Consider the following 288,358-nt stretch of genomic DNA (forward strand, 5'->3'; position numbering starts at 1 on the left):
ACACAGTAGCGATCAGCATTGTACACTTGGGTCTGTACATACACAGTAGCGATCAGTATTGTACACTTGGGTCTGTACATGCACAGTAGCGATCAGCATTGTACACTTGGGTCTGTACATACATAGTAGTGATCAGCATTGTACACTTGGGTCTGTACATACACAGTAGTGATCAGCATTGTACACTTGGTTCTGTACATGCACAGCAGCGATCACTTGGGTCTGTACATACACAGTAGCGATCACCATTGCACACTTGGGTCTATACATAAACAGTAGCGATCAGCATTGTACACTTGGGTCTGTACATACACTGTAGCGATCACCATTGTCACTTGGGTCTGTACACACACAGTAGCGATCAGCATTGTACACTTGGGTCTGTACCTGCACAGTAGAGATCAGCATTGTACACTTGAGTCTGTACATGCACAGTAGCGATCAGCATTGTACACTTGGGTCTGTACCTGCACAGAAGCGATCAGCATTGCACACTTGGGTCTGTACATACACAGTAGCGATCAGCATTGCACACTTGGGTCTGTACATACACAGTAGCGATCACCATTGCACACTTGGGTCTGTACATACACAGTAGCGATCAGCATTGCACACTTTGGTCTGTACCTGCACAGAAGCGATCAGCATTGTACACTTGGGTCTGTACATACACAGTAGCGATCAGCATTGCACACTTGGGTCTGTACATGCACAGTAGCGATCAGCATTGTACACTTGGGTCTGTACATGCACAGTAGCGATCACCATTGTACACTTGGGTCTGTACACGCACAGTAGCGATCACCATTGTCACTTGGGTCTGTACACACACAGTAGCGATCAGCATTGTACACTTGGGTCTGTACACACACAGTAGCGATCAGCATTGTACACTTGGGTCTGTACATACACAGTAGCGATCAGCATTGTACACTTGGGTCTGTACATACACAGTAGTGATCAGCATTGTACACTTGGGTCTGTACATGCACAGTAGTGATCAGCATTGTACACTTGGGTCTGTACATGCACAGTAGTGATCAGCATTGTACACTTGGGTCTGTACATGCACAGTAGTGATCAGCATTGTACACTTGGGTCTGTACATGTACAGTAGAGATCACCATTGCACACTTGGGTCTGTACATGCACAGTAGAGATCACCATTGTACACTTGGGTCTGTACATGCACAATAGCGATCAGCATTGTACACTTGGGTCTGTATATGCACAGTAGCGATCAGCATTGTACACTTGGGTCTGTACATGCACAGTAGCGATCAGCATTGTACACTTGGGTCTGTACATACTCAGAAGTGATCACCATTGTACATTTGGGTCTGTACATACACAGTAGTGATCAGCATTGCACACTTGGGTCTGTACATACACAGTAGTCATCAGCATTGTACACTTGGGTCTGTACATACACAGTAGTGATCAGTATTGTACACTTGGGTCTGTACATGCACAATAGCGATCAGCATTGAACACTTGGGTCTGTACATACATAGTAGTGATCAGCATTGTACTCTTGGGTCTGTACATACACAGTAGTGATCAGCATTGTACACTTGGGTCTGTACATGCACAGCAGCGATCACTTGGGTCTGTACATACACAGTAGCGATCACCATTGCACACTTGGGTCTATACATAAACAGTGGCGATCAGCATTGTACACTTGGGTCTGTACATACATAGTAGTGATCACCATTGCACACTTGGGTCTGTACATGCACAGTAGCGATCAGCATTGTACACTTGGGTCTGTACATGCACAGTAGTGATCAGCATTGTACACTTGGGTCTGTACATGCACAGTAGTGATCAGCATTGTACACTTGGGTCTGTACATGCACAGTAGCGATCAGCATTGTACACTTGGGTCTGTACATGCACAGTAGCGATCACCATTGTACACTTGGGTCTGTACATACTCAGTAGTGATCACCATTGTACACTTGGGTCTGTACATACACAGTAGTGATCAGCATTGTACACTTGGGTCTGTACATGCACAGTAGCGATCAGCATTGTACACTTTGGTCTGTACATGCACAGTAGCGATCACCATTGCACACTTGGGTCTGCACATACACAGTAGTGATCACCATTGTACACTTGGGTCTGCACATACACAGTAGTGATCAGCATTGCACACTTGGGTCTGTACATACACAGTAGCGATCAGCATTGTACACTTTGGTCTGTACATACACAGTAGCGATCACCATTGTACACTTGGGTCTGTACATACACAGTAGCGATCACCATTGTACACTTGGATCTGTACATGCACAGTAGCGATCACCATTGTTCACTTGGGTCTGTACATGCACAGTAGCGATCAGCTTTGTACACTTGGGTCTGTACATGCACAGTAGAGATCACCATTGTACACTTGGGTCTGTACATACACAGTAGCGATCAGCATTGTACACTTGGGTCTGTACATACACAGTAGCGATCACCATTGTACACTTGGGTCTGTACATACACAGTAGCGATCAGCATTGTACACTTGGGTCTGTACATGCACAGTAGCGATCACCATTGTACACTTGGGACTGTACATGCACAGTAGCGATCAGCATTGTACACTTGGGTCTGTACATGCACAGTAGTGATCACCATTGTACACTTGGGTCTGTACATGCACAGTAGCGATCAGCATTGTACACTTGGGTCTGTACATACACAGTAGCGATCAGCATTGTACACTTGGGTCTGTACATACACAGTAGTGATCAGTATTGTACACTTGGGTCTGTACATGCACAATAGCGATCAGCATTGTACACTTGGGTCTGTACATACATAGTAGTGATCAGCATTGTACACTTGGGTCTGTACATGCACAGTAGCGATCACCATTGCACACTTGGGTCTGTACATGCACAGTAGAGATCACCATTGCACACTTGGGTCTGTACATGCACAGTAGCGATCAGCATTGTGCACTTGGGTCTGTACATGCACAGTAGTGATCAGCATTGTACACTTGGGTCTGTACATGCACAGTAGCGATCAGCATTGTACACTTGGGTCTGTACATGCACAGTAGCGATCACCATTGTACACTTGGGTCTGTACATACACAGTAGTGATCACCATTGTACACTTGGGTCTGTACATACACAGTAGCGATCACCATTGCACACTTGGGTCTGTACATGCACATTAGAGATCACCATTGCACACTTGGGTCTGTACATGCAGAGTAGCGATCAGCATTGTACACTTGGGTCTGTACATGCACAGTAGCGATCAGCATTGTACACTTGGGTCTGTACATACACAGTAGTGATCACCATTGTACACTTGGGTCTGTACATGCACAGTAGCGATCACCATTGCACACTTGGGTCTGTACATGCACATTAGAGATCACCATTGCACACTTGGGTCTGTACATGCAGAGTAGCGATCAGCATTGTACACTTGGGTCTGTACATGCACAGTAGTGATCAGCATTGTACACTTGGGTCTGTACATGCACAGTAGCGATCAGCATTGTACACTTGGGTCTGTACAAGCACAGTAGCGATCACCATTCTACACTTGGGTCTGTACATACACAGTAGTGATCACCATTGTACACTTGGGTCTGTACATGCACAGTAGCGATCAGCATTGTACACTTGGGTCTGTACATACACAGTAGCGATCAGCATTGTACACTTGGGTTTGTACATACACAGTAGCGATCAGTATTGTACACTTGGGTCTGTACATGCACAGTAGCGATCAGCATTGTACACTTGGGTCTGTACATACACAGTAGCGATCAGCATTGTACACTTGGGTCTGTACATACACAGTAGCGATCAGTATTGTACACTTGGGTCTGTACATGCACAGTAGCGATCAGCATTGTACACTTGGGTCTGTACATACATAGTAGTGATCAGCATTGTACACTTGGGTCTGTACATACACAGTAGTGATCAGCATTGTACACTTGGTTCTGTACATGCACAGCAGCGATCACTTGGGTCTGTACATACACAGTAGCGATCACCATTGCACACTTGGGTCTATACATAAACAGTAGCGATCAGCATTGTACACTTGGGTCTGTACATACACTGTAGCGATCACCATTGTCACTTGGGTCTGTACACACACAGTAGCGATCAGCATTGTACACTTGGGTCTGTACCTGCACAGTAGAGATCAGCATTGTACACTTGAGTCTGTACATGCACAGTAGCGATCAGCATTGTACACTTGGGTCTGTACCTGCACAGAAGCGATCAGCATTGCACACTTGGGTCTGTACATACACAGTAGCGATCAGCATTGCACACTTGGGTCTGTACATACACAGTAGCGATCACCATTGCACACTTGGGTCTGTACATACACAGTAGCGATCAGCATTGCACACTTGGGTCTATACCTGCACAGAAGCGATCAGCATTGTACACTTGGTTCTGTACATACACAGTAGCGATCAGCATTGCACACTTGGGTCTGTACATGCACAGTAGCGATCAGCATTGTACACTTGGGTCTGTACATGCACAGTAGCGATCACCATTGTACACTTGGGTCTGTACATGCACAGTAGCGATCACCATTGTCACTTGGGTATGTACACACACAGTAGCGATCAGCATTGTACACTTGGGTCTGTACACACACAGTAGCGATCAGCATTGTACACTTGGGTCTGTACATACACAGTAGCGATCAGCATTGTACACTTGGGTCTGTACATACACAGTAGTGATCAGCATTGTACACTTGGGTCTGTACATGCACAGTAGTGATCAGCATTGTACACTTGGGTCTGTACATGCACAGTAGTGATCAGCATTGTACACTTGGGTCTGTACATGCACAGTAGTGATCAGCATTGTACACTTGGGTCTGTACATGTACAGTAGAGATCACCATTGCACACTTGGGTCTGTACATGCACAGTAGAGATCACCATTGTACACTTGGGTCTGTACATGCACAATAGCGATCAGCATTGTACACTTGGGTCTGTATATGCACAGTAGCGATCAGCATTGTACACTTGGGTCTGTACATGCACAGTAGCGATCAGCATTGTACACTTGGGTCTGTACATGCACAGTAGTGATCACCATTGTACACTTGGGTCTGTACATACACAGTAGCGATCAGCATTGGACACTTGGGTCTGTACATACACAGTTGTGATCACCATTGTACACTTGGGTCTGTACATACACAGTATTGACCAGCATTGAACACTTGGGTCTGTACATACACAGTAGCGATCAGCATTGTACACTTGGGTCTGTACATACACAGTAGCGATCACCATTGTACACTTGGGTCTGTACATACACAGTAGTGATCAGCATTGTACACTTGGGTCTGTTCATACACAGTAGTGATCAGCATTGTACACTTGGGTCTGTACATGCACAGTAGCGATCACCATTGTAGACTTGGGTCTGTACATACACAGTAGCGATCAGCATTGCACACTTGGGTCTGTACATACACAGTAGCGATCAGCATTGTACACTTGGGTCTGTACATACACAGTAGCGATCAGCATTGTACACTTGGGTCTGTACATACACAGTAGCGATCACCATTGTACACTTTGGTCTGTAACATACACAGTGGCGATCAGCATTGTACACTTGGGTCTGTACATGCACAGTAGCGATCAGCATTGTATACTTGGGTCTGTACATACACAGTAGCGATCACCATTGTACTCTTGGGTCTGTACATACACAGTAGCGATCACCATTGTACACTTGGGTCTGTACATGCACAGTAGCGATCTCCATTGTACACTTGGGTCTGTACATGCACAGTAGCGATCACCATTGTACACTTGGGTCTGTACATACACAGTAGCGATCACCATTGTACACTTGGGTCTGTACATGCACAGTAGAGATCAGCATTGTACACTTGGGTCTGTACATGCACAGTAGAGATCAGCATTGTACACTTGGGTCTGTACATACACAGTAGCGATCAGCATTGTACACTTGGGTCTGTACATACACAGTAGTGATCAGCATTGTACACTTGGGTCTGTACATGCACAATAGCGATCAGCATTGTACACTTGGGTCTGTACATACATAGTAGTGATCAGCATTGTACACTTGGGTCTGTACATGCACAGTAGCGATCACCATTGCACACTTGGGTCTGTACATGCACAGTAGAGATCACCATTGCACACTTGGGTCTGTACATGCACAGTTGCGATCAGAATTGTGCACTTGGGTCTGTACATGCACAGTAGTGATCAGCATTGTACACTTGGGTCTGTACATGCACAGTAGCGATCAGCATTGTACACTTGGGTCTGTACATGCACAGTAGCGATCACCATTGTACACTTGGGTCTGTACATACACAGTACACTTGGGTCGGTACATACACAGTAGCGATCAGCATTGTACACTTGGGTCTGTACATGCACAGTAGCGATCAGCATTGTACACTTGGGTCTGTACATACACAGTAGTGATCACCATTGTACACTTGGGTCTGTACATGCACAGTAGCGATCACCATTGCACACTTGGGTATGTACATGCACATTAGAGATCACCATTGCACACTTGGGTCTGTACATGCAGAGTAGCGATCAGCATTGTACACTTGGGTCTGTACATGCACAGTAGTGATCAGCATTGTACACTTGGGTCTGTACATGCACAGTAGCGATCAGCATTGTACACTTGGGTCTGTACAAGCACAGTAGCGATCACCATTCTACACTTGGGTCTGTACATACACAGTAGTGATCACCATTGTACACTTGGGTCTCTACATACACAGTAGCGATCAGCATTGTACACTTGGGTCTGTACATGCACAGTAGCGATCAGCATTGTACACTTGGGTCTGGACATGCACAGTAGCGATCACCATTGCACACTTGGGTCTGTACATACACAGTAGTGATCACCATTGTACACTTGGGTCTGTACATACACAGTAGTGATCAGCATTGCACACTTGGGTCTGTACATACACAGTAGTCATCAGCATTGTACACTTGGGTCTGTACATGCACAGTAGTGATCACCATTGTACACTTGGGTCTGTACATGCACAGTAGCGATCAGCATTGTACACTTGGGTCTGTACATACACAGTAGCGATAAGCATTGTACACTTGGGTCTGTACATACACAGTAGCGATCAGTATTGTACACTTGGGTCTGTACATGCACAGTAGCGATCAGCATTGTACACTTGGGTCTGTACATACATAGTAGTGATCAGCATTGTACACTTGGGTCTGTACATACACAGTAGTGATCAGCATTGTACACTTGGTTCTGTACATGCACAGCAGCGATCACTTGGGTCTGTACATACACAGTAGCGATCACCATTGCACACTTGGGTCTATACATAAACAGTAGCGATCAGCATTGTACACTTGGGTCTGTACATACACAGTAGCGATCACCATTGTCACTTGGGTCTGTACACACACAGTAGCGATCACCATTGCACACTTGGGTCTGTACATACACTGTAGCGATCAGCATTGTACACTTGGGTCTGTACCTGCACAGTAGAGATCAGCATTGTACACTTGAGTCTGTACATGCACAGTAGCGATCAGCATTGTACACTTGGGTCTGTACCTGCACAGAAGCGATCAGCATTGCACACTTGGGTCTGTACATACACAGTAGCGATCAGCATTGCACACTTGGGTCTGTACATACACAGTAGCGATCACCATTGCACACTTGGGTCTGTACATACACAGTAGCGATCAGCATTGCACACTTGGGTCTGTACCTGCACAGAAGCGATCAGCATTGTACACTTGGGTCTGTACATACACAGTAGCGATCAGCATTGCACACTTGGGTCTGTACATGCACAGTAGCGATCAGCATTGTACACTTGGGTCTTTACATGCACAGTAGCGATCACCATTGTACACTTGGGTCTGTACATGCACAGTAGCGATCACCATTGTCACTTGGGTCTGTACACACACAGTAGCGATCAGCATTGTACACTTGGGTCTGTACATACACAGTAGCGATCAGCATTGTACACTTGGGTCTGTACATACACAGTAGTGATCAGCATTGTACACTTGGGTCTGTACATGCACAGTAGTGATCAGCATTGTACACTTGGGTCTGTACATGCACAGTAGTGATCAGCATTGTACACTTGGGTCTGTACATACACAGTAGCGATCACCATTGTACAGTTGGGTCTGTACATACACAGAAGCGATCAGCATTGTACACTTGGGTCTATACATAAACAGTAGCGATCAGCATTGTACACTTGGGTCTGTACATACACAGTAGTGATCACCATTGTACACTTGGGTCTGTACATACACAGTAGTGATCAGTATTGTACACTTTTGTCTGTACATGCACAATAGCGATCAGCATTGTACACTTGGGTCTGTACATACATAGTAGTGATCAGCATTGTACACTTGGGTCTGTACATGCACAGTAGCGATCACTTGGGTCTGTACATACACAGTAGCGATCACCATTGTACACTTGCGTCTGTACATACACAGTAGCGATCAGCATTGGACACTTTGGTCTGTACATACACAGTAGTGATCACCATTGTACACTTGGGTCTGTACATACACAGTATTGACCAGCATTGAACACTTGGGTCTGTACATACACAGTAGCGATCAGCATTGTACACTTGGGTCTGTACATACACAGTAGCGATCACCATTGTACACTTGGGTCTGTACATACACAGTAGCGATCACCATTGTACACTTGGGTCTGTACATACACAGTAGTGATCAGCATTGTACACTTGGGTCTGTTCATACACAGTAGTGATCAGCATTGTACACTTGGGTCTGTACATGCACAGTAGCGATCACCATTGTAGACTTGGGTCTCTACATACACAGCAGCGATCAGCATTGCACACTTGGGTCTGTACATACACAGCAGCGATCAGCATTGCACACTTGGGTCTGTACATACACAGTAGCGATCAGCATTGTACACTTGGGTCTGTACATACACAGTAGCGATCAGCATTGTACACTTGGGTCTGTACATACACAGTAGCGATCACCATTGTACACTTTGGTCTGTAACATACACAGTGGCGATCAGCATTGTACACTTGGGTCTGTACATGCACAGTAGAGATCAGCATTGTACACTTGGGTCTGTACATGCACAGTAGCGATCAGCATTGTACACTTGGGTCTGTACATACACAGTAGCGATCACCATTGTACTCTTGGGTCTGTACATACACAGTAGCGATCACCATTGTACACCTTGGTCTGTACATGCACAGTAGCGATCTCCATTGTACACTTGGGTCTGTACATACACAGTAGCGATCACCATTGTACACTTGGGTCTGTACATGCACAGTAGAGATCAGCATTGTACACTTGGGTCTGTACATGCACAGTAGAGATCAGCATTGTACACTTGGGTCAGTACATGCACAGTAGCGATCAGCATTGCACACTTGGGTCTGTACATGCACAGTAGCGGTCAGCATTTTACACTTGGGTCTGTACATACACAGTAGCGATCAGCATTTTACACTTATGTCTGTACATGCACAGTAGCGATCAGCATTGTACACTTGGGTCTGTACATGCACAGTAGTGATCAGCATTGTACACTTGGGTCTGTACATGTACAGTAGAGATCAGCATTGTACACTTGGGTCTGTACATGTACAGTAGAGATCACCATTGCACACTTGGGTCTGTACATGCACAGTAGAGATCACCATTGGACACTTGGGTCTGTACATGCACAATAGCGATCAGCATTGTACACTTGGGTCTGTATATGCACAGTAGCGATCAGCATTGTACACTTGGGTCTGTACATGCACAGTAGCGATCAGCATTGTACACTTGGGTCTGTACATGCACAGTAGTGATCACCATTGTACACTTGGGTCTGTACATGCACAGTAGCGATCAGCATTGTACACTTGGGTCTGTACATACACAGTAGCGATCACCATTGTACAGTTGGGTCTGTACATACACAGAAGCGATCACATTGTACACTTGGGTCTATACATAAACAGTAGCGATCAGCATTGTACACTTGGGTCTGTACATACACAGTAGCGATCAGCATTGTACACTTGGGTCTGTACATACACAGTAGTGATCACCATTGTACACTTGGGTCTGTACATACACATTAGTGATCAGTATTGTGCACTTGGGTCTGTACATGCACAATAGCGATCAGCATTGTACACTTGGGTCTGTACATGCATAGTAGTGATCAGCATTGTACACTTGGGTCTGTACATGCACAGTAGCGATCACTTGGGTCTGTACATACACAGTAGCGATCACCATTGCACACTTGGGTCTGTACATACACAGTAGCGATCAGCATTGGACACTTGGGTCTGTACATACACAGTAGTGATCACCATTGTACACTTGGGTCTGTACATACACAATATTGACCAGCATTGAACACTTGGGTCTGTACATACACAGTAGCGATCAGCATTGTACACTTGGGTCTGTACATACACAGTAGCGATCACCATTGTACACTTGGGTCTGTACATACACAGTAGTGATCAGCATTGTACACTTGGGTCTGTTCATACACAGTAGTGATCAGCATTGTACACTTGGGTCTGTACATGCACAGTAGCGATCACCATTGTACACTTGGGTCTGTACATACACAGTAGCGATCAGCATTGCACACTTGGGTCTGTACATACACAGTAGCGATCAGCATTGTACACTTGGGTCTATACATACACAGTAGCGATCAGCATTGTACACTTGGGTGTGTACATACACAGTAGCGATCACCATTGTACACTTTGGTCTGTAACATACACAGTGGCGATCAGCATTGTACACTTGGGTCTGTACATGCACAGTAGAGATCAGCATTGTACACTTGGGTCTGTACATGCACAGTAGCGATCAGCATTGTACACTTGGGTCTGTACATACACAGTAGCGATCACCATTGTACTCTTGGGTCTGTACATACACAGTAGCGATCACCATTGTACACTTGGGTCTGTACATGCACAGTAGCGATCTCCATTGTACACTTGGGTCTGTACATGCACAGTAGCGATCACCATTGTACACTTGGGTCTGTACATACACAGTAGCGATCACCATTGTACACTTGGGTCTGTACATGCACAGTAGAGATCAGCATTGTACACTTGGGTCTGTACATGCACAGTAGAGATCAGCATTGTACACTTGGGTCTGTACATGCACAGTAGCGATCAGCATTGCACACTTGGGTCTGTACTTGCACAGTAGAGATCAGCATTGTACACTTGGGTCTGTACATACACAGTAGCGATCACCATTGTACACTTGGGTCTGTATATACACAGTAGCGATCACCATTGTACACTTGGGTCTGTACATGCACAGTAGAGATCAGCATTGTACACTTGGGTCTGTACATGCACAGTAGAGATCAGCATTGTACACTTGGGTCTGTACATGCACAGTAGCGATCTCCATTGTACACTTGGGTCTGTACATACACAGTAGCGATCACCATTGTACACTTGGGTCTGTACATGCACAGTAGAGATCAGCATTGTACACTTGGGTCTGTACATGCACAGTAGAGATCAGCATTGTACACTTGGGTCAGTACATGCACAGTAGCGATCAGCATTGCACACTTGGGTCTGTACATGCACAGTAGCGGTCAGCATTTTACACTTGGGTCTGTACATACACAGTAGCGATCAGCATTTTACACTTATGTCTGTACATGCACAGTAGCGATCAGCATTGTACACTTGGGTCTGTACATGCACAGTAGTGATCAGCATTGTACACTTGGGTCTGTACATGTACAGTAGAGATCAGCATTGTACACTTGGGTCTGTACATGTACAGTAGAGATCACCATTGCACACTTGGGTCTGTACATGCACAGTAGAGATCACCATTGTACACTTGGGTCTCTACATGCACAATAGCGATCAGCATTGTACACTTGGGTCTGTATATGCACAGTAGCGATCAGCATTGTACACTTGGGTCTGTACATGCACAGTAGCGATCAGCATTGTACACTTGGGTCTGTACATGCACAGTAGTGATCACCATTGTACACTTGGGTCTGTACATGCACAGTAGCGATCAGCATTGTACACTTGGGTCTGTACATACACAGTAGCGATCACCATTGTACAGTTGGGTCTGTACATACACAGAAGCGATCACATTGTACACTTGGGTCTATACATAAACAGTAGCGATCAGCATTGTACACTTGGGTCTGTACATACACAGTAGCGATCAGCATTGTACACTTGGGTCTGTACATACACAGTAGTGATCACCATTGTACACTTGGGTCTGTACATACACATTAGTGATCAGTATTGTGCACTTGGGTCTGTACATGCACAATAGCGATCAGCATTGTACACTTGGGTCTGTACATGCATAGTAGTGATCAGCATTGTACACTTGGGTCTGTACATGCACAGTAGCGATCACTTGGGTCTGTACATACACAGTAGCGATCACCATTGCACACTTGGGTCTGTACATACACAGTAGCGATCAGCATTGGACACTTGGGTCTGTACATACACAGTAGTGATCACCATTGTACACTTGGGTCTGTACATACACAATATTGACCAGCATTGAACACTTGGGTCTGTACATACACAGTAGCGATCAGCATTGTACACTTGGGTCTGTACATACACAGTAGCGATCACCATTGTACACTTGGGTCTGTACATACACAGTAGTGATCAGCATTGTACACTTGGGTCTGTTCATACACAGTAGTGATCAGCATTGTACACTTGGGTCTGTACATGCACAGTAGCGATCACCATTGTACACTTGGGTCTGTACATACACAGTAGCGATCAGCATTGCACACTTGGGTCTGTACATACACAGTAGCGATCAGCATTGTACACTTGGGTCTATACATACACAGTAGCGATCAGCATTGTACACTTGGGTGTGTACATACACAGTAGCGATCACCATTGTACACTTTGGTCTGTAACATACACAGTGGCGATCAGCATTGTACACTTGGGTCTGTACATGCACAGTAGAGATCAGCATTGTACACTTGGGTCTGTACATGCACAGTAGCGATCAGCATTGTACACTTGGGTCTGTACATACACAGTAGCGATCACCATTGTACTCTTGGGTCTGTACATACACAGTAGCGATCACCATTGTACACTTGGGTCTGTACATGCACAGTAGCGATCTCCATTGTACACTTGGGTCTGTACATGCACAGTAGCGATCACCATTGTACACTTGGGTCTGTACATACACAGTAGCGATCACCATTGTACACTTGGGTCTGTACATGCACAGTAGAGATCAGCATTGTACACTTGGGTCTGTACATGCACAGTAGAGATCAGCATTGTACACTTGGGTCTGTACATGCACAGTAGCGATCAGCATTGCACACTTGGGTCTGTACTTGCACAGTAGAGATCAGCATTGTACACTTGGGTCTGTACATACACAGTAGCGATCACCATTGTACACTTGGGTCTGTATATACACAGTAGCGATCACCATTGTACACTTGGGTCTGTACATGCACAGTCAAGATTAGCATTACACACTTGGGTCTGTACATGCACAGTAGCGATCAGCATTTTACACTTGGGTCTGTACATACACAGTAGCGATTAGCATTGTACACTTGGGTCTGTACATACACAGTAGCGATCAGCATTTTACACTTATGTCTGTACATGCACAGTAGCGATCAGCATTGTACACTTGGGTCTGTACAAACATAGTAGTGATCAGCATTGTACACTTGGGTCTGTACATGCACAGTAGCGATCACTTGGGTCTGTATATACACAGTAGCGATCACCATTGCACACTTGGGTCTGTACATACACAGTAGCGATCAGCATTGGCCACTTGGGTCTGTACATACACAGTAGTGATCACCATTGTACACTTGGGTCTGTACATACTAGGGGTGTGCACCGGCCACTTTTCGTGTTTTGTGTTTTGGTTTTGGATCTGGATCTTTCTTCGTGTTTTGGATCTGGATTGGTTTTGCCAAAACCACCCTTCCGTGTTTTGGGTTCTGGGTTTTGTGATTTGGATCTGTATTTTTTTTTTAAAAAGCATAAAAACAGCTAAAATCACAGAATTTGTGGGTTTCTCTGCTCCTATGCTATTATTAACCTCAATAACCTTAATTTCCACTAATTTCCAGTCTATTCTGAACACCTCACAATAGTGTTTTCATGTCCAAAAGGTTGCACCGAGGTAGCTGGATGACTATGCTAAGCGACACGAGTGGGCGGCACAAACACGTGACCCATCTAGGAGTGACACTGCAGTGGCAGACAGGATGGCAGTTAGAAAAACTAGGCCCCAAACTGTACATAATGCAAAGAAAAAAAAGAAGTGCAAGATGGAATTGTCCTTGGGCCCTCCCACCCACCCTTATGTTGTATAAACAGGACATGCACACTTTAACAAATCAATCATTTCAGCGCCAGGGTCTGCCACACAACTGTGGCTGAAATGATTGGTTCGTTTGGGCCCCCACAAAACAAGCTGGCAATTAATGTGTCCCTGCACAAACTGGCTCTACGGAGGCAAGATGTCATCCTCATCCTCCTCATCCACCGATTCCTCACCCTCTTCAGTGTGTACATCCTCATCCTCACAAAGTATTAACTCGTCCCCACTTGAATCCACCACCACAGGTCCCTCTGTACCTTCTGGAGGCTGGTCTCCCTGGAAGAGCTGATAATTCATTTTGATGAACATCATCTTCTCCACATTCTGTGGAAGCAACCTCCTACGCCTTTCGCTGACAAGGTTCCCGGCTGCACTAAACACTCTTTCGGAGTACACACTGGAGGGGGGGCAACTCAGGTAAAATAGAGCCAGCTTGTACAGGGGCCTCCAAATTGCCTCTTTTTCCTGCCAGTACAGGTATGGACTGTCTGCCATGCCTACTTGGATGCTGTCACCGATGTAATCCTCCACCATTCTGTCAATGGTGACAGTATCATATGCAGTGACAGTAGACATGTCAGAAATTGTTGCCAGGTCCTTCAGTCCGGACCAGATGTCCAAACTTGGTCCTGCCTGCCCTGCATCACCGCCAGTGGGTTGCTTAGGATACCTAAGTTTTTTCCTGGCAGCCCCAGTTGCGGGAGAAAATGAAGAAGGAGCCGTTGACGTGTCACGTTCCGCTTCATCTGACAGTGTGTTCACCAGCAGGTCTTTGCACCTCTGCAGGCTTGTGTCGGCCGGAAAGAGAGACACCACATAGGCTTTAAACCTAGGATCAAGCACGGTGGCCAAAATGTAGTGGTCTGATTTCAACAGATTGACCACCCTGGAATCCTGGCAAAGCGAATGAAGGGCTTCATCCACAAGTCCCACATGCCGAGCGGAATCGCTCCGTCTTAGCTCCTCCTTCACTTTCTCCAGCTGCTTCTGCAAAAGCCTGATGAGGGGAATGACCTGACTCAAGCTGGCTGTGTCTGAACTGACTTCACGTGTGGCAAGTTCGAAGGGCTGGAGAACCTTGCACAACACGGAAATCATTCTCCACTGCGCTTGAGTCAGGTGCATACCCCCTCCTTTGCCTGTGTCATAGGTGGATGTATAGGCTTGTATGGCCTTTTGCTGCTCCTCCATCCTCTGAAGCATATAGAGGGTTGAGTTCCACCGCGTCACAACCTCTTGCTTCAGGTGATGGCGGGGCAGGTTCAAGAGTGTTTGCTGGCGCTCCAGTCTTCAGCACGCAGTCGCTGAATGGCGAAAGTGGCCAGAAATTTTTCGGGCCACCCAAAGCGTCTCCTGCACGCCCCTGTCGCTTTTCAGAAAATTCTGCACCACCAAGTTTATTGTGTGAGCAAAACATGGGACGTGCTGGAATTTGCCCAGATGTAATGCCCGCACAATATTGGTGGCGTTGTCAGATATCACAAATCCCCAGGAGAGTCTAAGTGGGGTAAGCCACTGGGCGATGATTTCCCTCAGTTTCTCTAAGAGGTTGTCGGCGGTGTGCCTCTTACTGAAACCGGTGATACACAGCGTAGCCTGCCTTGTAACGAGCTGGCGTTTCTGAGATGCTGCTACTGGTGACGCTGCTGCTGTTGCTGCGTAAGGTGATACATCTACCCAGTGGGCTGTCACAGTCATATAGTCCTTAGTCTGCCCTGTTCCACTTGTCCACATGTCCGTGGTTAAGTGGACATTGTGTACAACGGCATTTTTCAGGACACTGAGGACACTTTTTCTGACGTTTCTGTACAGTCTCGGTATCGCCTGCCTAGTGAAGTGGAATCTAGACGGGATTTGGAACCGGGGACACACTACCTCCATCAATTGTCTAAATCCCACTGCACTAATGGCGGATACCGGACGCACGTCTAACACCAACATAGCAGTCAAGGCCTCAGTTATACGTTTTGCTTCAGGATGACTGCTGTCGTACTTCATCCTCCTCGCTAAGGACTGTTGGAGGGTCAATTGTTTAGTAAAAGTAGTGGTGTTCCTACTTCCTCTCTGGGATGATGAACGACTCCCAGCAGCAGCAACAGCAGCAGCGGCAGCAGTAGGCGTAGCAATGCAGGATCCTCCAGAGGAATCCCGGATAGGAGAGTCAGTCATGCCAGTGACATGGCCTGCAGGACTACTTCCGATCCTGACTAAGGAGGAAATTGACGAGGAGGGAGTTGACGGTGTGGTTTGCAGGCGCTTGGATACAACAGGACAACGGGATTTAGGTGTCCCTGGACTGCTTACGGTCTTAGCCAAAGTTTCTGAACTTGACAGTAACTTTTTATGAACGCGCTGCAGGTGCCGTATAAGGGAGGATGTTCCTAGGTGGTTGACGTCCCTACCCCTACTTATTTCACCTTTACATATGGTACATATGGCAAGACAGTTGTTGTCCGGATTTGGATAGAAATATTGCCAGACCAAAGAGGTGGAATGTTTGGTCTTCTGCCCAGGCATGACCGTGATGGGCTTTTTCATCCCACGGACAACAACTGTCTCCCCCGGAGCCTGATTTAAACAAACCACATCACCATCAGAATCCTCCTCGCCAACTTCCTCCTCAGCGCCAGCTACACCAGTATCCTCATCCTGTTGTACTTCAACAGTGACATCTTCAATTTGCATATCAGCAAGTGGACTGTGGGTGCTCCTTTCAGCACTTGCAGGGGGCGTGCAAATGGTGGAAAGAGCCACCTCTTCCCGTCCAGTGCTGGGAAGGTCAGGCATCGCAACCACCACCACACTTGGACTCTCCTTGGGGATTTGTGATATCTTCTTAGAAAGCACAGTTCTTCGCTGTGCTTTTGCCAGCTTAACTCTTTTGATTTTTTTAGTGGGAGGAGGGCTTCCATCGTCATGTGAAGCTGAACCACTAGTCATGAACATACTAGGGATCGACCTTAGCCGTTCCTTGCCACTCCGTGTCGTAAATGGCATATTGGCAAGTTTACGTTTCTCTTCAGCTGATTTAAATGTCTTTTTCAAGGTCATTTTCCTGAACTTTGCCATTTGGGATTGTATGTGCCCTCTACTATGACATTGGGCATCGGCCTTGGCAGACGACGTTGATGGCATGTTATCGTCTATGTCATGACTAGTGGCAGCAGCTTCAGCACTAGGAGGAAGTGGTTCTTGATCTTTCTCTATTTTATTTTTATCGGAGAAAGTTTGGTCCTCCATTTATGTTATATCGATTTGATATATACGTGCGGCTAAACACAGAAAATAATTTTTTTTTTGGTTTGGACTGGAGTGTACTTTCGGGGGTTACAGCACCCTTTAACGGTCAAGCCAGCCGGCCCTTTACTTATGACACAGGCGCACGCTTGGCACTACTTTGTTGATGCACATGCGGCTACTGCGCACACAATTCACAAACACAGAAAATAATTTTTTTTTGGTTTGGACTGGAGTGTACTTTCGGGGGTTACAGCACCCTTTAACGGTCAAGCCAGCCGGCCCTTTACTTATGACACAGGCGCACGCTTGGCACTACTTTGTTGATGCACGTGCGGCTACTGCGCACACAATTCACAAACACAGAAAATAATTTTTTTTTGGTTTGGACTGGAGTGTACTTTCGGGGGTTACAACACCCTTTAACGGTCAAGCCAGCCGGCCCTTTACTTATGACACAGGCGCACTCTTGGCACTACTTTGTTGATGCACGTGCGGCTACTGCGCACACAATTCACAAACACAGAAAATAATTTTTTTTTGGTTTGGACTGGAGTGTACTTTCGGGGGTTACAGCACCCTTAACGGTCAAGCCAGCCGGCCCTTTACTTATGACACAGGCGCACGCTTGGCACTACTTTGTTGATGCATGTGCGGCTACTGCGCACACAATTCACAAACACAGAAAATAATTTTTTTTTGGTTTGGACTGGAGTGTACTTTCGGGGGTTACAGCACCCTTTAACGGTCAAGCCAGCCGGCCCTTTACTTATGACACAGGCGCACGCTTGGCACTACTTTGTTGATGCACGTGCGGCTACTGCGCACACAATTCACAAACACAGAAAATAATTTTTTCTTGGTTTGGACTGGAGTGTACTTTCGGGGGTTACAGCACCCTTTAACGGTCAAGCCAGCCGGCCCTTTACTTATGACACAGGCGCACGCTTGGCACTACTTTGTTGATGCACGTGCGGCTACTGCGCACACAATTCACAAACACAGAAAATAATTTTTTTTGGGTTTGGACTGGAGTGTACTTTCGGGGGTTACAGCACCCTTTAACGGTCAAGCCAGCCGGCCCTTTACTTATGACACAGGTGCACGCTTGGCACTACTTTGTTGATGCACGTGCGGCTACTGCGCACACAATTCACAAACACAGAAAATAATTTTTTTTTTGGTTTGGACTGGAGTGTACTTTGGGGGTTACAGCACCCTTTAACGGTCAAGCCAGCCGGCCCTTTACTTATGACACAGGCGCACGCTTGGCACTACTTTGTTGATGCACGTGCGGCTACTGCGCACACAATTCACAAACACAGAAAATAATTTTTTTTTTGGTTTGGACTGGAGTGTACTTTCGGGGGTTACAGCACCCTTAACGGTCAATCCAGCCGGCCCTTTACTTATGACACAGGCGCACGCTTGGCACTACTTTGTTGATGCACGTGCAGCTACTGCGCACACAATTCACAAACACAGAAAATAATTTTTTTTTTGGTTTGGACTGGAGTGTACTTTCGGGGGTTACAGCACCCTTAACGGTCAAGCCAGCCGGCCCTTTACTTATGACACAGGCGCACGCTTGGCACTACTTTGTTGATGCACGTGCGGCTACTGCGCACACAATTCACAAACACAGAAAATAATTTTTTTTTGGTTTGGACTGGAGTGTACTTTCGGGGGTTACAGCACCCTTTAACGGTCAAGCCAGCCGGCCCTTTACTTATGACACAGGCGCACGCTTGGCACTACTTTGTTGATGCACGTGCGGCTACTGCGCACACAATGCACAAACACAGAAAATATATTATTTTTTTAGCACTTGGGGGGAGCACCCCTGATGGACAGAGCACCCCCTGGACAACACTACAGCACTCCTTTAGGACTGGGACACTGCACAGGACTTTGGAGTGGACACAGCCCCTATGGAGAACTGACTGCACAACACAGTCCAGCCAGCCCCTATGGACTTTGAAGTAGTGGACACAGCCCCTATTAACAACAGCAGCACAGCACAACACAGCCAGCCCCTATGGACTTTGAAGTAGTGGACAACAGCAGCACTACACTACACTACACTACACAGCCCTAACTCCCACCCTCCCTCTTCACTGTCCACAGCCGAGTGAGAAAATGGCGCCGACACGGGTACCTTATATAGGATCCAAAACCCGCGAGACTCGGAAGGCGGGATGATGACGTTTTGCCTCGATTTCAGATCCGAGTCAGGCGGGAAAAGTCGAGCCTGACTCGGGTCGGGCTCGGATCGGGGGTGCTCGGGGGGGTTCGGATTTCAGAAATCCGAACCCGCTCACCCCTAGTACATACACAGTATTGACCAGCATTGTACACTTGGGTCTGTACATACACAGTAGCGATCAGCATTGTACACTTGGGTCTGTACATACACAGTTGCGATCACCATTGTCACTTGGGTCTGTACACACACAGTAGCGATCAGCATTGTACACTTGGGTCTGTACATGCACAATAGCGATCAGCATTGTACACTTGGGTCTGTACAAACACAGTAGCGATCAGCATTGTACACTTGGGTCTGTACATTCACAGTAGAGATCACCATTGCACACTTGGGTCTGTACATGCACAGTAGCGATCAGCATTGTACACTTGGGTCTGTACATGCACAGTAGTGATCAGCATTGTACACTTGGGTCTGTACATGCACAGTAGCGATCAGCATTGTACACTTGGGTCTGTACATGCACAGTAGCGATCACCTTTGTACACTTGGGTCTGTACATACACAGTAGTGATCACCATTGTACACTTGGGTCTGTACATACACAGTAGTGATCAGCATTGTACACTTGGGTCTGTACATACACAGTAGTGATCACCATTGTACACTTGGGTCTGTACATACACAGTAGTGATCACCATTGTACACTTGGGTCTGTACATGCACAGTAGCGATCAGCATTGTACACTTGGGTCTGTACATGCACAGTAGAGATCAGCATTATACACTTGGGTCTGTACATGCACAGTAGCGATCACCATTGCACACTTGGGTCTGTACATACACAGTAGTGATCACCATTGTACACTTGGGTCTGTACATACACAGTAGTGATCAGCATTGCACACTTGGGTCTGTACATACACAGTAGTGATCAGCATTGTACACTTTGGTCTGTACTTGGGTCTGTACAAACACAGTAGCGATCAGCATTGTACACTTGGGTCTGTACATACACAGTAGCGATCACCATTGTACACTTGGGTCTGTACATGCACAGTAGCGATCAGCATTGTACACTTGGGTCTGTACATGCACAGTAGCGATCAGCATTGTACACTTGGGTCTGTACATACACAGTAGCGATCAGCATTGTACACTTGGGTCTGTACATACACAGTAGTGATCAGTATTGTACACTTGGGTCTGTACATGCACAATAGCGATCAGCATTGTACACTTGGGTCTGTACATACATAGTAGTGATCAGCATTGTACACTTGGGTCTGTACATGCACAGTAGCAATCACCATTGCACACTTGGGTCTGTACATGCACAGCAGAGATCACCATTGCACACTTGGGTCTGTACATGCACAGTAGCGATCAGCATTGTACACTTGGGTCTGTACATGCACAGTAGCGATCACCATTGTACACTTGGGTCTGTACATACACAGTAGTGATCACCATTGTACACTTGGGTCTGTACATACACAGTAGTGATCAGCATTGTACACTTGGGTCTGTACATACACAGTAGCGATCAGCATTGTACACTTGGGTCTGTACATACACAGTAGTGATCACCATTGTACACTTGGGTCTGTACATGCACAGTAGCGATCACCATTGCACACTTGGGTCTGTACATGCACAGTAGAGATCACCATTGCACACTTGGGTCTGTACATGCACAGTAGCGATCAGCATTGTACACTTGGGTCTGTACATGCACAGTAGTGATCAGCATTGTACACTTGGGTCTGTACATGCACAGTAGCGATCAGCATTGTACACTTGGGTCTGTACATGCACAGTAGCGATCACCATTGTACACTTGGGTCTGTACATGCACAGTAGTGATCACCTTTGTACACTTGGGTCTGTACATACACAGTAGTGATCAGCATTGTACACTTGGGTCTGTACATACACAGTAGTCATCAGCATTGTACACTTGGGTCTGTACATGCACAGTAGTGATCACCATTGTACACTTGGGTCTGTACATACACAGTAGTGATCACCATTGTACACTTGGGTCTGTACATACACAGTAGTGATCAGCATTGCACACTTGGGTCTGTACATACACAGTAGTCATCAGCATTGTACACTTGGGTCTGTACATGCACAGTAGTGATCACCATTGTACACTTGGGTCTGTACATGCACAGTAGCGATCAGCATTGTACACTTGGGTCTGTACATACACAGTAGCGATCAGCATTGTACATTTGGGTCTGTACATACACAGTAGTGATCAGTATTGTACACTTGGGTCTGTACATGCACAATAGCGATCAGCATTGTACACTTGGTTCTGTACATACATAGTAGTGATCAGCATTGTACACTTGGGTCTGTACATACACAGTAGTGATCAGCATTGTACACTTGGGTCTGTACATGTACAGCAGCGATCACTTGGGTCTGTACATACACAGTAGCGATCACCATTGCACACTTGGGTCTGTACATAAACAATAGCGATCAGCATTGTACACTTGGGTCTGTACATACATAGTAGTGATCACCATTGCACACTTGGGTCTGTACATGCACAGTAGAGATCACCATTGCACACTTGGGTCTGTACATGCACAGTAGCGATCAGCATTGTACACTTGGGTCTGTACATGCACAGTAGTGATCAGCATTGTACACTTGGGTCTGTACATGTACAGTTGCGATCAGCATTGTACACTTGGGTCTGTACATGCACAGTAGCGATCACCATTGTACACTTGGGTCTGTACATACTCAGTAGTGATCACCATTGTACACTTGGGTCTGTACATGCACAGTAGTGATCACCATTGTACACTTGGGTCTGTACATACACAGTAGCGATCAGCATTGTACACTTGGATCTGTACATACACAGTAGCGATCAGCATTGCACACTTGGGTCTGGACATGCACAGTAGCGATCAGCATTGTACACTTGGGTCTGTACATGCACATTAGCGATCACCATTGTACACTTGGGTCTGTACATGCACAGTAGCGATCACCATTGTCACTTGGGTCTGTACACACACAGTAGCGATCAGCATTGTACACTTGGGTCTGTACATACACAGTAGCGATCAGCATTGTACACTTGGGTCTGTACATACACAGTAGCGATCAGCATTGTACACTTGGGTCTGTACATACACAGTAGTGATCAGCATTGTACACTTGGGTCTGTACATGCACAGTAGTGATCAGCATTGTACACTTGGGTCTGTACATGCACAGTAGTGATCAGCATTGTACACTTGGGTCTGTACATGCACAGTAGTGATCAGCATTGTACACTTGGGTCTGTACATGTACAGTAGAGATCACCATTGCACACTTGGGTCTGTACATGCACAGTAGAGATCACCATTGTACACTTGGGTCTGTACATGCACAATAGCGATCAGCATTGTACACTTGGGTCTGTATATGCACAGTAGCGATCAGCATTGTACACTTGGGTCTGTACATGCACAGTAGCGATCAGCATTGTACACTTGGGTCTGTACATGCACAGTAATGATCACCATTGTACACTTGGGTCTGTACATGCACAGTAGCGATCAGCATTGTACACTTGGGTCTGTACATACACAGTAGCGATCACCATTGTACAGTTGGGTCTGTACATACACAGAAGCGATCAGCATTGTACACTTGGGTCTATACATAAACAGTAGCGATCAGCATTGTACACTTGGGTCTGTACATACACAGTAGTGATCAGCATTGTACACTTGGGTCTGTACACACACAGTAGTGATCACCATTGTACACTTGGGTCTGTACATACACAGTAGTGATCAGTATTGTACACTTGGGTCTGTACATGCACAATAGCGATCAGCATTGTACACTTGGGTCTGTACATACATAGTAGTGATCAGCATTGTACACTTGGGTCTGTACATGCACAGTAGCGATCACTTGGGTCTGTACATACACAGTAGCGATCACCATTGCACACTTGGGTCTGTACATACACAGTAGCGATCAGCATTGGACACTTGGGTCTGTACATACACAGTAGTGATCACCATTGTACACTTGGGTCTGTACATACACAGTATTGACCAGCATTGAACACTTGGGTCTGTACATACACAGTAGCGATCAGCATTGTACACTTGGGTCTGTACATACACAGTAGCGATCACCATTGTCACTTGGGTCTGTACACACACAGTAGCGATCAGCATTGTACACTTGGGTCTGTACATGCACAATAGCGATCAGCATTGTACACTTGGGTCTGTACAAACACAGCAGCGATCAGCATTGTACACTTGGGTCTGTACATACACAGTAGTGATCAGCATTGTACACTTGGGTCTGTTCATACACAGTAGCGATCAGCATTGTACACTTGGGTCTGTACATGCACAGTAGCGATCACCATTGTACACTTGGGTCTGTACATACACAGTAGCGATCAGCATTGCACACTTGGGTCTGTACATACACAGTAGCGATCAGCATTGTACACTTGGGTCTGTACATACACAGTAGCGATCAGCATTGTACACTTGGGTCTGTACATACACAGTAGCGATCACCATTGTACACTTTGGTCTGTAACATACACAGTGGCGATCAGCATTGTACACTTGGGTCTGTACATGCACAGTAGAGATCAGCATTGTACACTTGGGTCTGTACATGCACAGTAGCGATCAGCATTGTACACTTGGGTCTGTACATACACAGTAGCGATCACCATTGTACTCTTGGGTCTGTACATACACAGTAGCGATCACCATTGTACACTTGGGTCTGTACATGCACAGTAGCGATCTCCATTGTACACTTGGGTCTGTACATGCACAGTAGCGATCACCATTGTACACTTGGGTCTGTACATACACAGTAGGGATCACCATTGTACACTTGGGTCTGTACATGCACAGTAGAGATCAGCATTGTACACTTGGGTCTGTACATGCACAGTAGAGATCAGCATTGTACACTTGGGTCTGTACATGCACAGTAGCGATCAGCATTGCACACTTGGGTCTGTACTTGCACAGTAGAGATCAGCATTGTACACTTGGGTCTGTACATACACAGTAGCGATCACCATTGTACACTTGGGTCTGTATATACACAGTAGCGATCACCATTGTACACTTGGCTCTGTTCATGCACAGTCAAGATCAGCATTGCACACTTGGGTCTGTACATGCACAGTAGCGATCAGCATTTTACACTTGGGTCTGTACATACACAGTAGCGATCAGCATTGTACACTTGGGTCTGTACATACACAGTAGCGATCAGCATTTTACACTTATGTCTGTACATGCACAGTAGCGATCAGCATGGTACACTTGGGTCTGTACATACACAGTAGCGATCTGCATTGTACACTTGGGTCTGTACATTCACAGTAGCGATCACAATTGTACACTTGGATCTGTACATGCACAGTAGCGATCAGCATTGTACACTTGGGTCTGTACATGCACAGTAGCGATCAGCATTGTACACTTGGGTCTGTACATTCACAGTAGCGATCACCATTGTAAACTTGAGTCTGTACATGCACAGTAGCGATCACCATTGTACACTTGGGTCTGTACATGCACAGTAGCGATCAGCATTGTACACTTGGGTCTGTACATGCACAGTAGCGATAAGCATTGTTCACTTGGGACTGTACATACACAGTAGCGATCACTATTGTACACTTGGGTCTGTACATACACAGTAGCGATCAGCATTGTACACTTGGGTCTATACATACAGAGTAGTGATCACCATTGTACACTTGGGTCTGTACATACACAGTAGTGATCAGTATTGTACACTTGGGTCTGTACATGCACAATAGCGATCAGCATTGTACACTTGGGTCTGTACAAACATAGTAGTGATCAGCATTGTACACTTGGGTCTGTACATGCACAGTAGCGATCACTTGGGTCTGTATATACACAGTAGCGATCACCATTGCACACTTGGGTCTGTACATGCACAGTAGCGATCAGCATTGGCCACTTGGGTCTGTACATACACAGTAGTGATCACCATTGTACACTTGGGTCTGTACATACACAGTATTGACCAGCATTGTACACTTGGGTCTGTACATACACAGTAGCGATCAGCATTGTACACTTGGGTCTTTACATACACAGTAGCGATCACCATTGTCACTTGGGTCTGTACACACACAGTAGCGATCAGCATTGTACACTTGGGTCTGTACATGCACAATAGCGATCAGCATTGTACACTTGGGTCTGTACAAACACAGTAGCGATCAGCATTGTACACTTGGGTCTGTACATACACAGTAGTGATCAGCATTGTACACTTGGGTCTGTTCATACACAGTAGCGATCAGCATTGTACACTTGGGTCTGTACATGCACAGTAGCGATCACCATTGTACTCTTGGGTCTGTACATACACAGTAGCGATCAGCATTGCACACTTGGGTCTGTACATACACAGTAGCGATCAGCATTGTACACTTGGGTCTGTACATACACAGTATCGATCAGCATTGTACACTTGGGTCTGTACATACACAGTAGCGATCACCATTGTACACTTTGGTCTGTAACATACACAGTAGCGATCAGCATTGTACACTTGGGTCTGTACATGCACAGTAGAAATCAGCATTGTACACTTGGGTCTGTACATGAACAGTAGCGATCAGCATTGTACACTTGGGTCTGTACATACACAGTAGCGATCACCATTGTACTCTTGGGTCTGTACATACACAGTAGCGATCACCATTGTACACTTGGGTCTCTACATACACAGTAGTGATCAGCATTGTACACTTGGGTCTGTACATGCACAGTAGCGATCAGCATTGTACACTTGGGTCTGGACATGCACAGTAGCGATCACCATTGCACACTTGGGTCTGGACATATACAGAAGTGATCACCATTGTACACTTGGGTCTGTACATACACAGTAGCGATCAGCATTGTACACTTGGGTCTGTACATACACAGTAATGATCAGTATTGTACACTTGGGTCTGTACATGCACAATAGCTATCAGCATTGTACACTTGGGTCTGTACATACACAGTAGCGATCAGCATTGTACACTTGGGTCTGTACATGCACAATAGCGATCACCATTGCACACTTGGGTCTGTACATGCACAGTAGAGATCACCATTGCACACTTGGGTCTGTACATGCACAGTAGCGATCAGCATTGTGCACTTGGGTCTGTACATGCACAGTAGTGATCAGCATTGTACACTTGGGTCTGTACATGCACAGTAGCGATCAGCATTGTACACTTGGGTCTGTACATGCACAGTAGCGATCACCATTGTACACTTGGGTCTGTACATACACAGTAGCGATCAGCATTGTACACTTGGGTCTGTACATGCACAGTAGCGATCAGCATTGTACACTTGGGTCTGTACATACACAGTAGTGATCACCATTGTACACTTGGGTCTGTACATGCATAGTAGCGATCACCATTGCACACTTGGGTCTGTACATGCACAGTAGCGATCACCATTGCACACTTGGGTCTGTACATGCACAGTAGAGATCACCATTGCACACTTGGGTCTGTACATGCAGAGTAGCGATCAGCATTGTACACTTGGGTCTGTACATGCACAGTAGCGATCAGCATTGTACACTTGGGTCTGTACATGCACAGTAGCGATCAGCATTGTACACTTGGGTCTGTACAAGCACAGTAGCGATCACCATTCTACACTTGGGTCTGTACATACACAGTAGTGATCACCATTGTACACTTGGGTCTCTACATACACAGTAGTGATCAGCATTGTACACTTGGGTCTGTACATGCACAGTAGCGATCACCATTGTACACTTGGGTCTGTACATGCACAGTAGCGATCACCATTGTACACTTGGGTCTGTACATGCACAGTAGCGATCACCATTGTACACTTGGGTCTGTACATGCACAGTATCTTACACCCACACACCTCTTACAATGACTTACACCCACCCACCTCTTACACCGTCTTACACCCACACACCTGTTACACCGTCTTACACCCACACACGTCTTACTACGACTTACACCCACACATCTGTTACACCATCTTACACCCACACAACTGTTACACCATCTCACACCCACACCCCTGTTACACCGTCTCACACCCACACACCTGTTTCACCGTCTCACACCCACACACCTCTTACACCGTCTCACACCCACACATCTCTTACACCATCTTACACCCACACACCTCTTGCACCATCTCACACACACACACCTCTTACACCTTCTCACACCCACACACACACACCTCTTACACCTTCTCACACCCGCACACCTCTTACACCGTCTCACACCAACACACCTGTTACACCGTCTTACACCCACACACCTGTTACACTGACTTACACCCACACACCTCTTACGACTTACACTCACACACCTGTTACACCGTCTTACACCCACACCCCTGTTACACCATCTTACACCCACACACCTCTTTTACCGTCTTACACCCACACACCTCTTACACCGTCTTACACTCACACACCTCTTACTTCGTCTCACACCCACACACCTGTTACACCGTCTCAAACCCACACACCTGTTACAACGTCTCACAACCACACCCCTGTTACACCGTCTTACACCCACACTACTGTTTCACCATCTTTCACCCACACACCTCTTACAACGACTTACACTCACACAGCTGTTACACGTCTTACACCCAAACCCTTGTTACACCATCTTACACCCACACACCTCTTACACCGTCTTACACCCACACACCTGTTACACGATCTTACACCCACACGCCTCTTACTACGTCTTACACCCACACACCTGTTACACCGTCTCACATCCACACAACTGTTACACCGTCTTACACCCAATAACCTCTTACACCGTCTCATACCCACACACCTGTTACACCATCTTACACCAACACCCCTGTTAATCCGTCTTACACCCACACACGTCTTACACCCACACAACTCTTACACCGTCTTACACTCACACACCTCTTACACCGTCTCACACCCGCACACCTGTTACAACGTCTCACACCCACTCACCTGTTACACCGTCTCACACCCACACACCTGTTACATCGTCTCACACCCACACACCTGTTACACCGTCTCAAACCCACACACCTGTTGCAACGTCTCACAACCACACCCCTGTTACACCGTCTTACACTCACACAACTGTTTCACCATCTTTCACCCACACACCTCTTACAACGACTTACACTCACACAGCTGTTACACGTCTTACACCCACACCCTTGTTACACCATCTTACACCCACACACCTCTTACACCGTCTTACACCCACACACCTGTTACACCATCTTACACCCACAGGCCTCTTACAACGACTTACACCCACACACCTGTTACACCGTCTCACATCCACACCCCTGTTACACCGTCTTACACCCAATAACCTCTTACACCGTCTCATACCCACACACCTGTTACACCATCTTACACCAACACCCCTGTTAAACCGTCTTACACCCACACACGTCTTACACCCACACACCTCTTACACCGTCTTACACTCACACACCTCTTACACCGTCTCACACCCGCACACCTGTTACACCGTCTCACACCCACTCACCTGTTACACCGTCTCACACCCACACACCTGTTACACCGTCTCACACCCACACACCTGTTACACCGTCTCCCACCCACACACTTGTTACACCTTCTCCCACCCACACACCTCTTACACCGTCTCACACCCACACACCTCTTACACCGTCTTACACCCACACACCTCTTACACCGTCTCACACCCACACAACTCTTACACCGTCTCACATGCACACACCTGTTACACCATCTTATACCCACACACCACTTACAGCCACACACCTCTTACTCCGTCTTACACCCACACACCTGTTACCCTGTCTTACACCCACACACCTCTTACACCGTCTCACACCTACACACCTGTTACACTGTCTCACACCCACACACCTGTATCACTATCTCACACCCACACACCTGTTACACCATCTTACACCCACACACTTCTTACACCATCTCACACCCACACACCTGTTTCAACCTCTTACACCCACACACCTCTTACACCACCTCACACCCACACATCTTGTACACCATCTTACACCGACATATCTGTTACACCGTCTTATACCCACACACCTGGTACACCATCTTACACCCACACACCTGTTACACCATCTTACACCCACATACCTGTTAGACCGTCTTACACCCACACACCTCTTACACCGTCTTACACCCACACACATGTTATACCATCTTACACCCACACACCTCTTGCACCATTTTACACCAACACACCTGTTATACCGTCTTACACCCACACACCTCCTACTACGACTTACACCCACACACCTGTTACACCGTCTTACACCCACACCCCTGTTACACCGTCTCACACCGACACACCTGTTACACCATCTCACACCCACACACCTCTTACACCGTCTCACACCCACACACCTCTTCACCCTTCTCACACCCACACACCTGTTACACCGTCTTACACCCACACACCTCTTACACCATCTCACACACACACACCTCTTACACCTCTCACACCCACACACCTGTTACCTCTGTCTTACACCCACACACCTCTTACACCGTCTCACACCCACGCACCTCTTACACCGTCTCACACCCACACACCTCTTACACTGTCTCACACGCACACACCTTTTACACCGTCTTATACCCACACACCTCTTACACCGTCTTACACCCACACACCTGTTACCCTGTCTTACATCCACACACCTCTTACACCGTCTCACACCTACACACCTGTTACACTGTCTCACACCCACACACCTGTTATACTATCTCACACCCACACACCTGTTACACCGTCTTACACAGACACACTTGTTACACTATCTCACACCTACACACCTGTTACACCATCTCACACCCACACACCTGTTACACCGTCTCACACCCACACACCTATTACACATTCTCCCACCCACACACCTCTTACACCGTCTCACACCCACACACCTCTTACACCATCTTACACCCACACACCTCTTACACCGTCTCACACCCACGCACCTCTTACACCGTCTCACACCCACACACCTCTTACACTGTCTCACACGCACACACCTTTTACACCGTCTTATACCCACACACCTCTTACACCGTCTTACACCCACACACTTGTTACCCTGTCTTACATCCACACACCTCTTACACCGTCTCACACCTACACACCTGTTACACTGTCTCACACCCACACACCTGTTACACTATCTCACACCCACACACCTGTTACACCATCTTACACCCACACACCTGTTACACCATCTCACACCCACACCTGTTACACTGTCTTACACCCACACACTTATTACACCATCTCACACCCACACACCTGTTACACCGTCTTACACCCACACACCTCTTACACCATCCCACACCCACACATCTGTTACACCATCTTACACCCACACACCTGTTACACCGTCTTAAACCCACACTCCAGTTACACCGTCTTACACCAACACGCCTGTTACTCCGTCATACACCCACACACCTGTTACACCATCTTACACCCAGATACCTGTTACACCGTCTTACACCCACACACCTCTTACTCCGTCTTACACCCACACACCTGTTACACCATCTCACACCCACACACCTCTTACACCATCTCACACACACACACCTCTTACACCGTCTCACACCCACATATCTGTTACCTCTGTCTTACACCCACACACCTATTACCCCGACTTACATCCCCACACCTGTTACACCGTCTCACATCCACACCCCTGATACACCGTCTTACACCCAAACACCTCTTACACCCTCTCACACCCACACACCTGTTACACCGTCTTACACTCACACACCTGTTACTCCGTCTCATACCCACACACCTGTTACACTGTCTCACACCCACATACCTGTTACACCGTCTTACACCCAAACACCTCTTACACCATCTCACCCCCACACACCTGTTACACCGTCTTACACCGACACCCCTGTTACACCGTCTTACACCCACACACCTCTTACACCGTCTTACACCCACACACCTCTTACACCGTCTTACACTCACACACCTCTTACATCGTCACACCCACACACCTGTTACACCGTCTCAAACCCACACACCTGTTACAACGTCTCACAACCACACCCCTGTTACACTGTCTTACACCCACACAACTGTTTCACCATCTTTCACCCACACACCTCTTACAACGACTTACACTCACGCAGCTGTTACACGTCTTACACCCATACCCTTGTTACACCATCTTACACCCACACACCTCTTACACCGTCTTACACCCACACACCTGTTACACGATCTTACACCCACACGCCTCTTACAACGACTTACACCCACACACCTGTTACACCGTCTCACATCCACACCCCTGTTACACCGTCTTACACCCTATAACCTCTTCCACCGTCTCATACCCACACACCTGTTACACCATCTTACACCAACACCCCGGTTAATCCGTCTTACACCCACACACGTCTTACACCCACACACCTCTTACACCGTCTTACACTCACACACCTCTTACACCGTCTCACACCCGCACACCTGTTACACCGTCTCACACCCACTCACCTGTTACACCGTCTCACACCCACACACCTGTTACACCGTCTCACACCCACACACCTGTTACACCGTCTCCCACCCACACACTTGTTACACCTTCTCCCACCCACACACCTCTTTCACCGTCTTACACCCACACACCTCTTACACCGTCTCACACCCACACAACTCTTACACCGTCTCACATGCACACACCTGTTACACCGTCTTATACCCACACACCACTTACAGCCACACACCTCTTACTCCGTCTTACACCCACACACCTGTTACCCTGTCTTACACCCACACACCTCTTACACCGTCTCACACCTACACACCTGTTACACTGTCTCACACCCACACACCTGTTACACTATCTCACACCCACACACCTGTTACACCATCTTACACCCACACTTCTTACACCATCTCACACCCACACACCTGTTTCAACCTCTTACACCCACACACCTCTTACACCACCTCACACCCACACATCTTGTACACCATCTTACACCAACATATCTGTTACACCATCTTACACCCACACACCTGGTACACCATCTTACACCCACACACCTGTTACACCATCTTACACCCACACACCTGTTACACCATCTTACACCCACACACCTGTTATACCGTCTTACACCCACACACCTCCTACTACGACTTACACCCACACACCTGTTACACCGTCTTACACACACACCCCTGTTACACCGTCTCACACCCACACACCTGTTACACCATCTCACACCCACACACCTCTTACACCGTCTCACACCCACACACCTCTTACACCACCTCACACCCACACACCTGTTACACCGTCTTACACCCACACACCTCTTACACCATCTCACACACACACACCTCTTACACCATCTCACACCCACACACCTCTTACACCGTCTCACACCCACACACCTGTTACCTCTGTCTTACACCCACACACCAGTTACACCGACTTACATCCACACTCCTTTTACACCGACTTACACCCACAAACCTCTTACACCCACACACCAGTTACACTGTCTCACACACACACACACACATCTTACACCGTCTCACATCCACACACCTGTTACACCGTCTCACATCCACACACCTGTTACACTGTCTCACACCCACACACCTGTTACACCGTTTTACACCCACACACCTGTTACACCGTCTTACACCCACACACCTGTTATACTATCTCACACCCACACACCTGTTACACCGTCTTACACAGACACACTTGTTACACTATCTCACACCCACACACCTGTTACACCATCTCACACCCACACACCTGTTACACCATCTCACACCCACACACCTATTACACATTCTCCCACCCACACACCTCTTACACCGTCTCACACCCACACACCTCTTACACCATCTTACACCCACACACCTCTTACACCGTCTCACACCCACGCACCTCTTACACCGTCTCACACCTACACAACTCTTACACTGTCTCACACGCACACACCTTTTACACCGTCTTATACCCACACACCTCTTACACCGTCTTACACCCACACACCTGTTACCCTGTCTTACATCCACACACCTCTTACACCGTCTCACACCTACACACCTGTTACACTGTCTCACACCCACACACCTGTTACACCATCTTACACCCACACACCTGTTACACCATCTTACACCCACACACCTGTTACACCATCTCACACCCACACCTGTTACACTGTCTTACACCCACACACTTATTACACCATCTCACACCCACACACCTGTTACACCGTCTTACACCCACACACCTCTTACACCATCTCACACCCACACATCTGTTACACCATCTTACACCCACACACCTGTTACACCGTCTTACACCCACACTCCGGTTACACCGTCTTACACCCACACACCTGTTACACCGTCTTACACCCACACACCTGTTACACCATCTTACACCCACATACCTGTTACACCGTCTTACACCCACACACCTCTTACACCGTCTTACACCCACACACCTGTTACACCATCTCACACCCACACACCTCTTACACCATCTCACACACACACACCTCTTACACCGTCTCACACCCACACACCTGTTACCTCTGTCTTACACCCACACACCTATTACACCGACTTACATCCACACACCTTTTACACCGACTTACACCCACAGACCTCTTACACCGTCTAACACCCACACACCAGTTACACCGTCTCACACCCTCACACATCTTACACTGTCTCACATCCACACACCTGTTACACCGTCTCACATCCACAAACCTGTTACACTGTCTCACACCCACACACCTGTTACACCGTCTCACACCCACACACCTGTTACACCGTCTTACACCCACACACCTGTTATACTGTCTCACACCCACAAACCTGTTACACCGTCTTACACCCACACACCTTTTACACTATCTCACACCCACACACCTGTTACACCGTCTCACACCCACACACCTGTTACACCGTCTTACACAGACACACTTGTTACACTATCTCCCACCCACACATCTGTTACACCATCTCACACCCACACACCTGTTACACCGTCTCACACCCACACACCTGTTACACATTCTCCCACCCACACACCTCTTACACCGTCTCACACCCACACACCTCTTACACCATCTTACACCCACACACCTCTTACACTGTCTCACTCCCACGCACCTCTTACACCGTCTCACACCCACACAACTCTTACACTGTCTCACACGCACACACCTTTTACACTGTCATACCCACACACCTCTTACACCCACACACCTGTTGCCCTGTCTTACATCCACACCCCTCTTACACAGTCTCACACCTACACACCTGTTACACTGTCTCACACCCACACACCTGTTACACTATCTCACACCCACATACCTTTTACACCGTCTTACACTTCCACACCTGTTACACCATCTTACTCCCACACCCTGTTATTCCATCTTACACCCACACACCTCTTACACCATCTTACACCCACACACCTATTACACCATCTCACACCCACACACCTGTTACGCCGTCTCACACCCACACACCTCTTACACCGTCTTACACCCACACACCTGTTACACTGTCTTACACCCACACACCTGTTACACTGTCTTACACCCACACACCTGTTATACTATCTTACACCCACACACCTGTTCCACCGTCTCACACCCACACACCTGTTACACTGTCTTACACTCACACACCTGTTACACCATCTCACACCCACACCCCTGTTACACCGTCTTACACCCACACACCTCTTACACCGTCTTACACCCACACCCCTGTTACACTGTCTTACACCCACACCCTGTTACACCGTCTTACACCCACACACCTCTTAGACCGTCTTACACCCACACCCCTGTTACACCGTCTTACACCCACACACCTGTTACACCGTCTTACTCCCACTCACCTGTTACACCGTCTTACACCCACACACCTGTTACACCGTCTTACACCCACTCACCTGTTACACCGTCTTACACCCACACACCTGTTACACCGTCTTACACCCACACACCTGTTACACGTCTCACACCCACACACATGTTACACCGTTTTACACCCACACACCTTTTACACCGTCTTACACCCACACCCCTGTTACACCATCTTACACCCACACACCTGTTACACCGTCTCACACCCACACACCTCTTACACCATCTCACACCCACACACCTGTTACACCGTCTCACACCCACACACCTCTTACACCATCTCACACCCACACACCTGTTACACCGTCTCACACCCACACACCTGTTACAACGTCTCCCAAAGCCTAACTGAATCCAGTTGCTGAAAGCCCGACTAGCCATTATCCCGATATTTGTTTAATGGGGAACGCTATCACTTAGCCGTGGAGGGGGGGTTAGGGTTAAGCACCACCCTGGGAGTCTTAGGTTCAGGCACCATTAAGGAAGGGTTCAGATGGGGAGAGGAAAGGGTTAGGGTACTTACGAGCCCCGATCGGCATTTTATCTCTTCTGTCTTTGACTGTCGGTATTTGGTCCTCCGGGATTTGGTCCATCGGCATGCCATACCGCACCCCTTCTGCTGCTCTGCAGAGTCCTGGGGTGATTTGCACACAGACCACTTTACCGGTCATTTTGTTTTAGTAGTAAAGAAAAAAAGATCTTATCTCTAAGAAAACAGATTAAGGGGCACGAGAGGTGGCAGTATGGTTAACTGAGGGGGCAAATCCTGTTTATACACTAGGAAAGTATTAGAGCCACAATGTGACAGGGATGAGCAGATAAGGGCCCTGTGATAAATGCTTGATTAAATAATCATTGCAATCTGTGGCCAGGGGCGATCCTGATTGGTTCCAAAACATATGAATGTGGATTCAGACTGTTAATACTGATGCAGTCACTAAAATATCAGGAGCAGAACAGAACCGTCAGCGTATATGTGCGGCTGGTGCGCAGAAGTCAGATTGTACCTTTCCTCCCGGCTGCTCCAAGTGGTTACAGCGGTTTTGTAATTTCTTTATTCAGGATATTTACATATACAGGTTGGAAACACAAGATCACCCCCATCCCCAGGACCACAGTTACTTTTATTTTCACTCTCTTGTAACAATGTTGCAGCATGTTGCCAGACAATAGAACGCTGTAACTAAAGGTGCCCACACACATCCCGACTTGCTCCCAATCAGCCGATGTACACGATTTCCCCTGAACTCTCCCTGGACTCTCCCCAGGCAGCTCCCCGGCAGTCATGGTCACGATTTGGAGTTAAAAATGTCCAATCTGCCATAAGATCTATCGTGCAGCCAGTGCATTGTATCCCAGATTGGCTAATCTGCCCTACAGCACAGCAGATCTGAAGATGCGAGGTACGACGAGCGGGGATGAGCATCGGCATCGTGATCAAGAGTAGAAACTCACAATTTGGCCATGTTTTACATGATCTGTCGTCACGATTTGTCGAAATCGTCCAAATTGGATGAAAGGTCAGTATGTGTGTGGGCACCTTTACATATTATCCACCAGCCATAAAGCAGCAGGAATATCAGACATGTTTGCAAATCTCTTTCATGCACATCTCTCCCAGGAAGTCTGCACCTGTATCTGAGTCGCATGGCACATGTGTGATGATTGTCTGCACACAGAGACGCAGCACAGCATCAAAAGCGCGGTTTGAGAATTTTACTGGCGTTTCCAGGGAGTTAACGGGGGGGGGGGTTTGCTGAAAGCAGCTTCCATTCTCTGATGATGCACAGCGGCTCTGATCCTCTAACGCAGAGACTGCACCTGCCATAGGGCTGATGCAGGGGCAGCACTATGGGAGACAATGGAGGTGCCTGCCGCCGGGCGCCAGCTCTGGAGGGGCACCTCCTCCATTATCCACAACATATTCACCCCACTTAGTGCTGTAACTACAGTATGTACCCGGAGTGCACAGTCACAGCCGCCCAATACATGGCACCCATTCCCGGCACCTGAGAAGCCCCCATACAGTAGTGGGGAGCTCCATGTAAGACCATCAGCTGCCGTCTCCGTCTATCTATGGCCTGTCTACATGCACATTGCTACATTACAGTGTCAGCGGCTGTGACCAGGGGGGGGGCACCAGATTATTACTACCCTCCGGGCGTCTGGGATGAATTTACGCCACTGGGCTGATGCAAGGGGCGATGATAAATATGTACAGTGACGGAGGTGCGCCAGCTTAAGGTGCTACAAGTGGCCATTTCAGTTGTTTAATAATCAGACCCGGCATTGGCATAAAGAAGAATAAACAGCTGCGGCTGCGTCCATCTCTGAATCAGGAGCACGATCTCTTTACCCCCTGGATGCACCAGTCTGTCATGATGATCCTGCCCACACTTATTACAGACCAACTGTACGTGGGCACTTTCCGCTGAAGGTATATTAGATCCAGGCATTGAGTCTCATTGAGTCCCCGCCATGACCCGCTGCCATATAACACACTGACACCCGCTCTTACATTCCCTCATTGCATCTTTCTGTTTCTGTGGTTTTTACTGGGTTGTGCTGATTCCTGAAGTTGCATAAATATGTTTCTTATCCTGTAAATGGCCATAGGGAGGGGTCATCATCCTGCTCCAGCAAAGATCCAGAGCAATGTCCGGCAGGAACGGCTCCTTTCCTTCAAACCTCAATATTTATGTCTGGAATTTTTTTGCCATTCCAGATCGCAGGACCCCAGGTCCTCGTGTGCCAAACCAACACCTGTAACAGGACAGGTCAGTGTTACCACAGACAACATGGCATAACCCTAACAAGTACAGAGACCTTTTCATTTACACAGAATTCATTTCACTGCACTTTTACTTCCACTTTGAAGAAAAAGGACGTACAATGATATAATATGACTGAATAGCCCCCCATGGTCTGCTAGCTGTAATACCTGGCCTGGCATTGCCCCCTTACTGCATGGACTGGCATCAGTAGCGATGTTACCTGCCAGCTCATTCATCTCAGGTACAAGTCTCACACTTCCCGCCAGGCCGTTACCGGTCTGATAAAGTATATTTGTGGCATAATAAATATATGTTGGATGAAATCATTATCAGTTTAGAGATATATTAGGGATTAAATATTAGACCAGGTATTTAGTTGAAACTGCACAAGTTTCTGTTTTACTGTGTGTGCGTTAAAATAGAAGTAAGATACTTTTAGCTCAACATAAGGCTGTATATGATGTTAAAGGTCACTTGTTGCAGTACAACCTTAGAAGTTGCTAAGATTCCTTATATGTATTTAAACTGTGTTATTTATATTCATGCTTGGAGATTTCTCATATATGGTATATATTTAAAGACGTATTATACTGTCATGACGTTATTAAGCAATGTATATATACGGGATGCAATCGGGACACCGGCTGTCTTAAACCCGACAGCCGGCTTTCCGATTGCTTTATCCCGGCGTGGGTTAACTGACAGGCATCTATATCTAGACCCCTGTCATTTTCCCGACGCTGTGAGACCGGCGCCCGGCATCCCGATCGAAGGGATGCCGGGCGCCGCAAGCGGACAGCAGCGAGGGGGAGGGTTATTTTTAGGGCACCCTGTTGGACTTAGGGTTAGGCACCCCCCCGGGAGGGTTAGGCTAGGGGGAGGGTGGGTTAGGCACCCCCAGGGGGGACTTAGGGATAGGCACTCCCCCGGGGGACTTAGGTTTAGGCAGCAGGAAAGGGGGGGCTTAGGCACTTAGAATGGGGATTAGGTTTAGGCACTTGGGGGAGAGCTTAGGGTTAGGGTTAGGGGGTTAGGTTAGTTTTTACTTACCTTTAGGACGAACGGGATTTCCAGCGCTGTTGGGCTTCCGCTGCCGGAAACTCTGCTTCTGTCGGCCTGCCGCTGCCGGGATGCGAACTGCCGGCCACAGGTCGGCGGTATTTCACACCGATCCCATATATACTGTACTAAAACTGAACTGTGGTTAGTCTTGAAAGCTCTTTACAAGGCTCACTTGCACGTGCAATAAAGATCACTTGCTTTTCACACTTGCTGTTTGTAAGAGTGCTACGGCAGGTCAGTCACACCATTGGGGATCACTTCTTAGCTAAATCCCTACCAATACTGATACCACAATATGCTCTGTTTTAGGTGGACAGTTCTGAGCATATCTCACCTTGGTGCAATTGTCAGCTCTTGGTTCCAGCTCTTCCATGGTGACCAGATCCTGCAGTAAGCTGCTCTCTTGGTATCCGCTACCTACATCAAGACGGAACACAGCTCTGGGTTTCTCAAGGATCAGCTTCAGCTGAATGGCAAAGCCAGCCATATCTATGGCAAACGGTCGAGTTGGTAGATATCTCACCAACCATCCTATTACCTTCCCGTCAGCATTGACCGCTATTGATTCATAGCGCAGTCCGCCAGCAAAGCCTACAGGCCACACAGATACCTTCCGAGTGTACCGCATCTGTAACAGGAAGGGTTACACAATGTTACTCAGCTGCTGCAATATGTACAAAGAATTTGTGTTACACAGGAGCATATTTACTAAACTCAATTTGTGTCAAATCCCCTGGAAATGGTCATTTTATGGGGATACCTGCAAAACGTTAAACATCCCCAGTGATATACAGTATGTAGGGAGTATTGTATCAGATATCGGAGATGTCTCCTGCGGTACCTTAGTACTCTATGGGGGCTGCTATTCTGTGACATTTGCCAGACTCTGGAGCTTGGCCATTGTGTCACAGGCTGCCTGAGAGACCCCCAGAACCAGACCCCGCCACTCACCTTTACGGGCACTGTCCCGCTGCACTCTCTGGCTCCCATGCTGTGCTGGTGTATTTCTCTCCTCTCCGGTGGTTACTGCTGGTCTCACCTCTCCACGCTGGCGCCTGCAGTCTCTCAGCTGTAGCAGGGCCAGTGTTCCACAGGATTAGGCTGCCACTCTCCGTTCATGGGCGCAGCCATGTTGGACTTGACCATGTGACTCCGCCTCCACCAATGGAATAGCTCTTTCGCAGTTCTCCATCAATTAGCTCCCTGCAGCCCCTATAAAGGGATACCTGCTCCAGTAACAAGTTGCCAGTGTAACAGGACTCATAGCTTGTCAGTGAGCTTCCTTACTGTGCTTTCTACTCATCTGTAGCTGTTCCTAATCGGTGAACCAGCCATCCTCCAAATATCTGGAGTTCAGTCACCTCCTGGTCCTAACCGGTGAACCAGCCATCCTCCAATTATCTGGAGTCCAGTCACCTCCTGGTCCTAACCGGTAAACCAGTCGTCCTCCATTCAACTGGAGTCCAGTTACCTCCCGGTCCTAACCGGTGAACCAGCCGTCCTCCAATTATCTGGAGTCCAGTTACCTTCTGGTCCTACCGGTAATCCGCTGAGCGTCAGTAACCACTCCTAGGCTCCTTCTGCCAATAAATCCTACATGCGCTGGAACTTCATTAAACATCTCTTCCAGAGAGCATCCGAGTCTAACAAGACAGGTCCAAGAGCCAGCCTGGGAACACAGCCTCAAATCCCTTCGACTGTGACAGTTTGCACTGGCCCGATGTACTTTGTCAGTGGTCAGGGATCTGGTGTAGATTCCTCTCAGGATGTTCTGTCTATTCTGGAAAGACAAGAAGCTTCCCAAATGCAACTCTTCCAGTTTATTCATGATATGTCATCTCGTTTGGACAGCATTCAGACTCTTTTGTCAAACCCTGCTCCAGTTAATGCTCAAGCTGCAATTCCCTCCGCTGTGTCTGCTCCACCTTCTGCTCGACTCCAACTCGCTCCTCTAAGCAAGATGATGGCAATCCCAAGCTATGCAGGGGGGTTTTGAACCAGTGCGAGATCCACTTTGAGCTGCAGCCGGCCAACTTCCCGACAGCCAGAACCCAAGTTGCCTACATAATCTCTCTGCTCTCTGGGCAAGCACTGGATTGGGCCTCACCTCTCTGGGAAAAGTTGGATCCGCTACTTTCCAATTACCCCATATTCATCTCTACATTTCGCAGGATCTTCGATGAACCTGGAAGAACCACCTCTGCCTCGACAGATATTCTACATCTCCGGCAAGGCAGCAAAACTGTCGGACAGTATGTCATTCAATTCTGAAGCTTGGCTTCAGAACTCAACTGGAATGAGGACGCCCTCATTGCTGCCTTCTGGAGCGGGCTTTCTGAGAGACTCAAAGACGATTTGGCTTCCCATGACCTTCCACCAAAATTGGATGACTTGATTTCTCTCTGCAATAAGGTGAATCTACGACATAGAGAGCGTGCCCTGGAAAGGGGCAAATTTGACCGTGGAAAACCCCGTCCAGTCCTTCATTTATCTTCTCTTCCCATGGGTGAAAAGCCCATGCAACTCGATCATTTTCATTTGCCGGCTGAAGAGCGGCAAAAAAGACAGAAAGAGAATCTTTGCATGTACTGTGGTTCGGCCTGACATCTAGTCAAATCCTGTCCCATCGGTCTGGGAAATGCCTCCTCCTAACTTATGACATAGAGGTTAAGTTGGGAGTGGCTATCGACTCACTCAGGAAGTCTGATTCAACCATCCAAGCCCAGTTGGCATTCTCCGAGGAATCCAAAGTTGTACTAGTCTTATTGGATTCCAGAACTGCAGGGAATTATGTGACCGGACTTTGTTCTCGAACATCGAATTCCCATCGAAGCATTGCCTTGAGTTATCACGTTAACTACCATTGATGGTAGTCGAATTACATGTGGTACCATCACTCATCGTACCATGCCACTTAAACTCACCATTGGGGTGCTCCATTCTGAAAAGTTGTCCTTCCTAGTGATTCCTAAAGCCTCTCATTCCTTAGTTCTCGGTCTACCCTGGCTACAGGAACATTCACCACAAATCGATTGGTCTTCTATGCAGATAACCTCCTGGAGTTCTGCTTGTTTCAAGAACTGCCTTCAATGGGTAATACCTGCTCGATCCTCTACCCTACAGGGTCATGTGGGCCTGCCCAAGTCCTACTCGGATTTCCAGGACGTCTTCAGTAAACAGAACGCGGATTTACTAAATCCCCATCTCGACTGGGATTGTCCCATAGACCTGATCCCTGGGAAGAATCCTCCCAGAGGACGAACATATCCTCTGTCTCTTCCCGAGACTCAAGCCATGACAGAGTATATCCAGGAAAACTTAAGTAAAGGCTTCATTCGACCTTTCACATCTCCAGATGGGGCTGGATTTTTCTTAAAAAAAAAAAAATATGGTGGCTTACACCCATGTAGTGACTACTGAGGCCTTAACGATATAGCTATCAAGAATCACTATCCTCTTCCCCTCATCACTGAATTGTTTGACAGGGTCAAAGGAGCCACAGTTTTCAACAAGCTTGACTAAAGAGGAGCCTACAATTTAATCGGCATACATCCTGGAGACGAATGGAAAATAGCCTTCAACACCAGAGATGGGCATTACGAGTATCTCGTTATGCCCTTTGGCCTCTGTAATGCCCCAGCTGTTTTCAAATTCTTTATCAATGAAATTTTCCAAGATCTTCTATACAAGTGTGTGGTTGTCTACTAGGACGACATCTTGATTTTTTCTCAGGATCTAAAGAGTCATCGGAATCAGGTGAAAGAGGTCCTTTTGAGATTACGCTCCAACCAACTCTTCTGCAAACTGGAGAAATGCCTATTTGAAGTATCTAGTGTACCTTTTCTGAGATACATCATCTCGGGAACAGGTCTTCAAAAGGATCCCTCAAAACTACAAGCCATTCTTGATTGGTCTCTTCCAACATCTCGGAAAGCCATACAGTGGTTCTTAGGCTTCGCCAACTATTACTGCAAGTTCGTGAAAGGTTTTTCAACATTGGTGGCACCTATCACAGCCCTCACCTGCAAAGGTGAAGATCCAACCAAATGGTCTGTCGAAGCTACTTCTGCATTTCAGCTACTCAAACAAGCATTCATCTCTGCTTCAGTTTTAAAACAACCGGATTTAACGCTACCATTCATCCTGGAGGTGGTGCATCCTCTGAAGGTGTTGGAGCAGTCCTCTCCCAATGATTTGAAGATGAAAAACATCCCTGCAGTGTATTCTCCCGAAAATTCTTACCAGCAGAGAGGAACTATTCGATTGGAGACCAACAGCTGCTTGCCATAAAATTGGCGCTTGAAGAATGGCATTACCTTTTAGAGGGGGCTCAATATCCTATCACCATTTATACCGACCACAAGAACCTGTTATATCTTAAATCTGCAAATTGCTTAAATCCTCAACAAGCCAGATGGGCAATGTTCTTTTCTAGATTTAATTTAAAACTTTCCTATCACCCTGGATCTCAGAATTGCAAAGCTGATGCTCTCTCTTGGTCCGTGGAGAGTGGTACCAAGTTACCCATGGAGCAGTGTCATCCGATCTTCGACCCAACTACTGTTGCTTCTACCAATGTGTCCTCGATGCCTCACGCTGGGAAAACGTTTGTTGCCCCTGATCTTCACAAGAGGTTATTACAGTGGGCACATGCTTCTCATTTCTCTGGTCACTTAGGTATGGGCAAAAAGCTTGAGTTCATCCGGCGATCCTACTGGTAGCCCTCAATGAAAGTGGACGTAAGATCCTGTGTCTCATCATGTGTCAAGTGTGCTCAGCACAAAGGCCCTCATTCAGAGCCGCACGTTACCAACAGTACGCTCGTTGCATTCCGATGTTGACTAACCGCGCATGCGTCGGTGTTACACTGCGCATGTGCGTACGGCAGATTGCGAGCTTTTTTTCTCTCGTTCCTAAAATAGCGTACAGGAAGTGACATGTCAAATGTGATTGACAGAACAGGGCGTTTTTGGGTGTTGACGGGGGTGGAGATGGAAAAACGCAGGCGTGGCGAGGCGTTTTTGGGGCGTACATACATTAGCAGATGCGAACGTCAAATGTGTTCGGACCGTCACATACGTCAGTGGAACATCCTCTTTCCCTTCAAAATGCTCGCACAGTTTAGGGTCTGGATTACTCGACCACATTGGCGATGGCCTTCTCCTCCGTCCCGGGACTCCATGATGTTGCAGCGATTAATCGCGGGTGGTCACAAAAGCAATTAGTGTTGTATTGAAAACCGGCTTGGTATGTGTTTGGAAAGCAGTTTATTGGGATAGCACAAAACCGTACGCAGGTGGAAATCATACCTGCTAATGTCAGGATTACACAATCAATTAGCGTACATTTGTTGGGTTTTTTTTTGGCCTCAATTTGTTGTTTATGGCCTATTGTGACAATAATGTCATCATGTTTTAATTAGCTCCCCTTTTTTTTATTAATGTGGAATTTGCATCGTTATGTGATTGTTTAAACGTTCCTTCAAGAGGCCTTTTTTTAAAAAAAATGAAATGGTTTTTTGTGTCCTTTTTTGCCTTTAGGGCCAGGATTAAATGTAACCCATTTGTACAATAATGTCACAATACAATGTCAGATTTTTAACATAAATGTATTGTTTAAACACAAACCAATTGGCATAATATTTTGTTTTGTTTTTTTCTGGCAAAGATACTTTTTATCAAAAATAAATAATCAATAACTGATAACATAAACGTACAAAAATAAATTAAAAACATTTCACAAGAAAGGAGAGGGAAGTTTTGACCAGAAAGGAATATGAGCCAAGCACAGAAGGAGTGTGGGAAAAGTCGCCATTGCTGTCACCGTTTTTTCGCCCGTTTGGATGGGGGAGGGTGGGCACCAGACCGGGTCCGGGATGCCATCGGGCTGGCCTGTCCAGAGGCAGATGTTGTGGCCTCTGGACTAGGCACAGGGCTAGGCACATTTGGAGGATTGGCTGATGTTGTGCCAGAGGTGGAGGATCCTGATGTTCCGGCAGGAAGGGAGGTCGGCTCCACCATGTGCTGGCGAATGAGCTGCTCCAGGGCATCGGCGATGCGGATGTTGACCCTGGTATTTTCCGCCAGGGCCTGACCAATGGTCACGTTGGCCGCAGCATTTTACTCCAGGGCCTCAGCCACCCATATCAGACTGGCGTCCATCCTCTGCAGAATCTCCGTATGGAAATCCGATTTTAAATTGAGTTCTGTGAGGAGGCCCACTGCCTGCGAGGGGGCACGTCCTGGACTGGCTTCTGCAGGGTCCTCAGCCGGATGTACTGGTTCCTCCCCTGCAGAGCCAGCAGAAATTCTGCGGCCAAGGCTTCCCTCTGGAGCAGACTCATCCGCCTGTGTCTCTGTTGGAAAAATGAGAAAAGAGTCACATTAGAATCTACATATTGGCACAATAGCATTTCAGAGTTGGTGACATCACAATACTTACCTGGGCCAACATGAGGAGCCGCAAAGTCTGGCATGTCCGTATCCATGTTGGACACGCCAAACACCTCCACAGGCTGCACACACCCCTGTGCCAGCTCTTCTAAATCTGTCAACTCCAATGACACAGGGGTGGGACCCCCACCTGTCCCCCTTGCATGCCTAGCCCTGTCCGCGAGTTTTTGCTTTAGGCGATATTTGAAGTCGCCCCATCTGTGGGGAAAAATGGAAGCCATTATCCTTTGGTTTAAAATGGGGTTTGTTTTTAGGGGGGGCAAGGGTTTACTTACCGCCGTTTGACATCCCGGGCTAGACGGACATAATCACCCACTCTATTGACAGCAACGGCTACCTCTTCCCACATTCTCCACTTCTGGCTTAGACTCATATTCCTGTCTGCCTGTGGCAGGATGTCCACACACTTCTGGATCAAAACCTCCATCTCCTTTCTTGTGAAATGTGGCTGCCTTTTTTTTTTGCCCGCTTTGGCCGGAATACTGGGCCCAGCAGCCTCTTCCATGTCATCCTCCTCACCTATTTGTGTAAATTTCCAGAATTCACAAAATCACAACTTGCCTAATCTTATGTTTCAAATTAATCGTTGATAGAAAATGCATGAAAGACACCGCCTGACTCTTGGCCATTTTTTCCCTGGTCTGTCGCCATGTCTGAGGTCCAAACAAGAAATACACCAGAATTTTGTTTTCGTGACGTATTTATACATGCGTCCTTATTTTGCGGCCGCATCATTGATTGTGCGGCCCTATGATCCCTCCTTAATTTGTGCGGGAAACGAAACACTATTTATGGCTTGGTGTGTCTCAAGTCGAGGTGGCGTTTTTGGATTGTTGGAGGTTATCTTGGCTGGAGTTTATTGATTGCGTAGAAAGGAGTTGGCGGTTGGAGATTCGTTTGTTGGTTAGGTTTGCGTTTTTTTTTCCGTTATCTTTGTTGGTTTATATTTTTGGGACCTCGTTTCTTGATTTGGTAAGTTTTGTGAAGTCTAACTTTTGTTCAGTTGTTGTTTCATTGTGTTTCGTATATTTTGTAATTTTTGGATCCCTAATTTTTTCTATTTTAGATTTTGTTTATTTTCGACCCCAAAGACCTTTTGATTTTGCATCTTAGATATTTGCTCTTGGTAAGTCCATTTTTTATCTTGTATTAGCGAACTAATTAGCGCATTTTTAGTAGTTACTCTTGTGACTTGTATTAGCGAACTAATTAGCGCATTTTTAGTAGTTACTCTTGTGACTTGTATTAGCGAACTAATTAGCGCATTTTAAACAGCTTAATAATCATTCTAACTTTTTGGTGGTTTATCTTTCGCTTTTTGAGCCAACATTTCGACCCGTTTTGAATTGATGTACTGTGTTAAATGTCGCTTTGCGGTTTTGCTAAATGGGTGTTTGGCATATTTTAACTTTGGTCTAGCACAAAATTTTTAAACAAAAATGCACAGAGTGAAATGTGTCAAGTAATTTTGGTGTTTATTTTCAGTTTGGACGTATCATGACAATACCCCGGCATGTAAGCAGCAATGGATGGTATCATCAAGCTAAGTTGTTTTAATATAGTTTTGGGGTGGGTCAAAAGCCTTACTTTGAAATCTTTGAATTTCAGGTTGATCTGGGGCGGATTGTTCTGGCCATGCTCCCGGAAGCCGACCAACCTCAATCTCATCCCAGGCGTAGGCATCGTAGGCATGCAAGGCCCCAGATATTTCAAACACGTGTCACCCTTTTTGGAATGCCCGATGATGAGGTTTTAAGACGCTACCGTCTACCTCCCAAAATCATCATAGACACTCTCTCATTAATAGAAAGTGATCTTGAGCGGCAAATTGACAGTCCAACAGCAATACCACCACTGACGCAATTTATGGCGGTGTTACATTTCTGTGCCTCAGGATCGTTTCAAACAACGGTGGGAATAGTGGCGGGCATCTCCCAATCCTCCTTTTCCCGGATCCTGAGGGCAGTGATGGAGGCACTTTTCAAGCACCTCCATCATTTTATTCAAATGCCTTTGGATATGGGTGCCCTTAGTGTGGCCAAGGCCAATTTTTACCAAATAGCTGGCTTCCCACACATCATAGGGGTTGTGGATGGTACTCACATACCACTTCAGCCTCCAGCACGGCTGGAGCCAATATTTAGAAACAGGAAACACTATCACTCCCTGAATGTAATGGTGGTATGTGATGCCTCCCTCCAGATCCTGTCCCTGAATGCTAAATTACCAGGAAGTGCACATGACTCCTTCGTCATCCGGCAATCAGGGATATGGCAGAAATTAACCAACCTACAAGCTGGTGATGCGTGGCTTCTGGGTAAGTGGAGACCTTTAGTACATAACAATGTTAAGCTTGATACACAGTGTTCCTGATGTTGTCTCTTATTTTTCACAGGAGACAGTGGATACCCTTGCATGTCCTGGCTGCTCACTCCTTATTTGGCTCCCACACCAGGCCCACAAAGTGAGTATAATTCCGCACTTACAGCCACCAGGCAAGTGGTGGAGCGCTGTATCGGCCTTTTAAAAGGCCGATTCAGATGCCTCCACCGCTCTGGTGGCGAGCTCATGTATTTGCCGGATATGGTGTCGAAAATTGTGGTCCTGTGTGGGATATTTCACAACATCGCCATAAGGAGTGGTGTCCCAATGCAGCCAGAGGATGCCTTACCTGAGGATGGCCCCCCCGAGGTTGGTCGGAGGTCAGTATGTGGGGGGGCCATACGCGATGATGTTGTGGCCAGATTTTTTAGGTAAGTTGTAACAAAACTACAGTGTTTATACCTAATGTGTTTGTGTTTGTTTGCGAACATCTAATTTATTTTTATTTTTTTCACCATCTTCTGTTTGTTCACATAATCTTTGCCACTCCAACGCTCACTACTTCCTGCTACCCTTACCAAACCTGGATCTGGTGATTTTGGGCATATATTCTGGAACCCATATCGCAACGCCATGTTTGTGGAATCATGTTGGCATGGTCCTTCGGCAACCAGTTCTTGATTGTTTTTTTTATTTAAATATTTTATTTGTATGTGTTGTATTTGAGATTATCACTGTTTGTTTTTTTTGGGAGTGACCACTTTGTTTTCTCTGTTATGTTGTGAATAAATGTTTGGAGAGTGAAATGGTCTTCCTTTTTTTGGACGTTAACAGCAAGTGTAACCAGGTTAACACACCTTACATTTGACTAAGGGGTAATCCAGTACTGACACCAGTTGATGTAAACTGAAATATGTTTTCAGGTTCCCAACCCACACCAAAAGGAAGCCTGTCCAAACCTTTGGATTTTGAAGATTGGCCTAAGCAGCTTGCGCACCAACTAGGAACCTGTAAAATGTCGAAATATCTAATTGACACTACACCCAAAAAGGGAAATGACATTGTTACTGTTATGTGTTTCTTGTGGCTGTTTAACATACAAATACAAAACACAATCTAACTTTTAAAAAAGGGAAATCCTTGCAGGAACAGTCTACTTATGTCAGGGAAAACTATTTTTGTTTTGGAAAAAAAGAATGAGCCAGAACGTATATTAGAACTACAAAATTTATTTAGAAAACGAAAATAAACAAAAAAAACTACTGGCGAAGGATGCCAGACAGCCGGTCAAGGGCCACAAGAATGCCAATGACATGTTGGCGCATCTGGCCAACACATTCGTCCACCTCTTGTCGATGCCTCTGTTCCTCTGTGGGTGAGAAAAGTGTGTGGATTAATAAAACAATAGGGAATCCACATTAAAAAAACAAAAACACAACGAAATCACTCTTAAACCTAAAAAAAAAAAACCAAAACAAAAAGGGGGTGCTGGCAAAAATACAAGGCCTATGTACAAATTCACACAGGTGTGATTTGTGTATGTTGAAATCAGCAGGAAGAGGTAAAGGCAAACTGCTAAATCACCAAAAGTAAACCAAACAAGCACGAATAAAGGCACGACACATGATTACATACAAACAGTTTGTGGTTAAAAAAAATGTGAAAGAAAAACATACCGGGAGCCAAAACGGGAGCTCCGGAAGTCCCTCCATGGTCTTCCTCGGAGGAGCCTTCATTCCCCAAAGAACGGGGAGGGGTAATGACGGACTCCGGGGAGGGGGTAATTGGAAGAGGGGTGGGTGGAGGAGAGGGGGAAGTGGGACGGAGGGGAAGGAGGCCCGACAGTTCCGGGAGAGGGTCTTGGAAGGCTGGGGAGGAGTGGGGTATAGGGGAAATATTTGGGGTGGAGTGTTGGCTGGGGGTTGGGGATAGTGGCCGGGAACGCCGTCTGGCCGGACGGTGACGGCGTAGTCTTGGCTGCCCTCCTAAAATATGTCAAACAAATTGAGGTTAGTTTCTGGGCAAATCCGGGGCCCAAATAAAAAAAAAAAAACCACCAACAAAAAACATGCAAATAGGAGTAGAATGAAAAAAACAGAAATAGAGGGAAAACATGCACACGCAGATATGAGGACAAATAATAAATAGGACAGTCAGGAAAACATGCACACGCAGATATGAGGACAAATAATAAATAGGACAGACAGGAAAACATGCACACGCAGATATGAGGACAAATAATAAATAGGACAGACAGGAAAACATGCACACGCAGATATGAGGACAAATAATAAATAGGACAGACAGGAAAACATGCACACGCAGATATGAGTACAAATAATAAATAGGACAGACAGGAAAACATGCACACGCAGTTTGCCCCACAAACACAAACATGAAAACCACAATACATAACACTTACTTTCCAGGATCTGCATGCGAAAGCATGCCAGCAAGCGGGGCGTTCGCCGTTGCAGGTCTGACCACCTGCGCTCCAGCTGCCCGATGTTGCGGCATGAACCTAAGGACCGCAGGCGGGACCGTGCCTCCGCATACGCGGAGCGCTTCTGCCGGTTGGTGATGGGTGGAGGCTGGCTGGTGATACGGCGATCCATCACCTCCGTAAGCACCAGCAGCTCGCGCCTGGTGAATGCGGAGGCTCTCATGATGGCAATGGAGTTTTTCATACAAAACATTTTTGATAAAGTGTGCAATAAATTTCTGATTGGCTAATGTATTTTGGAAATTAACAGGAGCAATTTTATTGGTTAGTGTATGAGTCATGTGTTCGACAGGGCCAGAAATCTCTGGAGAGTTATGATAGGCTTGATGCAGTGACATGCGTTTGCAAATTTAAATAAAGAAATGAACCCCGGAAAATATGCGGGGATCCACAGCAATAGAACAATTGTTTAATTGTGGTTCACATGTTTTTTGAACAATAAAAGCGAATGTTCCATCCGTACGTATTCTGCGGGTAAACACAAACACGGACAAGAGTAAAGTTTCTTGCATTGTGTTGAAAAAAAACAAACAATTAAGCTAATTGATACATTGATTGGCATGATACGATTGATGGAGGTAGGCAGAATAAAGGAGCAGGTAATCGACATCTGACAAGGCCACTTCCGGTTTCACTTGTGCGTGCGTTCCCTTCAAGCCATTTCGGGGATGTACGCTCGCTATTTCGCACGCTCGTTAGTTAGAGGAGGAGTCGCCTGAGTTTAGGGAGGAATTTTAGATGCGAAAGAAAATACGAGCGAGCCATTGAATTTAAATAATTTTGTACGTACGCCTAACATACGTGCGCCCGCTTGCGAGTGGGTCTGAATGAGGGCCAAAGTGCCCCGACAGGCACCACCCGGGCAACTCCAACCACTAGCCATTCCATTGCATCCATGGACGCACTTGTCGATGGACATCATCTCTGATATCCCTCTATCTCGGGGTCATAATACAATTTGGGTTGTCATGGACAGATTCTCTAAAATGGCCCATTTTGTACCCCTTACTGGGTTACCATCAGCATCATTACTTACTCAAATATTCATAAAGGAAATCTTCCGATTACATGGTCTACCTCAAGAAATTATTTCTGATAGAGGTGTACAGTTCATGACAACATTTTGGAGGTCGCTCTGCTCAGCCCTGCAGGAACGCCTCCATTTGGGCTGCCACCCCCCGGCCCGCCTTCCAAACGGGGCGAGCTGTCAATCAACATCGACAGCTCGCCCCCTTTGGAAAGAGACCCGCTACGACCGGCGCTGTCGGTCGTAGCGGGTCTCACGCATGCGCACGAAGGAGCTGGCTCCCTCGTGGGCATGCGCACTGGACAAACATCGAGGCGGCCGTGCGGTCGTAGACCATACGGCTGCCTCTGAATGAAGCCCAGACCCCCAATATGGGCAACCGCGCCATGCACTGCGCCAAAATCTGTGACTTTCAGCCAATTTCTTTGCAACAGAAGTAATAATCTAGTGTACATTGGGCCTGATTCAGACCCACTCACAAGCGGCTGTCCGCTCGCAAGTGGGTCGATGGTGTTTACTGCGCATGCGCATGACGGCGGGAGCTCCGTCGTGCGCATGCGCCAGACGCGACGAGCGAAGGACTTTCCTTCGCTAGTTGTGTCTGATCAAAGGGGGCATGCTGTCGATGTTGATTGACAGCACGCCCCCTTTGGTGGGCGTGCCGGGGGCGTGCCTCCCAGACGGAGGCGTTCCCAAGGAAACGCCTACCGTCAGAAGCCGGCCCACTGACATCACTAGTGATGTCAGTGGGAGTGATTTTGGCTCTGATAGAGCCCAAATCACTCCGGGCCTTGCGGTTGAGAAACTCAACCGCAGGCTCCGGCTCGCAGTGGCGATGGTCGCGATGGTCAAGACCATCGCGGCCATCAACCTGCACGCTCGTATAGGCTGTGGGTGGTGACCCACAGCTATACGAGCGTCCGGGAGGACGCTCCATAATTATGGAGGACGGCCCTCATTCAGAGCGTGCGCTCTGCTCAGAGCGTCCGGCTCTGAATGAGGGCCTTTGTGGGCAAATTTGTATGCAGCTCTGATACAAATAAGACTCAAAATTCAGGTTAAAAGTATGAATCGCTACCCATGATGGGACTAAGTCGCTCCAAGTGTGTTGCGCCAATGACGCTAGGTGATGAGGAAACATTTCTATCTTGGAAAATGACTTTGCAGCCTGACCCTCCAGAGCAGGTCTCAGTGCCCACTCACTGCTGCAGGGGTGATGCCAGGTGGGATGGTGGGGCTTGTGCAGGAGAAGTGGCAGCCGCCATCAGTTCCATCATGGGGGGGATTCAAAATCCAGCTCATAGTTATCCTTTTCTAGGGCTCTGCAACATCCTGCAAGACCCCAGCCTCCTTTCTGATGGCCTCCAACTCACAACCTCCGTGGTACCTGCTTCGTGATCCCTGCACACCCGCAGATGATGGTCATTTTCTACCAGTTACTTAATGATGGCAGCAATATTGCAGCGCGTGTGACTTGATTGTCCAAGGACCTATTGCAATTATTTTTTTATACTGAAAACCTATTGAAGACGCACATGCTAAACTTTCTACCACACATAAAGGACCTAATTCTGCTTCGCACGCAATGGTGATATTCATGCAAATCAGGGCCGACTCCAGCCCTAGCCGCGCCCTGTGCAGCGAAGGACCCCTACGCACTAACTCTTTGGCTTCACCAAAAAAGTGGGCATGGTCTATGGTAATAGGCCACACCCCCTAAATTATGCTATTTGGGGACGTGCCCGTATGGTACACCTCCCATTTAATGCCAGGCTAGGGGCGAGCCCAGCACTATGTCAGTAGCAGGGCTGCCCCCGGCTATCTCCGTGCACTGAATGGATGCCGCTCATATGTGCGCAGCATTTATTCTTGTTCCCAAGGGCTGGCACCACTGCACAGCTGTGGTGGTGAGGTGCCCAACATCCCGACCACCCGCGGGACACTTCGTCCCGTGGGTGGAACAGCGGGACAGTGCCCAAAAAACGTGACTGTCCCGCTGAATTTGGGAATGGCTGGGATGGGTGCGCCCTGTACGGGGTGGCACCTCTGTTCAACCGCACTGGTCAACATGCCTCAAGCCAGCCCTGGTGCAAATGGGCAATGTTTTTAATCTACGCATGCATCTAAGCATCTAAATTGTCGCAAAGTGTGTGTGCCCCACGTTGTGTACACAGAGGCACTGTAGTGATTGAGACACACAGAGATTAAAATACTAACATTGGCTTTGGGTTTTTGTGCGATTTTGCAAACCAACCAATACCGGCCATTTACTAAAAGCAAAACCATCCAAAAAACCCAACTTCAGAACATTGTAGAAATTGGACCAAAACTTCATGTTTTAACATAGACAACTATAGAATTAACAGATATACTAATGGTTTGTAAACCGACCAAAACGCAACCGGAAAATGATTGAAAACCTGCCCAAACAATAGAGCTGCCTAAGCCAGACGAGTTTGGGAGAAGCCCTGCACAGATCACCATGATCTGTGCAGGCTTCATTACTGTAAACTATAAAGAAGGAATTCAATTTAAAAACAAAACTGCGTACAGTCCCCCCTTCAAATCAATAACCAGTCTCTGACCTCTCAGCCTGGGCTGATATAGGGGGAAAAAATTGCATGGGGTGCCACCTACTTTTCTATAACCAGCACCAGGCTGGGGTTCCCCTACCATCACATTAACCAGCCCCAAACTGGTCAGCCCAAGACTGGAATTTCCCTGAAAGAGAGGACCCCAAAAATGAAATGCGGTCCCCCCTTCTGAGGAACTGCCAGCTCTGGGCTGACGGTTCAGGGTTATTGTCATTTTAAAAAAAAACTTTTAACCCGTTTTTTTACAGGTAAAACACAACGGGAATTTTTGGGAAATATTCCAGGGACCCCCCTAACGATGTGTAGACATGGGGGATCACTATGGGTACACCCATTTTTATCTCCCGAAGGAAGTCATGGTTTCTAATAGCCGCCGGCAGGTGCATTTTTGCAGAATTTTTAAAACATGCATTTAGGGACTTAAAAATATGCTAGTACCCATTTTCATGTACCCCAAATTTGAAGGGACCACTTAAAAAAACGAAAAAAAAGCCTAAGTGCTCTTCTGCATCACTTCTTCAAAGTCGGGAAAAAAACACCTGCCACGGCTATTTAAAAACCCCGACTTTCTTTTGCAGGCAAAAACGGGGGTACTCATAGTGATCCCCCAGGTCTGGACATCTTTAGAGGAGTCCTACAATTATTTCCCGTATTTTTTCGCCGATCCAAGTTTTGCCTGTTCCTGATTTCACCTACTTTGGAATTGAATACGGGGATATAGCGGGCACGCACGCGATACTTTTTCGCCTGGAAAACAGGCGAAGGAGGCGAAAAGTCAAGCCGGCAAAAAGTCTAAACTTTTTGCCTCAAATTGAATACCGGCCAGAGAGAGAGAGACATAGGCCCGTATTCAATTTGAGGCAAAAAGTCCAGACTTTTTGCCTGCTGGACTTTTCGTGTCCTTTGCCTGTTTTCCAGGCGAAAAAGTATTGCGCGCGTGCCCGCTATATCCCTGTATTCAATTCCAAAGTAGGTGAAGTTCCCATCATTGAAGAAATGATGCAGAAGAGCACTTAGATTTTTTTTTCATATTCAAAAGTGGTCCCATCAAATTTTGGGTACCTGAAAATGGGGGTAAGCATATTTTTAAGTCCCTAAAATTATTGTTTTTAAAATCTGGAAAAATGCACCTGCCGCTGTCACCCGCATTGAAGAAAACACCTGTCGCATACTTCCAACCACCTCTGGAATCTATTTAACTATTTTTTTTTCACCCCAAAATTTTAAATTGTTTCAGGGTGTCCTGATGGTTTTTTTTTTTTTTACACAGATCATTTTAAGGGGTCATACCCAAGGGTGCAGGCTAATTGTTTTAAGACTGCACCCCTAAACCCCAATTCTGCATTTTTTTCACCTGCTAAAGGCAGGCGAATATTTATCCCCACTTTTTTTACATTGACTTTTCGCCCCGGTGAAAAGTCAATGCAATTGAAAACGGGGATAATGACAATCGGCGAAAATTTTTTGCAGATTCTGACATTTCACCTCAAATTGAATATGGCCCATAGAGAGAGAGAGAGAGACAGATAAAGAGAGAGAGATAAAGAGAGAGAGAGAGATGAAGAGAGTCAGAGAGAGAGACAGAGAGAGAGAGACAGATAAAGAGAGAGATATAAAGAGAGAGAGAGATGAAGAGAGTCAGAGAGAGAGAGAGACAGATGAAGAGAGAGAGGGACAGATAAAGAGAGAGATACAGAGAGAGAGGGTTAAAGAGAGAAAGAGAGAGATAAAGAGAGAGAGATAGAGATAAAGAGAGAGAAATAAAGAGAGAGAGATAAAGAGAGAGAGAGATAAAGAGAGAGAGATAAAGAGAGAGAGAGATAAAGAGAGAGAGAGAGAGAGATAAAGAGAGAGAGAAAAAAAAATGGAGAGAAATATAAAGATTGAGAGAGGTAGAGATAAAGAGAGAAACAAAGAGAGAGAGAGAGAAAGAGAGAGAGAGAGAGTGAGGGAGAAATAAAGAGAGAGAGATAACGAGAGAGAGAGAGATAAAGAGAGTGAGAGATAAAGATAGAGAAAGATAAAGAGAGAGAGAGATAAAAAGAGAGAGAGAGAAATAAAGAGAGAGAGAGAAAGAGAGAGAGAGAAAGAGAGAGTGAGGGAGAAATAAAGAGAGAGAGATAACGAGAGAGAGAGAGAGAGAGAGAGAGAGAGAGAGAGAGAGAAAGGGAGAGAGACATAGAGAGTGAGAGATAAAGATAGAGAGAGATAAAGAGAGAGAGAGAGAGAAAGGGAGAGAGAGAGATAAAGATAGAGAGAGATAAAGAGAGAGAGAAAGGGAGAGAGAGAAAGAGAGAGAAAGAGAGAGAGATAAAGAGAGAGAGAGAGGGAGAGAGAGATAAAGGGAGAGAGAGAGAGAGAGAGAGAGAGAGAGAGAGAGAGAAAGGGAGAGAGAGAGAATGGGAGAGAGAGAAAAAGAGAGTGAGAGATAAAGGAAGAGATAAAGAGAGAGAGAGAGATACAGAGAGAGAAAGAAAGGGAGAGATAGATAAAGAGAGAAAGGGAGAGAGAAAGAGAGAGATAAAGAGAGAAATAAAGAGAGAGAGCGATAAAGAGAGAGAGAGAAAGAAAGAGAGAGATAAGGAGAGAGATAAAGAGAGAGAGATAGATCAGGAGAGAGACAGAGAGATAAAGAGAAAGAAATAGAGAGAGAGAGCGAAAAAGAGAGAGAGATAAAGAGAGAGAGAGATAGAGAGAGATAGCTAAGGAGAGAGCTAAAGAGAGAGAGATAGATAAGGAGAGAGATAAAGAGATAGAGATAAAGAGAGAGAGAGAGCGATAAAGAGAGAGATATAGAGAGAGATAAAGAGAGCGAGAAAGAGAGAGATAAGGAGAGAGATAAAGAAAGATAGAGATAAAGGGAGAGAGAGATAAAGAGAGCGATAAAGAGATAGAGAGATAAAGAGAGAGACATAAAGAGAGAGAGATAGATAAGGAGAGAGATAAAGAGAGAGATAGAGATAAAGAGAGAGATAAAGAGAGAGATAAAGAGAGATAGAGATAAAGAGAGAGATAAAGAGAGAGATAAAGAGAGAGAGAGATAAAGAGAGAGAGATAAAGAGAGAGATAAAGAGAGAGAGCGATAAAGAGAGAGAGAGATAAGGAGAGAGATAAAGAGAGAGAGAGATAAAGAGAGAGACATAAAGAGAGAGAGAGATAGATAAAGAGAGAGAGAGAGACATAAAGAGAGAGAGATAGATAAGGAGAAAGATAAAGAGAGATAGAGAGAGCGATAAAGAGAGAGAGAGATAAAGAGAGAGACATAAAGAGAGAGAGATAGATAAGGAGAGAGATAAAGAGAGAGATAGAGATAAAGAGAGAGAGAGATAAAGAGAGAGATAAAGAGAGAGATAAAGAGAGAGAGAGATAAAGAGAGAGAGAGAGATAAGGAGAGAGATAAAGAGAGACATAGAGATAAAGAGAGAGAGATAAAGAGAGAGATAAAGAGAGCGATAAAGAGAGAGAGAGAGAGAGAGATAAAGAGAGAGAGCGATAAAGAGAGAGAGAGAGATAAGGAGAGAGATAAAGAGAGAGAGAGATAAAGAGAGAGACATAAAGAGAGAGAGAGATAGATAAAGAGAGAGAGAGAGACATAAAGAGAGAGAGATAGATAAGGAGAAAGATAAAGAGAGATAGAGAGAGCGATAAAGAGAGAGAGAGATAAAGAGAGAGACATAAAGAGAGAGAGAGATGGATAAGGAGAGAGATAAAGAGAGAGATAGAGATAAAGAGAGAGATAAAGAGAGAGATAACGAGAGAGAGAGATAAAGAGAGCGATAAAGAGAGAGAGATAAAGAGAGAGATAAAGAGAGAGAGAGAGAGAGAGATAAAGAGAGAGAGATAAAGAGAGAGAGAGAGATAAGGAGAGAGATAAAGAGAGACATAGAGATAAAGAGAGAGAGATAAAGAGAGAGATAAAGAGAGCGATAAAGAGAGAGAGAGAGAAAGAGAGAGATAAGGAGAGAGATAAAGAGAGAGAGATAGATCAGGAGAGAGAGAGAGATAAAGAGAAATAAATAGAGAGAGAGAGAGAGCAAAAAAGAGAGAGAGATAAAGAAAGAGAGAGAGAGAGAAAGAGAGAGATAGCTAAGGAGAGAGCTAAAGAGAGAGAGATAGCTAAGGAGAGAGCTAAAGAGAGAGAGATAGATAAGGAGAGAGATAAAGAGAGAGAGATAAAGAGAGAGATAGAGCGATAAAGAGAGAGAGAGAGATAAAGAGAGAGATAAAGAGAGCGATAAAGAGAGAGAGAGAGAGATAAGGAGAGAGATAAAGAAAGATAGAGATAAAGGGAGAGAGAGATAAAGAGAGCGATAAAGAGATAGAGATAAAGAGAGAGACATAAAGAGCGAGAGATAGATAAGGAGAGAGATAAAGAGAGAGATAGAGATAAAGAGAGAGATAAAGAGAGATAGAGATAAAGAGAGAGATAAAGAGAGAGAGATAAAGAGAGAGAGCGATAAAGAGAGAGAGAGAGATAAGGAGAGAGATAAAGAGAGAGAGATAATGAGAGAGACATAAAGAGAGAGAGAGATAGATAAAGAGAGAGAGAGACATAAAGAGAGAGAGATAGATAAGGAGAAAGATAAAGAGAGATAGAGAGAGCGATAAAGAGAGAGAGAGATAAAGAGAGAGACATAAAGAGAGAGAGAGATAGATAAGGAGAGAGATAAAGAGAGATATAGAGATAAAGAGAGAGATAAAGAGAGAGAGAGAGATAAAGAGAGAGAGAGATAAAGAGAGAGAGATAAGGAGAGAGATAAAGAGAGACATAGAGATAGAGAGAGATAAAGAGAGAGATAGAGAGAGCGATAGAGAGAGAGATAAAGAGAGAGAGAGATAAAGAGAGAGACATAAAGAGAGAGAGATAGATAAGGAGAGAGATAAAGAGAGAGATAGAGATAAAGAGAGAGAGATAAAGAGAGAGAGAGAAATAAAGAGAGAGAGAGATAAAGAGAGAGAGAGATAAAGAGAGAGAGAGAGAGAGAGAGATAAGGAGAGAGATAAAGAGAGACATAGAGATAAAGAGAGAGAGATAAAGAGAGAGATAAAGAGAGCAATAGAGAGAGATAAAGAGAGAGAGAGATAAAGAGAGAGAGAGAGAGAAGGAGAGAGATAAAGAGAGACATAGAGATAAAGAGAGAGAGTTAAAGAGAGAGATAAAGAGAGAAAGAGAGGGAGAGAGATAAAGGGGCCTACTACTAGAGGCACTGCACCGGGGGGACCACTACTGGGGGCAATAATAGGAAGGGCCACTACAGGGGGCACTGGATAGGGGGGATCACTACTGGGTGCCTGCATAAGAGGGACCACTACTGGGAAAACTGCATGGGGGGGACTACTACTGGGGGCACTATATAAAGGGCACTGCATAAGAGGATACCGCTACTGGGCGCACTGCATTGTGGGGACTGCTACTGGAGGCACTGCATAAGGGGGAACACTACATGGGGCACTGCATTTGGGGGGCCACTACTGGGGGTACTGAGTAAGGGGAACTAATTGGGGGCTGTATAAGGGGGACCACTACTGGGGATACTGTATAAGGGGCACTACTATGGGCCTGCATAAGAGGGACCACAACTGCATACTGGGGGTACTGTATAAGGGGTACTACTGGGGTTAAGGTGCATATCGATAAGAATGTTCAGCGTGAAAATAAAGGTGTGTGCCATGTTGACACGCCCCATTTTTAAGTAGCCACGTCCATTTTTTGCCGCACGCGCCTTCGGCGCACGCACATCAAGGGGAGGTGGGGGGGGCTCCCTTTTCAAATTTGCCCTGGGCTCCAAATACCCTAGTTATGCCACTGTAAGAGGGCCCTGCTTGCATAAGAAGAGAGAGAGAGAGATACAGAGAGAGAGACAAGGTGAGAGAGAGAGAGAGATACAGAGAGAGAGAGACAAGGGGAGAGAGAGAGATACAGAGAGAGAGAGAGAGATACATAGAAAGAGAGACAAGGAGAGAGAGAGAGAAGGGGGGAGAGAGAGAGAGAGGGGGTGAAAGAGATAGAGAAAGAGATATACAGAGAGAGAGAGAGAGAGAGAGAGAGAGGGGGAGAGAGATACAGAGAGAGATAGACAAGGGGAGAGAGAGACACAGAGAGAGAGAGAGACAATGGGAGACAGATAGAGAGAGAGAGAGAGAGAGAGAGACAAGGGTAGAGAGAGAGATACAGAGAGAGAGAGAGGGAGAGAGAGAGAGAAGGGAGAGAGAGAGGGGGGAGAGAGATAAAGAGAGAGATAAAGAGAGAGATAAAGAGAGAGAGAGATAAAGAGAGGGGGAGACACTGAGAGAGAGAGAGAGATAGAGAGAGAGAGAGAGAGAGAGAGAGAGGTGTATATGTTGTCACTATATCTTCTGTAAAGCTAATGGGGTAATCATTTTATACTAAAGGGGCTAAATCAGTGGTTCCCAAACTGTGTGCCGTGGCACCCTGGGGTGCCTCATTACACTCTCAGGGGTGCCTCTGGACACTCTCAGGGGTGCCTCTGGACACTCTCAGGGGTGCCTCAGGACACTCTCAGGGGTGCCTCAGGACACTCTCAGGGGTGCCTCAGGACACTCTCAGGGGTGCCTCTGGACACTATCAGGGGTGCCTCAGGACACTCTCAGGGGTGCCTCAGGTTGGTGTTCCAGCACCAAATCAAACTATTTATGGTCAATGTAAGAGACAAAAACATAAAAATGTAGCCAAACAGAAGTGCAGCCCTGTCCATCACCACATAACTGACCCTACGGATGAATGGTAAGCACAATTTACTTTTTTCTGAATTTCTCAATAACAAACTTTTGGCCCAGGGGTGCCGTGAAATTTTTTTCGATACTCTAGGGTGCCATGATTCAAGAAAGTTTGGGATCCACTGGGCTAAATAAAAAGTCATGTTTATAAATATTAAAAATATCATGTTAGACAGCCAGAGGTTTTCTACTTCTGAAGCAGAGTGTTGCCCTCGGGCCCCCCCTCCCCTGCGCACATGGCTTAAAAAAATATAGGAAGAACGAACACAGCAGCACAGTACATACATTCAGCACCATACATACATGTAACACAGTACATACATGCTCCACCATACATACATGTAGCACAGTACATACATTCAGCACCATACATACATGTAACACAGTACATACATGCTCCACCGTACATACATGTAGCACAGTACATACATGCACCACTGTACATACATGCACCAGCATACATACATGCAGCACCATACATACATGCAGCACAGTACATACATACAGCACCGTACATACATACAGCACAGTGCATACATACAGCACCATACATACATACAGCACAGTACATACATACAGCACCATACATACATGCAGCACAGTACATACATACAGCACCGTACATACATACAGCACCATACATACATGCAGCACAGTACATACATGCTCCACCGTACATACATGCAGCACAGTACATACATGCACCACCGTACATACATGCACCACCGTACATTCAGCACAGTACATACATGCACCACTGTACATACATACAGCACAGTACATACATGCACCACTGTACATACATACAGCACAGTACATACATGCACCACTGTACATACATACAGCACAGTACATACATGCAGCACCATACATACAGACAGCACCATACATACATACAGCACCATACATACATGCAGCACAGTACATACATACAGCACCATACATACATGCAGCACAGTACATACATGCAGCACAGTACATACATACAGCACCGTACATACATACAGCACCATACATACATACATACATATATACTGTGATAGGATCACTGGTAAAGTGGTCTGTGGCAGGTACATTTGTCCCAGATTCCTGTCTTATGTGTTTTAAACCCCCAGGAGAAAGTCTGCAGTGTAGCAGGCTTGAGTCTCGGCTTTTTGAAAAGCCGATTTGGGACCTGGGGGTTGTGGGTGAGAGGAGAGGGAGGGCTCCACCCACGGCAACTCCAGGTTTTGGTTCTCTTAGCCTGGTAACAGGATTGTTAGTTTTCCACCTGAGGGTGGCCAATATAAGCCTAGTGTGTTGAGGGCTGATTGTCTCACCTGGGAGAGCAGACAGGGAGTTTGCTCAGAGACACTTGGATACCTATCTGTGAGTACTGTGCTGTGCCTTTGTTGCTGGTGAGGGCATTAGGCCCTGCCAGGTTCTGGTAGTGAGGGAACTACCTGTGAAGTTAGTGCCCCAACAGGGCTAGGATTTACATTTATGTTTTCTTTGTGTTATTTCTGACATTGTACAATAAAGACTGGCACCGACCAGCTTGTACTCGCATCCAGACTGGTGTGCTGCTTCCCTGCTGCTGTGTGTGTGTGTGTAAGGAAGGAGTCCTCTACCCAGGAGAGGGACCCCCTAACCTAACTGTGTCACAATACATACAGCACCATACATACATACAAATAGCACCATACATACATACAGCACCATACATACATTTGGCACCATACATACATACAGCACCATACATACATACATACAGCACCATACATACATGCAGCACCGTACATACATACAGCACCATACATACATACAGCACCATACATACAGCACCATACATACATATAGCACCATACATACATACATACAGCACCATACATACATACATACAGCACCATACATACATACAGCACCATACATACATATAGCACCATACATACATACAGCACCATACATACATATAGCACCATACATACATACAGCACCATACATACATACATATAGCACCATACATACATACATACAGCACCATACATACATACATACAGCACCATACATATATACAGCACCATACATACATACATACAGCACCATACATATATACAGCACCATACATACATACATACAGCACCATACATACATATAGCACCATACATACATACAGCACCATACATACATATAGCACCATACATACATACAGCACCATACATACATATAGCACCATACATACATACAGCACCATACATACATATAGCACCATACATACATACAGCACCATACATACATACAGCACCATACATACATACATACAGCACCATACATACATACAGCACCATACATACATACATACAGCACCATACATACATACAGCACCATACATACATACATACAGCACCATACATACATATAGCACCATACATACATACATACAGCACCGTACATACTTACAGCACCATACATACATACAGCACCATACATACATATAGCACCAAACATACATACAGCACCATACATACATATAGCACCATACATACATACAGCACCATACATACATATAGCACCATACATACATACATACAGCACCATACATACATATAGCACCATACATACATACATACAGCACCGTACATACTTACAGCACCATACATACATACAGCACCGTACATACATACAGCACCGTACATACATACAGCACCATACATACATATAGCACCATACATACATACAGCACCATACATACTTATAGCACCATACATACATACAGCACCATACATACATATAGCACCATACATACATACAGCACCATACATACATATAGCACCAAACATACATATAGCACCATACATACATACAGCACCAAACATACATACAGCACCATACATACATATAGCACCATACATACATACATACAGCACCGTACATACATACAGCACCATACATACATACAGCACCATACATACATATAGCACCATACATACATACAGCACCATACATACTTATAGCACCATACATACATATAGCACCATACATACATACAGCACCATACATACATACAGCACCATACATACTTATAGCACCATACATACATACAGCACCATACATACATACAGCACCATACATACATATAGCACCATACATACATATAGCACCATCCATACAGCACCATATATACATACAGCACCTTACATACAGCACCATACATACATATAGCACCATACATACATATAGCACCATACATACAAACATACAGCACCGTACATACATACAGCACCATATATATATATACAGCACCATACATACATACAGCACAGTACATACATACAGCAACGTACATACATACAGCACCATACATACATGCAGCCCAGTACATACATACAGCACCATACATACATGCAGCACAGTACATACATGCAGCACAGTACATACATACAGCACCGTACATACATACAGCACCATACATACATACATACATACATACATACATACATACTGTGATAGGATCACTGGTAAAGTGGTCTGTGGCAGGTACATTTGTCCCAGATTCCTGTCTTTTGTGTTTTAAACCCCCAGGAGAAAGTCTGCAGTGTAGCAGGCTTGAGTCTCGGCTTTTTGAAAAGCCGGTTTGGGACCTGGGGGTTGTGGGTGAGAGGAGAGGGAGGGCTCCACCCACGGCAACTCCAGGTTTTGGTTCTCTTAGCCTGGTAACAGGATTGTTAGTTTTCCACCTGAGAGTGGCCAATATAAGCCTAGTGTGTTGAGGGCTGATTGTCTCACCTGGGAGAGCAGACAGGGAGTTTGCTCAGAGACACTTGGATACCTATCTGTGAGTACTGTGCTGTGCTTTGTTGCTGGTGAGGGCATTAGGCCCTGCCAGGTTCTGGTAGTGAGGGAACTACCTGTGAAGTTAGTGCCCCGACAGGGCTAGGATTTACGTTTATGTTTTATTTGTGTTATTTCTGACATTGTACAATAAAGACTGGCACCGACCAGCTTGTACTCGCATCCAGACTGGTGTGCTGCTGCCCTGCTGCTGTGTGTGTGTGTGTAAGGAAGGAGTCCTCTACCCAGGAGAGGGACCCCCTAACCTAACTGTGTCACAATACATACAGCACCATACATACATACAAATAGCACCATACATACATACAGCACCATACATACATTTGGCACCATACATACATACAGCACCATACATACATACAGCACCATACATACATGCAGCACCGTACATACATACAGCACCATACATACATACAGCACCATACATACATGCAGCACCGTACATACATACAGCACCATACATACTAGGGGTGTGCACCGGCCACTTTTCGTGTTTTGTGTTTTGGATCTGGATCTTTCTTCGTGTTTTGGATCTGGATTGGTTTTGCCAAAACCACCCTTCCGTGTTTTGGGTTCTGGGTTTTGTGTTTTGGATCTGTATTTTTTTTTTAAAAAGCATAAAAACAGCTAAAATCACAGAATTTGTTGGTTTCTCTGCTCCTATGCTATTATTAACCTCAATAACCTTAATTTCCACTCATTTCCAGTCTATTCTGAACACCTCACACCTCACAATAGTGTTTTCATGTCCAAAAGGTTGCACCGAGGTAGCTGGATGACTATGCTAAGCGACACGAGTGGGCGGCACAAACACCTGGCCCATCTAGGAGTGACACTGCAGTGGCAGACAGGATGGCAGTTTGAAAAACTAGGCCCCAAACTGTACATAATGCAAAGAAAAAAAAGAAGTGCAAGATGGAATTGTCCTTGGGCCCTCCCACCCACCCTTATGTTGTATAAACAGGACATGCACACTTTAACAAACCAATCATTTCAGCGCCAGGGTCTGCCACACAACTGTGGCTGAAATGATTGGTTCGTTTGGGCCCCCACAAAACAAGCTGGCAATTAATGTGTCCCTGCACAAACTGGCTCTACGGAGGCAAGATGTCATCCTCATCCTCCTCATCCACCGATTCCTCACCCTCTTCAGTGTGTACATCCTCATCCTCACAAAGTATTAACTCGTCCCCACTTGAATCCACCACCACAGGTCCCTCTGTACCTTCTGGAGGCTGGTCTCCCTGGAAGAGCTGATAATTCATTTTGATGAACATCATCTTCTCCACATTCTGTGGAAGCAACCTCCTACGCCTTTCGCTGACAAGGTTCCCGGCTGCACTAAACACTCTTTCGGAGTACACACTGGAGGGGGGGCAACTCAGGTAAAATAGAGCCAGCTTGTACAGGGGCCTCCAAATTGCCTCTTTTTCCTGCCAGTACAGGTATGGACTGTCTGACATGCCTACTTGGATGCTGTCACCGATGTAATCCTCCACCATTCTGTCAATGGTGACAGTATCATATGCAGTGACAGTAGACATGTCAGAAATTGTTGCCAGGTCCTTCAGTCCGGACCAGATGTCCAAACTTGGTCCTGCCTGCCCTGCATCACCGCCAGCGGGTTGCTTAGGATACCTAAGTTTTTTCCTGGCAGCCCCAGTTGCGGGAGAAAATGAAGAAGGAGCCGTTGACGTGTCACGTTCCGCTTCAGCTGACAGTGTGTTCACCAGCAGGTCTTTGCACCTCTGCAGGCTTGTGTCGGCCGGAAAGAGAGACACCACATAGGCTTTAAACCTAGGATCAAGCACGGTGGCCAAAATGTAGTGGTCTGATTTCAACAGATTGACCACCCTGGAATCCTGGCAAAGCGAATGAAGGGCTTCATCCACAAGTCCCACATGCCGAGCGGAATCGCTCCGTCTTAGCTCCTCCTTCACTTTCTCCAGCTGCTTCTGCAAAAGCCTGATGAGGGGAATGACCTGACTCAAGCTGGCTGTGTCTGAACTGACTTCACGTGTGGCAAGTTCGAAGGGCTGGAGAACCTTGCACAACACGGAAATCATTCTCCACTGCGCTTGAGTCAGGTGCATACCCCCTCCTTTGCCTATGTCATAGGTGGATGTATAGGCTTGTATGGCCTTTTGCTGCTCCTCCATCCTCTGAAGCATATAAAGGGTTGAGTTCCACCGCGTCACAACCTCTTGCTTCAGGTGATGGCGGGGCAGGTTCAAGAGTGTTTGCTGGCGCTCCAGTCTTCGGCACGCAGTCGCTGAATGGCGAAAGTGGCCAGAAATTTTTCGGGCCACCCAAAGCGTCTCCTGCACGCCCCTGTCGCTTTTCAGAAAATTCTGCACCACCAAGTTTATTGTGTGAGCAAAATATGGGACGTGCTGGAATTTGCCCAGATGTAATGCCCGCACAATATTGGTGGCGTTGTCAGATATCACAAATCCCCAGGAGAGTCTAAGTGGGGTAAGCCACTGGGCGATGATTTCCCTCAGTTTCTCTAAGAGGTTGTCGGCGGTGTGCCTCTTACTGAAACCGGTGATACACAGCGTAGCCTGCCTTGTAACGAGCTGGCGTTTCTGAGATGCTGCTACTGGTGACGCTGCTGCTGTTGCTGCGTAAGGTGATACATCTACCCAGTGGGCTGTCACAGTCATATAGTCCTTAGTCTGCCCTGTTCCACTTGTCCACATGTCCGTGGTTAAGTGGACATTGTGTACAACGGCATTTTTCAGGACACTGAGTACACTTTTTCTGACGTTTCTGTACAGTCTCGGTATCGCCTGCCTAGTGAAGTGGAATCTAGACGGAATTTGGAACCGGGGACACACTACCTCCATCAATTGTCTAAATCCCACTGCACTAATGGCAGATACCGGACGCACGTCTAACACCAACATAGCAGTCAAGGCCTCAGTTATACGTTTTGCTTCAGGATGACTGCTGTCATACTTCATCCTCCTCGCTAAGGACTGTTGGAGGGTCAATTGTTTAGTAAAAGTAGTGGTGTTCCTACTTCCTCTCTGGGATGATGAACGACTCCCAGCAGCAGCAACAGCAGCAGCGGCAGCAGTAGGCGTAGCAATGCAGGATCCTCCAGAGGAATCCCGGATAGGAGTGTCAGTCATGCCAGTGACATGGCCTGCAGGACTACTTCCGATCCTGACTAAGGAGGAAATTGACGAGGAGGGAGTTGACGGTGTGGTTTGCAGGCGCTTGGATACAACAGGACAACGGGATTTAGGTGTCCCTGGACTGCTTACGGTCTTAGCCAAAGTTTCTGAACTTGACAGTAACTTTTTATGAACGCGCTGCAGGTGCCGTATAAGGGAGGATGTTCCTAGGTGGTTGACGTCCCTACCCCTACTTATTTCACCTTTACATATGGTACATATGGCAAGACAGTTGTTGTCCGGATTTGGATAGAAATATTGCCAGACCAAAGAGGTGGAATGTTTGGTCTTCTGCCCAGGCATGACCGTGATGGGCTTTTTCATCCCACGGACAACAACTGTCTCCCCCGGAGCCTGATTTAAACAAACCACATCACCATCAGAATCCTCCTCGCCAACTTCCTCCTCAGCGCCAGCTACACCAGTATCCTCATCCTGTTGTACTTCAACAGTGACATCTTCAATTTGCATATCAGCAAGTGGACTGTGGGTGCTCCTTTCAGCACTTGCAGGGGGCGTGCAAATGGTGGAAAGAGCCACCTCTTCCCGTCCAGTGCTGGGAAGGTCAGGCATCGCAACCACCACCACACTTGGACTCTCCTTGGGGATTTGTGATATCTTCTTAGAAAGCACAGTTCTTCGCTGTGCTTTTGCCAGCTTAACTCTTTTGATTTTTTTAGTGGGAGGAGGGCTTCCATCGTCATGTGAAGCTGAACCACTAGTCATGAACATACTAGGGATCGACCTTAGCCGTTCCTTGCCACTCCGTGTCGTAAATGGCATATTGGCAAGTTTACGTTTCTCTTCAGCTGATTTAAATGTCTTTTTCAAGGTCATTTTCCTGAACTTTGCCATTTGGGATTGTATGTGCCCTCTACTATGACATTGGGCATCGGCCTTGGCAGACGACGTTGATGGCATGTTATCGTCTATGTCATGACTAGTGGCAGCAGCTTCAGCACTAGGAGGAAGTGGTTCTTGATCTTTCTCTATTTTATTTTAATCGGAGAAAGTTTGGTCCTCCATTTATGTTATATCGATTTGATATATACGTGCGGCTAAACACAGAAAATAATTTTTTTTTTGGTTTGGACTGGAGTGTACTTTGTGGGTTACAGCACCCTTTAACGGTCAAGCCAGCCGGCCCTTTACTTATGACACAGGCGCACTCTTGGCACTACTTTGTTGATGCACGTGCGGCTACTGCGCACACAATTCACAAACACAGAAAATAATTTTTTTTTGGTTTGGACTGGAGTGTACTTTCGGGGGTTACAGCACCCTTAACGGTCAAGCCAGCCGGCCCTTTACTTATGACACAGGCGCACGCTTGGCACTACTTTGTTGATGCACGTGCGGCTAGTGCGCACACAATTCACAAACACAGAAAATAATTTTTTTTTTGGTTTGGACTGGAGTGTACTTTGGGGGTTACAGCACCCTTTAACGGTCAAGCCAGCCGGCCCTTTACTTATGACACAGGCGCACGCTTGGCACTACTTTGTTGATGCACGTGCGGCTACTGCGCACACAATTCACAAACACAGAAAATATTTTTTTTTTTGGTTTGGACTTGAGTGTACTTTCGGGGGTTACAGCACCCTTTCACGGTCAAGCCAGCCGGCCCTTTACTTATGACACAGGCGCACGCTTGGCACTACTTTGTTGATGCACGTGCAGCTACTGCGCACACAATTCACAAACACAGAAAATAATTTTTTTTTGGTTTGGACTGGAGTGTACTTTCGGGGGTTACAGCACCCTTTAACGGTCAAGCCAGCCGGCCCTTTACTTATGACACAGGCGCACACTTGGCACTACTTTGTTGATGCACGTGCGGCTACTGCGCACACAATTCACAAACACAGAAAATAATTTTTTTTTTGGTTTGGACTGGAGTGTACTTTGGGGGTTACAGCACCCTTTAACGGTCAAGCCAGCCGGCCCTTTACTTATGACACAGGCGCACGCTTGGCACTACTTTGTTGATGCACGTGCGGCTACTGCGCACACAATTCACAAACACAGAAAATAATTTTTTTTTGGTTTGGACTGGAGTGTACTTTCGGGGGTTACAGCACCCTTTAACGGTCAAGCCAGCCGGCCCTTTACTTATGACACAGGCGCACGCTTGGCACTACTTTGTTGATGCACGTGCGGCTACTGCGCACACAATTCACAAACACAGAAAATAATTTTTTTTTTGGTTTGGACTGGAGTGTACTTTGTGGGTTACAGCACCCTTTAACGGTCAAGCCAGCCGGCCCTTTACTTATGACACAGGCGCACTCTTGGCACTACTTTGTTGATGCACGTGCGGCTACTGCGCACACAATTCACAAACACAGAAAATAATTTTTTTTTGGTTTGGACTGGAGTGTACTTTCGGGGGTTACAGCACCCTTAACGGTCAAGCCAGCCGGCCCTTTACTTATGACACAGGCGCACGCTTGGCACTACTTTGTTGATGCACGTGCGGCTAGTGCGCACACAATTCACAAACACAGAAAATAATTTTTTTTTTGGTTTGGACTGGAGTGTACTTTGGGGGTTACAGCACCCTTTAACGGTCAAGCCAGCCGGCCCTTTACTTATGACACAGGCGCACGCTTGGCACTACTTTGTTGATGCACGTGCGGCTACTGCGCACACAATTCACAAACACAGAAAATATTTTTTTTTTTGGTTTGGACTTGAGTGTACTTTCGGGGGTTACAGCACCCTTTCACGGTCAAGCCAGCCGGCCCTTTACTTATGACACAGGCGCACGCTTGGCACTACTTTGTTGATGCACGTGCAGCTACTGCGCACACAATTCACAAACACAGAAAATAATTTTTTTTTGGTTTGGACTGGAGTGTACTTTCGGGGGTTACAGCACCCTTTAACGGTCAAGCCAGCCGGCCCTTTACTTATGACACAGGCGCACACTTGGCACTACTTTGTTGATGCACGTGCGGCTACTGCGCACACAATTCACAAACACAGAAAATAATTTTTTTTTTGGTTTGGACTGGAGTGTACTTTGGGGGTTACAGCACCCTTTAACGGTCAAGCCAGCCGGCCCTTTACTTATGACACAGGCGCACGCTTGGCACTACTTTGTTGATGCACGTGCGGCTACTGCGCACACAATTCACAAACACAGAAAATAATTTTTTTTTGGTTTGGACTGGAGTGTACTTTCGGGGGTTACAGCACCCTTTAACGGTCAAGCCAGCCGGCCCTTTACTTATGACACAGGCGCACGCTTGGCACTACTTTGTTGATGCACGTGCGGCTACTGCGCACACAATTCACAAACACAGAAAATAATTTTTTTTTTGGTTTGGACTGGAGTGTACTTTCGGGGATTACAGCACCCTTAACGGTCAAGCCAGCCGGCCCTTTACTTATGACACAGGCGCACGCTTGGCACTACTTTGTTGATGCACGTGCAGCTACTGCGCACACAATTCACAAACACAGAAAATAATTTTTTTTTTGGTTTGGACTGGAGTGTACTTTGGGGGTTACAGCACCCTTTAACGGTCAAGCCAGCCGGCCCTTTACTTATGACACAGGCGCACGCTTGGCACTACTTTGTTGATGCACGTGCGGCTACTGCGCACACAATTCACAAACACAGAAAATAATTTTTTTTTTGGTTTGGACTGGAGTGTACTTTGGGGGTTACAGCACTCTTTAACGGTCAAGCCAGCCGGCCCTTTACTTATGACACAGGCGCACGCTTGGCACTACTTTGTTGATGCACGTGCGGCTACTGCGCACACAATTCACAAACACAGAAAATAATTTTTTTTTGGTTTGGACTGGAGTGTACTTTCGGGGGTTACAGCACCCTTTAACGGTCAAGCCAGCCGGCCCTTTACTTATGACACAGGCGCACGCTTGGCACTACTTTGTTGATGCACGTGCGGCTACTGCGCACACAATTCACAAACACAGAAAATAATTTTTTTTTGGTTTGGACTGGAGTGTACTTTTGGGGGTTACAGCACCCTTTAACGGTCAAGCCAGCCGGCCCTTTACTTATGACACAGGCGCACGCTTGGCACTACTTTGTTGATGCACGTGCGGCTACTGCGCACACAATTCACAAACACAGAAAATAATTTTTTTTTTGGTTTGGACTGGAGTGTACTTTGGGGGTTACAGCACCCTTTAACGGTCAAGCCAGCCGGCCCTTTACTTATGACACAGGAGCACGCTTGGCACTACTTTGTTGATGCACGTGCGGCTACTGCGCACACAATTCACAAACACAGAAAATAATTTTTTTTTTGGTTTGGACTGGAGTGTACTTTCGGGGATTACAGCACCCTTAACGGTCAAGCCAGCCGGCCCTTTACTTATGACACAGGCGCACGCTTGGCACTACTTTGTTGATGCACGTGCAGCTACTGCGCACACAATTCACAAACACAGAAAATAATTTTTTTTTTGGTTTGGACTGGAGTGTACTTTGGGGGTTACAGCACCCTTTAACGGTCAAGCCAGCCGGCCCTTTACTTATGACACAGGCGCACGCTTGGCACTACTTTGTTGATGCACGTGCGGCTACTGCGCACACAATTCACAAACACAGAAAATAATATTTTTTTTGGTTTGGACTGGAGTGTACTTTGGGGGTTACAGCACCCTTTAACGGTCAAGCCAGCCGGCCCTTTACTTATGACACAGGCGCACGCTTGGCACTACTTTGTTGATGCACGTGCGGCTACTGCGCACACAATTCACAAACACAGAAAATATATTATTTTTTTAGCACTTGGGGGGAGCACCCCTGATGGACAGAGCACCCCCTGGACAACACTACAGCACTCCTTTAGGACTGGGACACTGCACAGGACTTTGGAGTGGACACAGCCCCTATGGAGAACTGACTGCACAACACAGTCCAGCCAGCCCCTATGGACTTTGAAGTAGTGGACACAGCCCCTATTAACAACAGCAGCACAGCACAACACAGCCAGCCCCTATGGACTTTGAAGTAGTGGACAACAGCAGCACTACACTACACTACACAGCCCTAACTCCCACCCTCCCTCTTCACTGTCCACAGCCGAGTGAGAAAATGGCGCCGACGCGGGTACCTTATATAGGATCCAAAACCCGCGAGACTCGGAAGGCGGGATGATGACGTTTTGCCTCGATTTCAGATCCGAGTCAGGCGGGAAAAGTCGAGCCTGACTCGGATCGGACTCGGATCGGGGGGGCTCGGGGGGGTTCGGATTTCAGAAATCCGAACCCGCTCACCCCTAATACATACATACAGCACCATACATACATACAGCACCATACATACATACATACAGCACCATACATACATACAGCACCATACATACATACATACAGCACCATACATACATATAGCACCATACATACATACAGCACCATACATACATATAGCACCATACATACATACATCACCATACATACATACATATAGCACCATACATACACACATACAGCACCATACATACATACAGCACCATACATACATACATACAGCACCATACATATATACAGCACCATACATACATACAGCACCATACATACATACAGCACCATACATACATATAGCACCATACATACATATATACAGCACCATACATACATATAGCACCATACATACATACAGCACCATACATACATATAGCACCATACATACAGCACCATACATACATACATACAGCACCATACATACATACATACAGCACCATACATACATACAGCACCATACATACATATAGCACCATACATAAATATAGCACCATACATACATACATACAGCACCATAAATACATACAGCACCAAACATACATACAGCACCATACATACATATAGCACCATACATACATACAGCACCATACATACATACATACAGCACCGTACATACATACAGCACCATACATACATACAGCACCATACATACATATAGCACCATACATACATACAGCACCATACATACATATAGCACCATACATACATACATACAGCACCATACATACATACAGCACCATACATACATACATACAGCACCATACATACATATAGCACCATACATACATACATACAGCACCGTACATACATACAGCACCATACATACATACAGCACCATACATACATATAGCACCATAAATACATATAGCACCATACATACATACAGCACCATACATACATATAGCACCAAACATACATATAGCACCATACATACATATAGCACCAAACATACATACAGCACCATACATACATATAGCACCATACATACATACAGCACCATCCATACAGCACCATATATACATACAGCACCTTACATACATACATACAGCACCATACATACAGCACCATACATACATATAGCACCATACATACACACAGCACCATACATACATACATACAGCACCATACATACATATAGCACCATACATACATACATACAGCACCATACATACATATAGCACCATACATACATACAGCACCATACATACATACAGCACCATACATACATACACCACCATACATACATACATACATACAGCACCATACATACATACAGCACCATACATACATACATACATACAGTACCATACATACATATAGCACCATACATACATACAGCACCATACATACATACAGCACCATACATACATACAGCACCATACATACATATAGCACCATACATACATACATACAGCACCATACATACATACAGCACCATACATACATACATACAGCACCATACATACATATAGCACCATACATACATACATACAGCACCGTACATACATACAGCACCATACATACATACAGCACCATACATACATATAGCACCATACATACATATAGCACCAAACATACATACAGCACCATACATACATATAGCACCATACATACATACAGCACCATACATACATACATACAGCACCGTACATACATACAGCACCATACATACATACAGCACCATACATACATATAGCACCATACATACATACAGCACCATACATACATATAGCACCATACATACATACATACAGCACCATACATACATACAGCACCATACATACATACATACAGCACCATACATACATATAGCACCATACATACATACATACAGCACCGTACATACATACAGCACCATACATACATACAGCACCATACATACATATAGCACCATAAATACATATAGCACCATACATACATACAGCACCATACATACATATAGCACCAAACATACATATAGCACCATACATACATATAGCACCAAACATACATACAGCACCAAACATACATACAGCACCATACATACATATAGCACCATACATACATACAGCACCATACATACATATAGCACCCTACATACATACATACAGCACCGTACATACATACAGCACCATACATACATATAGCACCGTACATACATACAGCACCATACATACATATAGCACCATACATACATACAGCACCATACATACATATAGCACCATACATACATACAGCACCATACATACATACATATAGCACCATACATACATACATACATACATATAGCACCATACATACATACATACAGCACCATACATACATATAGCACCATACATACATACATATAGCACCATACATACATACATACATACATATAGCACCATACATACATACATACAGCACCATACATACATATAGCACCATACATACATACAGCACCATACATACATACAGCACCATACATACATATAGCACCATACATACATACAGCAACATACATACATATAGCACCATACATACATACATACAGCACCATACATACATATAGCACCATACATACATACAGCACCATACATACATATAGCACCATACATACATACATACAGCACCATACATACATATAGCACCATACATACATTCAGCACCATACATACATACATATAGCACCATACATACATACAGCACCATGCATACATACAGCACCATACATACATATAGCACCATACATATATACATACAGCACCATACATACATACAGCACCATACATACATACATACAGCACCATACATACATATAGCACCATACATACATACAGCACCATACATACATATAGCACCATACATACATACAGCACCATACATACATACAGCATCGTACATACATGCAGCACCGTACATACATGCAGCACCGTACATACGTACAGCACCATACATACGTACAGGACCATACATACATACAGCACCATACATACATACATACAGCACCATACATACATACAGCACCATACATACATACATACAGCACCATACATACATAGAGCACCATACATACATACAGCACCATACATACATATAGCACCATACATACATACAGCACCATAGATACATACTTATAGCACCATACATACATACAGCACCATACATACATATAGCACCATACATACATACATACAGCACCATACATACATACAGCACCATATATATATACAGCACCATACATACATACAGCACCATACATACATATAGCACCATACATACATACAGCACCATCCATACAGCACCATATATACATACAGCACCTTACATACATACATACAGCACCATACATACATATAGCACCATACATACACACAGCACCATACATACATACATACAGCACCATACATACATATAGCACCATACATACATACATACAGCACCATACATACATATAGCACCATACATACATACAGCACCATACATACATACAGCACCATACATACATACACCACCATACATACATACATACAGCACCATACATACATACAGCACCATACATACATACATACATACAGTACCATACATACATATAGCACCATACATACATACAGCACCATACATACATACAGCACCATTCATACATACAGCACCATACATACATATAGCACCATACATACATACATCACCATACATACATACATACAGCACCATACATACATATAGCACCATACATACATACAGCACCGTACTTACATGCAGCACCGTACATACATACAGCACCGTACATACATACAGCATCGTACATACATGCAGCACCGTACATACATGCAGCACCGTACATACGTACAGCACCATACATACGTACAGCACCATACATACATACAGCACCATACATACATACATACAGCACCATACATACATACAGCACCATACATACATACATACAGCACCATACATACATAGAGCACCATACATACATACAGCACCATACCGACATACAGCACCATACATACATACAGCACCATACATACTTATAGCACCATACATACATACATACAGCACCATACATACATATAGCACCATACATACATACAGCACCATACATACATATAGCACCGTACATACATACAGCACCATACATACATATAGCACCATACATACATACAGCACCATACATACATACAGCACCATACATACATACATGCATACATACAGCACCATACTTACATATAGCACCATACATACATACAGCACCATACATACATACAGCACCATTCATACATGCAGCACCGTACATACATACAGCACCGTACATACATACAGCACCATACATACATACAGCACCATACATACATATAGCACCAAACATACAAATAGCACCATACATACATACAGCACCAAACATACATACAGCACCATACATACATATAGCACCATACATACATACAGCACCATACATACATATAGCACCATACATACATACATACATACAGCACCGTACATACATACAGCACCATACATACATACAGCACCATACATACATACAGCACCATACATACATATAGCACCATACATACATATAGCACCATACATACATACAGCACCATACATACATACATATAGCACCATACATACATACATACAGCACCATACATACATACAGCACCATACATACATACATACAGCACCATACATACATACAGCACCATACATACATACATACAGCTCCATACATACATACAGCACCATACATACATATAGCACCATACATGCATACATACAGCACCATACATACATACAGCACCATACATACATATAGCACCATACATACATACATACATACATACAGCACCATACATACATATAGCACCATACATTCATACAGCACCATACATACATACATATAGCACCATACATACATATAGCACCATACATACATACAGCACCATACATACATACATACATACAGCACCATACATACATACATACAGCACCATACATACATACATACATACAGCACAATACATACATACATACATACATACAGCACCATACATACATACAGCACCATACATACATATAGCACCATACATACATACATACAGCACCATACATCCATATAGCACCATACATACATACAGCACCATACATACATATAGCACCATACATACATACAGCACCATACATACATATAGCACCATACATACATACATACATACAGCACCATACATACATATAGCACCATACATACATATAGCACCATACATACATACAGCACCATACATACATACATATAGCACCATACATACATATAGCACCATACATACATACATACATATAGCACCATACATACATACATACAGCACCATACATACATATAGCACCATACATACATACAGCACCATACATACATACAGCACCATACATACATATAGCACCATACATACATACAGCAACATACATACATATAGCACCATACATACATACATACATACAGCACCATACATACATATAGCACCATACATACATATAGCACCATACATACATACAGCACCATACATACATATAGCACCATACATACATACATACAGCACCATACATACATATAGCACCATACATACATTCAGCACCATACATACATACATATAGCACCATACATTCATACAGCACCATGCATACATACAGCACCATACATACATATAGCACCATACATATATACATACAGCACCATACATACATACAGCACCATACATACATACATACAGCACCATACATACATATAGCACCATACATACATACAGCACCATACATACATATAGCACCATACATACATACAGCACCATACATACATACAGCACCATACATACATACATACATACAGCACCATACATACATACAGCACCAAACATACATGCAGCACCATACATACATATAGCACCATACATACATACAGCACCATACATACATACAGCACCATACATACATATAGCACCATACATACATACAGCACCATACATACATATAGCACCATACATACATACATACAGCACCATACATACATATAGCACCATACATACATACATACAGCACCATACATACATACAGCACCATACATACATACATACAGCACCATACATACATACATACATACAGCACCATACATACATACAGCACCATACATACATATAGCACCATACATACATACATACAGCACCATACATACATATAGCACCATACATACATACAGCACCATAGATACATACTTATAGCACCATACATACATACAGCACCATACATACATATAGCACCATACATACATACATATATACAGCACCATACATACATACAGCACCATACATACATATAGCACCATACATACATACATACAGCACCATACATACATATAGCACCATACATACATACAGCACCATAGATACATACTTATAGCACCATACATACATACAGCACCATACATACATATAGCACCATACATACATACATACAGCACCATACATACATACAGCACCATATATATATACAGCACCATACATACATACAGCACCATACATACATATAGCACCATACATACATACAGCACCATCCATACAGCACCATATATACATACAGCACCTTACATACATACATACAGCACCATACATACAGCACCATACATACATATAGCACCATACATACACACAGCACCATACATACATACATACATACAGCACCATACATACATATAGCACCATACATACATACATACAGCACCATACATACATATAGCACCATACATACAGCACCATACATACATACAGCACCATACATACATACACCACCATACATACATACATACAGCACCATACATACATACAGCACCATACATACATACATACATACAGTACCATACATACATATAGCACCATACATACATACAGCACCATACATACATACAGCACCATTCATACATACAGCACCATACATACATATAGCACCATACATACATACATCACCATACATACATACATACAGCACCATACATACATATAGCACCATACATACATACAGCACCGTACATACATGCAGCACCGTGCACCATACATACATATAGCACCGTACATACATACAGCACCATACATACATATAGCACCATACATACATACAGCACCATACATACATATAGCACCATACATACATACATGCATACATACAGCACCATACATACATATAGCACCATACATACATACAGCACCATACATACATACAGCACCATTCATACATGCAGCACCGTACATACATACAGCACCGTACATACATATAGCACCATACATACATACAGCACCATACATACATATAGCACCATACATACATACAGCACCATACATACATACAGCACCATACATACATATAGCACCATACATTCATATAGCACCATACATACATACAGCACCATACATACATACAGCACCATACATATAGCACCATACATACATACATACATCCATACATACATATAGCACCATACATACATAACAGCACCATACATACATACAGCACCATACATACATACATACATACAGCACCATACATACATATAGCACCATACATACATACATACAGCACCATACATACATATAGCACCATACATACATACATACATATAGCACCATACATAGATACAGCACCATACATAGATACAGCACCATACATAGATACAGCACCATACATACATACATACAGCACCATACATATATACATACATATAGCACCATTTATACATACATGCAACTCTATATATACATACATGCAGCTCTATATATACATACATACAGCACCATACATACATACAGCACCATACATACATACAGCACCATACATACATATAGCACCATACATACATACATACAGCACCATACATACATATAGCACCATACATACATACAGCACCGTACATACATGCAGCACCGTACGTACATACATACATACATACAGCACCATACATACATATAGCACCATACATACATACAGCACCGTACATACATGCAGCACCGTACATACATACAGCACCGTACATACATGCAGCACCGTACATACATGCAGCACCGTACATACGTACAGCACCATACATACGTACAGCACCATACATACGTACAACACCATACATACGTACAGCACCATACATACATACATACAGCACCATACATACATACATACAGCACCATACATACATACATACAGCACCATACATACATACAGCACCATACATACATAGAGCACCATACATACATACAGCACCATACATACATATAGCACCATACATACATACAGCACCCATACATACTTATAGCACCATACATACATACATACAGCACCATACATACATATAGCACCATACATACATACAGCACCATACATACATATAGCACCGTACATACATACAGCACCATACATACATATAGCACCATACATACATACAGCACCATACATACATATAGCACCATACATACAGCACCATACATACATATAGCACCATACATACATACAGCACCATACATACATATAGCACCATACATACATATAGCACCATACATACATACAGCACCATACATACATACAGCACCATACATATAGCACCATACATACATACATACATCCATACATACATATAGCACCATACATACATACAGCACCATACATACATACATACATACATACAGCACCATACATACATATAGAACCATACATACATACATACAGCACCATACATACATATAGCACCATACATACATACATACATACATATAGCACCATACATAGATACAGCACCATACATAGATACAGCACCATACATAGATACAGCACCATACATACATACATACAGCACCATACATACATACATACATATAGCACCATTTATACATACATGCAACTCTATATATACATACATGCAGCTCTATATATACATACATACAGCACCATACATACATACAGCACCATACATACATACATACATACAGCACCATACATACATATAGCACCATACATACATACATACATACAGCACCATACATACATATAGCACCATACATACATACAGCACCGTACATACATGCAGCACCGTACATACATATAGCACCGTACATACATACAGCACCATACATACATACATACAGCACCATCCATACATACAGCACCATCCATACATACAGCACCATACATACATACAGCACCATACATACATACAGCACCATACATACATATAGCACCATACTTACATACAGCACCATACATACATACAGCACCATACATACATGCAGCACCGTACATACATACAGCACCGTACATACATACAGCACCGTACATACATACAGCACCGTACATACATATAGCACCGTACATACATGCAGCACCGTACATACATAGAGCACCGTACATACATAGAGCACCGTACATACATACAGCACCATACATACATACATACAGCACCATACATACATATAGCACCATACATACATACAGCACCATACATACATACATACAGCACCATACATACATACAGCACCATACATACATACATACAGCACCATACATACATACAGCACCATACATACATACATACAGCACCATACATACATATAGCACCATACATACATACAGCACCATACATACATATAGCACCATACATACATACAGCACCATACATACATATAGCACCATACATACATACAGCACCATACATACATATAGCACCATACATACATACAGCACCATACATACATATAGCACCATACATACATATAGCACCATACATACATACAGCACCATACATACATACAGCACCATACATACATATAGCACCATACATACATACAGCACCATACATACATACATACAGCACCATACATACATACAGCACCATACATACATATAGCACCATACATACATACAGCACCATACATACATACAGCACCATACATACATACATAGAGCACCATACATACATATAGCACCATACATACATACAGCACCATACATACATACAGCACCATACATACATACAGCACCATACATACATATAGCACCATACATACATACAGCACCATACATACATATAGCACCATACATACATACAGCACCATACATACATACATACATACATACATATAGCACCATACATACATAAAGCACCATACATACATACAGCACCATACATACATATAGCACCATACATACATACAGCACCATACATACATATAGCACCATACATACATACAGCACCATACATACATATAGCACCATACATACATAAAGCACCATACATACATGCAGCACTGTACATACATACAGCACCATACATACATACAGCACCATACATATAGCACCATACATACATACATCACCATACATACATATAGCACCATACATACATACATACATACATACAGCACCATACATACATACAGCACCATACATGCATACAGCACCATACATACATATAGCACCATACATACATACAGCACCATACATACATGCAGCACCGTACATACATACAGCACCATACATACATATAGCACCATACATACATACATACAGCACCATACATACATATAGCACCATACATACATACAGCACCATACATACATGCAGCACCGTACATACATACAGCACCATACATACATATAGCACCATACATACATACATACAGCACCATACATACATATAGCACCATACATACATACAGCACCATACATACATATAGCACCATACATACATACAGCACCATACATACATACATATAGCACCATACATATAGCACCATACATACATACATCCATACATACATACAGCACCATACATACATACAGCACCATACATACATATAGCACCATACATACATACATACATACAGCACCATACATACATATAGCACCATACATACATACAGCACCATACATACATATAGCACCATACATACATATAGCACCATACATACATACATCCATACATACAAATAGCACCATACATACATATAGCACCATACATACATATAGCACCATACATACATACATACAGCACCATACATACAGCACCATACATACATACATATAGCACCATACATACAGCACCATACATATAGCACCATACATACAGCACCATACATACATACAGCACCATACATACATCACCATACATACATATAGCACCATACATACATCACCATACATACATATAGCACCATACATACATACATACAGCACCATACATACATACAGCACCATACATGCATACAGCACCATACATACATACAGCACCATACATACATACATACAGCACCATACATACAGCACCATACATACATACATATAGCACCATACATACAGCACCATACATATAGCACCATACATACAGCACCATACATACATACAGCACCATACATACATCACCATACATACATATAGCACCATACATACATCACCATACATACATATAGCACCATACATACATCACCATACATACATATAGCACCATACATACATACATACATACAGCACCATACATACATACAGCACCATACATGCATACAGCACCATACATACATATAGCACCATACATACATACAGCACCATACATACATGCAGCACCGTACATACATACAGCACCATACATACATATAGCACCATACATACATACAGCACCATACATACATATAGCACCATACATACATACAGCACCATACATACAAATAGCACCATACATACATACAGCACCATACATACATATAGCACCATACATACATACATACAGCACCATACATACATATAGCACCATACATACATATAGCACCATACATACATACATACATCCATACATACATACAGCACCATACATACATATAGCACCATACATACATACAGCACCATGCATACATATAGCACCATACATACATATAGCACCATACATACATACAGCACCATACATACATATAGCACCATACATACATACAGCACCATACATACATATAGCACCATACATACATACATACATACATACAGCACCATACATACATACAGCACCATACATACATATAGCACCATACATACATACATACAGCACCATACATACATATAGCACCATACATACATATAGCACCATACATACATATAGCACCATACATACATACATACATCCATACATACATACAGCACCATACATACATATAGCACCATACATACATACAGCACCATACATACATATAGCACCATACATACATATAGCACCATACATACATACAGAACCATACATACATATAGCACCATACATACATACAGCACCATACATACATACATACAGCACCATACATACATATAGCACCATACATACATACATCCATACATACATATAGCACCATACATACATATAGCACCATACATACATATAGCACCATACATACATATAGCACCATACATACATACAGCACCATACATACATACATATAGCACCATACATACATATAGCACCATACATACATACATATAGCACCATACATACATACATATAGCACCATACATACATATAGCACCATACATACATACAGCACCATACATATAGCACCATACATACAGCACCATACATACATACAGCACCGTACATACATACAGCACCATACATACAGCACCATACATACATACATATAGCACCATACATACATATAGCACCATACATACATATAGCACCATACATACATATAGCACCATACATACATATAGCACCATACATACATACAGCACCATACATACATATAGCACCATACATACATATAGCACCATACATACATAAATATAGCACCATACATACATATAGCACCATACATACATATAGCACCATACATACATCCATACATCCATACATACAAATAGCACCATACATACATACAGCACCATACATACATACAGCACCATACATACATATAGCACCATACATACATACATACATACAGCACCATACATACATACATACATACATACATATAGCACCATATATACATACATGCAGCTCTATATATACATACATGCAGCACCATGTATACATCATACTTGCCTACTTTTGAAAAAGCATTTCAGGGAGATTGTGAAAGCAGCATCTATGAGCACGGCAGTAAACTGGGCGTGTCCTGCTACATCTGAGAGGCGTGTCATATATGTGATGGGCGTGTACTGCTACATCTGAGATGCGTGTCATATATGTGATGGGCGTGTACTGCTACATCTGAGAGGCGTGTCTTAATACTGACTGACATCCACATGTAAATGAGCCCCAAAGCAATTAGTAACATCTACTTGTTGATGAAAATACACTGATCCTTCTCAGACAATACATGTAACCATAGGGATCATTGTGCCTTATACCCAGGGGCGGATTGGGATGGAAAACCAGCCCGGGAAATTTTTGGAAGCAGCCCTAATGGGACGGGCTCAGTTGAGAGGACGGGGTATGGTGAGGGGACAGGATACTCCCTCCTTATAGGGCCTGATTCTAAATTGGATGCAGTCGTGGCTACTACTACTAACCCCTTGCATGATGCACAGCGGTAAATACAGCGAAACACCAATACAGATGCAGTGAGGGGTGCCACAACATTTTTAGGTTTAGGGGGAGGGTTAGGGTTAGGTACTGAGGGAAAAGAGTTAGGTTTAGGGCGCGGGGAGGGGGAGGTTACCTTTAGGAACCAGGAGCGGAGTCAGGATTTTGACTGCCGGGAGCCCGAGTGATGGCATTCCATATATATATATATATAATATATATATATATACACACACAAGTAAACACAAATATATATATATACACAGACCCTCCAACATGACCCGTCCCATTAGGTATAAAATGCTCTGCTCCTGGACTTGCCACCTAATGTATGATTGCAGCCACCTGTGTTGAAACACCTGTCTCATCTATTACCTAGTTCAACACAGGTGACTGCAATCATACATTAGGTGGCAAGTCCAGGAGCAGAGCATTTTGTACCTAATGGAACGGGTCTTGTTGGAGGGTAGGTATTATATATATATATATATATATAAGCAAGTGGAACGGCAGGCAGACATATGTTAGATATAATTAAACAGGTCACTTACTGTATAATTATCAGCAGTCACACTGTGTATTTGCAGGCTGCTCCTGTGCCCGGCGTTCTGTGTGTGCACAGGCTGCTTGTTGTGCACGTAGTTATCCTGGACGGAGGCTGGCCACAGAAGCCTGGAGGCAAAGCTGTCAGTGACAGGCTCCGCAAAGGATTATGGGAGGAGCTGCTGCGGCTGGGCATGCGCAGCAGCTCCCCCGGCGGCCATTTTACTTAACATACAGTGTAACTGTAATGCTGCGCAATCGGAGCTGAGCCCCGATCGCGGCAGCCGGCCCACCAAAGTAGAAGGGTGGGTAAGGGAAGTGCAGCCGCCGGCCTCTAAACGCAACAAAGGGACCGGCCCAGCGGGAACCAGCCCGTCGTCCCAATCCGTCCCTGCTTATACCCAATGCAGGGAAATTATACTAATGATCCCATTTGAATGTATATATCTCTGTTTTCTCTTTTATATAACAGCTTCATAATGGGGGAGAGTTGCAAGTATGATATACATACATGCAGCTCTATATATACATACATGCAGCTCTATATATATACATACATGCAGCTCTATATATACATACATGCAGCTCTATATATACATACATATAGCTCTATATATACATACATGCAGCTCTATATATACATACATGCAGCTCTATATATATGCATACATGCAGCTCTATATATATACATACATGCAGCTCTATATATACATACATGCAGCTCTATATATACATACATGCAGCTCTATATATATATACATACATGCAGCTCTATATATATACATACATGCAGCTCTATATATATACATACATGCAGCTCTATATATATACATACATGCAGCTCTATATATACATACATGCAGCTCTATATATATACATACATGCAGCTCTATATATACATACATGCAGCTCTATATATACATACATGCAGCTCTATATATACATACATGCAGCTCTATATATATACATACATGCAGCTCTATATATACATACATGCAGCTCTATATATACATACATGCAGCTCTATATATATACATACATGCAGCTCTATATATATACATACATGCAGCTCTATATATACATACATGCAGCTCTATATATACATACATGCAGCTCTATATATATATATACATACATGCAGCTCTATATATATACATACATGCAGCTCTATATATATACATACATGCAGCTCTATATATACATACATGCAGCTCTCTATATATACATACATGCAGCTCTATATATATACATACATGCAGCTCTATATATACATACATGCAGCTCTATATATATACATACATGCAGCTCTATATATACATACATGCAGCTCTATATATACATACATGCAGCTCTATATATACATACATGCAACTCTCTCTATATACATACATGCAACTCTCTATATATACATACATGCAACTCTATATATACATACATGTAACTCTCTATATATACATACATGCAACTCTCTATATATACATACATGCAACTCTCTATATATACATACATGCAACTCTCTATATACATACATGCAACTCTCTATATATACATACATGCAGCTCTATATATATACATACATGCAGCTCTATATATACATACATGCAGCTCTATATATACATACATGCAGCTCTATATATACATACATGCAGCTCTATATATACATACATGCAGCTCTATATATATACATACATGCAGCTCTATATATATACATACATGCAGCTCTATATATACATACATGCAACTCTCTATATATATACATACATGCAGCTCTATATATATACATACATGCAGCTCTATATATATACATACATGCAGCTCTATATATATACATACATGCAGCTCTATATATATACATACATGCAGCTCTATATATACATACATGCAGCTCTCTATATATACATACATGCAGCTCTATATATATACATACATGCAGCTCTATATATACATACATGCAGCTCTATATATATACATACATGCAGCTCTATATATACATACATGCAGCTCTATATATACATACATGCAGCTCTATATATACATACATGCAACTCTCTCTATATACATACATGCAACTCTCTATATATACATACATGCAACTCTATATATACATACATGTAACTCTCTATATATACATACATGCAACTCTCTATATATACATACATGCAACTCTCTATATATACATACATGCAACTCTCTATATACATACATGCAACTCTCTATATATACATACATGCAGCTCTATATATATACATACATGCAACTCTCTATATATACATACATACATGCAACTCTCTATATATACATACATGCAGCTCTATATATATACATACATGCAGCTCTATATATACATACATGCAACTCTATATATATACATACATGCAGCTCTATATATATACATACATGCAGCTCTATATATATACATACATGCAGCTCTATATACATACATACATGCAACTCTCTATATATACATACATGCAACTCTCTATATATACATACATGCAGCTCTATATATACATACATGCAGCTCTATATATATATATATACATGCAGCTCTATATATACATACATGCAGCTCTATATATACATACATGCAGCTCTATATATATACATACATGCAGCTCTATATATATATATATACATACATGCAGCTCTCTCTATATACATACATGCAACTCTCTATATATACATACATGCAACTCTATATATACATACATGCAACTCTCTATATATACATACATGCAACTCTATATATATACATACATGCAGCTCTATATATATACATACATGCAGCTCTATATATACATACATGCAGCTCTCTATATATACATACATGCAGCTCTCTATATATACATACATGCAGCTCTCTCTATATACATACATGCAACTCTCTCTATATACATACATGCAACTCTCTATATATACATACATGCAACTCTCTATATATACATACATGCAACTCTCTATATATACATACATGCAGCTCTATATATATATACATACATGCAGCTCTATATATATACATACATGCAGCTCTATATATATACATACATGCAGCTCTCTCTATATACATACATGCAACTCTCTATATATACATACATGCAACTCTCTATATATACATACATGCAACTCTCTCTATATACATACATGCAACTCTCTCTATATACATACATGCAACTCTCTATATATACATACATGCAGCTCTATATATATACATACATGCAGCTCTCTATATATACATACATGCAGCTCTCTCTATATATATACATACATACAGCTCTATATATATACATACATGCAGCTCTCTATATATATACATACATGCAACTCTCTCTATATACATACATGCAACTCTCTCTATATACATACATGCAACTCTCTCTATATACATACATGCAACTCTCTATATATACATACATACAGCTCTATATATATACATACATGCAGCTCTCTATATATATACATACATGCAGCTCTATATATATATATATACATGCAACTCTCTATATATACATACATGCAGCTCTCTATATATACATACATGCAGCTCTATATATATACATACATGCAGCTCTATATATACATACATGCAGCTCTCTATATATACATACATACAGCTCTATATATATACATACATACAGCTCTCTATATATACATACATGCAGCTCTCTATATATATACATACATGCAGCTCTATATATATACATACATGCAGCTCTATATATATACATACATGCAGCTCTATATATATACATACATGCAGCTCTATATATACATACATGCAACTCTCTATATATATACATACATGCAACTCTCTATATATACATACATGCAACTCTCTATATATATACATACATGCAACTCTATATATACATACATGCAGCTCTATATATATACATACATGCAGCTCTATATATATACATACATGCAGCTCTCTATATATACATACATGCAACTCTCTATATATACATACATGCAACTCTCTATATATTACTAGGGGTGTGCACCGGCCATTTTTCGTGTTTTGTGTTTTGGTTTTGGATCTGGATCTTTCTTCGTGTTTTGGATCTGGATTGGTTTTGCCAAAACCACCCTTCCGTGTTTTGGGTTCTGGGTTTTGTGTTTTGGATCTGTATTTTTTTGAAAAAAAGCATAAAAACAGCTAAAATCACAGAATTTGTAGGTTTTTCTGCTCCTATGCTATTATTAACCTCAATAACCTTAATTTCCACTCATTTCCAGTCTATTCTGAACACCTCACACCTCACAATAGTGTTTTTATGTCCAAAAGGTTGCACCGAGGTAGCTGGATGACTATGCTAAGCGACACGAGTGGGCGGCACAAACACGTGACCCATCTAGGAGTGACACTGCAGTGGCAGGCAGGATGGCAGTTAGAAAAACTAGGCCCCAAACTGTACATAATGCAAAGAAAAAAAGAGGTGCAAGATGGAATTGTCCTTGGGCCCTCCAACCCACCCTTATGTTGTATAAACAGGACATGCACACTTTAACAAATCAATCATTTCAGCGCCAGGGTCTGCCACACAACTGTGGCTGAAATGATTGGTTCGTTTGGGCCCCCACAAAACAAGCTGGCAATTAATGTGTCCCTGCACAAACTGGCTCTACGGAGGCAAGATGTCATCCTCATCCTCCTCATCCACCGATTCCTCACCCTCTTCAGTGTGTACATCCTCATCCTCACAAAGTATTAACTCGTCCCCACTTGAATCCACCACCACAGGTCCCTCTGTACCTTCTGGAGGCTGGTCTCCCTGGAAGAGCTGATAATTCATTTTGATGAACATCATCTTCTCCACATTCTGTGGAAGCAACCTCCTACGCCTTTCGCTGACAAGGTTCCCGGCTGCACTAAACACTCTTTCGGAGTACACACTGGAGGGGGGCAACTCAGGTAAAATAGAGCCAGTTTGTACAGGGGCCTCCAAATTGCCTCTTTTTCCTGCCAGTACAGGTATGGACTGTCTGACATGCCTACTTGGATGCTGTCACCGATGTAATCCTCCACCATTCTGTCAATGGTGACAGTATCATATGCAGTGACAGTAGACATGTCAGAAATTGTTGCCAGGTCCTTCAGTCCGGACCAGATGTCCAAACTTGGTCCTGCCTGCCCTGCATCACCGCCAGCGGGTTGCTTAGGATACCTAAGTTTTTTCCTGGCAGCCCCAGTTGCGGGAGAAAATGAAGAAGGAGCCGTTGACGTGTCACGTTCCGCTTCAGCTGACAGTGTGTTCACCAGCAGGTCTTTGCACCTCTGCAGGCTTGTGTCGGCCGGAAAGAGAGACACCACATAGGCTTTAAACCTAGGATCGAGCACGGTGGCCAAAATGTAGTGGTCTGATTTCAACAGATTGACCACCCTGGAATCCTGGCAAAGCGAATGAAGGGCTTCATCCACAAGTCCCACATGCCGAGCGGAATCGCTCCGTCTTAGCTCCTCCTTCACTTTCTCCAGCTGCTTCTGCAAAAGCCTGATGAGGGGAATGACCTGACTCAAGCTGGCAGTGTCTGAACTGACTTCACGTGTGGCAAGTTCGAAGGGCTGAAGAACCTTGCACAACACGGAAATCATTCTCCACTGCGCTTGAGTCAGGTGCATACCCCCTCCTTTGCCTATGTCATAGGTGGATGTATAGGCTTGTATGGCCTTTTGCTGCTCCTCCATCCTCTGAAGCATATAGAGGGTTGAGTTCCACCGCGTCACAACCTCTTGCTTCAGGTGATGGCGGGGCAGGTTCAAGAGTGTTTGCTGGCGCTCCAGTCTTCGGCACGCAGTCGCTGAATGGCGAAAGTGGCCAGAAATTTTTCGGGCCACCCAAAGCGTCTCCTGCACGCCCCTGTCGCTTTTCAGAAAATTCTGCACCACCAAGTTTATTGTGTGAGCAAAACATGGGACGTGCTGGAATTTGCCCAGATGTAATGCCCGCACAATATTGGTGGCGTTGTCAGATATCACAAATCCCCAGGAGAGTCTAAGTGGGGTAAGCCACTGGGCGATGATTTCCCTCAGTTTCTCTAAGAGGTTGTCGGCGGTGTGCCTCTTACTGAAACCGGTGATACACAGCGTAGCCTGCCTTGTAACGAGCTGGCGTTTCTGAGATGCTGCTACTGGTGACGCTGCTGCTGTTGCTGCGTAAGGTGATACATCTACCCAGTGGGCTGTCACAGTCATATAGTCCTTAGTCTGCCCTGTTCCACTTGTCCACATGTCCGTGGTTAAGTGGACATTGTGTACAACGGCATTTTTCAGGACACTGAGGACACTTTTTCTGACGTTTCTGTACAGTCTCGGTATCGCCTGCCTAGTGAAGTGGAATCTAGACGGGATTTGGAACCGGGGACACACTACCTCCATCAATTGTCTAAATCCCACCACTAATGGCGGATACCGGACGCACGTCTAACACCAACATAGCAGTCAAGGCCTCAGTTATACGTTTTGCTTCAGGATGACTGCTGTCGTACTTCATCCTCCTCGCTAAGGACTGTTGGAGGGTCAATTGTTTAGTAAAAGTAGTGGGTGTTCCTACTTCCTCTCTGGGATGATGAACGACTCCCAGCAGCAGCAGCAACAGCAGCAGCGGCAGCAGTAGGCGTAGCAATGCAGGATCCTCCGGAGGAATCCCGGATAGGAGAGTCAGTCATGCCAGTGATATGGCCTGCAGGACTACTTCCGATCCTGACTAAGGAGGAAATTGACGAGGAGGGAGTTGACGGTGTGGTTTGCAGGCGCTTGGATACAACAGGGACAACGGGATTTAGGTGTCCCTGGACTGCTTACGGTCTGAGCCAAAGTTTCTGAACTTGACAGTAACTTTTTATGAACGCGCTGCAGGTGCCGTATAAGGGAGGATGTTCCTAGGTGGTTGACGTCCCTACCCCTACTTATTTCACCTTTACATATGGTACATATGGCAAGACAGTTGTTGTCCGGATTTGGATAGAAATATTGCCAGACCAAAGAGGTGGAATGTTTGGTCTTCTGCCCAGGCATGACCGTGATGGGCTTTTTCATCCCACGGACAACAACTGTCTCCCCCGGAGCCTGATTTAAACAAACCACATCACCATCAGAATCCTCCTCGCCAACTTCCTCCTCAGCGCCAGCTACACCAGTATCCTCATCCTGTTGTACTTCAACAGTGACATCTTCAATTTGCATATCAGCAAGTGGACTGTGGGTGCTCCTTTCAGCACTTGCAGGGGGCGTGCAAATGGTGGAAAGAGCCACCTCTTCCCGTCCAGTGCTGGGAAGGTCAGGCATCGCAACCACCACCACACTTGGACTCTCTTTGGGGATTTGTGATATCTTCTTAGAAAGCACAGTTCTTCGCTGTGCTTTTGCCAGCTTAACTCTTTTGATTTTTTTAGTGGGAGGAGGGCTTCCATCGTCATGTGAAGCTGAACCACTAGTCATGAACATACTAGGGATCGACCTTAGCCGTTCCTTGCCACTCCGTGTCGTAAATGGCATATTGGCAAGTTTACGTTTCTCTTCAGCTGATTTAAATGTCTTTTTCAAGGTCATTTTCCTGAACTTTGCCATTTGGGATTGTATGTGCCCTCTACTATGACATTGGGCATCGGCCTTGGCAGACGACGTTGATGGCATGTTATCGTCTATGTCATGACTAGTGGCAGCAGCTTCAGCACTAGGAGGAAGTGGTTCTTGATCTTTCTCTATTTTATTTTTATCGGAGAAAGTTTGGTCCTCCATTTATGTTATATCGATTTGATATATACGTGCGGCTAAACACAGAAAATAAATTTTTTTTTGGTTCGGACTGGAGTGTACTTTGTGGGTTACAGCACCCTTTAACGGTCAAGCCAGCTGGCCCTTTACTTATGACACAGGCGCACTCTTGGCACTACTTTGTTGATGCACGTGCGGCTACTGCGCACACAATTCACAAACACAGAAAATAATTTTTTTTTGGTTTGGCTTTGGACTGGAGTGTACTTTCGGGGGTTACAGCACCCTTTAACGGTCAAGCCAGCCGGCCCTTTACTTATGACACAGGCGCACTCTTGGCACTACTTTGTTGATGCACGTGCGGCTACTGCGCACACAATTCACAAACACAGAAAATAATTTTTTTTTAGGTTTGGACTGGAGTGTACTTTCGGGGGTTACAGCACCCTTAACGGTCAAGCCAGCCGGCCCTTTACTTATGACACAGGCGCACGCTTGGCACTACTTTGTTGATGCACGTGCGGCTACTGCGCACACAATTCACAAACACAGAAAATAATTTTTTTTTGGTTTGGACTGGAGTGTACTTTCGGGGGTTACAGCACCCTTTAACGGTCAAGCCAGCCGGCCCTTTACTTATGACACAGGCGCACGCTTGGCACTACTTTGTTGATGCACGTGCGGCTACTGCGCACACAATTCACAAACACAGAAAATAATTTTTTTTTAGGTTTGGACTGGAGTGTACTTTCGGGGGTTACAGCACCCTTAACGGTCAAGCCAGCCGGCCCTTTACTTATGACACAGGCGCACGCTTGGCACTACTTTGTTGATGCACGTGCGGCTACTGCGCACACAATTCACAAACACAGAAAATAATTTTTTTTTTGGTTTGGACTGGAGTGTACTTTCGGGGGTTACAGCACCCTTAACGGTCAAGCCAGCCGGCCCTTTACTTATGACACAGGCGCACGCTTGGCACTACTTTGTTGATGCACGTGCGGCTACTGCGCACACAATTCACAAACACAGAAAATAATTTTTTTTTTGGTTTGGACTGGAGTGTACTTTCGGGGGTTACAGCACCCTTAACGGTCAAGCCAGCCGGCCCTTTACTTATGACACAGGCGCACTCTTGGCACTACTTTGTTGATGCACGTGCGGCTACTGCGCACACAATTCACAAACACAGAAAATAATTTTTTTTTGGTTAGGACTGGAGTGTACTTTCGGGGGTTACAGCACCCTTTAACGGTCAAGCCAGCCGGCCCTTTACTTATGACACAGGCGCACGCTTGGCACTACTTTGTTGATGCACGTGCGGCTACTGCGCACACAATTCACAAACACAGAAAATAATTTTTTTTTTGGTTTGGACTGGAGTGTACTTTCGGGGGTTACAGCACCCTTAACGGTCAAGCCAGCCGGCCCTTTACTTATGACACAGGCGCACGCTTGGCACTACTTTGTTGATGCACGTGCGGCTACTGCGCACACAATTCACAAACACAGAAAATAATTTTTTTTTTGGTTTGGACTGGAGTGTACTTTCGGGGGTTACAGCACCCTTAACGGTCAAGCCAGCCGGCCCTTTACTTATGACACAGGCGCACGCTTGGCACTACTTTGTTGATGCACGTGCGGCTACTGCGCACACAATTCACAAACACAGAAAATAATTTTTTTTTGGTTTGGACTGGAGTGTACTTTCGGGGGTTACAGCACCCTTAACGGTCAAGCCAGCCGGCCCTTTACTTATGACACAGGCGCACGCTTGGCACTACTTTGTTGATGCACGTGCGGCTACTGCGCACACAATTCACAAACACAGAAAATATATTATTTTTTTAGCACTTGGGGGGAGCACCCCTGATGGACAGAGCACCCCCTGGACAACACTACAGCACTCCTTTAGGACTGGGACACTGCACAGGACTTTGGAGTGGACACAGCCCCTATGGAGAACTGACTGCACAACACAGTCCAGCCAGCCCCTATGGACTTTGAAGTAGTGGACACAGCCCCTATTAACAACAGCAGCACAGCACAACACAGCCAGCCCCTATGGACTTTGAAGTAGTGGACAACAGCAGCACTACACTACACTACACTACACAGCCCTAACTCCCACCCTCCCTCTTCACTGTCCACAGCCGAGTGAGAAAATGGCGCCGACGTGTGTACCTTATATAGGATCCAAAACCCGCGAGACTCGGAAGGCGGGAAGATGACGTTTTGCCTCGATTTCAGATCCGAGTCAGGCGGGAAAAGTCGAGCCTGACTCGGATCGGACTCGGATCGGGGGGGCTCGGGGGGGTTCGGATTTCAGAAATCCGAACCCGCTCACCCCTAATATATACATACATGCAACTCTCTATATATATACATACATGCAGCTCTATATATATACATACATGCAACTCTCTATATATACATACATGCAGCTCTATATATATACATACATGCAGCTCTATATATATACATACATGCAGCTCTCTATATATACATACATGCAGCTCTCTATATATACATACATGCAGCTCTCTATATATACATACATGCAGCTCTATATATATACATACATACATGCAACTCTCTATATATACATACATGCAACTCTATATATATATCCATACATGCAACTCTATATATATATACATACATGCAACTCTCTATATATACATACATGCAACTCTCTATATATACATACATGCAGCTCTATATATACATACATGCAGCTCTATATATACATACATGCAGCTCTATATATATACATACATGCAGCTCTATATATATACATACATGCAGCTCTATATATACATACATGCAGCTCTATATATATACATACATGCAGCTCTCTATATATACATACATGCAACTCTATATATATACATACATGCAGCTCTATATATACATACATGCAGCTCTATATATACATACATGCAACTCTCTATATATACATACATACATACATGCAACTCTCTATATATACATACATGCAACTCTATATATATATACATACATGCAACTCTCTATATATACATACATGCAACTCTCTATATATACATACATGCAACTCTATATATATATATACATACATGCAACTCTATATATACATACATGCAGCTCTATATATACATACATACATGCAGCTCTATATATACATACATGCAGCACCATATATACATACATGCAGCTCTATATATACTTACATGCAACTCTCTATATATACATACATGCAGCTCTATATATATACACATACATGCAACTCTCTATATATATACATACATGCAGCTCTATATATACATACATGCAGCTCTATATATATACATACATGCAGCTCTATATATACATACATGCAACTCTCTATATATATACATGCAGCTCTATATATATACATACATGCAGCTCTATATATACATACATGCAGCTCTATATATATACATACATGCAGCTCTATATATACATACATGCAGCTCTATATATACATACATGCAGCTCTATATATATATATACATGCAGCTCTATATATACATGCAGCTCTATATATACATACATGCAACTCTCTATATATACATACATACATGCAACTCTCTATATATACATACATGCAACTCTATATATATATACATACATGCAACTCTCTATATATACATACATGCAACTCTCTATATATATATACATACATGCAGCTCTATATATATACATACATGCAACTCTCTATATATATACATACATGCAGCTCTATATATATATACACATGCAACTCTCTATATATATACATACATGCAGCTCTCTATATATACATACATGCAACTCTCTATATATACATACATGCAGCTCTATATATATACATACATGCAGCTCTATATATATACATACATGCAGCTCTCTATATATACATACATGCAGCTCTCTATATATACATACATGCAGCTCTCTATATATACATACATGCAGCTCTATATATATACATACATGCAGCTCTATATATATACATACATGCAGCTCTCTATATATACATACATGCAGCTCTCTATATATACATACATACATGCAACTCTCTATATATACATACATGCAACTCTATATATATATCCATACATGCAACTCTATATATATATACATACATGCAACTCTCTATATATACATACATGCAGCTCTATATATATACATACATGCAGCTCTATATATACATACATGCAGCTCTATATATACATACATGCAGCTCTATATATATACATACATGCAGCTCTATATATATACATACATGCAGCTCTATATATACATACATGCAGCTCTATATATATACATACATGCAGCTCTATATATATACATACATGCAACTCTATATATATACATACATGCAGCTCTATATATACATACATGCAGCTCTATATATACATACATGCAACTCTCTATATATACATACATACATGCAACTCTCTATATATACATACATGCAACTCTATATATATATACATACATGCAACTCTCTATATATACATACATGCAACTCTCTATATATACATACATGCAACTCTATATATATATACATACATGCAACTCTATATATACATACATGCAGCTCTATATATACATACATACATGCAGCTCTATATATACATACATGCAGCACCATATATACATACATGCAGCTCTATATATACTTACATGCAACTCTCTATATATACATACATGCAGCTCTATATATATACATACATGCAACTCTCTATATATATACGTACATGCAGCTCTATATATACATACATGCAGCTCTATATATATACATACATGCAGCTCTATATATACATACATGCAACTCTCTATATATATACATGCAGCTCTATATATATACATACATGCAGCTCTATATATACATACATGCAGCTCTATATATATACATACATGCAGCTCTATATATACATACATGCAGCTCTATATATACATACATGCAGCTCTATATATATATATATACACATGCAGCTCTATATATACATGCAGCTCTATATATACATACATGCAACTCTCTATATATATATACATACATGCAACTCTATATATATATACATACATGCAACTCTCTATATATACATACATGCAACTCTCTATATATATATACATACATGCAGCTCTATATATATACATACATGCAGCTCTATATATATACATACATGCAACTCTCTATATATATACATACATGCAGCTCTCTATATATACATACATGCAGCTCTATATATATACATACATGCAACTCTCTATATATATACATACATGCAGCTCTCTATATATACATACATGCAACTCTCTCTATATATACATACATGCAGCTCTATATATATACATACATGCAGCTCTCTATATATACATACATGTAGCTCTATATATATATACATGCAGCTCTATATATACATACATGCAGCTCTCTATATATACATACATGCAGCTCTATATATACATACATGCAGCTCTATATATATACATACATGCAGCTCTCTATATATATACATGCAGCTCTATATATATACATACATGCAGCTCTATATATATACATACATGCAGCTCTATATATACATACATACAGCTCTATATATACATACATGCAGCTCTCTATATATACATACATGCAGCTCTATATATATACATACATGCAGCTCTATATATACATACATGCAACTCTCTATATATACATACATGCAACTCTCTATATATACATACATGCAGCTCTATATATAGATATATACATACATGCAACTCTCTATATATACATTCATGCAACTCTCTATATATACATACATACAGCTCTATATATACATACATGCAGCTCTATATATATATATACATGCAGCTCTATATATACATACATGCAGCTCTATATATATACATACATGCAGCTCTATATATACATACATGCAGCTCTATATATATATACATACATGCAGCTCTATATATATACATACATGCAGCTCTATATATACATACATGCAGCTCTATATATATACATACATGCAGCTCTATATATACATACATGCAGCTCTATATATACATACATGCAGCACCATATATACATACATGCAGCTCTATATATATATACATACATGCAGCTCTATATATATACATACATGCAGCTCTATATATACATACATACAGCTCTATATATACATACATACAGCTCTATATATACATACATGCAGCTCTATATATATACATACATGCAGCTCTATATATACATACATACATGTAGCTCTATATATATATATACATACATGCAGCTCTATATATATACATACATGTAGCTCTATATATACATACATGCAGCTCTATATATACATACATGCAGCTCTATATATACATACATGCAGCTCTATATATATACATACATGCAGCTCTATATATACATGCATGCAGCTCTATATATACATACATGCAGCTCTATATATATACATACATGCAACTCTCTATATATACATACATGCAGCTCTATATATATACATACATGCAGCTCTATATATACATACATGCAGCTCTATATATACATACATGCAGCTCTATATATATACATACATGAAACTCTCTATATATACATACATGCAGCTCTATATATATACATACATGCAGCTCTATATATATACATACATGCAGCTCTATATATATACATACATGCAACTCTCTATATATACATACATGCAGCTCTATATATACATACATGCAGCTCTCTATATATACATACATGCAGCTCTATATATATACATACATGCAGCTCTATATATACATACATGCAGCTCTATATATACATACATGCAGCTCTATATATATACATACATGTAGCTCTATATATACATACATGCAACTCTCTATATATACATACATGCAGCTCTATATATATACATACATGCAGCTCTATATATACATACATGCAGCTCTATATATACATACATGCAACTCTATATATACATACATACATGCAACTCTATATATATACATACATGCAGCTCTATATATATACATACATGCAGCTCTATATATATATACATACATGCAGCTCTCTATATATACATACATGCAGCTCTCTATATATACATACATGCAGCTCTATATATACATACATGCAGCTCTATATATATACATACATGCAGCTCTATATATACATACATGCAGCTCTATATATACATACATGCAGCTCTATATATATATACATACATGCAGCTCTATATATACATACATGCAGCTCTATATATACATACATGCAACTCTCTATATATACATACATGCAGCTCTATATATATACATACATGCAGCTCTATATATACATACATGCAGCTCTATATATACATACATACATGCAGCTCTATATATATACATACATGCAGCTCTATATATATACATACATGCAGCTCTCTATATATACATACATGCAGCTCTATATATACATACATGCAGCTCTATATATATACATACATGCAGCTCTATATATACATACATGCAGCTCTATATATATACATACATGCAGCTCTATATATACATACATGCAGCTCTATATATACATACATGCAGCTCTATATATATAAATACATGCAGCTCTATATATACATACATGCAGCTCTATATATACATACATGCAGCTCTATATATACATACATACAGCTCTATATATACATACATACAGCTCTATATATACATACATGCAGCTCTATATATACATACATACAGCTCTATATATACATACATACAGCTCTATATATACATACATGCAGCTCTATATATACATACATGCAGCTCTATATATACATACATGCAGTTCCAGTCAAAAGTTTGGACGCATCTTCTCATTCAATGGTTTTTGTTTGTTTAAATTATTTTCAGCGTAGTAGATTAATACTGAAGACATGAAACTATGACAGATCACATATGGAATTATGTTGTAAACAAAAAAAGTGTTAAACAAGTTAAAATATGTTTTCTATTTTAGATTCCTCAGTGTATCCCCTTTTGCTTGGATGACAGCTTTGCACACGCTTGGCATTCTCTCAGTCAGTTACATGAGGTGAGTCTGCTGGAATGGGTATGAAGTAACAGGTGTGCCCTGTCAGGAGTCCATCTGTGGAATTACTCGCCGTCTAAATGTGTTAGTACACAGTGGGCACCACTATTTCACTACTGTTGTAATCCATACTTGCCGAAAATCGGGAGCCGCTCCTGACCTCCCGGCTGCCGCCCACCCCTCCTGTCCCCTCGCAATTCCATGTGAAACCCCCGTAGCGGGGGGGAGCGATGACGCGATTTACGCAGAATAGCGTCATTTTGGCCCCGCCCCCTGATTCACACTGCCTGTAATATCGGCAGTGTGTAGCGGGACCAAAATGACGCGATTGCGTGGCTCCGCCCCCGCCCGCAAGCCCTTGTCATCTGGCCGGCCCCACCCCTGTTTGCTGGCCACGCCCCCCAGTTATGCTGATCTGGCTGCTCCCACCCGGAAGGGGCAGCCAGATAGTCCATATTATGGCACCAACCACTCAACAGTAAAGAAAAACGACCGTCCATCATTACTTTAAGACATCAAGGTTCTGTGGAAATCTTAAGGCCCCCATACACGGGGAGATTCAAAGTTAGTAAGATCAGTTGTACAATTTCCTTTGAACATCTTCACAAGATGTGGTCACACGGTGTACGATTGATCATAAGATCATAGGATAAGATGCATAGAAGTGTATCACATCGTACACGATCAGTTGAGATCTCTCTGCAAAACCATCTGATCTGCGATATAACTAGATGACAGCAGGGACGCGCATCGGGGTCGCAGAAGACTCAAAATACAACTATTTCCAAATGATTGGTCTGACAACCTGTAGAAACTGCCCAAATCGTGTTCAAAATAGTTCCATGTATGGCCAGCTTAAATTGTATGCAAAGAATACTGCATGACCTCTGTGATTACTGTAACGTGCCTCACATGAATACTGCACGACCTCTGTGATTACTGTAACGTGCCTCACATGTATACTGCACGACCTCTGTGATTACTGTGACGTGCCTCACATGATTACTGCACATCCTCTGTGATTACTGTGACGTGCCTCACATGAATACTGCACATCCTCTGTGATTACTGTGACGTACCTCACATGATTACTGCACATCCTCTGTGATTACTGTAACGTGCCTCACATGTATACTGCACGACCTCTGTGATTACTGTGACGTGCCTCACATGATTACTGCACATCCTCTGTGATTACTGTGACGTGCCTCACATGAATACTGCACATCCTCTGTGATTACTGTGACGTACCTCACATGATTACTGCACATCCTCTGTGATTACTGTAACGTGCCTCACATGAATACTGCACGACCTCTGTGATTACTGTAACGTGCCTCACGATTACTGCACATCCTCTGTGATTACTGTAACGTGCCTCACATGAATTCTGCACATCCTCTGTGATTACTGTAACGTGCCTCACATGATTACTGCACATCCTCTGTGATTACTGTAACGTGCCTCACATGTATACTGCACATCCTCTGTGATTACTGTAACGTGCCTCACATGTATACTGCACATCCTCTGTGATTACTGTAACGTGCCTCACATGTATACTGCACATCCTCTGTGATTACTGTGACGTGCCTCACATGATTACTGCACAACCTCTGTGATTACTGTAATGTGCCTCACATGTATACTGCACATCCTCTGTGATTACTGTAACGTGCCTCACATGATTACTGCACATCCTCTGTGATTACTGTAACGTGTCTCACATGATTACTGCACATCCTCTGTGATTACTGTAACGTGTCTCACATGATTACTGCACATCCTCTGTGATTACTGTAACGTGCCTCACATGTATACTGCACATCCTCTGTGATTACTGTGACGTGCCTCACATGTATACTGCACATCCTCTGTGATTACTGTGACGTGCCTCACATGTATACTGCACATCCTCTGTGATTACTGTAACGTGCCTCACATGTATACTGCACATCCTCTGTGATTACTGTAACGTGCCTCACATGTATACTGCACATCCTCTGTGATTACTGTGATGTGCCTCACATGATTACTGCACAACCTCTGTGATTACTGTAATGTGCCTCACATGTATACTGCACATCCTCTGTGATTACTGTAACGTGCCTCACATGATTACTGCACATCCTCTGTGATTACTGTAACGTGCCTCACATGATTACTGCACATCCTCTGTGATTACTGTAACGTGTCTCACATGATTACTGCACATCCTCTGCGATTACTGTAACGTGTCTGACATGATTACTGCACATCCTCTGTGATTACTGTAACGTGCCTCACATGTATACTGCACATCCTCTGTGATTACTGTGACGTGCCTCACATGTATACTGCACATCCTCTGTGATTACTGTGACGTGCCTCACATGTATACTGCACATCCTCTATGATTTCTGTAACGTGCCTCACATGTATACTGCACATCCTCTGTGATTACTGTAACGTGCCTCACATGTATACTGCACATCCTCTGTGATTACTGTAACGTGCCTCACATGTATACTGCACATCCTCTATGATTACTGTGACGTGCCTCACATGATTTCTGCACAACCTCTGTGATTACTGTAATGTGCCTCACATGTATACTGCACATCCTCTGTGATTACTGTAACGTGCCTCACATGATTACTGCACATCCTCTGCGATTACTGTAACGTGCCTCACATGATTACTGCACATCCTCTGCGATTACTGTAACGTGTCTCACATGATTACTGCACATCTTCTGTGATTACTGTAACGTGTCTCACATGATTACTGCACATCCTCTGCGATTACTGTAACGTGCCTCACATGAATAGGTAAGTTGATGTTATTATAGTAATTTGGCATTTTATGGGTTCATCGATCCTTTCCGGTGACAGCTGTAATATAATTGGGTGAGCTGTCCTGGGATTTTTCAATTGTCTGACCCTATAATGTGACATAGGCCCGTATTCAATTAGACGTGAAAAGCTGCAAATGAGTATCGCCGATTGAGACTTTTCGCCTGTCGGAAACTTATCTCCGTATTCAATTCCATCCACTTTTCGCGTACGTGGAAAGTCAGTGCAATCTAATAGGCGAAAAAGATTCTAATAGAAGGAGAAAAGAAGTGTAAACGTTTGTTTTGGGGTGTAAAGGAGGGGAAAGCACTCAGAGCCCCTGGGACAGCCCCCCACAGGATAACTTGCGTCAAAAAATTCCAGGAAAAATTTTAAGAACACCCCAAAAAAGTACTTTGAATTTGGGGGTGAAAAAGCACAAAGTGGGGGGACAACTTCGCAAACTAGCGAAATCAGGTTCTGGGGTGCTCTAAGAAGGGGTCAAGTGTTTTTGGGATTGTAGGTGCTTTTATGGGTGAGGAATTTCGCTTTACAAACATTAAAATATGCTAGCACCCATTTTCAGGTACCCCAAATGTGACATAATTACAGTAGTTATTCTCCCCCAAAAATCCTGCTTTATGCTATTCTTCACCACTTGTGCAAAGACGCTAATTTGAGGCAATTGTGCGAACTTAAGTACCCCAAACAGTTTATTAGGGCTAATCGGGCACTACTACATCGATCCCCAATGTTTCTGCATCTTTTTGGGGGGTTCTGGCTGATTTCCTCGATTCTGACACCACTTTCCGCCTGTTCTTACTTCGCGTGTCACCGTTTTCGCATCTTTTGGAATTGAAGAGGGCGAATAGCGGGGATGCGCATTATAAGTTTCCGTGGCAGAAAGTCTGGCATGCAAAACTTTATTGCGGGTGCGAAACTAATTGAATTCCGCCCATAGAGGGAAAAACCTGTATATTTTTACCCTACTCACATTTCACTCTCCCAGGAGGATAAATAAATGATATATTGAGGACAAATACATTATCCTGGGTAAGATATGATTCTTTTAAACAAATTCACTAAATTGAGCAAATAAATTGATAATTGCCATAATTCTGTGACAATACATTTTTGAGTTATCATTTCTTCACACTAAGGAAGAGATGCACTAACATAGTGCAGTACTTACCGCCGGATACCGCAATTGTACAGATCGCATACGCACTAACATGTGCCATCTGTAGTGCAGAGGACAGCTCTTCCCATAAGACCCGGGAGTCCATCTGCGCATGCGCAGAGTGACGCGGCAGCCGTGGGGCATGCTGGGAGAGATCCGATCGGATCCCTCATAGCAGCGTGATGCGGTAGAAGCCCATAGGCTTCTATAGGGTAATGCCAGGAAAAGCTGGCGTTACCCTCCGCATCGTAGCCCGGCGGCCAGCTGATTGATGCATAATGGAAAATGCGGTAAACGGGGATTTTTCCGCATTTTCCGTTTAGTGCATCCCGGCCCAAATATGTACTTTTTCTGCCATTTGTAGGACAGGTGTAATATAGTGAGAAATGCTGTAGATCCGCATTTCTCATATGTACTAAGCACCGGAGTGCTTCATCCCGATGGGTAATGCCTTCTTCATACAGTAGGAACCGTTCCCTTGCTACAGGCCCCGGGGTGTCTGCTGACGGGGTCACTGTCGGTTGTACAAAGTCTCTCTCTGGGGCTGCTTAGGTTTCCTTTAACAAAAGGAGAGAGTTAGGGAGGTTGTACCTGTCAATAACATTCAGAACTGACTTGTGCATTATATAATGTCCTCACTGTTATGTACGGTATGTGAAACAATGTTTATTATCTTTCATCTTAAGGTCAGCCAACTTCTAAGTACTGCATTGCGACTGTTTACTATTACACGTTGTACTGTACACCTGCATCCTATTCATTATTGCTTCGGGCAGGGCATGACATTGCTTCAGCTGGCAAAGACTAAAGCTGTCTGCTGTGTACCCAGGTGCCACTTCTATAAAGCTCTGTCACACACCGCTTCCTGCAATTTCACTTCATTGCTTCTCCTTAGCAGAGACTGATCATTTCATTAGATCCTGGGCAAACTAATCGCATCCATCAGGGCCGTAACTAGGGTGGTGCGACCGGTGCGCTGGCACAGAGCGCATATGCCATGTGGGTGGAACTGGCCGCATCCACCGACAATCATCTTTGTCTATGTGTGCCACCACCACCAACTGCTGTATACACCCGCTGCAATGTATAATAGTAGCAGTGCGTCCGGCTCCTCTGCCGGGTGTTATTGAGCTGTTAGGATGATTGGGGCGGCAAGCGCACAGTGACACCTCACTATGCAGGACTCAGAAGAAGTGGTGGCAAGGCCGGCGCTGCCAGTCTCAGAGTGAGCTCAGCTGAGTGACTGACTGATGCCCGGACTGACGGACTCTACAGTACAGGGCCAGGCAGCAGCAGGGCAGCACCCAGTGACAGTGGGGGGAAACTACAGGGCCAGATGGCAGCAGGGCAGCACCCAGTGACAGTGGGGTTTAGTACAGGGCCACGCAGCAGCAGGGCAGCACCCAGTGAAAGTGGGGGGTTAGTACAGGGCCAGGCAGCAGCAGTGCAGCACCCAGTGACAGTGGAGGGTTAGTACAGGGCCAGGCAGCAGCAGGGCAGCACCCAGTGACAGTGGGGGGTTAGTACAGGGCCAGGCAGCAGCAGGGTAGCACCCAGTGACAGTGGGGTGTTAGTACATGGCCAGGCAGCAGCAGGGCAGCACCCAGTGACAGTGGGGGGTTAGTACAGGGCCAGGCAGCAGCAGGGTAGCACCCAGTGACAGTGGGGGGTTAGTACAGGGCCAGGCAGCAGCAGGGCAGCACCCAGTGACAGTGGGGGGTTAGTACAGGGCCAGGCAGCAGCAGGGCAGCACCCAGTGACAGTGGGGGGTTAGTACAGGGCCAGGCAGCAGCAGGGTAGCACCCAGTGACAGTGGGGCGTTAGTAAAGGGCCAGGCAGCAGCAGTGCAGCACCCAGTGACAGTGGGGGAAAGTACAGGGCCAGGCAGCAGCAGTGCAGCACCCAGTGACAGTGGAGGGTTAGTAAAGGGCCAGGCAGCAGCAGTGCAGCACCCAGTGACAGTTGGATCTTAGTACAGGGCCACGCAGCAGCAGGGCAGCACCCAGTGACAGTGGGGGGTTAGTAAAGGGCCAGGCAGCAGCAGTGCAGCACCCAGTGACAGTTGGATCTTAGTACAGGGCCACGCAGCAGCAGGGCAGCACCCAGTGACAGTGGGGGGTTAGTACAGGACCAGCCAGGAGCAGTGCAGCACCCAGTGACAGATGGATCTTAGTACAGGGCCAGGCAGCAGCAGTGCAGCACCCAGTGACAGTGGGGGGTTAGTAGAGGGTCAGGCAGCAGCAGGGCAGCACCCAGTGACAGTGGGGGGTTAGTACAGGACCAGGCAGCAGCAGTGCAGCGCCCAGTGACAGTGGAGGGTTAGTACAGGGCCAGGCAGCAGCGCAGCACCCAGTGACAGTGGGGGTTTAGTACAGGGCCAGGCAGCAGCAAGGCAGCACCCAGTGACTGGGGGGTTAGTACAGGGCCAGGCAGCAGCAGTGCAGCACCCAGTGACAGTGGGGGGTTAGTACAGGGCCAGGCAGCAGCAGTGCAGCACCCAGTGACAGTGGAGGGTTAGTACACCCCTAGTTCTGGGAGTATCACTTTTGAGCACTTAAGAAGAGATTCATTTATGTACACTGAATGAAATAGTTAATATATATACAATGTTCTTATGGTAAAGCAAAATGCCAGTTTTATGTAAAAGTGCCATTTGTATTTAGTACTGATCTATATATATATATATCCAGACAAAGGCAAGTGACACTCATAGGACTTCCCATCAAAAGGTGCAGACGGTGACACCACATCTTGCGCTATTGGTCGTGTAGGTCAACGTTTCATTTTTATTGCAAAAATTTCCTCGGGACAAACAGTATGTACAGCTTACCTTTTATAGAAGAAAGGTCCCCCGTGATTGCGCAGCCATCCGGCCCCGTTTGCCGCCAGCCGGGTCCTGATGACGTCACCATCATCACGACGTGCACCAGCAAGTGCCTCCCAGGAATCCCTGCGGCGGCAAACCTGTACAAAGAGTGAAAATAAAGAGAAGCCATCACCTCCTGCAGTAATCCCAGAATCCACAAGATGGCAATAGAGAGAACAATAAAAATAGCAGCATTTAACCAAAGGTGTCCGAGTCTGAAACACATTGTGTATATAATCCATCATGAAAGAGATTAATATACAGAAGGTATATTACTACCCTAATGGATGGCTACCAACATGGAACAGGGCTATACACGATGGCACAGATATCAAAAACAAATATATTATAATTAGGGGTGTGCACCGGCCACTTTTCGTGTTTTGTGCTTTGGTTTTGGATCTGGATCTTTCTTCGTGTCTTGGATCTGGATTGGTTTTCCGTGTTTTGGGTTCTGGGTTTTGTGTTTTGGATCTGTATTGTTTTGAAAAAAAGCATAAAAACAGCTAAAATCACAGAATTTGTGGGTTATTATGCTCGTATGCTATTATTAACCTCAATAACCTTCATTTCCACTCATTTCCAGTCTATTCTGAACACCTCACTATAGTGTTTTTATGTCCAAAAGGTTGCACCGAGGTAGCTGGATGACTATGCTAAGCGACACGAGTGGGCGGCACAAACACGTGACCCATCTAGGCGTGACACTGCAGTGGCAGACAGGATGGCAGTTTGAAAAACTAGGCCCCAAACAGTACATTATGCAAAGAAAAAAAGAGGTGCAAGATGGAATTGTCCTTGGGCCCTCCCACCCACCCTTATGTTGTATAAACAGGACATGCACACTTTAACAAACCAATCATTTCAGCGCCAGGGTGGCTGAAATGATAGGTTCGTTTGGGCCCCCACAAAACAAGCTGGAAATTAATCTGTCCCTGCACAAACTGGCTCTACGGAGGCAAGATGTCATCCTCATCCTCCTCATCCACCGATTCCTCACCCTCTTCTGTGTTGTGTACATCCTCATCCTCACAGAGTATTAATTCGTCCCCGCTGGAAACCACCACCACAGGTCCCTCTGTACATTCTGGAGGCTGGTATCCCTGGAAGAGTTGATAATTCATTTTTATGAACATCATCTTCTCCACATTTTGTGGAAGGAACCTCCTACGCCTTTCGCTGACAAGGTTCCCGGCTGCACTAAACACTCTTTCGGAGTACACACTGGAGAGGGGGCAACTGAGGTAAAATAGAGCCAGTTTGTACAGGGGCGTCCAAATTGCCTCTTTTTCCTGCCAGTACAGGTACGGACTGTCTGACATGCCTACTTGGATGCTGTCACCGATGTAATCCTCCACCATTCTGTCAATGGTGACAGTATCATATGCAGTGACAGTAGACATGTCAGAAATTGTTGCCAGGTCCTTCAGTCCGGACCAGATGTCCAAACTTGGTCCTGCCTGCCCTGCATCACCGCCAGCGGGTTGCTTAGGATACCTAAATTTTTTCCTGGCAGCCCCAGTTGCGGGAGAAAATGAAGAAGGAGCTGTTGACGTGTCACGTTCCGCTTCAGCTGAGAGTGTTTTCACCAGCAGGTCTTTGCACCTTTGCAGGCTTGTGTCGGCCGGAAAGAGAGACACCACATAGGCTTTAAACCTAGGATCGAGCACGGTGGCCAAAATGTAGTGGTCTGATTTCAACAGATTGACCACCCTGGAACCCTGGCAAAGCGAATGAAGGGCTTCATCCACAAGTCCCACATGCCGAGCGGAATCGCTCCGTCTTAGCTCCTCCTTCACTTTCTCCAGCTGCTTCTGCAAAAGCCTGATGAGGGGAATAACCTGACTCAAGCTGGCAGTTTCTGAACTGACTTCACGTGTGGCAAGTTCGAAGGGCTGGAGAACCTTGCACAACACGGAAATCATTCTCCACTGCGCTTGAGTCAGGTGCATACCTCCTCCTTTGCCTATGTCATAGGTGGATGTATAGGCTTGAATGGCCTTTTGCTGCTCCTCCATCCTCTGAAGCATATAGAGGGTTGAGTTCCACCGCGTCACAACCTCTTGCTTCAGGTGATGGCGGGGCAGGTTCAAGAGTGTTTGCTGGCACTCCAGTCTTCGACACGCAGTCGCTGAATGGCGAAAGTGGGCAGAAATTTTTCAGGCCACCCAAAGCATCTCCTGCACGCCCCTGTCGCTTTTCAGAAAATTCTGCACCACCAAATTTATTGTGTGAGCAAAACTTGGGACATGCTGGAATTTGCCCAGATGTAATGCCCTCACAATATTGGTGGCATTGTCAGATATCACATATCCCCAGGAGAGTCTAAGTGGGGTAAGCCACTGGGCAATGATTTCCCTCAGTTTCTCTAAGAGGTTGTCGGCGGTGTGCCTCTTACTGAAACCGGTGATACACAGCGTAGCCTGCCTTGGGACGAGCCTGCGTTTCTGAGATGCTGCTACTGGTAACGCTGCTGTTGTTGCTGCATAAGGTGATACATCTACCCAGTGGGTTGTCACAGTCATATAGTCCTTAGTCTGCCCTGTTCCACTTGTCCACATGTCCGTGGTTAAGTGGACATTGGGTACAACGGCATTTTTCAGGACACTGAGGACACTTTTTCTGACGTTTCTGTACAGTCTCGGTATCGCCTGCCTAGTGAAGTGGAATCTAGATGGGATTTGGAACCGGGGACACACTACCTCCATCAATTCTCTAAATCCTACTGCACTAATGGCGGATACCGGACGCACGTCTAACACCAACATAGCAGTCAAGGCCTCAGTTATACGTTTTGCTTCAGGATGACTGCTATCGTACTTCATCCTCCTCGTTAAGGACTGTTGGAGGGTCAATTGTTTAGTAAAAGTAGTGGTGTTCCTACTTCCTCTCTGGGATGATGAACGACTCCCAGCAGCAGCAGTGGCAGCAGTAGGCATAGCAATGCAGGATCCTCCGGAGGAATCCCGGATAGGAGAGTCAGTCATGCCAGTGACATGGCCTGCAGGACTACTTCCGATATTGACTAAGGAGGAAATTGACGAGGAGGGAGTTGACGGTGTGGTTTGCAGGCGCTTGGATACAACAGGACAAAGGGATTTAGGTATCCCTGGACTGCTTACGGTCTTAGCCAAAGTTTCTGAACTTGACAGTAACTTTTTATGAACACGCTGCAGGTGCCGTATAAGGGAGGATGTTCCTAGGTGGTTAACGTCCCTACCCCTACTTATTTCACCTTTACATATGGTACATATGGTAAGACAGTTGTTGTCCGGATTTGGATAGAAATATTGCCAGACCAAAGAGGTGGAATGTTTGGTCATTCTGCCCAGGCATGACCGTGATGGTCTTTTTCATGCCACGGACAACAACTGTCTCCTCCGGAGCCTGATTTAAACAAACCACATCACCATCAGAATCCTCTTCGCCAACTTCCTCCTCAGCGCCAGCTACACCAGTATCCTCATCCTGTTGTACTTCAACAGTGACATCTTCAATTTGCATATCAGCAAGTGGACTGTGGGTGCTCCTTTCAGCACTTGCAGGGGCGTGCAAATGGTGGAAAGAGCCACCTCTTCCCGTCCAGTGCTGGGAAGGTCAGGCATCGCAACCGCCACCACACTTGGACTCTCCTTGGGGATTTGTGATATCTTCGCACATCGCACATCGACTGAACAAACAGGTCAATTTCACTTGATCTATTAAAGATAGTTTGCAAATCGTTCAGACTGAAAGATAAAATTTCAAAGGAAGAAATCAAGGGAAAATCATTTAGAGATTCGATAGGAAGTAGATCGTCTAGTGGATGTTCCCCTTAAGGCGCACACAAACACAGAAAATAATTTTTTATTTTTGTTGGAGACTAGTGCACTTTGTGGGTTACACCACCCTTTAAGAAATGAGCCAGCCGGCTCTTTACTTATGGGACACAGGCGCACGCTTGGCGCTGCTCCTTTGTTGATGCACGTGCAGCCACAGTGCACACAATTCACAAAGACAGAAAAAAAAGAAGAATTTTTTATTTTTTGTGGAGCGCACTTTGAGGGTTACACCACCCTTTAACTGACAGGCGCATGCTTGGTGCTGCTGCTTTGATAATGCACGTACACTGCACACAATTCACAAACAGAAAAAAAAAATATTTTTTGGAGTGCACTTTGGGGGTTACAGCACCCTTTAACAGACAGACGCACGCTTGGCACTGCTCCTTTGTTTATACACATGTGGCCACAGTGCACACAATTCACAAACTCAGAAAATTATATTTTATTTTGTTTGGAGTGCACTTTGGGGGTTACAACACCCTTTAACAGATGAGCCAGCTGGCCCTCCACTTATGACACAGGCGCATGCTTGACGCTACTTTGTTGATGCACGTGCGGCTACTGTGCACACAATTCAGAAACACAAAAATATTTTATTTTTTTGGGAGTGCACTTTGGGGGTTACAACACCCTTTAACGGACAAGCCAGCCGGCCCTTTACTTATGGGACACAGGCGCACGCTTGGCGCTGCTCCTTTGTTGATTTACTTGGGCTGTTTCGTATAAATGGTTTTGTGTCTCTTTTGGAGACATTGGGGGACTTTGGTAATAGGCACTTCTTGCAATATGTGTTCCAAATAGGGATGTTTTGGCAGATCCACAGTTATTGATTCTGGATCTTCAGACCATGATAATGATAGCGTGAATCTGGTGATAATGGTTCAATGTTATTTTAACACCGGACAGTATAAAATATTTGTTTGGTAGATCAGGGCTGCTAGTTGTACTGTATTAAGGGCTACATGTATCATGTGCCTAAAGCAGCCTAATTTAGGTAGGGATTCAGTGAATCAGTATTATATTGGTTCACATATTCGGATTATGGTTATTTTCTTGAGGGTGGTATTAACCTTTGATAGACTTTTTTTAAAATGTTTTCATGTATTTTGTTGGTGCATTTTACTGTAATCTCTAACTTATGTGATTCCTTTTGCATGGCTCCTATATGGGTATAGGACATATACTGATTGGCCTATTTTTCAGATTTTACTGATTGTAACATATTTGTTTTTGATATCTGTGCCATCGTGTATAGCCCTGTTCCATGTTGGTAGCCATCCATTAGGGTAGTAATATACCTTCTGTATATTAATCTCTTTCATGATGGATTATATACACAATGTGTTTCAGACTCGGACACCTTTGGTTAAATGCTGCTATTTTTATTGTTCTCGCTATTGCCATCTTGTGGATTCTGGGATTACTGCAGGAGGTGATGGCTTCTCTTTATTTTCACTCTTTGTACAGGTTTGCCGCCGCAGGGATTCCTGGGAGGCACCGGCTGGTGTGCGTCGCGATGATGGTGACGTCATCAGGACCCGGCTGGCGGCAAACGGGGCCGGATGGCTGCGCAATCACAGGGGACCTTTCTTCTATAAAGGTAAGCTGTACATACTGTTTGTTTGGCCTGAGGAAATTTTTACAATAAAAATGAAATGTTGACCTACACAACCAGTAGTGCATGATTTGGAGTCAGCACACCGTCTGTACCTTTTGATGAGAAGTCCTACGAGTGCCACTTGCCTTTGCCTATGTTACACGCTTGTGTTTTGGAAGCACCGAGGCAGGATACTATTTGAAAACTATTGAGTGCCGGCCTGCTCTGTCTGATATATATATATATATATATATATGCCTTATGTTTTGCCAAAGCATTGTTCCCCTTTTCTCCTGTTCTGGATTCGTACTTTGACAGGGGAGACCTGCTTGTCCACGAGCCCAGAGCAGAGTGGCTCAGGTGACCCCGGCGGGAAGAGAGCCGCAGCGTGCTGAGAGACCCGGAGGAAGGCTATAAATGGGGCTGCCTGTTGGACCATTGGGAGTCCTGAGGTACTGGTGACAAGGACCTGGGCTATGCCAGAGCGCACACCGGCGGGAGCGCGGTGATCAGCAGGCTGACTATAGCGCCAGGACTACAGAAAGCCCTGAGGTGATTGTGAGGAGTGCTGGACTTGTGGAGAGTGGAGGTGATCACTGGAGAGTTTAGGTGATCGATGGCGGGAGACCCGGCAACTATCTGTGACACAGGAAGCCCGACGTCTGCTGTGGAGAAGGGCCGGACTGATAAGTTTGAGATGTTCCCTCCTGGCTGGGGAGAGTCTGGCGAGGAGAGAGGGGTTGGGCTGCCCTTGAGTGACAGCTGGAGCTGTCGGCTTGTATACTGGATTGCTGGTCTGCTGATGAGACTATCGAGGAGACTGTGAGTACAGGCTGGTGGGCATCTGCAAACACAAAGTGCTCACTCGCCAAGACATAGTGGGCGTGCTAATGCCTTGCCGTGCGATCGCCTGCCTTGCTGGGTGTGCGATGAATTTGCATAAGCTGGGAGCGAGCGATCGCATCTAGTGAGCAGGTCTGAATCAGATCCTAAGTACTGTATCTACACTTCTCTAAGCAGCATAGGAGCAGTGAGTATTGTGCACCACCTATACAGAGTTAGCTGGCCAGCATTTGTGAACTAGAGTGACTTGATATCTTGAAGTGTACAGTAATTACTTAAGGTAGTTTGACAGTTGTAGAATATTTAGTGAAATTGTATTGGTAACTGTTTATTGTGCTGCTTTAACCTGTTTCATTTATCGACGAACAGCCAAGGAGTTGACGCAGTTCCAGTAAAATAAATAAACATTATCAACATTGCAATGTTGCTACTTGTAATTTACCCTTGTAATGTGTTGAGGGGACTAAAATACTTTGCATTAAAATTCTAAGTATTTGCCAATGTCATTGTACAACTGTTAATAAAATTTCATTTGTTTGGTACCAATTGGTGTCAGATACTACGTAGCCTTCTGGTGACGTTCCTACTAACAAAGTAGATTCCAGTAAGTGGTAAGGTACTCTACATGACACTACCATACTGATCAACTAGACTTTGGGGTGTTACACACATCTCTGACGTAATCTCACAGACATGTCTTCCTCATCCGCCATGACAAAACGTACGAAGATCTTCCACTCGCTGTGACCAAACAAAGACTACGGCCGTCCAATCACAGGTTCAGACACATCAATGTATGATCCTCACAATAACCAGCATAGCGTTGCTATGGGACAGAGAAACAGAGGCAGTCTCATTACTTTTCAGCCAGTAATAATATGTCTGTGAGCAGGACCAGAGGAAGAGAACTGTTATATTGTATTTGTATATAATATATATATTTCATTTTATGCTCATATTTGTAAAGATCAGCACAATATGTTGGAGCTATGTAAATAAATATTAATTAAGAAATGATGTATTTATGGTGCTAATGCAGAGTCAGGAGCAATCACACCCCAAAATGAAGCCAAGAAATGTGTTCACTAAAAGAGCCGAAACTGCGGCTATCCCAGGGTCATGCAGGCTGGCACCGGGTTACGCTGAGCCACATCACTGCGCTTACAGCCATTTTCTAATTCTTTGTTTTGCTGGCAAAATACTCACTTACTGTTATACAGTAGTAACATCAGATGAAACTCTCCGTCTCCTGTGCGAAAACCATTATATAATATATACAGGAGCAATGAAGAATGCACCAATCAGCATTTGTGGTGCATTCACTATCAGCCAATCACATGCAGTTCACTAGCGCTGGCCCTCATCAGTGTATATGTGACACTGCGCTCAGGCACCTGCACGGGACAGGTCTGTTTGCCAGTCTACACCTTTTTGCAATTGCACAATCATGTCCTTACAATACTTGGCCTATGTTAGAAGGTCCCTTTGCTGCTCTATCCCACGTCTTTGGGTGCCAGAATCATTTATCATACATAGCTGTATCAGCGCAAGGCCGCTCTATCTGGGCGTGAGCAGTGCAACTAAGCTACGCAATTTGTAGTGGGTCTGACTCTGTACCTCCAGCCCCAACATATCTAACCAGTAACTAGACTACGGGACTGGCTAAGAATTATGGGTAATCGTTATCAGATGCATACAGAAGGCTGCACTCACCTCTTCAAATATATCCAAGCTGTAGGTGTTGTCATCATCAGCGAAGTATACAACTCCAGGGGGGGCGTCCACCGGATAGAAGGTTTCTCTCAACCAGCTCAGGCCTAGGTTCCGTTGCAGGGTTCCTTTAGCATATTTCGCCTCTTTGGGCGTCCTGACACACAGCTGAGTATACTGAATCCCTGATCTTTGGAGGAAATTAGTGACCAGTGTGGTCTTCTCATCTGCGTCCTCCACCACAATCCAGTGAAATGCCGGCACCTGGCGGAAGGTATTGGCGATGCGAGTAAGTTCTGCTTTCTGGACAGCACGAGCGTAGGTTGGGGTGATGGCGAATATGGTAGGAAGAGCTGTTGGTTTCGGTTTATAAGTCAGAGATGTGAGATCTAGAAATCAGAGACATGTACAAATCACCAGACAGATATAATCACTGACACATTGCTGGCGTATGGCGAACATCTATATTACACATTATGGGCCGTATTCAATTTGGAGCGAAAAGCCGTTTTCTCGTTGTTTTTTGGGAAAACATTGCCTGTTGTTTTTTCTCCGTATTCAATTCCATTCCATTTACGCCTAAGCGAAACGTCAAGGCACTGAAATAGGCGATACTTGTTCTCCACAGAATAGCAGGTGAAAAAAAGTGTAAGATCTATATTTTGGGGTGCAGATGTTGGGAAACCACTCAGAACCCTTGGTACACCCCTCCCCCCCCAATGGACAGTTCACCCAAGAAAAAGGATTAAAAATATCCAGGATCACACCAAAAAAATGCCTTTGAAATTTGGGGCGAAAATAACAAAAGTGGGGGGACAACTTCAAATACTAGCGAAATAAGCTTCTGGGGGTGCTCTAAGAAGGGGCCAAGTGTTTTGGGGATTGCAGGTGCTTGTATGACGGAAGAATTTCACTTTTCTCAAACTTCACTTTAGAGACATTTAAAATACGCTAGCACCCATTTTCAGGCACCCCAAATTTGACAGGAATACTTATCTTCACCAAAAAACACTGCTCAGTGCCATTCTTCACCACTTTTACCAATACGCTAATAACGAGGATTTTAAACAACTTCAGTACCCCAATTAGTTTTATTAGGGCTATTGGAACACTTCTACATTGATCCCCAATGTTAGTGCATCTCTTTGGGGGGTTCAGCCTGATTTCCACAAGTCTGACAGTACTTTCCACCTGTTCTGCATTCATCGCTTGCCATATTTGCATGTTTAGGATTTGAATACGGCGGAAAGCAGAGACGTGCACGATAAGTGTTTGTGTCCAAAACACGCGATGTAGGCAAAAAGTTGGGCAGGCGGAACTTTTTTGCGGATGTAAAACTAATTGAATACGGCCCTATACCTGTTATCTCCTGGTTACACTAATGCCCGGTTACACACTCCCACGGATCGGGCCGACATATTGGGCACATCATCTAGTGTGTACCCACTCTGCATGCATGGACGATGAAGCAACCCAGCTGCCGATGCCGGCAAATTCAATGGCACCGGTGAACGACATATCTGGTGGGCGGTCATCGGATCGTGCATTGTGTACCGAACGCCCGATATGTTGTTCATCAGCGCCTTCAGGCGTCACATTGGAGGGGGGGGGGGTCACCTAATGTGTTCTTACCTTAACTCCGCACCTGCAGATAGTAATTACACGAATACCACTATTCAGTGCACATTACTTTGTCTTTTAAAAATATCATCTATGAGCAAAACTTGGGCCAAATTCACCACAGCTGACTATGCAAACACTAACAAGACTGAGTTTACATGTGATTTATAAGGATTTTACCACAATCATGGGTTTAGATCATTTATCTCATCTTATATTTAGAATAATGATGTCACTCTCCATAAAAAAGGTTGGACCATCTGTATAGCTCACATCATGGTGTATGCCTACTGCGCCTAATGGATGAACTGGTAATATGGTTGGACCATCTGTATAGTGCACATCATGGTGTACGCCTACTGCGCCTAATGGATGAACTGGTAATATGGTTGGACCATCTGTATAGTGCACATCATGGTGTATGCCTACTACGCCTAATGGATGAACTGGTAATATGGTTGGACCATCTGTATAGTGCACATCATGGTGTATGCCTACTGCGCCTAATCAATGAGCTGGTAAAATGGTTGGACCATCTGTATAGTGCACATCATGGTGTATGCCTTCTGCACCTAATCCCTGAGCTGGTAAAATGGTTGGACCATCTGTATAGTGCACATCATGGTGCATGCCTACTGCGCCTTATCCCTGAGCTGGTAAAATGGTTGGACCATCTGTATAGCTCACATGATGGTGTATGCCTACTACGCCGAATCCATGAGCTGGTAAAATGGTTGGACCATCTGTATAGCGCACATCATGGTGTATGCCTACTGCGCCTAATGGATGAACTGGTAATATGGTTGGACCATCTTTATAGTGCACATCATGGTGTATGCCTACTGCGCCTAATCAATGAGCTGGTAAAATGGTTGGACCATCTGTATAGCGCACATCATGGTGTATGCCTACTGCGCCTAATCCATGAGCTGGTAATATGGTTGGACCATCTGTATAGCGCACATCATGGTGTATGCCTACTACGCCTAATCCATGAGCTGGTAAAATGGTTGGACCATCTGTATAGCGCACATCATGGTGTATGCCTTCTGCACCTAATCCCTGAGCTGGTAAAGTGGTTGGACCATCTGTATAGTGCACATCATGGTGCATGCCTACTGCGCCTTATCCCTGAGCTGGTAAAATGGTTGGACCATCTGTATAGCGCACATCATGGTGTATGCCTACTGCACCAAATCCCTGAGCTGGTAAAATGGTTGGACAATCTGTATAGTGCACATCATGGTGTATGCCTTCTGCACCTAATCCATGAGCTGGTAACATGGCTGGACCATCTGTATAGCACAAATCATGGTGTATGCCTACTGCACCTAATCCCTGAGCTGGTAACATGGTTGGACCATCTGTATAGTGCACATCATGGTGTATGCCTACTGCGACTAATCCATGAGCTGGTAAAATGGTTGGACCATCTGTATAGTGCACGTCATGGTGTATGCCTTCTGCACCTAACCCCTGAGCTGGTAAAGTGGTTGGACCATCTGTATAGTGCACATCATGGTGTATGTCTACTGCGCCTTATCCCTGAGCTGGTAAAATGGTTGGACCATCTGTATAGCGCACATCATGGTGTATGCCTTCTGCACCTAATCCCTGAGCTGGTAAAATGGTTGGACAATCTGTATAGCGCACATCATGGTGTATGCCTACTGCGCCTAATCCCTGAGCTGGTAAAATGGTTGGACCATCTGTATAGTGCACATCATGGTGTATGCCTACTGCGCCTAATCCCTGAGGTGGTAACATGGTTGGACCATCTATATAGTGCACATCATGGTGTATGCCTACTGCACCTAATCCCTGAGCTGGTAACATGGTTGGACCATCTGTATAGTGCACATCATGGTGTATGCCTACTGCACCTAATCCCTGAGCTGGTAATATGGTTGGACCATCTGTATAGTGCACATCATGGTGTATGCCTACTGCACCTAATCCATGAGCTGGTAACATGGTTGGACCATCTGTATAGTGCACATCATGGTGTATGCCTACTGCGACTAATCCATGAGCTGGTAAAATGGTTGGACCATTTATATAATGCAGATCATGGTGTATGCCTACTGCGCCTAATCCATGAGGTAATAAAATAGTTGGACCATCTGTATAGTGCACATCCTGGTGTATGCCTACTGTCCCTAATCCCTGAGCTGGTAAAATGGTTGGACCATCTGTATAGTGCACATCATGGTGTATGCCTACTGCACCTAATCCATGAGCTGGTAAAATGGTTAGACCATCTGTATAGTGCACATCATGGTGTATGCCTACTGCGCCTAATACCTGAGATGGTAAAATGTTTGGACCAGGAGGAGGGACCAGGGAGCGACGGAGGGAGACGGAGGAGGGACCAGGGTGCGACGGAGGGAGACGGAGGAGGGACCAGGTAGCGACGGAGGGAGACGGAGGAGGTACCAGGGAGCGATGGAGGGAGAGGGAGGAGTGACCAGGGAGTGATGGAGGGAGCCGGAGGAGGGACCAGGGAGTGAGGGAGCCGGAGGAGGGACCAGGGAGCGACGGAGAGAGCCGAAGGAGGGACCAGGGAGCACCGGAGGGAGCCGGAGGAGGGACCAGGGAGTGACGGAGGGAGCCGTAGATGGACCAGGGAGCAACAGAGGGAGCCGGAGGAGGGACCAGGGAGCGACGGAGGGAGCTGGAGGAGGGACAAGGGAGCGACGGAGGGAGCCGGAGGAGGGACCAGGGAGCGACAGAGGGAGCCGGAGGAGGGACCAGGGAGCGACGGAGGGAGCCGGAGGAGGGACCAGGGAACATCGGAGGTAGACGGAGGAGGGACCAGGGAGCGACGGAGGGAGCCGGAGGAGGGACCAGGGAGCGACGGAGGGAGCTGGAGGAGGGACCAGGGAGCACCGGAGGGAGACGGAGAAGGGACCAGGGAGTGATGGAGGGAGCTGGAGGAGGACCTGCACAGCTGAAAACAGGTAAGAGTAACCCACTGTATGCCACCTCAGAGTTGCATAAGGTAACACCATCACATTCCGAAAAGACATCATTTTTGGAATTTGATGAATAATCAAATTTCCATATCCCCACACTAATGTACTAATGTACCCATACTAATGTACTAATGTACCCATAATAATGTACTAATGTACCCATAATAATGTACTAATGTACTAATGTACCCATACTAATATACCCATACTAATGTACTAATGTACCCATACTAATATACCCATACTAATGTACTAATGTACCTATACTAATGTACTAATGTACCCATACTAATGTACTAATGTACGAATGTACCTATACTAATGTACCCATACTAATGTACTAATGTACCTATACTAATGTACCCATACTAATGTACTAATGTACCCATACTAATGTACCCATACTAATGTACTAATGTACTAATGTACCTATACTAATGTACCCGTACTAATGTACCTATACTAATGTACCCATACTAATGTACTAATGTACCCATACTAATGTACCCATACTAATGTACTAATGTACCCATACTAATGTACTAATGTACTAATGTACCTATACTAATGTACCCATACTAATGTACTAATGTACCTATACTAATGTACCCATACTAATGTACTAATGTACCCATACTAATGTACCCATACTAATGTACTAATGTACCCATACTAATGTACTAATGTACTAATGTACCTATACTAATGTACCCATACTAATGTACTAATGTACCCATACTAATGTACCCATACTAATGTACTAATGTACCCATACTAATGTACTAATGTACTCATACTAATGTACTAATGTACTAATGTACCCATACTATTGTACTAATGTACCCATACTAATGTACTAATGTACCCATACTAATATACTAATGTACCCATACTAATGTACTAATTTACCCATACTAATGTACCCATACTAATGTACTAAGGTACCCATACTAATGTACTAATGTAACCATACTAATGTACCCATACTAATGTACACATACTAATGTACTAATGTACCCATACTAATGTACTAATGTACCCATACCAATGTACCCATACTAATGTACTAATGTACCCATACTAATGTACTAATCTACCCATACTAATGTACTAATGTACCCATACCAATGTACCCATACTAATGTACTAATGTACCCATACTAATGTACTAATGTACCCATACCAATGTACTAATATCCCCATACTAATGTACTAATGTACCCATACTAATGTACCCATACCAATGTACCCATACTAATGTACTAATGAACCCATACCAATGTACCCATACAAATGTACTAAGGTACCCATACTAATGTACTAATGTACCCATACCAATGTACCCATACTAATGTACTAATGTACCCATACTAATGTACTAATGTACCCATACCAATGTACCCATACTAATGTACTAATGTACCCATACTAATGTACCCATACTAATGTACCCATACTAATGAACTAATGTACCCATACTAATGTACTAATGTACTCATACTAATGTACCCATACTTATGTACCCATACTAATGTACTAATGTACCCATACTAATATACTAATGTACCCATACTAATGTACCCATACTAATGTACCCATACTAATGTACTAATGTAACCAGACTAATGTACCCATACTAATGTACACATACTAATGTACTAATCTACCCATACTAATGTACTAATCTACCCATACCAATGTACCCATACTAATGTACTAATGTACCCATACTAATGTACTAATCTACCCATACTAATGTACTAATGTACCCAAACCAATGTACCATACTAATGTACTAATGTACCCATACTAATGTACTAATGTACCCATACCAATGTACTAATATCCCCATACTAATGTACCCATACTAATGTACCCATACCAATGTACCCATACAAATGTACTAATGTACCCATACTAATGTACTAATGTACCCATACTAATGTACCCATACTAATGTACTAATGTACCCATACTAATGTACTAATGTACCCATACCAATGTACCCATACTAATGTACTAATGTACCCATACTAATGTACTAATGTACCCATACCAATGTACCCATACTAATGTACCCATACCAATGTACCCATACTAATGTACTAATGTACCCATACTAATGTACCCATACCAATGTACCCATATAAATGTACTAATGTACCCATACAAATGTACTAATGTACCCATACTAATGTACTAATGTACCCATACTAATGTACCCATACTAATGTACTAATGTACCCATACTAATGTACTAATGTACCCATACCAATGTACCCATACTAATGTACTAATGTACCCATACTAATGTACTAATGTACCCATACCAATGTACCCATACTAATGTACTAATGTACCCATACCAATGTACCCATACTAATGTACTAATGTACCCATACTAATGTACCCATACTAATGTACCCATACTAATGTACTAATGTACCCATACTAATATACCCATACTAATGTACTAATGTACCCATACTAATATACCCATACTAATGTACTAATGTACTAATGTACCTATACTAATGTACTAATGTACCCATACTAATGTACTAATGTACGAATGTACCTATACTAATGTACCCATACTAATGTACTAATGTACCCATACTAATGTACCCATACTAATGTACTAATGTACTAATGTACCTATACTAATGTACCCGTACTAATGTACCTATACTAATGTACCCATACTAATGTACTAATGTACCCATACTAATGTACCCATACTAATGTACTAATGTACCCATACTAATGTACTAATGTACTAATGTACCTATACTAATGTACCCATACTAATGTACTAATGTACCTATACTAATGTACCCATACTAATGTACTAATGTACCCATACTAATGTACCCATACTAATGTACTAATGTACCCATACTAATGTACTAATGTACTAATGTACCTATACTAATGTACCCATACTAATGTACTAATGTACCCATACTAATGTACCCATACTAATGTACTAATGTACCCATACTAATGTACTAATGTACTCATACTAATGTACTAATGTACTAATGTACCCATACTATTGTACTAATGTACCCATACTAATGTACTAATGTACCCATACTAATATACTAATGTACCCATACTAATGTACTAATTTACCCATACTAATGTACCCATACTAATGTACTAAGGTACCCATACTAATGTACTAATGTAACCATACTAATGTACCCATACTAATGTACACATACTAATGTACTAATGTACCCATACTAATGTACTAATGTACCCATACCAATGTACCCATACTAATGTACTAATGTACCCATACTAATGTACTAATCTACCCATACTAATGTACTAATGTACCCATACCAATGTACCCATACTAATGTACTAATGTACCCATACTAATGTACTAATGTACCCATACCAATGTTCTAATATCCCCATACTAATGTACTAATGTACCCATACTAATGTACCCATACCAATGTACCCATACTAATGTACTAATGAACCCATACCAATGTACCCATACAAATGTACTAAGGTACCCATACTAATGTACTAATGTACCCATACCAATGTACCCATACTAATGTACTAATGTACCCATACTAATGTACTAATGTACCCATACCAATGTACCCATACTAATGTACTAATGTACCCATACTAATGTACCCATACTAATGTACCCATACTAATGAACTAATGTACCCATACTAATGTACTAATGTACTCATACTAATGTACCCATACTTATGTACCCATACTAATGTACTAATGTACCCATACTAATATACTAATGTACCCATACTAATGTACCCATACTAATGTACCCATACTAATGTACTAATGTAACCAGACTAATGTACCCATACTAATGTACACATACTAATGTACTAATCTACCCATACTAATGTACTAATCTACCCATACCAATGTACCCATACTAATGTACTAATGTACCCATACTAATGTACTAATCTACCCATACTAATGTACTAATGTACCCAAACCAATGTACCATACTAATGTACTAATGTACCCATACTAATGTACTAATGTACCCATACCAATGTACTAATATCCCCATACTAATGTACCCATACTAATGTACCCATACCAATGTACCCATACAAATGTACTAATGTACCCATACTAATGTACTAATGTACCCATACTAATGTACCCATACTAATGTACTAATGTACCCATACTAATGTACTAATGTACCCATACCAATGTACCCATACTAATGTACTAATGTACCCATACTAATGTACTAATGTACCCATACCAATGTACCCATACTAATGTACCCATACCAATGTACCCATACTAATGTACTAATGTACCCATACTAATGTACCCATACCAATGTACCCATATAAATGTACTAATGTACCCATACAAATGTACTAATGTACCCATACTAATGTACTAATGTACCCATACTAATGTACCCATACTAATGTACTAATGTACCCATACTAATGTACTAATGTACCCATACCAATGTACCCATACTAATGTACTAATGTACCCATACTAATGTACTAATGTACCCATACCAATGTACCCATACTAATGTACTAATGTACCCATACCAATGTACCCATACTAATGTACTAATGTACCCATACTAATGTACCCATACTAATGTACCCATACCAATGTACTAATGTACCCATACTAATGTACCCATACTAATGTACTAATGTATTAATGTACCCATACTAATGTACTAATGTACCCATACTAATGTACTAATGTACCCATACTAATATACTAATGTACTAATGTACCCATACTAATGTTCTAATATACCCATACTAATGTACTAATGTACTAATATACCCATACTAATGTACTAATATTACCATACTAATGTACTAATGTACCCATGCTAATGTACTAATGTACTAATGTACCCATACTAATGTACTAATATGCCCATACTAATATACCCAGACTAATGTACTAATGTACTAATATACCCATACTAATGTACTAATGTACCCATACTACTGTACTAATATACCCATGCTAATGTACTAATATACCCATACTAATGTACTAATGTACCCATACTAATGTACCTATACTAATGTACTAATATACCCATACTAATGTACTAATGTACCCATACTAATATACCTATACTAATGTACTAATATACCCATACTAATGTACTAATGTACCCATACTAATGTACTAATATACCCATACTAATGTCCTCATACTAATGTACCCAAACTAATGTACTAATGTACCCATACTAATGTTCTAATGTACCCATACTAATATACCCATACTAATGTACTTTTGTACCCATACTAATGTACTAATGTACCCATACTAATGTACTAATGTACTAATGTACCCATACTAATGTACTAATGTACCTATATTAATGTACTAATATACCCATACTAATGTACTAATGTACTTATATACCCATACTAATGTACTAATGTACCCATACTAATGTACCCAAACTAATGTACTAATGTACCCATACTAATGTACCCATACTAATATACTAATGTACCCATACTAATGTACTAATGTACCCATACTAATGTACCCATACTAATGTACTAATGTACTTATGTACCCATACTAATGTACTAATGTACTCATACTAATGTACTAATGTGCCCAAACTAATGTACCCATACTAATGTACTAATGTGCCCATGCTATTGTTATAATGTACCCATACTAATGTACTAATGTACCCATACCAATGTACCCATACTAATGTACTAATGTACCCATACTAATGTACCCATACCAATGTACCCATACTAATGTACTAATGTACCCATACCAATGTACCCATACTAATGTACCCATACTAATGTACCTATACTAATGTACTAATGTACCCATACTAATGTACCCATACCAATGTACTAATATACCCATACTAATGTGCCCATACTAATGTACTAATGTATTAATGTACCCATACTAATGTACTAATGTACCCATACTAATGTACTAATGTACCCATACTAATATACTAATGTACTAATGTACCTATACTAATGTACTAATATACCCATACTAATCTACTAATGTACTAATATACCCATACTAATGTACTAATATTACCATACTAATGTACTAATGTACCCATACTAATGTACTAATATACCCATACTAATATACCCACACTAATGTACTAATGTACTAATATACCCATACTAATGTACCCATACTAATGTACTAATGTACCCATACTACTGTACTAATATACCCATGCTAATGTACTAATATACCCATACTAATGTACTAATGTACCCATACTAATGTACCTATACTAATGTACTAATATACCCATACTAATGTACCCATACTAATATACCTATACTAATGTACTAATATACCCATACTAATGTACTAATGTACCCATACTAATGTCCTCATACTAATGTACCCAAACTAATGTACTAATGTACTAATGTACTAATGTACCCATACTTATATACCTATACTAATGTACTAATATACCCATACTAATGTACTAATATACCCATACTAATGTCCTCATACTAATGTACCCAAACTAATGTACTAATGTACTAATGTACCCATACTAATGTACTAATGTACCCATATTAATGTACCCATACTAATGTACTTTTGTACCCATACTAGGGGTGTGCACCGGCCACTTTTCGTGTTTTGTGTTTTGGATCTGGATGTTTCTTCGTGTTTTGGATCTGGATTGGTTTTGCCAAAACCACCCTTCCGTGTTTTGGGTTCTGGGTTTTGTGTTTTGGATCTGTATTTTTTTGAAAAAAAGCATAAAAACAGCTAAAATCACAGAATTTGTAGGTTTTTCTGCTCCTATGCTATTATTAACCTCAATACCCTTACTTTCTACTCATTTCCAGTCTATTCGGAACACCTCAAACCTCACAATAGTGTTTTTATGTCCAAAAGGTTGCACCGAGGTAGCTGGATGACTATGCTAAGCGACACGAGTGGGCGGCACAAACACGTGACCCATCTAGGCGTGATACTGCAGTGGCAGACAGGATGGCAGTTTGAAAAACTAGGCCCCAAACTGTACATAATGCAAAGAAAAAAAAGAGGTGCAAGATGGAATTGTCCTTGGGCCCTCCCACCCACCCTTATGTTGAATAAACAGGACATGCACCCTTTAACAAACCAATCATTTCAGCGCCAGGGTCTGCCACACAACTGTGGCTGAAATGATTGGTTCGTTTGGGCCCCCACAAAACAAGCTGGCAATTAATGTGTCCCTGCACAAACTGGCTCTACGGAGGCAAGATGTCATCCTCATCCTCCTCATCCACCGATTCCTCACCCTCTTCAGTGTGTACATCCTCATCCTCACAAAGTATTAACTCGTCCCCACTTGAATCCACCACCACAGGTCCCTCTGTACGTTCTGGAGGCTGGTCTCCCTGGAAGAGCTGATAATTCATTTTGATGAACATCATCTTCTCCACATTCTGGAAGCAACCTCCTACGCCTTTCGCTGACAAGGTTCCTGGCTGCACTAAACACTCTTTCGGAGTACACACTGGAGGGGGGGCAACTGAGGTAAAATAGAGCCAGTTTGTACAGGGGCCTCCAAATTGCCTCTTTTTCCTGCCAGTACAGGTATGGACTGTCTGACATGCCTACTTGGATGCTGTCACCGATGTAATCCTCCACCATTCTGTCAATGGTGACAGTATCATATGCAGTGACAGTAGACAAGTCAGAAATTGTTGCCAGGTCCTTCAGTCCAGACCAGATGTCCAAACTTGGTCCTGCCTGCCCTGCATCACCGCCAGCGGGTTGCTTAGGATACCTAAGTTTTTTCCTGGCAGCCCCAGTTGCGGGAGAAAATGAAGAAGGAGCTGTTGACGTGTCACGTTCCGCTTCAGCTGACAGTGTGTTCAACTGCAGGTCTTTGCACCTCTGCAGGCTTGTGTCGGCCGGAAAGAGAGACACCACATAGGCTTTAAACCTAGGATCGAGCACGGTGGCCAAAATGTAGTGGTCTGATTTCAACAGATTGACCACCCTGGAATCCTGGCAAAGCGAATGAAGGGCTTCATCCACAAGTCCCACATGCCGAGCGGAATCGCTCTGTCTTAGCTCCTCCTTCACTTTCTCCAGCTGCTTCTGCAAAAGCCTGATGAGGGGAATGATCTGACTCAAGCTGGCAGTGTCTGAACTGACTTCACGTGTGGCAAGTTCGAAGGGCTGGAGAACCTTGCACAACACGGAAATCATTCTCCACTGCGCTTGAGTCAGGTGCATACCCCCTCCTTTGCCTATGTCATAGGTGGATGTATAGGCTTGAATGGCCTTTTGCTGCTCCTCCATCCTCTGAAGCATATAGAGGGTTGAGTTCCACCGCGTCACAACCTCTTGCTTCAGGTGATGGCGGGGCAGGTTTAAGAGTGTTTGCTGGTGCTCCAGTCTTCGGCACGCAGTCGCTGAATGGCGAAAGTGGCCTGAAATTTTTCAGGCCACCCAAAGCGTCTCCTGCACGCCCCTGTCGCTTTTCAGAAAATTCTGCACCACCAAGTTTATTGTGTGAGCAAAACATGGGACGTGCTGGAATTTGCCCAGATGTAATGCCCGCACAATATTGGTGGCGTTGTCAGATATCACAAATCCCCAGGAGAGTCTAAGTGGGGTAAGCCACTGGGCGATGATTTCCTTCAGTTTCTCTAAGAGGTTGTCGGCGGTGTGCCTCTTACTGAAACCGGTGATACACAGCGTAGCCTGCCTTGGAACGAGCTGGCGTTTCTGAGATGCTGCGACTGGTGACGCTGCTGCTGTTGCTGCGTAAGGTGATACATCTACCCAGTGGGCTGTCACAGTCATATAGTCCTTAGTCTGCCCTGTTCCACTTGTCCACATGTCCGTGGTTAAGTGGACATTGGGTACAACGGCATTTTTCAGGACACTGAGGACACTTTTTCTGACGTTTCTGTACAGTCTCGGTATCGCCTGCCTAGTGAAGTGGAATCTAGACGGGATTTGGAACCGGGGACACACTACCTCCAGCAATTGTCTAAATCCCACTGCACTAATGGCGGATACCGGACGCACGTCTAACACCAACATAGCAGTCAAGGCCTCAGTTATACGTTTTGCTTCAGGATGACTGCTGTCGTACTTCATCCTCCTCGCTAAGGACTGTTGGAGGGTCAATTGTTTAGTAAAAGTAGTGGTGTTCCTACTTCCTCTCTGGGATGATGAACGACTCCCAGCAGCAGCAACAGCAGCAGCGGCAGCAGGAGGCGTAGCAATGCAGGATCCTCCAGAGGAATCCCGGATAGGAGAGTCAGTCATGCCAGTGACATGGCCTGCAGGACTACTTCCGATCCTGACTAAGGAGGAAATTGACGAGGAGGGAGTTGACGGTGTGGTTTGCAGGCGCTTGGATACAACAGGACAACGGGATTTAGGTGTCCCTGGACTGCTTACGGTCTTAGCCAAAGTTTCTGAACTTGACAGTAACTTATTATGAACACGCTGCAGGTGCCGTATAAGAGAGGATGTTCCTAGGTGGTTAACGTCCCTACCCCTACTTATTCCACCTTTACATAAGGTACATATGGCAAGACAGTTGTTGTCCGGATTTGGATAGAAATATTGCCAGACCAAAGAGGTGGAATGTTTGGTCTTCTGCCCAGGCATGACCGTGATGGGCTTTTTCATCCCACGGACAACAACTGTCTCCCCCGGAGCCTGATTTAAACAAACCACATCACCATCAGAATCCTCCTCGCCAACTTCCTCCTCAGCGCCAGCTACACCAGTATCCTCATCCTGTTGTACTTCAACAGTGACATCTTCAATTTGCATATCAGCAAGTGGACTGTGGGTGCTCCTTTCAGCACTTGCAGGGGGCGTGCAAATGGTGGAAAGAGCCACCTCTTCCCGTCCAGTGCTGGGAAGGTCAGGCATCGCAACCACCACCACACTTGGACTCTCCTTGGGGATTTGTGATATCTTCTTAGAAAGCACAGTTCTTCGCTGTGCTTTTGCCAGCTTAACTCTTTTGATTTTTTTAGTGGGAGGAGGGCTTCCATCGTCATGTGAAGCTGAACCACTAGTCATGAACATACTAGGGATCGACCTTAGCCGTTCCTTGCCACTCCGTGTCGTAAATGGCATATTGGCAAGTTTACGTTTCTCTTCAGCTGATTTAAATGTTTTTTTCAAGGTCATTTTCCTGAACTTTGTCATTTGGGATTGTATGTGCCCTCTATTATGACATTGGGCATCGGCCTTGGCAGACGACGTTGATGGCATGTAATCGTCTAAGTCATGACTAGTGGCAGCAGCTTCAGCACTAGGAGGAAGTGGTTCTTGATCTTTCTCTATTTTATTTTTATCGGAGAAAGTTTGGTCCTCCATTTATGTTATATCGATTTGATATATACGTGCGGCTAAACACAGAAAATATTTCTTTATTTTTGCTGGAGACTAGTGCACTTTGTGGGTTACACCAGCCTTTAAGAAATGAGCCAGCCGGCTCTTTACTTATGTTACACAGGCGCACGCTTGGCGCTGCTCCTTTGTTGATGCACGTGCGGCTACTGCGCACACAATTCACAAACACAGAAAATAATTTTTTTTTTGGTTTGGACTGGAGTGTACTTTGGGGGTTACAGCACCCTTTGACGGTCAAGCCAGCCGGCCCTTTACTTATGACACAGGCGCACGCTTGGCACTACTTTGTTGATGCATGTGCGGCTACTGCGCACACAATTCACAAACACACAAAAATATAATTTTTTTGGTTTGAACTGGAGTGTACTTTGGGGGTTACAGCACCCTTTAATGGTCAAGCCAGCCGGCCCTTTACTTATGACACAGGCGCACGCTTGGCACTACTTTGTTGATGCACGTGCGGCTACTGCGCACACAATTCACAAACACAGAGAATATATATTTTTTTGGTTTGACTGGAGTGTACTTTGGGGGTTACAGCACCCTTTAACGGTCAAGCCTGCCGGCCCTTTACTTATGACACAGGCGCACGCTTGGCACTACTTTGTTGATGCACGTGCGGCTACTGCGCACACAATTCACAAACACAGAAAATATATATTTTTTTGGTTTGGACTGGAGTGTACTTTGGGGGTTACAGCACCCTTTAACGGTCAAGCCAGCCGGCCCTTTACTTATGACACAGGCGCACGCTTGGCACTACTTTGTTGATGCACGTGCGGCTACTGCGCACACAATTCACAAACACACAAAAAATATTATTTTTTTAGCACTTGGGGGGAGCACCCCTGATGGACAGAGCACCCCCTGGACAACACTACAGCACCCCTTTAGGACTGGCACACTGCACAGGACTTTGGAGTGGACACAGCCCCTATGGAGAACTGACTGCACAACACAGTCCAGCCAGCCCCTATGGACTTTGAAGTAGTGGACACAGCCCCTATTAACAACAGCAGCACAGCACAACACAGCCAGCCCCTATGGACTTTGAAGTAGTGGACAACAGCAGCACAGCGCAGCACAGCACAGCACAACACTACTCTGCACTACACTACACTACACTGCCCAGCCAGCCCTAACTCCCACCCTCCCTCTTCACTGTCCACAGCCGAGTGAGAAAATGGCGCCGACGCGGGTACCTTATATAGGTTCCAAAACCCGCGAGACTCGGAAGGCGGGATGATGACGTTTTGCCTCGATTTCAGATCCGAGTCAGGCGGGAAAAGTCAAGCCTGACTCGGATCTGCCTCGGATCGGGGGGGCTCGGGGGGATTCGGATTTCAGAAATCCGAACCCGCTCACCCCTATTAGGGGTGTGCACGGGCCACTTTTCGTGTTTTGTGTTTTGGTTTTGGATCTGGATCTTTCTTCGTGTTTTGGATCTGGATTGGTTTTGCCAAAACCACCCTTCCGTGTTTTGGGTTCTGGGTTTTGTGTTTTGGATCTGTATTTTTTTTTAAAACTGCATAAAAACAGCTAAAATCACAGAATTTGTGTGTTTTTCTGCTCCTATGCTATTATTAACCTCAATAACCTTAATTTCCACTCATTTACAGTCTATTCTGAACACCTCACACCTCACAATAGTGTTTTTATATCCAAAAGGTTGCACCGAGGTAGCTGGATGACTATGCTAAGAGATACGAGTGGGCGGCACAAACACGTGGCCCATCTAGGAGTGACACTGCAGTGGCAGACAGGATGGCAGTTTGAAAAACTAGGCCCCAAACTGTACATAATGCAAAGAAAAAAAAGAGGTGCAAGATGGAATTGTCCTCCCACCCACCCTTATGTTGTATAAACAGGACATGCACACTTTAACAAACCAAACATTTCAGCGCCAGGGTCTGCCACACGACTGTGGCTGAAATGATTGGTTCATTTGGGCCCCCACAAAACAAGCTGGCAATTAATCTGTCCCTGCACAAACTGGCTCTATGGAGGCAAGATGTCGTCCTCTTCCTCCGATTCCTTACCCTCTTCAGTGTTGTGTACATCCTCATCCTCACAGAGTATTAATTCGTCCCCGCTGGAATCCACAACCACAGGTCCCTCTTTACGTTCTGGAGGCTGGTCTCCCTGGAAGAGTTGATAATTCAATTTATGAACATCATCTTCTCCACATTTTGTGGAAGCAACCTCCTATGCCTTTCGCTGACAAGGTTCCCGGCTGCACTAAACACTCTTTCGGAGTACACACTGGAGGGGGGGCAACTCAGGTAAAATAGAGCCAGTTTGTACAGGGACCTCCAAATTGCTTCTTTTTCCTGCCAGTACAGGTACGGACTGTCTGACATGCCTACTTGGATGCTGTCACCGATGTAATCCTTTAACAGACAGACGCACGATTGTCGCTGCTGCTTTAAGGATGCAGGTGCGGCTACAGCCCACACATTTCACAAAGACAGAAAAAAAAGAAGAATATTTTTATTGTTTGTGGAGCGCACTTTGAGGGTGTCACCACCCTTTAACAGACAGACGCACGCTTGTCGCTGCTGCTTTAAGGATGCAGGTGCGGCTACAGCCCACACAATTCACAAAGACAGAAAAAAAAATAAGATTTTTTTTATTGTTTGTGGAGCGCACTTTGAGGGTTACACGACCCTTTAACAGACAGATGCACGCTTGTCGCTGCTGCTTTGAGGATGCAGGTGGAATCTACACGGGATTTGGAACCGGGGACACACTACCTCCATCAATTGTCTAAATCCCACTGCACTAATGGCGGATACCGCACCCACGTCTAACACCAACATAGCAGTCAAGGCCTCAGTTATACGTTTTGCTTCAGGATGACTGCTGTCGTACTTCATCCTCATCGCTAGGGACTGTTGGAGGGTCAATTGTTTAGTAAAAGTAGTGATGTTCCTACTTCCTCTCTGGGATGATGAACAACTCCCAGCAGCAGCAACAGCACTAGGAGGAAGTGGTTCTTGATCTTTCCCTATTTTATTTTTATCGGAGAAAGTTTGGTCCTCCATTTATGTTATATTGATATATACGTGCGGCTAAAGCGCACACAAACACAGAAAATATTTTTTTATTTTTGCTGGAGAGTAGTGCACTTTGTGGGTTACACCACCCTTTAAGAAATGAGCCAGCCGGCTCTTTACTTATGGGACACAGGCGCACGCTTGGCGCTGCTCCTTTGTTGATGCACGTGCAGCCACAGTGCACACAATTCACAAACACAGAAAATATATATTTTTTTGGTTTGGACTGGAGTGTACTTTGGGGGTTACAGCACCCTTTAACGGTCAAGCCAGCTGGCCCTTTACTTATGACACAGGCGCACGCTTGGCACTACTTTGTTGATGCACGTGCGGCTACTGCGCACACACTTCACAAACACAGAACATAATTTTTTATTTGGTTTGGAGTGTACTGTGGGGGTTACAGCACCCTTTAATGGTCAAGCCAGCCGGCCCTTTACTTATGACACAGGCGCACGCTTGGCACTACTTTGTTGATGCACGTGCGGCTACTGCGCACACAATTCACAAACACAGAAAAAATATTTTGTTATTTGGTTTGGAGTGTACTTTGGGGGTTACAGCACCCTTTAACGGTCAAGCCAGCCGGCCCTTTACTTATGACACAGGCGCACGCTTGGCACTACTTTGTTGATGCACGTGCGGCTACTGCGCACACAATTCACAAACACAGAAAATAATTTTTTATTTGGTTTGGAGTGTACTTTGGGGGTTACAGCACCCTTTAATGGTCAAGCCAGCCGGCCCTTTACTTATGACACAGGCGCATGCTTGGCACTACTTTGTTGATGCACGTGCAGCTACTGCGCACACAATTCACAAACACAGAAAAAATATTTCAACTGTATTACATTGGCTGAGTTTCCATGTTCTGTGACTGTATTATATTGGCTGAGTTTCCATGTTCTGTGACTGCATTACATTGGCTGAGTTTCCATGTTCTGTGACTGTATTATATTGGCTGAGTTTCCATGTTCTGTGACTGCATTACATTGGCTGAGTCTCCATGTTCTGTGACTGTATTACATTGGCTGAGTTTCCATGTTCTGTGACTGTTTTACATTGGCTGAGATTCCATGTTCTGTGACTTTATTACATTGGCTGAGTTTTCATGTTCTGTGACTGTATTACATTGGCTGAGTTTCCATGTTCTGTGACTGTATTACATTGGCTGAGTTTCCCTGTTCTGTGACTGTATTACATTGGCTGAGTTTCCATGTTCTGTGACTGTATTACATTGGCTGAGTCTCCATGTTCTGTGACTGTATTACATTGGCTGAGTTTCCCTGTTCTGTGACTGTATTACATTAGCTGAGTTTCCATGTTCTGTGACTGTATTACATTGGCTGAGATTCCCTGTTCTGTGACATTATTACATTGGCTGAGTTTCCATGTTCTGTGACTGTATTACATTGGCTGAGTTTCCATGTTCTGTGACTGTATTACATTGGCTGAGTTTCCATGTTCTGTGACTGTATTACATTGGCTGAGATTCCATGTTCTGTGACTGTATTACATTGGCTGAGATTCCCTGTTCTGTGACTGTATTACATTGGCTGATATTGCATGTTCTGTGACTGTATTACATTTGCTGAGTTTCCATGTTCTGTGACTGTATTACATTGGCTGAGATTCCATGTTCTGTGACTGTATTACATTGGCTGAGATTCCATGTTCTGTGACTGTATTACATTGGCTGAGTTTCCATGTTCTGTGACTGTATTACATTGGCTGATATTGCATGTTCTGTGACTGTATTACATTGGCTGAGTTTCCATGTTCTGTGACTGTATTACATTGGCTGAGATTCCATGTTCTGTGACTGTATTACATTGGCTGAGATTCCATGTTCTGTGACTGTATTACATTGGCTGAGTTTCCATGTTCTGTGACTGTATTACATTGGCTGAGTTTCCCTGTTCTGTGACTGTATTACATTGGCTGAGTGTCCATGTTCTGTGACTGTATTACATTGGCTGAGTTTGCCTGTTCTGTGACTGTATTACATTGGCTGAGTTTGCCTGTTCTGTGACTGTATTACATTGGCTGAGTTTCCTCTGTTCTGTGACTGTATTACATTGGCTGAGTGTCCATGTTCTGTGACTGAATTACATTGGCTGAGTTTCCCTGTTCTGTGACTGTATTACATTGGCTGAGATTCCATGTTCTGTGACTGTATTACATTGGCTGAGTTTCCCTGTTCTGTGACTGTATTACATTGGCTGAGTGTCCATGTTCTGTGACTTTATTACATTGGCTGAGTTTTCATGTTCTGTGACTGTATTACATTGGCTGAGTTTCCATGTTCTGTGACTGTATTACATTGGCTGAGTTTCCATGTTCTGTGACTGTATTACATTGGCTGAGTTTCCCTGTTCTGTGACTGTATTACATTGGCTGAGTTTCCCTGTTCTGTGACTGTATTACATTGGCTGAGATTCCATGTTCTGTGACTGTATTACATTGGCTGAGTTTCCCTGTTCTGTGACTGTTTTACATTGGCTGAGATTCCATGTTCTGTGACTGTATTACATTGGCTGAGATTCCATGTTCTGTGACTTTATTACATTGGCTGAGTTTTCATGTTCTGTGACTGTATTACATTGGCTGAGTTTCCATGTTCTGTGACTGTATTACATTGGCTGAGTTTCCATTTTCTGTGACTTTATTACATTGGCTGAGTTCCATGTTCTGTGACTGTATTACATTGGCTGAGTTTCCATGTTCTGTGACTGTATTACATTGGCTAAGTTTCCATGTTCTGTGACATTATTACAATGGCTGAGTTTTCGGTCACATTTTCTAAACTCTCACCCTATTCCATTTGGCCCTCCATTAGTTGAATTTCTATGTTCTGTAACTTTATTACATTTTCTGAGTTTCCATGTTCTGTGACCAGGGAGTTTTGTGTCTGTGACTTTATTACATTGGTGGAGTTTTCTCTCACATTTTATAAACTCTCACCCTATTGCATTTGACCCTCCATGGGAGAGAAAAACTCTATTATATTTGTCCCTCCGTTGGCAGAGAAACACCCTATTACATTTGTCCCTCCGTTGGCAGAGAAACACCCTATTACATTTGTCCCTCCATTGGCAGAGAAACACCCTATTACATTTGGCCCTCCATGGCAGAGAAACACCCTATTACATTTGGACATCCATGGCAGAGAAACACCCTATTGCATTTGGCCCTCTGTGGCAGAGAAACACCCTATTACATTTGGCCCTCCATGGCAGAGAAACACCCTATTACATTTGGCCCTCTGTGGCAGAGAAACACCCTATTACATTTAGCCCTCCGTGGCAGAGAAACACCCTATTACATTTGGCCATCCATGGCAGAGAAACACCCTAATGCATTTGGCCCTCTGTGGCAGAGAAACACCCTATTGCATTTGGCCCTCCGTGGCACAGAAACACTATATTACATTTGGCCCTCCATGGCGGAGAAACACCCTATTAAATTTTTCCCTCCATGGCAGAGAAACACTCTATTACAATTGGGACTCTGTGGCAGAGAAACACCCTATTATATTTGGTGCTCCATGGCAGAAAAACACCCTATTACATTTGGCCCTCTATGGCAGGGAAACACCCTATTACATTTGGCCCTCCGTGGCACAGAAAAACACCCTATTACATTTGGCCCTCCATGGGAGAGAAAAACCCTAGTACATTTGACCCTCCATGGGAGAGAAAAACCCTATTACACTTGCCCCTCTGTGACAGAGAAACACTCTATTGCATTTGATCCTCCATGGGAGAGAAAAACCCTATTACATTTGGCCATCCATGGCAGAGAAACACCCTATTGCATTTGGCCCTCTGTGGCAGAGAAACACCCTATTACATTTGGCCCTCCATGGCAGAGAAACACCCTATTACATTTGGCCATCCATGGCAGAGAAACACCCTATTGCATTTGGCCCTCTGTGGCAGAGAAACACCCTATTACATTTAGCCCTCCGTGGCACAGAAACACTATATTACATTTGGCCCTCCATGGCGGAGAAACACCCTATTAAATTTTTCCCTCCATGGCAGAGAAACACTCTATTACATTTCGCCCTCCGTGGCAGAGAAACACCATATTACATTTGACCCTCCGTGGCAGAGAAACACTCTATTACATTTCGCCTTCCATGGCAGAGAAACACCCTTTTACAATTGGGCCCCTGTGGCAGAGAAACACCCTATTACATTTGGTGCTCCATGGCAGAAAAACAGCCTATTACATTTGGCCCTCTGTGGCACAGAAAAACACCCTATTACATTTGGGCCTCCGTGGCAGAGAAACACCCTATTACATTTGTCCCTCCGTGGCAGAGAAAAACCCTATTACATTTGTCCCTCCATTGGCAGAGAAGCACCCTATTACATTTGGCCCTTCATGGCAGAGAAACACCCTATTACATTTGGACATCCATGGCCGAGAAACACCCTATTGCATTTGGCCCTCTGTGGCAGAGAAACACCCTATTACATTTGGCCCTCCATGGCAGAGAAACACCCTATTACATTTGGCCCTCTGTGGCAGAGAAACACCCTATTACATTTAGCCCTCCGTCGCAGAGAAACACCCTATTACATTTGGCCATCCATGGCAGAGAAACACCCTAATGCATTTGGCCCTCTGTGGCAGAGAAACACCCTATTGCATTTTTCCCTCTGTGGCAGAGAAACACCCTATTGCATTTGGCCCTCCATGGCACAGAAACACCCTATTAAATTTTTCCCTCCATGCAGAGAAACACTCTATTACAATTGGGCCTCTGTGGCAGAGAAACACCCTATTATATTTGGTGCTCCATGGCAGAAAAACACCCTGTTACATTTGGCCCTCTGTGGCAAGGAAACACCCTATTACATTTGGCCCTCCGTGGCACAGAAAAACAACCTATTACATTTGGCCCTCCATGGGAGAGAAAAACCCTATTAGATTTGACCCTCCATGGGAGAGAAAAACCCTATTACACTAGTCCCTCCGTGGCAGAGAAACACCCTATTGCATTTGACCCTCCATGGGAGAGAAAAACCCTATTACATTTGGCGATCCATGGCAGAGAAACACCCTATTGCATTTGGCCCTCTGTGGCAGAGAAACACCCTATTACATTTGGCCCTCCATGGCAGAGAAACACCCTATTACATTTGGCAATCCATGGCAGAGAAACACCCGATTGCATTTGGCCCTCTGTGGCACAGAAACACTATATTACATTTGGCCCTCCGTGGCGGAGAAACACCCTATTAAATTTTTCCCTCCATGGCAGAGAAACACTCTACTACATTTCGCCCTCCGTGGCAGAGAAACACCATATTACATTTGGCCCTCCGTGGTAGAGAATCACTCTATTACATTTCGCCTTCCATGGCAGAGAAAAACTCTATTACAATTGGGCCTCTGTGGCAGAGAAACACCCTATTACATTTGGTGCTCCATGGCAGAAAAACACCCTATTACATTTGGCACTCTGTGGCAAGGAAACACCCTATTACATTTGGCCCTCCGTGGCACAGAAAAACACCCTATTACATTTGGGCCTCCGTGGCAGAGAAACACCCTGTTACATTTGGCCCTCCATGGCAGAGAAACACCCTATTACATTTGGCCACCCATGGCAGAGAAACACCCTATTACATTTGGCCCTCTGTGGCAGAGAAACACCCTATTACATTTAGCCCTCCGTGGCAGAGAAACACCCTATTACATTTGGCCATCCATGGCAGAGAAACACCCTAATGCATTTGGCCTTCTGTGGCAGAGAAACACCCTATTGCATTTGTCCCTCTGTGGCAGAGAAACACCCTATTGCATTTGGCCCTCCATGGCACAGAATCACCCTATTACATTTGGTCCTCCGTGGCACAGAAACACTATATTACATTTTGCCCTCCATGGCGGAGAAACACCCTATTAAATTTTTCTCTCCATGGCAGAGAAACACTCTATTACAATTGGGCCTCTGTGGCAGAGAAACACCCTATTATATTTGGTGCTCCATGGCAGAAAAACACCCTATTACATTTGGCCCTCTATGGCAGGGAAACACCCTATTACATTTGGCCCTCCGTGGCACAGAAAAACACCCTATTACATTTGGCCCTCCATGGGAGAGAAAAACCCTATTACATTTGACCCTCCATGGGAGAGAAAAAACCCTATTACACTTGCCCCTCTGTGGCAGAGAAACACCCTATTGCATTTGACCCTCCATGGGAGAGAAAAACCCTATTACATTTGGCCATCCATGGCAGATAAACACCCTATTGCATTTGGCCCTCTGTGGCAGAGAAACACCCTATTACATTTGGCCCTCCATGGCAGAGAAACACTCTATTACATTTGGCCGTCCATGGCAGAGAAACACCCTATTGCATTTGGCCCTCTGTGGCAGAGAAACACCCTATTACATTTAGCCCTCCGTGGCACAGAAACACTATTACATTTGGCCCTCCATGGCAGAGAAACACTCTATTAAATTTTTGCCTCCATGGCAGAGAAACACCCTTTTACAATTGGGCCTCTGTGGCAGAGAAACACCCTATTACATTTGGTGCTCCATGGCAGAAAAACAGCCTATTACATTTGGCCCTCTGTGGCACAGAAAAACACCCTATTACATTTGGGCCTCCGTGGCAGAGAAACACCCTATTACATTTGTCCCTCCGTGGCAGAGAAACACCCTATTACATTTGTCCCTCCGTTGGCAGAGAAACACCCTATTACATTTGTCCCTCCATTGGCAGAGAAACACCCTATAACATTTCTCCCTCCATTGGCAGAGAAGCACCCTATTACATTTGGCCCTTCATGGCAGAGAAACACCCTATTACATTTGGACATCCATGGCAGAGAAACACCCTATTACATTTGGCCCTCTGTGGCAGAGAAACACCCTTTTACATTTAGCCCTCCATGGCAGAGTAACACCCTATTACATTTGGCCATCCATGGCAGAGAAACACCCTAATGCATTTGGCCTTCTGTGGCAGAGAAACACCCTATTGCATTTGTCCCTCTGTGGCAGAGAAACACCCTGTTGCATTTGGCCTTCCATGGCACAGAAACACCCTATTGCATTTGGCCCTCCGTGGCACAGAAACACTATATTACATTTGGCCCTCCATGGCGGAGAAACACCCTGTTAAATTTTTCCCTCCATGGCAGAGAAACACTCTATTACAATTGGGCCTCTGTGGCAGAGAAACACCCTATTATATTTGGTGCTCCATGGCAGAAAAACAGCCTATTACATTTGGCCCTCTATGGCAGGGAAACACCCTATTACATTTGGCCCTCCGTGGCACAGAAAAACACCCTATTACATTTGGCCCTCCATGGGAGAGAAAAACCCTATTACATTTGACCCTCCATGGGAGAGAAAAACCCTATTACACTTGCCCCTCTGTGGCAGAGAAACACCCTATTGCATTTGATCCTCCATGGGAGAGAAAAACCCTATTACATTTGGCCATCCATGGCAGAGAAACACCCTATTGCATTTGGCCCTCTGTGGCAGAGAAACACCCTATTACATTTGGCCCTCCATGGCAGAGAAACACCCTATTACATTTGGCCATCCATGGCAGAGAAACACCCTATTGCATTTGGCCCTCTGTGGCAGAGAAACACCCTATTACATTTAGCCCTCCGTGGCACAGAAACACTATATTACATTTGGCCCTCCATTGCGGAGAAACACCCTATTAAATTTTTCCCTCCATGGCAGAGAAACACTCTATTACATTTCGCCCTCCGTGGCAGAGAAACACCATATTACATTTGACCCTCCGTGGCAGAGAAACACTCTATTACATTTCGCCTTCCATGGCATAGAAACACCCTTTTACAATTGGGCCTCTGTGGCAGAGAAACACCCTATTACATTTGGTGCTCCATGGCAGAAAAACAGCCTATTACATTTGGCCCTCTGTGGCACAGAAAAACACCCTATTACATTTGGGCCTCCGTGGCAGAGAAACACCCTATTACATTTGTCCCTCCGTGGCAGAGAAAAACCCTATTACATTTGTCCCTCCATTGGCAGAGAAGCACCCTATTACATTTGGCCCTTCATGGCAGAGAAACACCCTATTACATTTGGACATCCATGGCCGAGAAACACCCTATTGCATTTGGCCCTCTGTGGCAGAGAAACACCCTATTACATTTGGCCCTCCATGGCAGAGAAACACCCTATTACATTTGGCCCTCTGTGGCAGAGAAACACCCTATTACATTTAGCCCTCCGTCGCAGAGAAACACCCTATTACATTTGGCCATCCATGGCAGAGAAACACCCTAATGCATTTGGCCCTCTGTGGCAGAGAAACACCCTATTGCATTTTTCCCTCTGTGGCAGAGAAACACCCTATTGCATTTGGCCCTCCATGGCACAGAAACACCCTATTAAATTTTTCCCTCCATGCAGAGAAACACTCTATTACAATTGGGCCTCTGTGGCAGAGAAACACCCTATTATATTTGGTGCTCCATGGCAGAAAAACACCCTGTTACATTTGGCCCTCTGTGGCAAGGAAACACCCTATTACATTTGGCCCTCCGTGGCACAGAAAAACAACCTATTACATTTGGCCCTCCATGGGAGAGAAAAACCCTATTAGATTTGACCCTCCATGGGAGAGAAAAACCCTATTACACTAGTCCCTCCGTGGCAGAGAAACACCCTATTGCATTTGACCCTCCATGGGAGAGAAAAACCCTATTACATTTGGCGATCCATGGCAGAGAAACACCCTATTGCATTTGGCCCTCTGTGGCAGAGAAACACCCTATTACATTTGGCCCTCCATGGCAGAGAAACACCCTATTACATTTGGCAATCCATGGCAGAGAAACACCCGATTGCATTTGGCCCTCTGTGGCACAGAAACACTATATTACATTTGGCCCTCCGTGGCGGAGAAACACCCTATTAAATTTTTCCCTCCATGGCAGAGAAACACTCTACTACATTTCGCCCTCCGTGGCAGAGAAACACCATATTACATTTGGCCCTCCGTGGTAGAGAATCACTCTATTACATTTCGCCTTCCATGGCAGAGAAAAACTCTATTACAATTGGGCCTCTGTGGCAGAGAAACACCCTATTACATTTGGTGCTCCATGGCAGAAAAACACCCTATTACATTTGGCACTCTGTGGCAAGGAAACACCCTATTACATTTGGCCCTCCGTGGCACAGAAAAACACCCTATTACATTTGGGCCTCCGTGGCAGAGAAACACCCTGTTACATTTGGCCCTCCATGGCAGAGAAACACCCTATTACATTTGGCCACCCATGGCAGAGAAACACCCTATTACATTTGGCCCTCTGTGGCAGAGAAACACCCTATTACATTTAGCCCTCCGTGGCAGAGAAACACCCTATTACATTTGGCCATCCATGGCAGAGAAACACCCTAATGCATTTGGCCTTCTGTGGCAGAGAAACACCCTATTGCATTTGTCCCTCTGTGGCAGAGAAACACCCTATTGCATTTGGCCCTCCATGGCACAGAATCACCCTATTACATTTGGTCCTCCGTGGCACAGAAACACTATATTACATTTTGCCCTCCATGGCGGAGAAACACCCTATTAAATTTTTCTCTCCATGGCAGAGAAACACTCTATTACAATTGGGCCTCTGTGGCAGAGAAACACCCTATTATATTTGGTGCTCCATGGCAGAAAAACACCCTATTACATTTGGCCCTCTATGGCAGGGAAACACCCTATTACATTTGGCCCTCCGTGGCACAGAAAAACACCCTATTACATTTGGCCCTCCATGGGAGAGAAAAACCCTATTACATTTGACCCTCCATGGGAGAGAAAAAACCCTATTACACTTGCCCCTCTGTGGCAGAGAAACACCCTATTGCATTTGACCCTCCATGGGAGAGAAAAACCCTATTACATTTGGCCATCCATGGCAGATAAACACCCTATTGCATTTGGCCCTCTGTGGCAGAGAAACACCCTATTACATTTGGCCCTCCATGGCAGAGAAACACTCTATTACATTTGGCCGTCCATGGCAGAGAAACACCCTATTGCATTTGGCCCTCTGTGGCAGAGAAACACCCTATTACATTTAGCCCTCCGTGGCACAGAAACACTATTACATTTGGCCCTCCATGGCAGAGAAACACTCTATTAAATTTTTGCCTCCATGGCAGAGAAACACCCTTTTACAATTGGGCCTCTGTGGCAGAGAAACACCCTATTACATTTGGTGCTCCATGGCAGAAAAACAGCCTATTACATTTGGCCCTCTGTGGCACAGAAAAACACCCTATTACATTTGGGCCTCCGTGGCAGAGAAACACCCTATTACATTTGTCCCTCCGTGGCAGAGAAACACCCTATTACATTTGTCCCTCCGTTGGCAGAGAAACACCCTATTACATTTGTCCCTCCATTGGCAGAGAAACACCCTATAACATTTCTCCCTCCATTGGCAGAGAAGCACCCTATTACATTTGGCCCTTCATGGCAGAGAAACACCCTATTACATTTGGACATCCATGGCAGAGAAACACCCTATTACATTTGGCCCTCTGTGGCAGAGAAACACCCTTTTACATTTAGCCCTCCATGGCAGAGTAACACCCTATTACATTTGGCCATCCATGGCAGAGAAACACCCTAATGCATTTGGCCTTCTGTGGCAGAGAAACACCCTATTGCATTTGTCCCTCTGTGGCAGAGAAACACCCTGTTGCATTTGGCCTTCCATGGCACAGAAACGCCCTATTGCATTTGGCCCTCCGTGGCACAGAAACACTATATTACATTTGGCCCTCCATGGCGGAGAAACACCCTGTTAAATTTTTCCCTCCATGGCAGAGAAACACTCTATTACAATTGGGCCTCTGTGGCAGAGAAACACCCTATTATATTTGGTGCTCCATGGCAGAAAAACAGCCTATTACATTTGGCCCTCTATGGCAGGGAAACACCCTATTACATTTGGCCCTCCGTGGCACAGAAAAACACCCTATTACATTTGGCCCTCCATGGGAGAGAAAAACCCTATTACATTTGACCCTCCATGGGAGAGAAAAACCCTATTACACTTGCCCCTCTGTGGCAGAGAAACACCCTATTGCATTTGATCCTCCATGGGAGAGAAAAACCCTATTACATTTGGCCATCCATGGCAGAGAAACACCCTATTGCATTTGGCCCTCTGTGGCAGAGAAACACCCTATTACATTTGGCCCTCCATGGCAGAGAAACACCCTATTACATTTGGCCATCCATGGCAGAGAAACACCCTATTGCATTTGGCCCTCTGTGGCAGAGAAACACCCTATTACATTTAGCCCTCCGTGGCACAGAAACACTATATTACATTTGGCCCTCCATTGCGGAGAAACACCCTATTAAATTTTTCCCTCCATGGCAGAGAAACACTCTATTACATTTCGCCCTCCGTGGCAGAGAAACACCATATTACATTTGACCCTCCGTGGCAGAGAAACACTCTATTACATTTCGCCTTCCATGGCATAGAAACACCCTTTTACAATTGGGCCTCTGTGGCAGAGAAACACCCTATTACATTTGGTGCTCCATGGCAGAAAAACAGCCTATTACATTTGGCCCTCTGTGGCACAGAAAAACACCCTATTACATTTGGGCCTCCGTTTCAGAGAAACACCATATTACATTTGTCCCTCCGTGGCAGAGAAACACACTATTACATTTGTCCCTCCGTTGGCAGAGAAACACCCTATTACATTTGTCCCTCCATTGGCAGAGAAAAACCCTATTACATTTGTCCCTCCATTGGCAGAGAAGCACCCTATTACATTTGGCCCTTCATGGCAGAGAAACACCCTATTATATTTGGACATCCATGGCAGAGAAACACCCTATTGTATTTGGCCCTCCGTGGCAGAGAAACACCCTATTACATTTGGCCTTCCATGGCAGAGAAACACCCTATTACATTTGGCCCTCTGTGGCAGAGAAACACCCTATTACATTTAGCCCTCCGTGGCAGAGAAACACCCTATTACATTTGGCCATCCATGGCAGAGAATCACCCTAATGCATTTGGCCCTCTGTGGCAGAGAAACACCCTATAGCATTTTTCCCTCTGTGGCAGAGAAACACCCTATTGCATTTGGCCCTCCATGGCACAGAAACACCCTATTACATTTGGTCCTCCGTGGCACAGAAACACTATATTACATTTGGCCCTCAATGGGAGAGAAAAACCCTATTACATTTGACCCTCCATGGGAGAGAAAAACACTATTACACTAGTCCCTCCTTGGCAGAGAAACACCCTATTGCATTTGACCCTCCATGGGAGTTAAAAACCCTATTACATTTGGCCATCCATGGCAGAGAAACACCCTATTGCATTTGGCCCTCTGTGGCAGAGAAACACCCTATTACATTTGGCCCTCCATGGCAGAGAAACACCCTATTACATTTGGCCATCCATGGCAGAGAAACCCCCTATTGCATTTGGCCCTCTGTGGCATAGAAACACCCTATTACATTTAGCCCTCCGTGGCACAGAAACACTATATTACATTTGGCCCTCCATGGCGGAGAAACACCCTATTCAATTTTTCCCTCCATGGCAGAGAAACACTCTATTACATTTAGCCCTCCGTGGCAGAGAAACACCATATTACATTTGGCCCTCCGTGGTAGAGAAACACTCTATTACATTTCGCCTTCCATGGCAGAGAAAAACTCTATTACAATTGGGCCTCTGTGGCAGAGAAACACCCTATTACATTTGGCACTCTGTGGCAAGGAAACACCCTATTACATTTGGCCCTCCGTGGCACAGAAAAACACCCTATTACATTTGGGCTTCCGTGGCAGAGAAACACCCTATTACATTTGGGCCTCCGTGGCAGAGAAACACCCTTTTACATTTGGCCCTCCATGGCAGAGAAACACCCTACTACATTTGGCCACCCATGGCAGAGAAACACCCTATTGCATTTGTCCCTCTGTGGCAGAGAAACACCCTATTGCATTTGGCCCTCCATGGCACAGAATCACCCTATTACATTTGGTCCTCCGTGGCACAGAAACACTATATTACATTTTGCCCTCAATGGCGGAGAAACACCCTATTAAATTTTTCCCTCCATGGCAGAGAAACACTCTATTACAATTGGGCCTCTGTGGCAGAGAAACACCCTATTATATTTGGTGCTCCATGGCAGAAAAACACCCTATTACATTTGGCCCTCTATGGCAGGGAAACACCCTATTACTTTTGGCCCTCCGTGGCAGAGAAACACCATATTACATTTGGCCCTCCGTGGTAGAGAAACCCTCTATTACATTTCGCCTTCCTTGGCAGAGAAAAACTCTATTACAATTGGGGCTCTGTGGCAGAGAAACACCCTATTACATTTGGTGCTCCATGGCTGAAAAACACCCTATTACATTTGGCACTCTGTGGCAAGGAAACACCCTATTACATTTGGCCCTCCGTGGCACAGAAAAACACCCTATTACATTTGGGCCTCCGTGGCAGAGAAACACCCTATTACATTTGGGCCTCCGTGGCAGAGAAACACCCTGTTACATTTGGCCCTCCATGGCAGAGAAACACCCTATTACATTTGGCCACCCATGGCAGAGAAACACCCTATTACATTTGGCCCTCTGTGGCAGAAAAACACCCTATTACATTTAGCCCTCCGTGGCAGAGAAACACCCTATTACATTTGGCCATCCATGGCAGAGAAACACCCTAATGCATTTCGCCTTCTGTGGCAGAGAAACACCCTATTGCATTTGTCCCTCTATGGTACAGAATCACCCTATTACATTTGGTCCTCCGTGGCACAGAAACACTATATTACATTTTACCCTCCATGGCGGAGAAACACCCTATTAAATTTTTCCCTCCATGGCAGAGAAACACTCTATTACAATTGGGCCTCTGTGGCAGAGAAACACCCTATTATATTTTGTGCTCCATAGCAGAAAAACACCCTATTACATTTGGCCCTCTATAGCAGGGAAACACCCTATTACATTTGGCCCTCCGTGGCACAGAAAAACACCCTATGACTTTTGGCCCTCCATGGGAGAGAAAAACCCTATTACATTTGACCCTCCATGGGAGAGAAAAACCCTATTACACTTGCCCCTCCGTGGCAGAGAAACACCCTATTGCATTTGGCCCTCTGTGGCAGAGAAACACCCTATTACATTTAGCCCTCCGTGGCACAGAAACACTATATTACATTTGGCCCTCCATGGCGGAGAAACACCCTATTAAATTTTTCCCTCCATGGCAGAGAAACACTCTATTACATTTCACCCTCCGTGGCAGAGAAACACCATATTACATTTGACCCTCCGTGGCAGAGAAACACTCTAATACATTTCGCCTTCCATGGCAGAGAAACACCCTTTTACAATTGGGCCTCTGTGGCAGAGAAACACCCTATAACATTTGGTGCTCCATGGCAGAAAAACACCCTATTACATTTGGCCCTCTGTGGCACAGAAAAACACCCTATTACATTTGGGCCTCCGTGGCAGAGAAACACCCTATTACATTTGTCCCTCCGTTGGCAGAGAAACACCCTATTACATTTGTCCCTCCGTTGGCAGAGAAACACCCTATTACATTTGTCCCTCCATTGGCAGAGAAACACCCTATTACATTTGTCCCTCCATTGGCAGAGAAACACCCTATTACATTTGGCCCTCCATGGCAGAGAAGCACCCTATTACATTTGGACATCCATGGCTGAGAAACACCCTATTGCATTTGGCCCTCTGTGGCAGAGAGACACCCTATTACATTTGGCACTCCATGGCAGAGAAACACCCTATTACATTTGGCCCTCTGTGGCAGAGAAACACCCTGTTACATTTAGCCCTCCGTGGCAGAGAAACACCCTATTACATTTGGCCTTCGATGGCAGAGAAACACCCTAATTCATTTGGCCCTCTGTGGCAGAGAAACACCCTATTGCATTTGACCCCCTATGGCAGGGAAACACCCTATTACATTTGGCCCTCCGTGGCACAGAAAAACACCCTATTACTTTTGGCCCTCCATGGGAGAGAAAAACCCTATTACATTTGACCCTCCAAGGGAGAGAAAAACCCTATTACACTTGCCCCTCCGTGGCAGAGAAACACCCTATTGCATTTGGCCCTCTGTGGCAGAGAAACCCCCTATTACATTTAGCCCTCCATGGCACAGAAACACTATATTACATTTGGCCCTCCATGGCGGAGAAACACCCTATTAAATTTTTCCCTCCATGGCAGAGAAACACTCTATTACATTTCACCCTCCGTGGCAGAGAAACACTCTAATACATTTCGCCTTCCATGGCAGAGAAACACCCTTTTACAATTGGGCCTCTGTGGCAGAGAAACACCCTATTACATTTGGTGCTCCATGGCAGAAAAACACCCTATTACATTTGGCCCTCTGTGGCACAGAAAAACACCCTATTACATTTGGGCCTCCGTTGGCAGAGAAACACCCTATTACATTTGTCCCTCCATTGGCAGAGAAACACCCTATTACATTTGTCCCTCCATTGGCAGAGAAACACCCTATTACATTTGTCCCTCCATTGGCAGAGAAACACCCTATTACATTTGGCCCTCCATGGCAGAGAAGCACCCTATTACATTTGGACATCCATGGCAGAGAAACACCCTATTGCATTTGGCCGTCTGTGGCAGAGAAACACCCTATTACATTTGGCCCTCCATGGCAGAGAAACACCCTATTACATTTGGCCCTCTGTGGCAGAGAAACACCCTATTACATTTAGCCCTCTGTGACAGAGAAACACCCTATTACATTTGGCCATCCATGGCAGAGAAACACCCTAATGCATTTGGCCCTCTGTGGCAGAGAAACACCATATTGCATTTGCCCCTCTGTGGCAGAGAAACACCCTATTGCATTTGGCCCTCCATGGCACAGAAACACCCTATTACATTTGGTCCTCCATGGCACAGAAACTCTATATTACATTTGGCCCTCCATGGCGGAGAAACACCCTATTAAATTTTTCCCTCCATGGCAGAGAAACACTCTATTACAATTGGGCCTCTGTGGCAGAGAAACACCCTATTATATTTGGTGCTCCATGGCAGAAAAACACCCTATTACATTTGGCCCTCTGTGGCAAGGAAACACACTATTACATTTGGCCCTCCGTGGCACAGAAAAACACCCTATTACATTTGGACCTCCATGGGAGAGAAAAACCGTATTACATTTGACCCTCCATGGGAGAGAAAAACCCTATTACACTTGTCCCTCCGTGGTAGAGAAACACCCTATTGCATTTGACCCTCCATGGGAGAGAAAAACCCTATTACATTTGGCCATCCATGGCAGAGAAACACCCTATTGCATTTGGCCCTCTGTGGCAGAGAAACACCCTATTACATTTGGCCCTTCATGGCAGAGAAACACCCTATTACATTTGGACATCCATGGCAGAGAAACACCCTATTGCATTTGGCCCTCTGTGGCAGAGAAACACCCTATTACATTTAGCCCTCCGTGGCAGAGAAACACCCTATTACATTTGGCCATCCATGGCAGAGAAACACCCTAATGCATTTGGCCCTCTGTGGCAGAGAAACACCCTATTGCATTTGTCCCTTTGTGGCAGAGAAACACCCTATTGCATTTGGCCTTCCATGGCACAGAAACACCCTATTACATTTGGTCCTCCGTGGCACAGAAACACTATATTACATTTGGCCCTCCATGGCGGAGAAACACCCTATTAAATTTTTCCCTCCATGGCAGAGAAACACTCTATTACAATTGGGCCTCTGTGGTAGAGAAACACCCTATTATATTTGGTGCTCCATGGCAGAAAAACACCCTGTTACATTTGGCCCTCTGTGGCAAGGAAACACCCTATTACATTTGGCCCTCCGTGGCACAGAAATACACCGTATTACATTTGGCCCTCCATGGAAGAGAAAAACCCTATTACATTTGACCCTCCATGGGAGAGAAAAACCCTATTACACTAGTCCCTCCGTGGCAGAGAAACACCCTATTGCAGTTGACCCTCCATGGGAGAGAAAAACCCTATTACATTTAGCCCTCCGTGGCAGAGAAACACCCTATTACATTTAGCCCTCTGTGGCACAGAAACACTATATTACATTTGGCCCTCCATGGCGGAGAAACACCCTATTAAATTTTTCCCTCCATGGCAGAGAAACACTCTATTACATTTCACCCTCCGTGGCAGAGAAACACCATATTACATTTGACCCTCCGTGGCAGAGAAACACTCTAATACATTTCGCCTTCCATGGCAGAGAAACACCCTTTTACAATTGGGCCTCTGTGGCAGAGAAACACCCTTTTACATGTGGTGCTCCATGGCAGAAAAACACCCTATTACATTTGGCCCTCTGTGGCACAGAAAAACACCCTGTTACATTTGGGCCTCCGTGGCAGAGAAACACCCTATTACATTTGTCCCTCCGTTGGCAGAGAAACACCCTATTACATTTGTCCCTCCATTGGCAGAGAAACACCCTATTACATTTGTCCCTCCATTGGCAGAGAAACACGCTATTACATTTGGCCCTCCATGGCAGAGAAGCACCCTATTACATTTGGACATCCATGGCAGAGAAACACCCTATTGCATTTGGCCCTCTGTGGCAGAGAAACACCCTATTACATTTGGCCCTCTGTGGCAGAGAAACACCCTATTACATTTAGCCCTCCGTGGCAGAGAAACACCCTATTACATTTGGCCATCCATGGCAGAGAAACACCCTAATGCATTTGTCCCTCTGTGGCAGAGAAACACCCTATTGCATTTGTCCCTCTGTGGCAGAGAAACACCCTATTGCATTTGGCCCTCCATGGCACAGAAACACCCTATTACATTTGGTCCTCCATGGAACAGAAACACTATATTACATTTGGCCCTCCATGGCGGAGAAACACCCTATTAAATTTTTCCCTCCATGGCAGAGAAACACTCTATTACAATTGGGCCTCTGTGGCAGAGAAACACCCTATTATATTTGGTGCTCCATGGCAGAAAAACACCCTATTACATTTGGCCCTCTGTGGCCAGGAAACACACTATTACATTTGGCCCTCCGTGGCACAGGAAAACACCCTATTACATTTGGCCCTCCATGGGAGAGAAAAACCCTATTACATTTGACCCTCCATGGGAGAGAAAAACCCTATTACACTTGTCGCTCCGTGGCAGAGAAACACCCTATTGCATTTGACCCTCCATGGGAGAGAAAAACCCTATTACATTTGGCCATCCATGGCAGAGAAACACCCTATTGCATTTGGCCCTCTGTGGCAGAGAAACACCCTATTACATTTGGCCATCCATGGCAGAGAAACACTATATTACATTTGGCCCTCTGTGGCAGAGAAACACCCTATTACATTTAGCCCTCCGTGGCAGAGAAACACCCTATTACATTTGGCCATCCATGGCAGAGAAACACCCTAATGCATTTGGCCCTCTGTGGCAGAGAAACACCCTATTGCATTTGTCTCTCTGTGGCAGAGAAACACCCTATTGAATTTGGCCCTCCATGGCACAGAAACACCCTATTACATTTGGTCCTCCGTGGCACAGAAACACTATATTACATTTGGCCCTCCATGGCGGAGAAACACCGTATTAAATTTTTCCCTCCAAGGCAGAGAAACACTCTATTACAATTGGGCCTCTGTGGCAGAGAAACACCCTATTATATTTGGAGCTCCATGGCAGAAAAACACCCTATTACATTTGTCCCTCTGTGGCAAGGAAACACCCTATTACATTTGTCCCTCCGTGGCACAGAAAAACACCCTATTACATTTGGCCCTCCATGGGAGAGAAAAACCCTATTACATTTGACCCTCCATGGGAGAGAAAAACCCTATTACACTTGTCGCTCCGTGGCAGAGAAACACCCTATTGCATTTGACCCTCCATGGGAGAGAAAAACCCTATTACATTTGGCCATCCATGGCAGAGAAACACCCTATTGCATTTGGCCCTCTGTGGCAGAGAAACACCCTATTACAGTTGGCCCTCCATGGCAGAGAAACACCCTATTACATTTGGCCATCCATGGCAGAGAAACACCCTATTGCATTTGGCCCTCTGTGGCAGAGAAACACCCTATTACATTTAGCCCTCCGTGGCACAGAAACACTATATTACATTTGGCCCTCCATGGCGGAGAAACACCCTATTAAATTTTTCCCTCCATGGCAGAGAAACACTCTATTACATTTTGCCCTCCGTGGCAGAGAAACACCATATTACATTTGGCCCTCCGTGGTAGAGAAACACTCTATTACATTTCGCCTTCCATGGCAGAGAAACACTCTATTACAATTGGGCCGCTGTGGCAGAGAAACACCCTATTACATTTGGTGCTCCATGGCAGCAAAACACCCTATTACATTTCGCCTTCCATGGCAGAGAAACACTCTATTACAATTGGCCCTCTGTGGCAAGGAAACACCCTATTACATTTGGCCCTCCGTGGCACAGAAAAACACCCTATTACATTTGGGCCTCCATGGCAGAGAAACACCCTATTACATTTGGCCCTCCGTGGCAGAGAAACACCATATTACATTTGGCCCTCCGTGGCAGAGAAACACCCTATTACATTTGGTCCTTTGTGGCAAGGAAACACCTTATTCCATTTGGCCCTCCATGGCAGAGAAACACCCTTTACATTTGGCCCTCCGTGGCAGAGAAACACCCTATTACATTTGGCCCTCCATGGCAGAGAAACAACCTATTACATTTCGCCCTCCATGGCAAGGAAACTCCCTATTACATTTGACCCTCGGTGAGAGAAAAACACTGTATTACATTTGGCCCTCCGTGGCAGAGAAACACCTTATTACATTTTCCCTCCATGGCAGAGAAACACCCTATTACATTCGTCCCTCCGTGGCAGAGAAACACCCTATTACATTTGGGCCTCCATGGCAGAGAAACACCCTATTACATTTTGCCCTTCGTGGCAGAGAAATACCATATTACATTTGACCCTCCGTGGCAGAGAAACACCCTATTACATTTGGATCTCCATGGCAGAGAAGCACCCTATTGCTTTTGGCCCTCTGTGGTAGAGAAACACCCTATGACATTTGGCCCTCCGTAGCACAGAAACACTGTATTACATTTGGCCCTCTGTGGCACAGAAACACCCTACAAAATTTTTCCCTCTGTGGCAGAGAAACATCCTTTTAAATTTTTCCCTCCGTGGCAGAGAAACACTCTATTACATTTGGCCCTCCCTGGCAAGGAAACGCCCTATTACATTTGGCCCTTTGTTGCAGAGAAACATCCTATTACATTTGGCCCTCCGTGACAGAGAATCACCCTATTACAATTGGCCCTCTGTGGCAGAGAACACCCTATTACATTTGGCCTTCTGTGGCAGAGAAACACCCTATTACATTTGGACCTTCGTGGCAGAGAAATACCATATTACATTTGACCCTCCGTGGCAGAGAAACACCCAATTACATTTGGTCCTTTGTGGCAAGGAAACACCCTATTCCATTTGGCCCTCCATGGCAGAGAAAAACCCTATTACATTTGGCCCTCCATGGCAGAGGAACACCCTATTACATTTTGCCCTCCATGGCAAGGAAACACCCTATTACATTTGACCCTCGGTGAGAGAAAAACACCCTATTACATTTGGCCCTCCGTGGCAGAGAAACACCCTATTACATTTTTCCTTCCATGGCAGGGAAACTCCCTATTACATTTGTCCCTCCATGGCAGAAAAACACTCTATTACATTTGTCCCTCCGTGGCAGAGAAACACCCTATTACATTTGGCCCTCCGTGGCAGAAAAACACTCTATTACTTTTGTCCCTCCGTGGCAGAGAAACACCCTATTACATTTGGATCTCCATGGCAGAGAAGCACTCTATTGCATTTGGCCCTCTGTGGCACAGAAACACCCTATTACATTTGGCCCTCCGTAGCACAGAAACACTGTATTACATTTGGCCCTCTGTGGCAGAGAAACACCCTATTACATTTGACCCTCCATGGCAGAGAAACACCCTATTACATTTGGCCCTCCGTGGCAGAGAAACACCCTATTACATTTTTCCCTCCATGGCAGAGAAACACCCTATTACATTTGTCCCTCCGTGGCAGAGAAACACCCTATAAAATTTTTCCCTCCTTGGCAGAGAAACACATTATTACATTTGGCCCTCCGTGGCAGAGAAACACCCTATTACATTTGCCACCCATGGCAGACAAACACACTATTACATATGGCCCTCCGTGGCAGAGAAACACCCTATTACATTTGGCCCTCCGTTGCAGAGAAACACCCTATTATTTTGGCCCTTCCGTTGCAGTGAAACACCCTATTACATTTGTCCATCCGTGGCAGAGAAACACCCTATTCCATTTGGCTCTCCGTTGCAGAGAAACACCCTATTACTTTTTGCCCTCCATGGCAGAGAAACACCCTATTACATTTGGCTCTCCGTGGCAGAGAAACACCCTATTACATTTGGCCCTCTGTGGCAGAGAAACACCTTATTACATTTGGCCCTCTGTGGCAGAGAAACACCCTTTTACATTTGGCCCTCTGTGGCAGAGAAACACCCTATTACATTTGGCCCTCCGTGGCAGAGAAACACCCTATTACATTTTGCCCTCCGTGGCAGAGAAACACCCTATTACATTTGGCTCTCCGTGGCAGAGAAACACCCTATTACATTTGGCCCTCCATTGCAGAGAAACCCCCTATTACATTTGGCCCTCCATGGCAGAGAAACACCCTATTACATTTGGCCCTCCGTGGCAGAGAAACACCCTATTACATGTCACCCTCCGTGGTCGAGAAACACTCTATTACATTTGGCCCTCCATGGCAGAGAAACACCCTATTACATTTGGCCCTCCGTGGCAGAGAAACACCCTATTACATTTTGCCCTCCGTGGCAGAGAAACACCCTATTGCATTTGGCCCTCCGTGGCAGAGAAACACCCTATTACATTTGCCATCCGTGGCAGAGAAACACCCTATTACATGTGACCCTCCGTGGTAGAGAAACACCCTATTACATTTGGCCCTCCGTGGCAGAGAAACACCCTATTACATTTGGCCCTCCATGGTAGAGAAACACCCTTTTACATTTGGCCATCCATGGTAGTGAAACACCCTATTACATTTGGCCCCTGGTGTCTCTCTCTTATACATTATCAGCAGTATCTGGCTCCTTATTTTGTGTAATCTTTGTGTCGTATAACTAGTTCTAGAAAGAGGAAGAAATCAGAGAAATACAGTAATTCCTGAAATGAGTAATAGAAGATGCTGATGGCGTAATTGAGAGTGCGGCAGTTGCTATACGCCTGGTAACGTTAGGTGAGTGCCGGCAATTAATGTAAGGACTGGCACCTTTCTCTCTTATCACTCTGATATAAATTATTAAACTATTAAACAATAAAAAATGATAATGTGACTAATAATTACATTCTATTTATAAATATGTTTCCCATCACAGTGAAATGATTTATCTAATAAAAATGAAAATGTCCTTTTTGGAGACAAATAAGTGAGACTTTCACTGTGGGCTAAAACTGCTACATAACTTCCACATCCATAAATCTGAAAGGACGTCACATTGTTCATTATTTGAAGCGAAACATTGCTATAATGTGTTGGGCTGCGCTTACCTTGTAAGTATGAGAAATACGGTGCGATCTGGTACATGAAGAAAAAACAAAATACAATCGCAAAAATGTAAAGAAGTTTCTTTGGCTTCATTATGTCCTTATGTTGGATTGTACCAGCTCAGCGTAGGCTCCGCTCATCTGTAACACACTACGCTGATGATCAATGTGTTATAGCCCAGAGACGTTCTCACCCTGCTGCTGGGACGATGTACAGGAGAAGTGAGACAGCCACAAGCTGCTTATATGCTGTATTCTTCCCATAATGCCATGTGTTCCGTTTATGATTTACCTTCCAGATATTACTATTCCCAGCTGATTTTTACAGGTACTCCTGGTTTTGGTGAACTTGTATCTATTGTTTAAGTCCATGCGCTTAAAGAACACTCCGCACAGAGTAGTGGTAGTAATGGAATAGCCCTGAGCAGAGCTGCAGCCACATAATAAGCTCCACGGCCAATGGAATCTGACGCAATATGTTATGTCTTCATTTACTTGTTAAAGTGTATGGAGCTAAAACTAATAGCAGCTTTATATGTGTTATATCATGTTTATTCTTCTCTGTTTGAGTTTCACAGAAGAGAGCACAAGGTACATGGGAGCGGAGCCATAAGTAGACTTTTTGGTGCCCTGTGCCAGAGAGAGCATTTCCCCCCCTCCCCCCATTTTTTATATAGGATATAAGATTCTGCACCTGAGAGAGGGCCATGGCCTCATGGGGAAGGGCCAAGGAAGAGATAGGGGAGGCCAGGAGATGCTGGGGATAAATAGGGACATAATATAGTGCACCTGAGAGAGGGCCATGGCCTCATGGGGAAGGGCCAGGGAAGAGATAGGAGAGGCCAGGAGATGCTGGGGATAAATAGGGACATAATATAGTGCACCTGAGAGAGGGCCATGGCCTCATGGGGAAGGGCCAGGGAAGAGATAGGGGAGGCCAGGAGATGCTGGGGATAAATAGGGACATAATATAGTGCACCTGAGAGAGGGCCATGGCCTCATGGGGAAGGGCCAGGGAAGAGATAGGGGAGACCAGGAGATGCTGGGGATAACTAGGGACATAATATAGTGCACCTGAGAGAGGGCCATGGCCTCATGGGGAAGGGACAGGGAATAGATAAGGGAGACCAGGAGATGCTGGGGATAAATAGGGACATAATATACTGCACCTGAGAGAGGGCCATGGCCTCATGGGGAAGGGCCAGGGAAGAGATAGGGGAGGCCAGGAGATGCTGGGGATAACTAGGGACATAATATAGTGCACCTGAGAGAGGGCCATGGCCTCATGGGGAAGGGCCAAGGAAGAGATAGGGGAGGCCAGGAGATGCTGGGGATAAATAGGGACATAATATAGTGCACCTGAGAGAGGGCCATGGCCTCATGGGGAAGGGCCAGGGAAGAGATAGGGGAGGCCAGGAGATGCTGGGGATAAATAGGGACATAATATAGTGCACCTGAGAGAGGGCCATGGCCTCATGGGGAAGGGCCAGGGAAGAGATAGGGGAGGCCAGGAGATGCTGGGGATAACTAGGGACATAATATAGTGCACCTGAGAGAGGGCCATGGCCTCATGGGGAAGGGACAGGGAATAGATAAGGGAGACCAGGAGATGCTGGGGATAAATAGGGACATAATATACTGCACCTGAGAGAGGGCCATGGCCTCATGGGGAAGGGCCAGGGAAGAGATAGGAGAGGCCAGGAGATGCTGGGGATAAATAGGGACATAATATACTGCACCTGAGAGAGGGCCATGGCCTCATGGGGAAGGGCCAGGGAAGAGATAGGGGAGGCCAGGAGATGCTGGGGATAAATAGGGACATAATATAGTGCACCTGAGAGAGGGCCATGGCACTGGACAGACTACCCTAGTAACAGCCCTGTGTTGCGGTGCCCTGTGCCATGTCACTGGTCGCACCACACTAGTTATGGCCCTGCATGGGAGTATCTATAACGGGAGCCCCCCTCCTTTCTTAACCCACCCCTTGGTGTATTTTTCAGCTTTCCCCATATGTCACTGATGTTACATTCCGGCTGTACATCTTTATAGAATCCTTCATAATTTGATTATTTCATTTCAATTTGCAGTGACCTTAGACCTATTTGTTTGACATATATGTAACTTCGTTTGATTTAATACTTTATTATGTTCGGAACATTGATGTAATTTGTGCTTAGACCTCAACATTATAATGTGCATATAATTTCCAAGTTTTATATCTATAGCTGAGACACTTATATTTACTAAGAATCGTGTCAGGGTGAGAGTTTGTCCATGATGGTTTCCTCTGATTTTCAATCACGTAGATTTACTAATGGCAAAAACTGGTGTAAAAACACGATTTGATCTGCAAAACAGCCACATATACAAATAGAAGTCAACACACCATCAATGTAACTTGTAAGTATGTTCCATAGACAGCAATACAACATGGAGATTTACCAAAGGTGTAAAAACACGATTCTATCTGTAAAACATGATCGAACACACAAATACAAGTAAATACAGCATTGAAACAATGCGCAAGTACTTTCCATAGACATGAATCGTACATGGAGCAACCTCGGGCCAAAATCGAAGTGCAGGGTAGTGAGTGAATAGGTAAGTACAGTGTGTAGTGTGAGTACAGGGTAGTGAGTGAGCAGGTAAGAACAGTGTGTAGTGTGAGTGCAGGTTAGTGAGTGAGTAGGTAAGTACAGCATGTAGTGTGAGTGCAGGGTAGTGAGTGAGTAGGTAAGTACATTATGTAGTGTGCTTAGTGTGAGTGAAGGGTAGGTAAGTACAGTATGCAGTGTGTGAGTGCAGGGTAGTGAGTGAGTAGGTAAGTACAGTGTGTAGTGTGAGTGCAGGGTAGTGAGTGTGTAAGTACTGTGTGTAGTGTGTTAAGTATGAGTGCAGGGTAGTGAGTGAGTAGGTAAATACAGTGTGTAGTGTGAGTGCAGGGTAGTGAGTGAGTAGGTAAGTACAGTGTGTAGTGTGAGTGCAGGGTAGTGAGTGAGTAGGTAAGTACAGTATGTAGTGTGTGTAGTGTGAGTGCAGGGTAGTGAGTAGGTAAGTACAGCATGTAGTGTGTGTAGTGTGAGTGCAGGGTAGTGAGTTAGTAGGTAAATACAGTATGTAGTGTGTGTAGTGTGAGTGCAGGTTAGTGAGTGAGTAGGTAAGTACAGTATGTAGTGTGAGTGCAGGGTAGTGAGTGAGTAGGTAAGTACAGTATGTAGTTTGTGTAGTGTGAGTGCAGGGTAGTGAGTAGGTAAGTACAGTATTTAGTATGTAGTGTGAGTGCAGGGTAGTGAGTGAGTAGGTAAGTACAGTATGTAGTGTGTAGTGTGAGTGCAGGGTAAAGAGTGCGTAGGTAAATACAGTGTGTAGTGTGAGTGCAGGGACGTGAATGAGTAGGTAAGTACAGTGTGTAGTGTGAGTGCAGGGTAGTGATTGAGTAGGTAAGTACAGTATGTATTGTGAGTGCAGGGTAGTGAGTGAGTAGGTAAGTACAGTGTATAGAGTGTGTGTAGTGTGAGTGCAGGGTAAAGAGTGAGTAGGTAAATACAGTGTGTAGTGTGAGTGCAGGAAAGTGAATGAGTAGGTAAGTACAGTGTGTAGTGTGAGTGCAGAGTAGTGAGTGATTAGGTAAATACAGTATGTAGTGTGTGTAGTGAGTGCAGGGTAGTGAGTGAGTAGGTAAGTACAGTGTGTAGAGTGTGTAGTGTGAGTGCAGGGTAAAGAGTGAGTAGGTAAGTACAGTGTGTAGTGTGAGTGCAGGGTAGTGAGTAAGTAGGTAAGTACAGTATGTAGTGTGTGTAGTGTGAGTGCAGGGTAGTGAGTAAGTAGGTAAGTACAGTGTGTAGTGTGTGTGTAGTGTGAGTGCAGGGTAAAGAGTGAGTAGGTAATGTTTAAGTTACCTTTAACCAGATGTTGTTCCATAATAAGTAATATTCTCCAAAACAGTATACTTAAGAATTTGTCATTTTATTAATTAATTAAATAATTAGATCAAGCCCTTTTAACTGGGACATATTCTCCCAGGGTTAATGCAGTAGTCAACCACGTTTGACATTGTCTCACAATATTTATACATTATTACAATATTCAAATAATACGCCCCTTATACGCCCACTAACATTATCAGATAGACAAAGCTTGTTCTTGCTAACTCCTCCTTAGCAATCAGACTCAAAACTGAATTCCTTTTGAGTGATACTCATGGCGTGCTGCATTCCATATTTAGTCTGAATAGTTTCCCCAGCACAAGGACACATATATTGGCATGATCTCGTTCACTTTGTTAGATAAACAGTTTCCCTATGGAGCGGCCTTAAAGACACACACTCATTTCCATTTAAATCTGAGTTTGGACAGAGAAACAAAATGGAAGTACCAATTCCCTATTAAATCTCATGTACTGCTTCATTATACAGCATAAAGCATATGTAACTATGGAATTATGTAAATTAGTCTTCAACAGCTCCACCCTTAGATAAGCACATTAATTACATGTGCTATATCTCATCTCCATCTCTTGTATGTTTTCATTTTTTTTTTAAAGTAGCCATCTGAATACAGCATAGGCCAACTACAAAGAAAATCAGGATTAAGATTTCAAGAATAAACTTTGTCTGTACATAAAATATGTTAAAAAACTTTTCTAAACCTGAAAATCAAAAATTAGTATCTAATCATGATCATCATAAATCACTTTAGAGTCTCTAGCACAATGTATTCATAGAAATTCTTCTTTTATAGTATAAGCCTCATTTATGTAATTGATAATAATGGTTTCTTCATCTGTAGTATTATTGATCAAATAACTTCAACAGTGAATTTCAAGATTTGTATAAAAAGTTCGATAATATCCTCCAGTCTGTACAATTAAGCAATCAATTATGGGCGGTGTTGTAGTAATTGTTCATTCCGGATAAATGTCCAACAAATATGAATGTCTTATCATATAAAGTCCAGTATCATTGTCAATAAACTTGTCCAGTTCAATAATTTCATGTTGATTATACAAATATCCCCAATTATCATACGTAAGGATGTTAGTAAAGGTGCCTCCAACATGATGTCTCACTGATGTATCAATCAGAGAAATGTATTTTTATTCACTGGATCAATATCTCTTATAAAACGTCCGGCATCCTGCAAAAGACCTTATCACAAATTATTATGAGTTATAACATATAAGTGTAGTATCATTTTGCCTAAAAGGAAATATCTTCTGAATTAATTGGCAATAATGTGTAAGCATACTTTCCTCATAGGTAATAAAGATTATCTGGTAACAAGAAAATAACATCAAACCCAAATATCATGGTAGTTACTAACATTCCTAATATGTCTAACCTGTATCACTATTTGGAACACTCAATATTGGAACTAATCCCTAGCGGTGTATAATCAAATGCCTCATTGTAAAAATACATTGTACATAATAAGCATCTAGTTCTTTAAAAATCTTCCTTACATTGTTCAGTATAGCCAGGAATTTAAGGTTTGTACACAGTAAAGATTTTATTACAATATTATGACTCAACATTTTCTCCGTGTATTGGACTAGTAACATTCCTGTAGTTATTCAGATCTGAGGTGTAATCTGCTTCATTTCATATACTTCCTTATTAAAACAGAATGGAATACATTCACTTACATATGGAAATAACATAATTATTAGTGGTTTTGTTAAGTTATAGTTATCAGTAACCCCTTTTCCTGTTTACAACCTTCTTTCACAATTCTCACATGGTTTTATGTTAGTTATCTCAGTATTTTCAGTATATTTCAACTCAAAAATGGTTCTGGCACAAATTCAACAATTAGTAGCATTTAATACTTTACCCATCAATGAATATTTTTGTAGAATTGGATACTCTTTTGAATAATATCCATACACCATAGTATACACCTTTCTTCTGGTTTAGTACAGTAAATACAAATGCACTTTTCAATAGATAAATCAGATTTCTGATACTGATCATTTTCCCTGCTTAGAAAAGAGGAAGGAAAGGACTTATTAGAATAACCCCTTCATCCACACTACGGGATGTGTAGTCATACCAGACCATGAACCCTCGCTCGCCCTCTCTCCAAAATAAAAATAAATCTCAATGTTGCAATAAACACGATTGTTTCCATCAAGCAGCTAAGAAAAATGATGGTTCCTTTGTCATCAGTCTATATCATAGTCTATTGTGAGCAATAATCTCCATCTTGACTGAAGACTTCTCATAGTCTTATATCACAGTCTTTATAGCTCAGTCTCTATATCAGCACTTGAGTCTGAGAATAAGTCCCCTTTAAGCTCGGATCTCTCTCTGACCTTTTTAGTGTGAGCCATGGATCCAGGTGTCCTTCTCAGTAACCTTTATAGCTGTATCTGTTGTCAGCATCACTTTGCCATGCCAAGGACCATCCCATTGATCTGTAAGGGAACCAGAATGTAACAAACTTCTCATCATACCATCATAGTCTCTAGACTGTATTTCATCTTCTGCATCAAATGTTGATGTTGGCTGAATATCCTGATGAGCTTCCCCAAAAGTCTTCTTGTTGTAGCTGCTTAGACAATTGTATAAAATATTGAACAGTCAAATCATGTTGTAATCTCAAATCAGTCTTTGGTTTAGTAACATCTTGATTGTAGTTCAAAAAAATTAATAATAAGGAGAGAGTGAGATAAGGCTCAGGTGTGATTCTATTACTATGAAGCACCAAATATAGGCCTTCAAACAATGCCATTCCTGTCTCTTTTGTACATTTAACTCATTTATTTTTATAACACCATTGTGTGTAACTTTCATTTTATTCCCATCATTTCACTTATTTGAAAAACTTCCCCAGTAACTTTCAATAACACTTACAGTAAGCAACCTATACCTTACATACAAATTCCTCCAAAATCTCTTCTCTTAGCATTATGGAGCTATAAATTCAGAAAACTCCAAGAACATGCTAACACTATATTTTACAACATCCTGAAACCTTAATAAGAACATACTTTAATCCTCTTAAACGACATGCCCCATTCCTTTCTAATCAACATACTCCAAATCCTTCTTAATCAACATTGGTAACTGAATAAAATCAATTATCAATAGTACTTTGAAAATGTTTTAGTAGGTATCATTTTCTCTACATTATTTATCATCTGAATTACATAAACATTCACATTTTCACTTTATCTCTGGCTCGAGCATACCAGTAAGATTGTACAATGCGATTCATATTATCTGCTCTTAAATGTACTAACCCATGAACAACCTCTATATGGCTTGTAATAATTTCAATTCTACTCAAATACCCATTATCATCTTCTCTTGTAACAATGCTCTAATTTATAGACATTGACCTTATTGTGAGAAGTATTTTCCTGATATTGCCTTAATTGGTCAAATGTGATATCCTTAAACACCATCATCTGAGTTTCTATAACTGGCTCATCATATGTACTTACAATTACCTCTCATACTACCCTGTAAGCTAATATGTTACCCATGAGAATAATATCAATCTCTTTAGTTTGTACCCAACACTTAATTACTACAACTTATTATTAGTAAACATATCGCTTCTTTCAGTCCTATAACTGTTTGTACATGTAACATTGTAGTTCCCAGAAGCTATGCGGTAACCCCTATGCTTCCAATTGCTATAATCAATACTGTACATTACATTCACCTAACTACGTTGAATGTGGCAGTTACTGTAATGCATATCCTGTAACCAAAAAAACATTATGTATCTGTCTGTAACAGTTATCATCAGTAAAGAGAACTAAGGGCCTGATTCAGACCCACTCGCGAGCGGCTGTACGCTCGCAAGTGGGTCGATGGTCTGCACTGAGCATGCGCACGATGGAGGGAGCTCCGTCGTGCGCATGCGCCAGACACGACGAGCGAAGGACTTTCCTTCGCTCGTTGTGTCCGATCAAAGGGGGCGTGCTGTCAATGTTGATTGACAGCACGCCCCCTTTGGTGGGCGTGCCGGGGGCGTGCCTCCCTGACGGGGGCGTTCCCACGGGAACGCCTCCCGTCAGAAGCCGGCCCACTGACATCACTAGTGATGTCAGTGGGAGTGATTTTGGCTCTGATAGAGCCAAAATCACTCCGGAGCTTGCGGTTGAAAACCTCAACCGCAGGCTCCGGCTCGCAGTTTCGATGGTCGCGATGGTCACGACCATCGCGGCCATCAAAATGCACGCTCGTATAGCCTGTGGGTGGTGACCCACAGCTATACGAGCGTCCAGGAGGACGCTCCATGAAAAAGGAGCCCGGCCCTCATGCAGAGCGTGCGCTCTGTTCAGAGCGTACGGCTCTGAATGAGGGCCTAAGTCAGGATTATCTAATGAAACTTCCCATTACTGAAAAATATTTTTATATTTCATTATTGCAAACATGTTCATTGTCTTCCTTTTTCCTCACCATTAACCATCATCCACCATATTTCCCCATGTTGAGGATAAAGAAGATCAATGTAGCACAATTGAAATTATGACATATGTAAGATTGATATGAGTCTAACATATTATCCCCCATTGAGTAAATCTGGCTGTAGGAACATGTGTAAGTTGAGCATTATTAAATATATGAACAACAGTATGTAAAACCAATAGATGCAATTCAACTTAATAATAAATGCCACCCTTTAAGGATATAAATGTCTTCGAGCTGGTGGAAAACAACGTCCTGTATATTTAAAATTATCAGTATATAGTCGGATTTTGTCCGATTAAACTTTCGACTTGCTTCTGCAAAAGAAACACAATTGTTTGTTAATAGCTCTTATTGAAGTTTAAAATAACTTTGAATATAACCACAGATCACTGTTAGATAAGGACGGAGTCATCTGTAAGAACAAAACAAATTTCTAATTATTCATCAAATATTGTAAACTGTTTGTAAACTTTTTCAGAATATATCCTAATTTTTTAATAAAACATTATGTAGATACTGCGTATAACCACTAAAAAGTATGTTTCATAACCTTCTTTTATTAGTACCCTAGCTGAGGTACAAACGAAACCTATGATGCAACAATACAGACACAGTTTCATGCTCTGAGATAGTTAAAGTATTTGTCTGAAACAAAACTTCTCCTCGGTGCAGCTCTTTTCTCGATCTGGGAGGGGTAGAGAGAGAGTGATAAACTCACACTGACGAACTAGGTACATAGAGAGAGTGATAAACTCACACTGACGCACTAGTTACACAGAGAGAGAGTGATAAACTCACACTGACGCACTAGTTACACAGAGAGAGTGATAAACTCACACTGACGCACTAGTTACACAGACAGAGAGAGTGATAAACTCACACTGATGCACTAGTTACACAGAGAGAGTGATAAACTCACACTGACGCACTAGTTACACAGACAGAGAGAGTTTTAAACTCACACTGACGCACTAGTTACACAGACAGAGAGTGATAAACTCACACTGATGCACTAGTTACACAGAGAGAGTGATACTCACACTGACGCACTAGTTACACAGAGAGAGTGATAAACTCACACTGACGTACTAGTTACACAGAGAGAGTAAAACTCATACTGACGCACTAGTTACACAGAGAGAGAGATAAACTCACACTGACGCACTAGTTACACAGAGAGAGTGATAAACTCACACTGACGCACTAGTTACACAGAGAGAGTGATAAACTCACACTGATGCACTAGTTACACAGACAGAGAGTGATACTCACACTGACGCACTAGTTACACAGAGAGAGTGATAAACTCACACTGACGCACTAGATACACAGAGAGAGTGATAAACTCACACTGACGCACTAGTTACACAGAGAGAGTGATAAACTCACACTGATGCACTAGTTACACAGACAGAGAGTGATACTCACACTGACACACTAGTTATACAGAGAGAGTGATAAACTCACACTGACGCACTAGTTACACAGAGAGAGTGATAAACTCACACTGATGCACTAGTTACACAGAGAGAGTGATAAACTCACACTGATGCACTAGTTACACAGAGAGAGTGATAAACTCACACTGACGCATTAGGTACACAGACAGAGAGTGATACTCACACTGACGCACTAGTTACACAGAGAGAGTGATAAACTCACACTGACGCACTAGTTACACAGAGAGAGTGAAAAACTCACACTGACGCACTAGTTACACAGACAGAGAGTGATAAACTCACACTGACGCACTAGTTACACAGAGAGAGTGATAAACTCACACTGACGCACTAGTTACACAGAGAGAGTGATAAACTCACACTGACGCACTAGTTACACAGAGAGAGTGATAAACTCACACTGACGCACTAGTTACACAGACAGAGAGTGATAAACTCACAGTGATGCACTAGTTACACAGACAGAGAGTGATAAACTCACACTGACGCACTAGTTACACAGAGAGAGTGATAAACTCACACTGATGCACTAGTTACACAGAGAGAGTGATAAACTCACACTGATGCACTAGTTACACAGAGAGAGTGATAAACTCACACTGATGCACTAGTTACACAGACAGAGAGTGATACTCACACTGATGCACTAGTTACACAGACAGAGAGTGATACTCACACTGATGCATTAGTTACACAGAGAGAGTGATAAACTCACACTGACGCACTAGTTACACAAAGAGAGTGATAAACTCACACTGACGCACTAGTTACTCAGAGAGAGTGATAAACTCACACTGACGCACTAGTTACACATACAGAGAGAGATACTCACACTGACGCACTAGTTACACAGAGAGAGTGATAATCTCACACTGACGCATTAGTTACACAGAGAGAGTGATAAACTCACACTGACGCACTAGTTACACAGAGAGAGTGATAAACTCACACTGACGTCCTAGTTACAAAGACAGAGAGTGATAAACTCACACTGACGCACTAGTAAACAGACAGAGAGTGATAAACTCACACAGACGCACTAGTTACACAGAGAAGAGTGATAAACTCACACTGACGCACTAGTCACACAGAGAAGAGTGATAAACTCACACTGACGCACTAGTTACACAGAGAGAGTGGTAAACTCACAATGACGCACTAGTTACACAGAGAGAGTGATAAACTCACACTGACGCACTAGTTACACAGAGAGAGTGATAAACTCACACTGACGCACTAGTTACACAGAGAGAGTGATACACTCACACTGATGCACTAGTTACACAGAGAGTGATAAACTCACACTGACGCACTAGTTACACAGAGAAGAGTGATAAACTCACACTGATGCACTAGTTACACAGAGAGAGTGATAAACTCACACTGATGCACTAGTTACACAGAGAGAGTGATAAACTCACACTGACGCACTAGTTACACAGACAGAGAGTGATACTCACACTGACGCACTAGTTACACAGACAGAGAGTGATACTCACACTGATGCACTAGTTACACAGAGAGAGTGATAAACTCACACTGACGCACTAGTTACACAAAGAGAGTGATAAACTCACACTGACGCACTAGTTACACAGAGAGAGTGATAAACTCACACTGACGCACTAGTTACACATACAGAGAGTGATACTCACACTGACGCACTAGTTACACAGAGAGAGTGATAAACTCACACTGACGCATTAGTTACACAGAGAGAGTGATAAACTCACACTGACGCACTAGTTACACAGAGAGAGTGATAAACTCACACTGACGCACTAGTTACACAGACAGAGAGTGATAAACTCACACTGACGCACTACTTACACAGAGAGAGTGATAAACTCACACTGACGCACTAGTTACACAGACAGAGAGTGATAAACTCACACTGACGCACTAGTTACACAGACAGAGAGTGATAAACTCACACTGACGCACTAGTTACACAGACAGAGAGTGATAAACTCACACTGACGCACTAGTTACACAGAGAGAGTGATAAACTCACACTGACGGTCTAGTTACACAGAGAGAGTGATAAACTCACACTGACGCACTAGTTACACAGAGAGAGTGATAAACTCACACTGACGCACTAGTTACACAGAGAGAGTGATAAACTCACACTGACGCACTAGTTACACAGAGAGAGTGATAAACTCACACTGACGCACTAGTTACACAGAGAGAGTGATAAACTCACACTGACGCACTAGTTACACAGAGAGAGTGATAAACTCACACTGACGCACTAGTTACACAGAGAGAGTGATAAACTCACACTGATGCACTAGTTACACAGAGAGAGTGATAAACTCACACTGACGCTCTAGTTACACAGAGAAGAGTGATAAACTCACACTAACGCACTAGTTACACAGACAGAGAGTGATAAACTCACACTGATGCACTAGTTACACAGAGAGAATGATAAACTCACACTGATGCACTAGTTACACAGAGAGAGTGATAAACTCACACTGACGCACTAGTTACACAGACAGAGAGTGATATTCACACTGACGCACTAGTTACACAGAGAGAGTGATAAACTCACACTGACGCACTAGTTACACAGAGAGAGTGATAAACTCACACTGACGCACTAGTTACACAGACAGAGAGTGATAAACTCACACTGAGGCACTAGTTACACAGAGAGAGTGATAAACTCACACTGACGCACTAGTTACACAGAGAGAGTGATACACTCACACTGACGCACTAGTTACACAGAGTGATAAACTCACACTGACGCACTAGTTACACAGAGAAGAGTGATAAACTCACACTGATGCACTAGTTACACAGAGAGAGTGATAAACTCACACTGATGCACTAGTTACACAGAGAGAGTGATAAACTCACACTGACGCACTAGTTACACAGAGAGAGAGATAAACTCACACTGACGTACTAGTTACACAGAGAGAGTGATAAACTCACACTGATGCACTAGTTACACAGACAGAGAGTGATACTCACACTGACGCACTAGTTACACAGACAGAGAGTGATACTCACACTGACGCACTAGTTACACAGAGAGAGTGATAAACTCACACTGACGCACTAGTTACACAGAGAGAGTGATAAACTCACAATGATGCACTAGTTACACAGAGAGAGTGATAAACTCACACTGATGCACTAGTTACACAGACAGAGAGTGAAAAACTCACACTGACGCACTAGTTACACAGAGAGAGTGATAAACTCACACTGACACACTAGTTACACAGACAGAGAGAGATAAACTCAAACTGATGCACTAGTTACACAGACAGAGAGTGATAAACTCACACTGACACACTAGTTACACAGACAGAGAGTGATACTCACACTGACGCATTAGTTACACAGACAGAGAGTGATACTCACACTGACGCACTAGTTACACAGAGAGAGTGATAAACTCACACTGACGCACTAGTTACACAGAGAGAGTGATAAACTCACACTGACGCACTAGTTACACAGAGAGAGTGATAAACTCACACTGACGCACTAGTTACACAGAGAGAGTGATAAACTCACACTGACGCACTAGTTACACAGACAGAGAGTGATAAACTCACACTGACGCACTAGTTACACAGACAGAGAGTGATAAACTCACACTGACGCACTAGTTACACAGAGAGAGTGATAAACTCACACTGACGCACTAGTTACACAGAGAGAGTGATAAACTCACACTGACGCTCTAGTTACACAGACAGAGAGTGAAACTCACACTGACGCACTAGTTACACAGAGAGTGTGATAAACTCACACTGACGAACTAGATACACAGACAAAGAGTGATAAACTCACACTGACTTACTAGTTACACAGAGAGAGTAATAAACTCACACTGATGCACTAGTTACACAGAGAGAGTAATAAACTCACACTGATGCACTAGTTACACAGAGAGAGTGATAAACTCACACTGACGCACTAGTTACATAGACAGAGAGTGATAAACTCACACTGACGCACTAGTTACACAGAGAGAGTGATAAACTCACACTGATGCACTAGTTACACAGAGAGAGTGATAAACTCACACTGATGCACTAGTTACACAGAGAGAGTGATAAACTCACACTGATGCACTAGTTACACAGACAGAGAGTGATAAACTCACACTGACGCACTAGTTACACAGACAGAGAGTGATAAACTCACACTGATGCACTAGTTACACAGAGAGAGTGATAAACTCTCACTGTCGCACTAGTTACACAGAGAGAGTGATAAACTCACACTGACGCACTAGTTACACAGAGAGTGATAAACTCACACTGACGCATTAGTTACACAGGGAGAGTGATAAACTCACACTGTCACACTAGTTACACAGAGAGAGTGATAAACTCACACTGACGCACTAGTTACACAGACAGAGAGTGATAAACTCACACTGACGCACTAGTTACACAGATAGAGAGTGATACTCACACTGACGCACTAGTTACACAGAGAGAGTGATAAACTCACACTGACGCACTAGTTACACAGATAGAGAGTGATAAACTCACACTGACGCACTAGTTACACAGACAGAGAGTGATAAACTCACACTGACGCACTAGTTACACAGACAGAGAGTGATAAACTCACACTGACGCACTAGTTACACAGAAAGAGTGATAAACTCACACTGACGAACTAGGTACACAGAGAGAGTGATAAACTCACATTGATGCACTAGTTACACAGAGAGAGTGATAAACTCACACTGACGCACTAGTTACACAGAGAGAGTGATAAACTCACACTGACGCACTAGTCACACAGACAGAGAGTGATAAACTCACACTGACGCACTAGTTACACAGAGAGAGTGATAAACTCACACTGACGCACTAGTTACACAGACAGAGTGATAAACTCACACTGACGCACTAGTTACACAGACAGAGTGATAAACTCACACTGATGCACTAGTTACACAGACAGAGAGTGAAACTCACACTGACGCACTAGTTACACAGACAGAGAGTGATAAACTCACACTGACGCACTAGTTACACAGACAGAGAGTGATAAACTCACACTGATGCACTAGTTACACAGAGAGAGTGATAAACTCACACTGACGCACTAGTTACACAGAGAGAGTGATAAACTCACACTGACGCACTAGTTACACAGAGAAGAGTGATAAACTCACACTGACGCACTAGTTACACAGAGAGAGTGATAAAATCACACTGACGCACTAGTTACACAGAGAGAGTGATAAACTCACACTGACGCACTAGTTACACAGAGAAGAGTGATAAACTCACACTGACGCACTAGTTACACACATAAGAGTGATAAACTCACACTGACGCACTAGTTACACAGAGAGAGTGATAAACTCACACTGACGCACTAGTTACACAGAGAGAGTGACAACCTCACACTGACGCACTAGTTACACAGAGAAGAGTGATAAACTCACACTGACGCACTAGTTACACATACAGAGAGTGATACTCACACTGACGCACTAGTTACACAGAGAGAGTGATAAACTCACACTGACGCATTAGTTACACAGAGAGAGTGATAAACTCACACTGACGCACTAGTTACACAGAGAGAGTGATAAACTCACACTGACGTACTAGTTACACAGACAGAGAGTGATAAACTCACACTGACGCACTACTTACACAGAGAGAGTGATAAACTCACACTGACGCACTAGATACACAGACAGAGAGTGATAAACTCACACTGACGCACTAGTTACACAGACAGAGAGTGATAAACTCACACTGACGCACTAGTTACACAGAGAAGAGTGATAAACTCACACTGACGCACTAGTTACACAGAGAGAGTGATAAACTCACACTGACGCACTAGTTACACAGAGAGAGTGATAAACTCACACTGACGCACTAGTTACACAGAGAGAGTGATAAACTCACACTGACGCACTAATTACACAGACAGAGTGATAAACTCACACTGACGCACAAGTTACACAGACAGAGAGTGATAAACTCACACTGATGCACTAGTTACACAGAGAGAGTGATAAACTCACACTGATGCACTAGTTACACAGAGAGAGTGATAAACTCACACTGATGCACTAGTTACACAGAGAGAGTGATAAACTCACACTGACGCACTAGTTACACAGAGAGAGTGATAAACTCACACTGAAGCACTAGTTACACAGAGAGTGTGATAAACTCACACTGACGCACTAGTTACACAGACAGAGAGTGATAAACTCACACTGACGCACTAGTTACACAGACAGAGAGTGATAAACTCACACTGACGCACTAGTTACACAGACAGAGAGTGATAAACTCACACTGACGCACTAGTTACACAGAAAGAGTGATAAACTCACACTGACGAACTAGGTACACAGAGAGAGTGATAAACTCACATTGATGCACTAGTTACACAGAGAGAGTGATAAACTCACACTGACGCACTAGTCACACAGAGAGAGTGATAAACTCACACTGACGCACTAGTCACACAGACAGAGAGTGATAAACTCACACTGACGCACTAGTTACACAGAGAGAGTGATAAACTCACACTGACGCACTAGTTACACAGACAGAGAGTGATAAACTCACACTGACGCACTAGTTACACAGAGAGAGTGATAAACTCACACTGACGCACTAGTTACACAGAGAGAGTGATAAACTCACACTGACGCTCTAGTTACACAGACAGAGAGTGAAACTCACACTGACGCACTAGTTACACAGAGAGTGTGATAAACTCACACTGACGAACTAGATACACAGACAAAGAGTGATAAACTCACACTGACTTACTAGTTACACAGAGAGAGTAATAAACTCACACTGATGCACTAGTTACACAGAGAGAGTAATAAACTCACACTGATGCACTAGTTACACAGAGAGAGTGATAAACTCACACTGACGCACTAGTTACATAGACAGAGAGTGATAAACTCACACTGACGCACTAGTTACACAGAGAGAGTGATAAACTCACACTGATGCACTAGTTACACAGAGAGAGTGATAAACTCACACTGATGCACTAGTTACACAGAGAGAGTGATAAACTCACACTGATGCACTAGTTACACAGACAGAGAGTGATAAACTCACACTGACGCACTAGTTACACAGACAGAGAGTGATAAACTCACACTGATGCACTAGTTACACAGAGAGAGTGATAAACTCTCACTGTCGCACTAGTTACACAGAGAGAGTGATAAACTCACACTGACGCACTAGTTACACAGAGAGTGATAAACTCACACTGACGCATTAGTTACACAGGGAGAGTGATAAACTCACACTGTCACACTAGTTACACAGAGAGAGTGATAAACTCACACTGACGCACTAGTTACACAGACAGAGAGTGATAAACTCACACTGACGCACTAGTTACACAGATAGAGAGTGATACTCACACTGACGCACTAGTTACACAGAGAGAGTGATAAACTCACACTGACGCACTAGTTACACAGATAGAGAGTGATAAACTCACACTGACGCACTAGTTACACAGACAGAGAGTGATAAACTCACACTGACGCACTAGTTACACAGACAGAGAGTGATAAACTCACACTGACGCACTAGTTACACAGAAAGAGTGATAAACTCACACTGACGAACTAGGTACACAGAGAGAGTGATAAACTCACATTGATGCACTAGTTACACAGAGAGAGTGATAAACTCACACTGACGCACTAGTTACACAGAGAGAGTGATAAACTCACACTGACGCACTAGTTACACAGACAGAGTGATAAACTCACACTGACGCACTAGTTACACAGACAGAGTGATAAACTCACACTGATGCACTAGTTACACAGACAGAGAGTGAAACTCACACTGACGCACTAGTTACACAGACAGAGAGTGATAAACTCACACTGACGCACTAGTTACACAGACAGAGAGTGATAAACTCACACTGATGCACTAGTTACACAGAGAGAGTGATAAACTCACACTGACGCACTAGTTACACAGATAGAGTGATAAACTCACACTGACGCACTAGTTACACAGAGAAGAGTGATAAACTCACACTGACGCACTAGTTACACAGAGAGAGTGATAAAATCACACTGACGCACTAGTTACACAGAGAGAGTGATAAACTCACACTGACGCACTAGTTACACAGAGAAGAGTGATAAACTCACACTGACGCACTAGTTACACACATAAGAGTGATAAACTCACACTGACGCACTAGTTACACAGAGAGAGTGATAAACTCACACTGATGCACTAGTTACACAGAGAGAGTGACAACCTCACACTGACGCACTAGTTACACAGAGAAGAGTGATAAACTCACACTGACGCACTAGTTACACATACAGAGAGTGATACTCACACTGACGCACTAGTTACACAGAGAGAGTGATAAACTCACACTGACGCATTAGTTACACAGAGAGAGTGATAAACTCACACTGACGCACTAGTTACACAGAGAGAGTGATAAACTCACACTGACGTACTAGTTACACAGACAGAGAGTGATAAACTCACACTGACGCACTACTTACACAGAGAGAGTGATAAACTCACACTGACGCACTAGATACACAGACAGAGAGTGATAAACTCACACTGACGCACTAGTTACACAGACAGAGAGTGATAAACTCACACTGACGCACTAGTTACACAGAGAAGAGTGATAAACTCACACTGACGCACTAGTTACACAGAGAGAGTGATAAACTCACACTGACGCACTAGTTACACAGAGAGAGTGATAAACTCACACTGACGCACTAGTTACACAGAGAGAGTGATAAACTCACACTGACGCACTAGTTACACAGACAGAGTGATAAACTCACACTGACGCACAAGTTACACAGACAGAGAGTGATAAACTCACACTGATGCACTAGTTACACAGAGAGAGTGATAAACTCACACTGATGCACTAGTTACACAGAGAGAGTGATAAACTCACACTGATGCACTAGTTACACAGAGAGAGTGATAAACTCACACTGACGCACTAGTTACACAGAGAGAGTGATAAACTCACACTGAAGCACTAGTTACACAGAGAGTGTGATAAACTCACACTGACGCACTAGTTACACAGACAGAGAGTGATAAACTCACACTGACGCACTAGTTACACAGACAGAGAGTGATAAACTCACACTGACGCACTAGTTACACAGACAGAGAGTGATAAACTCACACTGACGCACTAGTTACACAGAAAGAGTGATAAACTCACACTGACGAACTAGGTACACAGAGAGAGTGATAAACTCACATTGATGCACTAGTTACACAGAGAGAGTGATAAACTCACACTGACGCACTAGTCACACAGAGAGAGTGATAAACTCACACTGACGCACTAGTCACACAGACAGAGAGTGATAAACTCACACTGACGCACTAGTTACACAGAGAGAGTGATAAACTCACACTGACGCACTAGTTACACAGACAGAGTGATAAACTCACACTGACGCACTAGTTACACAGACAGAGTGATAAACTCACACTGACGCACTAGTTACACAGACAGAGAGTGAAACTCACACTGACGCACTAGTTACACAGACAGAGAGTGATAAACTCACACTGACGCACTAGTTACACAGACAGAGAGTGATAAACTCACACTGATGCACTAGTTACACAGAGAGAGTGATAAACTCACACTGACGCACTAGTTACACAGAGAGAGTGATAAACTCACACTGACGCACTAGTTACACAGAGAAGAGTGATAAACTCACACTGATGCACTAGTTACACAGAGAGAGTGATAAACTCACACTGACGCACTAGTTACACAGAGAGAGTGATAAACTCACACTGACGCACTAGTTACACAGAGAAGAGTGATAAACTCACACTGACGCACTAGTTACACAGAGAAGAGTGATAAACTCACACTGACGCACTAGTTACACAGAGAGAGTGATAAACTCACACTGACGCACTAGTTACACAGAGAGAGTGACAAGCTCACACTGACGCACTAGTTACACAGAGAAGAGTGATAAACTCACACTGACGCACTAGTTACACAGAGTGATAAACTCACACTGACGCACTAGTTACACAGAGAGAGTGATAAACTCACACTGACGCACTAGTTACACAGAGAGAGTGATAAACTCACACTGACGCACTAGTTACACAGAGAGAGTGATAAACTCACACTGACGCACTAGTTACACAGACAGAGTGATAAACTCACAGTGACGCACTAGTTACACAGACAGAGAGTGATAAACTCACACTGACGCACTAGTTACACAGAGAGAGTGATAAACTCACACTGACGCACTAGTTACACAGAGAGAGTGATAAACTCACACTGACGCACTAGTTACACAGAGAGAGTGATAAACTCACACTGACGCACTAGTTACACAGACAGAGAGTGATACTCACACTGATGCACTAGTTACACAGACAGAGAGTGATACTCACACTGATGCATTAGTTACACAGAGAGAGTGATAAACTCACACTGACGCACTAGTTACACAAAGAGAGTGATAAACTCACACTGACGCACTAGTTACTCAGAGAGAGTGATAAACTCACACTGACGCACTAGTTACACATACAGAGAGTGATACTCACACTGACGCACTAGTTACACAGAGAGAGTGATAATCTCACACTGACGCATTAGTTACACAGAGAGAGTGATAAACTCACACTGACGCACTAGTTACACAGAGAGAGTGATAAACTCACACTGACGTACTAGTTACACAGACAGAGAGTGATAAACTCACACTGACGCACTACTTACACAGAGAGAGTGATAAACTCACACTGACGCACTAGTTACACAGACAGAGAGTGATAAACTCACACTGACGCACTAGTAAACAGCCAGAGAGTGATAAACTCACACAGACGCACTAGTCACACAGAGAAGAGTGATAAACTCACACTGACGCACTAGTCACACAGAGAAGAGTGATAAACTCACACTGACGCACTAGTTACACAGAGAGAGTGATAAACTCACACTGACGCACTAGTTACACAGAGAGAGTGATAAACTCACACTGACGCACTAGTTACACAGAGAGAGTGATAAACTCACACTGACGCACTAGTTACACAGAGAGTGATACACTCACACTGATGCACTAGTTACACAGAGAGTGATAAACTCACACTGACGCATTAGTTACACAGAGAAGAGTGATAAACTCACACTGATGCACTAGTTACACAGAGAGAGTGATAAACTCACACTGATGCACTAGTTACACAGAGAGAGTGATAAACTCACACTGATGCACTAGTTACACAGAGAGAGTGATAAACTCACACTGACGCTCTAGTTACACAGAGAAGAGTGATAAACTCACACTAACGCACTAGTTACACAGACAGAGAGTGATAAACTCACACTGACGCACTAGTTACACAGAGAGAGTGATAAACTCACACTGATGCACTAGTTACACAGAGTGATAAACTCACACTGACGCACTAGTTACACAGAGAGAGTGATAAACTCACACTGACGCACTAGTTACACAGACAGAGAGTGATAAATTCACACTGACGCACTAGTTACACAGACAGAGAGTGATAAACTCACACTGACGCACTAGTTACACAGACAGAGAGTGATAAACTCACACTGATGCACTAATTACACAGAGAGAGTGATAAACTCACACTGACGCACTAGTTACACAGAGAGAGTGATAAACTCACACTGACGCACTAGTTACACAGAGAAGAGTGATAAACTCACACTGACGCACTAGTTACACAGAGAGAGTGATAAACTCACACTGACGCACTAGTTACACAGAGAGAGTGATAAACTCACACTGACGCACTAGTTACACAGAGAAGAGTGATAAACTCACACTGACGCACTAGTTACACAGAGAAGAGTGATAAACTCACACTGACGCACTAGTTACACAGAGAGAGTGATAAACTCACACTGACGCACTAGTTACACAGAGAGAGTGACAAGCTCACACTGACGCACTAGTTACACAGAGAAGAGTGATAAACTCACACTGACGCACTAGTTACACAGAGTGATAAACTCACACTGACGCACTAGTTACACAGAGAGAGTGATAAACTCACACTGACGCACTAGTTACACAGAGAGAGTGATAAACTCACACTGACGCACTAGTTACACAGAGAGAGTGATAAACTCACACTGACGCACTAGTTACACAGAGAGAGTGATAAACTCACACTGACGCACTAGTTACACAGACAGAGAGTGATAAACTCACAGTGACGCACTAGTTACCCAGACAGAGAGTGATAAACTCACACTGACGCACTAGTTACACAGAGAGAGTGATAAACTCACACTGACGCACTAGTTACACAGAGAGAGTGATAAACTCACACTGACGCACTAGTTACACAGAGAGAGTGATAAACTCACACTGACGCACTAGTTACACAGACAGAGAGTGATACTCACACTGATGCACTAGTTACACAGACAGAGAGTGATACTCACACTGATGCATTAGTTACACAGAGAGAGTGATAAACTCACACTGACGCACTAGTTACACAAAGAGAGTGATAAACTCACACTGACGCACTAGTTACTCAGAGAGAGTGATAAACTCACACTGACGCACTAGTTACACATACAGAGAGTGATACTCACACTGACGCACTAGTTACACAGAGAGAGTGATAATCTCACACTGACGCATTAGTTACACAGAGAGAGTGATAAACTCACACTGACGCACTAGTTACACAGAGAGAGTGATAAACTCACACTGACGTACTAGTTACACAGACAGAGAGTGATAAACTCACACTGACGCACTACTTACACAGAGAGAGTGATAAACTCACACTGACGCACTAGTTACACAGACAGAGAGTGATAAACTCACACTGACGCACTAGTAAACAGACAGAGAGTGATAAACTCACACAGACGCACTAGTCACACAGAGAAGAGTGATAAACTCACACTGACGCACTAGTCACACAGAGAAGAGTGATAAACTCACACTGACGCACTAGTTACACAGAGAGAGTGATAAACTCACACTGACGCACTAGTTACACAGAGAGAGTGATAAACTCACACTGACGCACTAGTTACACAGAGAGAGTGATAAACTCACACTGACGCACTAGTTACACAGAGAGAGTGATACACTCACACTGATGCACTAGTTACACAGAGAGTGATAAACTCACACTGACGCATTAGTTACACAGAGAAGAGTGATAAACTCACACTGATGCACTAGTTACACAGAGAGAGTGATAAACTCACACTGATGCACTAGTTACACAGAGAGAGTGATAAACTCACACTGATGCACTAGTTACACAGAGAGAGTGATAAACTCACACTGACGCTCTAGTTACACAGAGAAGAGTGATAAACTCACACTAACGCACTAGTTACACAGACAGAGAGTGATAAACTCACACTGACGCACTAGTTACACAGAGAGAGTGATAAACTCACACTGATGCACTAGTTACACAGAGTGATAAACTCACACTGACGCACTAGTTACACAGAGAGAGTGATAAACTCACACTGACGCACTAGTTACACAGACAGAGAGTGATAAATTCACACTGACGCACTAGTTACACAGACAGAGAGTGATAAACTCACACTTACGCACTAGTTACACAGAGAGAGTGATAAACTCACACTGATGCACTAGTTACACAGAGAGAGTGATAAACTCACACTGACGCACTAGTTACACAGACAGAGAGTGATATTCACACTGACGCACTAGTTACACAGAGAGAGTGATAAACTCACACTGACGCACTAGTTACACAGAGAGAGTGATAAACTCACACTGACGCACTAGTTACACAGACAGAGAGTGATAAACTCACACTGACGCACTAGTTACACAGAGAGAGTGATAAACTCACACTGACGCACTAGTTACACAGAGAGAGTGATACACTCACACTGACGCACTAGTTACACAGAGAGTGATAAACTCACACTGACGCACTAGTTACACAGAGAAGAGTGATAAACTCACACTGATGCACTAGTTACACAGAGAGAGTGATAAACTCACACTGATGCACTAGTTACACAGAGAGAGTGATAAACTCACACTGATGCACTAGTTACACAGAGAGAGAGATAAACTCACACTGACGTACTAGTTACACAGAGAGAGTGATAAACTCACACTGACGCACTAGTTACACAGACAGAGAGTGATACTCACACTGACGCACTAGTTACACAGACAGAGAGTGATACTCACACTGACGCACTAGTTACACAGAGAGAGTGATAAACTCACACTGACGCACTAGTTACACAGAGAGAGTGATAAACTCACAATGACGCACTAGTTACACAGAGAGAGTGATAAACTCACACTGACGCACTAGTTACACAGACAGAGAGTGATAAACTCACACTGACGCACTAGTTACACAGAGAGAGTGATAAACTCACACTGACGCACTAGTTACACAGACAGAGAGAGATAAACTCAAACTGATGCACTAGTTACACAGACAGAGAGTGATAAACTCACACTGACACACTAGTTACACAGACAGAGAGTGATACTCACACTGACGCATTAGTTACACAGACAGAGAGTGATACTCACACTGACGCACTAGTTACACAGAGAGAGTGATAAACTCACACTGACGCACTAGTTACACAGAGAGAGTGATAAACTCACACTGACGCACTAGTTACACAGAGAGAGTGATAAACTCACACTGACGCACTAGTTACACAGATAGTGATAAACTCACACTGACGCACTAGTTACACAGAGAGAGTGATAAACTCACACTGACGCACTAGTTACACAGACAGAGAGTGATAAACTCACACTGACGCACTAGTTACACAGACAGAGAGTGATAAACTCACACTGACGCACTAGTTACACAGAGAGAGTGATAAACTCACACTGACGCACTAGTTACACAGAGAGAGTGATAAACTCACACTGACGCTCTAGTTACACAGACAGAGAGTGATACTCACACTGATGCACTAGTTACACAGAGAGTGTGATAAACTCACACTGACGAACTAGATACACAGACAAAGAGTGATAAACTCACACTGACTTACTAGTTACACAGACAGAGAGTGATAAACTCACACTGACGCACTAGTTACACAGAGAGAGTAATAAACTCACACTGATGCACTAGTTACACAGAGAGAGTGATAAACTCACACTGACGCACTAGTTACATAGACAGAGAGTGATAAACTCACACTGACGCACTAGTTACACAGAGAGAGTGATAAACTCACACTGACGCACTAGTTACACAGAGAGAGTGATAAACTCACACTGATGCACTAGTTACACAGAGAGAGTGATAAACTCACACTGATGCACTAGTTACACAGAGAGAGTGATAAACTCACACTGATGCACTAGTTACACAGAGAGAGTGATAAACTCACACTGATGCACTAGTTACACAGAGAGAGTGATAAACTCACACTGACGCACTAGTCACACAGACAGAGAGTGATAAACTCACAGTGACGCACTAGTTACACAGACAGAGAGTGATAAACTCACACTGACGCACTAGTTACACAGACAGAGAGTGATAAACTCACAGTGACGCACTAGTTACACAGACAGAGAGTGATAAACTCACAGTGACGCACTAGTTACACAGACAGAGAGTGATAAACTCACACTGACGCACTAGTTACACAGACAAACAGTTTCTCACTCTGGAAATAGCGAAAGAACGAGTTAAACAGTTTGTCATTACAAAAGTTTACAATCCTGCTGTGAACATAAGAAGTATATAGGATCATATTTATTAGATCCCTCTAATATAGATGAAGTATCTACAGTCTTCTCATCTCATTCCTAATACTCCACAGAAACAGCATTCTCTCCCTATGCAAACACTATAATCCCTAGGTTTTCAAGAGACATCCCTTCTTGATTTACATCCTACTTATATAATCATTCTTATACTGTGCACTTTTTTGATTTTACCTCCATTCTTAGCTAACTAATCTGCTCCTTTGGTTTTCAATATCATCTGTATGCAGACAATACTCGAATTCTCCCTATTCTACCCAGATTTGTCACTAACTGCGCTCGTCTGTGTCACTGTAAATCTCTCCACCATTACATCTTGGAATGTCATCTCGCCACCTAAAAATTAATATATCCACAGCAGAATTAATTATATATCTACCAGCCAATAATAGTTACCAAGCTGATATTTCTATAATTACTGACAACTTGATAACTGGACAATCAACCCCACTTCACAAGCTCGCTGCCCTGGTGTCATCCTTAATTCTGAACCGTCTTATATTCCTCACATTCAATCTGTCTCTAAATCCTGTTATATACATCTAAAGAACATAGCCAAAATTCAACCATATCTTACATAAGACAATGCAACAAATCCAGCACATGGAGTCATTATTTCCTCATAGACAATTGTAATAGTCTCATTATTGGTTTTCCCCACTATACGGCATTTTGAATATAGCTGCGAGGTTGAACTTTCTCACCAAATGTTCAGTGTCTGCTAATATACTCTGTCAGTCTCTCTATTGGCTGCCGGTCTTCTACCATATTCAACTTAAAATACTTACACTCACGAATGACGCTATTAACCAAACCAAACCAACACACATCTCTTCACTTATATCCAAATATCTTCCAACCCAACATCTCTGTTCTGCACTAGATCTGCGTCTGTCCTCTCCTTGTGAAGTTGGCGATTATGTTAAAGGATAGTTCTTCCCACTCTAGATATTAAAATGCTGCCCTATTACGTTATGCATCATTCAGCCTAGCCTTAAAAAGTCCCTTAAGCATGTAATCATGTGGAATCCTTTATGATTAGCAGCAACTGTCTTATCCTTATTTATACCCCTTTTACACCAGAGCAAAAACCTGGGTTTTTGCTGGGTCTACCCAGGTCGCAGCTCAGTGTAAAAGGGTCTCTGAAAAATAACCTGGGTCAAGTGACCCTGCAATCCAACCCAGGTAGCTACCAGGGTTGGACCCAGGATGGACCCAGGTAATGGTGCAGTGTAAACGGTGCAACCCAGGTTATCTGACCAGGATCATGCCTAAAATGAGAGGATTGGTGGTTGTGGAGCATTCACCTCCCACTTTTTATGACCTCACAGGTTTAGCAGGGCAGACCTGAGTTCAGTGTGAACAGGGCTGACCTGGGAGTAACCCAGATCAAAGGTGCAGTGTAAATGGGTCTGACCAGGGTTGGAATCATGTCCAAAAACCCAGGTCAGACCTGGGTTTTTGGTGGAAAAGAGGTATTAGTCTGGTATAACATAGCATTAAACAGTTGGCTTATGGTCAGTAATAACATCAACACTATTTATCTCAAAAATCACATTTCTCTAAAAATTTGCTGTTTCCAAACTTTCTCTATTGGTTTATGTAACAATGATAATGTAATTAATCTATAAGCCTTTATAGTTCTTTTGCTTTTGTAAACTCTGTCTTTTGTCTGGGACATTCTGAACTTCTAAGCACTTTTCTTGGCAAACAATAACGTAAACTCTGCCTGTACTTTTTCAGATACTAAACATTATTTTAAAGATTTTAAAAATATATATTTTTTTAAACATTACTGACACAACTATAGAAATAGCAGCTGCAGCCTGCCATTGTGTTTCCAACAATATACATTTGGTTAAGAAAGTGCAAAGTTTAAAGACATGAATTACGCAAGCGCGCGGGCTGATCTCTGCATTTAATTTAGAAGTACTTATACCAATTATGTAAACATTACAAATTCACACTTTACCCTGCACTTTTTATTTCCATCCACTGGAATACACATTTTATTATCTCTTGTCATTTTAACACTCACCATAGAAACGCACATAGGCCCTCATTCAGAGCCGTTCGTTAGCATCAGTACGCTCGTTGCGTTCCGATGTTGTTAAACCACGCATGCGCCGGTGTTACACTGCGCATGTGCGTATGGCAGATTGAGAGCTTTTTTTGTCTCGTTCGTCAAATAGCGAACAGGAAGTGACATGTGAAATGTGATTGACAGAACAGGCCGTTTTTGGGCGTTGACGTGGGTGGAGTTGGAAAAACGCAGGCGTGGCGAGGCATTTTTTGGGGCGTACATGAATTTTCAGATGCGTACGTCAAATGTGTTCGTACCAAGTCATACGTCACTGGCTGATCCTCTTTCCGTTCAACTTGCTCGCACAGCTTGGGGTGTGGATTATTCGACCACAATGGCGATGGCCTTGTCCTCTGGTCCGGGCCTCCTCGATGTTTCTTCGATTTATCACGGCTTGTCAGAAAAACAATCAACTTTGAGTTGCAAACCAGCTTGTAATGTGTTTTGACAAGAGTTTTTTGGTTTAGCACAAAACCGTACGCAGGTGAAAATCTCAGCTGCTAATTTCCGGATTACACAATCAATTAGCGTACATTTGTTTGAATGTTTTTTGGGGGGGATTTTGGTTTTGGGCTATTGTAACAATAATGTCATCATGTTTGTGTGTATTTTACCATTTTGCTTTTGCAAGGAGAATTTGCATCCTTTTTTTAATTTTACAGTGTTCCTTAAAGAAACCTTTTTTTAAAAACACATTTATTTATTTTTTGGAGGACGTTTTTGGCTTGTGGGCCAGGATTAACTCTAAACCACTTTTTAAATAATGTCACAATACAATGGAGAACATTTTCCAAAATTTTAAATTCTGAGACAAATTTATCAAGTTTTGGGATGCATTTTGCAAATACACTTTTTGGGCAGTGTTAGGCAATAATAACATAAATAAATCTGTAAAACATATTACCAGTGTTGGCCAACTTAAACAAACACATTAAAAACAATTCACAAGAAAGGAGAGGGAAGTTATCGCCCTAAAGGAATATGGGGCAAGCACAGAAGGAGTGTGGGAAAAGTAGCCAGTGCGGTCATCGTTTTTTTCCCCGTTTGGCTGGGGTAGGGTGGGCTCCAGACTGGGTCTGGGATGTCCTCTGGCTGGCCTGTCCAGAGGCAGATGTTGTGGCCTCTGGACTAGGCACAGGGCTAGGCACATTTGGAGGAATGGCTGTTGTTGGGCCAGAGGTGGAGGATCCTGATGTTCCGGCAGGAAGGGAGGTCGGCTCCACCATGTGCTGGCGAACGAGCTGCTCCAGGGCATTGGCTATTCTGATGTTGGCCCTGGTATTTTCAGCCAGGGCCTGACCAATGGTCACGTTGGCTGCAGCATTTTGCTCCAGGGCCTCGGCCACCCGTAGCAGACTGGCGTCCATCCTCTGCAGAATCTCCGTATGGTTATCCGATTTAAAATTGAGTTCTGTGAGGAGGGACACTGCCTGCGAGGGGGATTGCCCTGGACTGGCTTCTGCAGGGTCCTCAGCCGGATGTACTGGTTCCTCCCCTGCAGAGCCAGCAGAAATTCTGCGGCCAAGGCTCCCCTCTGGAGCAGACTCATCCGCCTGTGTCTCTGTGAGAAAAAAGAGAAAAGAGGAACATTACAATCTACATATTGTCACAATAACATTTCAGAGTTGGTTACATCACAACATTTACCTGGGACAACATGAGGAGCCGCAAAGTCTGGCATGTCCGTATCCATTTTGGACATGCCAAACACCTCCACATCCTGCACACACCCCTGTGCCAGCTCTTCCAAATCATTCAACTCCAATGACACAGGGGTGGGACCCCCACCTGTCCCCCTTGCATGCCTAGCCCTGTCAGCCATTTTTTGCTTCAGGCGATATTTGAAGTCTTGCCATCTGTGGATGAAAAAGTAGGCATTATTCCTGCATTATTTTTCCGTTTTTCTTTTTTTTTTTTTAAAGTTTTTACTTACCGGCGTTTGACATCCCGGGCTAGATGGACATAATCACCCACCCTATTGACAGCACTGGCCATCTCCTCCCACATTCTCCACTTCTGGCTTACACCCATATTCCTGTCTGCCTGTGGCAGGATGTCCACACACTTCTGAACCAAAACCTCCATCTCCTTTCTTGTGAATTGTGGCTGCCTTTTCTTTTTGCCAGCTTTGGCTTGAATACTGGGCCCAGCAGCCTCTTCCATGTCATCCTCAACACCTATTTACATTAAATTAATTTTAATTTAGATGTCAATCTTTCACTATATTCTGGTTCAAAATAAGCCTTGATTAGAAATGTGAGAAATACTTACCGGCCACCTCTTGGCCATTGTTTGGCTGGTCTGTAGCCATTTTTCATGCAAAAACAAGAACTACACCAGACCGTTTGTTTTTTTCCGTGACGTATTTATACATGCGTCCTTATTATTCAGCCGCATCACTGATTGTGCGTTCCTATGATCCGTCCTTAATTTGAGCGGGAAAAGAAACACTATTTATGACTTTTGGCGACTCGAGTCGAGGTGGCGGGTGTTGTTTGTTGGAGGTTACGTTGTTCGGAGTGGATTGTTGGAGGGAGTTGTGTTTGGCGGTTTTCTGGATTGTGTTAGAGGCGGGTTTTTTTGGATAACTTTCCGTTCGCATTTTTTGGTGTGCTGTTTTTAGTTGTAGTGTTTTTTCTGTGTAAGTTTTTTCCTGTCATCCTTTTGTAAAATATGGGTCTCCTTTTTTTTTTGTTTGGGACAAAAATTAATATTTAAAAAAAAAAAAATTTGTAGGTTTTTTTTGGCTGTGCCCCAATGACGTTTTTGTTCTGTGACTTCTTTATCGTGTATTGGTAAGTTTTGATTTTAACTTGTTTGTTAAATGTTCATGTCTTGTTCTTCGCATATTTTGGGGTCTTTACGGTTTTTTTCCGTGTTTTTGGGGATGTGAAAAATGCGAACCATTTAGCGCACTTTTGTAGGCTTGATTCCCCTTGTAAAAATGCTAACCATTTAGCGCACTTTTGTAGGCTTGATTCCCCTTGTAAAAATGCGAACCATTTAGCGTTCAAATTCTGGGTTGTTTTTTTTTTGCCAAATTGTGGAAGTCCTCTCAATGTCGGTTTCCTATTTTTCGAAATGTGTGTTTACCCCCTTTATTTTTGTGCATTTTCAAAAAACAAGATTACAAAATGGCCACCCCAAAATCTTAACTTTTTATGGTCTTTTGAAATGTAGGTTTTTGAAATCATGACAATACCCCGGCGTGTAAGCATCTTTGGATTGTATCGTAAAGATAAGTATTTTTTTGACTTTTTTGGGGGCAACATACCTTAACTACAATTCTTACCAATTCAGGTTGATGTTGGTCGTATTATTGTGGCCATGCTGCCGGAAGCCGACCAACCTCAATCTCGTCCCAGGCGTAGGCATCGTAGGCATGCTCGGCCCCAGATATATAGAACATGTGTCACCCTTTTTGGAATGCCCGATGATGAGGTGTTAAGGCGCTACCGTCTTCCGCCCCAAATCATCATAGACACTCTCTCATTAATAGAGAGTGATCTTGAGCGGCAAATTGACAGTCCTACAGCAATACCACCACTTACGCAATTTATTGCGGTGTTACAGGATCCTTTCAAACCACGGTGGGAATAGTTGCGGGAATCTCCCAATCCTCCTTTTCAAGGATCCTGAGGGCAGTGATGGAGGCCCTTTTCAAGCACCTCCATCATTTTATTAAAATGCCTTTGGATATGGGTTCCCTTAGTGTGGCGAAGGCCAATTTTGACCAAATTGCTGGCTTCCCACACATCATAGGGGTTGTGGATGGTACTCACATACCACTTCAGCATGGCTGGAGGCCATTTTTCGGAACCGAAAACACTATCACTCACTGAATGTAATGGTGGTATGTGATGCCTCCCTCCAGATCCTGTCCCTGAATGCGAAATTACCCGGGAGTGCACATGACTCATTCGTCATCCGTCAATCAGGGATTTGGCATAAATTAAACAACCTACAAGCTGGTGATGCGTGGCTTCTGGGTAAGTGTAGACCTTTTTTAGAAAGCAATGCAAAGCTTGATATACAGTGATCCTGATTTTGTCATTTCTTGTTCACAGGAGACAGTGGATACCCTTGCATGCCCTGGCTGCTCACTCCTTATTTGGCTCCCACACCAGGGCCACAAAGAGAGTATAATTCCGCACTTACAGCCACCAGGCAAGTGGTGGAGCGCTGTATCGGCCTTTTAAAAGGCCGATTCAGATGCCTCCACCGCTCTGGTGGCGAGCTCATGTATTTGCCGGATATGGTTTCAAAAATTGTGGTCCTGTGTTGGATATTTCACAACATCGCCATAAGGAGTGGTGTCCCAATGCAGCCAGAGGATGCCTTGCCTGAGGATGGCCCCCCCGAGGTTGGTCGGAGGTCTGTATGTGGGGGGGCCATACGCGATGATGTTGTGGCCCCTTTTTTCAGGTAATTATTGTCCAAAATGAAGTTAGATGACACAATGTAGACATGTAATAATGTAATTAACAATTTTAATTTTTGTTTTGTTTGTGTGTTTTATTTGATAATATTTATCGTGAAAACCATGACTACTACCTGTTCGTAAAAAATGACTTCATGTGGACACATTGGATTTAACTTCTGGACCAAATTTGTCGTCAACTCATTTGTGGAATCATGTTGGCATGCTACTTCGTCAAACAGTTCTTGATTGTTTTGTTTTTGTATATTTTTGGTGTAGGCTGTTTTTTGACGAGTGTTTTCACTGTGTGTATTGATTGTCCTTAATCACTTTGTGTTTCTAATTTTTTAATAAATAAATTTTTGTTACGTTATAACAAACATTTCCATTCTAAATTACATGCAAGTGTAACCTGGTTCCCAAAATGGAAACTTGATTAAGGGCTAATCCAGTTATGATTTAAATTGTGCAGTATTTTACCATGCTTAGTGGCTCAAATCAAACACCCCAAGGTATTATGGTGAATCAGTATGTTTTGGATTCTCGGCCTAAACAGGTTTAATTTAATATTTACCTTACCCCCCCAAAAATAAAATTATTTAAACAAAACAAAAAAAAACCTATTGGTATTGTTAGGTGTTGAATGTGCCAGCTTACCTAATTCAGCTTTCTCGAATCTAAGTTACATTACTTTAAAAAACTTGCTGCAATAGTCGACTTAGGTAAGGTTAAACAATATAATATTTACAGAGAAGGAATGAGACTTCAAACGAAACTTTTTTTTTTATTTTTTGAAAAACTGACAAAATTTTTGAAAAGCAAAAAAATTAATGCCGCAGGATCCCTGCCATGTGATCGAGGACCACCAGCATGCCTATAACATGGCCCCTCAGCCTCTCCACACACGCTGCTGCCTCTGTCAGCCGCCTCTGGTCCTCTGTGGGTTTAAAAATTGAGGTTCTTAATCAGGAGTGTAACTAGAACTTTTTGGGCCCCATAGCAACATTTTTAAGGGGCCCCCTTAACTTAGGTCTTACACAATAACCATAGTAGTTCCCCTAAAACATTAAATACCCACTGTAATGGTGCCCCTTACGCAGTGCCCCCAGTAGTGATCCCCCTGTAGTTGCCCCCAGTAATGAGCCCCCTGTAATGCCCCCAGTAGTGAGCCCCCTGCAATGCCCCCAGTAGTGAGCCCCTTGTAGTTTCCCCCAGTAGTGAGCCCCCTGTAATGCCCCCAGTAGTGAGCCCCTTGTAGCTGCCCCCAGTAATGAGCCCCCTGCAATGCCCCCAGTAGTGAGCCCCCTGTAATGCCCCCAGTAGTGAGCCCCTTGTAGCTGCCCCCAGTAGTGAGCCCCTTGTAGCTGCCCCCAGTAGTGAGCCCCTGTAGCTGCCCCCAGTAGCGAGATCCCAGTAGCGAGATCCCAGTAGTGAGCCCCCTGTAGCTGCCCTCAGTAGTGAGCCCCCTGTAGCTGTTCCCTGTAATGCCCCCAGTAGTGAGCCCCCTGTAGCTGCCCCCAGTAGTGAGATCCCAGTAGCTGCCCCCCCCCTGACCCCGAGCGCGCGCACGCACACGAAAAAAAAAACACTTACCTTTATCCCCGCTCCTGTGAAGCGAAGCCGCCATCCGCCCCGGCGCCCGCTCCTCGGCACTATGGGAGTGACGTCACGACATCACTCCCATAGTGCACTGCGGGACCCGGAAGAAGGAGTAAGCCCCGTCCTCCGGCTGCCGCTGGAGATTTGATTAGGAGCCGGGCGTCCGCTGGTAACACAATGTCAGCGGGCGCCCGGCATATGGAGGGTGCACGGGGTACGATCGCTGGGCCGGCGGGCCCCTTAAGCCGCCAGGCCCCATAGCAACCGCACCCCCTGTACCCTCCATAGTTACGCCACTGTTCTTAATAAAAAAAAACATAATTTTGTTTGAGAAACAACTGCAAAAGGAAATGCAACTTTCCAAAAAAAGTCAATTTGGACAAACATTACAATTCAAAGCCAACATTCTTTGCCCAAGTAAATTCGAAATAAACACGACAAAAACAAGAAATTGTAAAAAAAGAGAAAAACACAGAAAAACTACTTTGGTGGGTACCGTAAACAAGAGATACAAGTATGAGTGTTTGGACATGTGTGATATGTGTAAGGGCCAAACATCATAGACATTTATAAAACCAGATATATCTAACAAACATTTAAAAAAAAAATAAAAAAAAAATGCATAGGCAAAGGATAACATCCCCCCCAAAAAATTGGAAAAAACAAGGTAAAAGGGAAACATACCGTTGACAATGCCGCCTGGACCTGTAGCCTCACCATCGTCCTCCTCGAAGGTAGGCCAATGCAGGTCTGTAGGAGGAGGGGTGATTTCTGAAGGGGGGGAGGGGGTGGAAAAGAGAGGGGTGGTTGGAGGGGAGGGTGATGAAAAGAGAGAGGGGGTTGAGGGGAGGGGGAATTTTGAGGGATGGGAAGTATACTAGAGGGAGGGGCATCCGGGTCTGGCCATGCTGGGTTGGAGGGTGAATTAGGGGTAGGGTGGGGAGAGGAGGATTGGCTGGGAGTTGGGGATAGAGGACGTGGCCGACAGCGTCGCTGCCGATGACAGCGTATTCTGCGCTCTGCCCCTAAATGATGGATAACAATTTAAGGTTGGATTCATTTTTAAACTTGAAAACATCCTCATAAAATATTTAGAGACGAAAAAAAAAAAAAAAAAACATGCACACGCAGATATGTAGTAAATAAAAAAACAGGGCAAGAAGGAAAACATGCACACGCAGATATGTAGTAAATAAAAAAAAACAGGGCAAGAAGGAAAACATGCACACTCAAATAGGGCCACAAAATAAAAAAGGAAAGCAAAAAAAAAAAAACGTACTTTCAGCTATCCGCTGTCTGAAACATGCCAGCAAGCGTGGCGTGCGTCGTTGAAGATCCGACCACCTGTGCTCCAGCTGGCCAATCTGTCGGCATGAGCCGAAGGAGCGCAGGCGGTGGTGAACCTCCGCATAGGCGGATCGCTTCTCTCTGTTGGTGATGGGGGGAGGCTGGCTGGTTATCCGCCGGTCCATTACCTCCGTCAGGACTAGAAGCTCCCGCCTGGTGAACGCAGAGGCTCTCATGATGGCAATGGTGGATTTCGGAAAAAACAGTTTTAATAAAGCCAAGAAAATCATTTTGATTGGCTAATGTATTTGGAAAATTAACAGGAAACATTCTATTGGTTAGTGTATGAGTCATGTGTTCGACAGGCTTAAAAATCTAATGTGAGTTATGATTGGCTTAATGCAGTGACATGCGTTAGCTAATTTAAATCAAAAAATGAAACAAGTAAAATATGCATCAGACAAAACACGGAAAACAATATGAAAAATGACACAAACATGTATTTTGGATAAAGGAAACCATTGTTTAATCCGTACGTATTCTGCGTGAAAAAACAAACACGGACAAGAGTAAAGTTTATTGCAAATGAAAAAAAAACACAAAAAAAAACATGTGAAGAGCAATTAAGCTAATTAATCTGTTGATAGGCATGATACGATTAAAGGATGTATGCAGAATGAACGAGCAGGTAATCGAAAACTGACAGGCCCACTTCCGGTTTGGACTGGTGCGAGCGTTCCCTGCATGCAAAATTGAAGATGTACGGTCGCAATTTGGCTCGCTCATTAGCTAGAGGAGGGGTTGGTAGACTATGGGGTGGAAGATTATCTGCGTACGAAATTACGAGCGAGCGCTTGAATTTGCATTTTTCAGCACGTACGCCGAACGTGCGTCCGGCCACTTGCGTCCAGGTCTGAATCAGGGCCATAGTCAGAACAAGCTTCCTATGATCACCTGTTTTTCTTCAAGCTAATACAAACACATTTGTATTACCTCTTGCGACACGTCTGTCTGTCGAAAAACAGGTACATCTCCACATTTCATACATTCATAATTCATACATTCTTCACTACACAAATATTACAGAACTGTAGGTGATCAGTCCAGAGTTTAAAATTATTAAAGCATCTTAATACAGTTACCTCTATTTTTAGCAATATTACTTAAATGCAACAACACACAATATAAAATCATCTCTGAGTTCAACTTTAGCTAAACCACCTTCATCACATAGTCACCCATTTCCTCTCATTCTTACATAATACTCCGGAGCACAGAAACATACATATATATACACATAATGTATATATATAATTAATTCTGATACTCACGAAGATTTTGGAGATTGGATATCCCAGCTGCTGGCCAGACAGCAGGTACAGCCACTCCTCTCCCATTGTTGAGGTAATTATTATTATTATCCTTTATTTATATGGTGCCACAAAGGTTCCGCAGCGCCTTACACAGTACATAAATGAGCACACAAGAAAAACAGTTAATAGTAATACAAAACAATGCAGGACAAGGACAAGGTTAAAAACTCAGCTGCAAAACACAAGCAGCAGGACATGAGCAACCAGGTGGTAGGTGCCATTGTAGGGAGTTAGGAGTAAATTATACTATAAGTAGGGGGAGGAGAAGCACGTGAGAGCTTACATTCTAAAGGGGAAGGGCAGACAGACAGGGGCGACACAGAGGGGTAGATAGTGAAGAAGGAGCATGGAGCAGTGGGTTAGGAAATGTGTGTGTATAAGACGATCTGATGTTATGTAAAAATTAAGTCCTTCATACATCTATCTCTATGATAGAAAATAGATTGTTTGTGTTATTTACATGAGAGATGTACAAAGTAAAGTAGAAGCACTTTAATTTGTGTGTTACATTTTAGCATCTATATACGGAGGGAGCTCCGTCGTGCGCATGCGCCAGACGCGACGAGCGAAGGAAAGTCCTTCGCTCGTTGTGTCTGATCAAAGGGGGCGTGCTGTCGATGTTGATTGACAGCACGCCCCCTTTGGTGGGCGTGCCGGGGGCGTGCCTCCCTGACAGGAGGCGTTCCCATGGGAACGCCTCCCGTCAGAAGCCGGCCCACTGACATCACTAGTGATGTCAGTGGGAGTGATTTTGGCTCTGATAGAGCCAAAATCACTCCGGAGCTTGCGGTTGAAAACCTCAACCGCAGGTTCTGGCTCGCAGTTTCGATGGTCGCGATGGTCACGACCATCGCGGCCATCAAACTGCACGCTCGTATAGGCTGTGGGTGGTGACCCACAGCTATACGAGCGTCCAGGAGGACGCTCCATTTTTATGGAGGGCGGCCCTCATTCAGAGCATGCGCTCTGCTCAGAGCGTACGGCTCTGAATGAGGGCCTTAGTCTGAATAGTTTCCCCAGCACAAAGACACATATATGGGCATGCTCTTGTACCCTTTGTTAGATAAACAGCTTCCCTAGAGAGCGGCCTTAAAGACATCACACTAATTTCCATTTAAATCTGAGTTTGGACAGAGAAACAAAATGGAAGTACCAATGCCCTATTAAATCTCATGTACTGCTTCATTATACAGCATAAAGCATATGTAACTATGGAATTATATAAATTAGTCTTCAACAGTAAATACAGTGTGTAGTGTATGTAGTGTGAGTGCAGGGAAGTGAATGTGTAGGTAAGTACAGTGTGTAGTGTGAGTGCAGGGTAGTGAGTGAGTGTGTAAGTGTGTAGTGTGTGTGCAGGTTAGTGAGTGAGTAGGTAAGTACAGTATGTAGTGTGTGTAGTGTGAGTGCAGGGTAGTGAGTGAGTAGGTAAGTAAAGTGTGTAGTGTGTGTGTAGTGTGAGTGCAGGGTAAAGAGTGAGTAGGTAAATACAGTATGTAGTGTGTGTAGTGTGAGTGCAGGTAAGTGAATGTGTAGGTAAGTAAAGTGTGTAGTGTGAGTGCAGGGTAGTCAGTGAGTGGGTAAGTACAGTATGTAGTATGTGTAGTGTGAGTGCAGGGTAGTGAGTGAGTAGGTAAGTACAGTATGTAGTAGTAGTGTGAGTGCATGGTAGTGAGAGAGTAGGTAAGTACAGTATGTAGTGTGTGTAGTGTGAGTGCAGGGTAGTGAGTGAGTAGGTAAGTACAGTATGTTGCATGAGTGCAGGGTAGTGAGTGAGTGTGTAAGCATAGTATGTAGTATGTGTAGTGTGAGTGCAGGGTAGTGAGTGAGTAGGTAAGTACAGTGTGTAGTGTGAGTGCAGGGTAGTGAGTGAGTAGGTAAGTACAGTGTATAGTGTGTGTAGTGTGAGTGCAGGGTAGTGAGTGAGTGGGTAAATGTGTAATAATGTATTCCAACACTCTGAGTAAGGGGGATCGTTACTAAAGTGCAGATTTTTATAAGTGGAGATGTTGCCCATAGCAACCAAGAAGATTCTACTTATCATTTATCTAGCACCTTCTAGTAGATAATAGCTAGACTGTGATTGGTTGCTATTTGCAACATCTCCACTTCTAAAAACTTTCTCTTTAGTAAATATCCCCCCTCAGTGTGTGGTTTTTTTATATATATATTTTGCTACAGTGAGGGTACCAGTGCCAGCAGCCTTCTGGCACCTGTAGTTCTACAAGTGAGAGATGGGTTGAGTACCAGCAGTAAAACCTACCATGTAATTTATTCAGTGGCAATAAGGGTATCTAAGTTCATTCATATAGTCAGTTCTAGTGTATAAATCAATCCCAACGGAATCAGTTTGGACAGGAGACCTGCTGATGACCCCTGTGTTACATCCTGAGCTGCTGATGACCCCTGTGTTACATCCTGAGCTGCTGATGACCCCTATGTTACATCCTGAGCTACTGATGACCCCTATGTTACATCCTGAGCTGCTGATGACCCCTATGTTACATCCTGAGCTGCTGATGACCCCTATGTTACATCCTGAGCTACTGATGACCCCTATGTTACATCCTGAGCTGCTGATGACCCCTATGTTACATCCTGAGCTGCTGATAACCCCTATGTTACATCCTGAGCTGCTGATGACCCCTATGTTACATCCTGAGCTGTTGATGACCCCAATGTTACATCCTGAGCTGCTGATGACCCCTGTGTTACATCCAGAGCTACCGATGACCCCTGTGTTACATCCAGAGCTACTGATGACCCCTGTGTTACATCCTGAGCTGATGATGACCCCTGTGTTACATCCTGAGTTACTGATGACCCCTGTGTTACATCCAGAGCTACTGATGACCCCTGTGTTACATCCTGAGCTGCTGATGACCCCTATGTTACATCCTGAGCTACTGATGACCGCTGTGTTACATCCTGAGCTACTGATGACCCCTATGTTACATCCTGAGCTGCTGATGACCCCTATGTTACATCCTGAGCTGCTGATGACCCCTATGTTACATCCTGAGCTGCTGATGACCCCTATGTTACATCCTGAGCTGCTGATAACCCCTATGTTACATCCTGAGCTGCTGATGACCCCTATGTTACATCCTGAGCTGTTGATGACCCCAATGTTACATCCTGAGCTGCTGATGACCCCTGTGTTACATCCAGAGCTACTGATGACCCCTGTGTTACATCCAGAGCTACTGATGACCCCTGTGTTACATCCTGAGCTGCTGATGACCCCTGTGTTACATCCTGAGTTGCTGATGACCCCTGTGTTACATCCAGAGCTACTGATGACCCCTGTGTTACATCCTGAGCTGCTGATGACCCCTATGTTACATCCTGAGCTACTGATGACCCCTGTGTTACATCCTGAGCTACTGATGACCCCTATGTTACATCCTGAGCTGCTGATGACCCCTATGTTACATCCTGAGCTGCTGATGACCCCTATGTTACATCCTGAGCTGCTGATGACCCCTATGTTACATCCTGAGCTGCTGATGACCCCTATGTTACATCCTGAGCTGCTGATGACCCCTATGTTACATCCTGAGCTGCTGATGACCCCTATGTTACATCCTGAGCTGCTGATGACCCCTATGTTACATCCTGAGCTGCTGATGACCCCTATGTTACATCCTGAGCTGCTGATGACCCCTATGTTACATCCTGAGCTGCTGATGACCCCTATGTTACATCCTGAGCTGCTGATGACCCCTTTGTTACATCCTGAGCTGCTGATGACCCCTATTTTACATCCTGAGCTACTGATGACCCCTATTTTACATCCTGAGCTACTGATGACCCATGTGTTACATCCTGAGCTGCTGATGACCCCTGTGTTACATCCTGAGCTGCTGATGACCCCTGTGTTACATCCTGAGCTGCTGATGACCCCTGTGTTACATCCTGAGCTGCTGATGACCCCTGTGTTACATCGTGAGCTACTTGTGACCCCTGTGTTACATCCTGAGCTGCTGATGACCCCTATGTTACATCCTGAGCAACTGATGACGCCTATGTTACATCCTGAGCTGCTGATGACCCCTATGTTACATCCTGAGCTGCTGATGACCCCTATGTTACATCCTGAGCTACTGATAACCCCTATGTTACATCCTGAGCTACTGATAACCCCTATGTTAAATCCAGAGCTACTGATGACCCCTGTGTTACATCCTGAGCCCTATGTTACATCCTGAGCTACTGATGACCCCTGTGTTACATCCTGAGCTACTGATGACCCATGTGTTACATCCTGAGCTGCTGATGACCCCTGTGTTACATCCTGAGCTGCTGATGACCCCTATGTTACATCCTGAGCTGCTGGTGACCCCTATGTTACATCCTGAGCTGCTGATGACCCCTATGTTACATCCTGAGCTACTGATGACCCCTATGTTACATCCTGAGCTACTGATGACCCCTATGTTACATCCTGAGCTACTGATGACCCCTATGATACATCCCAAATGTAAAGAGAAAGGAGGGGTATCTTACTACATGCACATACCCTTATACTGACATACATTTACATAGTTGTACGTTTATTACTTGTGAATAATGGTCAAGTTTATTATATACCTTTTATTATATGATAATTAAAATATATACCCAGGTACTTTAATAATTAAAGCAAAATATAAAATATAAATAATGATAAAGTTAAGAAAATTAGTGAAATTAAGTTTCTGCCTATAACTCAATTCCTTTTTTTCTCCAATAGATAATTATTTCTATTTTGTTTTTCTTTTATTTAATCTTATTTCTTATTTCTGATAGGACATTCTTTCTATTGGGTTTAGTAATAAATATATTATAATTAGTCCTTTCGGCTTAGCTCCTAATGATTCCCCTTAATTGATATAATGTTTCATGTGTGTAAATGTACATACGAGTGCTAAACATTATACATTGCTGAACATTATACATTGCTAATATTATACAATGCCATCCAATATACAATGCTAATATTATACAATGCTAATAATTATACAATGCTAAAATTATACAATGCTAAAATTATACAATACTAACCATTATACAATGCTAATAATTCTACAATGCTAATATTATACAATGCTAATAATTATACAATGCTAAAATTATACAATACTAACCATTATACAATGCTAATAATTCTACAATGCTAATATTATACAATGCTAATAATTATACAATGCTAAAATGATACAATACTAACCATTATACAATGCTAATATTATACAATGCTAAAATTATACAATACTAACCATTACACAATGCTAATATTATACAATGCTATCCATTATACAATACTAATATCATACAATACTAACCATTACACAATGCTAACCATTATACAATGCTAATATTATACAATGCAAACCATTATCCAATGCTAACCATTATACAATACTAACCATTATACAATGCTAATATTATACAATGCAAACCATTATCTAATGCTAACCATTATACAATACTAACCATTACACAATGCTAATATTAAACAATGCAAACCATTATCCAATGCTAAAATTATACAATACTAACCATTACACAATGCTATCCATTACACAATACTAATATCATACAATACTAACCATTACACAATGCTAACCATTACACAATGCTAATAATTATACAATGCTAACCATTATACAATGCTAATATTATACAATGCTATCCATTATACAATGCTAATATTATACAATGCTATCCATTATACAATGCTAAAATTATACAATACTAACCATTACACAATGCTAACCATTATACAATACTAACCATTATACAATGCTATCCATTACACAATGCTAACCATTATACAATACTAATATTATACAATGCAAACCATTATACATTGCTATCCATTATCCAATGCTAATATTATACAATACTAACTATTACACAATGCTAACCATTACACAATGCTAACCATTATACAATACTAATATTATACAATGCAAACCATTATACAATCCTAATAATTATACAATGCTAATATTATAAAATACTAACCATTACACAATGCTAACCATTATACAATACTAATATTATACAATACTAACCATTACACAATGCTAACCATTATACAATACTAATATTATACAATGCAAACCATTATACAATGCTAATAATTATACAATGCTAATATTATACAATACTATCCATTATACAATGCTAACCATTATACAATACTAACCATTATACAATGCTAACCATTATACAATGCTAATATTATACAATGCTAATATCATACAATGCTAATATCATACAATGCTAACCATTATACAATGCTGATATTATACAATACTAACCATCATACAATGCTAATATTATAAAATACTAACCATTATACAATGCTAACCATTATACAATGCTAATATTATACAATGCTAACCATTATACAATGCTAATATTATACAGTACTAACCATTACACAATGCTAACCATTATACAATGCTAATATTATAGAATGCTAAAATTCTACAATGCTAATATTATACACTGGTAACATTATACACTGGTAATATTATACAATGCTAATATTATACAATGCTAATATTATACACTGGTAACAGTATACAGTGCTAATATTATACAATGCTAATATTATACAATGCAAACCATTATACAGTAATACATTATACAATGGTAACATTATACACTGGTAACATTATACACTGGTAATATTATACAATCGTAACATTATACACTGGTAATATTATACAATGGTAACATTATACACTGGTAACATTATACACTGGTAACATTATACAATGCTAATATTATACAATGCTAATATTATACAATGCTAAACATTATACAATGCTAATATCATACAATGGTAACCATTATACAATACTAATATTATGCAGTACTAACCATTATACAATGCTAACCATTATAAAATGCTTATACTATACAATGCTAACCATTATACAGTGCTAATATTATACAATGCTAATATTATACAATGCTAACCACTATACAATGTTAATATTATACAATGGTAACCATTATACAATACTAATATTATACAGTACTAACCATTATACAATGCTAACCATTATAAAATGCTAATACTATACAATGCTAACCATTATACAGTGCTAATATTATACAATGCTAATATTATACAATGCTATCCACTATACAATGCTAAAATTCTACAATGCTAATATTATACAATGCTAACCATTAAACAGTTATACATTATACACTGGTAACATTATACACTGGTAATATTATACAATGGTAACATTATACAATGGTAATATTATACAATCGTAACATTATACAATGCTAATATTATACAATGCTAAACATTATACAATGCTGATATTATACAAAACTAACCATTATACAATGCTAATATACAATGCTAACCATTATACAATGCTAATATCATACAATGCTAACCATTATACAATGCTGATATTATAAAATACTAACCATTATACAATGCTAACCATTATACAATAGTAATATTATACAATGCTAAAATTCTACAATGCTAATATTATACAATGCTAACCATTATACAATACTAATATTATACAATGCTAACCATTATACAATGCTAATACTATACAATGCTAACCATTGTACAGTGCTAATATTATACAATGCTAATATTATACAATGTTATCCACTATACAATGCTAAAATTCTACAATGCTAATATTATACAATGCTAACCATTATACAATGGTAATATTATACACGTTATACAATGGTAATATTATACACGTTATACAATGGTAATATTATACACTGGTAATATTATACACTGGTAATATTATACGTGTTATACAATGGTAACATTATACACTGGTAATATTATACAATGGTAACAGTATACACTGGTAATATTATACAATGGTAGCATTATACACTGGTAACATTATACACTGGTAACATTATAAACTGGTAATATTATACAATGGTAACATTATACACTGGTAACTTTATACACTGGTAACTTTATACACTGGTAATATTATGCAATGGTAGCATTATACACTGGTAACATTATACACTGGTAATATTATACAATGGTAACAGTATACACTGGTAATATTATACAATGGTAGCATTATACACTGGTAACATTATACACTGGTAACATTATAAACTGGTAATATTATACAATGGTAACATTATACACTGGTAACTTTATACACTGGTAACTTTATACACTGGTAATATTATGCAATGGTAGCATTATACACTGGTAACGTTATACAATGGTAACATTATACAATGGCAACATTATACACTGGTAACATTATACACTGGTAATATTATACACTGGTAATATTATACACTGGTAATATTATGCACTGGTAACATTATACACTGGTAATATTATACACTGGTAATACTATATGTGTTATACAAGGGTAACATTATACACTGGTAAAATTATACAATGGTAAAATTATACAATTGTAACATTATACACTGGTAACATTATACAATTGTAACATTATACACTGGTAACATTATACACTGGTAACATTATACACTGGTAATATTATACAATGGTAACATTATACACTGGTAACGTTATACAATGGTAACGTTATACAATGGTAACATTATACACTGGTAACATTATACAATTGTAACATTATACACTGGTAACATTATACACTGGTAATATTATACACTGGTAACATTATACAATTGTAACATTATACACTGGTAATATTATACACTGGTAACATTATACACTGGTAATATTATACACTGGTAACATTATACACTGGTAATATTATACACTGGTAACATTATACACTGGTAACATTATACACTGGTAATATTATACAATGGTAATATTATACACTGGTAACATTATACACTGGTAACATTATACACTTGTAACATTATATACTGGTAATATTATACACTGGTAACATTATACACTGGTAACATTATACAATGGTAACAGTATACACTGGTAATATTATACACTGGTAACATTAAACAATGGTAACATTATACACTGGTAACATTATACACTGGTAATATTATACAATGGTAATATTATACACTGGTAACATTATACACTGGTAATATTATACACTGGTAACATTATACACTGGTAACATTATATACTGGTAATACTATACACTGGTAACATTATACAATGGTAACATTATACACTGGTAATATTATACAATGGTAACCATTATACAATACTAATATTATACAGTACTAACCATTATACAATGCTAACCATTATAAAATGCTAATACTATACAATGCTAACCATTATACAGTGCTAATATTATACAATGCTAATATTATACAATGTTATCCACTATACAATGCTAAAATTCTACAATGCTAATATTATACAATGCTAACCATTAAACAGTTATACATTATACACTGGTAACATTATACACTGGTAATATTATACAATGGTAACATTATACAATGGTAATGTTATACAATCGTAACATTATACAATGCTAATATCATACAATGCTAACCATTATACAATGCTGATATTATAAAATACTAACCATTATACAATGCTAACCATTATACAATAGTAATATTATACAATGCTAAAATTCTACAATGCTAATATTATACAATGCTAACCATTATACAATACTAATATTATACAATGCTAACCATTATACAATGCTAATACTATACAATGCTAACCATTGTACAGTGCTAATATTATACAATGTTAATATTATACAATGTTATCCACTATACCATGCTAATATTATACAATGCTATCCATTATACAATTATACATTATACAATGGTAATATTATACACTGGTAATATTATACGTGTTATACAATGGTAACATTATACACTGGTAACATTATACACTGGTAATATTATACAATGGTAACATTATACACTGGTAACTTTATACACTGGTAACATTATACACTGGTAACATTATACACTGGTAATATTATACACTGGTAATATTATGCACTGGTAACATTATGCACTGGTAACATTATACACTGGTAATATTATATGTGTTATACAATGGTAACATTATACACTGGTAATATTATACAATGGTAAAATTATGCAATTGTAACATTATACACTGGTAACATTATACAATTGTAACATTATACACTGGTAATATTATACACTGGTAATATTATACACTGGTAACATTATACACTGGTAACATTATACACTGGTAACATTATACACTGGTAACATTATACACTGGTAATATTATGCAATGGTAACGTTATACAATGGTAACATTATACAATGGCAACATTATACACTGGTAATATTATACACTGGTAACATTATACACTGGTAATATTATACACTGGTAACATTATACACTGGTAACATTATACACTGGTAACATTATACACTGGTAATATTATACAATGGTAACATTATACACTGGTAACGTTATACAATGGTAACGTTATACAATGGTAACATTATACACTGGTAACATTATACAATTGTAACATTATACACTGGTAACATTATACACTGGTAATATTATACACTGGTAACATTATACAATTGTAACATTATACACTGGTAATATTATACACTGGTAACATTATACACTGGTAATATTATACACTGGTAACATTATACACTGGTAATATTATACACTGGTAACATTATACACTGGTAACATTATACACTGGTAATATTATACAATGGTAATATTATACACTGGTAACATTATACACTGGTAACATTATACACTTGTAACATTATATACTGGTAATATTATACACTGGTAACATTATACACTGGTAACATTATACAATGGTAACAGTATACACTGGTAATATTATACACTGGTAACATTAAACAATGGTAACATTATACACTGGTAACATTATACACTGGTAATATTATACAATGGTAATATTATACACTGGTAACATTATACACTGGTAATATTATACACTGGTAACATTATACACTGGTAACATTATATACTGGTAATACTATACACTGGTAACATTATACAATGGTAACATTATACACTGGTAATATTATACAATGGTAACCATTATACAATACTAATATTATACAGTACTAACCATTATACAATGCTAACCATTATAAAATGCTAATACTATACAATGCTAACCATTATACAGTGCTAATATTATACAATGCTAATATTATACAATGCTAACCATTAAACAGTTATACATTATACACTGGTAACATTATACACTGGTAATATTATACAATGGTAACATTATACAATGGTAATGTTATACAATCGTAACATTATACAATGCTAATATCATACAATGCTAACCATTATACAATGCTGATATTATAAAATACTAACCATTTTACAATGCTAACCATTATACAATAGTAATATTATACAATGCTAAAATTCTACAATGCTAATATTATACAATGCTAACCATTATACAATACTAATATTATACAATGCTAACCATTATACAATGCTAATACTATACAATGCTAACCATTGTACAGTGCTAATATTATACAATGTTAATATTATACAATGTTATCCACTATACCATGCTAATATTATACAATGCTATCCATTATACAATTATACATTATACAATGGTAATATTATACACTGGTAATATTATACGTGTTATACAATGGTAACATTATACACTGGTAACATTATACACTGGTAGTATTATACAATGGTAACATTATACACTGGTAACTTTATACACTGGTAACATTATACACTGGTAACATTATACACTGGTAATATTATACACTGGTAATATTATGCACTGGTAACATTATGCACTGGTAACATTATACACTGGTAATATTATATGTGTTATACAATGGTAACATTATACACTGGTAATATTATACAATGGTAAAATTATGCAATTGTAACATTATACACTGGTAACATTATACAATTGTAACATTATACACTGGTAATATTATACACTGGTAATATTATACACTGGTAACATTATACACTGGTAACATTATACACTGGTAACATTATACACTGGTAACATTATACACTGGTAATATTATGCAATGGTAACGTTATACAATGGTAACATTATACAATGGCAACATTATACACTGGTAACATTATACACTGGTAATATTATACACTGGTAATATTATGCACTGGTAACATTATGCACTGGTAACATTATGCACTGGTAATATTATATGTGTTATACAATGGTAAAATGATACAATTGTAACATTATAAACTGGTAACATTATACAATTGTAACATTATACACTGGTAACATTATACACTGGTAATATTATACAATGGTAACATTATACACTGGTAACGTTATACAATGGTAACATTATACACTGGTAACATTATACACTGCTAACATTATACACTGGTAACATTATACACTGGTAATATTATACACTGGTAACAGTATACAATTGTAACATTATACACTGGTAAAATTATACACTGGTAAAATTATACACTGGTAACATTATACACTGGTAATATTATACAATGGTAACATTATACACTGGTAACATTATACACTGGTAATATTATACAATGGTAACATTATACACTGGTAATATTATACACTGGTAACATTATACACTGGTAACATTATACAATTGTAACATTATACACTGGTAACATTATACACTGGTAACATTATACACTGGTAACATTATACAATTGTAACATTATACACTGGTAATATTATACACTGGTAACATTATACACTGGTAATATTATACACTGGTAACATTATACAATGGTAATATTATACACTGGTAATATTATATACTGGTAACATTATACACTGGTAACATTATACACTGGTAACATTATACAATTGTAACATTATACACTGGTAATATTATACACTGGTAACATTATACACTGGTAATATTATACAATGGTAACATTATACAATGGTAATATTATACATTGGTAACATTATACACTGGTAATATTATACATTGGTAACATTATACAATGGTAATATTATACATTGGTAACATTATACAATGGTAATATTATACATTGGTAACATTATACACTGGTAATATTATACACTGGCAGTGACTAATAAACTATCGCAGCCTCGTAGTAAGCATGGTCATGCTGTGAATGATATACAGCTTATTAACCACTTAAGTGATGTGGTCATTTGATATGCGAATGCAGACCGTTGTGCTTCAGCTGACAAGGGGCCTGATTCAGACCCACTCGCAAGCGGGTCAATGGTGGGGCATTGCGTAGTGAACTTCCGGCTCTATTAGAGCCGGAAGCTCACTGGGGCTTGCAGCAGACGAGACCCTACCACAAGGGTCTCGTCACAAGCGCAATGGTCGCGACCATCACCTGGCCACTTGCTAAAGCTGTGGGTGGTCACCCACAGCTTAACGAGCAGCCAATAGGCTGGGTTTTTTCAAATAAAGCGGCCGCCCCGATTCAGAGCGAGCGCTCGCTTATTGCGAGCGGCTCTGAATCAGGCCCAAGGTGCGATTGCACCACCCTGCTGTATTTTTGAAGAGGAAATTTGATCTACACATGTGCACAACGGATCTCCTCTGATTCCTCAGACTCTACTGCAGAGTCGGCAATTTCTGACCCGTTTTGCAGGGAAAATCGTCAGGTAAGTGGCTGTCAGATGCTCAGCACCTAAACGTGAATTTGAATCATGCTGTAACTCAGTGGGAAGGGGTGAGTTACGCTGTAAATAGCATGCAGCTTATTCTGTGACTGCTACCTGGTTATTGTAATTATGCAGCCTATTAAGTGACCTTTAATTGGTTATCACAAACTTTTATGCATCATATCTAACAAATTATTGTGCAGCTCATTTGAATAGATTCAACAAACTGACGTTCTACACACTACTGGGCCAGATTCATTATGGATCGCTGCAAAAATATGGTAATGTTTGCAACTGCTCAGCCAGCATAGAGACGCCCACTACCGCTTTCTCACCGTAAGGCCTCACATTCCTGCGTATACATCGGTAACATCGAGTAGCATTGGCCCCTTACACAGAATTACAGCAGGTCTGACCTGCAGAGGAGTAGCATGTTGCCAGGGCACCCGGATCATGTGCATGCTATGGCCCCCCCCAGGTGTTCCAGGGAGGGAGTTGTGTCCAGTATATGGGGTTAACTTAAAGGGATGTAAAAATAAACATTAGGAGAGGTTTTGAAATGATATATTCCAAACTACTAAAATAAATTCAGTAATAAAAATAACAATAAAATAATGGTGGCTTCTCTGCAATGGGGAACCTCTAATTAGTCTTCCCCCTCAATCCAGTGATCGCGCTGAGCAGAAAAAATGTTCGTCCCAGGGACCCCTTACTTTTAAAAGTTGGGGTCCTACTCCACTGTTTTTAGGTCTCATCACATATTATGGGGGGGAGAGGGGCAGGCGGCAGTTAGAGGTTGTAGTAGAGCGGGGGTAAAGGGGAGTAGGGGCAGGCAGAGCTGGGGGTAGGGAGGGGTAAGTGCAGACAGTAGTTGTGACAGTACTTGGGGCAAGGAGGAGGTTAGGGGCAGGCAGTGCAGGGGGTAAGGTGGGGGGTGCACACAGCTAACAGTCAGGGTAAATGGGGTGGCATCCCTTAAAAACTGTTCTTTAAACTACTGGCTGAATTCTTCTATTGGTACTTAAATAAACAAGCGAGTTGCACTGTATGTACTGCCTATATTAGGGGCAAAAGGAGAGAGAGGAGAGAGAGAGAGAGAGAAGGAGAGAGAGAAGGAGAGAGAGAGAGAGAGAGAGAGAGAGAAGGAGAGAGAGAGAGATTGAGAGAGAGAAGGAGAGAGAGAGAGAGAAGGAGAGAGAGAGAAGAAGGAGAGAGAGAAGGAGAGAGAGGAGGAGAGAGGAGAGAGAGAGAGAAGGAGAGAGAGGAAGGAGAGAGAGGAGAGAAGGAGAGAGAGAGAGAAGGAGAGAGAGAGGAGAGAAGGAGAGAGAGAGAGAGAGAAGGAGAGAGAGAGAGAAGGAGAGAGAGAGAGAAGGGAGAAGAGAGAGAGAGAGAGAGGAGAGAGAGAGAGAAGGAGAGAGAGAAGAGAGAGAGAGAGAGAAGGAGAGAGAGAGAGAAGGAGAGAGAGAGAGAGAGAGAGAGAGAGAGGAGAGGAGAGATTGAGAGAGAAGGAGAGAGGAGAGAAGGAGAGAGAGAGAGAAGGAGAGAGAGAGAGAGAAGGAGAGAGAGAGAGAGAGAGAGAAGGAGAGAGAGAGGAGAGAGAAGGAGAGAGAGAGAGAAGGAGAGAGAGAGAGAGAGAAGGAGAGAGAGAGAGAGAGAAGGAGAGAGAGAGAGAGAGAAGGAGAGGAGAGAGAGAGAGAGAGAGAGGAGAGAGAGGAGGAGAGAGAGATGAGAGAGAAGGAGAGAGGAGAGAAGGAGAGAGAGAGAGAAGGAGAGAGAGAGAGAGAAGGAGAGAGAGAGAGAGAAGGAGAGAGAGAGGAGAGAAGGAGAGAGAGAGAGAAGGAGAGAGAGAGAAGGAGAGAGAGAGAGAGAGGAGAGAGGAGAGAAGGAGAAGAGAGAAGGAGAGAGAGAGACAGAAGGAGAGAGAGAGGAGAGAAGGAGAGAGAGAGAGAGAGAGAGGAGAGAAGGAGAGAGAGAGAAAGAGAGAGAAGAGAAGGAGAGAGAGAAGGAGAGAGAGAGAGAAGGAGAGAGAGAGAGAGAGAAGGAGAGAGAGAGAGAGAGAGAGAGAGAGAGAGAAGAACAAAGGGGAAAGTTGGTCACCCCCCGACACATAACACATGTAGGGGGAGAGGTGGGATAGGTAAAAAGTGTAAAATGCATATGTACACTCACCTGGGTTGTAGTGTGAGTGGGATCTGCGCTGCTGTGATCTTCAGGTGGGCATGAATCAGGGGTCTCTTGTAGAAGACGAAGTCTCCACTGCAGATATAAGGGACTGTGCGCAGCAGTGATAGTCTGATCAAAGCTCCTTCTTCTGGCAGCCTCATCATGACATAACGGGGGCTGCTGCTGTACCAGGAGACCCTCGGAGAGATCAGTAACTGGCCTCCAGTCTATACTGCATGAGCCGGATGTTCCCCACCAAACCCCGTCAGAGGGCTCCGGATCATTGATTCTGGCCTGTCTGCGGCCATTCATTCTGGCATCTCCCGCTGGCACAGCTCTTGCGGATGGGGGATGGTTGGTTACAGGGTTCCCGCTGCATGTTTGGCGGCGCGGCTCCTCTTCATAGTATGCGTGACGTGACGTCATGATGTCACGTTTGCGTCTTACAACAAGCTGTTTGCAGAGCAGAGCTCAAGGAGTCAGAGCATGAGCTCCACTGGAACCGCCCTCCCTACACCCCTGCTGACCTGTCTCAGTCGCACGCACTGAATACACAAGCTGTGTATGCCGTCGCAGTGGCTAATTTATGCACGCCCAGGAAACTGCATTCAGACAGGCACGCCTGCTTTTCTCCGACCACACCCCCGTCACCACCCCCAAACACTGATGTCCCGACACTCACTTTGCGAAGGCTTTGTATCTGCATATGTGATCCCAGCGCGATTGCGACATCGGCCTGCGCATGCGCCAATAACATGCCCTGTATACACTTATCCTATATGCGAAGGCCCAGTTATTGCTCGAGGTGTGCGCGGAGCCCTGTGTTATAAATCTTTGTCATGTTTTGGTTTTGTCTAAACCACTATCAAAACATTTTGGATTTGGTTTTAGATTTCTTTAAAAAATTATAAAAACAGCTAAAATCATGTCACCTGGAGCTTTTTTTGTTCCTATAGTATTATTATCCTACATAACATTAATTTCCAATAATTTGTAGTCATTATTGACCACCTCACAGCTCACAATATTGTTTGCATCAATAGTGAGTAAAGGCTGCAGTGAGCTGTCTGGTTAAACTAAACGATAGAGCAGCATCACAAACAAGTGGCAGTGTAAAATATTATGGCACATCCATGAAATTTAGTGGCACAGTAGTGTCAGACAAAATGACACTGTGATAATCTGTATGATCATATAGAATCTTTTCAAGAGCTAGATCAGAGACCTGAGGTAAGCACAGGTTAATGTAGGTGGAGTATTTAGTGGAAGCCAGGCAAAACACTGCTTGGTTGATCACTAAGTGTGCTAATAATAACTATAAAGGAAAGTAATCGGAGATATAGAACAAACTATTAAAAAAAGCTTACAAAATCCTAATTTTTAAATTGGAAACTGAATCCAAAGAGCAAATCACAGGCCTCAGGACAATACATGAAATTTGAGGCAGAGAAGCAGCCTAGCTGAAGTCAATAATTTTTAATTACCTGATTATATGATTTGATTATACTACTGTGTATATGTGGTGAAGCTGCAGGAAATGGAGCCTATATGCCTAAATGAGATTTTGTGGAAGTAGCCTCCTACCATGATTGCTCACAATGTTCCCAGCTGTGCTAGACACTCTTTCTAAGTACACACTGGAGGGTCGGCATATTAAGTAAACCAAAATTTGTTTATACAAAAGGCTCATAATTGTCTTTTTTCTCTCCCAGGAATCAAAGTTACAGTGTAACATGCTAATTTGCACATTATCATTAAAATAATCTTCCACCATTCTATTGATGCTTACTGTATCACAGTACAGGTGTCAATAATTGTTGCCTGACAAGATGTAATAATGTTTCACTCTGATGCGCTGAGTTTAATCATCATCACCAGTGGTTCTCTTGGAAAAGGTCAGTTTTGTGGTGGCAACAACATTTTCAGGAAAATTTGAAGCAGGTTACTGTACATGGTCATGTCATTTGCTACTTGAGCTGACAACTTGCTCTTAATTAGCTCTTTCCATATATTAAGATCTGTTAGTTGGAAAGAAGTATATTACATAGGACATAAACCTAGGATCAAGCATGATTGGCAAAATATAGCAATCTAATTACAAGATGTTGTAAACCCTTTGGTCCTGGTGAAGCAGAAAAAAATGATCTACAAGTCCAGCATATTTAATGTATTTGCTTAGTTTAATCTCCTCCTTCAGCTTCTCTAGCTGCGCTTCCAGTAGTTTAATTAAGGATATGACCTGACTCAGGCTGGCAGTGTCTGAACTCACTTCATTGGTTACAATTTCAAATGGTTTCAGTAGCTTTTATAAAAGAGAATATTCTTCAGTTTACTGGACTATGGTAACATGCCCTTTTCTCCTTATCTCATGGGTTGATAGAACACTTGGATAGTTTGTTGTTGTTTCTCCATTCACTAAAGCATATAAAGGGTAAACTTCCACCTGATTACTACCTCTTACTTCAGTTTGTGACATGGTAAATTATACTGTTGTTGTTAATAATAATAATAATAATAATAATAATAATAATAATAATAATAATAATAATAATAATAATATTTTATTTATTTATTTATATTTATTTTTATCAAGGGTAAGAATTACTGCCACTGGTGGCTGACTTAAGTTGCATACATTCTGGGTGATTAAAGTGGATGACTGAACAATAACGATCTCTTAATCGTTCAGTCGTTCACTATATCATCCATTTTTGACACCAAAACAATGAATGATAATAACGATGTACATTCCCGTGGGTCATTTGTCATTGTTATTCATCGGGTAAACATGCAGGCCAACCTGACGATATCATCAGGTTGCTGTATGATGGGGAATGGGGGAGAGAGCCGGGCGCTGAATGATATCGTTAATTATATCGCTCAGCGGGTGTGCTCAATGTCATGAACGACTCTGAGCACACCCTGCCAGGAACACACTAGATGCTATCACTCAGGGAGCATATTGTCTAGTGTGTATTGCTCCTTTACTTTAACACAACAAAATAAGTGGAGAAAAGGAGAATGTCTTATTCCAGGTTCACAAAATTTAGTTAAAACATAACTTTTAATTTATATTCAATAAACATATATTACACAAACATGACCAGTGAAATATTTAAAAGAAAATAGAATGTTTCAAGACTATAAACAAACGTATTGTGTTGACTAAACAATTGAAAAGGTGTTAACTAAAAAACATAACGTCCCGCTGTGTTAATTCATATAGTTATAATTCAATTGTTCATAATGAGCTGTGAGAGAGAATGCAACTTAGATTCTATGTATTCTCAATAGTTGCAACAATAGTATCATTTATCAAACTCCCAGTTAAATCCACATCCTGGTAACATATGTTACATAGCAAAAAAAGGATATCGACTGCGCACACCAGATGATGCAGCCAATAAAGGGAAAGCATAGATCCTTCACAAATCTTAATGGTCAGAAACTAATAATACAAGTATCCCCTCAAAAAATGGCGCTTCACCATATAAATAGGGTAAAACACAAAAAGTACTTACATCAATGATTTTGCAGTTATTTTCCGTTCCTTTAATAGGATAGTCTTTTCCATATACAATTATAATGTCCCAAGCATATGTAGAGATGGAATCCACTTGTCCAAAGGTGTAATCTTCAGTCACTCAAAATGAACAGAAATACATAGTGTGATATTGTCACACAAAGAAATACAAGAGTTTTATTAAGATTTCAAACTCACATTTAAAAAAATTGTAACAAGCATATCACCACACAGTGGTATCAATCGGTGAAAGAATAGCTATATTTCATCCAAATAATGTTACCGTCCCGATGGTGCCAGGTGAGAGGTCAAAACGTCCCGGGAACTTGTTTCCTTCACAAGGTAGCAATTTAGGATGATTCCAGCCAACTCACCACAATGTACACATGAATTATATCAATTTACAATTTTTTTAAATGTGAGTTTGAAATCTTAATAAAACTCTTGTATTTCTTTGTGTGACAATATCACACTATGTATTTCTGTTTATTTTGAGTGACTGAAGATTACACCTTTGGACAAGTGGATTCCATCTCTACATATGCTTGGGACATTATAATTGTATATGGAAAAGACTATCCTATTAAAGGAACGGAAAATAACTGCAAAATCATTGATGCAAGGACTTTTTGTGTATTACCCTATTTATATGGTGAAGCGCCATTTTTTGAGGGGATACTTGTAACATATGTTACAAGGTAAATTTCCTAGAGATAGCTATCTGTTCTAGCTGTGGATACAATGAGCTTCCAAAAAATAAATATTATTCTATCTATAACTGATAGAGTCTATAAAAATTCAATCCACTAAAAGTGGATATATAATATAGATTATTACAGTATCAGAATGTTATAGGTAGTTGAAACTTCAGAGCATGGAGAATTAGTTAAATGTTAAATGGATCTATTTCCAATTAGGAGAATTCTATTTAAACAAAATATCTCCTCTCTCGAGATAATTGTTTAATTGATTCTAAGGATGTTTTCATTTTTGTTTTAAAGACTATTAGTCTAAAAATCTAATAATATGTGTGTTGGTAATGTCAGAGCCTCGTAAGGTCCCCACACATCAGAGTGATATCATTCCAACCAGCCAACTAGTTGGCTGGTTGGAATGATAATCGTCTAGTGTGTGGGAGCAAACGATTGTCAGCCGTTTGCTCCCACACGCTGAAAAATGGCCAAAAACGGTCGTTCCAACTAGTTGGAGAAAATCAAACATGTTTGATTTTCGCCAACTATTGTTCTAGTGTAGGCGGGAAGTTCCACCCAACTGAACGATAAGTAGGCGGACACTGGTCGGTAGTGTCCGCCTACTTCACCACTTGCTGGCTGTACTGCCCCTGTCAGCGGGCCGCTGAGCGGGGGAGAGGGATCCGTACAGCTGCTGCACAGACCAGGTCCGTGATCACAGCAGTACCAATGCCCCCCTCCCCCCGTGATCACAGCTGCAGTCCCTCTCCATCCTCGATCAAAGCTGCAGTGCTGCACCCCCCCCCGATGCTGGTACAAGCCCCCACGATCACAGTTGCCACAAACCACCCCCTCCCCCCACGATCACAGCTGCACCCCCTCTCCAATCTTGATCAAAGCTGCAGTGCTGCACCCCCCCCCTGCTGGTACAAGCCCCAGCAATCACAGTTGCCACCCACCGTGGGTGCACACCACCCCCTCCCCCCCGCGATCACAGCTGCACCCCCTCTCCAACCTCGATCAAAGCTGCAGTGCTGCACCCCCCCTCCCCCCACGGGTACAAACCCCCATGATCACAGCTGCACACACCCGCGGGTGTACTCCGGTGATCACAACTGCATCCGCTGCCCTGGTGCCAACCAACCCCCTTCCCAGAGCCCGATACTCACCTGCTCTATCACCAGTGCATTGATGAAGCTCCAGACCATCTTCCTCTCACTTCTGTGACACCTGACGGGGTGCTTCCTGACCGACCTCCAATCCCTGGAGTGCTGTGGATGGCCTCCCTCTTGAGGGGGTTGTTCCTGCTGCCCCATATTGTGTGTGTATATTATATATACAGTATCTACCATATATATATATATATATATATATATATATATATTAGGGGTGTGCACCGGCCACTTTTCGTGTTTTGTGTTTTGGTTTTGGATCTGGATCTTTCTTCGTGTTTTGGATCTGGATTGGTTTTGCCAAAACCACCCTTCCGTGTTTTGGGTTCTGGGTTTTGTGTTTTGGATCTGTATTTTTTTGAAAAAAAGCATAAAAACAGCTAAAATCACAGAATTTGTAGGTTTTTCTGCTCCTATGCTATTATTAACCTCAATAACCTTAATTTCCACTCATTTCCAGTCTATTCTGAACACCTCACACCTCACAATAGTGTTTTTATGTCCAAAAGGTTGCACCGAGGTAGCTGGATGACTATGCTAAGCGACACGAGTGGGCGGCACAAACACGTGGCCCATCTAGGAGTGACACTGCAGTGGCAGACAGGATGGCAGTTTGAAAAACTAGGCCCCAAACTGTACATAATGCAAAGAAAAAAAAGAGGTGCAAGATGGAATTGTCCTTGGGCCCTCCCACCCACCCTTATGTTGTATAAACAGGACATGCACACTTTAACAAACCAATCATTTCAGCGCCAGGGTCTGCCACACAACTGTGGCTGAAATGATTGGTTCGTTTGGGCCCCCACAAAACAAGCTGGCAATTAATCTGTCCCTGCACAAACTGGCTCTACGGAGGCAAGATGTCATCCTCATCCTCCTCATCCACCGATTCCTCACCCTCTTCAGTGTGTACATCCTCATCCTCACAGAGTATTAATTCGTCCCCGCTGGAACCACAGGTCCCTCTGTACGTTCTGGAGGCTGGTCTCCCTGGAAGAGTTGATAATTCATTTTATGAACATCATCTTCTCCACATTTTGTGGAAGCAACCTCCTTTGCCTTTCGCTGACAAGGTTCCCGGCTGCACTAAACACTCTTTCGGAGTACACACTGGAGGGGGGGCAACTCAGGTAAAATAGAGCCAATTTGTACAGGGACCTCCAAATAGCTTCTTTTTCCTGCCAGTACAGGTACGGACTGTCTGACATGCCTACTTGGATGCTGTCACTGATGTAATCCTTTAACAGACAGACGCATGCTTGTCGCTGCTGCTTTGAGGATGCAAGTGCGGCTACAGCCCACACATTTCACAAAGACCGAAAAAAAAGAACAATATTTTAATTGTTTGTGTAGCACACTTTAAGGGTGTCACCACCCTTTAACAGACAGATGCACGCTTGTCGCTGCTGCTTTAAGGATGCAGGTGCGGCTACAGCCCACACAATTCACAAAGACAGAAAAAAGAAGAAGAATATTTTTATTGTTTGTGTAGCATACTTTGAGGGTGTCACCACCCTTTAACAGACAGACGCACGCTTGTCGCTGCTGCTTTGAGGATGCAAGTGCGGCTACAGCCCACACATTTCACAAAGACCGAAAAAAAAAGAACAATACTTTTATTGTTTGTGTGGCACACTTTGACGGTGTCACCACCCTTTAACAGACAGACGCACGCTTGTCGCTGCTGCTTTGAGGACAGTATCATATGCAGTGACAGTAGACTTGTCAGAAATTGTTGGCACGTCCTTCAGTCCGGACCAGATGTCCAAACCAGCCCTTGACTTATGACACAGGCGCACGCTTGGCGCTGCTACTATGTTGATGCACGTGCGGCTACATCGCTCACAAGTCACAAACACATTAAAAAAATAGTTTTTTATTTTTTGGAGCACTTTGAGGGTGTCACCACCCTTTAACAGACAGACGCACGCTTGTCGCTGCTGCTTTGAGGATGCAGGTGGAATCTAGACGGGATTTGGAACCGGGGACACACTACCTCCATCAATTGTCTAAATCCCACTGCACTAATGGCGGATACCAGACGCACGTCTAACACCAACATAGCAGTCAAGGCCTCAGTTATACGTTTTGCTTCAGGATGACTGCTGTCGTACTTCATCCTCATCGCTAGGGACTGTTGGAGGGTCAATTGTTTAGTAAAAGTAGTGATGTTCCTACTTCCTCTCTGGGATGATGAACAACTCCCAGCAGCAGCAACAGCACTAGGAGGAAGTGGTTCTTGATCTTTCCCTATTTTATTTTTATCGGAGAAAGTTTGGTCCTCCATTTATGTTATATTGATATATACGTGCGGCTAAAGCGCACACAAACACAGAAAATATTTTTTTATTTTTGCTGGAGAGTAGTGCACTTTGTGGGTTACACCACCCTTTAAGAAATGAGCCAGCCGGCTCTTTACTTATGGGACGCAGGCGCACGCTTGGCGCTGCTCCTTTGTTGATGCACGTGCAGCCACAGTGCACACAATTCACAAACACAGAAAATAATTTTTTTTTTGGTTTGGACTGGAGTGTACTTTGGGGGTTACAGCACCCTTTAACGGTCAAGCCAGCCGGCCCTTTACTTATGACACAGGCGCACGCTTGGCACTACTTTGTTGATGCACGTGCGGCTACTGCGCACACAATTCACAAACACAGAAAATAATTTTTTTTTTGGTTTGGACTGGAGTGTACTTTGGGGGTTACAGCACCCTTTAACGGTCAAGCCAGCCGGCCCTTTACTTATGACACAGGCGCACGCTTGGCACTACTTTGTTGATGCACGTGCGGCTACTGCGCACACTATTCACAAACACAGAAAATAATTTTTTTTTGGTTTGGACTGGAGTGTACTTTGGGGGTTACAGCACCCTTTAACGGTCAAGCCAGCTGGCCCTTTACTTATGACACAGGTGCACGCTTGGCACTACTTTGTTGATGCACGTGCGGCTACTGCGCACACAATTCACAAACACAGAAAATAATTTTTTTTTTGGATTGGACTGGAGTGTACTTTGGGGGTTACAGCACCCTTTAACGGTCAAGCCAGCCGGCTCTTTACTTATGACACAGGCGCACGCTTGGCACTACTTTGTTGATGCACGTGCGGCTACTGCGCACACAATTCACAAACACAGAAAAAAATTTTTTTTTTGGTTTGGACTGGAGTGTACTTTGGGGGTTACAGCACCCTTTAACGGTCAAGCCAGCCGGCCCTTTACTTATGACACAGGCGCACGCTTGGCACTACTTTGTTGATGCACGTGCGGCTACTGCGCCCACAATTCACAAACACAGAAAATTATTTTTTTTTGGTTTGGACTGGAGTGTACTTTGGGGGTTACAGCACCCTTTAACGGTCAAGCCAGCTGGCCCTTTACTTATGACACAGGCGCACGCTTGGCACTACTTTGTTGATGCACGTGCGGCTACTGCGCACACAATTCACAAACACAGAAAATATATTATTTTTTTAGCACTTGGGGGGAGCACCTTTGATGGACAGAGCACCCCCTGGACAACACTACCGCACCCCTTTAGGACTGGGACACTGCACAGGACATTGGAGTGGACACAGCCCCTATGGAGAACTGACTGCACAACACAGTCCAGCCAGCCCCTATGGACTTTGAAGTAGTGGACACAGCCCCTATTAACAACAGCAGCACAGCACAACACAGCCAGCCCCTATGGACTTTGAAGTAGTGGACAACAGCAGCACTACACTACACTACACTACACAGCCCAGCCAGCCCTAACTCCCACCCTCCCTCTTCACTGTCCACAGCCGAGTGAGAAAATGGCGCCGACGCGGGTACCTTATATAGGTTCCAAAACCCGCGAGACTCGGAAGGCGGGATGATGACGTTTTGCCTCGATTTCAGATCCGAGTCAGGCGGGAAAAGTCGAGCCTGACTCGGATCGGACTCGGATCAGGGGGGTTCGGATTTCAGAAATCCGAACCCTCTCACCCCTAATATATATATATATATATATATATATATATACAGTATATATGTATCATGTATGTATATATATATATATATATATATATATACACAGTATATATGTATATATATATATATATATATATATGGATCAGAATTGGTTTGAAATGCCGGCTGAGGAAGACCCAATGGTATGCTCGACGGAGGAGTTCCCGACTGTTGTAGGTAAGTATACTAACCCTAACTCTCCCTTAGGGGTGCTTAACCTTAACCTCCCCCCTAGTACCTACACCTAACCTCCCCCCCATGGGTGCATAAACCTAACCCCAACTCCCCGCACCCTAAACCTAACCCTATGGGGGTGCCCAACCTCGCCCTCTAGTTCCTAACCCTAAACCCCCTTCCCCTAGCCTAACCCTAATATTCCCGGGGGGGTGCCTAACCCTAATCTTGAGTTAACTTTGCGGTTCTCACCATTGACTTCAATGGTGAGAGCCGTTCATGACTTCATGGTTGAGAGGTGGAGGGCTCACATCTCTCAGCCAATGAATGCTCAGCAGCAGGGTTTCCATGGTGAAATCCCGCTGCTAAGCTCTCATTCGGAAAGTACCGTTCCTATAGAACGGTTCAGTTTGTGGCTCCGCGATTTTCGTTGGTTTTTTTTTTTCTCCCTGGATCAGGGGCGTATCTACCCATTGGCCAGGATGGCACTTGCCAGGGGCAGCAGCCAAAGGGGGGGGCGCTGACCTGGTAGTGTCACCTGCAGCTACAGAGTAGATACACCCCTGTATCCGCCCACCTGCTCCGGCCAGGGGGAGACTCATCTGGGGTGCTGAGAGTGCTAGGCCATGCCCATGATGCTGCGTCTGCCTCCAAGGGGACAGAACGGAGATGGAGGCGTTCACATGGGAGCCTGGGTGGGTATGCTGCAGGTGCCGGAGATCAGATGCCTGGGGAGGGAGTGTTGGGAGGTGGGCAGCGGCATGGCTCTGCTCTGGGACTCTGACAGCCTGAGCCCCGATGCCAGGAGCCGGTGCTCTTCCATTGCGGGGCCACGTCCTCCTCTTCCTTGTCGTCTGTGGAGGAGCTGGGTGCAGAGCCGCAGCCCTGTGTGGTGGTGACAGTCCAGGTGCGCCTCCTGCACCATGTCCTGGCCCTGGGTGCTCTGTATGTGCAGCTACACGGGGAGAGCAGTCACAGACTGGAGCCGCACGAGAGGCCGCTGCTCGTGCAGAATGACTACCTCTACCAGCTGTGATTCAGGGACCTGTGCTGGGTGCAGGAGGGGGCCATGGAACTGGAGATCGGCTGTCTCATCCGCTTCTATACAGGTAAGGAATAGAGAAAATAACAGCGATACTTTGACCAAGTATCAGCGCTCCTGTGGTGGATGAGTATTGTGAAAAAGCAGACAAACTGACGCGTTTCGCTGTGTAGTACCCACAGCTTTTTCAAAGCAACGTGCCATCTAGTTATACAGAACGGACTGCCAAAACCTCTGCCCGGGGACCATTTCTTGCGGAAGCCCACAAGCACTGCTAATTAGGACCCCTACATCTAAACGGACACTGGATTTGGTAATTATAAGTCTGGACTGACCTTTAAAATTGCACATGTTCAGTACCACTGGATCAATACTATTGGACTATCATCTAAGCCTCCTAGCATCTAAAGAGATCTATGTGACTGGTGGATTGGACTGATTTTATGCTCTTTTGAACATTTTTAACTATATGCATATTGGTATCTTGTATGCCTTATTAAATGATTAAATGTACTCATTATACTTGAGCGCTGTTATTTTCTCTATTTCTTGTTTAATATCTTTGAGGACTGACTACCCTCTTCTTATACAGCTGCTTTTATCTGTCTATTTGTTATCACTTTACCCACTCCAGCGCTCCTGCAGTGTAATTACTGTGTTTTTTTGTCTATACAGGTAAGGACCTGCTGTTTTGTGCTGCCACTGTATATCCATATAGCCTAGTGGGCTGGGGGCACAGGCACCAAGTGGGTAGAGTACCTGGCAGATGGCAATGAGGGCTGCTGCTGTCGCCGTGCAGTACCCGCTGAGCCAGCGATGAAGTGCCCTATACTGGATCATGATGTAAGGTGGCTGTTTTCTATACATAGGGTTCTATACATACTGTACATAGGGTTCTATACAAACTATACATAGGGTTCTATACATACTGTACATAGGGTTCTATACATACTGTACATAGGGTTCTATACATACTGTACATAGGGTTCTATACAAACTGTACATAGGGTTCTATACATACTATACATAGGGTTCTATACATACTATACATAGGGTTCTATACATACTATACATAGGGTTCTATACATACTGTACATAGGGTTCTATACATACTGTACATAGGGTTCTATACATACTATACATAGGGTTCTATACATACTATACATAGGGTTCTATACATACTATACATAGGGTTCTATACATACTATACATAGGGTTAGGGTTATTTCATCCACTTGTTAGAACACATTAGCAAATCTTGGAGTATCTAACCCTAGGGCCAGGTACAATGTCACTGTGACCACCCCTGGGCAGAGTCCTCGCTAAACTTAAGTCTCCAGGAGAGTTTCTGCCTGCCGAGTACCCAGAGTACCATTCTGAGAGGGCCCCCCGATGCCCAATGCAGATCAGATCTTTATTACTGATCGGATCCAAAGTGATGTGCTGCTGCTGCCGCTGCTGCTGCTGTAGAGAGATAGAGAGACCCTGGATCACCAGTGCGGCCTCTGATCTATCTATCGATAATATGTGGTGGGGAAGGGGCAACTGTCTAATTTTTTTCCAAAAATATCAGGGAGGAAGGGGGGTGCCAGTCCCTTACTTTGCCAGGGGCGCTTGGACCCCTAGATACACCCCTGCCCTGGATGCCTACTTTGAAATGAAGAGGTGAGTATGTTGTTTTTTTTTCACACGTCCCCTATGGATACCCTACTGGACAAGTTGACCGATGATACAGGGATACATAGGTGAGTATGAGTACATGTGTGTGTACATGTGTGAGTGCATGTATGTTTAATAAACGTAAACTTTGTACGGTGTGTGTCCTGTGTTTATTTTAATAATGCTTTTGCAGTGGAACTACAGGTACCAGTGGGCCCATAATGTCCCAAATGCTGGTACTTGTGGTTCTCTAAGTACCAGCATGCGGGGGAGGCTTGCTGGGACCTGCAGTTCCACAGCAAAATACAATATTAGTTCATCTATTTTTTACATACACTAAATACAATCAACCCGGCATCCACCCCAGGCTATCAGCTTGGGCCTGGGTTGTCCTGGAGAGAGGGACCCCTTTATTGGGGGAGTCCCCAGCTCCCCAGGAATCCCTGGCCTGGGCTGAGTAGCGGTCAGGGTTAATGCTTCGGCTGGGGGGCCCGATGAAAGGGCTCCCCTGGCTGTGGCATTAGCCCCCCGCTAGAAAAAGTCTGGTGCTGGTTCTGGATAATACAGGGGGACCCTACTCATTTTCTTCCCCTGTATTTCCAGAACCAGGACTGGATCAGAGTCCAGTGCTGCTTTTGCAAAATACGGGGGACCCCTACGTCGTTTGTCCCCCGTATTTTGGCAACCAGGGCTGGTTCTGACTCGCCTGGTGCTGGTTGTGCTTAAGTACGGGGGACCCCTACGTCGTTTATTCCCAGGGGCGGATTGGGCTGAAAAACCAGCCCGGGAAATTTATGGAAGCAGCCCTTATTGGGGCGGGGTCTTTTGAGGAGGTGGCGTCTGTCGAGGCGGGCAGGACCCCTCCTCATATGGCCTGATTTGTTGCGTTGGACGCAGTTTCAGGCTTTTGCAGTTGGGTCTGTGACTTTATGCTAATTACGCTACAATGCCCTTCCCGGGTGTACATAAGTGCTTTTGAATATGCAAGGACTAAGATGCCAATTGTCAGTGTCTGCAGACACTGCAATTATGCTTTGTGCATCTTTAGACACCGCCATCGGGCGCGCCATTTAAACTGTCACCAGCCCTATTCTATATGCAGATCTGTGTATGGCCTCCTATGTGAGCAATTCAGCGTCTCTATAGTCAATCCCTTGTAAACAAAACATTTCTAATACACTTCTTGGTGCATGCATCTGAATCTGTACTGCAACTCTGTCCGAACATCACCAGGACGCATGCACAGTGTAACTCAGACACATGCACTGAGGAAAAGCAATGCACAAAAAAATACAACACACTGACCCCCACAGGAGAAAAGAAACACACTGACCCCCTACAGCAAACAATAAAACACACTGACCCCCTACAGCAAACAATAAAACACACTGACCCCCTACAGCAAACAATAAAACACACTGACCCCCTACAGCAAACAATAAAACACACTGACCCCTACAGCAAACAATAAAACACACTGACCCCCTAGAGCAAACAATATAACACACTGACCCCCTACAGCAAACAATAAAACACACTGACCCCCTACAGAAAACAATAAAACACACTGACCCCGTACAGAAAACAATAAAACACACTGACCCCGTACAGAAAACAATAAAACACACTGACCCCCTACAGCAAACAATAAAACACACTGACCCCCTACAGCAAACAATAAAACACACTGACCCCCTACAGCAAACAATAAAACACACTGACCCCGTACAGAAAACAATAAAACACACTGACCCCGTACAGAAAACAATAAAACACACTGACCCCCTACAGCAAACGATAAAACACACTGACCCCCTACTGCAAACGATAAAACACACTGACCCCCTACAGCAAACAATAAAACACACTGACCCCCTACAGAAAACAATAAAACACACTGACCCCCTACAGAAAACAATAAAACACACTGACCCCCTACAGCAAACAATAAAACACACTGACCCCCTACAGAAAACGATAAAACACACTGACCCCTTACAGCAAACGATAAAACACACTGACCCCCTACAGCAAACAATAAAACACACTGACCCCGTACAGCAAACAATAAAACACACTGACCCCCTACAGAAAACAATAAAACACACTGACCCCGTACAGCAAACAATAAAACACACTGACCCCGTACAGCAAACAATAAAACACACTGACCCCGTACAGCAAACGATAAAACACACTGACCCCCTACAGCAAACGATAAAACACACTGACCCCGTACAGAAAACAATAAAACACACTGACCCCCTACAGCAAACAATAAAACACACTGACCCCGTACAGAAAACAATAAAACACACTGACCCCCTACAGAAAACAATAAAACACACTGACCCCCTACAGAAAACAATAAAACACACTGACCCCCTACAGAAAACAATAAAACACACTGACCCCCTACAGAAAACAATAAAACACACTGACCCCGTACAGCAAACAATAAAACACACTGACCCCGTACAGCAAAAAATAAAACACACTGACCCCCGACAAGAGAAATGAAAACACATTAGCCCCTCCAGAAGAAAAAAAAAATCACATTGGCACCTACATAAAGCAATAAGACAGACTGACACCCCCCGGCAGGTAAAAAAAAACCAAGATACACCTTAGCCCCCACAAGAAAACAAAACACACAGATTAACAAAAAAAAATTGGCCCCCCGCAGGAAAAAAATTAAAACAAATTGCCTCCACAAGAAAAAAATAAGGTGAGCAATGTACGTCCCTGTGGCCAGGAGGTATGGTGGGTAGGGTATGTCCCTGGCCTGGGGGGATATTGTATGTCTAAGGGGCCAGGGAGTAGGGTAAGATCCGGGGGCCTGGGGTTATACGGGTTCAAATCCCCACAGCGGCGGGCCGACACGGCTGAAAATCCTGATCGTCCCCAGGTAAGTATGAACTAACCTAACCCCCCTAACCCTCCGTAGGGGTGCCTAACCCTAACCTTCCACCAGTGCCTAACCCTAATCCCACCCCTAAGTGCCTAAACCTAACCTCCCTTCCCCGCCGCCTAATCATAAGTCTCCCGGGGGGGTGCCTAACCCTCCCTCCCCCTAGCCTAACCCTAAACTCGGGGGGATGCCTAACCCTAAGTCCACCCTGGAGCTCTAAACCTAAACCCGCGGCTGTCCGCAGCAGCGCCCGGCATCACTTCGATCGGGGTGCCGGGCGCCGGTCTCCCGGCGTCGGTAAAATGACAGGCGTCTAGAATAAGACGCCTGTCATTTAACCCTCGCCGAGATAAAGCTGTCGGGAAGCCGGCTGTCGGGCTTACGTCCGCCGGCTTCCCGATTGCATATCGTTGGATGGGAATAGTAGTGGGAAGTGGGGGCAGCATGTGAGTAGTAGTAATGCGGGGCAGGCGTAGAATAGTAGTGGTGCAGAGCATGGGGCAGGCTGAGAATAATAGGGACAGGATGTAATAGTGGAAAGCTGGGGCAGGATGCGAGTAGTAGTGTGGAGCAGGTGGCAGGGAGGAAGTAGTTGTGTGGAGAAGGGGGCAGGGGCAGGGTTGGAGTGGTAGTGTGGAGCAGGGGGCAGGGTGGTCTGATAGAGCCAAAAGCACTCCTGGGCTTGCAGCAGCGAGACCCTACCGCAGGGTCTCATCTCAAGCCCGATGGTCGCGATGGTCTTGACCATCGCGATCATTTTTTTGGCCGCTCGCATAAGCTGTAGGAGGGCCCTGATTCAGAGCGAGCGCTCTGGTCAGAACGTCCGGCTCTGAATCAGGCCCTCTGATCAATGCTTGTGTAACGCTGATGCTGTCTCACAGAACAGCACTATGAATACATCATACCACTGCACATTGATTATTTTGAGTATATAACTCTATGTTTCATGCGTTTATCATCATCTGCAGTGGGTTACTAAGGATTGAATTCACAGAAGTTAATCACAGTAAGATGCTGTCCCTATCTTACTGTTCAGCGCTATTAAGACACTAAACGGCTGCACACATTGGGCACTCTTAACACCTTTCCGTGCTCATACATTAATATTCTCAGTAGTTTTCAAGCAGACATCAGATAGTAAATTGTAGTAGTCTATTTCATGTATAAACATTATGTCACACAGTGGGACCTGCTGCCGATGCACGTTTTGCTGAGATTAACTTTATCAAGGCATAACTTTAACACAAACAACATCCTCATCATCAACCTCCTCATCATCAGATACACAAATATTGCCCTCACCCATTGCTCTTTCACAGTAGCATCCTCAATTTCTATGTCTCCATTTTTGCAGAGGGTACGGAAATAGTGGAAGGAGGCTTCTCTAAGAGTACAGTTTCAGAAATGTTAGACTCTGTTAGCACTCATGGACAAACTTAGACTCTCCTCAGGGATTTGTGAAGTTTGTGAACACTGACCCTCATTCAGAGCCGCTCGCAATTAGCGCTCGCTCGTTCAGAAAAAGGGGGTGGCTATTCAAATGAACCGTACGCTCTTTGCGGTCTGTTGCCACCTCCATGTCTTGAACAAGCGAGCAAAACATATGCTCGTTTATTTGATAAAAACGCCCCCTGGCCGCTCGCATCATACGTCATGTCCGCTATTTATTAGATTAATCGAGTACATCGATCAGCGTATGAACTGCTCGCTATTCTTGTGGTTGGTTTTTTCAACCGCTATTTTGCGAGCAGTTCTGAGTTAAAAAAAACCAAGTGACATGGTCAATGACGCTGCTGGATTAATTATGCACTCCCTTAAAACGCCCGTTTTGACCTTTAAGCACGCCTGCGTTCTGATCTCCACTCCCCGTTTTCAAGCACCTTCCCCTGTTACCACCCACATACGCCTCATTCTGTCACTCAAAATTGCAGGCCCTCGCTATATAGCGAACAAACGATTTTTGGCCGCACTGACTGGTTCGCGCATGCGTACTAAAAACCGTACGCATGCGCAGATGTGCGAACATCGCTCGGAACGAGCGTACTGCCGCTTACGAGCGGCTCTGAATGAGGGCCACAGTTTGTTCTTCAGCCTTAGTTTTGTTTTGGTGAACTAATTTGCCTGTTTTAAAGGTGACACATATAGACTTAGGGATACATTTACTAAAGCAGGGATAGGGAACCTCAGGCCTGAGGACTGTATAAGGCCCCTGGAATCAGTTCTGGCCCTCAGAGCTTTTTTTCTGCTAGCCTCTTCTGGACAGCAGGGTGCCTATAATGGCACCCTGCAGCCAGAATCTATGCAGCAGTGCCACCTGGAGCATCCTTAGGATGCTTCAGATGGTCACACCATTTCCCTTACAGCTCTCCAGAACATCCTCAGGATGCTCCTGGCATTGCTGTAATCATTGGCGATTGTCACCCTGTCCCTGTGTGACATCACATGGAGGGGGTGTGGCATGCACCGGGCCCATGAATAATGTTATATATATCAAAATGCTCTCATCAGAAAAAAGGTTCCCCACTTCTGTACTAAAGTGAGTTTTCAGAATTCGAGATGTTGCCCATAGCAACCAATCAGATTCTAGCTATTATCTTCTAGAAGGTGCTAGTTAAATGTTAAGCAGAATCTAATTGGTTGCTATGGGCAACATCTCTACTTCTAAAAATTCTCACTTTAGTAAATTTACACCTTAGAGGTTTCAGAAAATGCCTGACTATGTTTGGCCTCAGCTTCCACAATAGACATTTTACTACATGAAGCATCAGTATCAGAGCCACCACTCGCAAGGCCTGGGCCTTTCCTTGCCCCTGCATGTGCTGTATGGCATGTTGGCAATTGTACATTTTCGGCAGTAATTTTCCCTTTCTTAATAGAGGTGATGTTTTCTTTAACATTGTGAAAAATTGTTTAGATTTCAAGTGCCTTTTCTTAAATTTTATTTCCCCTTTACCACCTTTAGTAGATGTTGAATTACTACAATGACTGGTGGCAGCCATTGCAGCACTAGTACTGGGTTGGTGCTCCTGCTTTTCTATCGACTAATGCATATCGACTCACAGCGCTCCTAGTATAAGTGTGGCACCCTAATGACATTATATTGTTAGCTTACAAGTGTTATCATTTAAAGCTTTGATAACAGTGTCTGAACACACAACACGGTGCCTCACAGCGCCTCTAGTAATGGTGGCATCCTAATGACATATTTTTTAGCATACAAGTATTTCAAAATGATACAAGTAACCCCTGAGTGATTATAAATATATATATATATATATATATATATATATATTTAGGCACTGCACCATGTGGGCTTCTCAATGTCTGGGGCCAAAGATGGACACTCCATCAGGAGCAATTTAGCTTGTGCTATAACCCCACCTGGGTCTAAAGGATTGAGTGCCATGCTACCTGTAGAGTCTAGTCCAGTGGTTTCCAAACATTCTTAAAACATGGCACCCTAGGAGTATCAAAAAAAATTTCACGGCACCCCTGGGCCAAAAGTTTGTTATTGAGAAATTCAGAAAAAAGTAAATTGTGCTTACCATTCATCCTTATGGTCAGTTATTTGGTGATGGACAGGGTTGCACTTCTGTTTGGCTACATTTCTATTTTTTTGTCTCTTACATTGACAATAAATAGTTTGATTTGGTGCTGGAACACCAACCTGAGGCACTCCTGAGAGTGTCCTGAGGCACCCCAGGGTGCCATGGCACACAGTTTGGGAACCACTGCCTTAGTGGATAGTTGACTTTTGCTCCAAAAGCTTTTATCCAACTGTCTCTGTGACAGAATGAGGATACGGGGTATCACTCCAACACGATACTAGATAACACTGAACAATATTTTATTATGTAGAACAGGGTTAAACACAGCATGGCACACTTGTATATAATAAAATACAACAAATAAAGCATTAAGTCTAACAAAGTCCTGTGGAAAAGTCCCGTGGCAAAGTCCCATGGCAAAGTCCTGTGGCTAGGCACAGACTGCCAATGAAAGTATTAGCAGGGTTGTACATGAAGCTTATAAACAAAGACAAGGTCCAGGATAAGTGATGAAATTCCTATTAATGCCAACATGATGTGTCCCACAACAAACTCTTGGCAGAGCATGCCCACTTGAGCTGTCACTCAACACCGGATAACTGAAGCATGTGTACGGGTGATCAGTAGATGCACCAATATATTTGCAGATTTATCGGCCATATGCTGAGCTGTACAGCTGATGTGATGTCTGTGAATGACACCATTTACAGACATATTGGGGGTACACATCCGCCGACGAGCTCGCGATATAGTGAACATTCAATTGAATGGCCAATATATTGGCCAGTGTGTACCCAGCTTCAGGTCTCAGGGGTGTGTTCAGCTTTCCTCTATCTTAGAGCATCCTAGATGTCCTAGAATACTATACACCAGTGGTTCACAAACTGTGCGCCAGAGAACCCTGGGGTACCGCAGCACTGTCACTGGGGTGCCACAGCGGCTGGTTGCCAAAAGAGGCCGGCCAGTCTATATATTTTTTTGCACATGTGAAAGGGGGATGCCGGCTCCCAGAGTAAGGTCAGATTAATGAGGGACTCTCTGCTGGAAATAAGGGTGTTGTGATGGACCCTGAGTGACGTTACTCGCAGACTGATAGATGATGATGTGTGCCTGCTGCAGTGAGAAGACCCCCTTAGGACCTGCCGCTGCTAAGGAGTCAAGACCCACTGCCGGACGCTGGACAGAGGACTGGAGAGCTGCCTGCCCAAGAGGAGGACCACGGAAGACCCATGAAGAGAAGATGACCACCAAAGTGGGGGAATCCCGGTGTCACAGTTGGTGTTAGTGAGTTACCTGTCTCAGGTGATGAACTGGAATCACTGGAGGCTGGCTGGACTGGAACCATGGGGAACATGAATAGCTCTTTTAATATAGGAATTGGGTAGCAGTGAGAACTGCCTTTGGTGATGAGTGACTGGAACTGGAAACTAGCAACGTTGGAGTGAGACCAGAAGGAACTTGGAGGGACTGGACTGGGATTGGCAGGTAGGCTGACTGAGCTGGTCGGGGTACCAGTAGATGAGCTCGCAGATGGATGGTAGCACGGAAGCTACTTGGTGCAGCTAATGAGCCGTGAGGTGAGTGGACTTGGAGGAACCGGACTGGGGCCGGCAGGAAGGCTGACTGAGCTGGTTGGGTTACTAGTGGATGGGCTTGCAGATGGATGGTAGCGTGGAAGCTACTTGTTGTGGCTTGGGAAGCCGTGGGTAGACGTTGGTAGCTGGGTGGCTACGTGGAGCGGCTGGATAGCCGTGGGTGGACGCTGGTAGCTGGGTGGCTACGTGGAGGGGCTGGATAGCCGTGGGTAGATGCTGGTAGCTGGGTGGCTACGTGGAGTGGCTGGATAGCCGTGGGAGAAGCTGGTAGCATGGAAGCTACTTGGAGCGGCTTGGGAGCCGTAGGTGAGAGATTGTAGCGTGGAAGCTACTTGGTGCGGCCTGGGAGCCGTGTGGAGAAGCTGGTAGCGTGGAAGCTACTTGGAGCGGTCTGGGAGCTGTAGGTGAGAGATGGTAGCCTGGAAGCTACTTGGTGCGGCCTGGGAGCCATGGGTGAGAGATGGTAGCGTGGAAGCTACTTGGTGCGGCCTGGGAGCAATGTGGAGAAGCTGGTAGCGTGGAAGCTACTTGGAGCTGCCTGGGAGCTGTAGGTGAGAGGCTGGTAGCATGGATGGCTGAACGCAGCAGGCTTACGAATAACACTGGTCTAGGGACCAGCAGGAGTCTGGGACATACTGGTACACAGAGGTACAGCTATAGCACAAGTAGTACACCATGGAATGTAACGAGATGTTCAAGCACTGAGTGCTATTAGAGGAGGATCTATATACCTAGAGTCTGGCAGCGATTGGTGGATACAGACAGGTGGTCTGGCAGTGGCATTCTGAGTGGAGCAAGGCACAACATGCAGAGGGAGTAATCATCTCTGCAGCCCTTGAGAATCAGGACCACACCTGTGATTCCAATTAAGACTAGCAATGCTCACAGACAGAGCAGGGTCCAGGTGATTAATCAGTGGGGAAGAGAGCAGTCTGCACACACAGAGACGTCACAGCCAGCATGATTCAGCCAGAGCAGATGTCCCAGGAGAATTACAAACACAGATCCATGGAGCAGCTGGCAGAGGTAAGTCACAAAAGGTATAAACTAGCCAGGATTGTGACACCCGGAGACCTGCAGCTGACAACCAGACCCTGTCTTGTGGAGAAGCCCGCCTACCACTGGACATCCCCAGCAGTGTATTTGACAGCCCCAACCAGCACCTGCCCAGTGAGGACCCCTGGAGACTAACAGGGCACTGGAAGAGAAATGCCTCTGGAGTAGAGGAATTCTCCTGATGCGCCCAACGGAGGGGAGGGAGAGATTAGCAGTGGACCATTATCTGAATCGCAATTTGCTCTGAGTGCAGCCCAGTGCGGTGCTTTGCATCCTGGGCTATGTCTGGATATTTTGAGGAGGCAGAAGCGCCACAACTTGGGAGTAAGTCATCTGGTGCCCTTCCTGTATCCTGCACTAGTGTCCTCCTCACAATCCCTTGTCACTCCATTTATTTAACCCTTCAGTATGGTTTATCTGCTTAATGTCAGTTGGGATCGAGTGTGAAAGGTTTAGTGTAGACATGGAGTGGGCAATGGAAAGAGACGGAGGTGGCAATGGGAGAGAGGTGGAGGGGGCAATGGGAGAGAGATGGAGGTGGCAATGGGAGAGAGGTGAAGGGGGCAATGGGAGAGAGAGAGATGGAGGGGGCAATGGGAGAGAGAGGTGGAGGGGGCAATGGGAGAGCGAGGTGGAGGGGGCAATGGGAGAGCGAGATGGAGGGGGCAATGGGAGAGAGAGATGGAGGGGGCAATGGGAGAGAGAGATGGAGGGGGCAATGGGAGAGAGAGATGGAGGGGGTAATGGGAGAGAGAGGTGGAGGGGGCAATGGGAGAGAGAGGTGGAGGGGGCAATGGGAGAGAGAGATGGAGGGGGCAATGGGAGAGAGAGATGGAGGGGGCAATGGGAGAGAGAGATGGAGGGGGCAATGGGAGAGAGGTGGAGGGGGCAATGGGAGAGAGAGATGGAGGGGGCAATGGGAGAGAGATGGAGGGGGCAATGGGAGAGAGATGGAGGGGGCAATGGGTAAGAATAGCAGAGCTTTTATCTTTTTTCTATTTCTTTTTAAAATATTTACGTTATTTTGGTCCAACTACTTAAAACGGAACTGTTTGGTAATTATTTTTGCTTAAGGGTGCCTTGAAAAAATGCTGAAGACCCTAAGAGTGCCTCGAATGCAGAAAGTTTTGGAACCACAGCTATACACAATGGCCTGGCTATAATGATTACATTTATTTCTCAATTCTCATCCCTGTTGCCACTTAACACCTGTTTTGAAATATTAATCAGATAACAATAGGTAACTATACAATAGCAATGTTAGGTCAGCCTGCTAATTTACTTATCCATATGTGGCTTCTCAAGGATAATAAACACACTCTTTCAGGAGCATTGTTAGGCATAATGAAACTACTGACCCTGAACACTGTATAGTACGGCATGGATAATTAGTCCTGCTAACACCTGACTTTAATACTGACTGGGCTAAAGCTGGGTGCACACTTGGCGATATATCGGTTGCTCAGTCTAACGTCTGATATATCTCGAGCACTTCGGCAGGTGTTTACCACTGATTACACATATAAGACAAAAACAAACCAAGCGCTCGATACGAGTATCGAGTAAGACGATAATAGTCATAAGTCATTTCAAATAGTTTTTTCAGTTCTCTTCCAAACATGTAGGATGCGAGTACACTTTCCAATGTCTCCTGGTTGTATTACATGCTATAGGTGACCACCTACTGCATGTGCATTCTAGCAAACACGGAATTTCAAAGCTGCTGGTCAAGAACTATAGGAAACGTTTGACCTTTGTAATTGCCAAACGAGGTTATTTTACAAAGTATTGAGTTATACTTTTTGATTGTCCAAATATTTTTTTTCAGAAAGAATATACAAATAAATTGTTTAAAAATCATACAATGTGATTTCCGGAATTTATTGTTCTGATTGCCAACACGGGTCTTTAGATAGTGCAGCGCTGTAGCCAGCAGGGGGGCCAGCGAATCAGAGTGAGTTTCTGACAGCTCCGCCCCCCACAGCCCACCTCAAGCCTCTGCACTGAGTCAGGAGAGTTAGTGCACTGCCCCGAGCCCTGGCTGCAGCTACACAACACAGAGTGAGTCACTGACAGCTCCGCCCCCTACACTGCCGATCTGACAGTGCAGAAGTATGATCCGGTCGGATCAGCAGCAGTGTAGGGGGCGGAGCTGGCACTCACTCTATCTCCCACTGACAGGCTAGGGGAGGTGACAGAGAGGCTGGGGGAGGTGACAGAGAGGCTAGGGGAGGTGACAGAGAGGCTAGGGGAGGTGACAGAGAGGCTAGGGGAGGTGACAGAGAGGCTAGGGGAGGTGACAGAGAGGCTAGGGGAGGTGACAGAGAGGTACGGGGAGGTGACTGACAGGCTAGGGGAGGTGACAGAGAGGCTAGGGGAGGTGACAGAGAGGCTGGGGGAGGTGACAGAGAGGCTGGGGGAGGTGACAGAGAGGCTAGGGGAGGTGAGAGAGAGGCTAGGGGAGGTGACAGAGAGGCTAGGGGAGGTGACAGAGAGGCTAGGGGAGGTGACAGAGAGGCTAGGGGAGGTGACAGAGAGGCTAGGGGAGGTGACAGAGAGGCTAGGGGAGGTGACAGAGAGGTACGGGGAGGTGACTGACAGGCTAGGGGAGGTGACAGAGAGGCTAGGGGAGGTGACAGAGAGGCTGGGGGAGGTGACAGAGAGGCTGGGGGAGGTGACAGAGAGGCTAGGGGAGGTGACAGAGAGGCTGGGGGAGGTGACAGAGAGGCTAGGGGAGGTGACAGAGAGGCACGGGGAGGTGACAGAGAGGCTAGGGGAGGTGACAGAGGCTAGGGGAGGTGGGAGTCTCCACACACCAAACGCTGAGTGACTCCAATCATTCGCTCATCTGAATGATTCACGTCAGTGTATTGAGACACTCACTCACTAGCCATCTCTAGCATGGAGTGTATCAGTGAGGAGTGCCGGGAAGGAGAGTGTGTGAGAGGCATTAGCCAGTGTGTGCAGCATGGAGTGTATCAGTGAGGAGTGCTGGGAAGGAGAGTGTGTGTGAGGCATTGGCCGGTGTGTGCAGCATGGAGTGTATCAGTGAGGAGTGCCGGGAAGGAGAGTGTGTGTGAGGCATTGGCCGGTGTGTGCAGCATGGAGTGTATCAGTGAGGAGTGCCGGGAAGGAGAGTGTGTGTGAGGCATTGGCCGGTGTGTGCAGCATGGAGTGTATCAGTGAGGAGTGCCGGGAAGGAGAGTGTGTGTGAGGCATTGGCCGGTGTGTGCAGCATGGAGTGTATCAGTGAGGAGTGCCGGGAAGGAGAATGTGTGTGAGGCATTGGCCGGTGTGTGCAGCATGGAGTGCATCAGTGAGGAGTGCCGGGAAGGAGAGTGTGTGTGAGGCATTGGACGGTGTGTGCAGCATGGAGTGTATCAGTGAGGAGTGCCCGGAAGGAGAGTGTGTGTGAGGCATTGGCCGGTGTGTGCAGCATGGAGTGTATCAGTGAGGAGTGCTGGGAGTGCCGGGAAGGAGAGTGTGTGTGAGGCATTGGCCGGTGTGTGCAGCATGGAGTGTACCAGTGAGGAGTGCAGGGAAGGAGAGTGTGTGTGAGGCATTGGCCGGTGTGTGCAGACACAGCATGGAGTGTATCAGTGAGGAGTGCTGGGAAGGAGAGTGTGTGTGAGGCATTGGCCGGTGTGTGCAGACCCAGCATGGAGTGTATCAGTGAGGAGAGCTGGGAAGGAGAGTGTGTGTGAGGCATTGGCCGGTGTGTGCAGACCCAGCATGGAGTGTATCAGTGAGGAGAGCTGGGAAGGAGAGTGTGTGTGAGGCATTGGCCGGTGTGTGCAGACCCAGCATGGAGTGTATCAGTGAGGAGTGCTGGGAAGGAGAGTGTGTGTGAGGCATTGGCCGGTGTGTGCAAACCCAGCATGGAGTGTATCAGTGAGGAGTGCCGGGAAGGAGAGTGTGTGTGAGGCATTGGCCGGTGTGTGCAGCATGGAGTGTATCAATGAGGAGTGCTGAGAAGGAGAGTGTGTGTGAGGCATTGGCCGGTGTGTGCAGACCCAGCATGGAGTGTATCAGTGAGGAGTGCTGGGAAGGAGAGTATGTGTGAGGCATTGGCCGGTGTGTGCAGCATGGAGTGTATCAGTGAGGAGTGCTGGTAAGGAGAGTGTGTGTGAGGCATTGGCCGGTGTGTGCAGATCCAGCACGGAGTGTATCAGTGAGGAATGCTGGGAAGGAGAGTGTGTGTGAGGCATTGGCCGGTATGTGCAGACCCAGCATGGAGTGTATCAGTGAGGAGTGCAGGGAAGGAGAGTGTTTGTGAGGCATTGGCCGGTGTGTGCAGCATGGAGTGTATCAGTGAGGAGTGCTGGGAAGGAGAGTGTGTGTGAGGCATTGGCCGGTGTGTGCAGACCCAGCATGGAGTGTATCAGTGAGGAGTGTTGGGAAGGAGAGTGTGTGTGAGGCATTGGCCGGTGTGAGCAGACCCAGCATGGAGTGTATCAGTGAGGAGTGTTGGGAAGGAGAGTGTGTGTGAGGCATTGGCCGGTGTGTGCAGATCCAGCATGGAGTGTATCAGTGAGGAGTGTGGGGAAGGAGAGTGTGTGTGAGGCATTGGGAGGCATTGGCCGGTGTGTGCAGACCCAGCATGGAGTGTATCAGTGAGGAGTGCTGGGAAGGAGAGAGTGTGTGAGGCATTGGCCGGTGTGTGCAGCATGGAGTGTATCAGTGAGGAGTGCCGGGAAGGAGAGTGTGTGTGAGGCATTGGCCGGTGTGTGCAGACCCAGCATGGAGTGTATCAGTGAGGAGTGCCGGGATGGAGAGTGTGTGTGAGGCATTGGCCGGTGTGTGCAGACCCAGCATGGAGTGTATCAGTGAGGAGTGCCGGGAAGGAGAGTGTGTGTGAGGCATTGGCCGGTGTGTGCAGACCCAGCATGGAGTGTATCAGTGAGGAGTGCCGGGAAGGAGAGTGTGTGTGAGGCATTGGCCGGTGTGTGCAGACCCAGCATGGAGTGTATCAGTGAGGAGTGCCGGGATGGAGAGTGTGTGTGAGGCATTGGCCGGTGTGTGCAGATCCAGCATGGAGTGTATCAGTGAGGAGTGCCGGGATGGAGAGTGTGTGTGAGGCATTGGCCGGTGTGTGCAGATCCAGCATGGAGTGCATCAGTGAGGAGTGCTGGGAGGGAGAGTGTGTGTGAGGCGCAGATCCAGCATGGAGTGTATCAGTGAGGAGTGCTGGGAGGGAGAGTGTGTGTGAGGCATTGGCCGGTATGTGCAGACCCAGCATGGAGTGTATCAGAGAGGAGTGCAGGGAAGGAGAGTGTGTGTGTGAGGCATTGGCCGGTATGTGCAGCATGGAGTGTATCAGTGAGGAGTGCCGGGAAGGAGAGTGTGTGTGAGGCATTGGCCGGTGTGTGCAGCGTGGAGTGTATCAGTGAGGAGTGCCGGGAAGGAGAGTGTGTGTGAGGCATTAGCCGGTGTGTGCAGCATGGAGTGTATCAGTGAGGAGTGCCGGGAAGAAGAGTGTGTGTGAGGCATTGGACGGTGTGTGCAGCATGGAGTGTATCAGTGAGGAGTGCTGGGAAGGAGAGTGTGTGTGAGGCATTGGCCGGTGTGTGCAGACCCAGCCTGGAGTGTGTCAGTGAGGAGTGCTGGGAAGGAGAGTGTGTGTGAGGCACTGGCCGGTGTGTGCAGATCCAGCACGGAGTGTATCAGTGAGGAGTGCTGGGAAGGAGAGTGTGTGTGAGGCATTGGCCGGTGTGTGCAGACCCAGCAGGGAGTGTATCAGTGAGGAGTGCTGGGAAGGAGAGTGTGTGTGAGGCATTGGCCGGTGTGTGCAGACCCAGCATGGAGTGTATCAGTGAGGAGTGCTGGGAAGGAGAGTGTGTGTGAGGCATTGGCCGGTGTGTGCAGACCCAGCATGGAGTGTATCAGTGAGGAGTGCTGGGAAGGAGAGTGTGTGTGAGGCATTGGCCGGTGTGTGCAGACCCAGCATGGAGTGTATCAGTGAGGAGTGCTGGGAAGGAGAGTGTGAGTGAGGCATTGGCCGCTGTGTGCAGACCCAGCATGGAGTGTATCAGTGAGGAGTGCTGGGAAGGAGAGTGTGTGTGAGGCATTGGGCGGTATGTGCAGCATGGAGTGTATCAGTATGGAGTGCAGGGAAGGAGAGTGTGGGTGAGGCATTGGCCGGCGTGTGCAGACCCAGCATGGAGTGTATCAGTGAGGAGAGCTGGGAAGGAGAGTGTGTGTGAGGCATTGGCCGGTGTGTGCAGACCCAGCATGGAGTGTATCAGTGAGGAGTGTTGGGAAGGAGAGTGTGTGTGAGGCATTGGCCGATGTGAGCAGACCCAGCATGGAGTGTATCAGTGAGGAGTGTTGGGAAGGAGAGTGTGTGTGTGAGGCATTGGCCGGTGTGTGCAGACCCAGCATGGAGTGTATCAGTGAGGAGTGCTGGGAAGGAGAGTGTGTGTGAGGCATTGGCCAGTGTGTGCAGCATGGAGTGTATCAGTGAGGAGTGCTGGGAAGGAGAGTGTGTGTGAGGCATTGGCCGGTGTGTGCAGCATGGAGTGTATCAGTGAGGAGTGCTGGGAAGGAGAGTGTGTGTGAGGCATTAGCCGGTGTGTGCAGCATGGAGTGTATCAGTGAGGAGTACCGGGAAGGAGAGTGTGTGTGAGGCATTGGACGGTGTGTGCAGCATGGAGTGTATCAGTGAGGAGAGCTGGGAAGGAGAGTGTGTGTGAGGCATTAGCCGGTGTGTGCAGCATGGAGTGTATCAGTGAGGAGTGCCGGGAATGAGAGTGTGTTTGAGGCATTGGCCAGTGTTTGCAGTCCCAGCATGGAGTGTATCAGTGAGGAGTGCTGGGAAGGAGAGTGTGTGTGAGGCATTGGCCGGTGTGTGCAGATGCAGCACGGAGTGTATCAGTGAGGAGTGCTGGGAAGGAGAGTGTGTGTGAGGCATTGGCCGGTATGTGCAGACCCAGCATGGAGTGTATCAGTGAGGAGTGCTGGGAAGGAGAGTGTGTGAGGCATTGGCCGGTGTGTACAGACACAGCATGGAGTGTATCAGTGAGGAGTGCTGGGAAGGCGAGTGTGTGTGAGGCATTGGCCGGTGTGTGCAGCATGGAGTGTATCAGTGAGGAGTGCTGGGAAGGCGAGTGTGTGTGAGGCATTGGCCGGTGTGTGCAGCATGGAGTGTATCAGTGAGGAGAGCTGGGAAGGAGAGTGTGTGTGAGGCATTAGCCGGTGTGTGCAGCATGGAGTGTATCAGTGAGGAGTGCCGGGAATGAGAGTGTGTGTGAGGCATTGGCCAGTGTTTGCAGTCCCAGCATGGAGTGTATCAGTGAGGAGTGCTGGGAAGGAGAGTGTGTGTGAGGCATTGGCCAGTGTGTGCAGCATGGAGTGTATCAGTGAGGAGTGCTGGGAAGGAGAGTGTGTGTGAGGCATTGGCCGGTGTGTGCAGACCCAGCATGGAGGAGAGTGTGTGTGAGGCATTGGCCGGTATGTGCAGCATGGAGTGTATCAGTGAGGAGTGCTGGGAAGGAGAGTGTGTGTGAGGCATTGGCCAGTGTGTGCAGCATGGAGTGTATCAGTGAGGAGTGCCGGGAAGGAGAGTGTGTGTGATGCATTGGACGGTGTGTGCAGCATGGAGTGTATCAGTGAGGAGAGCTGGGAAGGAGAGTGTGTGTGAGGCATTGGCCGGTGTGTGCAGACCCAGCATGGAGTGTACCATTGAGGAGTGCTGGGAAGGAGAGTGTGTGTGAGGCATTGGCCGGTGTGTGCAGACCCAGCATGGAGTGTATCAGTGAGCAGTGCTGGGAAGTAGAGTGTGTGTGAGGCATTGGCCGGTGTGTGCAGCATGGAGTGTATCAGTGAGGAGTGCTGGGAAGGAGAGTGTGTGTGAGGCATTGGCCAGTATGTGCAGCATGGAGTGTATCAGTGAGGAGTGCTGGGAAGGGGAGTGTGTGTGAGGCATTGGCCGGTATGTGCAGCATGGAGTGTATCAGTGAGGAGAGCTGGGGAGGAGAGTGTGTGTGAGGCATTGGCCGGTGTGCGCAGACCCAGCATGGAGTGTATCAGTGAGGAGTGCTGGGAAGGAGAGTGTGTGTGAGGCATTGGCCAGAATGTGCAGCATGGAGTTTATCAGTGAGGAGTGCTGGGAAGTAGAGTGTGTGTGAGGCATTGGCCGGTGTGTGCAGCATGGAGTGTATCAGTGAGGAGTGCTGGGAAGGAGAGTGTGTGTGAGGCATTGGCCGATGTGTGCAGCATAGAGTGTATCAGTGAGGAGTGCTGGGAAGGAGAGTGTGTGTGAGGCATTGGCCGGTGTGCGCAGACCCAGCATGGAGTGTATCAGTGAGGACTGCTGGGAAGGAGAGTGTGTGTGAGGCATTGGCCGGAATGTGCAGCATGGAGTTTATCAGTGAGGAGTGCTGGGAAGGAGAGTATGTGTGAGGCATTGGCCGGTGTGTGCAGCATGGAGTGTATCAGTGAGGAGTGCCGGGAAGGAGAGTGTGTGTGAGGCATTGGCCGGTGTGTGCAGACCAAGCATGGAGTGTATCAGTGAGGAGTGCCGGGAACGAGAGTGTGTGTGAGGCATTGGCCGGTGTGTGCAGACCCAGCATGGAGTGTATCAGTGAGGAGTGCCGGGAAGGAGAGTGTGTGTGAGGCATTGGACGGTGTGTGCAGACCCAGCATGGAGTGTATCAGTGAGGAGTGCTGGGATGGAGAGTGTGTGTGAGGCATTGGCCGGTGTGTACAGCATGGAGTGTATCAGAGAGGAGTGCCGGGAAGGAGAGTGTGTGTGAGGCATTAGCCGGTGTGTGCAGCATGGAGTGTACCAGTGAGGAGTGCCGGGAAGGAGAGTGTGTGTGAGGCATTGGCCGGTGTGTGCAGACCCAGCATGGAGTGTATCAGTGAGGAGTGCTGGGATGGAGAGTGTGTGTGAGGCATTGGCCGGTGTGTGCAAACCCAGCATGGAGTGTATCAGTGAGGAGTGCGGGGAAGGAGAGTGTGTGTGAGGCATTGGCCGGTGTGTGCAGCATGGAGTGTATCAGTGAGGAGTGCTGGAAAGGAGAGTCTGTGTGAGGCACTGGCAGGTGTGTGCAGATCCAGCACGGAGTGTATCAGTGAGGAGTGCTGGGAAGGAGAGTGTGTGTGAGGCATTGGCCGGTGTGTGCAGATCCAGCACGGAGTGTATCAGTGAGGAGTGCTGGGAAGGAGAGTGTGTGTGAGGCATTGGCCGGTATGTGCAGACCCAGCATGGAGTGTATCAGAGAGGAGTGCAGGGAAGGAGAGTGTGTGTGAGGCATTGGCCGGTGTGTGCAGCATGGAGTGTTTCAGTATGGAGTGCTGGGAAGGAGAGTGTGTGTGTGAGGCATTGGCCGGTATATGCAGCATGGAGTGTATCAGTGAGGAGTGCTGGGAAGGAGAGTGTGTGTGAGGCATTGGCCGGTGTGTGCAGACCCAGCATGGAGTGTATCAGTGAGGAGTGCTGGGAAGGAGAGTGTGTGTGAGGCATTGGCCGGTGTGTGCAGCGTGGAGTGTATCAGTGAGGAGTGCCGGGAAGGAGAGTGTGTGTGAGGCATTAGCCGGTGTGTGCAGCATGTAGTGTATCAGTGAGGAGTGCCAGGAAGGAGAGTGTGTGTGAGGCATTAGACGGTGTGTGCAGCATGGAGTGTATCAGAGAGGAGTGCCGGGAAGGAGAGTGTGTGAGAGGCATTAGCCGGAGTGTGCAACATGTAGTGTATCAGTGAGGAGTGCCGGGAAGGAGAGTGTGTGTGAGGCATTGGACGGTGTGTGCAGCATGGAGTGTATCAGTGAGGAGAGCCGGGAAGGAAAGTGTGTGTGAGGCATTGGCCGGTGTGTGCAGCATGGAGTGTATCAGAGAGGAGTGCCGGGAAGGAGAGTGTGTGTGAGGCATTAGCCGGTGTGTGTAGCATGCAGTGTACCAGTGAGGAGTGCCGGGAAGGAGAGTGTGTGTGAGGCATTGGCCGGTGTGTGCAGACCCAGCATGGAGTGTATCAGTGAGGAGTGCTGGGAAGGAGAGTGTGTGTGAGGCATTGGCCGGTGTGTGCAGACCCAGCATGGAGTGTATCAGTGAGGAGAGCCGGGAAGGAGAGTGTGTGTGAGGCATTGGCCGGTGTGTGCAGACCCAGCATGGAGTGTATCAGTGAGGAGTGCCGGGAAGGAGAGTGTGTGTGAGGCATTGGCCGGTGTGTGCAGACCAAGCATGGAGTGTATCAGTGAGGAGTGCCGGGAACGAGAGTGTGTGTGAGGCATTGGCCGGTGTGTGCAGACCCAGCATGGAGTGTATCAGTGAGGAGTGCCGGGAAGGAGAGTGTGTGTGAGGCATTGGCCGGTGTGTGCAGACCCAGCATGGAGTGTATCAGTGAGGAGTGCCGGGATGGAGAGTGTGTGTGAGGCATTGGCCGGTGTGTGCAGATCCAGCATGGAGTGTATCAGTGAGGAGTGCCGGGATGGAGAGTGTGTGTGAGGCATTGGCCGGTGTGTGCAGATCCAGCATGGAGTGTATCAGTGAGGAGTGCTGGGAGGGAGAGTGTGTGTGAGGCGCAGATCCAGCATGGAGTGTATCAGTGAGGAGTGCTGGGAGGGAGAGTGTGTGTGAGGCATTGGCCGGTATGTGCAGACCCAGCATGGAGTGTATCAGAGAGGAGTGCAGGGAAGGAGAGTGTGTGTGTGAGGCATTGGCCGGTATGTGCAGCATGGAGTGTATCAGTGAGGAGTGCCGGGAAGGAGAGTGTGTGTGAGGCATTGGCCGGTGTGTGCAGCGTGGAGTGTATCAGTGAGGAGTGCCGGGAAGGAGAGTGTGTGTGAGGCATTAGCCGGTGTGTGCAGCATGGAGTGTATCAGTGAGGAGTGCCGGGAAGATGAGTGTGTGTGAGGCATTGGACGGTGTGTGCAGCATGGAGTGTATCAGTGAGGAGTGCTGGGAAGGAGAGTGTGTGTGAGGCATTGGCCGGTGTGTGCAGACCCAGCCTGGAGTGTGTCAGTGAGGAGTGCTGGGAAGGAGAGTGTGTGTGAGGCACTGGCCAGTGTGTGCAGATCCAGCACGGAGTGTATCAGTGAGGAGTGCTGGGAAGGAGAGTGTGTGTGAGGCATTGGCCGGTGTGTGCAGACCCAGCAGGGAGTGTATCAGTGAGGAGTGCTGGGAAGGAGAATGTGTGTGAGGCATTGGCCGGTGTGTGCAGACCCAGCATGGAGTGTATCAGTGAGGAGTGCTGGGAAGGAGAGTGTGTGTGAGGCATTGGCCGGTGTGTGCAGACCCAGCATGGAGTGTATCAGTGAGGAGTGCTGGGAAGGAGAGTGTGTGTGAGGCATTGGCCGGTGTGTGCAGACCCAGCATGGAGTGTATCAGTGAGGAGTGCTGGGAAGGAGAGTGTGAGTGAGGCATTGGCCGCTGTGTGCAGACCCAGCATGGAGTGTATCAGTGAGGAGTGCTGGGAAGGAGAGTGTGTGTGAGGCATTGGCCGGTGTGTGCAGATGCAGCACGGAGTGTATCAGTGAGGAGTGCTGGGAAGGAGAGTGTGTGTGAGGCATTGGCCAGTGTGTGCAGCACGGAGTGTATCAGTATGGAGTGCTGGGAAGGAGAGTGTGTGTGTGAGGCATTGGCCGGTGTGTGCAGCATGGAGTGTATCAGTGAGGAGTGCAGGGAAGGAGAGTGTGGGTGAGGCATTGGCCGGCGTGTGCAGACCCAGCATGGAGTGTATCAGTGAGGAGAGCTGGGAAGGAGAGTGTGTGTGAGGCATTGGCCGGTGTGTGCAGACCCAGCATGGAGTGTATCAGTGAGGAGTGTTGGGAAGGAGAGTGTGTGTGAGGCATTGGCCGATGTGAGCAGACCCAGCATGGAGTGTATCAGTGAGGAGTGTTGGGAAGGAGAGTGTGTGTGTGAGGCATTGGCCGGTGTGTGCAGACCCAGCATGGAGTGTATCAGTGAGGAGTGCTGGGAAGGAGAGTGTGTGTGAGGCATTGGCCAGTGTGTGCAGCATGGAGTGTATCAGTGAGGAGTGCTGGGAAGGAGAGTGTGTGTGAGGCATTGGCCGGTGTGTGCAGCATGGAGTGTATCAGTGAGGAGTGCTGGGAAGGAGAGTGTGTGTGAGGCATTGGCCGGTGTGTGCAGCATGGAGTGTATCAGTGAGGAGTGCCGGGAAGGAGAGTATGTGTGAGGCATTAGCCGGTGTGTGCAGCATGGAGTGTATCAGTGAGGAGTACCGGGAAGGAGAGTGTGTGTGAGGCATTGGACGGTGTGTGCAGCATGGAGTGTATCAGTGAGGAGAGCTGGGAAGGAGAGTGTGTGTGAGGCATTAGCCGGTGTGTGCAGCATGGAGTGTATCAGTGAGGAGTGCCGGGAATGAGAGTGTGTGTGAGGCATTGGCCAGTGTTTGCAGTCCCAGCATGGAGTGTATCAGTGAGGAGTGCTGGGAAGGAGAGTGTGTGTGAGGCATTGGCCGGTGTGTGCAGATGCAGCATGGAGTGTATCAGTGAGGAGTGCTGGGAAGGAGAGTGTGTGTGAGGCATTGGCCGGTATGTGCAGACCCAGCATGGAGTGTATCAGTGAGGAGTGCTGGGAAGGAGAGTGTGTGTGAGGCATTGGCCGGTGTGTACAGACACAGCATGGAGTGTATCAGTGAGGAGTGCTGGGAAGGCGAGTGTGTGTGAGGCATTGGCCGGTGTGTGCAGCATGGAGTGTATCAGTGAGGAGTGCAGGGAAGGAGAGTGTGTGTGAGGCATTAGCCGGTGTGTGCAGCATGGAGTGTATCAGTGAGGAGAGCTGGGAAGGAGAGTGTGTGTGAGGCATTAGCCGGTGTGTGCAGCATGGAGTGTATCAGTGAGGAGTGCCGGGAATGAGAGTGTGTGTGAGGCATTGGCCAGTGTTTGCAGTCCCAGCATGGAGTGTATCAGTGAGGAGTGCTGGGAAGGAGAGTGTGTGTGAGGCATTGGCCAGTGTGTGCAGCATGGAGTGTATCAGTGAGGAGTGCTGGGAAGGAGAGTGTGTGTGAGGCATTGGCCGGTGTGTGCAGACCCAGCATGGAGGAGAGTGTGTGTGAGGCATTGGCCGGTATGTGCAGCATGGAGTGTATCAGTGAGGAGTGCTGGGAAGGAGAGTGTGTGTGAGGCATTGGCCAGTGTGTGCAGCATGGAGTGTATCAGTGAGGAGTGCCGGGAAGGAGAGTGTGTGTGAGGCATTGGACGGTGTGTGCAGCATGGAGTGTATCAGTGAGGAGAGCTGGGAAGGAGAGTGTGTGTGAGGCATTGGCCGGTGTGTGCAGACCCAGCATGGAGTGTACCATTGAGGAGTGCTGGGAAGGAGAGTGTGTGTGAGGCATTGGCCGGTGTGTGCAGACCCAGCATGGAGTGTATCAGTGAGCAGTGCTGGGAAGTAGAGTGTGTGTGAGGCATTGGCCGGTGTGTGCAGCATGGAGTGTATCAGTGAGGAGTGCTGGGAAGGAGAGTGTGTGTGAAGCATTGGCCAGTATGTGCAGCATGGAGTGTATCAGTGAGGAGTGCTGGGAAGGGGAGTGTGTGTGAGGCATTGGCCGGTATGTGCAGCATGGAGTGTATCAGTGAGGAGAGCTGGGGAGGAGAGTGTGTGTGAGGCATTGGCCGGTGTGCGCAGACCCAGCATGGAGTGTATCAGTGAGGAGTGCTGGGAAGGAGAGTGTGTGTGAGGCATTGGCCAGAATGTGCAGCATGGAGTTTATCAGTGAGGAGTGCTGGGAAGTAGAGTGTGTGTGAGGCATTGGCCGGTGTGTGCAGCATGGAGTGTATCAGTGAGGAGTGCTGGGAAGGAGAGTGTGTGTGAGGCATTGGCCGATGTGTGCAGCATAGAGTGTATCAGTGAGGAGTGCTGGGAAGGAGAGTGTGTGTGAGGCATTGGCCGGTGTGCGCAGACCCAGCATGGAGTGTATCAGTGAGGACTGCTGGGAAGGAGAGTGTGTGTGAGGCATTGGCCGGAATGTGCAGCATGGAGTTTATCAGTGAGGAGTGCTGGGAAGTAGAGTGTGTGTGAGGCATTGGCCGGTGTGTGCAGCATGGAGTGTATCAGTGAGGAGTGCTGGGAAGGAGAGTGTGTGTGAGGCATTGGCCGGAGTTTGCAGACCCAGCATGGAGTGTATTAGTGAGGAGTGCTGGGAAGGAGAGTGTGTGTGAGGTATTGGCCGGTGTGCGCGGACCCAGCATGGAGTGTGTCAGTGAGGAGTGCTGGGAAGGAGAGTGTGTGTGAGGCATTGGCCGGTGTGCGCAGCATGGAGTGTATCAGTGAGGAGTGTTGGGAAGGAGAGTGTGTGTGAGGCATTGGCCGATGTGTGCAGACCCAGCATGTAGTGTATCAGTGAGGAGTGCTGGGAATGAGAGTGTGTGTGAGGCATTGGCCAGTGTGTGCAGTCCCAGCATGGAGTGTATCAGTGAGGAGTGCTGGGAAGGAGAGTGTGTGTGAGGCATTGGCCAGTGTGTGCAGCATGGAGTGTATCAGTGAGGAGTGCTGGGAAGGATAGTGTGTGTGAGGCATTGGCCGGTATGTGCAGACCCAGAAAGGAGTGTATCAGTGAGGAGTGCTGGGAAGGAGAGTGTGTGTGAGGCATTGGCCAGTGTGTGCAGCATGGAGTGTATCAGTGAGGAGTGCTGGGAAGGATAGTGTGTGTGAGGCATTGGCCAGTGTGTGCAGCATGGAGTGTATCAGTGAGGAGTGCTGGGAAGGATAGTGTGTGTGAGGCATTGGCCGGTGTGTGCAGACCCAGCATGGAGTGTATCAGTGAGGAGTTCTGGGAAGGAGAGTGTGTGTGAGGCATTGGCCGGTGTGTGCAGACCCTGCATGGAGTGTATCAGTGAGGAGTGCTGGGAAGGAGAGTGTGTGTGAGGCATTGGCCGGTGTGTGCAGACCCTGCATGGAGTGTATCAGTGAGTAGTGCTGGGAAGGAGAGTGTGTGTGAGGCATTGGCCGGTGTGTGCAGACCCAGCATGGAGTGTATCAGTGAGGAGTGCGGGGAAGGAGAGTGTGTGTGAGGCATTGGCCGGTGTGTGCAGCATGGAGTGTATCAGTATGGAGTGCTGGGAAGGAGAGTGTGTGTGTGAGGCATTGGCCGGTGTGTGCAGATCCAGCATGGATTGTATCAGTGAGGAGAGCAGGGAAGGAGAGTGTGTGTGTGAGGCATTGGCCGGTGTGTGCAGACCCAGCATGGAGTTTTTCAGTGAGGAGTGTTGGGAAGGAGAGTGTGTGTGAGGCATTGGCCGATGTGAGCAGACCCAGCATGGAGTGTATCAGTGAGGAGTGTTGGGAAGGAGAGTGTGTGTGAGGCATTGGCCGGTGTGTGCAGACCCAGCATGGAGTGTATCAGTGAGGAGTGCTGGGAAGGAGTGTGTATGTGAGGCATTGGCCGGTGTGTGCAGACACAGCATGGAGAGTATCAGTATGGAGTGCTGGGAAGGAGAGTGTGTGTGAGGCATTGGCCGATGTGTGCAGACCCAGCATGGAGTGTATCAGTGAGGAGTGCTGGGAAGGAGAGTGTGTGTGAGGCATTGGCCGGTGTGTGCAGACCCAGCATGGAGTGTATCAGTGAGGAGTGCTGGGAAGGAGAGTGTGTGTGAGGCATTGGCCAGTGTGTGCAGCATGGAGTGTATCAGTGAGGAGTGCTGGGAAGGAGAGTGTGTGTGAGGCATTGGCCGGTGTGTGCAGCATGGAGTGTATCAGTGAGGAGTGCTGGGAAGGAGAGTGTGTGTGAGGCATTGGCCGGTGTGTGCAGCATGGAGTGTATCAGTGAGGAGTGCCGGGAAGGAGAGTGTGTGTGAGGCATTAGCCGATGTGTGCAGCATGGAGTGTATCAGTGAGGAGTGCCGGGAAGGAGAGTGTGTGTGAGGCATTGGACGGTGTGTGCAGCATGGAGTGTATCAGTGAGGAGAGCTGGGAAGGAGAGTGTGTGTGAGGCATTGGCCAGTGTGTGCAGCATGGAGTGTATCAGTGAGGAGTGCTGGGAAGGAGAGTGTGTGTGAGGCATTGGCCGGTGTGTGCAGACCCAGCATGGAGGAGAGTGTGTGTGAGGCATTGGCCGGTATGTGCAGCATGGAGTGTATCAGTGAGGAGTGCTGGGAAGGAGAGTGTGTGTGAGGCATTGGCCGGTGTGTGCAGACCCAGCATGGAGGAGAGTGTGTTTGAGGCATTGGCCGGTGTGTGCAGCATGGAGTGTATCAGTGAGGAGTGCCGGGAATGAGAGTGTGTGTGAGGCATTGGCCAGTGTGTGCAGTCCCAGCATGGAGTGTATAAGTGAGGAGTGCTGGGAAGGAGAGTGTGTGTGAGGCATTGGCCAGTGTGTGCAGCATGGAGTGTATCAGTGAGGAGTGCTGGGAAGGAGAGTGTGTGTGAGGCATTGGCCGGTGTGTGCAGACCCAGCATGGAGGAGAGTGTGTGTGAGGCATTGGCCGGTATGTGCAGCATGGAGTGTATCAGTGAGGAGTGCTGGGAAGGAGAGTGTGTGTGAGGCATTGGCCAGTGTGTGCAGCATGGAGTGTATCAGTGAGGAGTGCCGGGAAGGAGAGTGTGTGTGAGGCATTGGACTGTGTGAGCAGCATGGAGTGTATCAGTGAGGAGAGCTGGGAAGGAGAGTGTGTGTGAGGCATTGGCAGGTGTGTGCAGACCCAGCATGGAGTGTATCATTGAGGAGTGCTGGGAAGGAGAGTGTGTGTGAGGCATTGGCCGGTGTGTGCAGACCCAGCATGGAGTGTATCAGTGAGCAGTGCTGGGAAGTAGAGTGTGTGTGAGGCATTGGCCAGTGTGTGCAGCTTGGAGTGTATCAGTGAGGAGTGCTGGGAAGGGGAGTGTGTGTGAGGCATTGGCCGTTATGTGCAGCATGGAGTGGATCAGTGAGGAGTGCTGGGAAGGAGAGTGTGTGTGAGGCATTGGCCGATGTGTGCAGCATAGAGTGTATCAGTGAGGAGTGCTGGGAAGGAGAGTGTGTGTGAGGCATTGGCCGGTGTGAGCAGACCCAGCATGGAGTGTATCAGAGAGGAGTGCTGGGAAGGAGAGTGTGTGTGAGGCATTGGCCGGAATGTGCAGCATGGAGTTTATCAGTGAGGAGTGCTGGGAAGTACAGTGTGTGTGAGGCATTGGCCAGTGTGTGCAGCATGGAGTGTGTGTGTGAGGCATTGGACGATGTGTGCAGCATAGAGTGTATCAGTGAGGAGTGCTGGGAAGGAGTGTGTGTGTGAGGCATTGGCCGGTGTGCGCAGACCCAGCATGGAGTGTATCAGTGAGGAGTGCTGGGAAGGAGAGTGTGTGTGAGGCATTGGCCGGAATGTGCAGCATGGAGTTTATCAGTGAGGAGTGCTGGGAAGTAGAGTGTGTGTGAGGCATTGGCCGGTGTGTGCAGCATGGAGTGTATCAGTGAGGAGTGCTGGGAAGGAGAGTGTGTGTGAGGCATTGGCCGGTGTTTGCAGACCCAGCATGGAGTGTATCAGTGAGGAGTGCTGGGAAGGAGAGTGTGTGTGAGACATTGGCCAGTGTGTGCAGCATGGAGTGTATTAGTGAGGAGTGCTGGGAAGGAGAGTGTGTGTGAGGTATTGGCCGGTGTGCGCTGACCCAGCATGGAGTGCATCAGTGAGGAGTGCTGGGAAGGAGAGTGTGTGTGAGGCATTGGCCGGTGTGCGCAGCATGGAGTGTATCAGTGAGGAGATCTGGGAAGGAGAGTGTGTGTGAGGCATTGGCCGATGTGTGCAGACCCAGCATGGAGTGTATCAGTGAGGAGTGCTGGGAAGGAGAGTGTGTGTGAGGCATTGGCCAGTGTGTGCAGTCCCAGCATGGAGTGTATCAGTGGGGAGTGCTGGGAAGGAGAGTGTGTGTGAGGCATTGGCCAGTGTGTGCAGCATGGAGTGTATCAGTGAGGAGTGCTGGGAAGGATAGTGTGTGTGAGGCATATGCCAGTGTGTGCAGCATGGAGTGCATCAGTGAGGAGTGCTGGGAAGGATAGTGTGTGTGAGGCATTGGCCGGTGTGTGCAGCATGGAGTGTATCAGTGAGGAGTGCTGGGAAGGATAGTGTGTGTGAGGCATTGGCCAGTGTGTGCAGCATGGAGTGCATCAGTGAGGAGTGCTGGGAAGGAGAGTGTGTGTGAGGCATTGGCCGGTGTGTGCAGACCCAGCATGGAGCAGAGTGTGTGTGAGGCATTGGCCGGTATGTGCAGCATGGAGTGTATCAGTGAGGAGTGCTGGGAAGGAGAGTGTGTGTGAGACATTGGCCAGTGTGTGCAGCATGGAGTGTATTAGTGAGGAGTGCTGGGAAGGAGCGTGTGTGTGAGGTATTGGCCGGTGTGTACAGACCCAGCATGAAGTGTATCAGTGAGGAGAGCCGGAAAGGAGAGTGTGTGTGAGGCATTGGCCGGTGTGAGCAGCCCCAGCATGGAGTGTATCAGTAAGGAAAGCTGGGAAGGAGAGTGTGTGTGAGGCATTGGCCGGTGTGTGCAGACCCAGCATGGAGTGTATCAGTAAGGAGTGCTGGGAAGGAGAGTGTGTGTGAGGCATTGGCCGGTGTGTGCAGCATGGAGTATATCAGTGAGGACTTCTGGGAAGGAGAGTGTGTGTGAGGCAGTGGCCGGTGTGTGCAGACCCAGCATGGAGTGTATCAGTGAGGAGTGCTAGGAAGGAGAGTGTGTGTGAGGCATTGGCCGGTGTGCGCAGCATGGAGTGTATCAGTGAGGAGTGCTGGGAAGGAGAGTGTGTGTGAGGCATTGGCCGATGTGTGCAGACCCAGCATGGAGTGTATCAGTGAGGAGTGCTGGGAAGGAGAGTGTGTGTGAGGCATTGGCTGGTGTGTGCAGCATGGAGTATACCAGTGAGGAGTGCTGGGAAGGAGAGTGTGTGTGAGGCATTGGCCGGTGTGTGCAGACCCAGCATGGAGTGTATCAGTGAGGAGTGCTGGGAAGGAGAGTGTGTGTGAGGCATTGGCCGGTGTGCGCGGACCCAGCATGGAGTGTATCAGTGAGGAGTGCTGGGAAGGAGAGTGTGTGTGAGGCATTGGCCGGAATGTGCAGCATGGAGTGTATTAGTGAGGAGTGCTGGGAAGGAGAGTGTGTGTGAGGCATTGGCCGATGTGTGCAGACCCAGCATGGAGTGTATCAGTGAGGAGTGCTGGGAAGGAGAGTGTGTGTGAGGCATTGGCTGGTGTGTGCAGCATGGAGTATATCAGTGAGGAGTGCTGGGAAGGAGAGTGTGTGTGAGGCATTGGCCGGTGTGTGCAGCATGGAGTATATCAGTGAGGACTTCTGGGAAGGAGAGTGTGTGTGAGGCAGTGGCCGTTGTGTGCAGACCCAGCATGGAGTGTATCAGTGAGGAGTGCTGGGAAGGAGAGTGTGTGTGAGGCATTGGCCGATGTGTGCAGACCCAGCATGGAGTGTATCAGTGAGGAGTGCTGGGAAGGAGAGTGTGTGTGAGGCATTGGCTGGTGTGTGCAGCATGGAGTATATCAGTGAGGTTGTGCTGGGAAGGAGAGTGTATGTGAGGCATTGGCCGGTGTGTGCAGACCCAGCATGGAGTGTATCAGTGAGGAGTGCTGGGAAGGAGAGTGTGTGTGAGGCATTGGCCGGTGTGCGCGGACCCAGCATGGAGTGTATCAGTGAGGAGTGCTGGGAAGGAGAGTGTGTGTGAGGCATTGGCCGGAATGTGCAGCATGGAGTGTATTAGTGAGGAGTGCTGGGAAGTAGAGTGTGTGTGAGGCATTGGCCGGTGTGTGCAGCATGGAGTAAATCAGTGAGGGGAGCTGGGAAGGAGAGTGTGTGTGAGGCATTGGCCGGTGTGTGCAGACCCAGCATGGAGTGTATCAGTGAGGAGTGCTGGGAAGGAGAGTGTGTGTGAGGCATTGGCCGGTGTGCGCAGCATGGAGTGTATCAGTGAGGAGTGCTGGGAAGGAGAGTGTGTGTGAGGCATTGGCCGGTATGTGCAGACCCAGAATGGAGTGTATCAGTGAGGAGTGCTGGGAAGGAGAGTGTGTGTGAGGCATTGGCCGGTATGTGCAGACCCAGCATGCAGAGTATCAGTGAGGAGTGCTGGGAAGGAGAGTGTGTGTGAGGCATTGGCCAATGTGTGCAGCATGGAGTGTATCAGTGAGGAGTGCTGGGAAGGATAGTGAGTGTGAGGCATTGGCCAGTGTGTGCAGCATGGAGTGTATCAGTGAGGAGTGCTGGGAAGGATAGTGTGTGTGAGGCATTGGCCGGTGTGTGCAGACCCAGCATGGAGGAGAGTGTGTGTGAGGCATTGGCCGGTATGTGCAGCATGGAGTGTATCAGTGAGGAGTGCTGGGAAGGAGAGTGTGTGTGAGGCATTGGCCAGTGTGTGCAGCATGGAGTGTATTTGTGAGGAGTGCTGGGAAGGAGAGTGTGTGTGAGGTATTGGCCGGTGTGTACAGACCCAGCATGGAGTGTATCAGTGAGGAGAGCCGGAAAGGAGAGTGTGTGTGAGGCATTGGCCGGTGTGTGCAGCATGGAGTGTATCAGTGAGGAGTGCTGGGAAGGAGAGTGTGTGTGAGGCATTGGCCGGTGTGTGCAGACACAGCATGTAGTGTATCAGTAAAGAGTGCCGGGAAGGAGAGTGTGTGTGAGGCATTGGCAGGTGTGTGCAGACCCAGCATGGAGTGTATCAGTGAGGAGTGCCGGGAAGGAGAGTGTGTGTGAGGCATTGGCCGGTGTGTGCAGCATGGAGTATATCAGTGAGGAGTGCCGGGAAGGAGAGTGTGTGTGAGGCATTGGCCAGTGTGTGCAGCATGGAGTATATCAGTGAGGAGTGCCGGGAAGGAGAGTGTGTGTGAGGCATTGGCCGGTGTGTGCAGACCCAGCATGGAGTGTATCAGTGAGGAGTGCTGGGAAGGAGAGTGTGCATGAGGCATTGGCTGGTATGTGCAGCATGGAGTGTATCAGTGAGGAGTGCTGGGAAGGAGAGTGTGTGTGAGGCATTGGCCAGTGTGTGCAGACCCAGCTTGGAGTGTATCAGTGAGGGGTGCTGGGAAGAAGAGTGTATGTGAGGCATTGGCCGGTGTGTGCAGCATGGAGTGTATCAGTGAGGAGTGCTGGGAAGGAGAGTGTGTGTGAGGCATTGGCCGGTGTGTGCAGACACAGCATGGAGTGTATCAGTGAGGAGTGCTGGGAAGGAGAGTGTGTGTGAAGCATTGGCCGGTGTGTGCAGACCCAGCATGGAGTGTATCAGTGAGGAGTGCTGGGAAGGAGAGTGTGTGTGAGGCATTGGCCGGTGTGTGCAGACCCAGCATGGAGTGTATCAGTGAGGAGTGCTGGGAAGGAGAGTGTGTGTGAGGCATTGGCCGGTGTGTGCAGACCAGCATGGAGAGTATCAGAGAGGAGTGCTGGGAAGAAGAGTGTGTGTGAGGCATTGGCCGGTCTGTGCAGACCCAGCACGGAGTATATCAGTGAGGAGTGCTGGGAAGGAGAGTGTGTGTGAGGCATTGGCCGGTGTGTGCAGCATGGAGTGTATCAGTGAGTAGTGCTGGGAAGGAGAGTGTGTGTGAGGCATTCGCCGGTGTGTGCAGACACAGCATGGAGTGTATCAGTGAGGAGTGTTGGGAAGGAGAGTGTGTGTGTGAGGCATTGGCCCGTGTGTGCAGCATGGAGTGTATCAGTGAGGAGTGCGGGGAAGGAGAGTGTGTGTGAGGCATTGGCCGGTGTGTGCAGCATGGAGTGTATCAGTGAGGAGTGCCGGGAAGGAGAGTGTCTGTGAGGCATTGGCCGGTGTGTGCAGCATGGAGTGTATCAGTGAGGAGTGCCGGGAAGGAGAGTGTGTGTGAGGCATTGGCCGGTGTGTGCAGCATGGAGTGTATCAGTGATTAGTGCTGGGAAGGAGTGTGTATGTGAGGCATTGGCCGGTGTGTGCAGACCCAGCATGGAGTGTATCAGTGAGGAGTGCTGGGAAGGAGAGTGTGTGTGAGGCATTGGCCGGTGTGTGCAGACCCTGCATGGAGTGTATCAGTGAGGAGTGCTGGGAAGGAGAGTGTGTGTGAGGCATTGGCCGGTGTGTGCAGACCCTGCATGGAGTGTATCAGTGAGTAGTGCTTGGAAGGAGAGTGTGTGTGAGGCATTGGCCGGTGTGTGCAGACCCAGCATGGAGTGTATCAGTGAGGAGTGCGGGATGGAGAGTGTGTGTGAGGCATTGGCCGGTGTGTGCAGCATGGAGTGTATCAGTGAGGAGTGCAGGGAAGGAGAGTGTGTGTGTGAGGCATTGGCCCGTGTGTGCAGCATGGAGTGTATCAGTGAGGAGTGCGGGGAAGGAGAGTGTGTGTGAGGCATTGGCCGGTGTGTGCAGCTTGGAGTGTATCAGTGAGGAGTGCCGGGAAGGAGAGTGTCTGTGAGGCATTGGCTGGTGTGTGCAGCATGGAGTGTATCAGTGAGGAGTGCCGGGAAGGAGAGTGTGTGTGAGGCATTGACTGGTGTGTGCAGCATGGAGTATATCAGTGAGGAGTGCCGGGAAGGAGAGTGTGTGTGAGGCATTGGCCGGTGTGTGCAGCATGGAGTGTATCAGTGATTAGTGCTGGGAAGGAGAGTGTGTGTGAGGTATTGGCCGGTGTGTGCAGACCCTGCATGGAGTGTATCAGTGACGAGTGCTGGGAAGGAGAGTGTGTGTGAGGCATTGGCCGGTGTGTGCAGACCCTGCATGGAGTGTATCAGTGAGGAGTGCTGGGAAGGAGAGTGTGTGTGAGGCATTGGCCGGTGTGTGCAGACCCAGCATGGAGTGTATCAGTGAGGAGTGCTGGGAAGGAGAGTGTGTGTGAGGCATTGGCCGGTGTGTGCAGCATGGAGTGTATCAGTATGGAGTGCTGGGAAGGAGAGTGTGTGTGTGAGGCATTGGCCGGTGTGTGCAGCATGGAGTGTGTCAGTGAGGAGTGCCGGTAAGGAGAGTGTGTGTGAGGCATTGGCCGGTGTGCCCAGCATGGAGTGTATCAGTGAGGAGTGCTGGGAAGGAGAGTGTATGTGAGGCATTGGCCGGTGTGCACAGCATGGAGTGTGTCAGTGAGGAGAGCTGGGAAGGAGAGTGTGTGTGAGGCATTGGCCGATGTGTGCAGACCCAGCATGGAGTGTATCAGTGAGGAGTGCTGGGAAGGAGAGTGTGTGTGAGGCATTGGCCGGTGTGTGCAGACCCAGCATGGAGTGTATCAGTGAGGAGTGCTGGGCGGGAGAGTGTGTGTGAGGCATTGGCCGATGTGTGCAGATCCAGCATGGAGTGTATAAGTGAGTAGTGCTGGGAAAGAGAGTGTGAGAGTGTGTGTGAGGCATTGGCCGGTGTGTGCAGACCCAGCATGGAGTGTATGAGTGAGGAGTGCTGGGAAGGAGAGTGTGTGTGAGGCATTGGCCAATGTGTGCAGACCCAGCATGGAGTGTATCAGTGAGGAGTGCTGGGAAGGAGAGTGTGTGGGAGGCATTGGCCGATGTGTGCAGACCCAGCATGGAGTGTATCAGTGAGGATTGCTGGGAAGGAGAGTGTGTGTGGGCATTGGCCGGTGTCTGCAGACCCAGCATGGAGTGTATCAGTGAGGAGTGCTGGGAAGGAGAGTGTGTGTGAGGCATTGGCCAGTGTGTGCAGACCCAGCATGGAGTGTATCAGTGAGGATTGCTGGGAAGGAGAGTGTGTGTGAGGCATTGGCCAGTGTCTGCAGACCCAGCATGGAGTATATCAGTGAGGAGTGCTGGGAAGGAGAGTGTGTGTGAGGCATTGGCCGGTGTGTGCAGACCCAGCATGGAGTGTATCTGTGAGGAGTGCTGGGAAGGAGAGTGTGTGTGAGGAATTGGCCAGTGTGTGCAGACCCAGCATGGAGTGTATCAGTGAGGAGTGCTGGGAAGGAGAGTGTGTGTGAGGCATAGGCCGGTGTGTGCAGCATGGAGTGTATCAGGGAGGAGTGCCGGGAAGGAGAGTGTGTGTGAGGCATTGGCCGGTGTGTGCAGCATGGAGTGTATCAGTGAGGAGTGCTGGGAAGGAGAGTGTGTGTGATGCATTGGCCGGTGTGTGCAGCATGGAGTGCATCAGAGAGGAGTGCTGGGAAGGAGAGTGTGTGTGAGGCATTGGCCGGTGTGTGCAGACCCAGCATGGAGAGTATCAGTGAGGAGTGCTGGGAAAGAGAGTGTGTGTGAGGCATTGGCCGGTGTGTGCAGCATGGAGTGTATCAGTGAGGAGTGCTGGGAAGGAGAGTGTGTGTGAGGCATTGGCCGGTGTGTGCAGACCCAGCATGGAGTGTATCAGTGAGGAGTGCCGGGAAGGAGAGTGTGTGTGAGGCATTGGCCGGTGTGTGCAGACCCAGCATGGAGAGTATCAGTGAGGAGTGCTGGTAAGGAGAGTGTGTGTGAGGCATTGGCCGGTGTGTGCAGCATGGAGTGTATCAGTGAGGAGTGCTGGGAAGGAGAGTGTGTGTGAGGCATTGGCCAGTGTGTGCAGCATGGAGTGTATCAGTGAGGAGTGCTGGGAAGGAGAGTGTGTGTGAGGCATTGGCAAGTGTGTGCAGACTCAGCATGGAGGAGAGTGTGTGTGAGGCATTGGCCGGTATGTGCAGCATGGAGTGTATCAGAGAGGAGTGCTGGGAAGGAGATTGTGTGTGAGGCATTGGCCGGTGTGTGTAGACCCAGCATGGAGTGTATCAGTGAGGAGTGCTGGGAAGGAGAGTGTGTGTGAGGCATTGGCCGGTGTGTGCAGACCCAGCATGGAGTGTATCAGTGAGGAGTGCTGGGAAGGAGAGTGTGTGTGAGGCATTGGCCGGTGTGTGCAGCATGGAGTGTATCAGTGAGGAGAGCTGGGAAGGAAAGTGTGTATGAGGCATTGGCCGGTGTGTGCAGCCACAGCATGGAGTGTATCAGTGAGGAGTGCTGGGAAGGAGAGTGTGTGTGAGGCATTGGCCGGTGTGTGCAGCATGGAGTGTATCAGTGAGGAGTGCTGGGAAGGAGAGTGTGTGTGAGGCATTGGCCGGTGTGTGCAGACCCAGCATGGAGAGTATCAGTGAGGAGTGCTGGGAAGGAGAGTGTGTGTGAGGCATTGGCCGGTGTGTGCAGCATGGAGTATATCAGTGAGGAGTTCTGGGAAGGAGAGTGTGTGTGAGGCATTGGCCGGTGTGTGCAGCATGGAGTATATCAGTGAGGAATGCTGGGAAGGAGAGTGTGTGTGAGGCATTTGCCGGTGTGTGCAGCATGGAGTGTATCAGTGAGGAGTGCTGGGAAGGAGAGTGTGTGTGAGGCATTGGCCGGTGTGTGAAGACCCAGCATGGAGTGTATCAGTGAGGACTGCTGGGAAGGAGAGTGTGTGTGAGGCATTGGCCGGTGTGTGCAGACCCAGCATGGAGTATATCAGTGAGGAGTGCCGGGAAGGAGAGTGTGTGTGAGGCATTGGCCGGTATGTGCAGACCCAGCATGGAGTGTATCAGTGAGGAGTGCCGGGAAGGAGAGTGTGTGTGAGGCATTGGCCGGTATATGCAGACCCAGCATGGAGTGTATCAGTGAGGAGTGCCGGGAAGGAGAGTGTGTGTGAGGCATTGGCCGGTGTGTGCAGACCCAGCATGGAGTGTATCAGTGAGGAGTGCTGGGAAGGAGAGTGTGTGTGAGGCATAGGCCGGTGTGTGCAGCATGGAGTGTATCAGGGAGGAGTGCCGGGAAGGAGAGTGTGTGTGAGGCATTGGCCGGTGTGTGCAGCATGGAGTGTATCATTGAGGAGTGCTGGGAAGGAGAGTGTGTGTGATGCATTGGCCGGTGTGTGCAGCATGGAGTGTATCAGTGAGGAGTGCTGGGAAGGAGAGTGTGTGTGAGGCATTGGCCAGTGTGTGCAGCATGGAGTGCATCAGAGAGGAGTGCTGGGAAGGAGAGTGTGTGTGAGGCATTGGCCGGTGTGTGCAGACCCAGCATGGAGAGTATCAGTGAGGAGTGCTGGTAAGGAGAGTGTGTGTGAGGCATTGGCCGGTGTGTGCAGCATGGAGTGTATCAGTGAGGAGTGCTGGAAAGGAGAGTGTGTGTGAGGCATTGGCCAGTGTGTGCAGCATGGAGTGTATCAGTGAGGAGTGCTGGGAAGGAGAGTGTGTGTGAGGCATTGGCCAGTGTGTGCAGACTCAGCATGGAGGAGAGTGTGTGTGAGGCATTGGCCGGTATGTGCAGCATGGAGTGTATCAGAGAGGAGTGCTGGGAAGGAGATTGTGTGTGAGGCATTGGCCGGTGTGTGTAGACCCAGCATGGAGTGTATCAGTGAGGAGTGCTGGGAAGGAGAGTGTGTGTGAGGCATTGGCCGGTGTGTGCAGACCCAGCATGGAGTGTATCAGTGAGGAGTGCTGGGAAGGAGAGTGTGTGTGAGGCATTGGCCGGTGTGTGCAGCATGGAGTGTATCAGTGAGGAGAGCTGGGAAGGAAAGTGTGTATGGCATTGGCCGGTGTGTGCAGCCACAGCATGGAGTGTATCAGTGAGGAGTGCTGGGAAGGAGAGTGTATGTGAGGCATTGGCCGGTGTGCACAGCATGGAGTGTGTCAGTGAGGAGAGCTGGGAAGGAGAGTGTGTATGAGGCATTGGCTGGTGTGTGCAGACCCAGCATGGAGTGTATCAGTGAGGAGTGCTGGGAAGGAGAGTGTGTGTGAGGTATTGGCCGGTGTGTACAGACCCAGCATGGAGTGTATCAGTGAGGAGAGCTGGGAAGGAGAGTGTGTGTGAGGCATTGGCCGATGTGTGCAGACCCAGCATGGAGTGTATCAGTGAGGAGTGCTGGGAAGGAGAGTGTGTGTGAGGCATTGGCCAGTGTGTGCAGACCCAGCATGGAGTGTATCAGTGAGGAGTGCTGGGAGGGAGAGTGTGTGTGAGGCATTGGCCGATGTGTGCAGACCCAGCATGGAGTGTATAAGTGAGTAGTGCTGGGAAAGAGAGTGTGAGAGTGTGTGTGAGGCATTGGCCGGTGTGTGCAGACCCAGCATGGAGTGTATGAGTGAGGAGTGCTGGGAAGGAGAGTGTGTGTGAGGCATTGGCCAATGTGTGCAGACCCAGCATGGAGTGTATCAGTGAGGAGTGCTGGGAAGGAGAGTGTGTGTGAGGCATTGGCCGATGTGTGCAAACCCAGCATGGAGTGTATCAGTGAGGATTGCTGGGAAGGAGAGTGTGTGTGGGCATTGGCCGGTGTCTGCAGACCCAGCATGGAGTGTATCAGTGAGGAGTGCTGGGAAGGAGAGTGTGTGTGAGGCATTGGCCAGTGTGTGCAGACCCAGCATGGAGTGTATCAGTGAGGATTGCTGGGAAGGAGAGTGTGTGTGAGGCATTGGCCAGTGTCTGCAGACCCAGCATGGAGTATATCAGTGAGGAGTGCTGGGAAGGAGAGTGTGTGTGAGGCATTGGCCGGTGTGTGGAGACCCAGCATGGAGTGTATCTGTGAGGAGTGCTGGGAAGGAGAGTGTGAGTGAGGAATTGGCCAGTGTGTGCAGACCCAGCATGGAGTGTATCAGTGAGGAGTGCTGGGAAGGAGAGTGTGTGTGAGGCATAGGCCGGTGTGTGCAGCATGGAGTGTATCAGGGAGGAGTGCCGGGAAGGAGAGTGTGTGTGAGGCATTGGCCGGTGTGTGCAGCATGGAGTGTATCAGTGAGGAGTGCTGGGAAGGAGAGTGTGTGTGATGCATTGGCCGGTGTGTGCAGCATGGAGTGCATCAGAGAGGAGTGCTGGGAAGGAGAGTGTGTGTGAGGCATTGGCCGGTGTGTGCAGACCCAGCATGGAGAGTATCAGTGAGGAGTGCTGGGAAAGAGAGTGTGTGTGAGGCATTGGCCGGTGTGTGCAGCATGGAGTGTATCAGTGAGGAGTGCTGGGAAGGAGAGTGTGTGTGAGGCATTGGCCGGTGTGTGCAGACCCAGCATGGAGTGTATCAGTGAGGAGTGCCGGGAAGGAGAGTGTGTGTGAGGCATTGGCCGGTGTGTGCAGACCCAGCATGGAGAGTATCAGTGAGGAGTGCTGGTAAGGAGAGTGTGTGTGAGGCATTGGCCGGTGTGTGCAGCATGGAGTGTATCAGTGAGGAGTGCTGGGAAGGAGAGTGTGTGTGAGGCATTGGCCAGTGTGTGCAGCATGGAATGTATCAGTGAGGAGTGCTGGGAAGGAGAGTGTGTGTGAGGCATTGGCAAGTGTGTGCAGACTCAGCATGGAGGAGAGTGTGTGTGAGGCAATGGCCGGTATGTGCAGCATGGAGTGTATCAGAGAGGAGTGCTGGGAAGGAGATTGTGTGTGAGGCATTGGCCGGTGTGTGTAGACCCAGCATGGAGTGTATCAGTGAGGAGTGCTGGGAAGGAGAGTGTGTGTGAGGCATTGGCCGGTGTGTGCAGACCCAGCATGGAGTGTATCAGTGAGGAGTGCTGGGAAGGAGAGTGTGTGTGAGGCATTGGCCGGTGTGTGCAGCATGGAGTGTATCAGTGAGGAGAGCTGGGAAGGAAAGTGTGTATGAGGCATTGGCCGGTGTGTGCAGACCCAGCATGGAGAGTATCAGTGAGGAGTGCTGGGAAGGAGAGTGTGTGTGAGGCATTGGCCGGTGTGTGCAGCATGGAGTATATCAGTGAGGAGTTCTGGGAAGGAGAGTGTGTGTGAGGCATTGGCCGGTGTGTGCAGCATGGAGTATATCAGTGAGGAATGCTGGGAAGGAGAGTGTGTGTGAGGCATTTGCCGGTGTGTGCAGCATGGAGTGTATCAGTGAGGAGTGCTGGGAAGGAGAGTGTGTGTGAGGCATTGGCCGGTGTGTGAAGACCCAGCATGGAGTGTGTCAGTGAGGAGTGTTGGGAAGGAGAGAGAGTGTGAGGCATTGGCCGGTGTGTGCAGACCCAGCATGGAATGTGTCAGTGAGGAGAGATGGGAAGGAAAGTGTGTGTGAGGCATTGGCCGGTATGTGCAGACCCAGCATGGAGTGTGTCAGTGAGGAGAGCTGGGAAGGAGAGTGTGTGTGAGGCATTGGCCGGTGTGTGCAGACCCAGCATGGGGTGTGTCAGTGAGGAGAGCTGGGAAGGAGAGTGTGTGTGAGGCATTGGCCGATGTGTGCAGACCCAGCATGGAGTGTATCAGTGAGGACTGCTGGGAAGGAGAGTGTGTGTGAGGCATTGGCCGGTGTGTGCAGACCCAGCATGGAGTATATCAGTGAGGAGTGCCGGGAAGGAGAGTGTGTGTGAGGCATTGGCCGGTATGTGCAGACCCAGCATGGAGTGTATCAGTGAGGAGTGCCGGGAAGGAGAGTGTGTGTGAGGCATTGGCCGGTATGTGCAGACCCAGCATGGAGTGTATCAGTGAGGAGTGCCGGGAAGGAGAGTGTGTGTGAGGCATTGGCCGGTGTGTGCAGACCCAGCATGGAGTGTATCAGTGAGGAGTGCTGGGAAGGAGAGTGTGTGTGAGGCATAGGCCGGTGTGTGCAGCATGGAGTGTATCAGGGAGGAGTGCCGGGAAGGAGAGTGTGTGTGAGGCATTGGCCGATGTGTGCAGCATGGAGTGTATCAGTGAGGAGTGCTGGGAAGGAGAGTGTGTGTGAGGCATTGGCCGGTGTGTGCAGCATGGAGTGTATCAGTGAGGAGTGCTGGGAAGGAGAGTGTGTGTGAGGCATTGGCCAGTGTGTGCAGCATGGAGTGCATCAGAGAGGAGTGCTGGGAAGGAGAGTGTGTGTGAGGCATTGGCCGGTGTGTGCAGACCCAGCATGGAGAGTATCAGTGAGGAGTGCTGGTAAGGAGAGTGTGTGTGAGGCATTGGCCGGTGTGTGCAGCATGGAGTGTATCAGTGAGGAGTGCTGGAAAGGAGAGTGTGTGTGAGGCATTGGCCAGTGTGTGCAGCATGGAGTGTATCAGTGAGGAGTGCTGGGAAGGAGAGTGTGTGTGAGGCATTGGCCAGTGTGTGCAGACTCAGCATGGAGGAGAGTGTGTGTGAGGCATTGGCCGGTATGTGCAGCATGGAGTGTATCAGAGAGGAGTGCTGGGAAGGAGATTGTGTGTGAGGCATTGGCCGGTGTGTGTAGACCCAGCATGGAGTGTATCAGTGAGGAGTGCTGGGAAGGAGAGTGTGTGTGAGGCATTGGCCGGTGTGTGCAGACCCAGCATGGAGTGTATCAGTGAGGAGTGCTGGGAAGGAGAGTGTGTGTGAGGCATTGGCCGGTGTGTGCAGCATGGAGTGTATCAGTGAGGAGAGCTGGGAAGGAAAGTGTGTATGAGGCATTGGCCGGTGTGTGCAGCCACAGCATGGAGTGTATCAGTGAGGAGTGCTGGCAAGGAGAGTGTGTGTGAGGCATTGGCCGGTGTGTGCAGACCCAGCATGGAGAGTATCAGTGAGGAGTGCTGGGAAGGAGAGTGTGTGTGAGGCATTGGCCGGTGTGTGCAGCATGGAGTATATCAGTGAGGAGTTCTGGGAAGGAGAGAGTGTATGAGGCATTGGCCGGTGTGTGCAGCATGGAGTATATCAGTGAGGAGTGCTGGAAAGGAGAGTGTGTGTGAGGCATTGGCCGGTGTGTGCAGACCCAGCATGGAATGTGTCAGTGAGGAGAGCTGGGAAGGAAAGTGTGTGTGAGGCATTGGCCGGTATGTGCAGACCCAGCATGGAGTGTGTCAGTGAGGAGAGCTGGGAAGGAGAGTGTGTGTGAGGCATTGGCTGGTGTGTGCAGCATGGAGTGTATCAGTGAGGAGTGCTGGGAAGGAGAGTGTGTGTGAGGCATTGGCCGGTGTGTGCAGACCCAGCATGGAGTGTATCAGTGATTAGTGCTGGGAAGGAGAGTGTGTGTGAGGTATTGGCCGGAGTGTGCAGACCCTGCATGGAGTGTATCAGTGACGAGTGCTGGGAAGGAGAGTGTGTGTGAGGCATTGGCCGGTGTGTGCAGACCCTGCATGGAGTGTATCAGTGAGGAGTGCTGGGAAGGAGAGTGTGTGTGAGGCATTGGCCGGTGTGTGCAGACCCAGCATGGAGTGTATCAGTGAGGAGAGCTGGGAAGGAGAGTGTGTGTGAGGCATTGGCCGGTGTGTGCAGCATGGAGTGTATCAGTATGGAGTGCTGGGAAGGAGAGTGTGTGTGTGAGGCATTGGCCAGTTTGTGCAGCATGGAGTGTATCAGTGAGGAGTGCTTTGAAGGAGAGTGTATGTGAGGCATTGGCCGGTGTGCGCAGCATGGAGTGTGTCAGTGAGGAGAGCTGGGAAGGAGAGTGTGTATGAGGCATTGGCTGGTGTGTGCAGACCCAGCATGGAGTGTATCAGTGAGGAGTGCTGGGAAGGAGAGTGTGTGTGAGGTATTGGCCGGTGTGTACAGACCCATCATGGAGTGTATCAGTGAGGAGTGCTGGGAAGGAGAGTGTGTGTGAGGCATTGGCCGGTGTGTGCAGACCCAGCATGGAGTGTATCAGTGAGGAGTGCTGGGAGGGAGAGTGTGTGTGAGGCATTGGCCGATGTGTGCAGACCCAGCATGGAGTGTATAAGTGAGTAGTGCTGGGAAAGAGAGTGTGAGAGTGTGTGTGAGGCATTGGCCGGTGTGTGCAGACCCAGCATGGAGTGTATGAGTGAGGAGTGCTGGGAAGGAGAGTGTGTGTGAGGCATTGGCCAATGTGTGCAGACCCAGCATGGAGTGTATCAGTGAGGAGTGCTGGGAAGGAGAGTGTGTGTGAGGCATTGGCCGATGTGTGCAGACCCAGCATGGAGTGTATCAGTGAGGATTGCTGGGAAGGAGAGTGTGTGTGGGCATTGGCCGGTGTCTGCAGACCCAGCATGGAGTGTATCAGTGAGGAGTGCTGGGAAGGAGAGTGTGTGTGAGGCATTGGCCAGTGTGTGCAGACCCAGCATGGAGTGTATCAGTGAGGAGTGCTGGGAAGGAGAGTGTGTGTGAGGCATTGGCCGGTGTGTGCAGACCCAGCATGGAGTGTATCAGTGAGGAGAGCTGGGAAGGAGAGTGTGTGTGAGGCATTGGCCGGTGTGTGCAGCATGGAGTGTATCAGTATGGAGTGCTGGGAAGGAGAGTGTGTGTGTGAGGCATTGGCCAGTTTGTGCAGCATGGAGTGTATCAGTGAGGAGTGCTTTGAAGGAGAGTGTATGTGAGGCATTGGCCGGTGTGTGCAGCATGGAGTGTGTCAGTGAGGAGAGCTGGGAAGGAGAGTGTGTGTGAGGCATTGGCCGGTGTGTGCAGCATGGAGTGTATCAGTATGGAGTGCTGGGAAGGAGAGTGTGTGTGTGAGGCATTGGCCAGTTTGTGCAGCATGGAGTGTGTCAGTGAGGAGTGCTGGGAAGGAGAGTGTATGTGAGGCATTGGCCGGTGTGCGCAGCATGGAGTGTGTCAGTGAGGAGAGCTGGGAAGGAGAGTGTGTATGAGGCATTGGCTGGTGTGTGCAGACCCAGCATGGAGTGTATCAGTGAGGAGTGCTCGGAAGGAGAGTGTGTGTGAGGTATTGGCCGGTGTGTACAGACCCAGCATGGAGTGTATCAGTGAGGAGAGCTGGGAAGGAGAGTGTGTGTGAGGCATTGGCCGATGTGTGCAGACCCAGCATGGAGTGTATCAGTGAGGAGTGCTGGGAAGGAGAGTGTGTGTGAGGCATTGGCCGGTGTGTGCAGACCCAGCATGGAGTGTATCAGTGAGGAGTGCTGGGAGGGAGAGTGTGTGTGAGGCATTGGCCGATGTGTGCAGACCCAGCATGGAGTGTATAAGTGAGTAGTGCTGGGAAAGAGAGTGTGAGAGTGTGTGTGAGGCATTGGCCGGTGTGTGCAGACCCAGCATGGAGTGTATGAGTGAGGAGTGCTGGGAAGGAGAGTGTGTGTGAGGCATTGGCCAATGTGTGCAGACCCAGCATGGAGTGTATCAGTGAGGAGTGCTGGGAAGGAGAGTGTGTGTGAGGCATTGGCCAGTGTGTGCAGACCCAGCATGGAGTGTATCAGTGAGGATTGCTGGGAAGGAGAGTGTGTGTGAGGCATTGGCCAGTGTCTGCAGACCCAGCATGGAGTATATCAGTGAGGAGTGCTGGGAAGGAGAGTGTGTGTGAGGCATTGGCCGGTGTGTGCAGACCCAGCATGGAGTGCATCTGTGAGGAGTGCTGGGAAGGAGAGTGTGTGTGAGGAATTGGCCAGTGTGTGCAGACCCAGCATGGAGTGTATCAGTGAGGAGTGCTGGGAAGGAGAGTGTGTGTGAGGCATAGGCCGGTGTGTGCAGCATGGAGTGTATCAGGGAGGAGTGCCGGGAAGGAGAGTGTGTGTGAGGCATTGGCCGGTGTGTGCAGCATGGAGTGTATCAGTGAGGAGTGCTGGGAAGGAGAGTGTGTGTGATGCATTGGCCGGTGTGTGCAGCATGGAGTGCATCAGAGAGGAGTGCTGGGAAGGAGAGTGTGTGTGAGGCATTGCCCGGTGTGTGCAGACCCAGCATGGAGAGTATCAGTGAGGAGTTGCTGGGAAAGAGAGTGTGTGTGAGGCATTGGCCGGTGTGTGCAGCATGGAGTGTATCAGTGAGGAGTGCTGGGAAGGAGAGTGTGTGTGAGGCATTGGCCGGTGTGTGCAGACCCAGCATGGAGTGTATCAGTGAGGAGTGCCGGGAAGGAGAGTGTGTGTGAGGCATTGGCCGGTGTGTGCAGACCCAGCATGGAGAGTATCAGTGAGGAGTGCTGGTAAGGAGAGTGTGTGTGAGGCATTGGCCGGTGTGTGCAGCATGGAGTGTATCAGTGAGGAGTGCTGGGAAGGAGAGTGTGTGTGAGGCATTGGCCAGTGTGTGCAGCATGGAGTGTATCAGTGAGGAGTGCTGGGAAGGAGAGTGTGTGTGAGGCATTGGCAAGTGTGTGCAGACTCAGCATGGAGGAGAGTGTGTGTGAGGCATTGGCCGGTATGTGCAGCATGGAGTGTATCAGAGAGGAGTGCTGGGAAGGAGATTGTGTGTGAGGCATTGGCCGGTGTGTGTAGACCCAGCATGGAGTGTATCAGTGAGGAGTGCTGGGAAGGAGAGTGTGTGTGAGGCATTGGCCGGTGTGTGCAGACCCAGCATGGAGTGTATCAGTGAGGAGTGCTGGGAAGGAGAGTGTGTGTGAGGCATTGGCCGGTGTGTGCAGCATGGAGTGTATCAGTGAGGAGAGCTGGGAAGGAAAGTGTGTATGAGGCATTGGCCGGTGTGTGCAGCCACAGCATGGAGTGTATCAGTGAGGAGTGCTGGGAAGGAGAGTGTGTGTGAGGCATTGGCCGGTGTGTGCAGACCCAGCATGGAGAGTATCAGTGAGGAGTGCTGGGAAGGAGAGTGTGTGTGAGGCATTGGCCGGTGTGTGCAGCATGGAGTATATCAGTGAGGAGTTCTGGGAAGGAGAGTGTGTGTGAGGCATTGGCCGGTGTGTGCAGCATGGAGTGTATCAGTGAGGAGTGCTGGGAAGGAGAGTGTGTGTGAGGCATTGGCCGGTGTGTGAAGACCCAGCATGGAGTGTGTCAGTGAGGAGTGCTGGGAAGGAGAGAGAGTGTGAGGCATTGGCCGGTGTGTGCAGACCCAGCATGGAATGTGTCAGTGAGGAGAGATGGGAAGGAGAGTGTGTGTGAGGCATTTGCCGGTGTGTGCAGCATGGAGTGTATCAGTGAGGAGTGCTGGGAAGGAGAGTGTGTGTGAGGCATTGGCCGGTGTGTGAAGACCCAGCATGGAGTGTGTCAGTGAGGAGAGCTGGGAAGGAGAGTGTGTGTGAGGCATTGGCCGGTGTGTGCAGCATGGAGTGTATCAGTATGGAGTGCTGGGAAGGAGAGTGTGTGTGTGAGGCATTGGCCAGTTTGTGCAGCATGGAGTGTGTCAGTGAGGAGTGCTGGGAAGGAGAGTGTATGTGAGGCATTGGCCGGTGTGCGCAGCATGGAGTGTGTCAGTGAGGAGAGCTGGGAAGGAGAGTGTGTATGAGGCATTGGCTGGTGTGTGCAGACCCAGCATGGAGTGTATCAGTGAGGAGTGCTCGGAAGGAGAGTGTGTGTGAGGTATTGGCCGGTGTGTACAGACCCAGCATGGAGTGTATCAGTGAGGAGAGCTGGGAAGGAGAGTGTGTGTGAGGCATTGGCCGATGTGTGCAGACCCAGCATGGAGTGTATCAGTGAGGAGTGCTGGGAAGGAGAGTGTGTGTGAGGCATTGGCCGGTGTGTGCAGACCCAGCATGGAGTGTATCAGTGAGGAGTGCTGGGAGGGAGAGTGTGTGTGAGGCATTGGCCGATGTGTGCAGACCCAGCATGGAGTGTATAAGTGAGTAGTGCTGGGAAAGAGAGTGTGAGAGTGTGTGTGAGGCATTGGCCGGTGTGTGCAGACCCAGCATGGAGTGTATGAGTGAGGAGTGCTGGGAAGGAGAGTGTGTGTGAGGCATTGGCCAATGTGTGCAGACCCAGCATGGAGTGTATCAGTGAGGAGTGCTGGGAAGGAGAGTGTGTGTGAGGCATTGGCCAGTGTGTGCAGACCCAGCATGGAGTGTATCAGTGAGGATTGCTGGGAAGGAGAGTGTGTGTGAGGCATTGGCCAGTGTCTGCAGACCCAGCATGGAGTATATCAGTGAGGAGTGCTGGGAAGGAGAGTGTGTGTGAGGCATTGGCCGGTGTGTGCAGACCCAGCATGGAGTGCATCTGTGAGGAGTGCTGGGAAGGAGAGTGTGTGTGAGGAATTGGCCAGTGTGTGCAGACCCAGCATGGAGTGTATCAGTGAGGAGTGCTGGGAAGGAGAGTGTGTGTGAGGCATAGGCCGGTGTGTGCAGCATGGAGTGTATCAGGGAGGAGTGCCGGGAAGGAGAGTGTGTGTGAGGCATTGGCCGGTGTGTGCAGCATGGAGTGTATCAGTGAGGAGTGCTGGGAAGGAGAGTGTGTGTGATGCATTGGCCGGTGTGTGCAGCATGGAGTGCATCAGAGAGGAGTGCTGGGAAGGAGAGTGTGTGTGAGGCATTGCCCGGTGTGTGCAGACCCAGCATGGAGAGTATCAGTGAGGAGTTGCTGGGAAAGAGAGTGTGTGTGAGGCATTGGCCGGTGTGTGCAGCATGGAGTGTATCAGTGAGGAGTGCTGGGAAGGAGAGTGTGTGTGAGGCATTGGCCGGTGTGTGCAGACCCAGCATGGAGTGTATCAGTGAGGAGTGCCGGGAAGGAGAGTGTGTGTGAGGCATTGGCCGGTGTGTGCAGACCCAGCATGGAGAGTATCAGTGAGGAGTGCTGGTAAGGAGAGTGTGTGTGAGGCATTGGCCGGTGTGTGCAGCATGGAGTGTATCAGTGAGGAGTGCTGGGAAGGAGAGTGTGTGTGAGGCATTGGCCAGTGTGTGCAGCATGGAGTGTATCAGTGAGGAGTGCTGGGAAGGAGAGTGTGTGTGAGGCATTGGCAAGTGTGTGCAGACTCAGCATGGAGGAGAGTGTGTGTGAGGCATTGGCCGGTATGTGCAGCATGGAGTGTATCAGAGAGGAGTGCTGGGAAGGAGATTGTGTGTGAGGCATTGGCCGGTGTGTGTAGACCCAGCATGGAGTGTATCAGTGAGGAGTGCTGGGAAGGAGAGTGTGTGTGAGGCATTGGCCGGTGTGTGCAGACCCAGCATGGAGTGTATCAGTGAGGAGTGCTGGGAAGGAGAGTGTGTGTGAGGCATTGGCCGGTGTGTGCAGCATGGAGTGTATCAGTGAGGAGAGCTGGGAAGGAAAGTGTGTATGAGGCATTGGCCGGTGTGTGCAGCCACAGCATGGAGTGTATCAGTGAGGAGTGCTGGGAAGGAGAGTGTGTGTGAGGCATTGGCCGGTGTGTGCAGACCCAGCATGGAGAGTATCAGTGAGGAGTGCTGGGAAGGAGAGTGTGTGTGAGGCATTGGCCGGTGTGTGCAGCATGGAGTATATCAGTGAGGAGTTCTGGGAAGGAGAGTGTGTGTGAGGCATTGGCCGGTGTGTGCAGCATGGAGTGTATCAGTGAGGAGTGCTGGGAAGGAGAGTGTGTGTGAGGCATTGGCCGGTGTGTGAAGACCCAGCATGGAGTGTGTCAGTGAGGAGTGCTGGGAAGGAGAGAGAGTGTGAGGCATTGGCCGGTGTGTGCAGACCCAGCATGGAATGTGTCAGTGAGGAGAGATGGGAAGGAGAGTGTGTGTGAGGCATTTGCCGGTGTGTGCAGCATGGAGTGTATCAGTGAGGAGTGCTGGGAAGGAGAGTGTGTGTGAGGCATTGGCCGGTGTGTGAAGACCCAGCATGGAGTGTGTCAGTGAGGAGTGCTGGGAAGGAGAGAGAGTGTGAGGCATTGGCCGGTGTGTGCAGACCCAGCATGGAATGTGTCAGTGAGGAGAGATGGGAAGGAAAGTGTGTGTGAGGCATTGGCCGGTATGTGCAGACCCAGCATGGAGTGTGTCAGTGAGGAGAGCTGGGAAGGAGAGTGTGTGTGAGGCATTGGCCGATGTGTGCAGACCCAGCATGGAGTGTATCAGTGAGGACTGCTGGGAAGGAGAGTGTGTGTGAGGCATTGGCCGGTGTGTGCAGACCCAGCATGGAGTATATCAGTGAGGAGTGCCGGGAAGGAGAGTGTGTGTGAGGCATTGGCCGGTATGTGCAGACCCAGCATGGAGTGTATCAGTGAGGAGTGCCGGGAAGGAGAGTGTGTGTGAGGCATTGGCCGGTATGTGCAGACCCAGCATGGAGTGTATCAGTGAGGAGTGCCTGGAAGGAGAGTGTGTGTGAGGCATTGGCCGGTGTGTGCAGACCCAGCATGGAGTGTATCAGTGAGGAGTGCTGGGAAGGAGAGTGTGTGTGAGGCATAGGCCGGTGTGTGCAGCATGGAGTGTATCAGGGAGGAGTGCCGGGAAGGAGAGTGTGTGTGAGGCATTGGCCGTTGTGTGCAGCATGGAGTGTATCAGTGAGGAGTGCTGGGAAGGAGAGTGTGTGTGATGCATTGGCCGGTGTGTGCAGCATGGAGTGTATCAGTGAGGAGTGCTGGGAAGGAGAGTGTGTGTGAGGCATAGGCCGGTGTGTGCAGCATGGAGTGTATCAGGGAGGAGTGCCGGGAAGGAGAGTGTGTGTGAGGCATTGGCCGGTGTGTGCAGCATGGAGTGTATCAGTGAGGAGTGCTGGGAAGGAGAGTGTGTGTGATGCATTGGCCGGTGTGTGCAGCATGGAGTGTATCAGTGAGGAGTGCTGGGAAGGAGAGTGTGTGTGAGGCATTGGCCAGTGTGTGCAGCATGGAGTGCATCAGAGAGGAGTGCTGGGAAGGAGAGTGTGTGTGAGGCATTGGCCGGTGTGTGCAGACCCAGCATGGAGAGTATCAGTGAGGAGTGCTGGTAAGGAGAGTGTGTGTGAGGCATTGGCATGTGTGTGCAGCATGGAGTGTATCAGTGAGGAGTGCTGGAAAGGAGAGTGTGTGTGAGGCATTGGCCAGTGTGTGCAGCATGGAGTGTATCAGTGAGGAGTGCTGGGAAGGAGAGTGTGTGTGAGGCATTGGCCAGTGTGTGCAGACTCAGCATGGAGGAGAGTGTGTGTGAGGCATTGGCCGGTATGTGCAGCATGGAGTGTATCAGAGAGGAGTGCTGGGAAGGAGATTGTGTGTGAGGCATTGGCCGGTGTGTGTAGACCCAGCATGGAGTGTATCAGTGAGGAGTGCTGGGAAGGAGAGTGTGTGTGAGGCATGGGCCGGTGTGTGCAGACCCAGCATGGAGTGTATCAGTGAGGAGTGCTGGGAAGGAGAGTGTGTGTGAGGCATTGGCCGGTGTGTGCAGCATGGAGTGTATCAGTGAGGAGAGCTGGGAAGGAAAGTGTGTATGAGGCATTGGCCGGTGTGTGCAGCCACAGCATGGAGTGTATCAGTGAGGAGTGCTGGCAAGGAGAGTGTGTGTGAGGCATTGGCCGGTGTGTGCAGACCTAGCATGGAGAGTATCAGTGAGGAGTGCTGGGAAGGAGAGTGTGTGTGAGGCATTGGCCGGTGTGTGCAGCATGGAGTATATCAGTGAGGAGTTCTGGGAAGGAGAGAGTGTGTGGGGCATTGGCCGGTGTGTGCAGCATGGAGTATATCAGTGAGGAGTGCTGGGAAGGAGAGTGTGTGTGAGGCATTGGCCGGTGTGTGCAGACCCAGCATGGAATGTGTCAGTGAGGAGAGCTGGGAAGGAAAGTGTGTGTGAGGCATTGGCCGGTATGTGCAGACCCAGCATGGAGTGTGTCAGTGAGGAGAGCTGGGAAGGAGAGTGTGTGTGAGGCATTGGCCGGTGTGTGCAGACCCAGCATGGAGTGTGTCAGTGAGGAGAGCTGGGAAGGAGAGTGTGTGTGAGGCATTGGCTGGTGTGTGCAGCATGGAGTGTATCAGTGAGGAGTGCTGGGAAGGAGAGTGTGTGTGAGGCATTGGCCGGTGTGTGCAGACCCAGCATGGAGTGTATCAGTGATTAGTGCTGGGAAGGAGAGTGTGTGTGAGGTATTGGCCGGAGTGTGCAGACCCAGCATGGAGTGTATCAGTGATTAGTGCTGGGAAGGAGAGTGTGTGTGAGGTATTGGCCGGAGTGTGCAGACCCTGCATGGAGTGTATCAGTGACGAGTGCTGGGAAGGAGAGTGTGTGTGAGGCATTGGCCGGTGTGTGCAGACCCTGCATGGAGTGTATCAGTGAGGAGTGCTGGGAAAGAGAGTGTGTGTGAGGCATTGGCCGGTGTGTGCAGCATGGAGTGTATCAGTATGGAGTGCTGGGAAGGAGAGTGTGTGTGTGAGGCATTGGCCAGTTTGTGCAGCATGGAGTGTATCAGTGAGGAGTGCTTTGAAGGTGAGTGTATGTGAGGCATTGGCCGGTGTGTGCAGCATGGAGTGTGTCAGTGAGGAGTGCTGGGAAGGAGAGTGTATGTGAGGCATTGGCCGGTGTGCGCAGCATGGAGTGTGTCAGTGAGGAGAGCTGGGAAGGAGAGTGTGTATGAGGCATTGGCTGGTGTGTGCAGACCCAGCATGGAGTGTATCAGTGAGGGGTGCTGGGAAGGAGAGTGTGTGTGAGGTATTGGCCGGAGTGTACAGACCCAGCATGGAGTGTATCAGTGAGGAGAGCTGGGAAGGAGAGTGTGTGTGAGGCATTGGCCGATGTGTGCAGACCCAGCATGGAGTGTATCAGTGAGGAGTGCTGGGAAGGAGAGTGTGTGTGAGGCATTGGCCGGTGTGTGCAGACCCAGCATGGAGTGTATCAGTGAGGAGTGCTGGGAGGGAGAGTGTGTGTGAGGCATTGGCCGATGTGTGCAGACCCAGCATGGAGTGTATTAGTGAGTAGTGCTGGGAAAGAGAGTGTGAGAGTGTGTGTGAGGCATTGGCCGGTGTGTGCAGACCCAGCATGGAGAGTATCAGTGAGGAGTGCTGGGAAGGAGAGTGTGTGTGAGGCATTGGCCGGTGTGTGCAGACCCAGCATGGAGTGTATTAGTGAGGAGTGCCGGGAAGGAGAGTGTGTGTGAGGCATTGGCCGGTGTGTGCAGACCCAGCATGGAGTGTATCAGTGAGGAGTGCCGGGAAGGAGAGTGTGTGTGAGGCATTGGCCGGTGTGTGCAGACCCAGCATGGAGAGTATCAGTGAGGAGTGCTGGTAAGGAGAGTGTGTGTGAGGCATTGGCCGGTGTGTGCAGCATGGAGTGTATCAGTGAGGAGTGCTGGGAAGGAGAGTGTTTGTGAGGCATTGGCCAGTGTGTGCAGCATGGAGTGTATCAGTGAGGAGTGCTGGGAAGGAGAGTGTGTGTGAGGCATTGGCCAGTGTGTGCAGACTCAGCATGGAGGAGAGTGTGTGTGAGGCATTGGCCGGTATGTGCAGCATGGAGTGTATCAGAGAGGAGTGCTGGGAAGGAGATTGTGTGTGAGGCATTGGCCGATGTGTGTAGACCCAGCATGGAGTGTATCAGTGAGGAGTGCTGGGAAGGAGAGTGTGTGTGAGGCATTGGCCGCTGTGTGCAGACCCAGCATGGAGTGTATCAGTGAGGAGTGCTGGGAAGGAGAGTGTGTGTGAGGCATTGGCCGGTGTGTGCAGCATGGAGTGTATCAGTGAGGAGAGCTGGGAAGGAAAGTGTGTATGAGGCATTGGCAGGTGTGTGCAGCCACAGCATGGAGTGTATCAGTGAGGAGTGCTGGGAAGGAGAGTGTGTGTGAGGCATTGGCCGGTGTGTGCAGACCCAGCATGGAGAGTATCAGTGAGGAGTGCTGGGAAGGAGAGTGTGTGTGAGGCATTGGCCGGTGTGTGCAGCATGGAGTGTATCAGTGAGGAGTGCTGGGAAGGAGAGTGTGTGTGAGGCATTGGCCGGTGTGTGAAGACCCAGCATGGAGTGTGTCAGTGAGGAGTGCTGGGAAGGAGAGTGTGTGTGAGGCATTGGCCGGTGTGTGCAGACCCAGCATGGAATGTGTCAGTGAGGAGAGCTGGGAAGGAAAGTGTGTGTGAGGCATTGGCCGGTATGTGCAGACCCAGCATGGAGTGTGTCAGTGAGGAGAGCTGGCAAGGAGAGTGTGTGTGAGGCATTGGCCGGTGTGTGCAGACACAGCATGGAGTGTGTCAGTGAGGAGAGCTGGGAAGGAGAGTGTGTGTGAGGCATTGGCCGATGTGTGCAGACCCAGCATGGAGTGTATCAGTGAGGACTGCTGGGAAGGAGAGTGTGTGTGAGGCATTGGCCGGTGTGTGCAGACCCAACATGGAGTATATCAGTGAGGAGTGCCGGGAAGGAGAGTGTGTGTGAGGCATTGGCCGGTATGTGCAGACCCAGCATGGAGTGTATCAGTGAGGAGTGCCGGGAAGGAGAGTGTGTGTGAGGCATTGGCCGGTATGTGCAGACCCAGCATGGAGTGTATCAGTGAGGAGTGCCGGGAAGGAGAGTGTGTGTGAGGCATTGGCCGGTGTGTGCAGACCCAGCATGGAGTGTATCAGTGAGGAGTGCTTAGAAGGAGAGTGTGTGTGAGGCATAGGCCGGTGTGTGCAGCATGGAGTGTATCAGGGAGGAGTGCCGGGAAGGAGAGTGTGTGTGAGGCATTGGCCGGTGTGTGCAGCATGGAGTGTATCAGTGAGGAGTGCTGGGAAGGAGAGTGTGTGTGATGCATTGGCCGGTGTGTGCAGCATGGAGTGTATCAGTGAGGAGTGCTGGGAAGGAGAGTGTGTGTGAGGCATTGGCCAGTGTGTGCAGCATGGAGTGCATCAAAGAGGAGTGCTGGGAAGGAGAGTGTGTGTGTGAGGCATTGGCCGGTGTGTGCAGACCCAGCATGGAGAGTATCAGTGAGGAGTGCTGGGAAAGAGAGTGTGTGTGAGGCATTGGCCGGTGTGTGCAGCATGGAGTGTATCAGTGAGGAGTGCTGGGAAGGAGAGTGTGTGTGAGGCATTGGCCAGTGTGTGCAGCATGGAGTGTATCAGTGAGGAGTGCTGGGAAGGAGAGTGTGTGTGAGGCATTGGCCAGTGTGTGCAGACTCAGCATGGAGGAGAGTGTGTGTGAGGCATTGGCCGGTATGTGCAGCATGGAGTGTATCAGAGAGGAGTGCTGGGAAGGAGATTGTGTGTGAGGCATTGGCCGGTGTGTGTAGACCCAGCATGGAGTGTATCAGTGAGGATTGCTGGGAAAGAGAGTGTGTGTGAGGCATTGGCCGGTGTGTGCAGCATGGAGTGTATCAGTGAGGAGTGCTGGGAAGGAGAGTGTGTGTGAGGCATTGGCCGGTGTGTGCAGCATGGAGTGTATCAGTGAGGAGTGCTGGGAAGGAGAGTGTGTGTGAGGCATTGGCCAGTGTGTGCAGCATGGAGTGTATCAGTGAGGAGTGCTGGGAAGGAGAGTGTGTGTGAGGCATTGGCCAGTGTGTGCAGACTCAGCATGGAGGAGAGTGTGTGTGAGGCATTGGCCGGTATGTGCAGCATGGAGTGTATCAGAGAGGAGTGCTAGGAAGGAGAGTGTGTGTGAGGCATTGGCCGGTGTGTGTAGACCCAGCATGGAGTGTATCAGTGAGGAGTGCTGGGAAGGAGAGTGTGTGTGAGGCATTGGCCGGTGTGTGCAGACCCAGCATGGAGTGTATCAGTGAGGAGTGCTGGGAAGGAGAGTGTGTGTGAGGCATTGGCCGGTGTGTGCAGCATGGAGTGTATCAGTGAGGAGAGCTGGGAAGGAAAGTGTGTATGAGGCATTGGCCGGTGTGTGCAGCCACAGCATGGAGTGTATCAGTGAGGAGTGCTGGGAAGGAGAGGGTGTGTGAGGCATTGGCCGGTGTGTGCAGACCCAGCATGGAGTGTGTCAGTGAGGAGAGCTGGGAAGGAGAGTGTGTGTGAGGCATTGGCTGGTGTGTGCAGCATGGAGTGTATCAGTGAGGAGTGCTGGGAAGGAGAGTGTGTGTGAGGCATTGGCCGGTGTGTGCAGACCCAGCATGGAGTGTATCAGTGAGGAGAGCTGGGAAGGAGAGTGTGTGTGAGGCATTGGCTGGTGTGTGCAGCATGGAGTATATCAGTGAGGAGTGCTGGGAAAGAGAGTGTGTGTGAGGCATTGGCCGGTGTGTGCAGCATGGAGTGTATCAGTGAGGAGTGCTGGGAAGGAGAGTGTGTGTGAGGCATTGGCCGGTGTGTGCAGACCCAGCATGGAGTGTGTCAGTGAGGAGAGCTGGGAAGGAGAGTGTGTGTGAGGCATTGGCCGGTGTGTGCAGACCCAGCATGGAGTGTATCAGTGAGGAGTGCCGGGAAGGAGAGTGTGTGTGAGGCATTGGCTGGTGTGTGCAGCATGGAGTGTATCAGTGAGGAGTGCTGAGAAGGAGAGAGTGTGTGAGGCATTGGCCGGTGTGTGCAGACCCAGCATAGAGTGCATCAGTGAGGAGTGCCTGGAAGGAGAGTGTGTGGGAGGCATTGGACGATGTGTGCAGACCCAGCATGGAGTGTATCAGTGAGGAGTGCCGGGAAGGAGAGTGTGTGCGAGGCATTTGCCGGTGTGTGCAGACCCAGCATGGAGTGTATCAGTGAGGAGTGCCGGCAAGGAGAGTGTGTGTGAGGCATTGGCCGGTGTGTACAGACCCAGCATGGAGTGTATCAGTGAGGAGTGCTGGGAAGGAGAGTGTGTGTGAGGCATTGGCCGGTGTGTGCAGCATGGAGTGTATCAGTGAGGAGTGCCGGGAAGGAGAGTGTGTGTGAGGCATTGGCCGGTGTGTGCAGCATGGAGTGTATCAGTGAGGAGTGCTGGGAAGGAGAGTGTGAGTGAGGCATTGGCTGGTGTGTACAGACCCAGCATGGAGTGCATCAGTGAGGAGTGCTGGGAAGGAGAGTGAGAGTGAGGCATTGGCCGGTGTGTGCAGCATGGAGTTTATCAGTGAAGAGTGCTGGGAAGGAGACTGTGTGTGAGGCATTGGCTGGTGTGTGCAGACCCAGCATGGAGTGTATCAGTGAGGAGTGCTGGGAAGGAGAGTGAGAGTGAGGCATTGGCCGGTGTGTGCAGCATGGAGTGTATCTTTGAAGAGTGCTGGGAAGGAGACTGTGTGTGAGGCATTGGCCGGTGTGTGCAGCATGGAGTGTATCAGTGAGGAGTGCTGGGAAGAAGAGTGTATGTGAGGCATTGGCCGGTGTGTGCAGACCCAGCACGGAGTATATCAGTGAGGAGTGCTGGAAAGAAGAGTGTGTGTGAGGCATTGGCCGGTGTGTGCAGCATGGAGTGTATCAGTGAGGAGTGCTGGGAAGGAGAGTGTGTGTGAGTCATTGGCCGGTGTGTGCAGACACAGCACGGAGAGTATCAGTGAGGAGTGCTGGGAAGGGGAGTGTGTGTGAGGCATTGGCCGGTGTGTGCAGACCCAGCATGGAGTGTATCAGTGAGGAGTGCTGGGAAGGAGAGTGTATGTGAGGCATTGGCCAGTGTGTGCAGACCCAGTATGTAGTGTATTAGTAAGGAGTGCCGGGAAGGAGAGTGTGTGAGAGGCATTGGCCGGTGTGTGCAGCATGGAGTGTATCAGTGAGGAGTGCCGGGAAGGAGAGTGTGTGTGAGGCATTGGCCGGTGTGTGCAGTCCCAGCATGGAGTGTATCAGTGAGGAGTGCTGGGAAGGAGAGTGTGTGTGAGGCATTGGCCAGTGTGTGCAGCATGGAGTGTATCAGTGAGGAGTGCTGGGAAGGAGAGTGTGTGTGAGGCATTGGCCGGTGTGTGCAGTCCCAGCATGGAGAGTATCAGTGAGGAGTGCTGGGAAGGAGAGTGTGTGTGAGGCATTGGCCGGTATGTGCAGTCCCAGCATGGAGTGTATCAGTGAGGAGTGCTGGGAAGGAGAGTGTGTGTGAGGCATTGGCCAGTGTGTGCAGCATGGAGTGTATCAGTGAGGAGTGCCGGGAAGGAGAGTGTGTGTGAGGCATTGGCCGGTGTGTGCAGTCCCAGCATGGAGTGTATCAGTGAGGAGTGCTGGGAAGGAGAGTGTGTGTGAGGCATTGGCCAGTGTGTGCAGCATGGAGTGTATCAGTGAGGAGTGCTGGGAAGGAGAGTGTGTGTGAGGCATTGGCCGGTGTGTGCAGTCCCAGCATGGAGAGTATCAGTGAGGAGTGCTGGGAAGGAGAGTGTGTGTGAGGCATTGGCCGGTATGTGCAGTCCCAGCATGGAGTGTATCAGTGAGGAGTGCTGGGAAGGAGAGTGTGTGTGAGGCATTGGCCAGTGTGTGCAGCATGGAGTGTATCAGTGAGGAGTGCCGGGAAGGAGAGTGTGTGTGAGGCATTGGCCGGTGTGTTCAGTCCCAGCATGGAGAGTATCAGTGAGGAGTGCTGGGAAGGAGAGTGTGTGTGAGGCATTGGCCAGTGTGTGCAGACCCAGCATGGAGTGTATCAGTGAGGAGTGCTGGGAAGGAGAGTGTGTGTGAGGCATTGGCCGGTATGTGCAGACCCAGCATGGAGTGTATCAGTGAGGAGTGCTGTGAAGGAGAGTGTGTGTGAGGCATTGGCCGGTGTGTGCAGACCCAGCTTGAAGTGTATCAGTGAGGAGTGCTGGAAAGAAAAGTGTATGTGAGGCATTGGCCGGTGTGTGCAGCATGGAGTGTATCAGTGAGGAGTGCTGGGATGGAGAGTGTGTGTGAGGCATTGGCCGGTGTGTGCAGACCCAGCATGGAGTGTATCAGTGAGGAGTGCCGGGAAGGAGAGTGTGTGTGAGGCATTGGCCGGTGTGTGCAGACCCAGCATGGAGTGTATCAGTGAGGAGTGCTGGGAAGGAGAGTGTGTGTGAGGCATTGGCCGGTGTGTGCAGACCCAGCATGGAGTGTATCAGTGAGGAGTGCTGGGAAGGAGAGTGTGTGTGAGGCATTGGCCAGTGTGTGCAGCATGGAGTGTATCAGTGAGGAGTGCCGGGAAGGAGAGTGTGTGTGAGACATTGGCCGGTGTGTGCAGACCCAGCATGGAGTTTATCAGTGAGGAGTGCCGGGAAGGAGAGTGTGTGTGAGGCATTGGCCGGTGTGTGCAGACCCAGCATGGAGAGTATCAGTGAGGAGTGCTGGTAAGGAGAGTGTGTGTGAGGCATTGGCCGGTGTGTGCAGCATGGAGTGTATCAGTGAGGAGTGCTGGGAAGGAGAGTGTTTGTGAGGCATTGGCCAGTGTGTGCAGCATGGAGTTTATCAGTGAGGAGTGCTGGGAAGGAGAGTGTGTGTGAGGCATTGGCCAGTGTGTGCAGACTCAGCATGGAGGAGAGTGTGTGTGAGGCATTGGCCGGTATGTGCAGCATGGAGTGTATCAGAGAGGAGTGCTGGGAAGGAGATTGTGTGTGAGGCATTGGCCGATGTGTGTAGACCCAGCATGGAGTGTATCAGTGAGGAGTGCTGGGAAGGAGAGTGTGTGTGAGGCATTGGCCGCTGTGTGCAGACCCAGCATGGAGTGTATCAGTGAGGAGTGCTGGGAAGGAGAGTGTGTGTGAGGCATTGGCCGGTGTGTGCAGCATGGAGTGTATCAGTGAGGAGAGCTGGGAACGAAAGTGTGTATGAGGCATTGGCAGGTGTGTGCAGCCACAGCATGGAGTGTATCAGTGAGGAGTGCTGGGAAGGAGAGTGTGTGTGAGGCATTGGCTGGTGTGTGCAGACTCAGCATGGAGAGTATCAGTGAGGAGTGCTGGGAAGGAGAGTGTGTGTGAGGCATTGGCCGGTGTGTGCAGCATGGAGTGTATCAGTGAGGAGTGCTGGGAAGGAGAGTGTGTGTGAGGCATTGGCCGGTGTGTGAAGACCCAGCATGGAGTGTGTCAGTGAGGAGTGCTGGGAAGGAGAGTGTGTGTGAGGCATTGGCCGGTGTGTGCAGACCCAGCATGGAATGTGTCAGTGAGGAGAGCTGGGAAGGAAAGTGTGTGTGAGGCATTGGCCGGTATGTGCAGACCCAGCATGGAGTGTGTCAGTGAGGAGAGCTGGCAAGGAGAGTGTGTGTGAGGCATTGGCCGGTGTGTGCAGACACAGCATGGAGTGTGTCAGTGAGGAGAGCTGGGAAGGAGAGTGTGTGTGAGGCATTGGCCGATGTGTGCAGACCCAGCATGGAGTGTATCAGTGAGGACTGCTGGGAAGGAGAGTGTGTGTGAGGCATTGGCCGGTGTGTGCAGACCCAGCATGGAGTATATCAGTGAGGAGTGCCGGGAAGGAGAGTGTGTGTGAGGCATTGGCCGGTATGTGCAGACCCAGCATGGAGTGTATCAGTGAGGAGTGCCGGGAAGGAGAGTGTGTGTGAGGCATTGGCCGGTATGTGCAGACCCAGCATGGAGTGTATCAGTGAGGAGTGCCGGGAAGGAGAGTGTGTGTGAGGCATTGGCCGGTGTGTGCAGACCCAGCATGGAGTGTATCAGTGAGGAGTGCTTGGAAGGAGAGTGTGTGTGAGGCATAGGCCGGTGTGTGCAGCATGGAGTGTATCAGAGAGGAGTGCCGGGAAGGAGAGTGTGTGTGAGGCATTGGCCGGTGTGTGCAGCATGGAGTGTATCAGTGAGGAGTGCTGGGAAGGAGAGTGTGTGTGAGGCATTGGCCAGTGTGTGCAGCATGGAGTGCATCAAAGAGGAGTGCTGGGAAGGAGAGTGTGTGTGTGAGGCATTGGCCGGTGTGTGCAGACCCAGCATGGAGAGTATCAGTGAGGAGTGCTGGGAAAGAGAGTGTGTGTGAGGCATTGGCCGGTGTGTGCAGCATGGAGTGTATCAGTGAGGAGTGCTGGGAAGGAGAGTGTGTGTGAGGCATTGGCCAGTGTGTGCAGCATGGAGTGTATCAGTGAGGAGTGCTGGGAAGGAGAGTGTGTGTGAGGCATTGGCCAGTGTGTGCAGACTCAGCATGGAGGAGAGTGTGTGTGAGGCATTGGCCGGTATGTGCAGCATGGAGTGTATCAGAGAGGAGTGCTGGGAAGGAGATTGTGTGTGAGGCATTGGCCGGTGTGTGTAGACCCAGCATGGAGTGTATCAGTGAGGATTGCTGGGAAAGAGAGTGTGTGTGAGGCATTGGCCGGTGTGTGCAGCATGGAGTGTATCAGTGAGGAGTGCTGGGAAGGAGAGTGTGTGTGAGGCATTGGCCGGTGTGTGCAGCATGGAGTGTATCAGTGAGGAGTGCTGGGAAGGAGAGTGTGTGTGAGGCATTGGCCAGTGTGTGCAGCATGGAGTGTATCAGTGAGGAGTGCTGGGAAGGAGAGTGTGTGTGAGGCATTGGCCAGTGTGTGCAGACTCAGCATGGAGGAGAGTGTGTGTGAGGCATTGGCCGGTATGTGCAGCATGGAGTGTATCAGAGAGGAGTGCTAGGAAGGAGAGTGTGTGTGAGGCATTGGCCGGTGTGTGTAGACCCAGCATGGAGTGTATCAGTGAGGAGTGCTGGGAAGGAGAGTGTGTGTGAGGCATTGGCCGGTGTGTGCAGACCCAGCATGGAGTGTATCAGTGAGGAGTGCTGGGAAGGAGAGTGTGTGTGAGGCATTGGCCGGTGTGTGCAGCATGGAGTGTATCAGTGAGGAGAGCTGGGAAGGAAAGTGTGTATGAGGCATTGGCCGGTGTGTGCAGCCACAGCATGGAGTGTATCAGTGAGGAGTGCTGGGAAGGAGAGGGTGTGTGAGGCATTGGCCGGTGTGTGCAGACCCAGCATGGAGTGTGTCAGTGAGGAGAGCTGGGAAGGAGAGTGTGTGTGAGGCATTGGCTGGTGTGTGCAGCATGGAGTGTATCAGTGAGGAGTGCTGGGAAGGAGAGTGTGTGTGAGGCATTGGCCGGTGTGTGCAGACCCAGCATGGAGTGTATCAGTGAGGAGAGCTGGGAAGGAGAGTGTGTGTGAGGCATTGGCTGGTGTGTGCAGCATGGAGTATATCAGTGAGGAGTGCTGGGAAAGAGAGTGTGTGTGAGGCATTGGCCGGTGTGTGCAGCATGGAGTGTATCAGTGAGGAGTGCTGGGAAGGAGAGTGTGTGTGAGGCATTGGCCGGTGTGTGCAGACCCAGCATGGAGTGTGTCAGTGAGGAGAGCTGGGAAGGAGAGTGTGTGTGAGGCATTGGCCGGTGTGTGCAGACCCAGCATGGAGTGTATCAGTGAGGAGTGCCGGGAAGGAGAGTGTGTGTGAGGCATTGGCTGGTGTGTGCAGCATGGAGTGTATCAGTGAGGAGTGCTGAGAAGGAGAGAGTGTGTGAGGCATTGGCCGGTGTGTGCAGACCCAGCATAGAGTGCATCAGTGAGGAGTGCCTGGAAGGAGAGTGTGTGGGAGGCATTGGACGATGTGTGCAGACCCAGCATGGAGTGTATCAGTGAGGAGTGCCGGGAAGGAGAGTGTGTGCGAGGCATTTGCCGGTGTGTGCAGACCCAGCATGGAGTGTATCAGTGAGGAGTGCCGGGAAGGAGAGTGTGTGTGAGGCATTGGCCGGTGTGTACAGACCCAGCATGGAGTGTATCAGTGAGGAGTGCTGGGAAGGAGAGTGTGTGTGAGGCATTGGCCGGTGTGTGCAGCATGGAGTGTATCAGTGAGGAGTGCTGGGAAGGAGAGTGTGAGTGAGGCATTGGCTGGTGTGTGCAGACCCAGCATGGAGTGCATCAGTGAGGAGTGCTGGGAAGGAGAGTGAGAGTGAGGCATTGGCCGGTGTGTGCAGCATGGAGTTTATCAGTGAAGAGTGCTGGGAAGGAGACTGTGTGTGAGGCATTGGCTGGTGTGTGCAGACCCAGCATGGAGTGTATCAGTGAGGAGTGCTGGGAAGGAGAGTGAGAGTGAGGCATTGGCCGGTGTGTGCAGCATGGAGTGTATCTTTGAAGAGTGCTGGGAAGGAGACTGTGTGTGAGGCATTGGCCGGTGTGTGCAGCATGGAGTGTATCAGTGAGGAGTGCTGGGAAGAAGAGTGTATGTGAGGCATTGGCCGGTGTGTGCAGACCCAGCACGGAGTATATCAGTGAGGAGTGCTGGAAAGAAGAGTGTGTGTGAGGCATTGGCCGGTGTGTGCAGCATGGAGTGTATCAGTGAGGAGTGCTGGGAAGGAGAGTGTGTGTGAGTCATTGGCCGGTGTGTGCAGACACAGCACGGAGAGTATCAGTGAGGAGTGCTGGGAAGGGGAGTGTGTGTGAGGCATTGGCCGGTGTGTGCAGACCCAGCATGGAGTGTATCAGTGAGGAGTGCTGGGAAGGAGAGTGTATGTGAGGCATTGGCCAGTGTGTGCAGACCCAGTATGTAGTGTATTAGTAAGGAGTGCCGGGAAGGAGAGTGTGTGAGAGGCATTGGCCGGTGTGTGCAGACCCAGCACAGAGTATATCAGTGAGGAGTGCTGGGAAGAAGAGTGTGTGTGAGGCATTAGCCGGTGTGTGCAGCATGGAGTGTATCAGTGAGGAGTGCCGGGAAGGAGAGTGTGTGTGAGGCATTGGCCGGTGTGTGCAGTCCCAGCATGGAGTGTATCAGTGAGGAGTGCTGGGAAGGAGAGTGTGTGTGAGGCATTGGCCAGTGTGTGCAGCATGGAGTGTATCAGTGAGGAGTGCTGGGAAGGAGAGTGTGTGTGAGGCATTGGCCGGTGTGTGCAGTCCCAGCATGGAGAGTATCAGTGAGGAGTGCTGGGAAGGAGAGTGTGTGTGAGGCATTGGCCGGTATGTGCAGTCCCAGCATGGAGTGTATCAGTGAGGAGTGCTGGGAAGGAGAGTGTGTGTGAGGCATTGGCCAGTGTGTGCAGCATGGAGTGTATCAGTGAGGAGTGCCGGGAAGGAGAGTGTGTGTGAGGCATTGGCCGGTGTGTTCAGTCCCAGCATGGAGAGTATCAGTGAGGAGTGCTGGGAAGGAGAGTGTGTGTGAGGCATTGGCCAGTGTGTGCAGACCCAGCATGGAGTGTATCAGTGAGGAGTGCTGGGAAGGAGAGTGTGTGTGAGGCATTGGCCGGTATGTGCAGACCCAGCATGGAGTGTATCAGTGAGGAGTGCTGGGAAGGAGAGTGTGTGTGAGGCATTGGCCGGTGTGTGCAGACCCAGCTTGAAGTGTATCAGTGAGGAGTGCTGGAAAGAAAAGTGTATGTGAGGCATTGGCCGGTGTGTGCAGCATGGAGTGTATCAGTGAGGAGTGCTGGGATGGAGAGTGTGTGTGAGGCATTGGCCGGTGTGTGCAGACCCAGCATGGAGTGTATCAGTGAGGAGTGCCGGGAAGGAGAGTGTGTGTGAGGCATTGGCCGGTGTGTGCAGACCCAGCATGGAGTGTATCAGTGAGGAGTGCTGGGAAGGAGAGTGTGTGTGAGGCATTGGCCGGTGTGTGCAGACCCAGCATGGAGTGTATCAGTGAGGAGTGCTGGGAAGGAGAGTGTGTGTGAGGCATTGGCCGGTGTGTGCAGCATGGAGTGTATCAGTGAGGAGTGCCGGGAAGGAGAGTGTGTGTGAGACATTGGCCGGTGTGTGCAGACCCAGCATGGAGTGTATCAGTGAGGAGTGCTGGGAAGTAGAGTGTGAGTGAGGCATTGGCTGGTGTGTGCAGACCCAGCATGGAGTGCATCAGTGAGGAGTGCTGGGAAGGAGACTGTGTGTGAGGCATTGGCTGGTGTGTGCAGCATGGAGTGTATCAGTGAGGAGTGCTGGGAAGAAGAGTGTGTGTGAGGCATTGGCCGGTGTGTGCAGACCCAGCACGGAGTATATCAGTGAGGAGTGCTGGGAAGAAGAGTGTGTGTGAGGCATTGGCCGGTGTGTGCAGCATGGAGTGTATCAGTGAGGAGTGCTGGGAAGGAGAGTGTGTGTGAGGCATTGGCCGGTGTGTGCAGACCCAGCATGGAGTGTATCAGTGAGGAGTGCTGGGAAGGAGAGTGTGTGTGAGGCATTGGCCAGTGTGTGCAGACCCAGTATGTAGTGTATCAGTAAGGAGTGCCCGGAAGGAGTGTGTGTGTGAGGCATTGGCCGGTGTGCGCAGACCCAGCACGGAGTATATCAGTGAGGAGTGCTGGGAAGAAGAGTGTGTGTGAGGCATTGGCCGGTGTGTGCAGCATGGAGTGTATCAGTGAGGAGTGCTGGGAAGGAGAGTGTGTGTGAGGCATTGGCCGGTATGTGCAGACCCAGCATGGAGTGTATCAGTGAGGAGTGCCGGGAAGGAGAGTGTGTGTGAGGCATTGGCCGGTGTGTGCAGACCCAGCATGGAGTGTATCAGTGAGGAGTGCTGGGAAGGAGAGTGTGTGTGAGGCATTGGCCGGTGTGTGCAGACCCAGCTTGGAGTGTATCAGTGAGGAGTGCTGGAAAGAAGAGTGTATGTGAGGCATTGGCCGGTGTGTGCAGCATGGAGTGTATCAGTGAGGAGTGCTGGGATGGAGAGTGTGTGTGAGGCATTGGCCGGTATGTGCAGACCCAGCATGGAGTGTGTCAGTGAGGAGAGCTGGGAAGGAGAGTGTGTGTGAGGCATTCTCCGGTGTGTGCAGACCCAGCATGGAGTGTGTCAGTGAGAAGTGCTGGGAAGGAGAGTGTGTGTGAGGCATTGGCCGGTGTGTGCAGCATGGAGTATATCAGTGAGGAGTGCCGGGAAGGAGAGTGTGTGTGAGGCATTGGCCGGTGTGTGCAGACCCTGCATGGAGTGTATCAGTGAGGAGTGCTGGGAAGGAGAGTGTGTGTGAGGCATTGGCCAGTGTGTGCAGACCCAGTATGTAGTGTATCAGTAAGGAGTGCCGGGAAGGAGAGTGTGTGTGAGGCATTGGCCGGTGTGTGCAGACCCAGCACGGAGTATAGCAGTGAGGAGTGCTGGGAAGAAGAGTGTGTGTGAGGCATTGGCCGGTGTGTGCAGCTTGGAGTGTACCAGTGAGGAGTGCCGGGAAGGAGAGTGTGTGTGAGGCATTGGCCGGTGTGTGCAGTCCCAGCATGGAGTGTATCAGTGAGGAGTGCTGGGAAGGAGAGTGTGTGTGAGGCATTGGCCGGTATGTGCAGACCCAGCATGGAGTGTATCAGTGAGGAGTGCCGGGAAGGAGAGTGTGTGTGAGGCATTGGCCGGTATGTGCAGACCCAGCATGGAGTGTATCAGTGAGGAGAGCTGGAAAGGAGAGTGTGTGTGAGGCATTGGCCGGTGTGTGCAGACCCAGCATGGAGTGTATCAGTGAGGAGAGCTGGGAAGGAGAGTGTGTGTGAGGCTTTGGCCGGTGTGTGCAGCAAGGAGTGTATCAGTGAGGAGTGCTGGGAAGGAGAGTATGTGTGAGGCATTGGCCGGTGTGTGCAGACCCAGCATGGAGTGTGTCAGTGAGGAGAGCTGGGAAGGAGAGTGTGTGTGAGGCATTGGCCGGTGTGTGCAGACCCAGCATGGAGTGTATCAGTGAGGAGTGCCGGGAAGGAGAGTGTGTGTGAGGCATTGGCTGGTGTGTGAAGACACAGCATGGAGTGTATCAGTGAGGTGTGCTGAGAAGGAGAGTGTGTGTGAGGCATTGGCCGGTGTGTGCAGCATGGAGTGTATCAGTGAGGAGTGCTGAGAAGGAGAGAGTGTGTGAGGCATTGGCCGGTGTGTGCAGACCCAGCATAGAGTGCATCAGTGAGGAGTGCCTGGAAGGAGAGTGTGTGGGAGGCATTGGACGATGTGTGCAGACCCAGCATGGAGTGTATCAGTGAGGAGTGCCGGGAAGGAGAGTGTGTGCGAGGCATTGGCCGGTGTGTGCAGACCCAGCATGGAGTGTATCAGTGAGGAGTGCCGGGAAGGAGAGTGTGTGTGAGGCATTGGCCGGTGTGTGCAGACCCAGCATGGAGTGTATCAGTGAGGAGTGCTGGGAAGGAGAGTGTGTGTGAGGCATTGGCCGGTGTGTGCAGCATGGAGTGTATCAGTGAGGAGTGCCGGGAAGGAGAGTGTGTGTGAGACATTGGCCGGTGTGTGCAGACCCAGCATGGAGTGTATCAGTGAGGAGTGCTGGGAAGGAGAGTGTGTGTGTGAGGCATTGGCCAGTGTGTGCAGCATGGAGTGTATCAGTGAGGAGTGCTGGGAAGGAGAGTGTGTGTGAGGCATTGGCCGGTGTGTGCAGTCCCAGCATGGAGAGTATCAGTGAGGAGTGCTGGGAAGGAGAGTGTGTGTGAGGCATTGGCCGGTATGTGCAGTCCCAGCATGGAGTGTATCAGTGAGGAGTGCTGGGAAGGAGAGTGTGTGTGAGGCATTGGCCAGTGTGTGCAGCATGGAGTGTATCAGTGAGGAGTGCCGGGAAGGAGAGTGTGTGTGAGGCATTGGCCGGTGTGTTCAGTCCCAGCATGGAGAGTATCAGTGAGGAGTGCTGGGAAGGAGAGTGTGTGTGAGGCATTGGCCAGTGTGTGCAGACCCAGCATGGAGTGTATCAGTGAGGAGTGCTGGGAAGGAGAGTGTGTGTGAGGCATTGGCCGGTATGTGCAGACCCAGCATGGAGTGTATCAGTGAGGAGTGCTGGGAAGGAGAGTGTGTGTGAGGCATTGGCCGGTGTGTGCAGACCCAGCTTGAAGTGTATCAGTGAGGAGTGCTGGAAAGAAAAGTGTATGTGAGGCATTGGCCGGTGTGTGCAGCATGGAGTGTATCAGTGAGGAGTGCTGGGATGGAGAGTGTGTGTGAGGCATTGGCCGGTGTGTGCAGACCCAGCATGGAGTGTATCAGTGAGGAGTGCCAGGAAGGAGAGTGTGTGTGAGGCATTGGCCGGTGTGTGCAGACCCAGCATGGAGTGTATCAGTGAGGAGTGCTGGGAAGGAGAGTGTGTGTGAGGCATTGGCCGGTGTGTGCAGACCCAGCATGGAGTGTATCAGTGAGGAGTGCTGGGAAGGAGAGTGTGTGTGAGGCATTGGCCGGTGTGTGCAGCATGGAGTGTATCAGTGAGGAGTGCCGGGAAGGAGAGTGTGTGTGAGACATTGGCCGGTGTGTGCAGACCCAGCATGGAGTGTATCAGTGAGGAGTGCTGGGAAGTAGAGTGTGAGTGAGGCATTGGCTGGTGTGTGCAGACCCAGCATGGAGTGCATCAGTGAGGAGTGCTGGGAAGGAGACTGTGTGTGAGGCATTGGCTGGTGTGTGCAGCATGGAGTGTATCAGTGAGGAGTGCTGGGAAGAAGAGTGTGTGTGAGGCATTGGCCGGTGTGTGCAGACCCAGCACGGAGTATATCAGTGAGGAGTGCTGGGAAGAAGAGTGTGTGTGAGGCATTGGCCGGTGTGTGCAGCATGGAGTGTATCAGTGAGGAGTGCTGGGAAGGAGAGTGTGTGTGTGAGGCATTGGCCAGTGTGTGCAGCATGGAGTGTATCAGTGAGGAGTGCTGGGAAGGAGAGTGTGTGTGAGGCATTGGCCGGTGTGTGCAGTCCCAGCATGGAGAGTATCAGTGAGGAGTGCTGGGAAGGAGAGTGTGTGTGAGGCAT

General features: G+C 45.9%; 1 protein-coding gene across 1 annotated transcript; it reads right to left on the reverse strand.

Annotated features, from left to right (window-relative positions):
* Positions 1–38,687: 38,687 nt before the first annotated feature.
* LOC148516805 (galactosylgalactosylxylosylprotein 3-beta-glucuronosyltransferase 1-like) lies at positions 38,688–193,097 on the reverse strand. The gene is made up of 4 exons (XM_088479541.1): positions 193,064–193,097; positions 118,450–118,835; positions 40,176–40,469; positions 38,688–38,768 (listed from the first exon to the last, which is right to left on the reverse strand). The coding sequence occupies exons 1-4, from the start codon at positions 193,095–193,097 to the stop codon at positions 38,688–38,690; spliced, it is 795 nt and encodes a 264-aa protein (XP_088335667.1).
* Between the last annotated feature and the right edge of the window lie 95,261 nt (positions 193,098–288,358).

Source organism: Taudactylus pleione, unplaced genomic scaffold (genome assembly GCF_031769625.1).
Source record: "Taudactylus pleione unplaced genomic scaffold, aTauple2 ptg000239l, whole genome shotgun sequence".
Lineage (NCBI taxonomy): Eukaryota > Metazoa > Chordata > Amphibia > Anura > Myobatrachidae > Taudactylus > Taudactylus pleione.

What these genes read in the sequence shown, in the direction of transcription:
- LOC148516805 (XM_088479541.1), bottom strand. Translation starts at nt 193,097, where the DNA reads ATGGCGGCTTCGCTTCACAGGAGCGGGGATAAAG. An exon ending in TCACAGGAGCGGGGATAAAG is followed by an intron (nt 118,836 to 193,063) that starts GTAAGTGTTTTT and finishes TCTGATTTCTAG; the next exon opens with ATCTCACATCTCTGACTTAT. An exon ending in GCTTGGATATATTTGAAGAG is followed by an intron (nt 40,470 to 118,449) that starts GTGAGTGCAGCC and finishes TTCCTGTTACAG; the next exon opens with ATGCGGTACACTCGGAAGGT.